This window comes from Anopheles stephensi, chromosome 2 (genome assembly GCF_013141755.1).
Source record: "Anopheles stephensi strain Indian chromosome 2, UCI_ANSTEP_V1.0, whole genome shotgun sequence".
NCBI classification, from domain to species: domain Eukaryota; kingdom Metazoa; phylum Arthropoda; class Insecta; order Diptera; family Culicidae; genus Anopheles; species Anopheles stephensi.
The window spans coordinates 29,574,716-29,790,000 of NC_050202.1; the positions used below are offsets into that span (position 1 = coordinate 29,574,716).

Below are 215,285 nucleotides of genomic sequence, written 5' to 3' on the forward strand. Positions count from 1 at the left end.
ACTGTAGGATAGATGCAAGAAGATGACTTGTGTATATCCCCATAATTACAGTAAATGAGTTAATCTTCAATGTAGTAATGTTCATCAGTCATCTTCATCAAATCTAGATGGAGGCCAAGGTGTCAGCGGAGCCGGTCTTCACACGGGAAGGACTGGGGCTTAAATTCCATCCAGACCACCTCTCTGTACATAGGACTGACGATTCAGCTACGGGTAAACTCAAGTCATATAAAGCAAGAAATGGCAGGCCGAGACCTTTCGAGGTTGTAGTGCCAAGAAATGAAGGAAGGTAGAACCTAGGACAATACTTACCTTCTAGCTCCTCGTAGTGGGTGACCGAACAACTGAACAGTTCGTTCTTCAGGATCGATCCATCTGTTCGGGTCCGATAAGTCGTTCAATCAATCCACCTCACCACTCACACTAATTTCGGACTTCAATTCCATCAAAGGAAATTCCGCTAAAGTGCATTTACACTATTTTTTTCTCCGTTTATCTTCGATTCATGTTTCTTTTACGTCTATAACTGCTTTCCCGCATTTGAATGTTTGCGTGTTTGTCTACGTGAGAGGAATTCTGTTTACAGCTTTAACCAGCTATACTTATACACAGTGTATAATATAGGTAATGTATACTATTATATATACTTTCCCCGAATCGCTACACAGCATTGCCACGATATTGGTTGTGTGTACTGTTTGCCTTACCCGGTATCGGTGTCGCTTTTTTGCCTTTTAATTTATAGTTATATTATCGCAATAATTGCATTATTGTAATATGTATGCGGACGAATCCTTGCGCCGGAAACGCTTAAACCTTCTTGGTGGCCTGGAGCGGGTTTTGCTTCAGCTGCAAAATGATGGAACGCATGCGTGAGATGTCCTTGCTGGATTTGTTCGTCTTCGGGTTGAAATCGCACAGCTTGGCGATCCGTTCCCATTCCGTGCCCGGTTCAATCTCGTCCGTCTCGGCCACGAACTGTTTTTCGGCGTTTCTGAAATCGCAACAAACAAAACCAAACCGGTATAAGTTAGCCGACACACGCTTTACGCACCACAAAGGGCTCGCTAAGGGATGACGCGAGAGAGAGAGAGAGAGGGAGAGAAAGGATAATCAAACAAAAGGTAACATGCCAATCGTCATGAATTACGCACACGCAAACACACACACAAATAATGTCATTCAACCGATGCAATAACCGTTAGTAACAGAGTTTCAATGTACTACTAATGGAGCTTAGAGTATTAATAATGGATGGCTTTCGCAAAACCGGGTATTAGCACACAGTCATCATCATCATCATCCAACTAATCTCAATCTAAATGGCAAATCATATTAATCGAAATTTAAACAAAAAAAAAAGAAGAAACGAACGAAATCATAACGCAAGCCAAACCAAACTGTGTAACAGACACAACGCATTGTTGGTGGGTTTGTTTGTATGTTTTTTTTTTTACTTACTTGGCCGATTCCCTGTGTTTTTTGGGCACATTTTTTTCAAACAAAATGGCGCAAAAGTTGATTGGTTAGTACATTACGTTTTGTTTTTTTGTTTGTTTGTTTGTTTAGCAAAAGAGAAAAGAACGTTTCAGGTGGGTTAGAATATAAAACCAAAACTATCAACAACATATGTTTGCTGGTGTATGTGTGTGTGTTGGCCAGGGACACGCCAGCACTCATCTGCCCCACCCCGCCCCCCCCCATTACAGTCCCGTTCAATCGATCGTTCGGCTTGCTTTTGGGCTTACCTATTGGCGGCTTTCGTCTTCGAGATGGTTTCCTCGTGATGTTTGTACCAATCCTCCAGCTCCTTCCGGGCCTGCTCGCGCAGTTCATCCTTTTTGCGCTCCTCCTCGCGATCCTTCTCCTCGAGCCGGGCCTTCTGATCTTCGCGCCATTTGCGAATCTTTTCCGGTTCCTCCGTCACCTGCTTGGGTACTGTGTGTGGTGGGGAGCGGGAAGAGAAGGTGGAAAAGAGAGGTGATTAGTACGGACACGAAATTCATGCGTGTGTGTTGTTTTTATATAGCAGGGTAACAAACATTAGCCGGTATCGCCAAGCAGTTGACAGATTTTAACAGTCGTTAAATGGTTCATTTTTGGTTAAATCAAATTCATCTGGTGTTCATTTCTGTTCGAATTAACAACGGTACGAAAATCAATGCAGACGACGTTTTTGTGGTATCTAGTGTTAAAATATCAACAACAACTATCAGAGAGAGAATTCCGGAAACGGAAAATCAACCACTGACCACGTGATCTTCACGATGCGGCAAATCTTGGAGAAGTGGGCGGAGCAGCAGCTCCACTCCTACCATCTCTTCATTGATTTTAAAGCCGCATATGACAGCATACCATGACAGCAAGCCAAGCTTACCAGGCTTGTAAGAATTACAATGGCCAACATCACATGCCAGGTGAAGGGGTAGATGGAAAACTCTCAGGGCTCTTTGCTACCACCAAGGGTCTGCGCCAGGGAGACGGGCTTGCCTGTCTTCTTTTTTTTGCCATCCGCGACTCGGAGGTGAAAACTTTGGGGACCATCTTCTATAAATCAATCCAGATCCTGGCATACGCTGATGACATAGACATCATTGGTTTGAGGCTCTCCTATGCAGCTCCTATCAAAGGATCGAGCGAGTGGCACTAAATATCGGCTTGGAGATTAACGAGGCGAAAACGCAAATGATGCTGGCACAACCAGCGGCTTGCTAACAAACACTGATTTACGCAGGGGTGATGTACCGATAAGTGACCGCACCTTCGAAGTTGTCCAAAACTTCACATATCTGGGGTTAAAAGTCAGCACCGACAACAACATTGATGTTGAGTTACGCGCACGGGTGCTGGCTGCCAACCGGTCATACTACAGCCTGAGGAAACTTCTCCACTCTAAATACCTGTCGCGACGGACGAAGCTGGGTGTTGAACGACAATGGAGGAGCCGCTACAATGACGAGCTCTACGAGCTGTACAAGGGTCTCACCATCGTGCAGCGAATTAGACTCGCCAGGCTCCGGTGGTCACGTCATGTGAATAACACCGGACGACCCAGCCCGTAAAGTCCTTTTAGGCCGTCCTCACGGACAGAGGAGGCGTGGTAGGCCCAAAATGAGATGGAACGATGGCGTTGTTGCGTCCGCCAGAACGGCCGGAGCGGTATTGAGGATTGTTGCAGCAGGCCAAGACCGCAAAGCGGTTGTAGCGCCTGATAAGTAAGTAAGTAAGTATTAAAATATACATTTTAAAGCTTCTGATAAATGATCTTTCCGTTTCCTTACTTTCCTTCACATTTCTTTCTATCTGGTATAGTACTTGATGAAAGGTTTTGTTTTCTTTAATATTCCTTTTCACTTTACTTTACACACCTAAAATGGAAGACAAAAAGGTACGCATGAGTGTTGTTCCCATCTGTGTGTGCAAATCGCGCTATCGTCGAGCAAAAAAAAAAGAAGAAATTCTTGGATGGATCTTAAAGAATGATCCTTGTGCCTATCTTTGGTTCAGTTGTAACTCCAGCAAATTTTTCAGAGTCATTGATGCGATCTGTGTTTCTATTTGAATAGGAGGAGGTGGTAAATTTTACTATGCAAATAACTGTCGATGGAAATATCAAAGTCGAAAGAAATAGAGCATTTAATCGCACGTTGCACTCAAGGAAGATAAGGAGTTAAATTCATATCTCATCTCGTAGTGTTTCATCCTCAAACGTGTTCTCTTTAGTACATTTTCCTCATTTCTCAGTGAAGCCTAGTTTTCTACAATAGTTGCGATAGTACATTCCCTAGCTTCCAAAATTATCCTTTTATTCATTCGGAGGATGAATAATTTATAGTCGGTTTTTTAGTCTAAGAATACTAAAAAGATGCTCAGCGGCCTCGTAAACATCGGTTAGGAATTGATCTTCCTATAAGCTGGTTGTGAGGGTCTCAAGAATCTCGTCCAAAAAATAAGCTAAGGTAAGTCTCGTCTTAGCCTACCGGTAGATACCGGATAGGAACGTTTGGCAATTTTTCAATACCTTCAACTGCGTTCAGAAATGCAAGTCGTGTAGGCTTGCACTTCATAAAAGACATAGAAAATGACCTTTATCGTGCTATCCTGGATGGCAGACACATACTTTGGAGTCTTTACACCAAAGATGCGTGCTTAATGTTAAATGGTCCTAGGTGCTAAGCCTAGACATCATAGGAAGGATTGAACAACTGTGTCCCACATAATTTGCCACCGAACTATGCAGAGAGACTGTAACGCCTGCATGGGCTCGTGAGAGACAAGAAAAGCCCATTGAAAAGGGACCCTTCTGATGCACCCTTCCTGGTCAATTGATATGCTTTTTAATTGCAAACTGCATTGTGAGAAACGCCAAGAAAACCACATTGAGCGGGCAACCAACATTCTTACATGAATTACTCATTGTTCGGTGTACACGACTGAAATTTAACGATCGTTAATACAATATTGCTTACTATTCTAACGACTGTTAATTTTTTAACGATTGCTTTCGCGATACCGGCTATTGATGGATGTTGCTCTATAGTTTGTTTCTATTCAAATATAACATATCAGAGGTTCACAAACAAAATGAAAGATCTGCAAATAAGACACATTTAAATAGTTCTCCGACCGCACACGGCGCTTAGTATGGACAAATTTAATGTTTTGTGTGTGTGTGTTTTTCCCCCCTTTTCTGTTTGCCAATGCCAAAAACTACAGCAGCTATTAAACGAAGTATTTGCGACAACTACAGCTAATTTAATTGTATACAAAAACTGAACAATAGTAAGTACATAAAGAGAACCATACACATACACCGCATATTAAGGCAAACTAATGGTGTGTTGACGCAAATTAGTAAGATAAATTCGTAAACGTAACAGCGAACCGATTGTACTCCCCGTAGTTGTATTAGCCCCGTGATTGCGTGTGTCGACACTTACCTGTGAAGCCTGCAAAATCATCATTATCATCTTCTAAGGGATCGAGAAAAAGAAACACATTTGTACAGAACATTATTAGACTAAAAAACGAAACAAATAATGATAGTTGCTTGCGGAAACTTAAACAATACTTAGTACAATGCCGACAACATGCCTGTCCTGGGATTTTGTTTTGCGTCTAAATTTGGAGCTGGTATGTTTTTCTGTTTTAATTTTGTTTAGAAACTCATGCCCATAGATGCAGTAAACGTGTAGGAGGGCCCCAAAAACAAACGGGCCTATTCATGCCGTCGGACTTAGCCGACCGAGTGGGAATTGTGTTTAAATGCCGAAAGATGGTTTTTTTATGTTAGAATTGTCGTTATTTTGTTTTATCGTGAGTCATTTTGGTCCGAATGCGCAATGCAAAGAAATGCTTTAACTTATAAAGAATTAGATCAAATTTGTAGAATAAATGGGGTGGGGGGACTGTTATTCAGCTACACAAGAAAAACTCGTTAACTAGGAAGAAATAGAAGTAGCAACACAACCGGACGCACTACGTGTCCTAGGAAACGATCAAGGAAGTGAAAAACGGCCTTGCTCTAGTACGGTACCTACTGACAACCCGGTGTACGATGGTAAAGTAGCGTTTTTTTTTTTTTGTGTGTGTTTGTGGTTTTAGTGTAACCAGTTTTGTTAGTTCTTTATTTACCTGTGTTGTGATTATTATCGGCAGTAGTGGGCGGATCTTGCGCATCGGCATTACTGATCATTTCAAAGCTTCCGTTTAGCTCGTTTTCGAGTCCTGTCGATTCTGTGTTATCGTGTAGTGTGTGTTTGAGTGAGTGTTTTCCCCATTTTTGCAGAGGAAAAAAACATTGTTTGCGTTTAAAGATACGGCAAAATTGTAGTGTTTTATGACCGGGTTATTTTTTGTTTAAATTTCGACCACAGATGACGGTTTGTCGTTAGTAGACAACAATAAGTACGCAATATCCATATCGTTAACAAGCGACGAAACGAAGAAAAAGTAAGCCAAACAAACCACAGTTCGATCAAAGTGGCCCGCGCACAGTAAAGGCGTGAAGAGGGTGTACGTGTGTGTTGATATTGTAGTATCCGGGAAAAAAAAAGAAAGAATAAAAGAAAACATGAAACGAACAAAAATTTGATTAGAAAATTACATGCGCTTTCCTGCAGCAGCGGGGTTCGACAAAGATTATTCATAAATGGGAGGATGGATACCGTATGGGTTTTGTGATGAACAACAATGTTGGGGACGTATACAAATGATTGATTATCGGCACAAAAGTAATGATTCTTTTTTTTGGGAAGACAACAGCAAGCACTCCATACAGACAGAGAACATATGTTCGTGGTTCGCTAGTGGCACGGGGGAGATGCATCAGAAAACATAACGAACAGCAAAGCATCGGAGGAGGCTGTGCAAAAATGTAGATAAGCGTTTACATACAACAACAGAGCGTTTGTGTGTGTGTATGTGTCCGGATACGATAAGCACAATTATGGCAGCAAAGCATTACTAGTGTATTGGCGAAAAACTTGTTTCATCGCTATTAACTGGGATCTCTATGTTAACCAGCACACGACACTTTTCGGCAGGGTCCTCGCGTTAATTCGATTAACGAAGCAGCTCCCAAGCTATCGAAAGTGATGCTTGAACTAGATAAACTGTGTGTGTGTCCCTTGTACGTTAACGCAAAAAGGGGATGTCGATCGATCCCTGCATTCCCCCACACATCCGGACGGATGACTAATGTTACGATTATTCCTAACGTCGCCCCCAAGCGTTATGACGGATGGGCGAAACAATCCTGGGCATGATGAGTATATAGTACAGGGGACGCACAATTGTGCCTAACATTGTTTCTGCGGAGTGCAACGGTATTATCTATCCACGAACCTGCTTTCGGCACAGGATCACCATTGACCGAACCATTCGTGGCGGACGTTGCCGCACCAGACACGGGCGGAATTTCATCTTCCAGCCCAGCGAGGGCGTTCTGTTCACGGGCCAAAAACTCGGCCGCCGGATCCACCTCCGACTGTTCGAAATTATCACCAAACGCGTTCATGACGACGGGCGAGATCGGTTCGCTTTCCGTAAAAACACACGCAACGAGATTTCCACTGCGAAAATGCGGACACAAAACGCTTTTACTTTTTCGCTGGAGCAGGAAAAACTTTTTCGATCCCAAGTTTTTTAATGACGCGACGGAATGGTTGACATTTCTTTTGACGTTTCTTAATGTCAAGGTGTACACATGGCAAGGTAGGAAACGATCAGTTTGTAAGGTAAATACAACAGTACGACAACAAAACGATAAGTTCGAATATTTTCCTTCACAATCCTTCCTATTTCGCAATGTTTTTTCTTAAATAGAGGAATTTTATTCACAAAATATACACCTTACCACCTTACGCCACAAGTCTAGCTCCCTTTGCCTAAATTAACCTGCACCACTAGCGAACATTCGTCACACGAAACGTATATCGACTCGCCGGGTTCGCTTTCCTCGGGCAAAATATAGTATCCTCCGCAACGGCACGTGTGAAAACAGAAGTTTCCGTCCTCGTCCCGTTCAAAGTCAGCTTCGGTGAGAACCTCGTTTACAAAGTATTCCTCCGTCTGCTGCATCAGTTCGGCATCATAGATTCTACGCAATCGATCGTCGCGCAACGTTTTCCACGCCTGGTCGATGCGGATAAAGTGGTCTGATTCGTCGGTAGCCGGCACATTGCTTGTCCTTTTCTTGTCCGGATGATACTGCAACGCTAGTGCTTGATAGGATTTTCGAATTTGCTCCAGAGTAGCGTCCCGTGCGACTTGAAGCACATCGTAGTGCGATGTTTTGCATGCTTTGGTGGTACTAGTTTCCGACATCGTAACAACGCGGCATGCTGTAAAATGCAGATCAATTTGTAAATAATTAGAAACTTTAAGGCTATTGAATTTTTAAAAACAATTCCCTATTGTACCGTGCGCGTGGTTCACCGCATCTCTGCTACCGCTTCACCAACTCTGCTGCTCAATCAAGCAGGCAGCCACCGAAACAACACACATGGCGCTGTTTGTTGTTTTGGGACGATTTTCGCGAATTGCTGCTGCTGCTGCTAGCCGTCAAACCGCTGCATTCCGATGCAAAACGTCACCGATCAAAACAATAATAGGCGCAGTCGGTGTAAGCTCTCGCTAGTATCATCACATCATCGGCACCCCGTGCGTTCCCAGCTTTCCTCGTAACGTCGTCAAGATAGGTTCCAGAATGAGCTCATCGCCCGAAGGTCAGGACATGATGGAGGTCTTGGCCTGCAACAGTAACCAGCTGGCGGACGACCTGTTGTCGGCCGGCAACAACGCAGGCAAACGGCAGAAGCTCGTCATGGACTATCTGAAGGTGGCCGATCGGGACGGGAAAATCGTAACGGCCGAGTTTCCCGACGGACTGGACTGGTTCAACGTGACGGAAGCGCTAACGCTGCAAGGTTCGCTGCGCGGGAAGGTGGTTGTGCTGGATTTTTTCACCTACTGCTGCATCAACTGCATGCACATCCTGCCGAATCTGAAGCGGCTCGAGCACCTGTACCCGATCGAGGAGGGACTGGCGGTGATCGGAGTGCACAGCGCCAAGTTCAAGAACGAAAAGGATTCCAACAACATCCGGGCTGCGGTCGAACGGTACGAAATTTCGCACCCCGTCGTCAACGATAACGTATCGGCGATGTGGCGCAAGCTGCGGGTACAGTGCTGGCCGACACTCATGATACTGGGGCCCCGTGCGAACCCCCTGTTCGTGATAATGGGCGAAGGAAACTTCGAGGACCTGAAGCTGTACGTTGGCAGCGCGATCCGATTCTACAGGGAAAAGGGCGAAATCCAGCGCCATTCGCTACCTCTTAATCTGTCCGGGACGGGAACGCTGGCTTCGAACATGAAATATCCCGGCAAGATCGCCTGTTCGTGTCCGACAACCATCGGCGGTAGTGCAAAGGAAGACAGCAACGAGGAGCCACTGTTCGCCGTTTCCGATTCGGGCAACCACCGGATATTGATCATCGACTCGGCCGGTACGGTGCTGCACAAGGTCGGAGGCAAACAGAGCGGGTTCCTTGATGGCAACTTCTCGAAGGCTCGCTTTAACGCTCCCCAGGGCGTTGCGTTCCAAGGGCCGGACGTACTGTTCGTGGCGGACAACGAAAACCATGCCATCCGCAGAATCGATCTGAAATCACACATGGTCAGCACCGTCGCCGGAAACGGTACGCAGGGAAACGATCGTACCGGTGGAAAGACTGGGCGTGACCAGCTGCTATCCTCACCGTGGGACGTAGCGGTGTACTCGACGCGTGACCTCGATATGTCGTTCCATGCGGACGATGCGACCGTTCCCTCCAAGGATGTGCTGCTGATAGCGATGGCGGGAATTCATCAGATTTGGGCCATCTTCCTGGAGGATACGATCTGGTGGAAGTTCAAGAAGTACAGCGCCGGTACGTGCTGTGCCATTGCAGGCAGTGGCCACGAGCAGAACCGCAACACGTCTTACCCACACAGTGCCGCCTTTGCACAACCATCCGGGTTGGCCGTGAACCGTGTAGCTAAGGAGGTCTATCTAGCGGACAGTGAGAGTTCCGCCATCAGGAAGATTTCGCTCGCGGATGGAAAAGTGATGGCCGTGGCCGGTGGCGATCGTAATCCATTGGTACGTACATACAAAAGCCATACCTTGCCTTATCTAACCGAGTTTCTGCTCGCTCTCTCTCTCTCTCTCTCTCTATCTCCACAGGATCTGTTCGCTTTCGGCGATCTGGATGGAAAGCAATATTCGGCCAAATTCCAGCATCCTCTCGGTGTCGCGTACAATCCGACCGACGGCTGCATTTACTTCGCGGACACGTACAATCACAAGATAAAGAAAATTGACGTTACGACCAACTGCGCGACGACCTGTGAGTTCCGCGAGGCAAATGGTTCGATTCGGCGCTTCAACGAACCGGCCGGACTGTGTCTCGATCGTTCCGGCCACCACCTGTACATTGCAGACACAAACAACCACGAGCTGCTGGTCGCTAACCTGGCCGATGGCAGTATCCGTCCGTTAAAGCTGAACTTCCGCGTACCGGAAGAGCTGGACAGTGTGGGCGATGATCGCCGTACGGGCATCACGCTGAAGCCAACCCGTCCAATCAAGATGCATCCCGATGCTGGCCAGAGCACGTTGCGCTTGGCGTTTAACATGACCTTCCCCGGTCAAACCACCAAGCTAACCGACGGTGCACCACAGCAATGGTCGCTCGAGCTGCCTTCTACCGAGTGGAGTTGCGAATGCACCAAAGGTACCCTCGATGCCGTTGCCGGGCAATCGCTCCAGCTGCTCATCGTACCACCACCGGCAAACGATGCGGCACCGTTGAACGGCAACGATCCCTCGCCGATAGCGCTCAACTTTAAGCTGAATCTCTGCGAAGGAGACGTTTGCTTCCCGAAGGAATTCACGGTGCTGCTGGAAGTGCAATACTCCGCTAACGAAGTTGGCCACTCCAAGGTGGAACGATACGATGCACAGGAAACGTACGATTTGCAGCTCTCGCGTGCAAACGTTTCACTTCACCAGCAGTGAGAAAAACAGTCGCGCACAACGCAAAATCAACGCATTTTTATCACCTTTCAAGCTACAAAAGTTGTAGGCTGGGCGCCATTTGTTAGTCCTATTTCGTTTTCCTGTACTTCAGCTGTAGTACCGCCGCCACGAGCTAGCTTTGCATCGATTTTATACAGAGGAGAGATTTTATTTATACCCCCATTGCTTGACCGTTCCACGCCAGCTTCAGGTAAACGCAACACAGTGGAAAAGATGTTAACGACAATCCGACTTTGGCTACTTAAAAGGGTCAAAGCCGATTGGTATGCTTCACGACACTACCGATCATTAGGACTTCCATCGAAGACGCACTAAATCGAGCGATGTAGTAATGTAGCATTTAACTGGAGAGAAATTCTCCTCACAATAAATTTGTTATAAATGGAAGCACTTACTTACTTACTAATCAGGCGCTACAACCGCTTTGCGGTCTTGGCCCGGCTGCAACAATCCTCGTTACCGCTCCGGCCGTTCTGGCGGACGCATCAACGCCATCACTCCATCTCAATTTGGGCCTACCACGCCTCCTCAGTCCGTGTGGACGGCCTAAAAAAACTTTACGGGCTGGGTCGTCTGGTGTCATTCTCATGATGTGACCAGCCCACCGGAATGGCCTGGCAACTCTACTACGCATGCACGTTAGTAAGATCCTCGTACAGCTCGTAGAGCTCGTAATTGTAGCGGCTCCTCCATTGTCCTTCCACACATACGGGGCCAAAAATCCTTCTGAGCATCTTACTCTCGAACGGGGTATTTAGAGTGGAGAAGTTTCCTCAGGCTGTAGTATGACCGGTTGGCAGCCAGCACCCTTGCGCGTAACTCAACATCAATGTTGTTGTCGGTGCTGACTTTTGACCCCAGATAGGTGAAGTTTTGGACGACTTCGAAGGTGCGGTCACCTATTTGTACATCACCCCTGCGTAAATCAGTGTTTGTTAGCAGGGCCGCAGGTGGTGACACCATCATTTTGGTTTTCGCCTCGTTAATCTTCAACCCGAGGTTCTGTGCCGCACGCTCGATCCTTTGATATGCTTCTGCTATATAGGAGAGCCTCAAACCAATGATATCTATGTCATCAGCGTTTCTGCCAGGACCTGGATTGACTTATAGAAGATGATCCCCGAAGATTTCACCTCCGAGTCGCTGATGGCTCTCTCTAGCGCCAGGTTGAAAAGGAGACAGGCAAGCCCATCTCCCTGGCGCAGGCCCTTGATGGTAGCAAAGGACCCTGAGAGTTTTCCATCCACCTTCACCTGGCATGTGATGTTAGCCATTGTCATTCTTACAAGCCTGGGGAGCTCAAAGCGTCGTACAGTTTTACCCTGGCTATGCTGTCATATGCGGCTTTAAATTCAATGAAGAGATGGTAGGAGTGGAGCTGCTGTTCCGCCATCTTCTCCAAGATTTGCCGCATCGTGAAGATCTGGTCAGTGGTTGTGATGTTGCTATTCTCGGCAAACTTTGCAAGTTTCCAGTCCTTTGCTATGGTCCATCATGTCGCCTATATGAAGTCCATCATGAATTCGAACTTCGCCGCCAGGTGTTAGGCAGTATAGGACACAAGTAGCAACCATCACAATTTTTCTGCATTTCGCTCTGAGTCTCTTGTAGCTAATTTGGATGGAGATTTCGTATGATAACGACATGATGCAATCATTGCTCCCTCTTTTTTTTTACCAGAATCAAGAAGAATCAATTTTATTGAAGATATGCTATCAGTCCTTTTCTTTATCTCTTAATAAAGTGTATCCTTTTCAATCTCATCACGCAATATTAATAGTAGCTTGCACGTTCACCATTTCCGTTGTGTGGTGATGAGTCTAAATGCATCTGTAATGAGAGACAATGCTGTCCTGGGCGTGATTACTACAGATCTCGTTCGCTTGCCAAACATTGGATGATCCGAAAGCGGGTAAAATAATATCATTTGCACCCTTGTGGAGTTCAAAAATGGAGTGCTATGCATAAAGACCGTTACCATTTTCAAAGGAAAACATTAATAGCCATGTAAAGTATCTGGTCCAGGAATCACACACTTTTTCTTCTTCTTCACGTCTAAAATAAAAGGCATGGTGTCCAATCCGTCTCCTGGAAACATGGCAGCAAATCCGGCTTTGGCAACCGACAGGATATCTGCATCGCGAAACAGCTTAGCTAGCTCGTGACTCATTCTCCTTCTCCACACGCCCTGCACGCACACCCCACCAAGGATAATACGTAGCACCGGCATTGGTGTCCAGGACTCCGCCTGCATGGTCCAGGACTCGTGCCCGTAGCGGATTACCGGTCGTAGCAGTGTGCAATATATGGCGCATTACGTGCGTTGTAGGAGTCTTCTGGATCTCAGTAGTCTGTTTCCCCTGACCAATGCGCCCTTGGATTTCGCTGCTTACATTGTTGTCCGGTGTTACGATCGTGCCCAAGTAGCAAGACTCCTCTACTACCTCAAGTCGCCGTCAACTAAAACTCTGCTTCCGAGTCGAGCTCCATCACGGTCAGAGCTTCCGGCCTGCAGGTACTTTGTCTTTGTCAATCCAATTGCCAATCGGCCTCACGTTTTAATGGGGTGTACGCCTCGCACACCGCCGCAGATGTCCGACCGATGATGTCGATGGTATCCGCGAAGCCAAGGAATTGGAGAGAGCAGGTGAAAATTTTACCCCTAATGTCGAAGCCCGCATGACACCTTCCAGAGCGATGTTGAAAAGCAAACAGGAGAGTCCGTCCCCTTGCCTCAGTCCCCGGTGAGATTCGAACGATTCCGACATGATTCAAACATGATCGACACTCTCGCCTTACACTGCACACCGTTCATAAAAGCCCTCAACAGCTGTGCCCAGCTCAGTATTGTAGGCTAACGTGAAGTCGATGAACAGGGGTGTGCGTGAGGATTGGGTGCACCCGGCACTTCTGGATGATCTGATCTAGAGTGAAGATTTGGTCCGTCTTGGATTTCCCTCCAACATCTTGGTAGCTTCCGACGAAATCTGCACCAAGGGGTGCAAGTCTGCAGAAGAGTGAGCGGTACAGGATCTTGAAGGCAGCATTCATGACTTTGATGGCTCCGAAGTTAGCACAGTCCAGTCTATCGCCCTTCTTGTACACTGGGTGAATGGTACCCAGCTTCCATTCGTCCTGGTCCCATTTCCTAATGCATGATCGCGGCAAGTCTCTCCAGGCCCATCTCGAGCAGTTCAGCCACCAGCCCAGCGTTGGCTGGGAATGGCAGGGGCACTTCTTCGTTGTCATGCTGCTCCCTCTGCTTTCTGCGCCTGATCCTCTCCCGGTCTGCTGCATCTGCTCCGTTTAGGTGTCTGTTGAAGCAATCACAATGGATTGTACTTTTAGTGTAGATTTGTTTTGCTGTTATACTCAGCTTCGAATGATATTATTCTGAACAATCGTTGCATTTGCAAAAAGATACACTAATGCAAAAAGATACACTAATAGCAACACGTATTTGCAATTATGCTCAGGACCCAAACCCCAAGTTCAGGAATATTCAAACCACCAAGTCATTCGGATATGCTTCACTGGACCGGTTCATGAAGGACATTTTCAAAATCGAAGTATTCGGAAAACTTCATCTTTTACATTTGCATTATCACTTTCGGTTTTTTTTTTATTTTCTTTAGTGTGATTACACCATAGATCTTTCTCGGCGGTCGTCCATCTTCCATAGGGTTCCTTAAGGTTGTTTTATCCATAGATATCGATCTCGATATTTCTTGCAGTAGTTTTGCTTGGTTTTCGTGTAAGTGTTATCATCTTATCGTTTACTAATTGTCACCGTCTGTCGCTTCACGGTGTGCTCCTGCGCTCCTCCCTACTTGTCTTTCCCCCCGTGGCGGGACTATAATACATTGCGCGAGTGGACTTTCCTCCTGCACCTTAACACATTTCTATTCCAGCTGTAGCCGTACCGTTCGTGCAGTTGTGTCGTGGGTTTCTTCTTGTCCGCGCATGGACATGCACAGCTTGGAAAATGGGATTTTCTACACGATAAGTTAAACGTTTTCGCACTAGCATGTAATGCATATCCCCCTAGCTTTTCCTTATCCAGCACAGAAGATTTATTCGTGCAGCCGACCACCACGATAACAACCACCGCACACAGAACCGAGCGGCTTTCGGTGTCGGGAGATGCCCGTATCGATTGGTTGTGATATAAAAGCAACTTAAACGCGTGATAAAGTGAGCAAGCAAAACCAAAGCTAAAAAAAAAACGTTCGAGCTATAGCACTAACTTAGTACGAACAAAAAATCGAACGAAACTTAACTAAAAACCTTTTGCACGTTTGGCTGCTGCAGAGGCGATGATAGGCTTCTTGTAGGCAACTGTACCGAGTTGCTGGGGCAGTATGTGAGTGTGTGTGTGTGTGTGTCAAGGAAGCGGGCAACAGATTATTGTTGGACAAATTAGATTTTCCGTATCTTCATCTTGCCCCTAAGTATCTCCCTAAAGGTGGTGTGCGCTCCGACTGGCGCCAACAGTTGAAGCTACCGAATCGCGTTTGAGTGTTCCGGTATACTGTTGTGTGTGTGTGTACATGATAAATAATCTAGATTTACGATTAATTGTAAAAATACATACATGTAAGAATATATATATTGTACGTGTGTGTATATATATATATATATATATATTTAAGTAATATGAATATCACAACATTATGTCTGCATTTTCCTCCCTTCCAGCAAGATACTTTCTCGTTTGCAAGTTAGCTTTTCCAACAACCTGCAAACCGGTTGGCTAAGCATTGTGGCGTTTAAATTAGTGGGCGGGAGGGGGGGGGGGGGGGAGGGGGGGTGGCGAACCCAATGGAAACGCAGTTCAAGACGTGCGCCAGCGTCTCCAACGAGCAAATGTCGGGTTTCGCCTTCGATCTCCGTCGTCTCCAAGTAGAGGGGTTTGAGTTTTTAAGAGCAAAAAATTTATACCATTACCGTGCTAAGAATAGTGAAAGGAACTATTAAAAAAAACGGACACACAATGGCCTGAATGGATCAATGATTTTAGCTGCTTGAAGATTCTGGTAAGTACGGTGCCGATTGGAAACAGTAAGCTCCGGGATTTCAGCGACGACGTACTAAGAAAGGGTAGTACACTCTCTCTTCTTCCTTGGCACCACAACCTCGAGAGGTCGCTGGCCTGCCATTTCTGGCATTCTGTGACTGATTTCTACCCGTAGTAAAGCAGTAGTCACGGCCCTACGTACGGGGAGACGGTCTGGATGGGATTTGAAAAGCCCATGTTTTCAATGATGTTGCGGCCACAGTAGCTCGAAAAGTATCGTGATTTGAATCAGAGTGAGTAAGAATAATGAGTTAAATCTTATACTGACTCTTGAAGAGTTCGCCGCTCCATGCCGACTAGCCACTCACTCACTCACCACGTTTCTGTGAGGTTGTTACGATTGTGTTTCATTCGTTACGTTTTCTCACTCGCTCACTACGTTTTAACTCACTCACTAGGTTTTTACTCACTAACTTTGCTTTAATTCACTCATCTCGTTTTAACTCACTCAATACCCTCAGTACGTTGATATCGCATTACATCATTTTTATCTCAAACACAAATTGCCATCGTGTTTTCATTTGTCAAAGCGATATTTAATTCACAAAGTGATTAATACACAGTGAGTGAGTTGAAACTTATTCAGATAGTTAAGACAAAGAGAGTGAACCTAAAACGTAGTGATTGAGTGTTTAGTCGGCACGGAGAACTAAACCACAAGTAGTGTTAGATAGTGAGCTCGAGAGCTACTGGGAGGCCTCGCCTCAATAAAATGAGGACTCTGAGCGCGCTCTTCGATTTCAACAAGGTAGCTGTGCACTCTTCGGCGGCCTCACCTCTCACGTGTTAGTGAGCAGTTGCTCTCTCATCTTTATTTCACATGAGTTGAAATAACTCTTGGTGATGTGTGACTCTCACGAATCATCTAATTCATTCACTCATTCTGCCTCAATTTGCCCATCACTAGTATTTAAGGAAACACTTTCTTCAGTACTATATTATTAATTTCCTTTTTGCGCTTCATACGTAGGACATGTACCGGCTCATAGGAGTTAGTTATTTGTAAAAAAAGAGGTCCAGAGAATCACTTTTTATCAGCCCACCAGCGTGTACTACCCTCTTAAGGATGACCAAATCCTTCTAAATTATAAAGTACGCTACGAAATAGCAAGGCGAGAGTCATGATTTTCCGATTAGTGAAACACATTATTTGTATCCAACTGGATTGTGTTTAAAGAAAACTAGGAACTTAAAAATAGGGAGTGCGAGAAAGCAAACACTACTTAGCATGGGGCTAGCAGCCAGGGTGTCAGTAGTGTCGCGTGTTGCGTTTGAAACGTTAGGTCACCTGTAGGCAGCGCGTTGCTGTTGCTCACCAGTGAGTGCGACAAAGGCAAGCTCGTCGTATGGGGAGATTAGTTCATATGAGATCAATATCGCGTTATCTTCGACAGCAAAGTTGTGTTTTCCCATTGCAATAGCGCTTGCAAGCAAACAGACCGACAGACAGACAGACAGAGAAGTAAGTGTACCGAAACCAAAACGATCTAAAAGAGTGCAAAGAAGAAATGAGCAAATGATTAGCTGAAGAAAGAAGAAACAAGTAAGCATTCCCAGGTCGTAAAAGCGAATGGCATCTCTAAGCGAACGGATCGTTTGACGGAAGCGTTTGTCGGTGATGGGATTGTGATTTTTGCTGCTGATACGGTTGCTGCGGTTGAAGATGATGCTGGTGGTGGTGATGAGGATGAATGCTGAGATGGTGACTGGGCGGCGATAGTAGCAAGGAAGGTAAGCTATTCGCTGCCGAAACGCCCGACGGATGTTGAGCCTGGTGTGCGTTCAATTGTTGCGCCAGATTGGCCACGCCGGCGCTGATTAGGTTGCTGCCGCTGCCGCTCGTCGTGGCGTTCGTGGTGGTGGACGTGATGGTGGTGCTGCTACCCGGCAAGCTTACAAATAGCGACAGCGCTGACGGAGTTCGCGTGGAGTATGACACATTGCTGGGCGGAAAAAACGATAGCTCATGCGGTCAGGCTTCGGTACCACCGACCATGCCGTTGTTTTTCGGCGTGTAAATGGTCGCGTTCGGATCGAGCCCGGACGGGCAGTTGCCGGCGTTTGCGCCTCCGTTGTTCGAGCCTTGCATTTGTACTATTTGTCCCCCATTGGTGCCATTGCCGGCGGAGCTGGTGTGCGGACCGGAGAGCACCGATGACGAGGGCAGTGCCGACATCGTGGACGTGAGCACCCCGAGGCTGCCTAATTGACTGCAGAACGATGGTCCGTTCTGCACCAGGTGCGACATCGGGCTCGGTTGCTGTTGGCTGCCTGCACCTACACCACTGCCACCACCGGCCGCGCCTACGCCTCCTCCACCACTGCCACCAGTGCCACTGCCGGGCCCAATGCCATTCAGATGCCCGCTCGTCATGGATTGTGGCAGAAGCTGCGGTGCATCGGCCAACCGCATCATCGACGCACCGCCGTCCGAACCCGTACCGCCACCGTGGCTGGTCAGGCAAAGGTTCTCGGTAGGCATGACCGCCAGCAGCTGTACGATCTTTGCATTCAGGTCCAGTATTTCCTCTTCCTTCGCACGCAGCGAACCTGCAAAAGCAAAAGCGGAGAGGTGGCACATTACTTCCAAGTGGGCTTGCCCGATTGCCGGAAGGTGCGGCCGCGACACGTACAGGTCAGTATTTCAACCTCTCGCCTGGTGCCACCGAGGGCGGAGAATAAGTCCAGCTTAAATCTCGTTTCGGCCGACAGGCTCTTCTCGAGCGTCGCGTTCTTATCCTGCATTGCGGCCAGCGCGCTCATCAACACCTCGGTGTTTTGCTGCGCATCGCGGTTCCGTAGCTGTAGCTCCATCTTGCGCAACTGTAACCGGGGGGGGGGAAAGAAGTTGCGCCATTTACTACCACATACCACATGCCACGAATCGCCCGGTGGGAAATTACCTCCTGCTCATAGGTACGAGCCTGCTTTTCCGCCATCAGCTTCGCTTCCTCCATGCTGTGCAGCTCGTTCTGCATCTTATCCATCTCGAGTTCCATCTGCTGTTTCTTCATCTTGCACGGCTCGCCACACTCGGCCCGGGCGGCCTTTTCCTCTGCCTGCTTGCGATACTTGCGCTCGTTGTTTAGTTGCGCCTCGAGCGACTGCCGGTGGCGTCGTTCCTCGCCCAACCGTCTCTCGACGGTTTGCAAATTCTGACGCTCCTGTTGCCGTTGGTTGCAATGCTCCTGGTATCTGGGAAGAGGGAGGAGAAAAAAAGGAATGAGATGCTAATACAAACGCATTTCTCGGTGGTACACTGTCATGGGGTGTCGCTCCCCCATAGTGAGGACTGACTGATCCAACTATGCGGTATCCAATAGGTCTAGTAAGCCAGAAATGGCAGGCATGACCTTCAAAGATCGTTAGAAGAAGCACACGTTCCACTAGTTCCGCTTACCGGGTTTGCAGTTCATCGTAATCCTTTTGCTTGGCCTGCAGACACGCCTTCAGGTTGCTCGTGTTGGAATCATACTTCTGGCGCAGCTCGTTCTCGGTTTGCCGGTGTGCCGACAGCTCGGCGCGCAATTTCTTTACATCCCCTTCGAGTCGTGGGCAGGACTCACACACCTTCTGCACAATCACGGTTGCGGCTGGCGGCCCGGACTCGGACGCTGAAGCTGAACAGGACGATCCGGTCGCCGTTTGTGTCGCTTTTAGCGTCCCATTCACGGACGAGACGCTACAGTCCGGTTTGCCACCGTCAGCACTGCTGCCATTGGATGTGCTGGCCAGCACCTTCGCCTGTTCCCCGTTCTGTTGGTGATTGTCTTTAACGGACGCAGACGGCGCACTGCCGGTGGCGGTGTACGTAGACGATGTGATGGTTGTTCCCTTGTCGCCTCCACCACCGGATGTCGAGGTCGCTGTCGTCGTCGTAAGCGTCGTCACGGACGAGGCGAGTGCAAGCGTCGCACACAGCTTTGCGATGGCGGACAGGTGCGCTTGCTGTTGCTCGGCAGCCTTCTTGAATCGATTTTTGCGCCCCGAACGACCACTACCTCCTTTCGATTCGGTGTTGGTCGCTGCTGCTTCACTGGCCGTCGGTGGTTGTACCAGCTCCGGTTGATGGTATTGCGTCACGTGACCATTCTGCTTACCGGCATTGGATTTATTTCCCAACGCACCGCTGTATGGTGGAGTGCTTTCGGTTGGACTCTTTGAACGACTGGATGCCGTCGTTTGTCCGCTGCCGTGTTTTGTCGAGTTGCTCGAACCCGAACCGGCCAAGTTGTCACCGGTTTTGGCCTCCCGGTCGCAATCTTTACGAGCCGTTTGTCCTTGCGACGCGGCACATTCCTTGGCATCCTTCCCGACGGTACTACCATTACAATGAACGGTCCCATTATGATCGTTTGCACGATTCACCGCGATCGAGCTTTCTTTTGTACTGATTGTGGTACTGCCGCTGTTGCTACTGCTATTGCTACTGGTGCTACTGCTGGAGGAGGAGGTGGAGGAGCTATTGTTACCGATCTGCTGGAATGTGGCGGTCTGGTGGAAGTAGTAAGATCCACCGCCGCCACCACCACCACCACCGCCGCCGTTCATCTTACTACCGGCATTAAACGTACTGGATGAATTGGACGATGCATTGCTGCTGGCGCTGCTATCCTTGTCCAAACTTTTCCGATGCTTGGAAGAGCCTTGCTGCTGGTGCGACGAGTGATTGACGCTCCCGTTCATCGCACTGCTCGACGATGCCGACGGTGAGCTACCACTACCGACGTGCCCATTTGCATGCGTCGTCGAAGCGGCACTACTGCTGCTCGACGATTTGTAACTCTGGGTACTCTTACTGTGGTGCTGCTGCTGCTGCTGCTGCTGATGGTTATGGTGGTGATGGTTGTGATTATGATGATTATGGTGATGATTATTATGCTGTCCTGTGTCACTTCGGTTGCTCGCAGCGCCACCACTACTACTACTACTGTTATTCAGACTATTAGGGTTGCTCGACGTCGCCGCCACTGGTACGAGATCCTTCTGCGCAGCCGACTCGTTTCCATCGGGCAACGGCTCTAACGCTTTCGACTCTTCCTTCGGCAGTGCTTCCTGAAGCAACTGCATGTAGAAGTCATTGTCCTTTGCCACCTCGCGCTGCTTGCGCTGCCGTATGCGGTAACCGACATAGCTCTTGAAACCGAACCCAAGCGTCACCACCGGATACCCGATACTGAAATGGACAAACGCAATAGTTTACAGCACCATCAAACGGTTCCACTGTTTGCTATGAAGAAAAAAAAAACCTACCAATGGGCGGCAAACGGCCGGCAGAGATTGAGATGTGGTATATTGCGACTGTCCTTCCATCGTATGGCAGCCTCCAGATAGACGAACAATATCCACAGTATTATCGTCGGCAAACAGATTCCTTTATCTGAAACGGTCACAGAAAACGATGGAAAACCGATGTTAGCCTTCTGACGCCGTTTTTAGTGACACAGCAACACGTACCTGTATGCCAGACATACTGCACCCAAACGTAGGTACTGGCGGCAAAAAATAGCCACTGAACGGGGATGAAAAACAGGCAGACAAGATCGGATGTTACCGCTATGCAGACAAACAGTACGGAAAATGCCTGAAATGAAAACTACAGTAAGTAACAGTTTCACAAGCCGCCTGTTGGAGAATGCAACGTACCAATCCTTTATACTTGTACGAATCATATATCGAACGGAGCAGCAACCAAAAGGGCCATAGGAATTCGAAACGAAACTCGAGCAAAAAGTCTGCTGTGATTACGGACGCCCATAGGAGAAGAAATTTGATGTAGAGCAAGGTGTTGCTGAAAAAAAAATAATAATAATTTCACTGAGCAGTTGTTCCAACCGGTACAGGATTTTTAAAATATTTATCTTTTCGTTTCGATAGCGTTTTGTATGGGGAAATTTGGCTTAACATCTTCGTTTTCCATTACTTTCAATTGTTTGTTTTAAATCTTTTTTGATAACGGAACAGAAAAAAATCCCCCATTAATAAATGAGCATTAAGCATTACAAACCAACGATCAAACCACACTCAACTGATGCCATTATATACGGATTAGGGATGGGCAGATTCGACCATTTTCCGGATCCGATCGGATCCGGATCCGTCGCCGGAGTCGAGTCCGGATCATGATTCCGCGCTCCGTTTTTTTTTTCTTTAGGGGGTTGGGGGTGATCAAGGCTGGCTGGGGCTGTATGTGCAAAGCCATATGAAGACCGGCACCGCACCCTGTGGCAGGAAACATACTGAACCCGTATGAGCCGTATGAGCCGTGTGACCTGTGAGGTAGGCGAGAATGCACCATTACCGAAGGTAAAACTTGCATTACCAAAGCAAGGTATTGCTTGCATTACCAAAGCCGAAAATCATTATCAGCCCATGTTTTCACCTCTTCACAATAAATCGGTAAAAACTTATGCCCCAAAAATCAAGTATCAATTAGAGAATCAAGAAAAAAAAATCAGCATGAAAACAAACTCCGGACTCGTTTTTGATTCCGGATTCGTTTTGGTTCCGGACTCGTTTTTGATTCCGCGCTCCGGATTCCCATTCTGCTGTAAATATATGTGTCGTGCACACTGTTCTGAGTTATCTCCTCTCTTCTTTGTCCTTGCCAGACGGTTGCTTGGTGGTATAATCTGCGGGTAGAATTTTGGAGGCGACGGGGGTTACCTCTTCTTTTTTTTACTTTCACTTACTGTGTTTCTTTTTCCTTTAACAGCGGCTGTTTACTCGTCAAATAAAAAACGAGTCCGGAATCAAAACGAATCCGGAATCAAAACGAGTCTGGAACTGGTCGGAATCGTTCTTTCGAATCGGATCGGAATCGTGATTCCGAACCGGAGCGCCCATCCCTAATACGGATGGACTGTGTACCACGATCGACCAATGGATATGCGCGAGGGACAGCTGATGGCTGCCAGTTGAACCAGCTGACTACAACACAACAAACAAAACCACATAGAGAGGAATGAAAGAAACACAGGAAGGCGCTTAAAGGGAGAACACAAAACGTATCCTATTTGCATGCTGCAGCTGTTGTGCCAGTTGCAGTTATTTCGTGCGGTAAAATTGTATCACAAACGGCGAAGAGTGGTCGGAGAATGGAAAAGCAAACGGAAGAATTAGCCGGTAGGTATAGCAGGAGAATAAATGGACAGGATCAGTCAGGCGCATCAGATACATTCCAACGGAGCTGGTGACTGGGTTGCAAAAGCGTTATATCAGCGACATGCAGAAGACTACCAAATGGCCAGATGATAATAATAATTAAAAAAAAACATTCAGAGGAAGCAACAAGTATTCTGTAGACAGTAGACATGATGAAGCATTATCCAGATTAGGTGTTGGAAATCGGTTACCCCGGACATCCAACACAAAAGACACATAATTCCATACAAAATGTGAAAATGGCGAAGGGATTCTATGTATCCATGACCCTTCAAGAGAGACGTGAGTATTCTTCAACTATAATTTCCTAATAAGTTGATTACCCAACTTCAAGTTGAAGAGTATAAGGATTTCGTATGCTTCTTTTAAATAAAATCCTCAACATTTTTTGTGATTACTGTACCATCAAAGTATTAATGCAGTTGATGAAATTTTATTTCTGTTAGGATAACTAATTACCCTCTATTAATTTTAAATTGTCCACCAAAAAATGACTTTATAGAAGAATTGTACAACTTGTATAAGTTTTCTAGGCAGAACGACCTGCTATTATCCAGGAACATCCTTGGCTGCAGGAAGGTTTATGCAGAGTTCTACTTCTTACGAAGGCAATCATAGTTTCACAAAATTCTCAATAAGTCTTTTATTTATTTTATAGGATCGAAGCAGATTATTCCTGAAGTATGGGATGGTGTTTCGATGTCAGATGTGTGATTGGGATTAGAATCTGACCTCATATACAAGAAGCGAGATAGATACAGCAACGGTATTATGGTTTTGAATACCGCCTGCAAGATTTTCCGTTAATATTACAAGACCGACTTGTTCCGTTCGTCGCAAGGATAGTTGGAATCTACCAGAGAGGATTCCGAAACGGAAAAAGTTCAACCACTAACCAGATCTTCACCATGGAGCAAATCCTACATAAAATAGCGGAGCAACAGCTGTATTGCTACAATATCTTGAGTGATTTCCTCCCGGCCAAGCTTAGTAGTTGAAGGTGAATGGAAAGCTCTCAGGGCCCTTCTCTTCCTCCGAAGGACCCAGGCGGATGTGTGGAAATGGGTTTTGATCTCCTCATAAAACTAGCGCTAGAGTGAACCATACGAGACTCGGAAGTGGAAACTTTGGAGGCCATCTGCTGTAAATCAATCGAAACCCTGGATTATACTAACGCCATTGGTTTAGGGATTCTCCTATACACCAGCATGGATGCTCCTATCAAAGCATGGATCAGGCGGAGAAAAAAACCTTGGTTAGGAGATTCCTACTCTACTTAGGCTCTGCAACCTCTACCCACAGTCGGAGGTTCAACACCAAAAGACTGACCCGCGTCTCGGCCATAATCGGCCATGCTGATTATCACTAATTCACGCAGGTGGGATTTACCGGTAGATATGATCACACATGTATACAGGACTGACTATCCAGGCGGTAAATCTAAGCTGAGAGGGTAAAATAAAGTCACAAAAAGCCAGAAATGACACGTCAACATTGATTTTGAGATAAGCGCAAGGATTCTGATCGCCAACCGGTCATACACAAGCCTAAGGATTCCTTCCTGTGCTCAAAACACCTGTCGCGCTGAGACAAAGTTACGATTGCATAGAACATTTATAGTCCCAATACCCACATAAGCTTTCTGAGCTAAGGTTTCTGCTCAAAATGGACAAAATTCTCGTAAAAGAGTTCTAGAGGGAGTTGCTAGCAGGAGGATGAGGAGGAGGAGCTTTATTGTAAATGTGTTGATGCATCCGTCGGAAAGGCCGGAATATTTTATATAAAAACGACGCCATTGTACCGTAAACGGTATCGAGGACTTGACTAAGAAAGCAAATAAAGATATTATAGGTAAAATAGGATAATACAGAAATTCAAATTTCTAGCTTTCAAGTTATGCTTCATTCGATTAGGTTCAACGACTTAATACATTGAGCGTTGTTGTGTACACAACTTGGGACAAATGCACCCCTTATAGCGGCGAGATCGATTAATGTACGTTATCGATTTTACATACAGTCTCCGACATCATCTGTCCCGACCATCTGTACAAAGATTCCGCGGGCATGTGGCGCGTCTTCTCGCACGCGCCTGACGAGATAATTCGCACCCCTCGGTCAGGTGAGAGCCGACCGACCAGCCAAAACAAATAACCACCAGGCACACCGCCGGTTTGCCCTTTATTACGCCACGGTAACGGCAACCACCAAAGGACCGCACTGATACCAGCAATCACACGCCGCGATACGTCCCTCGGGGAGGGGGTGCCACGGAGACCCATTAACGACAATATTGGAGCCTCGCGGGAATCATTGCCGGTAGCTTTCGCGATACAGGGAAAGGATGGCGCCCGCGCGCGCGTGTGTGTGTGCGTTTTAGTTAACAGGCAATAAAATGCCGACGCATGTGCCCTTCTTCCTTCGCTGTCGCTGTTCGACGACGAAGGCACCTTTTGGCCTACCGAAAACGATGGTCTTATTTGTTTACAACGCGCGCGCAGCGTTGCACTCGCCCATGCTGTTGCCTCTTCCCACGGTCCCTAGCGGCTCTTATAACAAAATCGAAACGGAATGCCATTTGTTAAACCTTTGTTTGCGTTGGCGTTCTTTGCCGAGCTCACGAAGCTCAACACGTCACAAAAAAAATGACAAATTTTATCAGCTGAAGAAGAAAAAAGATTACAAAACATGCCAACCGAGGTCACACTGTTTAATGGCACTTTTTTCCGGTTGCTTCTCGCTCTTCCATCGACCAGAGGCAGAGTTGTTGAGACTTGGCGTTGCCTCTACTTTTCTAGCTGCTTCTAAGCCCTCGCAAACTGGCAAGCACAACGTAGCATGCTTTGCCGGAGAGCATCCTAAGCATCCTTAGTTGGAGAGAATTCTTCCTGTGGGTTTGTGAGATACGTGATGCACGTCGCTCAAATCTTTCGTACCAACAACAAACGATAATCCAATAAATCATACGATCAAAGCAGTAAAGCAAAGCTTCCGGATGCTTCCCACCCTCGTGCCAGATACATACCTCCCAATCTGTTCGGCAATTTTGTTCTTCTTGATGGGCCGTCGTATTTTGCCACAATCGGCATTGCGCCTCTTCATTATAGCGCACCGCTTGATGGTGATATCGGTCCGGCCAGCTCCGTGGTGGCGAATCCGTTTCACTCCGAAATGTTGCTCCGCTCCCGGATGCCACCCGGCGGACGGTGAAGCTGTCGCTGTTTCCGCCGGATGTGTTGCTGATGCGTCGCGCTTAGGCCGACGTCCGTTTGCTGCCAGAGCGATTGCTTAGCTAAATCGGCTCACCGGTCCCCAAACCCCCAAACCGGGGCAGAACGGTTCCTTGCTGCCGCAGCGAATTCGTTGGTTGCCACCGACGAGGACCGACGGTGATGATCGGTAGCGGTGGCACACGCAACCACAACAACAACACAATTGCTGGCACGAAAAAGGGAAAAACTAACCCGCCACAAACACTGTGCTATGTCCACTTTCGATAAATATAGAATTTTCGATCTCTCTTTGCGCTGTTGCCTTTTCCCTCCTCCGCTCGGGGGACTGTGATGCACCTTCTTCGGCAGCACACGAACGGTAAACACACGCGCGTCACACTTACACCTTGATGAGGCCTACCACCACAATACTGCCAGCACCAAAACGGGCCTACAAGCACGGCAGTAGTCGAGAAGAAAAACGCATATAGATGGCTGTGATAACAAAACGAACGGCAAGATTTTCCCAATCACACACACACACGCACACGCACTCTGTTATTTGTGCGTAGAAATTTGGAGAAAAAATCACAACTGTTCACAAACTTTGCTCACTTCTCAGCTACACACGCAATCGATGGTTGGATCGGGCCCACAACCCACCCCACAGTGCACTTGAATTTTCCTGTACAAAAAATGGCAATTTGAAATGAAAATACCAATCGCGCGGTGCGCCGATCGTCGTCAAGTTTTGGCGAACTTTTCCTGACAACACGTCACTCAGGAAGCACCACCGACATCGGTTAGTCTACTACAATGAAAAACTTTGCTATTTTCCTTCTCTACTTCGAACCCTTGTGCGTGTGCGTGTGAGAGTGTGAATGTATGGAAACGGAAACGATACGCCGATAGCCTACTTTGTCCAAAAGACATTAAGAACGGAATTTTTCTCCGTGAAGAAAAACAACAATTTTCCACCCAAATCACACTTTTCTGCAATCCTCGGGCTCACTATCGTTTTGCTTTCCTCTCTGAACGGTTTTTTGGACGTAAAAGGGGCTCAATCTCTGTGCACCTAACCAAAGTGCAAAATCTGTCATCGGATGCATCTGTGCTCCCACGCATCGGTGGGAAGCTGCATCAACCGCCAGACCCGCCGACCCAAGTGCTCCCCACACAGTGGCAATGGATGTCACTGTCACTTGCAAGGCAGGGCCGTTTTTTTTTGCGACTGGATGTTTTCCACTGTAAAATTATATTAGTCGGTGCCGTTCCGGTTTTCGCGAACGCTCGTGGAACCAGCTTCCTTTTCGAAATACCACGCACAAGCTTTTCTGCGCGCTCTCACCATCGTCACCGTTTTGCCGTGGACGTCGTCTTCGACGTGCTGGGTTCTTGCACTCTCTTTCTTGCTCGTGCTCGTGTTCTTCTTCTCTCAACCAGCCTTTACCTCTAGAGCTCTGCTCTCCCTATCGTGTGGTCGGGATAAATCGCAACCCGCGGTAGGATAAATCCGCAATTTTATACCTTTTTAGGCTCGCTCAAACAACCCTAACACGTATCGAAGAATATGCTAGCCGCGGTTGAACGCTGGTACCGTCAATCTATGCGTGAAAAATGATACACCACACCAAGCACGACACGATTGCCACGCGCGACACAGACTCCCGTTTTTCACCGTTCCAGCTGTTTTGTGGATGGTTTATGACGGAACCATTTTCCCACCGTACACACATACACGCACTGTGCTTACGGAAACTGAAAATCAACTCGCATACACTTTCCGATGCTTCCCACGAACAGGCATATACTAGCCGGTTCGAATGCCGTTCCAGCTCGGAACAGAATTTTTCGCCGAAAGCCTGTCCAATGATCTGCCACCGAACGGAGTAAAATCGATTTCCCGGACCTTCGCTCTCTTTGCGTGATGATGATGGGTAGGCTGTGTGTATTTCTTCTTCTTTCAATTCACCACGGCTGCTTCAATCGTTGATCCATCTCGCGCACAGAATCCGCGTCCTGCCAAACATTGAAACGCGTCGCGCGCTACACACCTTAAAGATTCACCTTCGCCATTCGCAACAGTTACAGAAGCGGGTGATTTTCCGAAAATCGTCACGTTTTTTGCTAGGAAGTTAAAATTTGTTTCGCCTTATCGTGCGCTTTTCTCACGGATTTTTGTTTGTGTTTGTTGCAGCTGTCAAAGGACGATGGGCGAGGTTTACAGCATGCACTTTAGCGATCGAAGCTGGGCGCCAAATTGTGAGGGATTGAACTTGAACCGGTTCAACATTTGTAGGGCTTTGCAGTGTGCAATCGGAACGCTACAAAAGCTGCTTTCTAATCGCAACCTTTTGAGCAAATTGAGGAAAATATTTATGTTGTCTGCACTAGAAATAGAGATGGAATTATTTTCTTTTTAACTAAGCTCTTGAAATTATATTAGGAACTACTTCGACACAAAAAAACATTAGTGCTTCTGCTCACTTTCCTACAACGTCCGCCAAGCCAACATTCCAATTCCAGTTCATGGCCCATCATTTCTTCATAAATGTAGGAAAAAGGATTCCTTTCCGTCTTTGACGGTCTCGATTTGTGTCTGCTTATCATTTTGCTGACGTCATAACGGACCAATGTTTCGGAACATTCTATATAATAGGTATGCTGCGTCTAGAAAGGATTCACATTTATTTCACTGTTATTGCCATTGCAACAGCAGCCGGAAGAAACTTAAGAAACAAGCGCGCCCACGAACATTCTCGCATTCTCACATTTAGATCTTGTTGAATGCAGCGATGTCAACCGACTGTACGAAATCTTCGAACTCCTGGATCGTCTCTGTCAGCAGATCGACCGAAACTTTGTCGTCCTCGATAACGCAGCAAATCTGCAGCTTGTGAATGCCGTATCCGACCGGTACGAGCTTAGCCGCGCCCCACAAAAGTCCGTCCATCTCGATGCTGCGGACGTTCTTCTCCATCTCCTTCATGTCGGTTTCATCGTCCCAAGGTTTCACATCCAGCAGGATGGAGCTCTTGGCGATCAGGGCAGGTTTCTTCGATTTCTTGGCGTTGTATGCGGCAAGGCGTTCCTCCTTCAGCTTCGCTGCTTCGGCACTCTCCTCCTCATCTTCCGAGCCGAACAGGTCCACATCATCATCGTCGTCACCGCCGGCCGGTGCTGCAGCTGTCGGCTTACCGCCGGCAACCTGCGGCAGAGCTTGACCGCCCCATTCCGAGCGCTCCTTGGCGTTGAACGATGCGATGTGGTTGTACCAGCGCAGCGCATGCACGTAGGTAGCGGCAGGAGCCTTGCCCAAGGCATCGAAAACCGAAAGATCAGCCTTCGACGGGGTGTATCTGAAAACGGGACGGGAAGGAACAGCGGTTTGCACGTCAGTCGGATGATCGCGAGCATAACCTCAACTTTGCAAACGGGACGTATTTCGCTTACCCCTCGACGTAACTGTGGTCGGCAAGGAATTTATCCAATTCCTTCAGTCCGTTGGCGGTTTTAACATCTCCGAATGCCATTTTTGAGCAGATTTCCTTCAATAACTCGGAGCAGTGCGATCGGGCACGACGTGTACGCGACAAAGTTTTGACGGAAAGGGGCTTTTCTTTGTATTTTTTCAATCGCTAATGACGTTTTGGAGAATCAAACCCTTCGACCCCGTTGTAAACCGAAATCATGACGAAAGAGGTCGAAAATGGTTCGAAATCGAACTAATCTATTTTCGAAACTGCACAATCGATCTAAAAATTTGAAATAATTTTTCAAAAGAGCTGCTGTGCTTTTGAATGAATATCTACGCAATTCTTTCAACATACATTTCCATCTATTGTCTTCTCCAGTTTGTTTCGACTTTTGTTATCATTAGTAAACATATTTGACCCTCGAACCCAAACCATTGAAGATTGAAATTCATAATTGATAAATGCCCGTATGGTTTCGAATGAAGCTGCGAATGCTGGATGCAGTAATCCTCGTAAACACTGCTGACCAAGCACTGTTGCAGGTCGGATTGGTAAAGGAAATGATTCCACTCAGCCGTCCACCACACACGAGTGCACCACCGCTGTCTTCCTTGCATATATCCACTCCATTGGCTTTGGCGCAAATCATACTATAGGGATAGAAAGAACCAATCACACTCGTTAAAGTAGTGGAAATTTCACGAAAGTTTCATCAACGACCGGAACTTACTTAGATTAAATGCTTTGAGCTGGGAATGGGTCCCATGCTGCCGCGCAAACCGCCTTCGACACAACATTCATGTTGGCGTAACGCAGACCATTTGTGGGCGCTAGTTCGTTAAGTTTAGTACGGCCCCATCCAACTGCAAAGCACTCGTTCCAACGGGCACTTTCGAGGTCTGCAGCGCTATCGGAGCCATGTTCGTTTTTCCTCTGACAGCGTTCGACGCTACCGTTACTATAGCTGCATCGAAATCAGACGTACCAGGATATGAGTCGGAATTGTAGAATGGATGTACAACAATTTTAGAAGCACGAAATAGGAACCCTCCCGTGGTTGCGGATGTACTGCCTCCGCGTACAGTTAACTGGGTAATTGAGATATCATGCCGTCGGATTATTGCGGTTAAGATTTGTGCAACATGCGTTACAACTAACCCTCGACGGCTGCTTTCAAAAGAGGTACACACAACGAGCAGCCGTTAAAGCGTGAGAAGCAGTAATAATGCTCGCACCGTAAAAGAATCGATTCTCCAAATGAATGCTCAACGCATACTTATGATTCTTTATCTTCACTTCTATAGCATTGAAGATACGTCCAGATTGCGCCACGCCATCTGATGGAGTCTCGTCTTTATCGTATGACAGCACTGCAATGCAGCAGAACAGTCCACAAAGCACTAGACTGATCACTCGTTTCATCCTTTGAAGAACTGTGAAAATGGGAAGATTTTTCTCTTATTTAAGGCACAACTTCCCACCACGAACATGTGTTTTCTGTTGCTTGAAGCGAAAGTTCTTTCAAAAAAAAGACCATTCGCTAGACGCTAGATTGGCTATTGGATTGACATAGACAAAGTACCTGCAGGCCGGAAGCTCTGACTGTGATAGAGCACGTGGTTGACGGCGACGATCTTGATGTAGTACAGGAGTTCTGCTACCTTGGCACAATCATAATTTCCGACAACAACGTAAGCAGCGAAATCTGAAGGCCCCACAAAATCCTGCGGTTCAGAAGACTCCTAGAACGCTCGAAAGAGGCCATATATCGAACACTGATTCGGCCGGTTGTCATCTACGGGCACGAGTCTTGGACTATGCTGGCGGAGAACTCCAATGCACTCGTCATTTTCGAGCGGCGGTTGTTACAGACACTCTTTGGCGGTGTGTGCGAACAGGGCGTGTGGAGAAGGAAGATCAAACACGAGCTAGCTGAGCTTTTTGGCCATGCAGATATCCTGACAATTGCCAAAGTCGGAAGAATTCGCTGGGTAGGGCACGTTAATGAGGATGCCGGACTCCTGCCCTATCAAGGTGCTCGCCAGTGACCCGTTCAGCACGAGGCGTAAAGGAACACGTAAAGGAAGCGAGCTCGTCGGCTGGATCAAGTGGACTCAGACCTGAGGGAGATTGGATGCAGCCGGGGTGGTTTTATCAGAAATACATACGCCTGAGTTTGTGTCTTACTGCAGTGGAAATGCCGGCTTATTCCTGCGAGATATACGGTTCAATGCTTCTAGATTTCATCTACTTCAATGCTTCTAGGCCTTTAACCATACATCGTTTCGTGTTTGATTTCTATGTTTTACCCCAGATGATTCCGTCTGGTTGCGGCGGTCCGATGACCGAGGTGACAACGTCGGCGGTCTGTCACACAGCAGGACCTTGGTTCAAATCACAAATCTTCGAAGATCTACGCAGGATACGCAGGACTGACTATATACAGCTACGGGTTATATCAGTCCTCATAGATGGATCTTCATAGAACGGTTTTATTTTTGTATTATTTTTCGTTTATATTAAGCTTAACTTTTTGGACTGCTAGAAATAGCCCTACACGCAGATATTTGTAACATATAAATAAATAACAATACCCGACGGTCGATTCGAATGAACGACCACTGATCATCAGCTTCTGCACACTTTGTAAAGTGTGGCTGACTTTGTCTTCATACACGCCCTACACGATCTACGATCATCGTGGATACTTAGTACCTCCACACAGGACAGACAGTAAGTGTGGCAGGAGGAGTGAGGCATATCACGGTGTATCATCCCTCGTATGAGAAGCCTTGTCGAAAGGACACCGAGCAGTACGAATCGACACAGATTTCATCGGACGTTTGTAAGCTTGATTTGATGCAGTAAAATCTGGAACGATCGTGGCGCCAGCTATGTGTCAGATATAGAAGCAATTCCACTAGTCGTTTGCCATTGTCTCAAACCCCGACTACGAAGAGAGACGATTGGGTACTAAGAGAGAAGGTCGGAAGCGCTAATTGAGCAAGGTGCGAAGACCTGAGGCACCGAACACCTCTTGCCCGCAGCTGAGACAGGGTACACGGTTTTTTTTTCTGATTAATAAAGTGTAGTATCGTGTTGGTCGTGGACGTGGCGCTTCGGTGGTCGAGGCGACAGCGTGGTTTTAAATTTGGTTTAATTATACAGGTACCATACAATAAGCAATAGCATTGTTCATGCAATTGCAACATCAACTGACCAGCTCAACTCAGTCAACCAGCTCAATAAGCAAGACTCCACCAGGAATGATGAGAACCAACCAGAGTAGTAATCCCAATTGTGTCCCTATCAAATCCCGGTGGAATCCCAATCGAATTTCGTTCCGATTCGAATTCAGATTCGGATCGGATTCGGATTCTTAAAGTTGAGGTCTGTCTTCATGTGTGTAAAATAAACACCGAGACATGCACACGGATACTTATATGTATATCATGCGAGATCACTGACGATCCCGAACCTCACAGCATCTCACAGGATGCAGGCCGTGAGAGCCGTGATGAATATACCAGCTTGCATCACCATAACACTTATCTTTAATCTGATTCGGATTCGAATCCCTCATTTAGAATCCCACCCGATTCAGGTCTTTCGAATCTTCTGAATCCCGAATCTCACAACCGTAATCAGAACCGTTCGAATATAATTGAGGAATAAAGCCACTCTGATATAATTGAGGGCACAAACTCCGATGTTTGCCGATTAGAGTTGCTCTGAAAAGTGGCAAGTGCTTATTTGAGTGAGAAATAAGAGCCAGTGCTCTAATTTCTTCACATTGGTATCATTTCAATGTTGGATTGATTTAAGATCAGTGCGTGTTAGCTCTCTTTGAATTTCTTTGAAATGTTTCGTTGAAAACAGTGCAGTTGACTTGTAGGACAATGTCATGATTAACGTTCATTTATTTCATTTTATTTTTCTACAGAATACTCATCTACAGCAGTGCAGCGCAGAACTCGCAGATCTCCAGCGTTTAGCCACGAATGTTATCCAAAATCCACAACAGATACTTGCTGATAGCAATGTACCGTTCCGGAACATCACAGCCACTTACGCCGGTCTGCAGTCCGTAAAGCAAATATCGATTCGACGTTTTCTCTAATATCTGAAATGCCGATCCAGGCAGGTACTCGTTGCATTCCGGGAAACGAGAAGCATTTAGCGGATTTCGTGCACAAATGATCTTGTTAGCCGCTATCTGCTTTACTACATTTGCATAATGTGCTCCGCTCGAAAATTCAGCCTTACACTTGCTCAAATTAATGCGATCAAAAATGGCTCGCTGCAACACTTTCGAATCTTCACCGTAATCCTTCCAGCCCGTCATAATGTAGCGACTGTACAAGCGGTTCCGCATTTGTGGAGTTACTGGAAGGCAGATTGGTGCAATGTTCTCCCTCCGACCGATAGCAGCTGGAACGGTTAGACGGGCGAGCACGAGCTCATCCTTCTGCAGCAGTTGACCCACGGGAATAGTCTGCACAGAGCCCAAATATTCAGGCAGCTGGTCATCATCATGCACCATGAAGTAATCGACCGTTTTAGAAATGTCGTAATCGCCAAGAGTAGCACTGATCTCGTCTCTAGAATGGCAGACAAAAACCGGGTAATACGGGTAACCGGGCAATTATCGCTGTCAACACACACACACTTACAGTGTAGGGTCAAACACACAATCGGTTGCAAGAACGTAGTTTCGATTGAGCAACACTCCGTTACAGGGGACATAGTTGAAAGCGGCGAAAGGATGGCGTAACGCTGCCATCCAAGGGTACTGCTTGAAGACGGGCTTACGCTCCTCAACGGGCTCGTCGGCAAAATTGTTTCGTCCACAATCTCCTTGATTGATAAGCCGAATGTTAGGATGGCCCAATATCGGATCATCCATTCTGCTGTTGGGCGTGTTTTCGTACAGCCAATCAATGTACCTCGAAGCATCGATAAAGCCGACGTATCTTTTCAAATCACACACCGGCTGCCCGGAAGAAAGTTAGGATTTGCTAAAGGAAACCATTCCCCTTAGGTACCAACGATTATTGAGCTGGAAAAATATTCCTCCACCGCTGTCGCCATTGCAGACGCCCGTTCCTGCAAGCAACACGAAAGCAGAATTTACATTTACGCAACACTTAGGACAGAGTCGTCAGTACCATTTTTATATCCTGCACAGAACGTATTTCGGTATAGCAGTCGTCCGAAAAAATCCCGATCATTTGCCAGACACTGCAACGCACTCACAATCGGCATGTGCGCTTCGTTCAGCACTGTCGCAGGGCGATTTCCGTCCGTGAGACCCCAGCCAACGACCGTGCCCAACTCTTCGTAGATGTTGGGCAGGACAAGACCGTCGTCGCGCTTCCATATGCAGACAGGTTGAATGAACTCATTATAAATTATAGGCATTTTCACCCGCAAGATTGCGATATCGTTCTCCAGCGTTGTCGGATGAAAGCCCTCGTGCACGATCGTCTCGCTCACGTCGAACGCCTGTGAATGTTCCTCTGCCTCGTTCGAAAGATTGAAGCGGCCTAGCTTTAGCAACAAATTTTCGGTCGGTATTTTGCGTCGGCTAGCGGCGAACGTGACACAGTGAGCCGCCGTCAGGATCAGGTATCGGTGCACAATGCTGGCTCCACAAGCATACTCGAACTCGTTACTGTCGCTGACAATACCGCGCTGATAAAGTGCCACATGCCACGGCCAGTTTCCGGGACGCGTCGAATATCCACCCTTCACGAGAGGTTCGTGCTGGACCAGCCGCTTTCCACACTCGCTGTCGTCATAGTCGTTTGTTTGGAACTCGTTCTGCACAACACTGGAACACACACACTGTGAACTAACAACCAGAATCGCCGATAGCCGAACTGTCCACCGGCGAACCGTTGCGTGATGCATGCTGTGGTGTCTTCTTCGACTGCCAGCAACGTACTGCCGATCTAACTGACCGTTTGGGTACGGTTAAGATCGAAAGCCGACGGCTAGGGAACGTCCCCAATCATCGTGCAACGCTAGCTTTCTTCCCCCCCAGATAGATGCCCCCCACTCACGGCACTCACATTTCACTACTGAGTTACCTTAAATTTAGATACAAGTTAAGCAAAAGTGTTAAAAATTGTTGTAATAATGATTTATAATTTTACAAAATAATAAATAATTCATAAATAAGTAAATACTTACACTAAAAACTATGAAAAATATACCCTTTTAGGTAACTCAGTTGCAAAAGTGAGTGTCCGTGGGGGTGGGGGGCGGGAGGTATCTATTCAGACTTTAGCCAATAATTTTTATTAACTATAAACAATAAATAAATACATAATTATAGTAAAAAGTCTGAAAAAGATACACTTTTGCGCAACTCACTTGTAAAAATGAGTGCCCGTGAGGTGGGGGGGGGGGGGGGGGTGTGCATCTATTCAGACTTCAGCCGCGCAAGCGATCATCTACTTCTTCTTGTAACAATCTCTAAAAGGCATGCAAAGTGGCAACGCTGGATAAACCAATAATCGGTAACAAGACTTGCAACTTGAGACTTGCATATCAACAAGCAACGTGGGAAGTAAAAGCAGATACAACAGCCAGAAAGATTCAAAGAACTGTAATTTAAATTAAAAATTAGATTTTTTTTAAATAATGATTAAAGGCAGCAAACCAATTTTTAAGATGGGGTTGATCGTGCTGAACGTAACAGCACAGGGCGGTTTCTTCCTATAGGTTAGGATTGGAGATGAAGAGGTAAAAATATCTAAGATTAAAAGGAAAAGAGCCTTAAAAAACTAAACTACGATCCTTCACCACCCCCACCCCCCTCCCCTTTTACTTCCCACTACCCTTTTAACGTTACGTTATTTATGGACGATCCGTGACATCGCTTCCAAAAACGACTATCTGATCATTCCGACTCCGAGTCGTAATATCGGATAATATTTCAAATTTTAATGACACAATGGCAAGTATCTAAAATCAGCCATCTCCTTTTCCTATGTTCGTTCCTATACGCTTCCAAAATTCCAATCGTCATGACCTTTTAAATGTGGCTTCTTTGATTTTATTCACTCATCAATAATAGTCACTAGCTGGATGTCAAATACTGGATTTATCGATTTGCTTGTTCTAGACAGTTTCTGGCTTTCGGGTGCAGGTTCGGGTTCTGCCGAATGTAGAAGAACCGGTTCGACATCGCAAGCATAACATTTTGGCTTAAGTGTGAATTGGTAGCATCAACCCCCCACCACCCAATTTATGTAAAAGTTAAGCAAAAATGTGAAAAAATTTGTAGTAATAATTTATAATAATTATTAATCATAAATCTATAAAGAACTATAGTAAAAAATCTGAAAAAGATACCCATTTGCGTAACTCAGCTCCCACAATGAGTGGGAGGGGGGGAGGGGGGAAGCATCTATACAGACTTTGGCCACAGAGCCTGTATAGTGTCTTTCGCGGGCCATATTGATGATCAGTCCAAGCATCTTTCTGCTGCTGGAGACGACATGTTCCAGTTCGTCATTCAAGGAAAGCCTCCCGTCATGGAAGTTTCACTGTTTCCTCAGCTAGGCTAAGCGGCTTAAAGCGATCGTCACACATTTTTTTGTGCCGAATGTCAAGGCGTTGCGATGACATCAGGACTAGAAGTCGCGTAAAGCTGCTTGCAGTCGGATGGTAGGCTTTAAGCATTTTATCGCCGAATAGTCAGTTTTTGGTCAGGAAGCATCGTATTTCTTCCTCCGTTATGATTAATTTTAACTTTTTATCTTTTCATTGAATCATTGAATAATTATAATAAGACAAATAAAACATGTAATTAATTTGTTAAAACTAACTAGGCGTGCATGCCACAGCACAACACGCCATTGTCGGTCCGGCAGCCAGATGATCAGTCCTCACGCATCCTGACCCTGTGAACCGAAAGACGATCTCACTGTGCGATCGTTCTCTCTCTCTCTCGTCAACCGGCAAGAGGCTTCACGCGGACAGAGCTAATTCGTGTCCCAGCTACGTACGCACCCCACAAACGGCCTGTTTTGGACGTATATGTCGAGTCCAGAGAGTAGCGTTGGGGAGTCGATTCGGAAGTCCAAAAGTCCCGAATCAAAAAGTCTCTGAACGTTAGCGTCGTAGTCCACTCAAACTCTCCAGAAGCACAAAGCGAACCGGGTGAATTTGCACTGGACGGATTCGAAGCGAGCCAGGGATCGAACAGCAGAAGGACACCATACAATGGAGGCATACTCCAGCACTGATCGAACCAAGGAGCAGTAGAGTAATCGCTACAGTTGTGGCCGCGAAGGTGCGAAGCGAAGCAGCTATCTTCGCCCCCTTGTTCGAGAAACAGGTGCATCGGAGAGCTCTAGTATACTTTTTCCCGACCACTGGTGCAGCGAGTGTTTAGCGCATTCCGAACTGCTTCGTCCGACTCTTCCTGTGTGGTCGCGGGGATAATTCTCCGGTGCCGCTATACCAGGTGTGATTTTAAATCAGCTAGACCAGCGGAGATGGAAGCTTCGTTACTGTAGTGGCAGCAGGAGGTGTTTGGACACGCCAGCTGTTACCCGAGCTTTCCGTCTGGGCTTTGCGACGTTTCGGGTTTCGGGCTTCTTTGAATGCCCACGTGTTACTGTTGTTCGCCGTTCAGCCGGTGCAATTGGCGAAGTATCGCAGAAGCGACCAAGACCATCCTGTCTCGCCTACAGCAGCGACACATTCGCGTTGAAAGAGAAGGTACTGAGGATGGTCAAGGATCGCAGCTGTAAACTGTAGTGAAGCTTTGCACTCCTCAGGCGTACTCCTGCAGGTAGTACGTCATCTAAGATGCTGGAGTCCCATTAGTTCATACAGCATCCATTGATGAGCGTAAACTGACACGCCAGACGCCCTAATCAGGTAGTCATAGCGCGGCCCCGAGACGTGTCTTATGGACAAAAACGTCTCTACCGTCATTCTAGTTGCAATACCCTAGTTGGTAATCTTGGAGTTACCGTGAAGGTCCGAGGCGATTTTTGCCGGTAAGAATCCGGCAGTACCCAGGAGGTGGTCCCCGTAGGTTTCCACCACGGTTAAAAAAGGAGCAGTAGAGCATCTTCATGGAGATTATATCCCATACCATAGAATTGGAACCAGATTTTAAGGCTTTCACAAGTTTTATTCTATTGCCCGTCACTGTATCCACAAGGATTGATTATGCGACACATAAACAGTTGACAGAAAATAGGCATGGTGCAGGAAAGCTCCAAAATACAAACAGTCCAGTTTTTTTTCGTCTAGTAGGAAGTAAGCAGATCCTCACACTGTTTGTACAAATGTAGCGTTACCATTAGAGTGCAATTTTGAAGCACATAATTGAACAGCAAAACAGGCAATTCTGGAAAGAGTCTTTATGTGATCAGACGACTTACAATACACGTACACCGTTAAGTCCCCAAAACATCTGCTTAAATCTTGGCGAGGATTTTGGGCCTTAAAAACCCGGCACAGACATTCTGAAGCACTCATAGCTGTGTAGAGGGGAACGAAACGATGAAGTGTGTGATCGGACTAGTGCTCTTGGGGTTGTTCTGCAACAATGCAGTGCGGGCAGACGATACGGCCAAGGCAGGAACAGATGGCGCATCACAATCCGGCCGGATAGTCAACGGTGTTGGGACGTACATTACCGATCACAAATACGCACTGAGCTTGCGTTTTGACAATCAATTCTTCTGCGGTGCTAGCATTATTACAGCATCGCATGCTCTCACCGCTGGCCACTGTGTGTTTCCTTATCGGAACACACCTTCAAGGGTAAGTCGCACAGCCCGTTTAATGTCTCACTCCCTAAAACAAAGCTTTCGACGGCGGTTTTTCTTATTCGTACCACAGGTAACTGTGTATGGAGGTAGTACAATGTCCAACGTCGGTGGTACCTTAATCCAAGCGGTGCGAATCGCGGTCCATCCCAGCTACAACCCCAATGCTTTTCCCGGTACGTCTGATTACGATGCGGCCATCGTAACGGTCACTGCAAATGGCTTCAGTGGCCGAAGAAATATGGCTCCGATTCCACTGCAAACCGCGGAAGTATCTGCCGGTACGAGATGCCACGTGGTCGGATGGGGAAGCACTAACTATAACGGTCCGGCTCCTACGAACGACCTGCGTTACGCCAACATGGACGTCGTGTCGCAGCAGACCTGCGCTCGCGCATGGGCCTCATTCCCATCGCAAAGTGTTACATCGAAGTAAGTGCCGGCCGTTAATGAAAAGGTTCGTGAAATCACCTTCTATGTACCTAACGAGCGCGATTGGTTCTTTCCATTCCTCAGCATGATTTGCGCCAAGTACAGTAACGGGGTGGATACTTGCAAGGGAGACAGCGGCGGGGCGCTCGTGTGTGGCGGACGGCTGAGTGGAATCATTTCCTTCACCAATCCGACCTGCAACAGTGCGTGGCCAGCAGGATTCGCGAAGATTGTAGCACCGACCATTCGCAGCTTCATTCGAGGCATTGCGGGTGTGTAGGAAGCTGGTTGAATAAATAATGATTTGTTTTTGTACCGGTGAACAATTAGACTAACAGCACGTGGCTTTGCAGACGCAGACTCTGTTTGTTTTATGAAGGCTTACGATAAATCAGCCTTTCGAACATTCTATACCACGGTTTCGGCAGACCAAATTTGCTTTACCAAACTGTTTGTATTAATAGGCAATGTCGTCATCTTGTTTGTGCAACTGTCTAACAAACAGCCGGAAGGCTGGGTTTAATTTACGGAAATTTAGGAGTTGTTTTACTGAAATTTGCGCGTCACTGCGTGTTGAGCTTCGTCTAACGTGTGTTGTGCAACAATAAGGCTTTCAACAACGATTTCGAATTCGTGTGTCATCCTGCTGTGTTGAGATGACTCTCATCAATGTTTGTATTGGCTTTGTAAAGGTTTGTTTAAAATAGAAGACCAAACTTTTTTCGGTAGCACAGCAGTTTTTAAGTAATTACGAAATGAAAGGAGCAAGAAAGAAACGTGATTGAATGGTAGCTGAGTTAGCAGCGTTTGTAGTGTTGGTAATACTACAAATCAACTCACAGCACAGTCGGCGTTACTGTAAACTTTGACATATAGAGGGCGCCGGGACCTTACTTACTGATACCGCATAGTTGGATAGTCAGTCAGTCCTCACTATAAGGGAACGGCCCAGATGGGATTTTAACTCCTGTGTTAAGACCCGCGCCGCTATCGCATCTTCCACCGGGCCGCCCTATCCCTTTTGCTGATTATAGTAATCAACTGACAGCACAATTGCTGTTAGTTTAAACTTTGACATATAGAGGGCGTTGAATGCGAGACGCTGTAGGTGATCGAGTCGAAGGACTGAAGCATAATACGGTGAAAGGCTAATAAACTTAAAATCTAAAGACCTTCCGCCTTCCGTGCTCGCACTCTAACTAATGGACCGAAATGAACTTTATTTGTCTAACATTGGTCCTAAATAACTTAGAAGCTTCGTCGGTCGATCCGTCTTGTGGTTGCCGTCGTTGTGCGTTTCGGTGGTCAGCATTTTTGTCGGTAGATCGATGGTTCGATCGATTGACCATCGTTCGCACTTCTGGTAGTCCACGGTTTACTGGGCACCGCCTCGTCAGAGTCGATGTGTGTCGTCTGCTTTTATTTCAGTAGATTTCGATGGTTAGAGCGATTCGTCGAGGTTGGGGCGGCTCGGTGATAGAGGCGACAACGGCGCCGGTCTCCATACCAGGGTTCAAATCCCTTCCGTGCGATGACCACTATCCATCTACGAAGTATCATTTAGTCTAGAAAGCCAGAGACGGTAGAAATGACCTGGGAGGTCGTTAAGCAAGAGAAAAAGCGAGAGAAAGATTCGTCGAGAACGGTAGTGGCTCGATCGATTGACCATCGTCAGCACCTCCGGTTGTCAAAGGTTTATTGGGTCACCTCATCAACGTCGATGGGTACCGTCAACTTTCTTGTCCAATTTACGGGTTTTCAGGAGAGGATGGAATGGAATTGTTCAAGTTTTCTGAATTGCAGGAATTGATGTAGCTCGCAGTAGATACGATTCCCCGGACAATTTGTATCACGATCAGCTGCTAGGTATCGGAACTCTCATACCACATCAATATCATTCCTCTTAACTCAATCGTTGCTTCCCAGCTGGGCTGCAGCACGTTGAAACCCTTCAGCAAGAAGATGCATTGTCTGCATAGTCCTAAAATATTCCCAATTCAACTCTGAAGGTCTAGAAGTGGATAGAAAAATTCCAGCTCCCCTTGAAAAGTACCGATAAAATGCAGCAAGGTCTACAGACTCTCGAAGTCTGACAGCTGACTGGGGTCTGCCCGAAGATCAACTTGCTGAAAAAAAAGCTGAGAAATCATCATTCATTCCACCGATTCGGATGTTTATTTTTATGCTAAATTCTAAATGTACTCCGTGTGTTAAACTTATGAAAGCAAAACAAAAAAACATCAAATAACTTTATTGTCCGTGTTACTATTTTCCGATCCAAAGACAAGATTCCTGTAGGGCCTCGGCTCATCCGTCTGCACTTGTCAACAAACCGCAAGAAACAAAAATGCTCCCCTTACCACTGACATCTTGCTCTTCTATTTCGATTGTTCGCATTCGAATTTTCAACCCAACCGAACAGCAAATGGCTGTGTTGCTGCTCGATTGCTATTGTCCTGACCCGACTCCTAAATACTCGGTTCTTGGAGAGCATTCGTTTCTGGTATCCTCTCCACTAGTAGGGTTTGGAGAGTTTAAAACACTGCGGTACACTGGCGTAGAATAAAGGCAAGAAAACAAGTGTTCGATGAACGAATGATACCTCAAGATGCGGTCCTTAAGGATGCGTTGTACAGGTTTGTAAACAGGGTTCGTGGTCGTTGCTTGGCTTCCATCTGACATCAACATCTGTGTTTGGTGTGCCGCAGGTAATGCGACGTCCCGTACATACTTAGGCGCTACGGTTAGATTCCATAAAAATAGTTCTACTATGCAAACATTCAGCAGCGGGGGTTTACTCTGCACACGGTATATTAGCCTAACACTGGTATATATATAAATTCTAGTATATGGAGATATAAATATCCGTTTAAATACTTTCTTCCAATTAGTCTATTAAATGCATCGACCGCTAGAAATATGTAAAACTTTATAAAAGCATCTAACAACTTGCAATATGTCCGGTAGCCGTACATGATTTTTCCTAAGATGTGTTTTTTTTTCTTCTCGTACTGTAGGAGACTTCCTATCTGCTCTATGTGGGTCCTATTTCAAACAATTGTATCTACTTAACGATCCTTCTGTAGCTATGCTCTCACTTCTCGCTTCAATCTGTCAACATCAACGTTGTAGCACAACATTGCCAGGTAAGGGACAAATCAACGTAGAAGTCCTGAGTTGAACGTAATCTCACAACAAGCTCAATAGATTTGCTTACCACACCTAAACATAATTCCAACTCCAATTTACTATCTATCCGCCGAATGGGTGAGTGTAGATCTTTCGACAGGATCCGTCCAATGTCCCATTTGGCACATGAAAGAGCGGGCAGCATAATGCATCCGCAGATGGCTGTTGCTACGGACGGCTGCCAATTCCTTCAATAGCCCTCATGATTCTCTCTCTCTCCCTCTCTCATACGCTGATTTGATCAGATCTACACCAACCATTCGGTGGCCAACGGAAATGTCAACTTCCCACGGAACGTGTTCGTCGCGGCATAGCACGGAATGGCTTGCGACAGTTTCAGCCCGAACGGATAGCAACCGGTAGGGGTTGAGCGCGTATCCTCCAGCAGCAACACGGCCGACGCAACCGGGATCGCTCCACAGAGCGAGTTGCTTTCATCTGCCCGAACACGTATACTATCATATTGACCAATGCCTTCGGCAACGCAGGCGCATCGCCCTTTCCTACCAAGAGTACATCTATTACTACCAACATGATGATGGCTACAACTACTGCTGCTGCTGCTGCTGCTAGTGCAGCTGGTGCTGCTGCTGTTGCTTCGCCGGCAGCCTCTACTACGTTCGCGATTACAACGGTAAGTACTACTACTTCTACTACTACGACAACGACGATCATGGTTAGCGACGGTAATGGTGACGTTTGGGGAACAGCAGGAGTTCGTTGGTGAATCGAGGCGCACAAAGATGCCACGCCGCATGTAGCTTTCTTCCGCGCAATCATGTCAGACGGCGGTGCCGGTGTACAGCTGGCCGGGAATAGCCGTCGGTATCAACGGTTCCGGTTTGAACGTGAGTCTCAAGCGCTGCAGAGAGAGAAGGCAAATAATTAGTAATCAGCTGTGATGGATTGGAAATAGAGTCATAGAAGTAAAACTGTCTCGGGCACACAGCGCACATGACTGCATAAAAAAAGAATGCAGCCAAAGAATCATTGCCAAAGTTCCCAAATAAATTGTAATGTTTAAGGGCATCTAAAAAGTCTCTACTTCTGCTTGGGCAAAGTAAAGCATATTGAAAAGGTTCCAGTTATATCTGCAAATGTTTCACTGTATCCTGCACTGCAGTTCAGCAAAGATTTGAAGTTGACTAATTCGTCGCGAACTCCTTACAAACCTTGAAAGTTTGAGCGCCAGAATGTATGCAATTTCTTCCCATATTTCATCACACAAATAAAAAGGCTCGAATCATTTGTATCTTATGTGAATCAACAATATTTTTGGGTCTGTGCCTTTAATCTATAACACAGGTTGGACCGAAAGCCAGTACCGTTCTAAATCCAAACCTAATCTACCGTTATTACTGACCTTTAGCTAACGAGATTAGAAACAATACATCAATTGCATACATTTAGGCGACATAATTTGCTACGAAAGAGACCGTGTGGAGTCTACTAGTTTTATTTATTTATTTACATTATTTGTCTGCCGCAAGGGGTTCACAAATTTACTTAATAACTAAGGAATATAAGGAAAAGAAACAGTAGGAAGTCAACAAAGTACACGAAACACTAAGGTAGACGCAAGGACGAGGACTCACGTAGACGTGAACGAAAGCGGGACACAGGGATATTGTAGTCGAACAGATGATACGATTTGTTGAAGTCAGAGAGCGCTCTAAGAAGAGGTTCATTTGAACCGTAACGCGTATGGCGGGAAGGGATGTATAAAGGAGGTCTGTCACGTAGATAGCGGGATGGGGCGTAAAGAGGGTATCCCTGTGATAGAAGGGATGGAACATCTAGGTCATGGAAGAGGAGGGTGGCAATGAAGCAAGACCGGAAATGGGAATGTCGAGTTTCAATGGAGTCAAACCCAAGAAGCCGACAGCGAACAGTGTATGATGGGAGAGCCTTTTGAAACCCAGTAAGGAAGCGACGAAAAGCTGCGCGGGTGAATCTTCGCTGCACACTCTCCAGTCTGGCCGTTGCGGTCGAGCCTGGGGGAGACCAAACAACGGCGGCATAGTTCAGAGTGGATCGAACCCAGCAACAATACAAGGCCCTTAGGCAGAGGGGGTCTCTGAGTTGTTTTTGAGATTTGTTGGACTTGGCAATAACATGGTCAACATGAACACTAAAAGAGAAAGTCTCATCCAACCACACACCTAAGTCTTTCACTGAGGTTACTCGACTTATGACAGTGTCATGAAGGGTGTAGCTGAAGTGGAACTTAAGGAATCTTCCGAACGAAATGACACAACATTTATCGAGACATAACACCAGACCGTTATTACAAGACCAAACGGAAAAACTGTTAAGGAAAACTGGCAGGGAACGACAATCAGGAAGGTGAATTTTGAGGTCGTCAGCATTGAGCAGATAACCGTTGGGAGGAAGGGAGTACACACAGTCATTGACAAACAACAAACACAGGAGTGGGCTGAGGACACTCCCTTGTGAAACACCGGAGGAATCTGCAGCACTTTAACTCTGTAAGATCTGCCAATGAGATAGGATTCGAACCAAAACAGTAGCTGACCCCCGATACCAAGTTTATTAAGCTTGGCCATCAGTAGGTCCAGCGGCAGACTGTCGAAAGCCGCCTTGAAATCCGTGTAAATAACATCGGTTTGGCAGCTGGAGCATAAGGTTCGAGGACGTAGTGCGTTTAGAGATGAAGCCATGTTGATGAGGGAAAAGGTCGGGGACTATTTCAGGAAGAATGGAGGAGTGAACTAAGGATTCTAGGACCTTGGAACAAAGCATTGAGATTCCACGGTAGTTGAAACATACTGAGCGGTCACCCTTTTTGTGTATGGGTATCAGCCAGAGCGAGGCGTTTCGCATTTCCAGTAACTTTTATCTTAAAATCAACCATTTTTGTTCTGAAATAATGGCGGTAATAAATTCCGACTATCTCTCTGACAATATTTATTTATCATAGCAATTATACTTACATCTTTACAGTTGCCCGGACTTCTCAAAAACTTATAGATCATGTACGTTGGAATGCAAAGGACCGACGACAGTGTCAATGCCCAACCGGCAGCCACACTCCACTCCGGGTACTCGTACTCCTCGCCCAGCATTTCCTCGTATCCGAGCAGTGAAAATATCAGTATGCACTGGAACCGAAAGTATTGCTGTTTAAGAAGAAAAGTCGTTTACAATTTTGGGCTTCAATACGTACGAACAAAAATGTCGGACTGATGTATTTCCAGCAGATGCGCCAGAACAGTGATGGTTTCTTGCCCAACATTTGCTCGATGTCCGCGGAAAAGTTCTCCACACCGTAGAACCAGAACACACCGGCGGCCTCCACAAACACGACAAACAGTATCGCCAGTCCCGGACCGTACACGTTCAGGAAGTTTACCAAATAGACGCCACCCTGCAAAAAATGATGGAAGAAAAAGCATTATTTCCATATCCATTGGCCATGTCGACTGCAATTATTGCACCATGATGACCCGACGCGTTTAAAAGCACATAAATTGTGTCTTGCTAATTCGCGCTGCTGAGTCTTGCTACGCTCGCACATTTAGTTGATTGTAGGATTAAATGTATGTAGCCCGCCGGCACACACAAGAAAGATACATATCCCCAGTGCAATGATGTGGAAAAGGTTATCCGCTTCCGTGTCCGCTTTGACGCTTCCATCTAGGACACACCTCTACCGATGGAAGAGGACGAGAGAAGCAACCGTTGCGAGATAAATCGTATCCATCCAACACAACCGGCACACGAGCTACGGAAGCGGATGGTTTAAACGGTTCCCCATTGGCTCATGCATAAAAACATGACCACCTCTCGGTGGATTCCCAGCCCCCGAATACACGACCTCCGTCGGCACGTATCACGTAAGTGATTGAATTAACTCTGGAACATTATTTATCACTTGCCGACCATTGGTGTACCGTGTTTGTGCAAATGGCCGGTGGCGGAGGCAGGAACTTTACTTATCAATTCAAATGTTGTGAGAATGCCGGCCCATACCGATGTGAAGTGTTTCCCGGGGATGGTCAGTGGCCGGGCACTTCCTTTATCATCGACTACGGGACGGTTCTGGGGAATCTGGGCCAGCAAAATGGGTAGAATGGTACAACCGGGCCATTAAGTAGACTTTTGTTTGTTTTTCTTTTTTCTCCTCTTTCATTCCACCCAGTGGGTCATTATCTGTCCAGCAACCTGCGGGAAACCGAACGAACAGATACTTCCATCAATGCCAACTCATCCACTTACTCACTCGGGCACGGTGGCATCGTGCGTTTTACGATGTCCTTCGAGAGGCTTTCCTCATTCCTCACCGTTCAATTGAACTCCGTGAGTGAGTGAGTACTCTTTTCTTTTCAATCTTATCGCGTCAGTTGTTTCCAGAAAACGGTTGAAGATTTTTCTTTCTTGTTTTCTCTTCAATAGCTGTTATTTCTAACTCTGCTGACCGCAATCAACAATTGATGTTGACTTCAAAAGCCTGCTTTTCTACCGATGCTTGTTGATTTTTCCACTCCACAGATGAGTTCCTGCCTGTTCGTTTTGTTTTTTTAACCATCGGCATTCCATTGCCATTTGTTTATTGACACTCCGTGGAATGTTTATTGATGAAAGAGCAAGCAAGAATTCGAATGACTTGATATGAAAAATTGCTACAAATAATTGAGAAATCAAATGCCCATCACTGTACGGAGAGGAGACTTAAATGAGAGATATCACTGAAACCGACACTCATGTAGTACTGTTTTCTGTTCTTAGCAGGTAACATCTTCCAAATGTCAGAAACAAGTACCAGAAAAGCATTATACTCACGTATGTCATGGTGGGCAGCGCACAGATGTAGATCAGCCCGAGCAGAATCAACACAAACAGCTCCCGACGACGGCCGATCGTGCGCGGATACTCATCGCACAGTGCGGTAATCATCGCCTCCAGCCCACCGAACGTCGAGTCTAGGCCGAGCGTGATCAGCATCAGGAAGAAGATGATCGACCAAAACACCGAACCCTTCATCATGGCAATCGCTTCCGGGTAGACGATAAACACCAGGCCCGGACCCTCCAGCCCTACCTCCTCGATCGATTTGTTCTGCACCTGGGCCATGTAGCCCAGCACGGAAAATATTACGAACCCGGCCAGAAAGCTGGTCAGACAGTTGATGCTGCTCGTAAGCAACGCGTCCCGGTAGCAGTTGTTGTTGAACTTGTTGTAGCTCGAGAGGGCTAGCAGCGTGCCGAAGCCGGGTCCGAGCGAGAAGAAGATCTGTGATGCTGCATCGATCCATACCTGCGAAATTGAGGTTGGAAGTTGAAGGCGATATCAAACTGGGACCTGGTGTAGGTACTCGGTACTTACTCGAGAATTGTTGAGCTTATCCCACTGTGGCGTTAGATAGTAGCGTATACCTTCGGCAGCACCCGGCAGTGTTACTCCACGAGCCAGCAGGATCAGCAGCACGACGTACGGGGCCAGGGCCGTCACCCAAACCACCTTGCCCGCACTACGGACCCCTTTCCAGAGCGAGAAGTACACCAGCACGAACACACCGAAGACGCACAGAGCGAGAGACGGCTTGACCGGACCCATAAAGTCCAGCCCATTCGATTTGTACTGCTCCAGTACCTGGCGTCTGGAAAGAGAATGGATCAAAACGTGACAACGAGGCTACTTTTATTACCGTAGGAAAAATGGCTCTGTCCCAGCGCTAGACAGACCAACCAAGAAGCCGTATTTTCTAACCACGATTTTATGAGTCGACATCTCCACCATGCAGCATTTTATGACCACAATCATCAATTGCTTGTTTTCCGTTCCGTTGTTACTTACTCGAAAAATTCTCTCGCTGGGCTAGACAGGGCCGGTCCTTCACGGACAACTTCCACCACGGTCGCGACCGTACTCGTCGTCAAATTGGACAGCATCGAGGGCAGTGCGCTGGACAGCAGGTATTGCTCGCTGTTGTGGTAGTAGTGCGGGTGCATGGTGGTGGTGGCCATCGTCGAGTTGCCCACGGCAGCTGCAACCAGTGTCACACCGGCTGACGCTGCATCCGTGGCCATCGATGACAGGAGCGTCGTTGCTGTGGTGGTCGTTGAGGTGAGCGTCGTCGCATTGACCCGTCCCGTGACCGGTGAACAGTTTTCCGTGTTCCACGGATTACCGCACTTGGTCCAGGGCAGCTCGTAGCTGAACGAGGCGAACAAATAGTAGACGGCCCACCCGATGATGGTGTTGTAGTACATGCCCATGTAGATATCGATCAGGCAGATAGCGTAGCCGACACCTGTGCGGCGAAAAAACAAAAACACAAACGAACTCCATCGATTAAGTACGGCACGAGAGCTCGCAAGTTCCAGCAGAATCGTAAACTTGCATCCCGGCGGCAAAGGATGGCGATTTTAAAATATATTACTACATCCGATTGAGTTATTGGTCAGTGACGCATAAAATCGGATAGCGTCCGGGCTCGGTGGCAGGTGATTTACGATGGTGAGCGCCGGTCCGATTTATTGTCACCCCTACCGGGTGGCCACGTGCCTAGCTGAACAGCGAGCCCGACATCGAACTCAACGAAAATGTGTTACCGTGCCATTAAGGTTGGTTACCCGCAAGACCAGGTTCGAGCTCATGTGCCTCCCGGAGGACTCGTTTGAGGGTCCAGCGAATTATTTCCCAATCAGACGAACGAATACGGTAAGGTAGCCCAGATTTTATGTTCAACTGTAAAGCACGCGTTACAGATTTGGGCCATTAGAGGGGCTCCTGGTTTATAATCAATAATGTCCAATTGCGCCCAAAAGCATCCCATAAACACCAACCAATTTGTTGGCACATAAAAATATGAACCAAACAACAAGGATAGGCGATATCAAAGTCACACTTAATCCTTTGCAGTAACATCATCTCCAATGATGTCACTCCAAATTTTGTCCAGCATTTAATTTAAAACCCCTACATAAAATCGATGCCCACAGGTACTCATCCTAACAGCCCTGTTTTTTCGACTTATCCGGTACCGGTCCGGTCTGCCAAAGTCCCATCGCAAAACATTCACTAAAGCCACGGACTGCTTTCGTTTCAACCGCAAAAGAAGCGAGGATCCGGACCGCTGTTTTTTCTGTCCGATTCCCGGCCCAGATTGTCGTCCGGTGTATTGTACGCGCCCACAGCAGTCACGAGTTTACACAATGGATTTAATTCTCTTACCAACTCACACACACACCACATCTCCGTTGCACTGTGGTCTGAAATTTCTTTCACACACTCATTTCGTTTGCGGTTCTCGGGCATGTGCAGCAGTTGTTCCCGTGTTCTTAGCCCTCAGTAAACACTTGCGAGGCACTGTCGAGTGTCGTTCGTCCGTTCTTTCTAGGGTAAAGTAAACCGAACCGTGTTCTGGTGGCACAAACTTTTTTTCCCCCGACGACTCCTCCATTCTTATTCTATTCGTTTGCCAGGGCTTTCTAAAAACCACTGACTTTGAGCGGCCGAGTGGGATTTACTTTGCGTTGCAATGTCATGGGGTTTCTTTGCCCGTGGGACCAAGCTCTACCACTCTTGCCGGTTTCCACAATGGTTAGGCACTTGTTGCTTGGGCGAATGAAAATGCAACAAGCTCAACAAGTTACCGCTTCATGGGGTGTTTCGGGTTCGATTGTTGGAGACGAGCCCACCAGGGGACACAAGGGACCGGTAGATGAATTGCTGAACACGGCTCAAATCAAAGTCATCGTCCGAATGTATTTCAACTCAGCCAATGTGTCTCTTGTTGCGCAAAATGTTAATGGACCGGAAAGCGCCTGTTATTGTATATGTATTCGATGCTAATCACAAAATGGACTGACCTGCCTTTTTGTTCTTGAGACTCGAAGAAGTAGTACAATCCAAACTGATGATACTACGCTCTTATTCGATCAATACTACTATACTCGTCGGTGACAATTAATCAGAGCCGACGGACGGCAGACACGGGTTTGTTGCGGACCAACTTTGGAGCTTTCCCCGAGGGAGGAGGGGGTTATCACTACGAAGCTGATGAGTGAATTAATTGCTCGTAACAACTCGTAAAAGAAACGCCCCACTTTAAGCTGGATGACGAAGGCTGTTTGCCGCCCTAGACTCACACACACACGCGCGCACAAAAAATGGCCCCGTACACAAATTCATGGACACACCCTCGCAGGAAGCAATAATCCTTTGTAGCTGTACGCCCGGAAGTCGGTCGGTGTTCGTGGTGGAAATTAATTTACAAACTCACAACCCGCATGAACGCATTAGCCATATTCGCTCTGCCGGGCCCGGCTTGGCTGTCATCTCGGTGTGCAGGTTCATAATTTATGAAAGTCTGATTTCAACAAATCCACCAACTTCCCCACGCTAAAGCTTAACCATCATCGTCTTGGCGGGCGTGGACGAGGAAGCACGCCTTCCTGGTCCTGCCGAAGCCGATGGAATAGTCATTGTTTGTGACGTTATCACTGGAGCGGTTCACTTTCTGCGACCGATTTTGTGCACGGTCATAGGGGCACTTTTCCCGGCAGACCGTTTTCAGTGCGAGCGAGCAAATTGTCACTTGTTGTCTCGGTACATTCTAGGGAAACCTCTCTATATATTTCGTGAACCCGTCTCTTTTTTATCCATTTTCTCCTCCATCACCATCTTAAAGATGGTTGAAATTAATTTTTATCACATCAAGCCTTCCCGACCGACGGTGAGGTTATATCGTAAGCTTTTCAGATTTTTTTTTCTGTATCCAGAGAAGCACAAGCAGACAAGAGCCCGATTGTGAGCGGTGGCGGGCTTTCAGAAGCACTCGTCATCGGACGTTGATTTTCGAGTAGCTGCTCATCAACCCTCGGAGGATGTCTAAATTTCACACATCCGGTCCCATGGAGCGCATGAAAACGCACGAAAGGGTGGCAAAATTTAATCTAATTCCTGCCAACTTTCAATCTCCGCAATCAATACCTTGCTTGCCGTGGCAGCAAGTGGAACCCGGTACCGGGCAGAAAGGGCAGCGCGGGTTACGTCCGAAGATGTAGCCCGACTCGCACAGAGCCAAGCACTTGACTGGTTAGGCTTGGCCTGGCAGGATAAATGGATGCTAAATTGTCTATTCAAAAACAATTTCAAATTATTATCCATTTTGAAGGCTTGGCTACATTGGCCAGTACAGAAACGGGTCCTGGAGGGCAACCGATGTCGATGGTGTGGTGTAGGTAGTGCAAAGTTCGTCTGCACTTGAACTTGTTTCGCGGTTTTGTGCAAGAAATTGCCATCAATGTTTTAATCTGGAGCAAAAGGCTCAAGGTGAAGATGAGAAACCACAATAATCAAGGTGAAGCTACTGATTCTTTCTATGTAGCTGAATATATTAGATATGAAGTTAGAAGTTACAAATAAAGCTGCTAGTCTAATAATCTCAATTTAGTAAAATTAATTATCAATTTGCGTAAAAAAACCATAAAATAATAAAATCAGTACGATCCCGGCATAAAGTCCAAGCACAAAGTAGCTTAACATCAGATAGGTCTTCCGTTTGAATAAAACTAAAGTTAATAAGAATTTTAGGCAAAAGAATTCTCAAGTTCAGATCTGTAGAAAATCCTCAAGAATCTTCAAGAGAAAATATGAAGAGATTCCCCTGGTTACGGCCTTTTCTAGTAGTAATGTTCGTCATCCGTTGGGGACTATCTTTCATAAGTAAATCTATACGGTGAGGACGATGATAGTGCATACAACATTCAGCTGTGGATTTCCTATGATAGCAGAAACTTGCGAGAGGCTTTGGAATAAATGGGAAAAACGATCATTTGGCGACCCAGTGATAGATGTGACAGCGGCACTGGTCTTCACACGTTAGGACCAGATTTCAGATCTCATCTTGGCCGTTCCGCCATAGTGAGAACTGACTATCCAGCTACGCGGTAACAATAAGTGTAGTAATGGCAGAAATGGCAGACATGTCCTAAGATGTCGTTAGGCCACCTCAACGATCACACAAACGATTTACCACAATATTATAGACGTAGGCATCGCTATCAGTGATGTATTTACCTATAGATCTGGCTGCGATATGTCGCAACACAGTATATTTTGGGCCTTTTGAAACCCTGATATAACCAGTTCTCTTGGACAAGCTCCTGAGAACCGAGCTCCTTTTTACTCCCTTTTGCAATGTTTTTAAATGATGAGATCTAGAGGAATGAATCTATCGGAGGTCATAAGGTCTATCCTGAATCATAAAAAAACGTTGGAAAGGTTTTACTGAAGGCGATCCACGATCGTGTAATACATACTCGAGACATTATTCAGCATCATTACGGTTTTTGAAATCTTGGTCTACTAAAGGAGTCTTCTGAACTGATCGCGGTCGTGGGCCATGGTTCATCAAACACTTATCACTTCACCTCAAAGTGTGGCTATCTTGGCTGCTCAGTTAGTATGGGCGACATGAAAACTGGCTTTGGGCTTGAGAGTCTAGAGTTATTTGTATGACATAACCTCAATGTTCATGATCTGCTGATCGCTCCATTAAACATGCAGCATGTAGTAGATTCAGTAAGACTAAGCACATATATGAGAGCCAATTCCGAACACGTTCACAACAGCTCATGACCATAATACGATCACATTAACTCAAGGCCTATCGATGTTTTCCTGGTAACTCCTGTTAATGTATTAAACAACATAATTATGACCTGTTTACGATGTTCCTTAACCACCGAATATGCATCTTAATGGCTTAAGATAGTGATTTCCCCGTTCAATGTGACTGCAACGAACCACTTCAATAAAATTCAATTGTCCAAGAAGCAAGAACACCTCGCAACAGGTAAAAACAAAAAAAGAACCCCCGGTACAGATAAAACAAAACCTACCGTCGTTTCATTGCTAAAACAATCCACAGCTCACAGCACTCCGCTGTTAAGCTTTCCGATCCAATTCCTCCAATCGGACGCACTCTCAGCAGCATCCCGCCCGGCAGGAACGAAGTAATCCTTAAGCACCAACCGAGAGACCAACGGTACGACGCAGCGCAAGAAGTGACAAATAAAAAACTTGAACCAATAATCGTTAGCACTTGTCAAGTTGTTGTACCGTGCGTTTGCCACCGTTATTCCGTTTCGCTTTCGCTCGCTTTTTCAAATTACTCGCAGCGAATGTTTATAGACGTGTTTTATTGCCTAGCTACCGGGCCGGTGAACGTTTTGCGCTGCCGGATGTTCTTCGCCGACGTTTGCACGCCTGCGTTCGCAAGTAAATTGTGTGAGCACAGGTTTTCGCTGTCTGCCGAGAGAAAACTGGTGCTTGTTCAAGTGTGGGATTAAGCACAAAATATGAATGTGTTCGCGTAAAGCAATGGAAGGAGCAGAAACTATCTACTATTTTCCTTCGAAGAAGAAAGAAGAAGAAGAAATCAATAACCGGGCTAGTAATAGGAATTTCTGAAAATGAACTTTGTAACAGTTTGGCAAACGAAATTTTTCTTCTTTTTTTAAATTTTGTGATGACAATTTGAAATTGCCTACCTTTAGGCGAACTGAAATATTTTTAAACTCTTTTTTTTATTCCAAAAGTTAAAGTTAAAGTTACTTTTTGATCCACTTCTCTTTGTAAGCGTTTTTTTCCCTCGTCCACTTACATCTGGATCGATTTTTTTTTCCATTCGATAAACCCTTGCGTAAATCAGAGATGATCCGCTATCATCACGCTATCAGCTTCTTTTTTTGCCCGTCGAAGGATCATCCCGCTGGATCAGCATCACTCGCACATAAAAGCGTATGTGTAAAGCTCTCTCCACCGGCGGATACGAGCGCCAGCTCGTGTCATTCAAAGCTCCGGAAAATGTTCATCAAAACGCGCAGTGAACGGATGCCTCAGGTTGATGAGCAACGTGCAATTGATTTGTTGATTTATTACGGCCCCGTAACAGAGGTGCAATAATCTACGACAACAACATCAGCAGTCGGATGAAAAGAATCCCATTCATTCCTACCCATTGCTTCACATTGCTATATGCAAATCCTTAGGAATCCTTCCGCACAGAACGCGAAAAAGGAGAGATTCCCGAAGGAAAAATATAGCTCAAGGAATCGTAGAATCGAAATCTCGATAGACCCGCGCAAAGCGGACAAAAGCGAGGGAAATCATCTAAATGATGGAACACTTCCCATCCTCGTACCACATTTCCTGCCCCAGCTGGGGTGCCTGAGTGAGTGGAAATTTTCTTGATTTTACCTCCACCGCGCTACTCGCCTTCCTGCCTTCCTTCCGCTCTAACGGTCCTGTGCAAGTGGAACAGCAATTGTAACCATTATACCGTAGGCACGTGCGTTTGTGTCTGCGTGCCACCGAACATGCGTCGTGTGTTAATGTTCACCTATTTACTTCCTTCCGGCAAGGAGGTAGGAACGACGGTGCCTCTAACCACCGTCCCACAGCAAATCAATCCTACAAACCGGCCTGATTTGTCTACGATGCTTGATTGCTCGCATCGCTATCCGATAGCGATCATCCTATCCGCCTCATCCGCTTTTTAGCGATGGGTCGAGCAAAAAAAAAAAAAAACAAGCAAAGGAGCAAAGCGTTCCACCAAACTCGCTGTGTAGCTACAGGTCGACTGGATCGAACCAGTGGAACGATAGAATGTCACGTACCATTTTTCGCGGATGGTGAGCTATTGGCGTGACGTTGTCATACCTTCCTCAACGGTCAGCCATACTGCTTCAATAAGAGAATATCGGGTATCGACTGCCTTTACCACAAGAAAACGACCTCAAGTTGCCAGTTCAGGCAAAACATCTTGTCTTTTGCATGCTTTGTACACTTTAACCCTCGTAACCCAGAAGGACCGTATGAGAGAGAAAGTGAGATTTTTTGGGAAAACTGTACACAAAAGTGTAGAAAACAGATCTTTTGCTCTTCAATCCGATTGGGGTAATTAGTGAAAATGGTAAACTCATTATAGTTGAATGCCATTCCAATAAACTTTTGATTCTGGTTTTTTTACAAATCTGTTGCTCATTAGAACTTTTTCTTTAATATACCTCAAGGGGTTTTAATACAAAACTCGCCCCGAAGCCCTGTTGACAAAATTCTCGGAAAATAAAAAATGCTGGCAAATTGCATACTTTTAGGCGAATGTTTTCTAAGCAATCTTTATAGATAGAGAATAGCTCTCTTTACATCTTTTTTATCTATTTTTCTGTGTTAATAAAAACACCCAAATGAACCCTCGAGCTTATTGTGATTAACTTAACTAATGAGTTTAGTTCCATTATATTCCAGACAAAACCTCCCAGAGCGAGCCACTTACCTTTCAACGCCGGACAGATGCGCTTCCAGATGGACAGACAACCGCACCGATGAAACTGTCCCAAGGCGAGCTCCATGTAGAACAGGGGCAACCCGCCGAACAGCAGCATAATGCAGTACGGGATGAGAAATGCGCCACCCCCGTTCTGGTAGCAGATGTACGGAAAGCGCCACACATTGCCCAAATCCACCGCAAACCCAATCACGGCCAGCAAAAACTCCGCCTTCTGGCTCCAGGTTTCCCGTCGCCGTTCGCCCGTCAACGCCACCACCATGTTCCGCTCCTTGCCGCTCTGCAGGATCTGTGCCGTCTCGGTGGTGGGCTTGGTCGTGGCCGAGCTTCCGTTCGCGGCAGCCTCTTTCGTGTCGGCTGAATCGGGTGGCTCATCGCGTCCACCACCATCGCCGGACGTCCCATTCGTTCCGGGTGCCGTGTGCCAAGAGTCACGCTTTTTGGCACCCCGCGAACCGGAACCACCCGAACCGGAGGAATTGGTCGTCCCCGGCTCGGTTCCCATGGTGGTGTTGGGTGCGTTTGTTACTTGTTCGCCGAACGTTTGATGAATGCTAGCAGCAGGTTGGCTGTCGTGACGATGGTGGATCTTCAAATGGGGTTATTATGCCTCTCCAGACCGGTATCGCCTGCGGTACCTGTTGTCGGGATGTTTCCTGACAAATCAATTTGTAAGACTTCTCTAGAAACGCTAGAACACTGTGGCAAACGTGCCTCCGTTAACCGCTTCCGTCTCCGATCGATTAAATCGCCGACTTATCATCTTCGCTTCTGGGAAGGTAGTCGGGATGATTGTGGTCGAGCTTTTTGAGAGGATCCGTTTTTTTTTATCGTCGGTGGGATGCCCACAAACGGCGAAAACAAAGCCACCCTCTGGCAAAGTGGGGAGAGAGTTTCGTTCGCTAATTATTACTTCCAACGGTGGACATTATGCAGCAGCCGCTGATGCTGGGGCTGTAAAGAGGAAGAGGAAGAGAAGTTGAAGAAAAAGGATGACCACAATACCGAATGAAAGGACTTTTGAACATTCTAACTAAAAAAAAGCACTCACACACACACACACACAAACGTGGGTTCAAAAACATTTGCAAAGTTCTTGCTGATTGTTAGCAAATGTTTCGGGTTTTCTTGCTCCGACTTTTCACATTTCAAAGCCTACTTTTATCAACCGCAAAAACCCGGTACACCGGCTGGGGGCGATGATGCTTAAAATGGACAGCGAAGGCACAATAACACAAAAAAACGAGAACATTTGCCACAGAGTCTGGTTGGATGCAAACGGCGGTAACGTTTCCGGTTACGATAAGCTTTTTGACTGCCACAAGAAAAGGTAAACGCGGTAAATTGGATGCAGAAGTAATTGGAGAGCGTGAGAGAGAAAGAGAAAGCATGCGGAGGCCTATAGTTACAATGACGCGGAAAACCGGGCATTCATTTAGCTGGAAAATTGCGTGTAGGTGTCGTTTTCCCAAACTGACCACTGTTTTCTATTTTAATGTTTTATCATAATTTTAGTTTAGAGTATGATGAGTACTTTTAGCTGATTGTGAAGTAAACTATTATTTCAATAAACATAAGTAATTAACTAGAAATGGTAAAATTGCAAATTAAATCCAACCCCGAAACATTCCCGTCAAAATGCTAATTCAATCAACCAAGCAATCCAATCTAAAATTAAGCTTTTGATTACTGATCGGTAAAATGAAACATTGATTTTCACAAAACGTTTAACGAAACTTTTCCTTGATGGAGACGCCTGGTGTTTCACAGATAAACATCGTTTTCCATACAATCAAATTCTCCCCACCAAACCAACACAAAAAAAAAAACTCCACAGCTACCTTTCGTTCCCAGCATCTCGCTCGAAACGACCAAAGAGTCAATAGCAATCTAACCTTTACCTTTACCGGAAAAGTTTTCTAACCAACGATAAGAATCGTTCCGCGTAATGGAAACATTTAGCAATTCTTGGTAATAACTTCATCCCCCGTTTTCAACCGCCCCTCCCCATTGCCCACAGCAAGTCAAACAACTCGACAGCCCATTCCGTGGGAACGCCAAACCAATCGGGTTCCATTACGAATCGGTTGCTAGCAGGATCATTATCGCGTAACCGAGCTGGTCACCCGTGAAAAACTCCCGCCATCGCATCACATCCGCTGCTCGCGCAATCAACAGCATCATCATGTTTTGGGGAAAACAGTTCGCTTTGCTGAGCACCAGATGGGGGAAAGAAAAAACCCTCGGACCCAACGAGAACCAACCACGCCAAATATGACGAACCTCGTTTACACACAGCATGCAAACATGAGCGTCGGCTTCAAAGCGAAAGTTTTGAAGGCTCCAAATGAATCCCGTCGCAGGTGCACGCCCAGCAGCAGCCAATCCAGGATCCGTACAAAAAGAGAGCAAAGCGAGCTAAACGAATCTGCCACGGAACCGCATGGCAGATGATGTGTGCGTATAAAAGTCAACAAGCAGGGTCAGAACAGAGGGAGAGGGAGAGGGAGAGCGAGCGCGAGGAAGATAAAATTAAACACAACAAACCAGTTAACGGAATCGTACGGCAGATCACCGGTGACGAGCCGGTTGATTCGGCAACCCGTTTACCCCGTTCGGGAATGCAGCAGAGGAAAAACAAATTTTCTTTTCCCGTTCTCACCCCTTTTTCTTCCGGTGGGTTTGCTTATCTTGCGTGTTGTTAGCGATTACCTTATCTGTAAACAAAATAAGGTAGCTCGATCATACTGAGCTCTTTCCGTTGTTTTTTTTTTAATTCTTTATCCCTTCACACTCACACACACGCATTATGGCCTTGTGCTTGGTGAATTCCATTGCGGCAGCGTAAGAAGGGCTTCTCCACCGCAAACGCAAAAGGTTGCCTAGTGAACCGTGGGAAAGTCGAACTGGTTTTTCGGAGGCTTTCCCCAACGATGCCGAGATTATTTTGTGAAGGTTCGTTTTGATTTTTGCATTCCTTTTTCTTCACAGCACATTAAAGAAAGGAAGTTAGAGCGAGTGTAAGGCTTGCTGTGCCCCTCATCATCTACGGCCCTTTATTCAGGTGCTTCTCGGGTAAAATTGTTAGATGTTAATAAATGGATGGACAAATTTTTTTGGCGTCTTCTTTCTAATCGAGCGAAATGAGTGCTCTAAACGTAACGAGCATTTCACGGAAGCCGCACAAAATGTAGCGATAAGTAGCGAAAGGTGAGCCACCACCGATTTAGTTATTACTGTTGAATGGCATCCCATTTCCGGTGGGGGAATTGTTTCCGTTGATGCTCGGTGTTTGCTGGCTATTTCTGTTGCATTCAGGGCTTTTATTGTTGTTATTATGATTGATCATTAAATTCATTTTTAAATTTAAAATTATGGAAAAACTAGTCCCGAATGCATTTTCCAAACCAATTTTCATAAGGTGCTCAATGTGAATTTGAACCATGGGAGCTTTTTTGCGCCTAAATGTAGGCAATGCGAACGACATGCATTCAACTTTTTAAATCGGTTTTATTTTACGAATACGTCATTGTTTGCAATCCGAACTCGTAGCATTGAAACTGATATTATCGCATCTCCACGTTAACATAACTTGATTTATCAAGCGTTTTTTTATGCCTAGGAGCTGATGTTATCAAAGCTTCTGAATAGATATCCGAGATTTTAGTAAATATGCAGAAGGTTAAGTAGATGGTTGGCTTATCTAGTTTTTACACGAGAAGCTCTCTGATCTTCATGCGGCAATGATACAACTACGTGGTATCCCGTAAGCCAGAAATGGTAGGCATGACCTAAGTAGGAGGTCGTTAGACAAGGAAGAGAGATATCTATCGCGCTTTGTAAACTATAGCGTATAAAACATTGCTTAGAATCCCATCATCTACATAATTTGTACATAAAGTGGATTGCTTTAATAAGAGATTTTTTCCAAAATATGGCTCATTAGTAAGATATAAGATGAACGGTCATTGGGCATAGCATTCATTGTAAATATCTGAAGGATTTTGCTTTAGTAGTAAGTCGTCCAAAATTTTATATTTTTTGAGCCAAAAGTTACCAACGAATAGAACAAAGATGCTTAGTTATGATGCAAGGGTGCTTTTTCTTCTTCATCTTTGGCTCAAAAAGCCAGAGAGTTTATGGCCTCCTATTACTGGTGACCTTGACTTTATTGTAGTTGATGATTCAGTCAGATCAGTGCCTAGTCTTTCCAGACCTTCCACACCGACATAGGAGACGTCGAAGTGTTTGGGTACATGCTAACCTGATATAACTGATCCACTTGGAATTCAATACCAAGCCCTTCGTAGAAGCAGCTACCGGCGCTACAAACTAAACCTCCAAGCCACCGATAAGTACTCCACTTGAAATACCTGCTCTAGCAACGTACGAGGCTAGGACGGTAGAATGCATCATTTATGGACGCAGTATTCACATACGCCTATCCTAGACGAGGAATCTGTCCTAAGCCTTCAAAATATTTTTAGCCACTTTGGAGGATTTTAACAAGGATAAGGATAAGGATTTTTCATCCTCAGAAGTGTGGCAGAATTAGAGAGATGCCACTAAAATGACGTGGACTACAATGATGAGGAGTGGACTAGACAGATGTGGATCAGGTTTTTTTAAATGACACCGAGTGATACCGATCCCGTATATTCTTTACAGTCTGTTTATAGGGAAGCAAAAAGCGTGGATGCCTGCTGCCCGGTAGTTTAGCAGACGAAAGGGTTGTCGTGCCTGATAAGCAGCTAAGCCCTTTATCAGCGAGTTCATTATCTGAATATGGCTGCTATCAACACTGCACTTCATCAACACTGCTCATCAATGAAATGTCTAATAGTCTTCAATATTGCTCATTATTCTCGCTATTCTCTTCTTCTCTAGCGTCTAGATCTAGATCCAATGTCTAATCAAGATTGCCCTTTAACAAAAAATTGTATTTTTTGTCACCTCAATGATAACAAAATGCACAAAAAAAAATCTAAACAAAATCTGCAAAAACCGTATCAACTGTGTGAAGGTCCAACAGCCCGTTGTCAATGACTCAACTATCAAATATCTCACTTCAAATACACAGCAAGAGAAGTAAACCTATCGAACGATTACCTGTAATTACCCGGGATGGTCTGCGTACAAAGTGATCATGCAGTAAAAGTAAACAAAATCGGGTTGAAATTTCTACCCCTCATCGCAAAAAAAAAATCCTCGTTGCATAACACCTGCAACCAAATGGCCCCCAATGCCGGCATTGCGAATGACTAATGCCCAACGCACTCAAGTACCGATTATTTTTGTTTTGAATAATCATCGATAAACACTTATCGCACTGTGGGGCGGCAGTGCCGTAACGAGCAAACAGTGTCTTTCGCACCCTCAACGCACTTTGAGGTTCGACTTTGACCGGTAGCAGCCAGCATTTACATATCTCGCGACAAACTTTTCAACGGGTACATTACGATCAGCAAAAAGATGCTACATCACTTAGGAGGAAGTGGCGTGAGTCACCGCACGGTATATCTCGCACCTATTCATGCCAAAGGTAATGTTTCGTACTGTTCGCTGCTTACCTGAAGCCTTCGGTCGACCGTATAATGACAGGGGACAGTGATTTTGTTCGCCGAGTCATTGTTAAATATGACCCATTGGCTTACCCACCTACCGCAGGCCAAAATCGGTGGGTGTGTTTTACAGCATGAACAATTTTGTATCAAGCAAAAGAAAAACCAACAAATAGACACAATATTTGATCGAGTTTAGCTCACCGACTTTGGCCAGCACTTTATCTAGGTACCAGACGGCGTGGCACCTAGCCGGGCAGGCTATTGCTTTCCGCTCTTTTTTTTTAGAACAGATTGAACAAGCCCTCAGTAAAGTTTGCTGTTTTGCTTCTCTTGTTAATGTGATTGAGTTGATGGGTCCCGAAAAAAAAACCGTGCTTATCGCGTTCGAACCGACATCGAAGTTGTAACGTTTATCGTATCTCAATCGTTCAATTTACAGGAAACATTTAAAAACAACCAACCAACGAGTGATCATGGTTCAATGCTTCCATGTCTGGGTTGCTTGACGAATGATAGATGTAATATTAATTAATTGCTACATCAGTGTAATAGCTGCAGGAATGTTAACGTTTGATTTAAAATGTGATGTGATTAACCTCATTTTACTTTTTTTATTTTTTTTTTAAAAGTTGTCATCACTCAATAATAAAAAATCTCTTAAGTAGCAAGTCAGTTGCGATTAAGGTAGCTCAATTTAGGTGACTAAAATTTCATAAAATCCGGTTGAAGCCTAAAATAGCCTTTTATCTTAAACTTGAGCGACCATTCATGCCCGCAATTTAGGTTGAGCGAAGTCATTAAAACTTTCTTAATATATTGTTAGCAAAAGATTGAATCAACAAAATCAGTCAGTATCGATTGAAAAAATATAAGAAACATCTAGATCATAAAGCAAATGTAACATCAAAAGATCGCCAAAAAATGTTGTAAAAAACAAAAGAAAAAATGAAATCATCTACCCAAGTTTTAAAATGATGAAAGTTCTACCCATAAAAACATAGTATTACTTGAAACGTCCTCAAATTCCACTAAAAATAGGAAAGAAAAAGAAACAAACCTCAACTAATATAAGAGAAAAGAACATATCGCGTGACGGGTTGATGTAAAAATTCAAACATTATTTGTCTCAGAAGTTCAAAGCATTAGGAGTTGCCCAACCTAAAAATGCCAACCCAAAAGGAAATTTAATGTCATATAGGAAATTATAAGAGGCGAATGTCAGCCAAAAGGCACAAAGCCTCTATAAAACAAAATAAAAAAAAAAAATATAGGAAATTATAAGGGTGGTCCGGTGGCCGAGGCGATAACGGCGCCGGTCTTCACACGGCAGGACCGGGAATTAAATCCCATCCAGACTGCCATTTCTGCCCCCTTACGTAGGGCTGACTACTTTACTACGGGGCAAAATTAAGTCACAGAAAGCCAGAAATGGCAGGCCGGAGACCTCTCGAGGTGTAAGAAATAGATAAGCCAAACGAATAGTAGGCAAATATCGGACATTTATTGCTTTACATGGCTAGAGAAAACCGTAAACCTAATGTAAAAATAATGCAAAACGTTTTGCGAAAAGGCAAAATGTTGCAAAATGTTACAAAAGAGAAATATAGAAAAAATAATCCCAATGTCAAAGTCGACTAGGCACTCTGCTTACAAATATGTGCTTTCTTATTCTCTACATCTTACTACAATATCAATTTAAGCTAAGTCTTCTAGTTCTTCTTTTATTATTAGCTATTTTACCTTTTTTTACCTATTTTTATAGTTCTTCTTTAAGAATATAGTTGTATAGTTGTGTTAAGGACTGTAGCAGACAATTACAATACGGCCAGCAATACAGCCAGACCATCCTGAATGAATAGAAACATTCACACCTGTTCAAATTGGATTCTAATGAAAACGTTGTCTAATTGATAGGATTGTCTGGCCATGGTTTGCATTAAAACTGATCATAAAATGATGAAGGTAGATAATTACACAAAACTGCGTTAATAAAAAAACCAAAATAATAATTGTTCTTACCGAAACTCGGAAATTCAATTTCACCGTTGTTTTAGAAATTGATGCTCACGTGACGAAACTGATGGACCTTAGGCTGTTTAGAATAGATTTTTGTAGAACAGATGGAACAGACGTAATAATGCTAATGGTAATAAACTAAGGTTTTAGTTTAAAAAAAAGTCTACACTTTGGTAGACTCTACAGCTGCAATGATGCTTAAAGTACGGCTGTAGAAAATGGATACGAGGTTTCATTAATTAAAACAAAACAATCTAAATTTTTCTGCATTGTCCGCGAAGGTCCGCGCTAACTAAATATGTTTAGTTTTTTACACATCTTAAGAAGTACGATCTTAATCCACTTGATTACTACAACTCAATTATTTAAATTCGAGACTGCAGTTCAAATCATTGATGATGCTGTATTAACTAAGTCAAAAAGTTGGAATAAGTTATTGAAAGTAAGTAAGTAAGTAAATTAAGTGAAATGAATCATAATGTTAACTTTTGTAGTTAGTTCGATGGGCCTTAACCTGTTCTCAAGTATGATGAGTTTGACTTACAATGTGTAAAATGTACAGCAGTTCCAAGAAATAGCCATCACCCGATTCTGCAGACACGATATTCATTCATAATCGAGCTCGGTTTCATTACCAGGAACGCAGCAGGTGGGGATGATGAAATCAATCCTGCTGTAAACCTCTAAGCGACTAATTACTAACTACGATTCGCACCCTCGGCCATTCAGCACAACCGATTAAATTCGCGCTTACATCGCCCCTCGACAGAGTTTCCACAGCACGGCGGTTTGATTATTCGCTTTTTTGTTTACCAAACATCAAGTACCGCTTGTCCGGCAACGGTTTCGAGGGGGGGGGGGGGAGGGGAGCCTGTGGTGTTTGTGACCAGTTGAGTGTCCGAATGGCCCCAGCTCAATTTTGGCCACCCGTTAGAAACCGTTCTCTCGCTCGAGGAGTTAATTAAATTGGACCGGCACTGGCGAATGCTTACGTAGGCAATTGCACGCCCAAAATATCCATGGCAGTGGCCGTCAATCCGTCAATGGGGGGCAAGTTGCGAATGAATTGACGAGACAATGGTTCCACAAATTCCACAATTAACCCTTGACTATTAATGTGGGTCCTGCGTTCGGGTCGTCGAATTTGTTGCCTTTTTGACGAGGTTGTTTGCATGCACTGCTTTTGATTTATTAATTAAATAAAAATAACTCACTTAAGACTTGCTAATGCTCTCCATTTTTTAAGTTAGTTTGATTTAAAATATGAATATCTTTTTTTTTAATAAAATCCAGCTTACTCAAAGGGATGAATTTCAAAATTTAAAATCCTTCACCCAGCATCATAAAACACTCTCCAAATCGTGAATTATTCTCGCTGCCTGGCACACTTCAAGAATGGGTCCCATCCTGACTCATCAACAGTCGTCATAATTGACACGCTATGCGCCAACCATTTGTTGAAGCACAGGCACGGCAAGGGACAATCATTTCCGGGGAGCTGACATTATTTTTGTTCAACTTTTTACATTTTTCCCTGCAATCCACCGAAAAGTTTTTATGCGATATGTGGTTGAAATGAGGATATGCAATCGCTCATACTTGGCAGCATCACAAATCACGCCAACAAGCGATGGCTGAGAGTTTTTTTTATGCTTTTATGTATGCAGGAATGATGAAAACTGCCCAGTAGCTTTTTCGAGGCTAAGTTAATTTGATATTGTTGTAAAATTATTTTTAAGAAATTTAAATATTTTTTAATATTCTATACTGTTTTTGGAATTGAATTGGTTCATATTTCTACTGACTTAGTCAGCTTTACGTTATTGTGCTTTTTTATTAATCACGTGGTATCGCAAACACGAGTCCTTCGCTTCGCTTCTTATCAAGGATGTCTGAATTAGTGATGGGCACTCAGAGTCGGAACTACTTGGTTCCGTGTTCAGAATTGATTGACCCGATTCCGGAATCAAATACGGAACTGAAATCAATCCTAATTACGATTAGGGAACAAATTACAGAACCTAACTCCTTCTTATTTTTCTGTTGCCCTACAATCTCGAGAGGTTTCGTAAAATTCATCAATGATAGACGCATCTTAACGCGGCCTTCCGCTCGTTGAATAACACTTATATCGATTTTAGCTAACTAATTTTAAATTTTGTATAGAAATTATGTTGTTATGTTTCATGCTAACAAGTATGCTGCAACAAATGAAAATGATCAACAACATTCTGAATCTGGAACCGATTCCGATTCGGATTCCGAATCCAATTCCGTATATGATTCCGGGGTAAAAGACTCGAGAAGTACCCCCCTAGAATCTTTTGTGTGCAGCACTGTGGCCTGTCATTTTTATTGCACAGTGGGATTTTTATATGGTCATAACTCGTTCCTTAATACTGCTTCTGGACAGCGAGTAGAGCATGATAATATACATTGTAAGAAGTGATTTAAAATGTTGATATTCTTATTTTTCCACCTTTTCTGAATATCTATGCCCGTTAACAAGTAGCCATCGAATATAGCAATACGGCCAGGCAGATCTTTATGAATAAAAAAAAGAAACGAGTAGCCATCGAACCAATGTTACGTTACAGTCCGGAAACACCGTGTATGTTATAAGCCCGATTGTCCACCACTAGTGCGACCAAAAATTAGTACGTAGCCCCTGTAAGCCAATATAAATTGTCAGGATAGAGGTAGGAGGTTTTTATCGAATAATAAGCAAAATTTCATTCGACTTTATTCTACCATTTTTGACCACACTGAAAGCACACTGTGAAGCTTTCGCAGCGTTTACTGCGAATTGCATACATTTAGGCGTAAATCCTACAGTGCCTAACAAATTTTGTCAGAGTGGGGTAGCGGGGTGCCCTTCTCGAGTCTTTTACCGATTCCGCAAATTTCGAAGCACTCCGGAATCGATTCCGCAACCGCTCCATCATTATGCCCATCCCTAGTCTGAATCTTCTAAAGCAAAAATCGCTGATATAGTACATCAAACCCTTTATTGTGTTTTATGTTTTTCGTGTCCTTTTTTTAATGTTACGCTTGTGATCGTTGTTGTTTTTTTGTTGTTGTTTCTCTTCTTATTCCTCCACGTTCAATCGTACCGAAGGACGTAGTTCTCCCCATTCCCGGCTCAAAAGTAGGCTTTCGCAACCCTAATCCGATTTTCTGCACCATCTACAAATGATGATTTCGTTTCGCTCAACCTCAAAGTCGGCCGGGGGTTTCTTTTACGGTAAAGCAGATACTAGTGGAGCGTTGGCGGTTTACATTATTTGTTTATTTTAAAGTGTTTCACAGTTTGTCAATTTTGTGTGCTTCTTCACTCGGTATCCTCAAGAAAGGATATCGCTTTCATTTGGAAATATTTTTTTCTCATTGCGTTTGGCATAGAATCGTTACGCTGATTGCGCTGGCATCAAAAAATAGGACGTTAAAAGCATCATTTCGGCACCTTTTTGCTGTCCGTCACATGATAACGCAAAACCGTCCAAACATGTCGGTCGAATGGTTTCACAGTCTTTACTTCATTTTGCATCATGAAAAAATGGGGAAAAATAATTTGCTCAAACCAACCTGATAATAACCCTGATCGAGCTAGTTCCGCCGTTGGTTTGAGCTGGATTCCAAAAAAATGCGCCAAACAAAAAATCTCAAACTACCTAGCGTTATCAGCTGAGATGGCGTAAATGGTGTGATTTGCAGTACACAAATGCTATAATAACAATTTCATTTATAGCTCTGGCCGCACTTGTTTGCGGGGGTCGTGTGAAAGATTCGAGCGTGGTTGTTTGGGTTTGGATGCCGTATTTTTTTTTTTGCGTGTGGCAAAGGGCAATGAAGCTTGTCAGTTTGACCAAATTCTACTGCCGTCGGTAACCGGAACATAAGAATGTTTCGCAGCGGGATCACCAAAACAAGCGGGGTCGGGGATTTTTGTGAAAGACAACGCAGAGAAAAAGACGTCTTCTTGACAATACTACCTCAGGATGTGTTGGTCCGGCGGCATCTGGGTATCTTGACTTAATTAAATCGTAGCTAGATAGTGAGTTACTTATTAGAGTTACTTAGAAAAATTACTCCGCAGAGTTTGGGCTATTCTTTCAAACAAAAATAATAAAATTGTTTCCTCGGAAGATTAAAAAGGTAACAGCTCTACCATCAGGATTTAGATCGTTTAGTTAAACCTATCTAAATTTTCATATAAACATTGCTTTATTTTGGGGAACTAAAGTTCTAATAGACAACGTTATATCATCTCCATATTATTCTATGCCAAATACAATAATTGTGCCTCCCCGTACGAAAAGCTGACTACTTTACTGCGGGTAATATTAAGTCACAGAAAGCCAGAAATGGCAGGCCGAAACCTCTCGTGGTTGTAGTGCCAAAGAAGAAGAAGAAGAATTACAATAGTTAACGTGAAGATGATCATGATTGTATAGAAGATATTAACGAGAAGATCAGTGTCAGATAAAATGATTAGCGGACTACGCAAACTTACGCAGGACTGACCACTCCGCACCGGGCAAAATCAAGTCACAGAAACCCAAAAATGGCAGACCGACACCTCTCGAAGTTGTAGTGCCAAAGAAGAAAAAAAGAAGAAGAACTAGGTTCCTTGTGCTAAAAAAGGCCACAAACTCACTACGAACTCCCCCTGTCAGCCCTGAGGACTCCAACTTCCATTTCGCTTAGGGTATGCCTCCACGGTGATTAATTCGCCCCTGGAGAAGTAGGCTTTTGAGTCTCACGTTGTCAGCAGAACACTTTACCGATCGTGCTTACTATGGGTCAACCTGCACCACAAGCTCCTGCGATCCAGAAGACTCTAGCAACACACGATACTCATGATATATCGCACACCGATTCGTCCTGGCGCACTTTTCGTGTACGTGTCTTAGACCATGCCGACAGAGGACACCAATCAAAACGCCATTTTCGAGTGACTGGTGTTACACAGTGCGAATGAAGATCGAGAATGAATGAGAATGAGTTGTTGATGCAAGTATCCTGACGGTGACCAGACCCGGAAGGATACGATGAGGAAGCCAGATGCTCGTTAGCGAACCGTTCGGCACGAGGCACCTTTGGCTATCACAGCTGGAGTCTAATCTGTGCATCTGAGATCCGATGCAATCGTGCTTGGGAAGAATGTCCGAGCTTCCTGGAAAAAGGTTTAACGACTTATATGGCCATGTCTAAAGGCGTGTTCTAACCCTGAGCAGGCCAAGGGCAAGAAGGAAACTTAGGACGAGTCTCCGCAGAAAATATCTATCATTCCAGGTCCATATCAGCCTCTACCACCGGACCAGCCCAATGTAATACCTTCTTACTGGACTCCTTTAAACCATGCTGGTCGAATAAGTCAGTCATTCCAACGGTCGAAAAGGGATTTAAAATCTAGAATCATGGCTTGCTTTTTGAGCTACACAACGACAACCAACGAAAGGCAACAGATAGCTTGTAAAGATGTTTCTACTGCCATAGTTTCTTACAAATATTTGTCTTCAACTAAAGAAACTAAACGCTATATTATTTAAAGCCTTTTTTACATTCACATCATGGGTCCAATTTTAACGTTTCTCGCATAAGTCTTCCAACCTTACTAACTTCACTCTCCATTTCCTCTCAACATCTTGCCCGATATCATCGTTCGTTTCACGAATAACTCGTTTTCCTAGGGAAAGCATCGGTTCAACTTAAGCAAGAAGAAAAGTGAGATTTCAAATTAAACCCAGATCGTAACTTACGACACCCGCTTATTACATCCTTTTGAACTAACACTGGAGCTAGTTTTTTCCTTCTGTTTCTCTCTTGCTTCTAGAATCGTTGTGTACATTTGCAAGAAAGGTATGTAATGCTAGCTGGTAACAGAACTGGAAACGGGTTGATCTGTGAGATTGAAATCTGCCAGAAAGGCTACCGTGAAGCGATAATGTTGGTGAGTTAGAATTTAAACAACATTAAAATAGTTTCGACCACGGCGAGTGCTGTAAATCAGGCTCGGTATCGTTTAATGGACGCTAGGAAAACGCTGCCATATCCTCCGTGAAAGCCGAACCCATCAACCGATGATTAAGAAGCATATAAATTACTTCAAAGCATCCCCATTAGAGCACCAGCGCTCGAGATAGTCAAACATCCGGCCCCGTCCACAAACCGGGTCGAAATCCATCGAACAGAACGCACCATACACTTTTGTTGCACATTAGAATAAAAGTCATTTGCGTTTCGTCCGGAACCGGAACCAGTAATGGTTTATTGCCCACCAGACACCTTCCGCCGTGTCCTTCGGCCTGGGCACGCATCGAGGGAAACCCCGATAGTGTGTTCCGCTGCGGCTGTTGCCTGTTGGCAAACCGACAAACATTTGGGTTTGCTCCGGTCTCGATCGGGTGTCGGTAATTTGCGGGCAATTGCAGGTGCGATGAAGCTACACTACAAGCAAGATGGCCTACCATAATTGGGTTACGGCAATGGCAATGGGACTGGAAAATGAATTACATGAAATCGATAAACTATACCAGTGGGCGAAAGAAAAAGTGGCTGGAGGGTCGAGACCTGAGAGCTGGCAGAAGGTCACCGACTTAACCTAGGTTCTTTTGCTTCCCATTGTGCAGTCTTTGGTACGACGGTTCGGTGTCTTTGGCGAGCGTCAAGATCTGCACACGCTATTCTCGGGGGAGAAGGTTAGCAGAGATAAGACGGAACCTTTCAGCATGGTTTCGAGCGGTGACTTCCGTCATCGTTCTGTGTCGTTCGGCAAAACGGAAGGAGTTAGTTGCTTCATCGAACCGAGGCCGGAACATAAGTTTTGAAGGTGATTAACTATCGAATGCAATTTACCATCCCAGCCAGCCACCATGATACGATCGAAATGGCGTGCAGGAAGTGCAGGTGTCCTTGGCATTGGGGGAGGGGGGCAGGGCGGGGTGGCGGAAGGAAATGGGTCTCGATCTTGCTCGATAGGGTCGGTGGAAATTGTGGGTTCCGGTGTTGTGCTACACTGCCTTGCAATTGGAAGCGTTCGTCAGGTGGTGTTGGTATTTGATTTCCATACATTACATAAGGTTTTATGAACCTTTTTATCAACCCTTGCTGAACATCCAATCATAATTCTCAGGCTCAGACACAATGTTTGCCTTCCAATGCTTACTGTTGCCAATTCATCACAACAAATCAATTAGTGTCCGCCTCGGTGGCCAACTAACTCTGCTCTCCCTCACCAAAGCTTTTGTGCAAATTTTGGTCCATTCCATTCAGGATAACCTTCAAACGATCAGATCACATTCAGATGGCCACATTTTGAACATACGAACATCCCATCGCGGTCCGATTCCATCAGACAAGTGTCGACGGAAAGGTTAAAACCTTGTCCACTCTGTGTTTTGGTGACAGCTTGTTTCGGCGGCGCGTTTAGCTGAATTGTCTTGCATGCTAAGTAATTGAATGGCAAATCAGTTTGCCGCCTGGTGTTGTAGTGTCTAGCAGATGATTGACATTTATTGATGTGAGCATGATTAGATTACATTGCTAGTTACTATGTGATAGATGTTTGATGCTTTAGAGATCAAATGCATCAATGAGCTGTGCATAGTTTGAGTGGTTATCAATTATTTTAAAATTTGTTAATTTATCCCTAATAATTGATGAACTTCAACCTACGACCTGTTTTGATTCGATCACTTTCTACTGATCGATCCGCTTAAGTCCTAAAGCATACGATTAAAAAAGTATTAATTTTTACCATGAAGTTATTTGAATGATGTATTATGTGCCCAGGCTTAAAATTATTGAGAAATAGTGAAGTGAAGTAAATGTTGGAGCTCCAATTACGAACCAAAAATAATACATTCCCGTCATGCTGAGCTACAGCCATCGTGTAGCAAATTAGACTCGCCAGAATCCAGTGGGAGCGGCCCGGTGGTTGAGGCGACAACGGCTTCAGTCTTCCTACAGTAGAACCAGAGTTCAAATCCCATCCGGACCGTTTTCCCTTAGTATAAGGACTGTGACTATCCAACTACGTGGTATCATAAAGTTTAGTAAGCCAGAATTGGAGGAGGTAAGGCCTTCTCTAGGCTCGTCATGAGAATGACACCGGACGACCCAGCCTATAAACTCCTTTTAGCTCGTCCACACGGACAGAGGAGGCGTGGTCGAGAATGGTAAACGATGGCACTGGACCGTGAGCAGTGTCGAGGATTGCTGCATTAGCCCAAGACCGCGAAGCCAGGATAAGTAAGTAAGTGCTGAGCTATAGAATAACCCTATCGTCGACCATCATCTTTTAACGTATTTAGTACAAAAAAGATCTAATGATCCTTTATAAAAAATGTATATAAACTCTGTTTGCTTTCTAAGCAGCATTTTAAATCTTTGCGTTACAGTAAAGAATCCTAAGATTATTTGGTATAAGACGTGTTGACTGACCCAGGACAGATACCAAGTGTAAATTGTTCTATTTTGTCACCTTATTTGCTCGTTTTTTGGGAAAGTATGGTTGTATCACTTTCATGTAACTTAACTTATATAGACTTTATATACGATGTACTTTGAACTAGATTCTTTTTAATTTCCTGCATCTTTTTTAATGAGCAATATATCCTTGCATTTCACTGTCTATCAGTCAATAAGTCTTATATTAGATAGCCGATATCTAGGACTAGGGGGGCGGACCGGTGGCCGAGCCGATAACGGCGGCGGTCTTCATACGGCAGGACCTGGGTTCAAATCCCATCCAGACCGAACTACTTTGTTATGGGTAATATGAAGTCACAGAATGTCAGAAATGGCAGGCCGAGACCCCTAGAGGTTGTAGTGCCAAGGAAGAAGAAGATCTAGGACTATAGGACTTCAATCATTTCCTGGTAGTTGGTCATAAAATATCCCAGGGTCTTTTTGTATCCGACCTTCTCGACAACTCTCTTGATGTTGTGTCCTAACAAGCACAGATTTATAATTATTTCAACAACAACGGGATCCCTTAGACCGCGTCAATGGTTGCAAGTTTTGCGTTATCGGGCACATGGACATCGGACTTTCGGACAAAGCGATCCAATAATTTATGTCATGTGCGTGTCATTTAATGAAGTCTCCGCAAATGTACGGTGAATCAATTAATAAATTAAATTCAATCACCGAGACCCGCTAAGTCAAGGAGAAGAAGAAGATTCTAAGGATACTAAAACCCCTTTTAACTTTTTAGCTCAACTATAGTTGTATCAACAAATTGTTAAAATAATCCTCAAATAAAAATGAAGCAAAATTGGCCTATTAAAATTCGCCTCATCAAAAAAGGATCGGAGAGGAGTAAAAATGTTTAATAGCTTGACCAGCGAGCATATTTCTCTGGTTGGCTATAGCTTTGATTTATCGAACAAATACCAGCAAAAATTGCATTTTAACTTAATTTTGCACGGAAATTGTTACGTTCATAAAACAAGTACTTAATTTTCGCCTAGTAATTGAAACGTCGGTCGACTTAGTTGAACGATTAAATCCAATCGCTAGTGCGAATACTCACTCGCTGGATATAGATCCAGACCAAAAAGCGTTAAACGATTGAAAAGATTAATAGGGGTTTTGGTCGGCTTGACGGCTTGACGCCGTATTGACAATCGCACTATACTTAGTGCTCTACACATAAATAACATAAATGTTCCGCTTAATTTCAGTAAATTGTACAAATACATTAAATAAATCAGGTTTCATGGCACGGTGCCGTCGACCTTTCATGGTGCGTCGGACCTTAAGGTTCTTGCAGTTTGATTGATTGATAGTACATTTTATTCGCTTGATTGTTAATTGAAGCAAAATTTACTTCTCAATTTCTAGCATTGTAAATTCACTACTACATGTAATAAAAAAAATCTCCCATCAACAAGGAAGCAAGTTAGAAACAAATTCAAATAAAATATTGGCTATGAGATTCAATGTGAGTTATTCTTTAATACTGAAACATAAAGTTCTTGAGCAATTACTAAACACTCTCCCTCTCACTCATTCCCTTGCCTTCACTCACCCTGTATCAATTCCTTCAATTGAAGAAAAGCAAAACCCACCACACGAGCTGAACCGAGCCTCCTCCAATCGCGATGCTGCTGGCATTATTGCACTGCAGCATGCATTAATTAAACGACACAAAATCTTTGACACGCGTCGACCCCCGACGGGCGAAACTAATTTCGGCCGAAAATTAAACCCTTTTTAAGTGACAACAATTGTGTGCGGTTGTGCAGAAACCGCTGAAGACGCTGGGCTTCTGGTGAGGTTTGGGAAAGTGCTTCGTTTAACGTGCAATTAGAGCTGTTTGCTAAATAAACAAAAACCTGCTAACAACAACTTAAAGCAGACGTGTGGAGTAAATGTAAATGGTGTTAATTATTGTCAAACAGCAATTGTGCCTAGGTTTTTGTCCATATGGTTTTCTTGTAGCTAGAGAGGACGTAAGCGAATGTTGAAATACTAATTATCAAAGTATAAACATACCATTAATTGGACATTGATGTGAAGACACGGCCGACGGGTTTTTTTTTTTTGTTGCTGTCCCAAACCCAGAGTTCTTCCGTCGTCCAAAAATGCTGGATAGGCGGCCGTCCGATCAAGTTACCAATGTTCCACTCCTTGCCTTACCACTGAAGGATTCTCCTCACACACACACACACACGCCCCCCTCGGACGGGTTATTTTTGCAACTTGCGTCAACAAATTAATCACCACTTAATCACTCTATTTGCACTAATTTTTACCGACCACCGACCGGACACGATAGCGCCAAACCCACCACCGCAGCGTCCTGCCAGCGTCGTTGGTCCGCCACAGCTCCTGCACATCACCGGCCTACGACCAAACTACGATCTGCTGCACGGTGAACCAGAACCAGAAACAAGAACACACACGGAACAGATCGACGGTTAGAGATTGGAGGGGGGGATGGATATACAGCTCCAAAATCGGAATCGATCGGTCTGTCGTTTGGGCGAGTGTGTGCTTCAAGTTGGCCAACTGTTTACCAATCGTTTGCCGGAGACACTCGTCGTGGGTGAGTCTTTCGCTTACCGAAGAGAAAGGAAATTGGTGCTTACTGGTCACGCCTCCCCCCCAGCTCTAGTTATTATTTGTATTGGTCATAAATACCAGTAAAGGGGTTTTAAAGCAATTTAATCTAAGGCACGCGTTAATGGGAACAAAAAATAATAAAACAGAAATATAATAAAATAAGTTGGAAAATGGATAAATGATGCTCGAAATGCTATTTTTAAACAGTTCCTTTTTCAAAATATTTAACTAAGTTTATACATGGAAATACAAACGCCGACGGCAAGCTCAAGCAAAAACAATCATCTAAATGTCTTGGATTTTCATCATAAAAAATTAAAACTTAAATAACAGAAAAAGCAATAAAATAGTTGCAGTTTTGTAATATTAAGCTTGATTTTTCCAACAAAAAGATATACAAAATTTTAAAACAAACTAAAACTCATCAAAAAAAATTTAAAATATTAAGTAGAAAATGGTTTTTATAATTTTATAATTGGAATATCGTTGTTTAAAAAAAGATTAAAATAGTTTATATTACACACAATATACAAAATATGGAAGAGAAATATCATAAAGCAACGTAAAAGAATTTCAAATTCAAAATTGAGCTCATCAAAGTCTCCTTCGATCCTTTGCCGTCGCTTTTTAACTGTCCCAAATCACAAACATTTTCACCAAAATCACACTACAGTTCCGCAACACACAGCACAAGATCACTGGCAACCTGCACGCGTCGAACCACACGGCAGCACTGAGCAGAAGAATGCTGCTTCAGCCCGGTTGTAGGTCCTTCCGTTCTGGCCAGCAGCACTGCAAAGGACACACGGCCGTACCTCGGTGCTCGGGCTGTTGCTGATACCGTGATTTGCTGCCGACTGCTCGAAACGCAGCGAACCGACTGAGGCAGTGCTGGCCCCGAACGGACTCTTAAAAGCAGAACCACCCCATCGAGTCATCCCCACGATAGCACACCTCCCCAATCACCGATATGATGCGGACGGACGAGCAACATCATCATCATCGCCGTCGTCGTTTAACGTTCGGAGACTTCACATCCGATGCGTACGTTCGGGAAAGGCGCGAACGCGCCACATTGCCTGTTGCGCTTCAAGCAAAGCGACACATGGTCAATCGGTTTGATGAGCGGGTTGAGTTTGATTTTTCGACGGGAGCTTGTTTTTCAAAACTTTCAATCATGTCCAGCCGAGACATGGGAATCAGGGTAACACTTTTGCGTACGCCAACCGAACGGACCGGAAAATGCAGGGAGGAAAAAAAGGGTCACCAGAACATGCGGACGTATCCACTGCTAAGGACGGCGGCTCTGCCCGTCCGTTTTTGTTTCGACTTCAATGCGCTTTCGCGTTCCCTGTTCGTGATTCTATATTGGATTTAGTGGAGAGGAGGGATTGGGATAGGGATCACAACAGTTTAAAGCAAATGTTTCCTTACACGTCCGGTAACACGGTGGACACACCTTCAAACCACCAAACAACAGCTGCCCATTCTTTTCAACCTTCCGCGACACTAGAAGTCTTTCCTTTAGGCAACGCTTGTGGCTCCCGTTCGGACACTATTGAACTTCGTTCCGTTTCGACGGCTGGCGCCGGGATGGATTTAACGTCCTTACCGGGCGCACAAAGTGGTTCATTTTTCCACTTTAGAGGTTTTGGGCTCGAAACGGTGCCCGGGATGAGCAGCATCCATTGGGACGCACAAAAAAAAAAACCCCTCGAAACTGTTGGGTCGAAATGCATACGGCGCGCTCGTTCGGGTCCCACCACGCTTTTGGAGTATGTTTCTGTTTGCGTAATTTTTACGCATGAGTGTTTGCGTGCTTCTTTTTTCTCTCTTTTTTTAACGGGTACAAAGTGAAGAGGAAAAGCTTCAACCCCGATGGAGAATCGTTCTGTCGCCCGACATTGCGTAAACAGTTTATCCGATGGTACGTGCACAAGTACGGGATCAACAGGACTTACCGGGCTCTTTAATACGTTAAATGGGAAGCTCGAGACCTGGGGATGGGTTTCAAAGTGGGGACGAATACATTCAACAGGTTTATAAGTGTATCAAACTAAAGCATAAAAACTTTCTCATTTATCGTACTATTAAAAGGCTTTTTTGCATCGAAAATTAGATAACCTTCTACTCTATATGTAATTTTGTTGGTGGTTTTATTGATTTATTCGAAACAATGCCGCAATGCTGTTTCCATTCGGTGCATATCTTTTTTAGGGGGTACTTTAAATCTTCAGACCCATAGAATCATTACCGGCAATCACTCCGTTTCCAAAATCCCTTTGGTCGCAAGAGAAAACCACAAACCACAACACGGCTTATGATTTCGTTTCCTTGCTGCGAACGCGCGTCGTTATCGTGAGCAGTACGGGCATGCCGAACGTTTCGATCAAATCCGACGTTACCTGCTCATTGATTTGACGCAGCTTTCCGTTCGACTCTCCGCACACCAGCCGTGCTATCCGATCGTTCGGGCAGGTGACGATGGCGCTGGTAAGTATCTTCCCACCGACCACCTCATAGTACTCGAGCTCGGTCTGCAGCAGGTACGGGATCTCTTGCGGCATGAAGTCGAGCAACCGGGCACGGACGCTCTGTACGATCAGCTGTTCGGGCGTTTGGTCCGTGTGCTCTTCCGGCAAATGTTCCCACGGTTGCTGCTTCGAGTTGGCGTGTATGAATGCCATCACCTCACGCAACCCATCGCCCGTCATAGCAGAGACCATAAATATTTCCGTAAAATTTGGCCACCCTTCCACGGGTGTGCCCTCCTTAGCCTCAACCACGGTGGTGGGGGATCCTTTTTCCCTGGAAATCTCCTTATTCTTCCTTCGCCGAACGAGTGGGCCATAGTTTCGAATGCTTTCGAGCCGATTGCATGTCAGGTTGCGGACGATGTCCAGCAGGATGCGCTTCGATTTTAACGTATCGATTTTGTTCAATATTAAGAAGCTCGGTATGTGAGCGTACTCTTCCAGCACACGCAACAACACCGGATTGAGCGCGTGGCGTGTCCAGGAGTTCGACACATCGTGCACGACACCGATAAGGCTCGAGTGTTGGATGGCATGCCGGCAGGCGGACACAAAGTGTGGGTCGAGCTGGTGTTTCTTCATCTCCCGGCTGCCCACTAGCCCCGGTGTGTCGAAAAGTATCGCCTGTGAGTTGGACTTGCTGTGGATAGCTTTCGATGCTTTTCGCGTCGTGTGAACCTTTGCAGAAACTGGACAAACCTGTAATGGAAGAATATTTCCGCATTAAACAGACCTACACCCAAATCAAACCCGTTTCCGCTTACTCGGTGATCTATGAGTCGATTGATGAGGGTACTTTTGCCTGCATTGGGCAATCCGATGATGGCCACCTTCACTAGTCGCTCTGTATCGCTGCTAGCCGTGTTCGTTTGTTCGGTACCATGGTCGCTGCTGACATTTTCCGACAACCGAGCACTAAAACATCGCTGGCAATGTTGCAGACCAAGGAAAGGAGCCGATGTGATGCGGACTCTTCGCAACAGAACTAAAGCCATCTCTTTGGATTGTGCACTGTGAGGTAAGGATGGTAAATTGCGAACCGATTGCGGCCGCTACCAATGCGTGTTTGTTTTGTTTTGGTTTTTCTCGCTTTCGGTTATGTCACATGCCGCAGCTGTCAAATTGGACAGGAAGGGTTGCCAGCTTTCCATTTTGTAGAGTTTTCCGTCGGAAGTGTTGCCAGCACGAAGGGAGATTGAATTTAATATTTTAAATTAAATTATTTTGGTAATTTTATTCGATGATTAGTACATTTATACAAAATATTTGATTAGAATGCCTTTTAAGGTTAGTAAAAAAGCGAGTGTCTGTATTTTAACTGCATTGCAATAGGATTTAAAACTCCCCGAACGCTAGCGACTTTTATCTTCTGCAAATCTGGCAACCGTTTTGCATCCACCAATCAGAAGCGACCACATCCGTCTGTTCCATATTGTGCGCAGTTGATGGGGAGGATTTTCCCACGGAAGGTGTTGGTAGTTCCATTCACAATAGCGCAACACTTGCATGGTTGTTTCGTCAGAAAATTCGTACCCCTTTGCGCCCTTCGCGGGTTGTCCGAGCGAGTGGAAGGTTTAAAAGAAAAGCAGCAGCATGGTGTGCGGTTTCTTGCACATTCATTCAAGCACACCAACGAACAGGAAGTGAAAAATACGCACTCGGGTCATTCACGTAGTAGCTTGCGATTACAAACAAAGCACAGCAAAGTATCCGCTCGCTAACGCATATTTGGATAAAAGTACAAAGCATTCAAGTGGAAGCTGAGCTGCAACCAACGTTTGCAGGATGTTAGTGTAAAAAAGAGTGTCACTTTTCACGGCTCAAAGTGCCCCACTTTCCGTGCTTTTAATCATTCACATTTGCGTTCATATGCCAGCGTGGCACACAACACACTTTCGGAGTGAGGCTCGCCCCATCTAGAGAAGGTTCTAGAACGCCGTCACAATCATCATGAGTACCCCGATCTTTATCACGGTACCGACCAAATACATCCCAATTAACGTGGCACCGACGGTCGTAGCGAAACCGTCGGCCACCACCACCACCACGACGACGGCGGTGAAGCCGTTGGCCAAGCGGCCCGCATCGGTTGCACTGTCGTCGATGGTTTCGGATGACGAATCGTCCTCGATGGATGAGTTCATCGTGCGCGGCAAAAAGCGCCGCCTCGACCATCTGACATGGGAGGAAAAGATTCAGCGCAAGTAAGTGCAAACCAACTCCTTTGGACAAACCCAAACCCAGAAACTAATGAATGGCTTTTTCATCGCAACCCCCGCCCCCCCTCCTAACAGGAAGCTAAAAAATCGTGTCGCCGCTCAAACATCGCGCGACCGAAAGAAGGCCAAAATGGAAGAGATGGAAAAGACGATCCACGAGCAGTCGGAGCAGATTGTGCAGCTGCAGAACCGGTGCAGCGCACTGGACACCGAGAAGAGTGCAATCTACGGCAAGTATCTGGATCTTGAGCGACGGTTCGAGGATCTGCAGCAGCGTTTGCTGGCACAGGAGCGGAAGGTGAAGGAGGAACCGCAGGAGGACGACGTTGTCGTTGGTGGCAGTGTGGGTTGCGTGACTGCCGGGCGCCAAACGGGATCAGCAGCATCCCCACGATGCCCTCAGCAGCAGGGACTGTACAAGTGCGGTCCGGCGGAAACGCAGACGACACTGCCCCCGACAGCGAACGATCCGCGGCTGGCAGCCCTGTGGAGGATCATTGCGATCTGCCTGCTCTACAGGACATGTTCGAAAATTTCGACGTGTCCCAGCTCGAGGAGCTTGCCGAAACCCTACTCGCAGGTGTCGGCGCAGACCTGGAAGACATTGATCGCGCAGGCCGCGCGCTTGATGCCGAAGGCGAGCGCCCCGGCCAGCGCCTGTCTGGATCAGTGGTGGGGACCGCAGCAGAACTCCTGGAACCCAGTCGACCGGAGACCCCTACGGGAAATCGCCTAATACTGACCACGCACAACTACAGCAAGTCGCCGTTTTACGAGCTATCTGAGCAGCCGGCCGAACCGCCGAAGCAGGAACGGGAGGAACACGATGTGCGTTCCGTCGTCCCTTCGTCGGACCCCTTGCCGAACCAGCAACCTGCCGTGATGCTACCGAATAGTGATACACTCTACGGCACGTACGACAACGAAACGAACTGCATAACGATCGTACTGGCGGGCGATGAAGAAGTCAGCGAAACAACAGTCACCACCACCTGCATGGACGGCAGTGAGGATGGGGTGGCCGAGGCATCAAGCGAAGAACTGATTCTACTTGAACCGATGGAGCAGCCGGCAGAGAAGACAGCGCCTGCTACGGCAGCAGCACCACTCCCAGCGGAACCATTCTCGCCACTCGCTCCCATCACGATAAGGCCCCCGTCGCCGCTGCAGGATCTCCTATCGCCGATCGCGCACCACCCGCTCAAGAGCCCCGGAGGATTGTCGAGCGTTTCCGACGCCGGGTACGAATCGCTCGGATCGCCCGTCCCGTCCACGATAGCGAGCGAACTAATGCCGACCGATCCCAGCATGATGTCTCTCGACTATGCGCTGAGCGATGATTTCAGCGAGTTTTGGAATTTGGATCCCCTTTTCCCAATCCTGGAGTAAGGGGAGCTGATTCCTTGCCTCGAAGAAACGTTCCTCGCACGCAAAACATGACCACACTCCGCGACCCCTCGGGGGTGGGGTGTACTGTCACAAAGCCGCGTTTCGTTGTACAAAGTATTGAGTTAAGCTAGAGGGTGTACGGTCGTTAGTTTCGTGTAATTCGTTTGTTATTTGCTTGTTTCGAAGCTTATTTATACATTCAGACCCCCCAAAATGTTCGTGTACATATGAGCCGTAGATTGTATCATTATTTAAGTTAGGATCTCTCTCTGTAGCACAGTAACAACATTCTCTATAATTGGGTTTCTTCAGACGATGTTTTATAGTTGCAAAATGTTAAACTAGTGACTTTGCTGATAATTTGTGCATTTTGTTTATAGTTATCTCGCTAGAATGAGCCACTTGTGAGAGAGTTGGCTGGCCGTCTACTACGCACGTATCTATTGTCACCCATGGATATGGTTAAACAAAAAAGAAATAAAAATTTCTTTCACACAATCACAGCCCTTGTAGTGAGCAAAATTGATTGTGCATTTGCGTTTGAAAGAAAAGGTTAAATTTTTTATCAATTATTGATCCGATAGCGTTCGTCCGTGCGAGCATTCTAGACCATTCTTAAGGGACATTAGATGGGCCGGCCGCGTGGAATATAAAACGTATGACGCAAATAATCGAACCTGGCATCAAGTGTTCGCGCCCCCTTTGCTTGCTCCTTTGTGTTGATTTTTCTTCCAAGCAAGTTAAATTCCCACTTGCTTAAGAAACGAAGATGGAAGGCCGATCAGAAAATTAAAATCTTTCATTTAATTACTCGCAGCTGATGGGGAATGACCAGTGCCTGGGTCGTAACAGACATAAAACAATTGCAAAAACACGTATACACGAGCGCGCGATGATGCAGTAACGATGTTGCCGGAAATGTACACGGCAGGTGGTGGACAACGGCACAACACATCGATCCACCCGCTGCAAGACAAATGTTAATCTTCCATCACTCATATCTCGCAATCGCAACGCTCGCATTCCCATCCGTCTCGTACGAGTTCCTGCGGGTGGGTTGGGATGATGATAAAAATGTATGCCCCGCCGGGCTAGACCAGTGTGCGGGAGGGGGGAAACATGTTTCACCGCAAAACGGTCACCCGTCTGTGTCTTCTTCGCGCCGGCCTTGAACCGCTCTCGCGCCAATTTTCCTGCTGGCCTCGAGCAGTGTGAAAACAGGAATCAGAACCTGTTTCCCGTGCGTCCGGTGGAAACGGCGCTGACCGATGTACCCATTAAGTTTTCTGCCGACGGCTCATATTTAATGGTACGCAAGAAGGCACCCACGAGCCATTCGTGTGCTCACCGAAATCGAAATGTGGCGGTCGCTTCGGTTACTTGCCCTGGTGGTAGGTTTTGCCGCTACGTGCTACTGTGACGATGTGGTTCCAGTGACCCGTACGGTGGACGATGCCGGAATCGAAACTGTGACAACGGAGCGCGATAGTGCAGCGTACCGGGGATGTGAGTGTACGGGTGAAAACGATTGTCCCGCAATGTCCGGTGGCGGCTTGGAGGAAGTGGATTGTGAACTGTGCTGTGCGAAGGAACCGTTTACGACCTTGTCGACCGGGGAACCGGAAGAAAGTACTACCCAACAGAGTGAGCTTACAGTGAGCAGTGCCGTCACAACTTCCACGACCACCACCACCACCACCAAACCTTCCGCAAGGACACACAGCCGAATGGTTCGCTTCGGCGGGAAACGAAGGATGATGTCCCGACCAACGACAGCAGAACCAATGCAACGCAAACCGACCGTTAACTCGCGCACGTTGCTCAACCGGCGTGGTCTGTTCAATCCCGAGCTGCGCAACCGTTACCTAGGACGATTCCGTAGCACCACCACCACCACCACCGAACCCACCAATTAGATACGCTACTTATGTATTAAAAATATAGCGCTATAATAAAATAAAGCCGTTTGGGAACATTACCTTGAGTGTGTGCGGTTCGGGCGTTTTCGGTTCACATAGCTAACGGATCGGAAACAGCGAGGGTTTGTTTGAGAATTAAAGCGGTCAGTTTTTTTCATAATTGTTTGCGCACAGTTTCAGCCCGATCGACGGACGCAACAGAATCGGACGGGGGAAAACACACGCAACTGATTTCACAACGAACGATCATTTCTAAACCTTCTTCACGATCTGCACCACATCCTCGTCGTTCAGCACGTGATCGATGCCGACCTTTTGCGGTTGATGTTTTACAGACGAGCCCCACACGAGCGCACTGTGGTAAGGGAGAGAGAGACAATTATGAACCGAGCAAATCGAGTAAGCACTGCACTTACTATTTGAATTCCTTTGCGATTGTTCGATGCAGCTTGTTGCAGAAGCTTTCCACCGACGTATGCTCGTGGTGCAGCACGATCGGTGAGCTGTAGTCGGGCAGCTGTCCTTTCGGTTTGGTATAGCTGCAAGTGTAGAAACAAGGTACGTTATGCACGGTAGCTCCAATAAATTGGTACGCTCGCTTCGGCTGGCTGACTTACATTCGCACCAGCTGCAGATATTTCCACATCATTTCAAGCAAATCGTCAAAGTTCCAGTGATGGTGGGCGGAAATCGGTACGCAGTGCGGAATTTTGTAGATCACGTCCAGCTCCTCGATCGAGATTTGATCGATTTTGTTCAGCAGATAGATGCACGGGATGTAGATGCGGTTGCCCTCGATCACGTCGATCAGATCGTCCGCCGTCGCATCGTACTTGAGCGTAATGTCCGCGTTGTGTATCTTGTACTCGCCCAGTATCGTTTTCACCGTGTCGAGGTCCAGCTCCGATTGGGCGACGGTGGCGTTCAGATTCACGCCGCCCTTGTCCTTCTTGCGGAACGAAATGTTCGGTGGCTGCTTGTTCAACCGCAGCCCGAACCCTTCCAGCTCGTGCTCGAGCAGCTTCTTGTGTGTCAGCGGCTTCAGTACGTCCAGCACCATGAAGATAAGGTTGCAGGTGCGCGCCACCGCAATCACCTGCCGACCGCGACCCTTACCATCCTTCGCACCCTCGATAATACCGGGCAGATCGAGCAGCTGTATCTTGGCGCCCTTGTACTTGATACAGCCCGGTACGGTCGTGAGCGTTGTGAACTCGTACGCCGCCACCTCCGAGTAAACACCGGCCAGATTGGACAGGAGCGTTGATTTGCCGACCGATGGAAACCCGACGAACCCGACCCGTGCGTCACCGGTTTTGGAAACTTCGAAACCCTGCTCCGATGCACCGCCGCCACCCTTGGGGGTGATGAGCTCCCGGCGCAACTTGGCCAACCGTGCCTTCAGCAAACCCAAATGTCCAGCCGTCGCCTTGTTACGCTGGGTTCGGGCCATCTACGAGAGGTTGCAGGGGTATCGCAAAACAAAAAACACACAACAAATCATCATAACCTCGTACGGGTGCAGCCTTTTTGGGGAGGGCAGGTTCAGAAGTCGCTTGCACAGAATGCCTTACCTCCGACTCGATTTGGGCAATCTTTTCCAGTATCGTACTCATCTTGCACGCCGCACGAGTGCTCTACAGTTAGTTAAATAATGGAACCAAGAGGTAAATCATAGGAAAGGTGGCACGAAGCACCTGAATTCTTCCAACTTTCCGGCGAAATATCGTGGTGTGTGCGATCGTGTAACGTTGACAATTTGCCGGCGTGTATGGCAGCGGGTTGAAAACTCGAACGTGTGCATGTGTCAGTTCGTAGCGCACGTTATGCCCGCAGCGTAACGTCAAAACAATTTGACACGCCTGGCCGGTATGCAAAGCATGTTTTGCTATAAATGTACTGAGCATTCAATTCGCCAAGAAAGCAGTTAAATTAATTGAGAAATTATTGTTCATTTCCACATGAAAACTTTACTTGCCTTGCTGTTTAATCACTCACTACTGGTAGTGAAAAAGTAAAGGTAAATAGGTTAATCTAAGTGCAGAACATACACAACAATCCTGCGGTGATTGTGTCGAAAAGCCATTTATTTTTGTGACTATTGCATACTTTAGAGCTGTACTATCATTTTTACAATCTTCCATCACATGGCGCGAAAGATCTACAAAACAATATATGTTCTTTCTTCTCGTGTCACATAACATCCATGATGTTGCAAGCGGTGCGTGTGGCACCGCGCTTAGTTGAATTTCGTTCGATAGTGGAAAGTTAAATCCGACGATTGTTTCCAGATGAAATGCCTCACCGTACGCAGGTCCATGTTAGGATCACACAGCTAGTGGGGTTGGGGAAGAGTTTTACACATAATCAGCTGCACGTCCACTGAAACCAACCAACGGTAGCGATGGTACTTACCACCTCATTACACAACAACTCTATCCTTTCCTCGGCCGGTATCTGACTGCTTTCGGAGTTACCATCACTTTGGCTGTTGTTTTGCGACGAGTTTGAATTGCCGGTGCTGCCAGCCGTTGGCAAATCGGACCCCAGCACCTTCTCTAGCACGTGCTCACAAACCTTTCGACATTGGATAAACTCGTTCGCTATCAAGCGTTCCTGGTGGACGGAATTAACCATAGTACGTTAGTAAGAGGGCCCTCTTACGGTAAGTGCCTACAAACATACCTTCTTATTGCGATCCTGCTTCAACATTGACGGATGTGCCAACAGGTAAAACGGTAGCTTAATGAACTTGGGCAGCGTTCTATCGATTACCACATTCGTTACCCACGACGGGACAGTATCATTCAGCAGCGCGCTTTCCGTTTCTCCGGCAGCATCTTTCACAAGCAACCGGCACACATTCCTTCCACCCACCTCGCTAAAAATGATTGGCGTATGCTTCGGCACGCTGAAATACTCGTTGCCCCGAATATCGCCATCGCAACCGTTTTCCAGCTCCACCGGTCCACCCTGAAGGTGGTGATGCGGTGGTGCAGGCCTCCAATGCTCGAGCAGCGCTTGCAGCAGCAAGCTTCCATAGTTCACCTTCGGGTCCGAACCCGGTTCCGCGTGTTCTGGAAGACCCGCTTCCGCCGAAACCCAAGCCGCAAAACAATCGATCTCATCCTGTCCCAGCACAATCATTGGCATCTTTACGGGGGAAGAACGAGACGGTTAAACATAACAGATTGCAAGCAACGATGGGCAAACGGGCAAAACACTTACACCAGTTTTTAAATCCACCATGAACCAATTCGGCACATAAATTCGTTGACTACGTTTTTTGATTTCCTCCTCAAAGTCCACCTTCCCAAGGTCTTCGACCTTCTTTATCTTCAACACATCGTAGATCGCCACATTCTCGTCGGTATCGCGCGTGAGCATAAACCGCTTGTCGTTTAGCACGTGGTATCGCTTAATAGCGGCTCCCCCTTTAATGCAGGCCACCTCGTATCCTTTGCCTGGGTTAGCCGGCACGCTTCCCGCTGGTACGCTGGCCGTTGCCGGCCTACTGTTAGCGGCTGGTGTGGCAGCAACCGGAGCGGATACAGCATCGCCGCTACCATTGTTGATGCTACTGCAACTGTTGGAGTAGCTGTAGTTGCACAGCTTATCCGTCTTATGCAGCTTCCAGCAGCGTATGTCCGAGTTCCAGGTCGTCGCCCACACGCCGGTCTGGTCAATGTTGTAGCACATGCTCAGGACGGGCGCTTGCTCTTCGCAGATCAGCACACTGTTGGCGGGATTGCGCAGTTCCGTCATAATGATTTTACGATCCCGGCTTCCGGAGATGACGTGTGAAAAGCCGTCGGTCATCAGCAAGCACCAGACGCCTTCGGAATGCACGCTTATTGTTTGAATGCAACGCTGCTGCCCGATGCTCCACAGCTTGATCTTCCCGTCCGAGCTGCCCGACACGACCTGCGTGCCATCTTCGGACACAATCAGTGCCTTTACGTTTTCCGTGTGCCCTTTTAGCTTCGCTATCTTGTTGCAGGTGCGTGGGTCCCAAATGCGGAGCGTGTTTTCTGTCGATCCGCTCACAATGATCGTTCCGGATGGGTTCATTGCTAAGCTGTAGATTGAATCTTTCGATCCCGATATACTGGACGCTGGAAGGTTTAAACGAACGGACAAAAATGGGTTATACAATATTGGAAACATTTAAGCAAACAAACGCTTTCCACTCTCATTACTTGTTACTGTGTTGTTGGAGGCAGTTAATGCTGTTAGTGTGTTGACGTCCCACAGGAAAATTGCCTTATCCAATCCAGCGCTGGCAACCTGCTCCCGATCCTTCGCATACGCCAGCGCCTGTACGTAATCCCTGTGCGTACGCAAGGTCGACATGCAGAAACCTTTGTGTGCATTCCAAACCTTCACTGTGGTATCACAGCTTGCACTGATCACTGTGAGTAATCGGGGAAAAGCAAGGGGAAACAACCCAGTTAGAACAACTCACCGCGTAAACTAGGGCTACCCAACCCGGTTCCCGGTACGTACAGTTACGACCGCCACAGCACAACACGATATCATTCACCCAATCATTATGGTGCTCCATGCTTTGAATGTACGGCTCGGAGGAGGTAGTTTGCGTCGAGTTCCATAGCCGAATGATAGCGTCCCTGCCAGCCGAATAGAGCCGCCCGTTAATAGTGTCCAGCTGCAGCGCGTTCACCCCATTCCGGTGCCGCTTCTCTTCCGCGTCCCGTATGACAAATGCAACCTGCATTTTCTTTCGTCCGCCTTGATTGTTCTTGTGTGTTAGCATCTTGAGACTGGTGTTTTTTTTTTGTTTGTGTCGCAACCTTATAGAACCAGAAATGCAGCCAAATCTCGCTTGCTCGATCGGCACACTACTATCAACAGAGCTCTCGAACAATTGAACAATCGCAGAACCGCCGCCTAAATAAACAAAGATTGTAGTACAACATTGTGGAAAGCAATCAATAGCACGCAACCCGTTTGGGCCGATCGAAACGTTCTGCTTGATGATACTTACAGTGGATAGTTTCACTTAATCCATAGCTTTCATTGTGTAATTTATTCTCATTTTCTTCCTTTGGCTATATTAATGATTAGGATTAAGCTAGTTGCGTTCACATGTTCACAGACCGCAAGCAACCGATAGCTACAGTTCGAACGATCTTTTTCTACTGGCGAATGGAATGTAATCTTAACTACTTAATAAACGCACAACGCTTGCCCTAAACCACGTTAAAAGGTGTACAATTTTGTGTAACTTTTCGACTTCTAGGCCCGTACACCTTTTCTATATTGAAAAATGTTGTGTTTTCGTTTTGTTTGTACGTGTGTGTTAGTACGTTGACAGTTGCGAATGTTTTGTTTATGCTTGCGGGTTCGGTAGTCAACGGATTTTATCTTAGAAGCGGTACATTTTTGCTTGCTGCTTTTATTTTACACTGATTTAGATAAATTTTTCGACTTAAAAACATTTTTCTATATTTCCTATCGCTACAGTAAGTACCTCAAACTAATTCCTTTCCTTCTTATCATGTTTTAATAATTCCTAAAGTTTTTAGTACAAAATGGGTCATTCTACCGGTTTAGTACAGTTTTCAAACAATGCCCATCATTTGGGCCGTGTAGATATCCGTTGGGCAGAAATGTGCTTCTGCACATCACAGCAATCCTGTTTATTGTAAAACGTACACAGCGATGTCCTATCGGAAAAGTGAGTTCTACTGTAGCTAAAAGCAACTTGCCACTAATATTTTCTTTCCTTTCAGCTACAACAATGTACAACAATCGATCGTGTCCTCAAACTCCGGCACCGCCCAAAAACGGGCCACGGTTTCCCATGTCGGCAGCAATACTCGAAACCCCGTCCATCATGAGCTCGTTTCGCGAGCCGGAACAGAGTAACCGCTCTGCGAACGTGCCTCCCAAGCAGTTCGTGATGTCGTTTCCAGCAAACGTTGCATTCCGATCGAATGGTAGTGTGGCATTTGCTGAAAGTACACAGTTTCACCAGCAAGGACCTTCTTCCAGACAGAATCTAAACACATCACAATTGTTGAACGGTTCCTTTTTGGATTGTAGCTTCAATTCAAACTTGTCCACATCATCCTCTATGAAACGGAAAATTTCACTCGCCAACGCTACTAACAGCAAAAAATATGCGAGCTCCTCCACGGGCATGGCTGCAACAGGGTTAAAAAGCTTTCACCGCTCCGGAGTATCCGCTAGCTTGAATGACTCGTTTCATCTCCCGAGTGGCACCGGTACATTGCATGAAAAACGAAAACTTCCTGCAGAGCATGGTGGCGGTGCATCGAAGTTTAGCAAACACGCATCAGCAAACATCCCAAAAGCAAACACTTCCTGCGCAACATCCAACCCAGACGTTTCTGCCAGTGTGCAGGAATCGAAAGCCTCCCTTCGCATCATCTCCGGAACGATCGAACACCTGCAGAAGACGATCCGTGAACAAGGTAGACTTCCGTTGCTACTGGAAACCGTTGCCAACGTGGTAAGCATCAAGCCTGGCACAAGGATGAAGGAGAAGATTATACTTTTACGCAACCGAAATCAAGGGCCGGTGATGCAGGGCGTTTTCTATGAGATTGACCTTGACTTGCCACCCTTAGCGGTGGGTGATCTGGTGCGTTGTGTCGGACGGCTTCAACCAGTGGGAAGCCGGTTGCAGATACTGAAAATCGGTCGTACTACGGAGCAGTACGATCGGGCAATCTTGCGATTGCAAACGGTCAGCGCATTCACTACTAAGGTGAGACGTTAGGACCATATATGACCATATTGCTAAGTGCTTTTAGTTTTTTTTTAATTAATTTATTTAATTCGAATTCGAGCACGATGGAAACATATTTTGGTAGTGAAAAAACAAATAAGATAATTATTTGTACTAATGCGATGCAATTGTAAAAAAACTGGATAAAAAAATACTAGAAAAGAACTCTAGCATACACATATCTGAATTAGTTGATTATAAACAAATGAATTCAGTTTCCTCACTTTCTCACACACCCGATCCGTTTTCCAAAAATACACGTTAATTTCCCATCGTCCACCGTTGGAACGATAACGCAAGCGTAACTGTTAGTGTACATAAAATTAATCTAAAATAAATACAAAACTATGCTGCTGCCGTTTTTTTTTTGTGCACAAAGCGCGTGTAAAAACCCGATCGAAAACATGAACAGGAAGTGTAAGCCGGAATGCGAAAAAGCACTGTTCACAACTAGCCCTCTGCCCTATAGTTGCACGTTTCGAGGCACTTTTCGGAAGTGTGTTGGCGTGTGTCCATTTTCCATCGCTGGAAATGCGGGCCACTTACTCATTTACCAAAAGGACAATTAAAAATCCCACCACTCCGCTCAACAGGGCCGTTATGTACGGTAAGTGAAAGCGGCGTTCCTTGCTGGAGGGTCCGCCACGATAGCTGCAATTGGAAAGAGAGAGACGGGGTTTGATTAAATAATTTCTCTATTTCTATTGCAGGCGTGATCCTTACCGTTTCTTGGAAGCGGAAAATGGAGTCGGAGGATTCACCCCCGGAATGCTGCTGTCCAGATAGATGATGTACCAGGTAAAGGACGAAAGCAGCAGCCCAAACGCGACCGCATACAGCGCGTGGGATGCGCTCTCTATTTGCTGCAGCACATGCTCCATCTTCCACGAGAGTGCCGGTGGCCTCAGGCGGGTGCAACGGTCCAAAAAGTCTTGCCACACATTGTCCGCCACTACGACGACACTGGACCCGATCGATCGATACGATGCTGTGGATGCGCCGAATAAGGAAGCAATTGTTAAATGGTTTTCCTTTTTTAGGGGAAAACGAAACGGTGATTCAATCGTATTAGCGAACGCAAACCGAGCGTGTATTAACCACGTCTGTTCGATGCGGTTATTTATAAAGCCATGATTAGGTGAGGGCGACGCGTGCTGGCAACGTTGGTCGTTCTGGTGGGGAAGCTGATGATTTCATCAAAACCCTCTCGACGGAACAGCACAGGCATTTGTTCAATGCAAACAAACAAATCGTGCGTCCAAACGTTCGTTAAGGGAAGAAGAGGAGTGCATGCACAAGGCAAGGGATGGACACCGTCGTGTGTGTGTGTGTGTGTAAATAGTTTCCCAATCACCATCCCCAAACCACACGCCAAAACGGTGAATGAAGTTACGGGAAACCGCTTTTGCCCGCACCCATACCAACCTAAATCGAGGGACGGAAGTAGATATTTGATGGAAACCGCAAGCGTTGTGGCGACGGCCAGCAGCACCAGCGTTTGTTTCGTATCGATGGCATTTTTCTCCTGCTCGGACCGTGCTCTCTGCTGTTCACTGGAATCACACTTCAGGTCGGAAAGCTCCATATCGGACCCGTTGAACGATAGCCTCCGGGGACGCTGCAGGTCTGTGCCCTTCGTTCCATTCCCGTACCAGTGTGACGCTGCCACTGCTGCTGCTGCTGCTGCTGCTCCTGGCATACCGGCTATTCCGTTACCGTTCGTTGGATCTTTCTCGTGAATGGAAGAAGCCATGGTTTTGGTGCTGGTACTTCCCAGCAAAAACACCTCACTTCGAACTGGGTCACGAACGGGTGCACTGGATGGATGTCGAATTTCGTGACACACACTCACCACACAACCAGCGATGCGATCCGTGGTTGTGTATGCGCTTGCGTGGGTGAGCCGTGCTTGTGCTTGTGGTGCATTAGCTGAATCAAAGTGCACCTACACACTGTGTTTGGCTGCGTTCGCTGGACAGGCGACGATGTGGAAACACCATCCGTTGACCGTTTGTTATGCTTTTTTTTGACAATGCACCATCGAAGGCGCAATAATGCTAACGGGATCGATGCAGCTGGCGTGAAAAACAGCAGGCTGGCTGAGCGGGTTTAATAAAATTCATTACAACACTTCCGTGACATTCCTTCTCGAATGATGTCGCAGCTGTGATAATCGGGTTTTATCGCGCACTAATACGTGAATCTTTTCTTCTTTCTTTACACACGATAAATATGCAAAAGCACACAAACGCGAGCGATGCGCGTTAAGCGTGCGGACGTAGGGAAAAAAACAAGACGCGATGCGCCAGGTAAATAAAGCCCCTTTTCTTCTCCCATGTTTCTTCTTTTCCTTTGCTCCTTTTACTCAACTCTGGTTGCAGCTGTTTATAATCGCCGGTTGAATACTGTGCGTGCACGGTGGGACAGAATGGATCAGAATTGTTCAAATATTTTTTTAAATAACGTTATGTATTCCACGGTTTCGAACGGGTCAACGTTTATTTCGCACAGATATTGCACATTCTGCTGGTAGTTATCAGTGTTGATCATCGGCAATAAGTCAGTCTGTCATTACCGGTTGTAATCTTTTATCGTCGTAAATTATGGATGTATTTTTGGCATAGCACCTATGACCATTATCGTTCCATAGTGCTCCGTCTGTGTTGCAACGATGACGTTTTGCCGTTTGGCGGCATTTCTGTTTGTTTGCTGAACATGTGTTGTAACGCTGCAGGCTCACAGCAATCGTAAGTTTTCTCTTCGTAAACAAAATCGCTTACTGTGCTTACGGGGGTTTTCCTTTCGAAGGGAAAATAAATCAGATCCTGCGAGCGGTTAGAAGGAATGTGCGATGGCGCTGACCCAAAACTCAAATCTATTTAAACTGAACCGTCGGTAGCGGATTATTTTGCGCATGCCCCCTGCTGTTGCTGTCCCAATGTGGGGAAAAAGAGTTTTCCGAAGGGGAAAAGCATGTTGCGCTCGACCAAAAACAAAACGCTGCTCCTTGGCGAGCGAACGGAAAGAGCAGCAGCGCTGACCAATGACCGATACTGGTGGTGGTGCAACAACCACCTGTATGTACTCGACGCTCGATTCCCTGTAGAAAAAAAAAGCGAAAACACAAACAGACACATACTAGGCCCTCACGCGAGAGACAGTTTTCATTGTAGCGACCTTCCGCCGAAGGCCGAAGCAGCAGCAAGCAGTACCAATCGCTCGCTTATCAGTAACGAACCGATATCGATTTTTCGGTCCAAACGTGGGATCGATTGCAGCTTGGGCACCTGCAAGTGCTCCCCCGTTACTATCCCGCACACGCTCGATGGAACTGGCAGCATGTCGACCGCGTACAAACACCTGTACTCGTGTGTAACGTTTTTGATTTTCGTTTTCGTGCTTAACTTCTACAAAAACCGTGTCCATGTGAACCGCGACCGGGACGCATCGTTGCGCGGGCCCACCGCCAAGCTGAAGCGTGCCGTTAACAGCAGGCTGCCCCACACAACACCCTTCGAAGGGGCAGAGGATGAGCTTTTCTTCGATCTTGCCTACCTGGAGGAGCTGAACGATCGCTCCAAACAGTACCCGGGACGGTGTCTCGATGTGGAGGTGTTCTTTGTGTTCTCGCCCGACCGAAACGTGCCCCGCCGATCGCTGGAAGGACCCGAAGCGCTACACTACAAGCGCACAGCGCTGGGTGAGCTGGGCAGGAAAAAGGATCTGGAGCAGCCGCCTACGGACGGTGCAGGGCCAAACTCATCCATCTACGTGTTTCTGTCGGTGCTGCTAGTGCTGGTGCTAGCGGCCGGTGTCGACATAGCGAAGCACCTGACCGGGAGCGGTCGCAACCGGCCGGAGGACGCCCAGCGGCGCTTATCGTTGCAAAACTATCAAGCGTTGATAAGGGAAAAGCAAAAGCAGTTCCGCATGATGAAGCAACACTACTCGCAACCGTCGATGAGTGTTCAGCGCTCGATCGATGAGTCAGCCGTACCGCCGTTTGCAGGAACGTTCGCACGCCGGGAGGAAAACACACCCGCCACCGGACCGATGACACTACTGCCGGGAAAGTCTGGCCCAGGACCGTTGCTGAGAAGACAGTCGGTGCCGACCCTGATGCGCGGGCAGGTGGTGGTAATGCCAGCAAGCGGAGGCACGACGACGTTCACTGCTCCAGCACCGAACGTAGTACCGTTCGGGCGTCGAACGTCGGTAGATTCGTTCTGGGACGTGCTGGATCCGGTCGGGACGGCCGGCAATGGTTCATCGCCGGAAGTGCGAAGACGTGTCCGGATGCTGCATCGGCATTAGGGAAGAAGCGGTAGCCAACCGTAAACTTTCATCTCTACTTTCAATCGCTTAGAAGGCTTTAGTGTGTAAGAAGGGTTTGGTCGCGATTGTCGCGCAAAGTTTGTACGACTATACTGAACTGTTCGATGTGATCTCATGTGTAAGATTTTAGAGCTTAACACACACACACCTGTTGACTGCACGATCTTTTGCCGCAAACTTTAAAGTGTAAAAGGTTTAAGTCGAAAAAGGAATCTATTTTCAATCTTTACAACGCTAAGAAATGAATATTTTTAGAAGAAAAAAAAAACAGTCATACAATTTACGAACCATAAGACCAAACCAAACGAAAGGAATTGATGAATCCAAAGAGCAAAACGCACTGTTACATGAGAATGAGATTATAGAGGCAAACACTTGTAAGCGAACTAACTGCAACAGTATTAGGTTAAGGGTACACACACTACATTCGATAAGCTAAATCTGATTTCTCTAAGTAGGCTAAGTTAAATGAGGAATGTTTTTATCGACTGTCTATCTGAGGCGCTAACCGCGACGGTCTTCATACGGCAGGACCTCGGGGTTCAAATCCCCATACGCAGGGCTGACTACCTTGCTACGGGTAAAATCAAGTCACAGAAATGCGAGACTTTACAGGTTGTAGTGCTCTAGGAAGTAAAAGAAGAAGTCTATCGTATGAAACCATAAAGGAGTCAGAAGGTCCTGCCACGGTGGGCTTTTAAAGGCTAAGTTGTACCGACTTCTCATCAGTGTCAATTGATCCTTAGTAAGGCTTAGCACGACAGGATCGGGGTTCAAATCACACCCGGACCAGCTCCACCGCAGTGAGAAATGGCAGCCATGACCTTATAAGAAGAGAAAGACACGGCTTAGCACGTGTCATTCATGATGGTGGGAATGGCGGCAGCTGATTTGTGGAACTTAATGACTTGGTAATGAATAGGACCCTGAGGACTCCTCCCGTGCTGCCGTCCTGATGATAATTTCCCACAAAAAAAGATAGTTTTAGTTATATTTCCCACCTATCACCAGTGGTGGGTCAAGATATTTGGAAGCCTCCCTGTAATTGTGATTGCAACAAAGTTTCTCTCGTCGACGAGGCCCCGAGCGGCCGCACCGTCATCTCCAAGGTTGATCCGCCATTGCCCATCGGTTGGCTTTTCTGTCGCTTAAGTAACGAACCACTTCAGAAGCAAGCAGCACAACACATCCCCCACGAATTATCGAGGCATCTCCTCCTCATCCTTTTGTGCAGTGTCTCAAGTCCTCGAGACCTGCTATCTATTCTGGTTAATTCCATCCTAGACGCGTATCCTCCAGCCTGAAGAACCTCATGTTCTCATAATGATCGACCTCGTGGAAAAGCTCGTGCGAATGGGTTTTGGTGGACCTCCTCTGGTTCTGTTCCCTTCTGGAGGATCGTAAGGATTGAAGGAGGTTCTCTCAGACCCGCTCATCAGCAAATCAGGGGTTACATCACCGACCGCATTAGATCGCTTCCCTTCAAAATGGATGTCTATTGTACGCCGACGATGTGTCCCTGCAATTTGTGTGAGCCTCATCTTAACTCGGTCGCCGAGTTGAGCTATCAGCTGGGCCTCACCGCTATGGAATAGGTTGGAGAGGCTGCAGGTGAAGTACACTGGAACAGTCGGTCAGGTGTTTACTGAACAACTCCCGCGCTATCTTATTCTGAGCGGTGCCAGCTGCTGGGTTTGGTTAAACATGAGGATCGTCATGGACCTTCTTTCCCCAACCATCCTTCTTTCCCCAACATCCTGCTGACAGCTGTGTCCCTTCCCACCGCTTACACGTACGTCCACCCACAGAGCCAAAAAAAATAGATGTAAAATGTCCATAAGAACGTAACAACGATACATGAAATCTATGTTGAAGCGAAAAGCGAAAGAGCAATTTTAAACTCGAGAATATAAAAAGGCGACGAAAGCTGTAACCGTAGAAAACACAATCGCACGAATGTAGAGAGAGAGAGGAGATTCACGGCTATTATTCTAAAAAAGTATTTTCTATTGTTTGCCTATTGTACACAGTTAGTTCAAACCACTTCTCATCTCACACAACAACGGGTTTCATAATCTCAACAAATATGCCCGCCCATTCGGCCATCGACTTAATCGTCTGCAATGAACAACTGAAAAAGAAGACAAATCTTGTAAATGTGAATAAATCGAACTCGTGAGAGAGAGATGTGGCCGGATATTTTGCCAGCGCGTGCAGCTTACCGTTAGTCCGGCACCTTCCACTGCAGCTTCTTGCCCGTTTCGTACAGCGTCGATAGGGCGTGCGTAAACTCGTCCTTCTCCATCAGCCGCAGGTAGTGTTTGTACAGGTGCAGCGCCGTCCGCGCATCCTCGATCGAATCGTGCGTTTCCGACTGTATCTTGATGCCCAGAAACTGCCAGGCCAGAAAGCGGAGCGACACCATCCGGTGGTGGGGCAGATGGAACAGATGCACCGTATCGACGACCTGCGCCGGCGGCACGATGATGTTGATGACGCGAAAATCGTTCCGCAGCCCGTGCCCCACAAACTTGACGCCGGTGTCGACGAGAAAGCGCAGCTTCTGGTACGAGTTCTTCAGCGTGGTTAGCCGCTTGTTGCTAAAGTTCGCATCCAGATCGCCCGGCTTGATGCCGGAAAACTTGGTCAGATAGTCCACCACCTGCTCCTGGGTGGAGATGTAATCGTCCATGAACGGGACGCCTTCGTACTCGCCCTGGCCGCGTATGCACGTGATGCGCGCGACGCTCATGTGGCTCGGCTTCACGGTGGACATCTTGCCGTCCGACCGAATCTCGCTCTCCTCCGGGTTGAGCGTCACGAACTCGGCATCCATCGCGACCAGATCGCCGGCCTGGAAATGCTCGTTGCGTCCCAGCGGTTTAAACAGGATCGCCGGTCCCGTATCACCGGCCTCCGGGTGGTGGTTTTCGTTGCAATCGGCGCCCTCGTTACCGATCGTATCGTTACCATCGTCCGGAGTACGGCCACTACTGCGCCCATCATCGGCACCCTCCTCCTCGTACAGATCGGTCGTGAAGGGATTAACGTAGTGCGTAAGGTGCTCGCTGCCAAAACCTAACCCGAGGCGGCTCTGCTCTGCGGCCAGCTCGCTGCTAGTGTAGAACAGCACGCACGGTACCTTCCAGTCGAGCGTGAACCACACCGCTTCCTGTACCGGTACCGGGGAAATGCTAAAATCGTTGAAAATGTACCAACTTCCCATCGGGTTGGCATCGCCCGGTTGCTTCAGCTCCTGGTAGCAGGCCGGGACGTGGACGAGCGACACCAGATTGCGCTGGGAACCATCGTTGATGTAGCACACCACGGCTGACAGGTTGTAGGTTTTGGTGATCTTTTGCATCGGTGCAGGATCGTCCGGGTGGTCTGCGAAATAAAAAGCGCGCGACATGGTTAGCGATACGGGGAGCACCGATGGAGCAAGCAAGGCTGATTTGCAACGTAACCGCAATGATCCAAACAACTATTTAACTTATTAATCAAATTCAATACAGTCGAGGAACAATTTTATCCGTAAACGCTACGAATGGCGGCCCCCTTCCAACCGGAGGTCTTCTTCAGGTCTGACTCCACTTGATCCAGCTAACGAGCTCGATGTGCTCCTCTACGCCTCGTGCCGAACGGGTCGGCGACAAGCACCTTCTTGGACCACCTACGATTTACTCCAACTTCTCCAACTAATTCACTCTGATTTAATTCACGTTACTGCGTGGTTATTTCCTCCATCACTATTCCTCGTAGGCCATGTAAGGAGTCCGGCATCCTCATCACGTGCCCCAACCAGCGTATCCTTCCGGCGTTGGCAACCGTCAGGATGTCTGCATTGCCGATCAGCTCGACTAGCTCGTGATTCATTCTCAAGATCAAGCTAGTTCGTAGCACCTTACTTACTTATTTATCAGGCGCTACAATGGGTTCTAGCGGACCCATCAACGCCATCATTCCATCTCAATTTGGGCCTACCACGCCTCCTCTGTCCGTGCGGACGGCTTAAAAGGACTTTGCGGGCTGGGTCGTCCGGTGTCATTATCATGACGTGACCAGACCGCCGGAGCCTGGTGAGTCTAATTCGCTAATTCGCTTAACGATGGTGAGATCATCGTAGAGCACGTCATTGTAACGGCTCCTCAATTGTCCTTCCACAGGTACGAGGCCACAAATCCTTCTGAGCATCTTCCTCTCGAACGCGGCTATGAGGATTTTTTTTCAGTTTTGGACAGAGTCCATGTCTCAGAGGCGTATGTGAGTACTGGGACTTTAAATGTTCTGTACAGTCCCAGCTTCGTCCGTCGCGACAGGTACTTAGAGTGGAGATGTTTCCTCAGGCTGTAGTATGACCGGTTGGCAGCCAGCACCCTTGCGCGTAACTCAACATCAATGTTGTTGTCGCTGCTGACTTTTGCCCCCAGATAGGTGAAGTTTTGGACGACTTCGAAGGTGCGGTCACCTATCTGTACATCACCTCTGCGTAAATCATTCGTCCGATTGTCATTCGTACAAGCCTGGTAAGCTTGGCCGGGATTCCAAAAGGGCTCATTGCGTCGTACAGTTTTACCCTGGCTATGCTGTCATATGCGGCTTTAAAATCAATGAAGAGTTGGTAGTAGTGGAGCTGCTGCTCCGCCATCTTCTCCAAGATTTGCCGCATCGTGAAGATCTTGTCAGTGGTTGATTCCAGCTATCTCTTCGACGGATGGAATAAGTCGATCTTGTAAGATTAGGGAGAAGATCTTGTAGGCGGTATTCAACACCGTAATACCCCTGTAATTGCTGCACTCTAGCCTATCTCCCTTCTTGTATATGGGATAGATGATGCCAAGATTCCAATCACACGGCATCGATTCGCTATCCCATACCTCAGTAATAATTTGATGGATTTCCTGTGCGAGTGCTGCACCACCGTTTCTGATCAGTTTGGCTACTAATCCGACGGTGCCTGGTGCCTTGTTGTTCTTGAGCCGACGGATGGGCATTCGTGTTTCATCAATGCTAGGTGGCAGTAGCATGATATCATCTGCTAGTGGAGCCTCTAGCTGTTCGTTGAACTGATCGTTTAGCAATTCATCAAAGTACTGAGCCCATCGCGAGAGGACCTCTGGCTGGTAACTGACCAGATCCCCAACCTTATTCCCACAGCAGGTCACCTCGGAAATGGCGGGTGCTTTGGTGTCCTTCGCTCAGAAATTTCAAATGGAGGATCATCTTTGTCCAACAAAAAAAAAAATGATCAGTTTGCAAAACTATGCCTTCTCCGACATAGCATCGATGAAGTCAAGTATGTTTAACAAGTCTTTCTAAAGCATAAACGTATGGCACAAATCAGAGCCACTTTTAAAAGCATACCATTCGTGGGCTTTTCCTCCTTCTGCTCTGCATCCCCAGACGTTGCCGGTTCTGTGGCAGCGTTCGGCAGTACGGGCTCGCCGTTCGAAGCGGTACGCAGCGAGCTAATATCAAGATTCTGCTGCTCGTCGAGCGACATCTGGAAGCTGAGCGGAAACCAGGACTTTTGCATGCCGTGCGTTGCTGCAGCCGAGCTAGCGGTGGGCGTCGCGGCCGATATAACGCACGGAGATGATTTCCTACAATGGATCAAGAGCAAGCATTAAACAAAGCGCCTTACATCAAGAGCATACAGTATACGGGCATACCTTGGATGAGCAAAGTGACAATCGACTCGCGAACAGTTCGTGCCGTACCGGCACATCTTTGTGCCCGTGCCGGAACCGTTAAATGTGACCGTCGACTGGTCGACAGTGGTGGTCGCGCCCGCCACGGTCGCCGCACTCGGGCCCGACGGACTGGGCGAAGATTGGGCACCGGTCGAGCGTGACATTTGACGCTTCAGATACTCCAGCTCTTTCTCGTTGTCCAGACCGCAGTTGATGGAAAGTATCGCCGGCAGGTCGGTGACGCGCGATTTTTGATTCGTCGGGGTAAACTTGTTGCACGTTTCGCACCAGGCGGGGGTCGTTTTTTCCACCCCGAGCGAGTGTTTTAGAATCGTGCCGAAGGTGCCCTCCACGTTGTTGGTCGTGGTGGTTGGGTAGAGCAAGCTGCAGACGAGCAGCACGTTGTCCTTGACGCGCGTCGTGTTGCATTTGTTGCAGCGGTGGGTCGTTTGCTGCTGCGTGCCGAACAGTCGTCCAATTTCCGATTCTTCCCGGGCCGTCGCTGTGGGTGGATGGGTGGCGGCCGTCGATTTGCCACTGCCGAGGTTGCAAATCTGAAACTTTTGCACACTGTCCTGCTCCGGCGTGGCGCTGTGATGTGGTGCCGGTGGCTGCTGGCCGTGCTCGTAAAAGTGCATCGTTTCGCTCTGCTTCATCGCGTCGAGCAGCTCGGAGTGGATCTGGTGCAGCACGAACCGGTTCCAGTTCTGGATGAGGCTGATCAGGTTCACATTCGCGCTGTTGGACGACAGGATTAGGCCGAGGGCGGCCGCTTCCGGCACGGTGCGGAAGGAGCGCAGAAAGTTGCTTGCCTGGCACGGTGAGCTGGAGCTGCCGACGTTGAGCATGTGGAAGAGAAAGCCAAGCTCGCACGACAGGCAAAACTCCTTCGTGCAGCAGTGGGCCAGGATGGCTTTGTGCAGTGGAATGATAAAGTACAGCACCTGCAGCATCGCGTTACAGTACGCGTTGGGCAGGTTTGCCTCGAGCCCGACGAAGCCCGTCTGGTTGTAGTGCTCGAAGTCAAAGTCTTGGGTGCCGAGCTTGCTGTACTTTACCTCCACCTTGCGGTACCGGCGGGGCACCAGCTTGATGCCTTGCTGCTCCGCACCGTTGCCGCCCTTGGTGGACGAGGCACCGTGCGCGGTGGAGGCCACCGACCCGGTAGCCAAAGTGCCATTCGATCCATCCAGCAGGTAGGGTATTTGGTTGCGCAGGCCCGTCCTCGGATTGGGCGCGTACCCTATCGGTCCCTGCATCTTCATCGTGCCGATTACGACCGGGTCGATCGGTTTCGCTCGCCAATGCTCGTACGCATTCATCCACGGTGGCCAATCGCTTAGCCAACGCTCGCCGGTAGTTAGGTGGGGCAGCAGCACCGACGACAGCGGGAAGTTGGTGTCCGTGATCGGTACGAACGGTGTCGCCGGTTCGACCGTGTCCGCAAACTCGGTGTCCCGCGAGTACGGATTGAACTGCAGCGTGGGCGTGTTGATTTTGGCAGCCGAAATCAGATTGATGTGGCCGGATTGATCGCCGAACGCCATCGCCTGGCTGGTGGAGCTGATGTCAAACGAAAGGCACTGGGACCCGCTGGTATTGATCTGGAACATGCACACCCGCGGTTCGCTCAGCTCGACCGTGTCGACCAGCTGCAGCTGTCCGTGCGGCGATACCACGGCTAGCCGGGAGTAGTGCGACGGCAGGAAGCGCAGCAGCTGCGGCTCGACCAACACCTGAATGGGGGATACCAATCGCAGCATGCGCATATCGTACACCATCAAAAAGCGGTCGATGGTAAGGTTGCCCTGGCGACCGCTCAACCCGCACGATATAAGATAGTTGCCTTGCACGTCAAAATCCGAGAGGCTGCCCGAGTGGGTCGGTAGCTCGTGCTCGATCGACAGGCTGTTCGGATCGAGCAGTGTCACCTTTCCGTAGGCATCGCCGGCACACAGATACCGGGAATGGCGTCGCAAGATGGCACACCCGTTCACACCCGCCACAACGCACGTTAGCTCCGTAGCCGTCGCGAGATCAAGCTCGATCAGATCACTCTGATGGCCGCCCATCAGTAGACGGGCGGGCGCGTGCTCAATCATGCACACCATATCGACCATCCGCTCCGATCGAAACGTAAACTTCGGCAAACCGCGTCGAATCTGGTGCCGTAGGCTGGTGGGCGTGAGCGCCAGAATGCCCGCATCGATCGTCGCTATCTGCCGGACAACTTCGTTCTGGTGTACCTGGAACGAGGTGTACTTCTGCATTGCGCTACCGTAGTAGGACGTAACGTGACCGCCCTGGTTGCCCATCCAGATAAGCTCCTCCTGCGTGTCGAAGCAGACGGTAGACACGCCGAATCGTTCGCCTCCATCCGCCAAGATCATACCGTGCTCGATGTATTCGGCCTCCGAGGAACCGATGTTAAATGCACCGTACTCTGGCGCTTCCGCATACTCCTGCCCTGCGCCGGCCGGATCGTTCTCGTACACTTTCGGTAGGATGGAAAAGAGAGAAAGAAGACAGCGTTAACATTTGCGGTGACAAACGAAGGGTGGTGAGTGGGCGATATCTACTTGTTAGCGTAATGATGTCTTCGGCGCGCGGATTCCCGGGATCACCACCGGTCATATAGACGTAGTCCATCTTCCGGATGCTCTGCACACTTTCTCAAACCCCCTGTGCCCGGTGTCGAGCTGCAAGCTACATTCAGCGTTGTGCCTTCGTTTGCTGTTCGCGTACGTGTAAAACCAGCGGCAGCATCGAGCAACCCACTTTCTTCTGCTGCAAGGAGGACAAAGCCGGATGATGACAGCCCCCAAACACCAACAATGCCAACTGTTGCTTCCCTCCAGTCGCCACTCTCACTCCCCTTTCCCCCTTTCTTTTCCAGCTATTGGGCAAAGGGGGGGGGGGGGGTGTTGTGTACAACACTTGTGCAATGGCCTCGTTCTGAGCGGGGAACAAAGACGCGGTCGCGACCGTGCGCGGATTAACGGTATATTGTTTCGGTCTTCTTCGTTGTGTCAGCGCTGTGTTTACTCCCGGCGCACTGGTTGGTTGGTTGTTTCGCAGCCGTTTTGCCGTTTTGGGTTGATGCGCTGCGCTATTGCCGCTAGCCGAGGGTCTGCCGATTTTGTTTTGTGTGTGAAAACGTAAACAACACGAATACCAGCTCACAGGATGACGACGCGATTGTTTTGACAGACGACGAAAACGCACAACCGTTCGCCAACAATCTTTCGCTGCAGAAGTTGGTTGGAATCGCCAATTTATGCCAGCAGCTTGCTTGGCTGCAGTGATAAACGATATCAATCTTTGATGTACGCGCTAACCTTGCCTGTTCTCGGATAGCAATTATTGTCAACAGAACGCAAGCAGATGTACTAAAAGCGAAGCGATGTTCTAAAACCAATCGCAAGCGAAAACATGGCGGCCCAGGTGACAAATTATGCAGCGATATTTCGTAGACCCAGTTGACAGTTGTATGTAGGCTGTGCCGTACGCACCATCGGACATGTCAGACAAACAAGGCAATGTTCGGCGGGTGCTTAATCAGCTATTCAAAATATCGGTGAAAGATTCGAGAAGGCTTCCTGTTGACGGAATTTGTTCTTCATTATACGAAATAAGCCTAAAAGCGGCCCTAGACTGTTGGCGCTTTTCCCACCGCGACAGTAGCCCAGTTTTTGCCCAGTTTCTAGAAGCATTGTTTGCTCCATAAATCTCACGATATACTTAACCGGTGATATATTCTACCCAGAGCAAGTATAGAAACTATCACTAAGATAATTTTCGCAAATAAATCAAGATTAATTACCTGGCTCGCAATGAAAGAATACTTTATTCACTTGATTCAGGCCATGATGTGAATTCGGAACAATGTTTTTTTTTATCACTGTCCACTGAAGAATTCGTCTAAGAACGAAAAATTGCAAATCCCACATCATCCTAAAACAAAACAAAACATGTAAAGAACGATTAAACTTGATGTAACTGGCTATGTAGTTTAATTTTCACCTACCTCTGTGGCACTATCTTCCGGACAACAAACGATTGATTTATCCGTGCAGAAAAAGATTGGCAAACTATTTTTCACTCGCTGATGCACGCTGGGACAACTTGTTAGTGAAACACATGTTCCTACTGTGCCTTCTGGATAGACACATACATCTGACATCTTTAAGCCAGGAATGGTGAACACAAACCACTCCTTTGGAGGAGATTCGAGCACTGAACTGATCCAAACCAGGTGATCATGAAAAAGAGTGACAATTGCTGGTTCCCCAAAGCCACAATAGCGCCCAGACATGGATAACCCTATCACGCTTCCAATATCACTCGATAAAACTACCGGAGATCCTGGCCTCGCTTCACAGCTACCCGGAACAATGTAATGCTCATTACGGAGACACATGTGTTCCACCTGCAGTCCCTCAGCCAATCGGGAACGTTGCTCCTGGGTTGGGTTGCAATCATCGTCAAAAAGAATGGAAAGTTGTTGAGCTTCGGCTATAGTTTCGATTAAATCTGTTAAAAATAGTGAATAACATTACTATCGCGAGGAAGTCAAATAATAACCGACGAAGAATACCTTCGAAAAAGAACAATTTTTTATAACCGAGCAACGCAACACTGTCGTTATCGAATGAGTAGAAATACATGCTGGCCGGTGTAATTGACGTTTCTGATGAAAGCTTCAGCAATGCAATATTGTTGTAAAATGTGTTTTCCTTATACCCGGGATGTATGAAAACGTCGCGAATGCTCTTGGAGGAAGAATCAGACAAAATTACCCTAGAAGAAAGAAAACTGGAGCATTTCAACAATGATTAGTACAACACTGCCAGAGATAAGTTTAGAATTGATTGTCCAATACTAGTACTCACATTAAATAATTAGCGCATTGCGCTAACGTCACCACGACGTCACTTCTAATCAGCACCCCTACACACGTGCCTGTCTGGTTTGATGGCGAGCTATCTGGAATATCTGGAATTTGTACCATGTATTCTACTGAGCCAATTTTCTTTACCAGCAGGTTGCCCTGGATCTTCTGCCTTTGTTCTAAATATCGTTCAGCACACGCCAGTGGATCGAATAGCGAAAATGGGACTTCTTCTCCTAGATCTCGAAATGTTTCCTTTATCCATTCGGTAAGATAGGAAATTTTAACAAACGTTTCGATGGAAAATTTGCCTTCACGTAAGTAATGGGACAGCAATCCTATCGCATATGGTACAACGTGGTTATCGTAAACTAAATTGACATTCAAATATCCTTCAAATTTTTCCTGTAACGAAAACAAAAAAGATTAAAATGTATTACAATTAAGTCCATACCCAGTGAGTTACTTGATTTCAATCGTTCCAAACACACTACAACTGATGCCTTGCATATTTTAGCTAAAAATGCTTCAGAACTAGTTTGGAGCTCTTTGTACATCAGTAATAGCCCTATAAAGCCACGCCAATCAGTAATAGCCGCCCACGTGTAATAGCCCTAGAAATGCAAAAAGTGCTTATGGTACTTGTTACTTCTTGTATGGAAGGAAACGTTACATTGTTCCTTTCCGAAAAACTGGGATATTCCCATCACTACTTACTACACTTAGGCGGGTGTCATTGTTCGGTCGTATACGAGTAGTCATACAAGCTTTGAGTTGGATTTGACGAATGCGGTCGGCTGACAGTTTGATTCTTCTACTACATTGGCACTACAAACTTGAAACACTTTCGGTTTGCCATTGCTGACTTTGTGTGACTTGATGTTACCCGTAGCAAAGCAGTCACAGCTCTGCGTGTGGGGAAACGGTCTGGATGGGATTTGAACTAACAGAGCTGACAGAATGCTGTGGGAACGTTTACGAGGGTAAGATAGGAAATGTTTACTGTTTTTTTACCTGTTGCTGCTGCTGCTACCGGATCCTACAACATCTCCAGCTGCTAGCGTGAGGAATTTTGATGATCCTTGCAGCATTTTAACAAACAAAATGTATTGTTTGAAATGCCTTGGAAACACCAACGCATCCTGATTGTGCGATACTGTTGTTTGTAAACAGTTTTCGACCTAAACGTAGTGCCAAAACACCTCGGTTCATCTACCCCCCAGGTAGCAAAATCGTAATGCTTTCTCGCTCTATCTAAGTAAAACAGTAAACCTACCAAAGCGAGAAAGGATGATGGTTTTCTAACCAGGGCCGTGTTGTTTAGAGCACGTCATGCTATCTCTCTCTCTCCATAATCGAAAACTACCATGGCAACGCATAGGAAGTGACAGAGAGGGCTAGAGAGTAGCGAAATCTTTCCCTGATTTCAGCTCGAGTTGGCGAAATTTGGGGCGGTCCGGTGGCCGAGGCGACAGTGGCGCCGATCTTCACACGGCATGACCGGGGCTCAAATCTCCAGCCCAGAAAGTCAGAAATGGTAGGCCCGAGATCTCTCGAGGTGTTATAATGCCAGGAAAGAAGAAGAAGGCGAAAACTTTTTGACATTTCGCGTCATTTACCCCCTGGCCTCTATAGTTTCTGTTGGTTTCCGGGTCAATACGGTACGGATGAAAACGAGAGAGCTGACCGACTGGCCAACGAAGGTCGTCGACACTATCCAGCCGAACCACAAAGCCACCGTTTTACCACAATTGTTTTACCTTTTCAAGAGCTATATAGAGCACAATTGTTAAGGCATAATCGCAATAGTTTGTGCCAACATATGTAACCATGGACAGTTAAGAGACAAATGAAGTCTAAGAGACCCAACGGCCTCTATATATAATCGATAAAGTTTGATTTCACGATCTCATCCGTTAAATCCTATACAAAGTTTGTGCGACTAGTCGTATACGACGGAGCAATGCGATACTCCGGGCCTAATGACACCACGTCATACTTGGATTTTGTTCCCGATCCTGTCGTACGAAGACCGGTTCTACGAAAGCGATGCGATCATTGAGTCCATACTGAAATTAAACTCTTTGCTATACTTATGCTTTGAGCACAACAAACAGTGCTGGAACAATTGAATCGAAGATTGGTGCTGGTTGAGGATTTTTAAAACTTACGGTAATGATTTTCCTGTAACAAATGCAACCCTGGACTTCTGACATATTCACGCTCAATAATCCTTTGCGTTGTCCGTATGATATGCACTCCGTGTTATTCAATAGCTTAAAATTTTTTAACTGTACCATGTCATATGTATAAACATTTGATGATGGATCTGCAATACAAAGCAATACCGCAAGAGAATAATAAATCGATAAAATTACTATTTTCAAGAAATACTTACTTTTCTTGCGTGACAATCCTGTAAACAGTGGCTTTGAATAAAACGTATTGTTCGCGAACCATAGACATGCCGGTATTAAGGTGCTTGGTCTATGGAAGGAAAAAAACAGGAAACGTTTACAATGCATTACAAGTATTATATATATATATATATATATATATATATATATATATATATATATATATATATATATATATATATATATTTATATATATTATATGAAGTACATCAAAGATGAGTTATATTACTTGATTGGTTTCTCTAGCTTCAGTATAGCAATATTATACCATTGGTCTCCTTCATTAAATTTTGGATGTTTAATCACTTGACTGACATTTAATGGCTGCTCTTCCTCGTAAACAACTGGCGTGTTTGGAATTTTAACAGTTACCGAGTCCGAGCTGTAATAGTATTTAAAAAGATTGTAAAATAAAGAAACAGGCTTTGAGAAATTTAAAAGTGACAAGCTCCTTCTTCTTCTTCTTTGCTACTATAACCACGAGAGGCCTCGGCCTGCCATTTCTGGCTTTCTGTCACTTAGTTTTACCAGTAGCAAAGCAGTCACAGCTCTGCGTGTGGGAAAACGGTCTGGATAGGATTTGAACCCCGATCCTGCCGTGTGAAGACCACCCGACCACTCCCCTAGCTCATAACTACCTACCTATTCACACAATGGGCAGGTGCTAAAATGATGCTCTCCGTGATTAAAGTTCCAGCACATTGTTTTTTAAAATTACTAACTAACACCAGCGCTGAAGATTCTGGAACCAATCCATCATCATCGATTAGCTTGCCACGTATAGCGAAACCTGCCAACGACATCGATTAATTTATAAAATTGTGAATTTTGACGTCGAAAGAAAGGCTTGCAGTAACAATTTGAATTCATTGAAGATGTTTTGTAAAGAATTATTGTTTCACTGATTAAAACTCACAATGCTCTAGTGCAGCTGTAAAGAGAATAGCAATAAGCACCAAAGATGACGACCTCATCTTCACGATGTTGCCAAAATCGGACTGACGAATCGGTTTCCGCACTCGCTGGATACACGAGAAACCTTCCATTCAGAGTACATTAGCATCCAATCGACAAATAGAAAACGAGTTCCTCGTGTAGCGACGAACTTCAACATGGACTTCTTCTTCTCGTGCGGATAACCGGCATAAGCCCACAATCTGATGGCTTAATAAAGTTCGTGTTATCACCTAGTAGTGATGGGCGCTCGGAATTGGAACTATCTGGTTCCGGAGCCGGTTCCGAATCCGGTTCCGGATCCGATCCTGAAACCGATTCCGGATTCGATTCCGGATCCAGTTCCGGATCCGGTTCCGAGCAAAAAAATAGAAATTGATGGTGAACAGTCTAAATATGAACATTGAGCATAACAAATGCTAGGTTCAATATTGTGAGTGTGTTTATTATTTTTTTAATAAAGAGTGAAACATCATCTTCTGCTTCGTTGACCGCGATAGCTCTTGGCCTTCCATGTTGACATTTTCCTTGACTTTTTTTTACACCCACAGCAGGGTAGCCAGCCCTGCGTACGGGGAGACGGTTGGGATTGGTCTCAACACCCGTCCATTCTGACCAGCGTAGCTACCACCTCTGCAACCGGACCGCTAGAACCGTTGGTAACTTAAAATAGTATCAGTTTAAATATTTTTTTTTATATTTTGGAATTCACAAAAATGGTATGAAATTTATAAAAATGAACGACTGAGCAATTTTTTTCATGTAAAGAGTTTGGCTAAAATAAGAATATTGAATTGATGTAATATCGTATCTTCTAGTCAAGGGCAAGTACCGTTGGACCTGGTGGTTCGGAACAAATACAATAAAATAACGCACCTGACCCGGTCCAAAAATGAAAAATACCTGGATACAGCAGGTACAAATTTATCCCTATTTCTGTAAAGAGTTTGGAAATTGTATTACAATTTTTAGACAAATCTTAATTTTTTCATTTTAATGTTTACTTTTGATAAAAATCAACTTGATATATTGAAAACAAAATTTCACTGGCGACGACCAGTTGCTTGTCCTGGTAACGAAAACTTGTCCTGTACGTGTCTATTACTGTCTGTTGACACGATGGTGGTAGAGTTGTACTTGTAAAGTACACTTCTTGTATCAGGGAAATTTTAAGCAGGATATTTCAATGATTTAACAATAACTAAAAAATAATTTCATTGATCAGGTATTAAAACGAGCAACATGCTGAAAGAGTAATGAAACTTCACAAGGAAAAAGACTTACATAAAGTTAATAACTGCTAACGAATTCACGCAACGTTCGGGAGGAGTGTCAAACATTTCTGCGCACCCCACCGTACCCTCATAAGCCCCAGCCCCCAGCCAAGGACAATAATTTCCCTTTCCCTCTTACTTATTCATCGTTTGCCATAATCAAGCAATGGTAATAATAAAGTTAAATGGCATTTTTTGACTAAATGATGAAAAAATGAAAAAGTAAATATAATTAATTTCGGGGTTTTCGCTCCAGAGCGTAAAAACCTTGCGGATTTTTCGCATTCAGCTTTTAAAATTGCACAAAACATCCCGCCAAAATGCATGTCATCTTATTCAACATACAGGTCCAAAGTAACCAGGTTTTTCGTTACCGGTACTTTTTCTTGCAAACCAGGTACCGGTCCGTTACTTATGTTTCGGTACTTTACCCATCACTAATATCCACACAAAGCAATAACCATAAACAGAGCTAACATAAGGAAAGCAACAGGTTGCACAAGAACCACACCACTAAATACCCTACACGCTCTGGCATCTGGGAAATACCGTTCAAAATAAGGAATTATTTTACTACAAGAAAAGAACTCACAGAAGGCATCGTTTTTTGTAGACCAATTAGAACTCAATTAATGAGACATCATAAAATTAAAATCATACATCCCTAAACAATGAAATACCAAAAAAAAAACTAATACAAACAAAGAAACTATGAAACAAATGACAATAGAAAAAATCAAACAATGGGAGCAAGGAGAATTACCGGAGAAGTGGAAGCTGGGCGTCATTCACCGAGTCTACAAAAAGGGCGACAGATTGGAATGCTCGAACTATCGCGCTATTTCAGTCCTCAATGCCGCCTATAAGATCCTGTCCCAAATCTTGTTCTGCAGACTTGCCCCCCTTGCTACGGATTTCGTCGGAAGCTACCATGTTGGGTTTGTTGGAGGCAAATCCACCACCGACCAAATCTTTACTCTTCGGCAGATCCCTACGCACCACCTCTTTTCGACTTCAAGGCGGCCTACGATACCATAGATAGGAACAAGCTATGGAACATCATGCAGCGGCACCACTTTCCTGGAAAGTTGATCCGGCTGTTAAGGGCCACCATGAACGGGGAGCAGTGCAGAGTGAGAGTATCGAACATGGTGTCGGTAGTTCGAAACTCACAGTGGTCTGAGGCAAGGGGACGGGCTCTGCTGTCTTCTGTTCAATATTGCCTAGGAAGGTGTCATACGAGGCGCGAGGCTAGACAACGCCATCCGTGGCACGATTCTCTATCGGTCTCTCCAGTTTCTTGGCTTCGCGGACGACATAGACATCGTTGGCAGGACGACAGGGCCCGACTGAAGCGTGAAGCAGCAAGAATTGGACTGATGATCAATGCGACGAAGACGAAATACCTGCTTGCCGGAGGCTCTGATCGTGATAGAGCCCGAGTGGGAAGCAGCGTGTTAGTCGACGGCGACAACCTCGAGGTGGTAGAGGAGTTCTTCCATCTTGGGACTGTCGTTACTTCGGACAACGATGTCAGCAGCGAAATCCGAAGACGCATTGTGCTGGGAAATCGTGTCTACTACGGCCTTCACCGTCTGCTGAGATCCAGAAGACTTCGAGACCGCACGAAATGTGAGATCTGTTGCACACTGAATCGCCCGGTGGTCCTAGATGGCCACGAGTCTTGGACCATCCGAGCGGAGGATGCAAACGTTCTGGACGTGTTCGAGCGACGCATCCTCCGGACCATCTTTGGCGGTGTGTTCGAGCATGGAGTGTGGAGGAGAAGGATGAACCACGAGCTTGCTGATCTATACGGCGAACCGAACATCCTGACGGTGGCGAAGACCGGCAGGATACGATGGCAGGGCCATGTTATGAGGATGCCGGACTCATGCCCCGCCAAGAAGGTATTCGTCAGCGACCCTCAGCTCGGCACGAGGCGTCGGGGAGCACAGCGAGCTTGTTGGCTGGATCAAGTGAAGGGAGACCTGTCGGAGATCGGGTGCCTACACGGATGGGAAGCTGCAGCCAGGGATCGAATTTCCTGGAAATCGTTTGTTGACCGGGCTATGTCACGACGACGTGCTCTTTAAAAGAGTAAGCCAACATGATGATGATGATGATGATGATATACACAGATGGAAGCATAATTAACGACAACGCCGGAATAGGAATTTATATTAAATCAAAAAATACTCACTCATATTACGAATACAATATAAAGAATTACGCATCGATAACAACAACTGAAATCATAGCTTACCACGAAGCCCTGAAAAAGGCAGACGAAATGAAATTACACCAACCTATCATATACACAGCCACACAAATACAGCTATTCACTGAATAAAACATATACGAAATAATAAGACTATGTATAATAACAAAAACGAACATTACATGGATACCGTCACGCATCGATATAAGGAGAAATGATATTGCAGACGATCTCGCGAAAAGAGGCACAATATCCCAAAAACCAAATAGAAAACAAATACAGACACATTGATATTATCAAAATATTCGAACAGGAAATGCAAGATCAAACATGCGAGTGGTACAGGTCAAGCATAACAACCAGAGGAAGAAAAAAATCCCGCAGAACTTCAAAAAGAATTTAAATTTGAAACATGATACAAACACACTAATCTAACAGCTAAGGAAACAAATATCGCAAATAGAATCATCTCAGGACATGATTTATCAGAACACTGGCTACACAGAATGAAAATAGTCGAAAATGGCACAAGTTCGTATGCCCGAACTTCAACAGAACTAATGCCTTAACCAAAGGAAAACTAATTAAAAATTGGAAGAAGAAGAAGTCCCGTTCGCACCATCGGACATGTCAGACAAACAAATGGACGAGCGTACGAAGACAACTTAAACCGTTTGGATGAATTATTGGATGCAAAAAACCTACTAGATTCCAAATTATTGTAAATAAACATGTTGACAGTCATTTACATGATCTTTGATAAATATAGATGAAAACCTTAAAACCTGTATCACACAATCTATCAACACACGTTGAATTTATTTAAATTCCATTTGAACTACTTTTCAAAACATATCATTTGAGCGTATTTTGTATTTCGAGGTGTTCACACGACACTAGGGATGGGCAAACCGGATCTGATCGCATCTGCCCGGAGCGCTCCGCCACCGGAGTCGAATCCGGATCATAATTCAACGCTCTAGTTTTTTATCCGGTGGAAGGGGGCAAGGGGGGGGGGAGAGGAATGGCTGGGGCTGTATGTGCAAAGCCATATGAAGACCGGTACCGCACCCTGTGGCAGGAAACATACTGATCCCGTAAGACCCGTATGTAGCGAATGACCTGTGCGGTAGGCGAAAATACAACATTACCGAAGGTAACACTCTATTGCTTGCATTACCAAAGCCGAAAAATCACTCGTTTTTGATTCCACGCTCCGGATTCCCATTCTGCTGAACCAAAACGAGTCCGGAATCAAAACGATTCCGGAACTGGTCGGAATCGTTCTTTCGGATCAGGTCGGACTCATTTATTTGTTGGATCGGATCGGAATCGTGATTTTGAACCGGAGCGCCCATCCCTACACAAGACCGACCAGCATACACTCAAAATCCATATAAAAAAAATGCTGTTGTCATCGTACGCCGTACGAACGTATTGTCAAACGGTGCTCGTGTGAACACAGAGAAGGAATACTTTATTCACTTGATTCAGGCCATGATGTGAATTCGGAACAATGTTTTTTTTATCACTGTCCACTGAAGAATTCGTCTAAGAACGAAAAATTGCAAATCCCACATCATCCTAAAACAAAACAAAACATGTAAAGAACGATTAAATTTGATGTAACTGGCTATGTAGTTTAATTTTCACCTACCTCTGTGGCACTATCTTCCGGACAACAAACGATTGATTTATCCGTGCAGAAAAAGATTGGCAAATTATCTTTCACTCGCTGATGCACGCTGGGACAGCTTGTGCGTGAAACACATGTTCCTACTGTGCCTTCGGGATAGACACATACTTCTGACATCTTTAAGCCAGGAATGGTGAACACAAACCACTCCTTAGGAGGAGTTTCAAGCACTGAACTGATCCAAACCAGGTGATCATGAAAAAGAGTGACAATTGCTGGTTCCCCAAAGCCACAATAGTTCCCAGACATGGACAAACCTATTACGCTTCCAATATCACTCGATAAAACTACCGGAGATCCTGGCCTCGCTTCACAGCTACCCGGAACAATGTAATGCTCATTACGGAGACACATGTGTTCCACCTGCAGTCCCTCAGCCAATCGGGAACGTTGCTCCTGGGTTGGGTTGCAATCATCGTCAAAAAGAATGGAAAGTTGTTGAGCTTCGGCTATAGTTTCGATTAAATCTGTTAAAAATAGTGAATAACATTACTATCGCGAGCAAGTCAAATAATTACCGACGAAGAATACCTTTGAAAAAGAAGCGTTTTTTATAACCGAGCAGTGCAACTCTTTCCTTTTCGAATGAGTAAAAATACATGCTGGCAGGTGTAATTGACGTTTCTGATGTAAGCGTCAGCAATGCAATATTGTTGTAAAATGTGTCTTCCTTATACCCGGGATGTATGAAAACGTCGCGAATGCTCTTGGAGGAATAATCGGACAAAATTACCCAAGAAGAAAGAATACTGGAGCATTTCAACGATGATTAGTCCAACACTGCCAGAGATAAGTTTAGAATTGATTGTCCAATACTAGTACTCACATTAAATAATTAGCGCATTGCGCTAACGTCACCACGACGTCACTTCTAATCAGCACCCCTACACACGTGCCTGTCTGGTTTGATGACGAGCTATCTGGAATTATTACCATGTATTCTACTGAGTCAATTTTCTTTACCAGCAGGTTGCCCTGGATCTTCTGCCTTTGTTCTAAATATCGTTCAGCACACACCAGTGGATCGAACAGCGAAGATGGGACTTCCTCTCCTAGATCTTGAAACGTTTCCTTTATCCATTCGGTAAGATAGGAAATTTGAACAAACGTTTCAATTGAAAATTGGCGTAGGTGTATGGAATGAGACAGTATTCCGATCACGTATGGTACAACGTGGTTTTCGTAAATTAAATTGATATTCAAATATCCATCAAATTTTTCCTGTAACGAAAAAAAAAAAAAAAGATCAAAATGCATTATATTTAAGTTCATTCCCAGTGAGTTACTTGGTGTCAATCGATCCGAACACACCACAACTAATCCCATGAATATTTTATCTAAATATGGAAAAGCGTCGTAGTTGAATGTATGTATGAATGAATGAATGTATGAAAGAGAATATATATAAGGTATCTCAAAACGGGTCACAACTTGACAGCTTTGCGACTGAGTTGCGACTGAGTTCCGGATGAGTGCGTTAAGCTTTTTTGTATGGGCTTTCGACAACAGGGTCGTCCACAGGGAGGTTCCCCCCCCCCCTCCGCCCACGGGCACTTATTGGCTAAAGTCTGAATAGATGCCCCCCCCCCCCCACCCACGGCACTCACTTTTCGTTACTGAGTTACCTTAAATTTAGGTAAAAGTGAAGCAAAAATGAGAGAGATCGTTGTTATAATTATTTATAATAATTAAAAATAGTAAATAAATAATAAATAAATAAATACTTTCAGTAAAAAGTCTGAAAAATATACCCTTTTAGGTTACTCAGTTGCAAAAATGAGTGTACGTGAGCGGGTGGGGGGGGGGGGGGGGGGGTGGCATTTATTCAGACTTAAGCCCTTTTGCCCACTAATTTTTGCAATTCAGTTACGCAAAAGGGTATCTTTTTCAGACTTTTTACTACAGTAATTTATTTATGTATTATTTTTAATTATTATTTATTTATGTATAGTATGACGGCCGTATAGTCTAATTATAATAAATTATTATTAGAAAAAAATCACTTTTATCTAAATTTAAGGTAACTCAGTAGCGAAAAGTGAGTGCCCGTGAGTGGGGGATCATCTATTCAGACTTTAGCCGATTTTTAAAACTTACTCTAATGATTTTCCTATTACAAATGCAACTCTGGACTTCTGACATATTCGCCCTCCATACTCCTTTCTGCTGCCCGTATGACATGCACTCCGTGTTATTCAATAGCTTTAAATTTTTGAACTGTACCATGTCATATGTATAAACATTTGATGATGGATCTGCAATACAAAACAATACCGCAAGAGAATAATAAATCGATAAAATTACTATTTTCCAAGAAATACTTACTTTTCTTTGTACATCAAAGATGAGTTATCTTACTCGGTTGGTTTCTCTAGCTTCAGTATAGCAATATTATACCATTGATCTCCTTCATTATATTTTGGATGTGTAACCACATGGCTGACATTTAACTTTTGCTCTTCCACGTAAACAAAAGGCAAGTTTGTTTTAATAATTTGAACAGTTGCCGATTCCGAGCTGTAATATTATTTATAAAACAAAAATCAGGCTTTGAGAAATTTAAAAGTGACGTTTTTAGTGACATTGCTACTTACTTATTCACACAATGGGCAGGTGTTAGAATGATGCTCTCCGTGATTAAAGTTCCAGCACATTTTTTTCCAAAACTTCTGACTAACACCATCGCTGAAGTTTCTGCAACCATACCATCGTCATCGTGTGTTGCTAAAGATGGGGTTTCCACGAATTCTTGCCGCTTGTTACGTTTAGCGAAACCTAAACCACCGATTAATTTATAAAATCCAACGACACCGATTAATTTATTCAATTGTGTATTTACACATCGAAAGCACGGTTTGCTTTAACAATTGTTATTTGCTTTAACAATTGAAGATGTTTTGTAAAAAAATATTTTTTCACTGATTAAAACTCACAATGCGCTAGTGTAGCTGTACAGAGAAGAGCAATAAGCACCAAAGTTGACGACCTCATCTTCACGATGTTGCCAAAATCGAACTGACCAATCGGTTTCCGCACTCGTTGGATACACGACAAACCTTCCATTCAGAGTACATTAGCATCCAATCCATAAATAGAAAACGAGTTCCTCGTGTAGCGACGAACCTCCACGTGGCCTTCTCCTCCATTTTATCTCCTTGTATTGGTTCTGACCGCCATCTAATGGCTTACTAGAATTCGTGAAATAACCTAGCTGGATAGTCAGCCCCCACCAAGGTTGAACGGTTCGGAAGGCACTAGAGCCTGATCCTGCCCGTGTGTAAACCGGTTCCGTTTTCGCCATTGCCATTGGCATTGTATTCGCGTTGGTATGATAGGTAGCAAATTGTTCAGAAACTTCAACTAAAGTAATCAAATATTTTGATTTTGCCACACAACGAAACTCGAGCACCTGTCAAATATCGTCAAATCCCGTACGTCAGTATGCGGCAAAACCACATGCGAATCGGTTGTGTCCGTTGCGGTCAGTGCGACCGGATTGAAATTTACAAAAATCCACATTTAATGATTTAATGATGGCGCCTTACTGTGGCGTCCATCTTTCAAGTCGACAGGTCTCAGCAACTGACATCTGGTCAAAGAAGCATCTGGTCGTTTAGGAAGCGCCTGATGGCGATTCTTGTACAGCGAACTTCCGCTGTACCCTGTTCAACCTATCCATAGAGGTGACACCTGCTAGAGACCAAACCTGTAAAGACCACCTGCTGGATGGTGGCGTAGTCTACGCCTACGTAGAGACGGACCAGGAGCAGCAATACAATGCCATTCGGGTGATTCGGTTGGGCGTTAGTATGCTTAACCACGGAACCTGGCGAACTAGCTTTTCAACTATTCTCTGTTCTCGGATTTTGCGGTGAACATCGATGTACGTACGTCAAAAACTCGCACAGCTTTAGGCGTAATCTCAACCAGGAAATGGTAGGTCAATAATTGCCGAGAAGTGCCTTCCATCGATGAGAACATAGTCAACCTGGGTCAACGTCCGGAAGGGGCGGGTTCAATTGCCAACTTGGGCGTTAAAATCTCCGATGAGAATCTTGCCGTCGTGTGGTGGGCCGCGATCGTGCTCCCTTTTCCAAGTGCATCTAGCAGCATTCCTTATCAGCAAAGGTGCGGACCTGCTCATCCGTTCGTTGATCGGTCACCGTCCGATCACACGCCCACTTCCAAGGCGTTGGGTTACTCCGCATACTCAAGCTCAAGTATTTCGAGAGACTTGGGCATATAGAGTCGGGCTAGGGTATGGAGTGCCTATGTTATTCATCCGGACCGCCTTCCACTTACACACTGGACACACGAGATTGGACGGTCATAAAACAAGCCTTATTCTGTTCTGTCTGTTTTGGCCGTTGAGTTTGGCCTACTCATTACCGGGTAGACCTAAGTTTGTGAAATCCTGATTGAGCCAAGCTGTTCAATGATTTGATTTGGAGGATCTTAGTGATCTTCATAGGCACTAAGGCTGTCCGTTAAAATGAAGTTCTTCACTGTATTCTTCACTGTGTGAGCTCACTGAATTATATCGTAAGCGAATCGCTGTTTTCTCAGGTCTCGCTCAGAATCTCTGATCTCCAAGTATTGCATCACATTTTATGGATATTTCTCCGGGAGTTTGATTTGTAAACTTTGGGGAAATGGAATGCTCATAAAATAAATCCCTTTAACGGTTTTTTACTACGCTAACGTGAACAGTGCGCATGCTAATGAACCACTGCAACTCATTAGCCTCCAGGATCCTCCTTCGTAGGACACATCGTTGCCCACCGTTGATGAGAACTATCAATCATGCGTCGGGCTTAGCATTTCCTTAAAGCAAGATAAATTCCTGTATTGGACAAATAGACCACAATTTGTCACGATTAAAACCTTTCCCAACCTACCGCCAAAATTAACCTTGAACGGTGGACGGCCATGACGTGACAAATCATGATTTAATCCTAATCGTAAACATTTTGTTAGCTATCCGAATGCCGATGGACATGCGGATGGAGGGCTTTGTTGCAACCAAAAATTCAATAGAACCATTAATTAGGTTGCCCATGTTGGTACGGTGCTTGGATGCTGTTATACCGTTGCTTTCGTTGCAGTTGCATCCGTTGCAGGATCACCAACGGTCATTCCTTGGGTCGTATCGAAACCCCTTTCGCTCGCCATACGCGCATAGGCTTTCGAAACAATGCAACTCGAAGCCAAAAGTCATTCCCAGCAAGCGAACCGAGTGGAAGGATGATTAATCATGTTGGAAAATGTTTCAATTGCAGCAACTACCCAGAACCGGTGGTGGTCACCGGTCGTTCCGTGCATGGGAAATCTAGTTCCGGTCATAGGATTTGAAGTCGTTTGGATGTCCTGATTTCCCTAAGGCTAAAGGATAAAACAAAGCATGGCCAAAAAAACATGTTAGCTGTACGCCAGCCAGCCAGGTCAAACGTTGACTATCCCAACAGATATCCTTCTGCATGCCATCCATCGCAGGCACAGTACCGAAACCGGTCAGAAATCTACGAAGGACCCTACTCGAAAGGACCTCTTTGAGCGTTGTGTAGCTCACCCAAAAAACAAAACGGGTTGACTGATCAGATTACACAGCGCTGTCCCGAAGTCCCGAAGAATGTCCATCAGGCTGACCGAGAGACCTATCCCTTTGTGTTGCGCCTTCCATGAAACAACAGCCCTCGTAATGCAACAGTGTGGCGTTAATTTATTTGTTTTAAATACGACGCATCCTTTTTTTCGGCAGCGAGGACCCCTACACCGAGAATCCTTCCGGACAGTGTAGCCAGTGTGCAGCTTTGGGTGTTCTGACATCCTCCTGGACTCATACCCTCATAGTGTTCGTCGTTTTTCTGTTAGCTTTTGGTTGTATGCTAGGAGAGGCTCGAACGGACCTGAAACATTCAGGAAGTCTAATTTGACGAAAGTCATAAAGTAAAACAAACATAAACATTGGTACCTGGTGCAGCCATGGTGCCGCGAGTACGTCTGACTCGGTAGAAAAGGGGAAAACACTCACTCTCTCTCTTGTTTTTTGTACAAAGCTACTTCAACACGTTAGGATGGACAATTTCTTCCCCTTTCATTGCTAGAATCTCCGTGGATTGATTTAATGTAACATTTTCTTGCCGGTGGTTGATCTTGCTCTCGTCTCTGATTGATACATTCCTTCCCTTACCTAGGAAGGGCTTGGCTTCACTTGCCTTTTCCCGTGCTTTCCCCAGTGCAGTACTGCAAAAATCGAAATAAAATTGCATCGACCACCGATCGGTACACGGCATATGCCTTCCGCTAGGCATCGCGGATCCTCATACGTCCTTCCGATGTGATCCTCACGTCAACGCACGCAAACGTCATAAAAAGGCAAAATTATGGCACTCATCCGTACCCTGTATCCCGTTGATTGGCTTTCTCCGCTGCTCTGTTGATTATTTATTTTGATTGCCTTCCCTCAGCAAACACGGCCGGCAAGGCCCTCCTCCTGGACCGATTTCGGTTTGCATTTCGTTTCCTGAAGTTCCCTTTTCTTCCGTTCCTTGCTGTCTGCACAGGGTCAACAACTCGTTCAATGCTTGGGGTGGTATGAGAGCGGCCAGGACCCTCCAGAGGGCCATCCCTATCGCAAACCTTTACCTCACTTTTCCGTAAAGCCGTCGTACGGCCCGGGGAAAAAAAAGATTACATTAACACTTATGACAATTGTGTCATAAATTTTATGACTTTCACGATCGAGGAAGCAAACGTATGTTTTGTTTTTTCGTTTCAGGAACCGAAGATTCTTTCCCGTGCCGGCTCGCGGTACTTGAAGGTTTGTTTATATTCTATACCACCACCCCGTTCCCGTGTTGGGTGTGTTTTCCATCGCGACGCTCGTAACATTTTCAAGTGGCAAGCATTTTCGGCGCTGTTGCACTTTTGTTGATGTTTTCGGTGCATCGGTCGGGTTTTTTTTTGTTTGCCTCACTCAATCCATCGCTGTTGGTTTAATCCGTTAGATTTTCGGTTAAAGTATCGCCGTGCACGGGTGTATGGGAAAGAACCCAACGGCGGGGCTCGTAAATTAGATAATTTTATTAGCTGACGATTGATTTTTTATTTTGCTTGTTGCGAAAGATGAGAAAAATAATTAGCGAAATAAATATCCTTATTCTTTGAGGATTTTTTTAAAATCTGTTATAGAACATTTACAGTCTCAGAACTCACATACACTTTTGAGACACGGATCCATGGTCTAAATCTGACGAAACCCTCTCAATCGCGTTTTTGAGGAAGATGCTTGGAAGGAATTATGGCCCCGTGGATGTGTGGAAGGACAATGAAGGAGCCGCTATAACGACGTGATGAGAATGACACCGGACAACTCAGCCCTTAAAATCCTTTTAGACCGTCCACACGGACAGAGAAGGCGTGGTAGGCCCAAACTGAGATGGAGTGATGGGATTGATGTGTCCGCGAGATCGGCCGGGATAAGGCTCTGGACCGTGAGCGGTATCGAGGATTGTTGCAGCAGGCCAAGACCGCAAAGCAGTTGTAGCGCCTGATAAGTAAGTTAGTATCTCATCCCTTGGTGCTACCATCGTCAAGGTGGCAATGCTATTCTCAGTGGACTGGAGATTCCTCTAGCAACCCTGACACCATTTTCATACATCACCACCTCTCATTTTCCGTCAAATTTTTCAACCAGTAAAAGAACGAAGAACAAGTAACAGAAAACAGTTAATCTAAACAACGATTTTGTGTACTATCTAAAGTGAATTAGGAAAAAACGAAGGGATCAAAGGGTGATTCGAGAAGCGGATTTAACCGGCTCGCGGCCCCAAACGGTTAAAAGAATATGAGCCTCTTTAGGGCCTACAAGATTTAATATGCTGACCAAAGAGGGGGTTTGCTCAGAGCTCAGGGCCTGCCTAGAGTTGGGGCCCCTCCGCTCATTCTCCTTGTGGGAAAATCCGACCCAGGTAATTTCGATCTCTTTGGTGAAGATAGTAAGCCATTATTATAACTGGTAACCCATAACTGGTAACCCGTGGTCACTACTTTAGTTTTCTCCAGCTGGAAACTTTCAGCCACATGATTAACCTTCTGATTCTTCTTCTTCTGTGGCACTACAACCTCGAGAGGTCCCGGCCTGCCATTTCTGGGTTTCTGTGACTTAATTTTACCCGTAGAAAAGTAGTCAGCCTTTCGTACGGGGAGGCGGTCTGGATGGGATTTGAACCCCGGCCCTGCCGTGTGAAGACCGGCGCCGCTGTCGCCTCGGTAACCGGACCGCCCCAACCTTCTGATTAGTATTTGCTATTCTGGAATTCTAAACCGATATCAAAGCCATCACCACATGTGCCAACCTCATGAAGCCTGCAATTTCGCCTCACCAATGATTAGTTCATTGAGTGCATTTATGATACATAGAACTCCTCCTGCATTGGTCGTCATATTAGCTTAGCAGAAATCTTATACCAACCATTAATAATCAATTTAACATAGGTGAACAAGCAGATTAAAATATCAAAGTAATTTTTAAACACCGATCATAGAACCGATCAGAATTCTAGCAATCAAATAGATCAAATGCATCATCCACAAGAATGTTCTTCTTCTTCCTTGACACTACAATCTCGAAAGGTCTCGGCCTGCTATTTCTGGTTTTCTTTGACTTGATTTTACCCGAAGCAAAAAACCAACCAAAAAACCCAGATCCCGGAGGCGGTCTGGTGGGATTTTTACCCCGGTAGTGCCGTATGAAGACCGGCGCCGTTATCGCCTCAGCCACCGTACCGCCTTACAAGAATATTAGTTAATGGAAATATTCCTTCCAAATTATTCTCACGATTTGTTCCTAAAATTTAATATAAAATGATGAACTGTCCGAATAGTCAGTCTGTCAGTAGTGGCAGGCCGCATGCAGTCTCGCTCGGGCAAAACAACTGTAGCTGGACATCCGTCCATCAACTATGTCTGAATTTGTACGATACTTGTTATTTAAATCCGAAAGATAAAGATTGCGATGCTTAGGCACAATATAGTGAATATCAGATCACAGTGAAGTGTTTAAAGTCCAAAATTTGTTGTCCAAAAACGCTTTGATCCGCTACATAGTGACCTCTATTATCTAAGCAGATTATATCAACAACTATACCTCTAACACAGAGCTTGATAATCCATTAAACCAATGAATTATCTGGTATAATGTAATGTTGAACCCCGGTCCTGCCGTGAAAAGACCTGCGTCGTTATCTTTTCGGCCACCGAACCGCTCCTGCCCCAGCTTAGATATCTAAGAAGAGATAATTGGCTTCACACATTACTTTTCTTTTTGAAGTTTAAACTTTAGTTAAGTAAGAATAAATAGTTATAATAAAATATAAATAAAAGAAAGAACGATAGCAAAATGGAGTTGCCAAAATTATTGACCTAGTCGTAGTCGCTTCTACTTAAACACAACAAAGGTATACTTTAACTATAGTTCACTTAGAAGCTTTAATCGGAAAGCAAATCCACATTCATCTGGGCTCGTCTGGAGTTGAAAACTGTCAATTCTGTATCGGTAAAGCGTTAGCAAGATGAAAGGTCCGGCAAAGTTAAACTCTTTGCAGGTTCAGATGGCCTACAGTGTAGAAGCTGAAAGCAGTGATCGAGAGGATCGAAAATGGACCTGGCTTCAATTTTCAACTGAGAACCAACATGGCACCGAAGAACTCCATTACCACCGTAGAATTCAGCAAAAATCGACGACTCATTCATTCAGCAAAGAGCACCTGTTCAACACACGGAACAGCATTGTCAGCTCATTTGCTATTGTCCCTTTACAAAACACTTCTCCGAACATCTTGTTGCCTTCCGACCGAGCAAAAGCTTTCAGACACGTGTTCGGAAGTAACTACCTTGCCTGTCGTCACAATTATCCTTCGTGTACTTGTAACGCCTTTTAAAGCGGCCGTGCTATTCATCCGACACAGCGGAAGATACGTAGAAGGCGGTCAGCTGTCTTGCAGACAATGGCAACATGAAACCGAAACTGAACGACGCCGACACGTGCCTAGGACCAAAAACCTTCCCCACGATCAGTAGCCGTTACACCGAGGGAAAGCAAAATTAACGCCCGTAAATGTGTAACAACACTTCCCTGTGCAAATGGATCCGGTCGGACTTTTGCTATGCGTCGGAGGCAATGGAAGAATCGAAAAGAAATCTGTTTTCTATTTCTGGTTCCGTTTTGCAGACCCTTTCGAGGTTCGGTTTGTACGTCACCTTTCTGTGCGAAGGTCCTTGCGCAGGGACTGTGCAGTGTACAGTCACATATGGTGGCTCATATTTTCGTTTGTTCATGTTTGGTTAAATCACACTGTTGGTTTGTTTGTTGCTGGTCGAAAAGTGTTTATCTGTCGCACTGCTACCCTCGGTCGGTTCATCTGCCACACATCGTGATATGCAGTCCACCGTACGGTACGGTACATAGCAAGCCGACAGTGACAGAGGGATGCATCCGGGTCTGCGAACGGGTGCTGCCAGCATAACTGCATGTATGAAAAATCCCCAAAATTTGGGATGGGGTGAAACGACGTGTCGGATGCTTCTGTTATAGCATTACAGTGATGTACAAAAATTAAGCACAAGTTGCTCTTTAGTTGTTTTTAATTATTTAACTGATATTTGCCTTTAGCAAAGATATCCGTGTAGAGCGAGAGAGTTGAGATCGTGTAAGAACATCAAACAGACTGAAGAAAGTAGATCTGGAGCATCTGTAGAACCTAGAGGCTTAGCTAAGAAAGCATAAGCCATATCTTTAGATGAACGAGGAGTGGCAGATTAAGCTACTTGGAGCCTCCTAACCATAATGAAAGATAGGTATGCCAATACTCCATCGAATTTGCTGATGAGCTGAACGGTTCTTCGTGATCTCGTGGCACCTTGAAAACTTAGAGATTAATCCTTATAGCATTAAATCCGTTACTGTAAACGAGGCAAGACGAAATACAATTCGACGGTACAGATAAAGAGCTATAGTTTACTTTTGTAGGCGAGGCTAAAGAAATATATTTCAAATCTTGCTCTCGATATCAGATAGACCCCAGACAACTCGAACCTACTCCAAGATGGAGCACACAATGCTACACAACAAAGTCCTTACACGAATTGATCAATCATGCCTGGACTATGTTGCACTACCTTAAGGAACACTGCAAAAAAACAACAAAAACTTCTGGAAACTTGATGACCACTCATCAATTAGGCTCTAGAAGATATTTATTTATATTTATGGGTGACGGAAATTCGCAAAAAGCGGAGAAAATGGGTTTAAATGGGCGGTTCGTTAACAGGACCGGGATTCAAATCCTATCAGGGCAGCTTCCCCGTACGTAGGGCTGACTACTTTTCTACGGGTAAAATCAGGTCACAGAAGGCCAGAAATGGCAGGCCGAGACCTCCCAAGCTTGTAGTGCCATGGAAGAAGAAGGTTACAGACTCTAGAGGATATTATAGAAAGAACAGATCACCGACAGTCTACTAATATGCAAAGACTGGGCGGTTAAAATAAAATATTCTTGAACTCATCCATTTACACATAGCAGGCATTTATGTAAAGCTTCAATATAATTCGTATTATCTTAAAAAGCAAGATATTACAGTCCTAAACTGCAGTCCAAACATTAAACCAAAATTGTTTACATTTACTTTCAGCTTAAAGCTAACAGAAGGTTGTTTGGTGACACACTGTGCGCTGATCACACTGCAATGCGCCGTTCCTTCTGGCCTGCTGTTGTTTGCGAGGGATGATGGCTCACAGCCTACCACACACCGAGAACACATTACCAAAGGGTCGTCTACCAGCCCAAACGGTAAGGGCCGACGGCTGACGGTGCATCAGCACAGGGTCGCTGAGCCATATGGACATGCAGCAGAGATCAGATCGTGCGGTAGCAAACAGCAGGACAGGCAAACAGTTGTCCCCTCGGTGCGATCGTTCCAGCGGGGGTTACTGACGGCTATTTTTATCATCCACAAATCTACGCCAACGCAACGCAACTCTGCACGCGCACGAGGTCACTGTGCAGTATGAGGCAAATTAAATTACTTGCTGCGGTACTTTGTCTTCGTTCTCCTTCCCTCCAATGCGTCGCCCGTGCCACGGGTGCCGTTTGGCTCGTGCGCCACATTTCTCGAACATCACCAACGCATTTACGGTCGATGCGTCATCTGCTCTGGAGGATAGGGCTTGCCTCAGGAACAGGGTCTGATAATGTACGGAGCGGCTTATCGATGGTTTTGGGTGAGTCAAACCAAACGCAAACAGGATTTGAAGATAGAAAAGCCGTAAAACTGGCGTTCCGATTGAAGAGTTTTGTTACCAACACCGTGACACATTCGGAACCGTTCCTTGCCTGCGTGATCCTGACGAAGCGATACAAAGTCGCCTTTGCGGGAGGGTCGTAAAACACGCGGTATTTTCATTAATTAGCCATAAAGAATACACAAAACAGGTATGGTAACAACGATCAGTTGGCTACCTCTTGTAACAACGTGTGGGTTTGAGATGGCCCCGTGTGGTTAGACAAGATAGCGGAGACCCAAATTAATGTGTGTTCGTGCCATTTTTGTGTGATTTATGGTTGATGGACTTTCAATGGATCGATGTGCGGTCGGCGTCTATCAAGATGTGTTCAGCCACTGGAACTGATGACGAACGGTGAGATTAAATTAAGATGGTTAATTTACTCTAAATAGGTATCACGGTATGGTTTTTTGGACGATGAATGCCGTGTTTCGTGTTTTAATGAATGCCAATTTTTGGCAAGTCATTCGAATTCGGCCTAATGGAATTTTGATTGTAATTGATGCTTTGAAGAACGCTGGATTTGCGCTGGATTTGAAGAACGTGCATGACAATGCTCTACTATTGACAGGTTAAATTAAGATTCTTCTTTCTGCCTTAGCGCTTCAGACTCAGGAAAACTGGCTTAAGATTTTTTCTTAGCCGAAGTCCGTTATTCATATTAATGCGCTATTTGCTTAAAATCGTACAAAGTGATCTTGTTTCAATCCTTTGACTAACTGAAGATAGTAATCTCGTATTTCCGATGCACTGTGAGGAGTAAAATATCAAAAGACTCGCCGGCTCTTGGACTCTTGAATATGTCAAATGGCGAGACATTTTAGCGATCCAACATTCATCAAGAGTCACTATAACAGTCTAGTGTGATCGATCTTTATCATTGGTGTACGGATATTGATCTGAGATTCTTGGGATCAATTCCTTAGAAAACAGGATCTCTTTTTGTAAGACTTATGTAGGTCTGGTATGCATGGGCGATCCGGTAGCCGAGCGGCACAGGTCTCCACATGACAGGACAGAGTATCAAATTCAGAACGCCAGACCGAAACATTTGGAGGTTGTAGTGCCATAGAAGAAAATAAGTAGACGATATAGATAAAATTGTTCCACCAGACATCAGCAGTTCACTGTGATCAATCCACAGAGATCTACAGAGAGTATACAGCCAAATATCTGACTTTAGTCCTGTTCGATCCTTACTTTGAGCGCTTTTATAATCCTTATTGTAATAAAGTTATTTTTTATTTTTTTTTTATTCATTAAGAACGGCCTGGCCGTATTGCTGTAATAAAGTTATTATTATCGTTAGAAAATTGATTTGGCGTGTTAATGCCAACACCATAGTGTCGAATTTCGCCCCTTGAAGGCTCGCAAGGGAATTGAGTTTGGGGAACGCTATCACATTGATTCTGCTGATCGGAAGCGTTTGGGAACCTTGTCAATACATAATATTACGATTAGTTGCGGATCAAGTAATTTGTAGGTCTATGATAAGCAGAATTGAAGTTGGAGGCCCCCAATACATTGAGTTCGATGTCTAACTGATCATAGTTTAATTTATTTATTTATTTATTAATTTGTTTGCCACCATGGCTGAGCAAAGACTTAAACCCAGACGACGTAACGGTGGTATGACAGACTGTGAGTCACTGGTATGTGAGGTTCGGGGATGTAAGGAGGGATGATCGTAAAGCGGAGATGGATGACTAGTAGTCGAAGAGATCGGAGACACTATTGAAACTGCGCAGACATACAACGAAAGGGGTCATTATGGCCGAAGCACGTACGCCGAGACACTATAGCTAGCGGAGCACGGGGACGGAGTGATCAGGTGGAGACATATAGGCCTATCCGGGTCAAGAGATCAGGAGCTTCGGTAACGTCGAGGAGCAGGTCAGTGATGAAGACTGTACTAGCCACAGACCACCGCTTCTCTAAGGACGCCAACCCCAGGAGTTGACATCGGGTGTCATAAAGCTGAATAGAGGTGATTAGAGGAACCGAGGAACCTACGGATAGCTAGTCTGGTATAAACATCGCTGCACTTGTTCCAGCTTGACGATACCAGTGATACCAGTGATCACTCATACCAGTGGGATAATGCTCCCGTATTCAAGGATGGATCGAACCAAGCTGCAGAAAAGCGACTTCCGACATAAAGGGTCAGTGATATCGACAGAAAATTTGCGAGTAAGATTCAGGATTGAAACATTAGTTGGAAGGTTGAGGGAAGAAGGTAGCTTAGGTAATTGATAGAGAGGATAAAATGGAGGGGCTGAGTATGCTGCCTTGTGGAACACTAGACGAGGCCAAGCAAAGATATTGTACAAAGTCCCTTATGGAGTTCAAGGCTCTCCAAATGCTCTAGGCATCCAGGACCGAACAGCCGGAGTATGTCTTTAAAAGGGTACCAAACGGGGATGTTATACGAGGCCTGTTATGGAGTTCGAAGCTCTCTAAACGCTCCAGAGACCCAAGACCGAATTGCATCCTTAAAGGAAGATCCACCTCTATCGATATATACTGCGCTCCTTGAATTCTCGAGACTCTAAGCAACTACTTAGTTTGCTCTGTTCCTATGATCCTGACACTATTTAGTATATTTGGGAAGGCCAAATAGGGGGTTAGCAGATGCGACAGTCACACGTCAGGTTCAAATCCCATCTCCGGATCCAGATCACTGTAAGGACTGACTTTTCAACTTTGCGGTTGCAATAAGTCTTGTAAGCCAGAAATGACAGTCATGTCCTTAAGATGTCGTTAGGCCAAGAAAGGAGTATTGGGACGTAGAAATTCCATTGGACACAAAAAGGCGAAAACGAAACTAGCCATTTCAAAATGTTTATCGCTAGTTTATAATCAGTCTTTTTGCCAGTACTTTTCAGGACTTGAACAGTTTTAGCAAAGTATATCACGGAGAATCCCTGCAAACTACCTTCAATCCATTTGCAGAGAGAAAAGGCTCAACTAAAGCAAGCAACAGAGCACAGCTCGGTAAATGTATCTCATTTTTTTCCGGCAAGTTAATCTTCTACCCACAAATGGCCACCATTCAAGCAAGCGCTTCCAACTATAATCCCAGCTCATCTGTCGGTTGCGGTTGTGTAACGTGGAACGCTGCCGCGGACTTCCACAGCCGGTATGGATTTCAGCAAAACCTAAACCACACGAAACATATGTCCTTCGCATTGTAAACCACACAAAAGACACACAGACGAGCGGGAGAGAGAGAGAGAGAGCGAGACCCCAACAAAAAAAGTAGTCTAACTCACTGGCATTCACAATCCACCGACGTCTTGTAAAACGGAAGCTAGACCAGCCAGCCGCGCGAACTGCAAACGTTTGTAAGCTGTAAATTTATTTATCACCAGGATAAATCCTCGCTTTATTCGCGGACGGTACAACACACGCGCGCGTTTCCTTTCTATTTGGATCCATTTTTTTTCCATCGTCCTCTTCTGCTCAGGACGTAATGCTCTGAAATTTGATCGTTTTATTACATCGTTAAACCGTCCTACCTTTTGCTGTGCTGCGCCCGATGCATCATTCCGGCGTGCAGCAGGCGACCCGAGGGACGCCGTTTGATGCACTTCCACCAGCTGACCGATGCCGTTTTGACGTTATGGGATTGAATCGATCAAAACCTCGGTCGTCAATCCAGCCCGGTGATTCCTGCCTTGATCCGGTACGCTCGCTAGCTTCATGGACGGGAACTTTTTTTTCCTGATTCGCATCATTCGATTTGATTGATATTGGCATCTTTTGCCGCTGGCCCCGAAAGAACGCTGCGAACGATACGAAGCGGTGAAGAGCGACATTGCAATTTATTATGATTTTTATTAGATTCACAACTTTTTCGGAGGGATTTCCCGTGTCGATGTTCCTACAAGGGATTGCGCAATCGACATTGGCCAGACAATGCCTCTGTTAGACACGGTGGTGCACATCTTTTTTTTTCTCTTGGAGATTCTTTCTGTGACATCTTCGCTCGTTGGAACTGTCGACATCTCGGATGGCAGCTTGATTCTTGGCTTCCTTCATTCGCGTCTTTCGCCATCAAGCTTTGGTTGGTTCATCATTATTAGAGTTTATTTATGATTAGATATGGAGATTTGTTTTCCCACTGCCGTGTTGTTTTGTTTGTTTCGCCGACACCCGGGCACGGTGAACGATCCCGCAGTCAATGATTCCTGTTTGCTGAAAAATGCATCCAATCTTAAGGGCGAGCTGTTGTAGATTGATCCTTACCCATCCAGTGTGCCCATTTATCGTCCACAAAACGGTCCACTTGGTCGGTTTTCGGCTCGGGACGGTGTTCTGGACGTTATTAATGGGAGCTCTCCGTTTTTGTGCATTTAATGAACAGCAGTTGGTGGCTTGAGTCTTCAATGCTGCTACCGGTCATCCAATCGCTTCCGTACCGGTCGATCGATCGTTTTGCGGAACATTATTGGTTCCCGTCATCATAATAATGCTCAAACCGATCATCTCACAGGCGTCGTTTTTGAGTGTTTCTTCTTTTGAGTTTTTTTGTTATTTCTTCGCAAATGGCAAATTGCATATGGAAAGATTGAACAACATAAAAAAAAACACGGTAATGTACTTAACTTCCCGAGTCCATCACCGCGGGACAATAAGATAGCGCCGGGATGCAAAAGGTTTAACTAGGTTGCATTACTTAAAGTCATGGTGCTCCGAGGGTTGAACGTTTTCTGTTTGGTTCCACTATAGATTGACTTCACCGTTTTTAGAGAAGACATAAAAATGGGAAGCCATCCCATGATGCTAGGAAGCTGCATTTAATGACTTCTAATCCAATCAACGGCGCTTCTCAACCGTGGCAGCGTGTGATTCCATTGCAGCATTTTGATTTAAGTACTGTGTGAGTTCTTCAATTCTTTTTTATCTCGCAACTGTATCACTGCATAATATTTTCCCCCGGGGTAACAGACAAACTGTGGCTCAAAAGCAATTCGCGCCTTTTAACAAATTTTATGAACTGCGGCAGTTAAATTCCAGTGTATAACGTATTTTACGTGTTTGCGTTCGGGTGGAACTTTGTGTTCTTTTAAGGCCTGATTTTTTTCAGAATATTCTCTTTGATATACTTATGAAAAAATACTAGCTAAAGACTTAGTTTGTTAAGCGTTAAGATGAGATTAAGACAGAACTCAATGCATTTTGTTTAAGAGTTTCTAGATAATCAATAGAATATTTCTCTGATTTATGGAAAACTCGGATCAGTTTATCAACAACACGATCATGAATTTGAGGCCTAGAATGTTGAGACACACTTATTGCTTAAATGATGTTTGATAATCTGAATTATAAACTTAATTAAAAAATATGTTGGGACCACCCTGTTAATTAATGTCAACATAATAGTAGAAGCTATCATCGGCGTAATGGGAAGGGGACGACGCTCTCTTGCTCTTGATCCGTCGTAGCGGAACCATCGTGTCGTGAACAACAAAGGTTGATAATAAAGTAAAGTAAGAGTTTTCCTCCAAATAACCTTATCCGAGTTACAACAAAATATTACAGACAATTCAAGAAATGTAAATTTCTTCTTATCTTATCCTCCAACCTCGGCCTCGGCATTTTTAGATGTCCTTAGTGCTTAGCCGGTCTTTAAGATGTCTTGAGGCGGACCGGTGGCCGAGGCGATAACGGCACCGGTCTTCACACGGCAGGATCAGGGTTCAAAACCCATCCAGACCGCCACCTCCCCGTGCGAAGGGCTGACTGGTTGTAAGTTGAGGTTGTAGTGCCAAGAAAGAAGAAGTCCTTAGCCATGGCCGTCCTATGAATAAACGATTCTATTTTTATAAGGAACATGGCGATTGAATAAAACTTTCCATTAAACGATTTTCCCGTAAAAATCCTTTGCTCTTTGCTGAAGCCAGCGGGGAATCTCTTTGAATGATATCGCGTTGCCGCTTAGAAGACCTTAATCACAAGTGAAGCACTGGACACTCTTGCTGAGTAATTGACTCATGCTCGGAACTTTGAATGATAATTTATCTAACTTGGGCAGGATATTCTTCGCTGTTCGAGCTAATGTTCTTTTACGTTTTGTCCTTTCTAGTAGCAAAAGGTTATTTTAATAATTGAAACGAGGTATAACCGCCCATCAATATTGATCTTAGTATTTACAGCTACTTTGCTAAGGAATAGTAAAACTCATAGTAAGCATACGTCTAGAATTCTAGCTCCACGACTGTCTGCATTAAGCATAGCTGTTCCAGCGAATAGTGAATCGCTGGGAAAAATCGTTAAAACAAAAATTTTAATAGATTTTTTATTCAATAAGTTGCTCACTCCTTTCATCATGTTCTAATTTTACCAACTCTATCTTGTTGTCTCGGGGATCAAACTATATTAACAAACTCCATGATGGAGCGCACTAGCGAACAAGAAAAAGATTTTAAACAGAACGAATCTTAGAACCCTTTACATACACCGGCAAATGAAACCTAATACGCGTACAGCTTTGGACATTGTCAAGTCAAAGTGATCGTGAAGTGTTAGTCTGCTATCAAAAAGCACGCCGAGACAGTGGCTTCGTCTGTTAGGAAGTGGCCTCGTCGACGAGGGAAATCCTGCTGATTTCACTCACAAATGAGTCACAATTAGAGGGGCATCAACTGCCATTCTGCTCGGGGTCACCATGATGAACATGATTCGCTACTGCTCCGAGAGTACTTCAAGATTGTAGTAATTCAAAAATAAGGAGAACTCAACACAAAAAGTGGATTGATCACAGTCGTTATACATTGAATACATCTTTATATGAAAGTAACACCGGACGAACTGTTTGATATAGCATTGTTGGCCAAGTAGTAGTAATTGAAATGATGTTTATAGTAGTGATGGGCGCTTGGAATCGCAATTATCTTGTTCCGATTCCATTGTCGGGGCGGTCCGGTGGCCGAGGCGACAACGGCGCCGGTGTTCATACGGCAGGACCGATGTTCAAATCCCATCCAGACCGCTTCCCCGTACGCATGGCTGATTACTTTGCTATGGGTGAAAACCAAGTCACACCCACTCGTCATACAAGTGCTCGAATCCGCATGCAACGTCCTAATTTTGTGTCACAAGTCCGCCGGCCATACAAAATTGAGGACGTTTTTACATGGGCTGAGGACATTCTGAGGACGTTCGGATTCGGGCTTATGGGGTGGTGTGCGTGAGCGTTTGCGCTCCAGGGGTATACATGGGTGTGTGATCACGCTGTTTGTATGTATTGTGATATGTGTTTTCTTTCGCCTTGCCACTATTTGCTTCACAAACAAAACAGCTCTTTTTTTAAACCATTTATTAAAAGAGGCTTTGGCCCTCAGAGACCTCATCTGCCTCTTTAAACACTCCGATAGTATCCGATGCCGGCTCCGAAACACATCCGGAAGCTTCCTACGCCGGCTCCGAAAGAGAGCCAAAGGCTTTCATTGCACTAGGTTTTTCCCGCAAATTTTTAACACAATTGATTAATGCGACGGTCCCTCCGATACAGGAGCGATCTCGACGTGACGCGGATGTTTTGGCTGGCAAAGTTGCTTTGCCTAAACACAATTCTAATCGATAACAGCAACTGCGGCCAATGGTTTGTTTACGTGCCGGCACCGTACCTGTCAAGTCTACACCGACGCGACAATACATACCAATACCGCGCGTTTACACGGTCGAGCAGTGGCATACACAGGCATACACATCGACTCAGGCAGTGGAAGAATTGACAGAGCAGCACAGACGATCATTGCCATACTGGCAAAGAGGGATAGCAATATGGAATGTTGCACACGAGCACAAAATTGGGTACAAAGCTGAGGACCTTGTTCGGAAACTGCTCGACAGGACCAGTGGGCAGAAAGCCAAAAATAGCAGGCTGAGACCTCTCGAGGTTGTAGTGCCAAAAAAAAAAAAGAAGAAAAAGATTCCATTGTCAGATTCGGTTCCGGATCCAAACACGCATCCGATTCCGGGTCCAACTCCGGATCCGGATCCAAATCCGATTCTGGGTCTGGTTCCGGATCCAAATCTGGAATGAAACCCAATTAAGATTAGGCAACTATACAGGTTAATATGCTGTGCAGCTCTTCCATATTTTCTATTCTTGAGTAAAGTCTGACCACCCCCCCCCCCCCACTCACGGGCACTCACTTTTCGCAACCGAGATACCCAACATTTAGGTAAAGGTTAGGCTTATGTCGGAATCGAATCCGGAGTCGGTTTCGAGATTGAACTGAATCGGTTTCGACAGACCTACTCTTCGGAATCGATATCGAAAAATTCGGAGCACTCCGGAATCGATTCCGACCAAATCTTCATTTTGCTCATCACTACTTTGGAGACACCTTGATATGGCGAAGTTATTGAAGTTTATGAAAAAAAAAATTAGGAATGAAAAAATAAATAAAATACATTATCTTTATTCAAAACAAAAGGCCTTCTTCTTTTCTCGTTGAAGGCATGCAGTACGATGCCTTATTTACCTTAAAAACGGATTATATTTTACGTTGCTGTGCGGAAACTTATCAACCCCAGAGGTGCATTCCAGATATCACTAAAAAAATCGGTCGGACCTTTAGTGCAAACTCAATCACTTACTGCGAGAACATTTCTAACTCATTTAACGCTTCATTTTTTAATTTAAAATTTAAACTATAGCACCCGAAAACTTGGTGTAGCAATACGAGTAGGATCAACGTAATGATCAGCAAACTTTAATAACGAATGTTTGTCATATCTCACATGTCTCGGATGACTAATTCCTTAAAGCCGTTCGGTTCGAACCGAGTCAGCTTCCCGGCTTCGATTAGCACAGCAACCGCCGAACGGTACGACCTACCCGATCGCACAACTAACCTACTGTTCCGCAGCCAAAAAAAAGGGTGCAAATGTGTCGCACGCTCTGCTATTTGCATAACTAATGCCGCCACAGTCTCACGCGGCAATGAAACCGAGTTTGCAAACAACGCTGACGACGGACACTAATAAGTTTGTAAATATTTTCTAACACCTCACATCGCCGGATCTGTTTCTTGCACATTTGCATACGGAGCTGCAATATGTTTTCCTTCCTTCTTTTTGCTATCCCCTGCCATGGTGTCATATTTAAAATTCGTTAATCTAAGGGAAAGATTTTCGTCCGCATCGTTTGGATGTTCGATGTTCTAACGGATTCGATATGAGGCAAGATAATGTTTCAAATATCGTCGAGTGACACTTTCGGCACCCTTTTACCCCGTTCAGCAGCTGATAATGTTGTTATGCTGTGCGCGACCAACATCCATTTCCGCATTGTTCCTCGCGAGTCGGACATATTTTAGCATAAATAAGATAAGCCCTTTCGCATGGCAGAGGATTGTGCCTTTGTTTTGCGAACGAACGATCATTGTGATATTAAATTTCTATTCGTTCTTGGGCTATGTATTCTTATGGGGGAAAGTTTTCGTTTTTTTTTGCATGCCGAAAAAGGCGTTAATAGTGATGAAGAAAAATGATACATTGTTCTAGGGAAATTTTCGCTTCCCTAGCCAGGTAATGTGAAAGGATAACGTTTTATCTCTCTGTTACAGGAATGCTTACGCTTTTGGGATAAAAATCTTATTAAATGACGATTGCAGTCTTTAAGAATATTTGTTAATATTCTGTGTGTAATAAGGTGACTTCCCAAGGGCTTTGCAATTAAAACATTCAGCTTTGGTGAATCCGAACCAACTCCTTCTAAACCGGTCTCATCGCTCGGGAAAACCCTTTCCCGTTACTCATCCATCCGCTATAATTGAAGTGTAATCCTTTCGAGAGCAACAGCATTTCAACAACCTTTAAAAAAAAGGACAAAACAAAACCGACCGAAGAATCAAAATAGGATCAAACGACTTGAGCGTGCTGTAATGCGAGAAACCCCCGCTGCGACAGAAACCCCCTTGGCACTCGAGAGGGAAAATCGTTTTGTTTTGTTGTCTTGCATTGTTTTGGACCTTTCAGACATACTTTTCGATCCTTTTTTTTTTCTTTTGGGTGCTACCCGAAGCACCCGGAACCCTTTCACCCCGCCAAGGGAAAACTTAATTTCTCCCAAAGGAGTGACGGGCAGCCGCCGGTCGGGAATACGGGTTTTGATTTTCATAATATCGCCATAAATCTTGCTGGCGGATGCTGCTCTTTTGTAGTGCTCTCGCCTCTCGCTCGGGATTCCGGTGCAGGCAATAATTTGTCTCGGAAGTGTGTGTGTGTGTTTTTGGTAGAGGCGGAAATGCACGCGAAGAATAATGCGCTCGCATTTGAAGGATCTTAATAAAACCTATTATCTAGTCGATGGGAGGCCAGCTTGGAAGAGCCGAGCAGAGTGCGAACGGTATTTGTTCACAAGATTGTTTTCGATTTTTTCTATGTTTCGATTCTCAATCATTACACCAATCGTGGGAATGAATCGATCTGTCGGTGGGTATTTATTTATTAACTAAGTGATAAATTAATTTATGTTGTTAATGAAAAAAAGCAATGTGGCCAGGTCGTTTCTGAAGAATTTTAAAATTTAAAAATTAAAAGAAATTTATAATTAATAAAAGTTTTACGATCATTTGCTATAAATACACTAAGTTTATTCTTTTTGCAGAAGAACATAAATTCAGTACTTACTAATGCCTTCGTAATGGATATTTTTAAATGTCTTAATTATTATAAGCTCATCATATTAAGATAAATCCTATCACATTTCTTTTGATTTGAAGAACTGAATGAAGAATTTGTCTGTTCTTTTATCAGTCTTTATCCAAAAGCCCATGTCTGCGCTTGATTTTTAGCTTACGTTCCTGATCGCTGATTTCGGTTTTGGACAACGAGTTGAATTTCTTCTTGTTTTTTGGCCTAACGCTCTCTTAAAGTCATGCTTTATTGATACCGCATAGTTGGATAGTCAGTCCTCACTATGGGAGAACAGCCCCGATGAGTTTTGAGCCTCGGTCCTGTCGTGTGAAGACTAGCGCCGTTATCGCATCTACCATAAACATCTTCAACTTAAAGTGATCTGTACATTTGTAGTGCCATCATGATATCAACACTCCAGAAATGAAGGAAATAGCTTTTCTACTCATTAAAGTTCTCTTTAGAACAGGGCCTTGTAACAGACCAATTGCAACGGATGAAGTTATAGCGCTAAACAGTCGCGGCTTAATGCTGCATTTCGTGTGCTATCCTGGGCAAAAAAAGAAGACTAAATTAATTCCAACCTATTTAAATCATGAATCATGGTGAAGCGTTTTGTTAACTATTCCATTTGAAACCGAGTTTACCGTACATACATACTCAGGGGCAACAAGCTCGTTCATGGTCTTTTTTATGGTTCAGGGTTTTGCACCATCGTCTGCCTTCTTCTTCATTGGCACTACAAACCTCGAGAGGTCTCGGCCTGCCATTTCTGGCTCTCTGTGATTTGATTTTACCCGTAGCAAAGTAGTCAGCCCTGTGTACGGGGAGGAGGCGGTCTGGATGGGATTTGAACCCCGGTCCTGCCGTTTGAAGACCGGCGCCATTGTCTCCTCAGCCACCGGACCGCCCCATGCCAGTCCAACAAAATAACAAGGCTTTTCTGACGGCCGGATCAACGTCATCACCCCTAGTGTCATCACCCCCAACGTCATCACTCCCATCATCTCAAGAGGAACCGACCACGCGTTCAACATCCATGTGGCCGGCTTAAAAAGATTTTAAGCGGGCTGGGTTGCTCGGTGACTTTCTCATGACATGATCAGCCCACTGGTGATCCTTGTTTAAAGATAAGATTTGTTTGTATCTTTATCAACTTTTTAATGGAATTTTACTGCGTTCCTTATCGATGAAAGCTTTATTATTCTAAAGTTTCGTTCATTGCTATCACTATTTTATCCATTTTTTTAAACAATTTTGTTGTAATTTTGGACAATGGAGGAGCCGCAAGAATGACGAGCTCTACGAGCTGTACGATGATCTCACCATCGTGCAGCGAACTAGACTCGCCAGGCTCCGGTGGGCTGGTCATGTCATGAGAATGACACCGGACGAGCCAGCCCGTAAAGTCCTTTTAGGCCGTCCACACGGACAGAGGAGGCGTGGTAGGCCCAAACTGAGATGGAGTGATGGCATTGATGCGTCCGCCAGAACACCCGGGATAACGGATTGGCAGACGACGGCGCTGAACCGTGAGCGGTATCGAGGATTGTTGCAGCAGGCCAAGACCGCAAAGTGGTTGTAACGCGTGATAAATAAGTAAGTTGTTATAATTTTGTATTTTAGCGAATCTTTTCCCGATTCGCTATCTAGATGTTTAAGTTTCCATTAGATTTGTATCGATATTGTTTGTTCTTTGTTTATGAGACATTATAAATATAAAATTTAATATTTTAATATTCTTTCGATTCAAACTACTAAGAAAAATTTACCGAACGTGTGCATCGAATTAAGGATTTAGTTTTTATACTTTTTTGAAGAAGCTTTAAAAATTAGAAAAAATAAATAAAATTTGAACAAAATACTAAAAAAACCTAAAAAATAACTGCCTAAAAGAATTATGGAAGACAATACATTAGATGTGTTTATTTGAAGTTTGCTTCCAATATGTTCAAGTACTATTTAAAAATGTCACATGTTAAGCCTTGATAGCACAACGCAAACACAAATATAAACCAATTAAATAATATGCTAAAGTAAACAACCTCTGCACAATTGGATTATGCGTTAATCTTAGCTCAGCATACCTCGCAACAAACGACAAACACAGTCAAGATGATTATCATTGACGTAAACAAAGTCAAACCTTCAAACGAAGGACACACCGTTCCCTTAGCTGCTTAGAGTTCATTATCCCGTAAAGCGCCTCTATTTTCCCCCTGCCACCGCCACCGTTTGCACCAATTGTCACACTCTCTGCCCCTTTTTCCTTTTTCATCCACACACAGATGCATGCGTCATCCCATCCATCAAAATGGTCCATCTAAATTATCCAAAATCGGGACAACAACAGCGACAGCAGCATCCCAATCGCCAGCCCTTCGTCTTCGCACAGCTGGTTTCGTGTGTTTCGGCCGGTAAGATTCACTGTTTCGCGGCTCGCAGTTGTTCCCCCTTTTAGGTTCCCGGTGCAATACTTGATCGATTGCGATTTAATGATTGATTGTGTCCCGCGCGATCCTTGCAAGGGCCGAACCCCTTATCCTTTAGACGATCTTGCTTGTGTAATACCAAACAAAAAAAAAAGTTTGTCAAAATTCACATAAAACAGGATCTGTTGCAGTGTTGTCACTTTATCCGTTCAGTCCAGTTTAAACGCTGGGCATGGCGGGGATAATGGCGAGGGAACGCGAGGGAACTAGGAGGCAGGGAGAGACGGAGGATGAAACACCGGAAGGCTTTGCGGTGATGTCGACCGTTGACGCAGAACGATCACTATCGGGCAGCACGATCTTCAATCATGTTTTCCGAGATATCCGACCTCCTCTTTAGATGGCAACTGCTGAAAAGCGGATGTGCTTTAACCACAGTTCGCACCACGCTATTGGAGAAGCTAGAATCATAAAAAAGAGGTCATTAAAAAATTTGGAAGAAAAAAGGATGCACCCGAACAACTGCAAAACGGTACAGTTTGTCTTCCAACGCCTTTCTACTCTCCCGTATGCTTTTTTGTGTAACCCCCGTATCTACATCTTTCATGTGTCAGTTCAAAAAATTTGACTGCTGATGTCAGTGCCGGATGATGAATCCCTCTTCACACAACCAACGCTCTCGTCAGCTTTTGCTTAGCGTTCCGTTAGCATTCCGACTCGCTTGATCGGTAGAACATCATCTAAACTGGCGCTTAGCCAATGTTTACCAGGGATAACTGTCAGCCGGATCACATTCCACGGTCCCTCGGTTCATATGCACAGTATGGGGAGTAGCGGCAAGATCCAGCGTTTTCCAGGTTTCGCATGGAAAAGCAATGGAACACTTTCACCTTTTTTCCCATTTTATGCGTTATTAATGACGCGATTATGCAACTGCACCAACACCAGCCCATCGTCACGGTTGTCCATCAAGTGCAAACGGCGCACCGATGGAAAATCGCTCCCGAATGTCACAGCCGAGCACGATGATCGTCGTCAGATTGAGAAGCGTATCGAATGGTACAACACATCGCATTCTAATGCGTGCCAACTCGAATGGGAAAGGGTTGCAGCAAACTGCAACCGAAAACCCTTCTGTCCCCGGAGCAGTGGTGAAAGTATTTGAATGCCGTTTCAGTTCGGTCGAATGAAAAATCGATCCTGGGAAAAACGAGTTCATCCTGTTCCGTTGCATTTTCAGGGATTTGGGATTGCAGCTTGCTCATATACACACTCGGGGGAGATTGTTGCTTCCGTTGGAAAGCAAATCGATTTCGAGTGTGACACACACAATTTATCATTTCTCTCGAGTGGACAGAGTTTGCTTCGGTTGGTCAGTTTTTGGGTGCCGGTTTAATGAATGTTCCGTTGTACCTTTTTTGCGGTGGATGGACATTTATCATTAGGCGGTGAAATAATTTTGTTCTGAAGGTTTTGAATCCGTTATCTGAATGTTTTAGGATAGATGATACCGACCGTTACTGTTTTTTAATGATAGGAGCTGCTTTTGGCCTTCTCGTTTGGCGTTCTGTACTATTTGACGTAAAGTCTCGGCTGTCTATGGAAGACACGAATGGTGGTCTAATGACCGTAATTCTCTTAAACATTAACCAAGTAACAAATATTGGACGGATGAACCTTAGCATTGATTTAATTCATTATCCTTTTTGGCTATGTCTAAGTGCTGATCCAAACTATTCGACCGAACTGCTTCAGAGTTCTTATAGGTTAGGGGTCTCTGGAGAGCGCATCGCTACAATTAGCCAATGTCTTATTTCGTTCTCCCAATTCAATTTTTAATTCCCAATGCATGTCTTTATTCCGACGTGGATAAGTAACTGAGAAAGACAATTCTGCCTTGGTTTGAAACTCGAAAGGTTTCGGCTTGTCATTTCTGGCTTCCTGTGACTTGATTTTACTCATAGTCAAGTCCTGCGAACGGGAAGGCGATCTTAATGACATTTATTTGAGATTATATTAACATTATCTAAGGGGGGCTTAATTCAAGCCTTCTTTAGGTGATAGTATCAGTATCTCTTCATAAGAAAGAGTAATAGAAAATCCCATATGAAAATCTTTTTCTTTTTCTTCTTTGAAACTCTTATCCTTCCTTCTTAAACTTCTTATTCTTCCTTGGTGCTATAACCTCGATAAAAGTTTTGGCCTGTAATTTCTGGCTTTCTGTGACTTGATTTTACTCGTAGCAAAGTAGTCAGCCCTGCGTACGGGGAGGCGGTCTGGATGGGATTTGGAACCCGGTCCTGCCGTGTGAAGGCTGGTGCCACTGTCGCCTTGGCCACCGGACCGGCCCATTCTAAGTCTCTATAAACTAGCCAACTAATTAGTTTTGGATGGACCTTAGCATAGACTTGTTTTATCATCTACTAACTACAGAACTGCTTAAACTAAGAGTTCTCTGGAGTGCGAATCTATGTAGCGAATCTTATGTATCACACACACATCTTCCACTTTTATTATTATTATTTATTTATTTAATCGTCCGCCGTTCACGGATTAACGATGCAGAATCTTAGTTACAATAATGATATATTGATTTGCTTAAGTACTAAATGGTCGGACGCGTACCAAATTTTTGAACGTGGACACGGACGAACAGGTGCAAGTGCGTGTTAAAGCGGCGTGAAAAATGTGGCCTGGCTTATATAGCGCCAATGTTCCAGTGACTCGAGGCCTAGCAGTTCACAACGTTCTGTGTAGCATGGGAGCAAGGTACTATCGGCCCAACCTAGCTTGCGGATTGCGTGACGCGTAAACTTTCTTTGAATGACCTCAAGCCCATTGATCCATTCTTTTGTGTATGGGCAGCACACAGGAGAGCAGTACTCTAGAATCGACCTTATATATAGAGCCCTGCAACGTAAAGAGGGCTTAGCCTGCCAATATTGGCTTCTCTGACTAACTTGACTCGTAGCTGGATAGATAGTCACAGGGTATGGGCGAAGATCCGGATGAGATTCGATTCCCGACAAGACCATAGGCTCTACAAAGTTTTTTGTTTTACCGATGAGGAACAGATACTGAAAAAAGGACAGCTAATACGACAGCTAAGGACAGCATAACTAAAGTGTGTTATGAACTCATTCCATCTGCGATGAAAACATACATTTTTGTTTATTTTAGTTAGAGTTCTTGTACGTAGCATGATCTAGTAAACCAATAATGACGCAGCTAAAATTTTAGTGGTGCCGATTTCTAATACGACAGCTTTAGGTATCCTATCTGGATTTTTCCTATGAAAAACAAACTTCAGCTACCGGTTATTTAAGTCAAGGAATCAAGAAAAGAGAGATCAATACCTCTTAAGGATGTAGTACCAGATGTAAGTATAACCATTACTTTATCAAGCTTTCTTTAAACAAATTATTTGTGAAGTTTTTTGTTAGGAAGGCTTCGTAAATCAAGATCATGTGTATATAAATGCTAGCAAGCGTACACACATAGCTTATAAGACAACTAAGAAAGATAAGGGTTTGTAAGGACCATATTGTGACACTGAAGTTCATAATTTCATTTTTGAGTAAACCTAATTGATAATTTTAACTGTGCAGATCGTGTATATCTCATTTATGAAGCATTATTTTTACTTCGAAACTGAAGTTATCCCTTTTATCTCCTTTTAAGTACAAATCATATTTATTGCTCTTCTCCACCCTGGCTGTTCTCCATCCTAAGTATTATTGAACTATTTCTCTCATAGCTCTCTGCGTCCATTACTTGAAGCACCAGCACTTTGCCGGCTTTTATCACCCTTCAACTCCCATTCATTCAAGTGGAAAAGTGCACTTTAATTGAACTGCACTCCACAAAGATCGGCTGTTCCCACGCATAAAAATAATCTAAATGGCTTACCCAACGTCTACCCTTGCGTACCGTATGGATCGCGTGACTATCTTCTCGTCTGCAGCAACTAATCTGTCAATATTAATCAACTGCATCGGAGATGGGTATAACGTACACCAAAACGTCGTATTCTCCGGCTCATGAGTGATTGCTATTGAGAGAGAAGCTGGACTGATATCTAGTGCTTGTTGGATGATCAGTGACACCCAGAAGCAGTCCGTCAATAAACATAACCTAGGATTGATCTCGTCTCAGCCTGCAACGATTCCAGGCAAACTATTTGGCGCCGGATAAGGAGAAAGTGACACTCGATTGAGATCTGTTCCTGTTATGAAATCCAGACTAGCATGCGGACCAAACAACAAAAAAGCGCTGAAAGGCACAATGCGCCGTGACTTCCTGGTGTGAGTCGACGGACTAGGCCCAAAACATTAAATGACCTCGCGAAAATGGCTTCGAAGTCGGGAATGAAGGCTAATTTTTAATCGTAGAGTGACCATGGGGTGGTCCTGTAGCAGAGACGATAACGGCGCAGGTCTTCACACGGCAGGACCGGGGTTCAAATCCCATCCAGTCCGCCTCCCAGTACATAGGGCTGACTACTTTACTACGGGTAAAATTAAGTCACAGAAAGTCAGAAATGGCAGGCCGAGACCTCTCGAGGTTGTAGTGCCAAGGAAGAAGAAGAAGAAGAGTGACCAGAAGTGGGAAGGATGAAGGAAACATGATTAGTAAAGAGCAGGAAAGCACTAAGGACCCTGAGGAACCCTGGACGTACTGAGAATGGGGGGGAGACGTACATGAACCAATCTTAGCCTTGTAATTACGAGCAACAAGAAAATATTCAAAGTATTGGTATGATTGGTTTGAGTAACTCAAGTTTTCTAAGATTTTCTAACAACTTCTTTCTTGGCCTAACGACCTCTCAGGTCTCGGCCTACCTTTTCTGGCTTACTAGATTTATTGCTACCGCACAGTTGGATAGTCAGTCCTCACTACGGGAGAACGGCCCAGATGGGATTTGAAACCCGGTTTTACCGTATGGAGACCGGGGCCTCCGTCTCAACTACTTCCGGGCCGCTCCAACAAAAAGTTGTTAGAAAAGTTGTACTTTGTCAAAAGCTGCCGAGAATTACGCGGAGGCTACATCGATCACGATCTATGCAACCTAAAGTTGTCGAGACAAATAACATTAAGCTGGTGACAGTCGATAAAGCCGTGATGATTAGGACTGATGCTCAAAATGGACAACAAATCAAGGAAAACGGACCCAAACATTTTGGATCTAGCACGATCACCCTTTTTAATTTTGGGAAATTGACCGGCCAAATTCCAAACTAAAAAATAAGGACAGCGGAGTTCCTGCAATATCCCTATTGCAATAGTTCAATAGTTTGTGTAAATCTTCCTCCTAGGCCTCGATGACAATTGAAGCTGATCAAGACCTCCCTGTGTTCCGAACTATAAAACAAGCTCATGTTATTTCACCACATAAATCCGTGTGTTAATTACTCGCTTTCTTCAGTCTTCCCTTAATGCAGGTGTCACTCGCCGTAATGATAGTAATTTTCGACCAAACTTGACACCTTCCAAGCAAAACCAAACATCACTCTCTTGCCTTCGCTCCATCCGGCAATGACCATCCACACCACCGCAATCAACACACCAAGCCACCAACTCGAACTCGGCTCATTAAAATTGTCCTTCACGGCGAACATCTCTCCTTCGCTTCCGCGGCCGACCGGATATTGCCCCTTTCGGTGGGAAATGCTTCAACCGTGGCTGAAATTAAAAAGGTGAAACCCAATAGGTGCGTCCGTTTCGGCCTTTTTTTTTGTGGGCGAGTATTTACAAGAGGCTTTAACGGAAGAATACATGATAATAATTTCGAGCGCACCCTTTACGGACACTTTCTTTCACCTCCAAGGACTGTCCGCCGTTGGACACCTTTGTTGAGCTTCATTTGAACGGACGATTTCTTACCCCTGCGCGAACGAAGATAGCCAAAAGGGGAAGAACTAAAAATGGGTAATTTCCGGTTCTCTTCCTCTTGGCGCGGTAGGAAGCATGCGATACTGGCGATTGCACACGATCGTCTGAACGATCCCTGCGCTTTTCGTTTCCCTGAGCCTGCGTGTACTTGGACGTGTAAAACGATATTTGCAAGTTGTGTGAGTATGGTCGGGATTCAACGTCGGGATTGTTCAACGAGCCGCACATACCCGTTCTGGTCTGGATCATTTCCTTTTCAGCGAAGAAAATTGCTACAACGAAAGCAAAAATTTGCAAATTTAGACCAAGCACAACAAAGGAAGTTTCCCTCAAGAAGCCCATGTAGCTCCGTGAAGCCATGCTCTGTTGTGCGTTTCAACGAGAACAAGGAAAGTGGAGATTATTTACCTTCTCCTTACCAAACGATCCTCGGCCATCAGCCTCGTCTGAAGAGCTCGCAGTCATCCACAGAACGATCAAGAACCAGGTGGGGGAAAAGGGATCACAGGGAATCGCTTCTTAGTTCCTTCAGCCATTAAACTGTAATCAAATCCCTCTGAAAACCTCCCGAAATCTCCACCGCAACTCAACCGTTCTCAGAGCACCTGCGGTAAATCTTGCCCCGACAATCATCAGACAGCCGGGCAACACGTTTAGCGTCCGGGGAGATTCATTCACACAACGCTCAGCCGACCGTGACCACTTCCGCTTCGAAGCCGTAGCCATTTCTCGATTTTCCCAGCCCGAACAGGTGAACCCTGGTGCTGGCGTTGGCACTTGCACCTCAACACGGAGTTCCCACCGTGTTCTGTGGCCCTGCATAATGGCAGATTTTTCTGCATCTCACCATGGTCCAAGGTTAGCGCAGGCAGCGAAGCGAAAACCGACCACCCTTTCAGCTCGTCCAAAGCTCGACCGCTCAGCTCCCATGACCGATGCCCCCAGAGATGGTCCACAATTCACTTGCACCGGTGAGACAATGAGCGATCGCCGATAAGATCTTGATTTCCGCGGCCGCGCTTCGCTGCTCACAGGGAATGGATGACGAGACGAACGAGCACGACCGTTTCGTTTGCCCGCATTTTGTCCGTTAGGGATCGTGGAAGATCACCTCTTCACGGGAGCTGAACGAAAACCCCATCCCGGATGTCCTCGTACGAAGATGTCAACGGTCAAGATTGGTTTCTGGAAGCGAAAAGTTCGTTACACAATTTCTCCTTAGAGACTTCCCGACGGTGTTGTCACGGGAACCTCACGGCACGGCAACCTTGGGATCGAAAGACACTCTTGCTAGCGGATGTTTATCAACGACTTCCGCCCGCGCCTTTGCCATTTGACCGTTGGCACAGTAACGCTTGGGTACCGCGTGTGGGAAACCCCGGCACTGGATGTCCAACCCGCGTAAAACTAGGCTCGAAATCAGCTGAAGGGGTTGATGGTACTCTTCCCGCATGATTGTCATTTGCTGCGTAACAGGTATAACGATAACCACTCTCTTCTAGACTGAAGGACATGCTGAAAACTTTCCCAAGGATGGTTAACGCGTCGCCGGAGATAATTACACATGGAGACATACAAAAAAATTGCGCCCTCGGGCCATCGAGTGACCTCAAAATCTGTCTCGTACAGGAATGAAGCGCGTTCAATTATCACTTGTACCACGATTGTATGCAAATAGGGCTATCGCTCAACAAGAGATCGGTCGGCCGGACATCCACGCTTCAGATTCAACTCGTTTGCTGGCTACATCGTCCGTGGCTCCTCAAGGATTACAAGCTACTACGCTTCTGCTTAAATATACGGGGCCGACAGGCCAACTTCCCAAGTCCCTCGCAACCAATATCACAAAAACCGTTAAAGACACTCCTTCAGCCCATGTGACTGCGTGCCAGTCTCCCACATTACCCTCTATTAGGGTTCCACCTATAATTTTGATCGTTTTCCAATATTTCACCGGCAATCAACATAACCGGAAGCACGGTGTGATGTGCAGTGGTCCTTGAAAATATTGTTTGATTTGTTTCCCACGAATTTCCCACGCATTTCCCCCTTTTCGGCAGTGCAATACCTGTCGTCCTCCGGTGGGGGTGTGTCACAGTTTTTGACCGTTAATTTAGACTTCATCTAGAACAACTGTGAAGCAGGCGCAACGTCTGGTCCCAATTGCTTACGGATAGCTCTTCTGGTGGTGGTTCTTGAACCATGAACAAGTACTGTGTTCCTTTCCTTCCCCTTACCAATCATGTTACGGTAAGCGATTCGGACATTGTTTTTGTAACGTTCGGTTTTTCCTTCTTTTTTTTTTGAAACCGTACCATAAGATACACAGCTTCAATCTGCTTGCTGACTGGTGAGGACAAAAGTGACCCCTTTGCAAATAATGTTGGTAGCCTGAAGGGACTTTCGTTAATTCTTTCGTTGATTTAGATCCAGCACTAAAAGGATTGGCAGCGAGTAGCACAGTGGATGAAGTAGAATCCCTTTAACTGCATCCAATTGCAATTACGTGCGGGGATTAATGTGGTCCCGGGATGCGCACCGGTGCATCCTCGCCGTAGCGCTCGGGAACGAACGTGCGAATGCGCGATGCTAATGGCTGCATACGAATGGAAAAGCATAAAATATGATTACGTATGTTTCGCATCTGCATATGGCCGTTTTTTGTTGTTGTTAAGTCTCTTTGATCGTCGCCCCTTCGTTCCATGGCCCATTCATTGGGGAACTCCCTCTTGAGCTGAGAGTGAGGTGGTGATGAGATACGCTGGATCATAAAAGGATAGTTTATTGATTTCTAGCTACGAAATTTATCAGCTGCCAAGTCTAGTCGACGACTCCCAACAGGAAGCCACTGTGGCAATCTCAAAAGTCAACATTCAGCGAGCTGAAGCTCCGGATCAGGATCAGAGCGTCTCACTCGTTCGTCACTTTCGCCATGGTACATAAAATGTGATATGCTACTCGATGGTGGTTGTCCCCTCGTCCCCGGGAAGCGGAACGTGGAAAAAGAGCCTTCCAACGTCCCTTCGTGCCGCGTCGCTCTATCATCTCAACTCCGTGTACTGCTGATTGATCCGGTTCGGTTGTCCTTTTTCCCTCGCCTGCTCGCTTGCCCGAGAGATGAGAACACACTTTACGAACTGTGACAAACGTTCCATTATCATCAGCCCGGCGACACGATGCATCCTTTTTTTTCCGGCGCAACCTACCAAACCGTATATCAGCAGCGGTTCCCTGGTCTGCAATTGGTCGGGATTTCGAGAAGGCAAAGGGACACCAAGAATTCATTCCACGGGAGGCGCGACTCAATTTATGATAGTGCGCCGTACCGCGGTGCCAGTTCTTCCAACACCGCAACAACTGTCAACCGATCGATTGTGTTTGGATGCAATTTATTCGATAAGCGATACGTTTTCTGGTTTTCCGGTCGGCGCCGCACTATCGATCCGTCCGCTCCAATAAGGTTACGACGCACGGGGAAAGCGAGCCGAGATTGGAAGGTAATTTTCGTGCCCCGAAACCCGTAATTGGTTTCGCCGGCGAAAGTTTGGTTCATAAATTTGACTGCACAATAAGCTCCATTCTAGGTTTCCCGTTTGCGGTTGTCGGGTTGTGGACAGCCGGCGGTAAATTAGCTTTCACCGAGCGTACAACGGGGAGGCTAGAACGTAAATAGAATAATTTAAAATTTTGCCACTGGAACTAATGGCGGAACTGCAACTAAGTTGAGCGGTGAATTAAGAAAGGAAAGCTTTAAAATTGGTTGGAATATAAGTCAGAGTAGTTACAAAACGAAAACTAACGCGCTCCTGGAAGAAAGCAGTCCTTTAAAAGCGTATTAATCATTCATTTAAACGTCGATAGCTCATCAACGAGTGTGTTCCGGCGGGCTTCTCAACACTACCCGCTACAACCCAAAACAAACCGTTTGAGGATAATATTCGCAAATTATCACATCATCTTGAGCTCTCTGCCCTCTTTACATGGCCCTTCAAGATGTCGAACCCTGAGTACAGGCACTCTCCATGGCCAGGAATCGTTCAAGATTAATTATCTTCCTATCGTCGTTCATCTTCAGCGCTCGCAAACAGGCGCAACCCATCGGCTCGGGATCATCGAACGTACGAAATTCGAACCAATTACCGGCCGGACCTAGCTGTGGCGGTCCCAGTCACAAGGGTTCTGGTCAACCCCAGCTATTTCGCCGCCCTTAACGTACGGCAGTAGTTAATTGTACGAATGACAGCATATTTGTCCCGAGCAAAACGGACGATCGGCGGTCTGTTGTGCCTACTTGATCCTTCACTATCTTCGGCTCCCGGTGGAATGTCTCGGCAATGCGATGCTCAATATTGACGAAATTTCCCACCACGCACCAAGCATCCCTTTTTCCTTGTTCGCAACGGGAAGCAACGGGAATCGAGATCAATGGGCCGGCCCTACCAATTTGGCGAAACCCTTCCGTAAGTGTCATCCCAGCGTCCTTCTTTTGCCACCGTACGGTGCGAATACCATTTTACCATTAATTATATCAATTGTCGCGAAACGATTAGCACAAAGCTCGCTGCTTACTTCTTCCGGATGTTCGGTGTATTGACCTGCTCCGGAGAGGTTTCTCTTTGTACCGTGGAGGGACTTCTCCGTTACATTGGCACGTTAGGAGTTGGTTGAGTAATTGAGTTCTGCTGGTACATCGATACGCGCAATAGGAAAGAGCAGGAAAGGACTTTCTTTTCCGGGTACGGGTTACATTTTTCAGCTTCATAGTTTTGACAGCATCTCTCGCGTGATATGATATATTTCATTATCCTGTGTGTATTTACAAAACTAGGATACCAAACAGCAAACGCTTGCGACGAAAGACATGATGTACGTCACATCATTTATCACAATCTTAACAACGAAAAAACGAACCCGGCGATGAGAGATACAGCTGGCTAATGGAACCATTTTTACAGGGCGTTTGTTTTTCAAGGACCGAGTCCTGGATATCGTTGAACCAGAAGGTTAAAAAACCTTACGAGACTCTTCACCCAACGTTCAACGAACCCTTGATGGACCCGGGCTCAAATATCAGTTTTCCAGGGTAAGGTTTGGGTGTCCCGTTCGTGTCGTCTTCATGCGCCAAGTCCTGCTTGGTGTCATCTCCATACGGTGATGCGCCGTAATCGAACGATCGGACGATCGTTGCTAATCCCCCGTCAGGTGCGATGAAGCAGTGTACGTTACGTTCGCAGCAGTTGGCAAATAGGTCACAGCAATGTCTGCACTTTGTAGGCTTCTTCGGAAGGACAGGTCGCGGTGGTCCAAACGCGGATGGATAGTTGTTTGATGTCGTTCAAAAATATGTTCAATTATTCGTGACCTCCCAAGATGGAGTTTGAATCTTCGCATTAGCTCCACAAAACAATAAATTTCAAATTGGTGCGAAATAAAACGAACGCTCCATGAGAGGAAAACATGCTCAAACGTGCTCCATCGTGTGATGCCATAAAATTTGAACGGTTCGTTCCAGGAATGCGTATGCGTCAGCGCCAAAGCAAGCGGGTTTCACCACGTGATCGATCCTGTTGCCTTATGTCTGTGAGTTCTGAAGCAGGTAGGCGTCAGCGTAGGAGGAGAGGCAAATCGTTTGGAACTGCTAGTTGCGTTACATCCGTACAAAAGTTAAAGCATAATTCTCCGTGCACCATCTTCCGTGCTTCCCACAAAATGGTCCACGAATTTTAAAATCGAACTGACTAACCACCATGCTTCATGCGATGAGCCTGGTACAAAGGTAGAGTTGAAAAGAAGAAGGTTAAAACGACGGTTGTTTTCAAAAAATTTAAATCGCTTCAAAAGGAGCAGAACAAAAACGAGGTTTGGTTCCGTTTCGGGGCGCATGATAAGCGTGCATGATGCGGGAGCAAAACCACGAGACACAATCCCTGGGACAGCATACAAACGACGACAGTAAAAAAACGAACGAACTCCAAATCCGACGCACATGGAGAAAAAGGAAATGGAGAAGAAGGCACATCGCATCATTTTTAAATCTCCAGCGACGCTGATGATGCGGTGTGCGCGTCTCGCGTACGCGTTTCCTGAATGCCCAGCCTAAATAAAGCGCTGCAACGAAGAGGAAGAAATCAAGCGCGACTTCTCGCAAGCCTTTTTCTACGATTGGAGGCGATTTAAAAACCCACGACGCCGCGTGGTCATCCCGAAGACGCAATCAAAGCAAACGATGAGAAATAGACAGCGACGCATAATGAAGAACTGAAAAGGAAATATTGCTACTCACCCTTTCCACACACCAAGGCTGGCCGAGGAACGAATGTAGGAAAAAAAAGGGAACGACGGAGCCTTTAATGTTGCGTGATGAAAAAATGCCACGATCTTCTTCTTCTTTCGGTTGGAAGCTCGCGCGAGCTTCCCGTTTCTCGTGCGCATCGTGCGTTGCGCAAGCATTAATGCCAAAAACCCCGTCAGTCTTGACAAAGCATAAAACTGGCCACTTTTCATGCTAAAATACAGAAAAGCAATAATAAAAAAAATTAAAAGCTGAGAAAAAGTTTAAAAAATCAAGAAATTTTATTACGAGTAATGTAGTTTAGTGCCAAGTTGCGTAAATTAATATATCCAATAAAAATCTAAAGCTGATTCCAACACCTTTTCTTCACTATACTGCCAAACGTTTCTCCTCGACCGATCGAATGCACGCACACGCTCATGCTTCCAGTATAGTAGTGTGTGTGCAATATCTTCTCTCACCGCAAAAGAGCCAGAGTGCTATGTACGCACGAATGTAACGCCCGTAACGCTTCGCATTACTGTTGAACACTTCGGTGAGTTCGGTTGCAACGATCGAGCTCCCGAGCAGTTGTGAATTTTACCGTCGACATCAACCGAGTTGTTAGGAAAAGCCGTTCACCTATAGAAATATTCCGGTGGTTAGGCGAGTGAGAGAGAGATTGTGTGAAGTGAATTACATTGTGAACTTCGTAAAGCTGTGTGCTGCAACTGTGTCCTTTGCTGTTCAACCGACGCGCGTCTGCAGTGAAATATCTCTGATGAAAGTCCGCATCCGCGAGTCGCAGTGAAGCTCTCCGTTGTGCCCGAAAGGCTTTATGCTAGTGTTGTGCTTGGTGTGGTGAGCATTGGGAAAGAAAGGTGCTGAAAAGAATTCTTTTCCCAAAAATACGAATCATTCGGCGGAAAGTGAAAAACAACGCACGAATCGAAACGTCAGTGCTACCAAACTATAAACAAGGTTACGCCCGTTACGAGTGGCATAGGGGAGAAGCATAACCTCAAAACTGGGAATCGCTTGAAAAAGGGAATAAAAATCGCTTACCATCGCCCATCACTCACACAAACACACAGAAACACCGACTTACGCTTGCGTGAGCTGAGCTGAACGAAAAAAAAATCCAAGCGACGGCAACGGAATACGTTAGTAGTGGTGTGCTCCGACCACCAGTCGCGAAACAAGTGTGCGTTGAACGTGTTTCGACAAGCGAACGACAAAGAAAATTGTGTGACTGCGCTTTATCTGTGTTTTTCACGTGAAACGCTCCGAACAGGGGGTTGGAAACATTCGATTTCGGTAGCATCGCATGAAAATTCTCGTGGCGGAAAGCTGTGGCGTAGTGGTAACATTTCCATGAAAAACAGCATAATAGGCAGTGCTTTCCGTCTCCGTGCCAAGTGCGGCGACGCCATCTTTGGAACGAGATTTGCAAACGCAAAAGTCACCCGCCGTGGTGGCGTGTCAGCTTGACAAGTGAAAGAAGCAGAAGAAGCAGCGGTGTGTATACAAACAGACTCTGTCGCGCGCGATTCGTACTCGTAAAAGGCGCAGTGGTGGTGCAAAAACAAAGAATTCTCAATTTCGCGTCCCGTTCCCGAAAGTGGTCGGTGCTTGAATATTTTTGTGCCAGTGCGAATCGGCAAACTCTCCAGTACACACGATGGGTGCTCAGGTGTACAATCGTACGATGGTGGAGCGGTTGCACTATTCGCCCGCTCCGGTGCCGGCCAAAAGCTACAAACGACAGTCTCCGGCCCTGAACCGGGTGAACAGTGCGAAGCGCAATCTGTTCGGTGCCGTCGAACGAGAAGAATTTAACCAGTAAGTGTGCCGACGCCTTTACACGGCTTCGCCACCCGATTCGGATGCACTTTTGTGAAACACTGCACTAAACCTACCTTCTCCTTTCTGCCCCCTTTTATTGCGTAGGTTCTACAACATGCACATGAAGCAGCAGGACGAGAAAAAGATGCAAAAATGGAACTTTGATTTTCGCAAAGGTGAACCGCTGGAGGGCCAGTTAAAGTGGGTGCGGGCGCATCAACGCTCGGTGTTTACGCTAACCCACACCGCCCATGTCAGACCCACGGTCAGCAGACGGTCGACGACGGCGGATGTTCCGCCGAGCAGTAGCTCTGGAGACATTCTTTCGCCGGACGAACTGATGGACGAGCTGGCGGAACGTGCTAACCGGGGCAATAGCGTTCCCAAGCTGAGACAGCCGAAAATTACAGGTGAGTTGGTTTTGGAGTGGTTTACGAGATTCGGTGCGGTTAATTATTTCTGCCGTGCAACCGGAAGAATGGCTTTCAAGAACCAATTAGATAGAGTCTAGTGGGAAAGTAGATTTTATGCCTTCTTAGTGCCTTTTTTTTAATGATGAACGCGCACTGCACGAATGAGCGGCTTTTTGGTGGCAGAGCGGAACTAGCTCACCGTGTGGGATACGGGAAGCATGATAAGGAGAAAATATATCTTAATTATTTTCTCTGCGTTTTTTTCAAATTGTTTATCACGTTAAACCGATTCGGTACCATCATTGCATCTTACCCCGACTGAGCGAAGAAAAATGATCCATGAAATCGATTGAAGGAAGGAACAATATGGCAAGGCTTTCGACAAGGGTTACCCCCTAATGTAAAGGTTACTGACACATACTTCGATCTAAGATCTACCCCACGAAACCAACGTAAAGAATACAGAAACAAGGATGAACCTCACAGAAAAAATGAGCCCGTAACCGCTGGGTGTGTTAAGCACCAGAAAAATGCATATTATATTCGGTGGGGGTGCAAAGATCCGTCGAGCATCATCCTGCGTAAATGATGGCAGGATTCTTACGCTTTCCTTCGTCCTCCTATTCTATTCCTCCTTCGCCTGGTGCAAAGGTGCAGCCGATGCTGAGCGTGAAATGCTGTGCTTCCAGCTCTACTTGGCCACCTCTAAAACATGTGATCGTAGCTGGAAATCTTCAGACGGAAACTATAAATTCCTTTTTACTCTGTGTGTTTTTTGCTTTCTTCTCATATCAACCCAACGCTCCCCGTGCTCGGCGGAGGTGTTTTATGGTTCGTCGCTTTTTCCAACGGTTTTTTTTAATACACCCCTCTTGTCTTTTGACTGATCGCGAGCATGCTTTACAACAAAACAGAAACCACACGTTTTCTCCGGTGTTTTGTTTTTTTCCCCCTGTTTCGGGTACATCTGTACGCACGTGTATAACGCGTTGTTCGTTTGAAAATGGTGGGGGAGAGAGCGCAAAACACAGTTGAAATGCATATGGATCTATTTTCCATATACTACACACCCTCATTTAGCGTAGGGTATTTATTCTTGTACCAGCTTTTATCTGCATTCTGATCGGCGGCGAAGATCGTTACGAGCGTTTCCGTACCTTTAAGAACTGTTCACGGAGCTTCACACGTGAATGCGTGACAGTTATGCGCGCTGTTCTTTTGCCTGACGACTCCTTCTGCTGCTGGCAGAACTCAATCATTATAATCACCATAGCCGAGCGTGTATGATGGTTTATGTACGTTACGGTTAGAAGAAAAATGTTTCTTACGATTTAATTGTGCTCGCCGTTCTTCGTGGCGTATTTTCGCGAACAGGACCGGGTCGGATAGGTTGTGTTCGGCAGCGTACACTTGCACATTTAAGTGTAATTATACAATTGTCTTGTTCCAGTTTTAGATCGCGATTTTTACGCCTGATATGGCTCTTCCTTTGTCGGTCGGCTCTTGTAGGCCCCGGCACTGTTTGGTGCTCGAGTTTCTTGGGGTTGCACGGTTAATTAGAGTTTAACGCTAGTTTCTGTGCGCTTCGATGCATGGATGAGAACGCGGGAGCAAGATCATTTTCAGCATGACTTAATCGGAGAACATCGTTGGCAGGCAAAAGGTCTGCCTATACAATGTCGAGAAAGCTTGTTTTTATTCCGCAAATTTCTCTTCTTCAAGGGCTTGCAAATGAAAAATTAATTATAGGCCCTTATGAAGCTTATTGGCAAATTTCCCTTTTTCCATTGCCATGTTCTCTTAATACAAAATTCCACTATATGATTGCAAAGTCCCACAATGGGCTTTCAAGGGATTCAAATGCTCCATCATGTGGATCGAAACTCTGGATATCAGCTCAGATCTTCTGCAACTGTATAAGACTACGATTTAGATCCGTTGACCTGAAATTCGGACCCTTGAAGGTAATGTCCGGAACTGATACCTCTTCTACTGCGTTAAATCGAGTCCAACAATCTAGTCATCGAATATTGGGATATTGCTACGGCAGCTTCTGAGGCAAATCCAAGGGCAAATAGAGCAGTAAATTGCATCAATTTTTCAGAGTTCACCAGTTTTCTTTTGGATATTTAAAACTCCTTGCAAGAGCACCCCATAATATCTTTATCTATCTAATATCCCGCTCCGTATGAATCTTACCTTCAATCCGTCGAGGTCCTAACCGCTGCTAACAAAGTGCAAACACCGCCTTTTGCCGACTAGACCTTCTCGCGTTCGAGGTTGAGTCATACCCGGTGTCACAGCGGCATTAACCCATATCGGAAAAAAGGTACATTTTTGGCTAATTGCGCACCCAACTAACCTCTCCAAAAAAAGAAGCTAACAACGAAGAAGCAGAACATAAAAAGTGGTTCAAAAGGGCAGACGCAAATTTGTGTTCCGCTTTTCCGGTGCTTGTTGCTGGCTTCTGTAACAACGGGGTCACAGTCGGTCAATTTATTCGGTTCTTTACGGATTTTTTTTTCTCTACCCACTTTGTTTCGACTTCTTCCTGTAATGACCGGAAGAAAGCGTGTGGCCAAGCGTGTGCACCTTTTAAACGATCTTTTTTTTTTTTGGCTGCTTTCTGTTGCTTTTATGCTTTTTTGTATGGTTAAGGGCATAAGCGGTTGACGATTTTTCTGTTTTGTGTGTGTTTTGTGTGCAATTACGTCTAAATTGGAGGAATGTTATGAACTATCCCTCTTGAAATTGATACCTGCGAGAGATAGAGAGAGAGAGGGCTTGTGAAGGAAGGTAAATCCCGGCTTGTGCTTCTGCAGAAGGTCAAGGCAATTCCTGCTGGCAAGGATCGAATAGAATTGTGCAGAAGTACAGGTTCGTATGTATCACAGCAGGGGGTTGTCCATTATTCTTGGGATTCTGTTAATGTGCGTAATCATATCGGAAACTGAACTCAAAAAGCAAACAAGCCAACACAGCATTGGGTGCAACACTACTGCAGCATGGGGTTTATTTGGTTTGATTTTTTGACTTGGCCATTTAATTCCGGTGAGTCTATAGTCACACCGGGTATTTATTGTGCGCTACTCTCTGTAAAGTTCTGGTGGAGTTTGGGTGCTTTATTGTGTGGAGAAACGCCCATGAAAAGGGGAAGCTTCGAAAACATTCACAATCCAAATTACAATGCTCTAAAGCGCACCTTTTGTTTCGTTAGGACATTTGTGGTTTTAACAATCATTTAAAGCAGCCCTGGTTCGGTGGGGATTGAATAGAATGTATAATTAAAGTTTAATTAAAGGCGAGTTAGTAGGTCGGTTTGCGTGCTTAATTGCTAGTTTGGTTTAGGGATTAAACTGCTGAACTGATTGCATACGTTCACAAACTCCAATTATTAAAAAAAAATTACCAGTTTTATAAATAGTTTACCAATTCCTCTTGATATTGAATTAATAAGCTATCAATTTTGCTGCATAATATTGAGGTCATACTGAAAATGCATGTTCCTGCCATCGCTCGAAATAATAAAGAGCTGTTTGTCGCTTTAATTCCTTCAATCGCGTCGCTACCGTACAGCCGTCCGAACACCTGGACCTTGGCGGACCTTGGTGAGATCCTCCCGTGGAAGAAAGCGTCGCCACCATTGTCCATTCGAACTGCAATTTTCTCCGTATCGTTTCCTGGCTCCAAACAAACGCGCCTGTTTTTTTTTTATGCTGCGGCGCTGTACGTGGTAGCGCGATATGAAATTATTACATTTATCCACCGTGCGTTGCTGGAGTCAAACCATGCCCCCGAGGGCTGCCGTTTTACGATCGAAAACTGACAACGAGTCCGGGAACTGTCCGGGGTAACGCTTCGGTAACAACAACTACCGAATTTTGGCGATGTTGCTGCTGCTCCATCGTTCGGTTGGGGTTTTTTTTTGTTTTGGTTGTATCTTGTTGGAAAGATGTATCTCTCGCCCCCGGATGGGCGAAAGAAAGAAGCAAGACGTGAGGACGGTGACGTTTGTTTTGTACGCCATCGAACGTGTTCTGCTCACAGTTCCTGATGGCCGGTAATGTAGCTGCAGCCAAGTAGCGCAGAAGTTTCCTGCGGCCAAACGGGTGGCGAGTGTTTTCTTCCCGTTGGTGGTTTTCGGAGTATTGCGCGTCTGCGAATCCCTTCCATCATCCCTTCCATCGATCACCACCGGACAAAGCAACAGCGGAACGGGTTTTTTTGGGCGAATGCACTTTTCGCGAAAGTTCAACTGCAAGAAAATTGTTACGTGTTTGTTGTTTTCGTCGATTGGGAGGCACCGTCTCTTATTTTGTTTTGTCGTTCCGCTTTTGGTACCCTTCTTTGAAGCAGTTGAGTTCGTTTTGCATGACAGACTGGCTGCAGTAATAAGTATGTAAGGGAGGAGCTTGCATGAAATGTTATGTTGAAACACAACCACCTCATTCGATCACATCTTCGATTTATAGCAAATCTTAGTGGAAACGTCTCAAGTTCTTAAAATTATCTACCGAATGGAAGTGTGTAGTTTAAATTTAAAACTCATATCTTGAGAATCCTGGTTAAAAAATTCATGCACAATCATTCGAGGATCGTCATATTCTTGATGAAGATCATGCTTTCTAGCTTATGTTAACAAACTAATCAATATAAGAACGAACTTTTACAAAAATAAAGCCCAAAAATACCCCTTCTCCATCTTCTTCATCGTACCATCGTCGGACACACCACCACCAAGAGGGAGGTCTGTTATTCTCCTCCGGTGCTGCGGCCACCGTGCTGCAGTGACCCGTTTTTCGGTATTCTTTCGCGAGCTTTCTCTTCCCTTCGTCGATTGCGTTTTGTTGTTTACATTCTCGAGTAAAGAAATTTAAAAGTACTCGCCAAAGTGCTGCCGCTGGGATATCGCGATCGTAATGGATGTGGAAGCAACAGCATTAAACAGAGATTGCCAGAGTAAAGGGTCAATCGGAATCGGACCGATGGGCACCGATGGAACAAATAAACGAAAAGAAGGATCGCCAGGTGGATTTCGGTCGATTTCATCATCTGTAGCAAGTTGAGCAAGTCGTGTTGTGTTGTTTGTTGTTTCCCCCTGGAGCAGCAACATCTAGGAGGAAGCGAAGCGACTTCGTAGCTAGCTCCACATAGATTCGCCTGTCTTTGATGTGGTCTGACGAGGAGTGAATTTGCTTTCGAGCGGTTCTCTCGACATCACCTTCCCCACCACCATCTTCTTATGCTCCGCCGCTTGAGTCGATCGGGGCACAAGCACACAGTTACTTTACGCCACAAGCGTAAACATGTTTCATCCTGTCCAGCGGGTTGCGAACATATACACGATTTGGCTGCTACGTTCGCGCCGCACGTCTCTTTGATAACTCTGGTGTTGTTGATGTCCGCGGCTTGGCATAATGTGTGTTGTGGCGTCGCAAAACAACATCGCGTCCCCAAACGTGGTGGTGGCCGAAACCGATCGAATCTTGCTTTTTTTGCGTTTCTGTTCCGAGCACTATCATGTAGTTGGTTGAGAGTATCTTTTAGAGTGTCTTAAATTTTAAATATATTTTAAATTTAATTTAACACACATCAACATCGACTTGAAAGCATCGACATCTGTAGTTTCGTTGACTTTGGATGTTGAATTTAGATAAAACACCCTTCGTTTTTGTATTTAAATAGCAATCAAGAAGCTTGTCCATGTCAATCAAAACACCATGCTCGTATTGCCGAAGCCAAACAGTTTGTGCCCCACAATCAGTTTATGTAGTTCGCTCGCTATCCTCTCACCCACTTCGGAGAACCTACTCATTGCTGATACTAAGGGTAGCTTCCAACATGATGTTACATTCTTCAATCTGTCACGACGCGAGTTTATTGTGTGGCAATTAAAGTCCACGACTCATAACGCGTGTGTGTGTGCGCGGTAGGGGTTGTTAGTCACATCTGCGCGCCCTGTCTGCCTGCCCCGGTTGGTTGTTTGACGCGTGTGGTGTCGCACTCTTTAGTGGGTGAAGAAGTCTCGTGTCGCACAAGACGCACAAACACATCATTATAAGTCTTCGTTTCCCTCCAAGCTAGAGCTAGACGAAGCGTGGTGAAGGTATATTTGCATCTTTGGATCCATGTGTGTTTACTGTGTGCTTCTTATCGCAGTAAGGAGCAGCCGCGATAACGACATCAAACGTCACAAGGCGAAGCAGAACAGAAGAAGCAACAGTTTGTGGACATTTAAAAACTACGGCAGCAGCGGTTGAGTGTGTGCCGATGATCGTACACGAGTTTAGTTTGTCCTTGAAATTCCACTTCAAGATTTCCCGCGCAAACTTTGCTGGACCCGTCGAAGATCACTCACACGCATCAGTGATTTAGTTTCGCAACATTATCAAAACACCTTGCTGCTGCCGTGAACCGGATTCGTAATCATAAATAGGTTCAGGAGTTGCTCCTACTGTGGACTAGGTTTTTTGGGCGCTCGGCGGCAGGTAGATTCACTCTCAGCTTGAACCCAGGATCAACAAGTCAAAACCCAGCTTATGCGGATCTTCTGCGGTGTGTGTTGTAAGCAAAAGTCCTCCAGCAAAGAAGTCGTGAAAAAGGAGCAGATGTTTTGTTTTGTTTTTTTTTTAATCCTCCGCGCTCTGTTCCTTTGCTTCGGTGAGCTATTTAAGGGCAGGCGTGTGTTACGAGCAACAAAACCACATCGTGTTTCGGCAATTACCTGACCCGGGTGGACAGATGTGTAAAGCGGGTCGTTTTTTTTGTTGAGGGTAGACCGAAAAATAATGGCACGCGCTTTCGGTGATCACTTTGTCGAACCGCCGGAACCAGATAGATCACCTTAGTTTTGAGGGCAAATGTCTGTGTTTGAGTGCGCTGAAATTGTATCTCCTGAATAGTTCTCTTCCTTTAAAAAAATCCTCCAAGGGTTAGCACGGGCCGGGTATTTAAAGCAACAGAGTAGTGCATAAATTAGAATAAATTATTAAACGCCAAACATTCTCCCCAGACCGGCTGTTCGATAGCCTCTCTACCATACGCTATTCCCCGGGTTTTAAATCCTTTCTTGTGTATTCTACCGGATCGGGACCAGAAGCGGATATGCCGCCTCCTACAATACAACAGTGTGTGTGTGGGAGCACGAGGACACAATGCTCAATACGAGCTACCCCCCTATAGTAGCCTCCTTTTAATGGCTTGACGCCAGCTGACCCGCGTGCGACCACGTGCGCGTTTTATCTGTGCTGTCGATCATGTGTGGTTTACGGGTTTTTATTCGTACCCGGGATAACGTAAAAAAGTGAGCAATAAATGAATAAAAGATGAGAAGTGCATCGAAGCTAAACGTACGGTTGTAGCCATACGGCTGACGGCGGTTGTCATTTGGAGTGCACTATTGGAGTGATCACCTTCTTTCGGATGTAAAATGTGCCAAAATGCGGTGAATAAATTATGTTTCTCCGGTTGTTGGCGAACAATGTTGAGGTATTAAAATGCATACCAGCTCAGAAACAACCAGATGTTAATCGGCCGTGGCGATATACACCGTCCAGCTGTGTGAGTTTTGCACCACCGAAACGCATTGTCGGCGCATTTAGTAACGGTCACTTTGAATCTCGTTAAGCACGGATAACGCTTGAGCAGCGACGGTCGTCCTGCGAGTGAACAATCGTTCCTAATTCTGTTTCGCTCCGGTGGAACAAACGATTCGTTGCGGTTCCTTTAACTTTTCAAAGAAACCGTTGCAAACGTGCACAAGACGCGAAACAAATGTTTTCTAAAGAGAATCATATGTCATCAAAAACAGCCGAAATATAGGAGACATGATGGTCCTCTGTCTGTTTGGATAACCATTACTGATGTTAGGATAAATGTAGTCGTCCTAACAATAGGAGGATTCTTTTGGCAGGCATGGCGCTGTCACGCTGACCGCCACAAATTCTTTAAAGAGCATAGGTACGGAACGCTCTCCGATAAGGACCACCCTAATTGAAGGTATCCGATGAAGCGTGCTTGAAATTTCTACAACGGCAGAGTGTGGATGGCGGTGATCGCAAAACCAAGCCAAACCGCTTTCAACATTGACGAGGATCGGCTGTGTCTTATCTGTTCTAATGGGCACCACCTCTTACACGTACACCATCCAGTAGTAGTGATAGGGGGCAATCTTCGTCGCTTGGTTGTCATGTTGTCTTGTTGGCGGACATTCACCGTGAACGAGCCTTCCTACTAAACCGCGACCGCCACGTTACATGGCCAGCTCACCCGTTGATGATCTTTCGCATGACCTCCTATGGCTTTTGTCACATTCGGATTTCGGTGGTCAGTTTTTGTTGGTTGCGTTTGGGATAGGACATAAAAGTAAAACTTAAACCGTTAATTATGTATTAAAAATTGTTACAAGTTGCCATGAAAGCTTGTTGAAGTATTCACTAGACATTTTAAGGGTAATACGTTTAACTATATTTTTACTCAATACTGGTGCACATTTTTTATCAGTTTTAGTAGTAAAAAAATGTATCAATTTTGTTGTTAAGAATGTTTTAAATTAATAGTTTATAAACTTAAATCAATGAAAAAGCAATGTTTTGTATTTATAAAAAGAATTCATATGCATAACTTAATCAAAAAGTAGTTAATAATTTAATAATTTGAGCTCAAAATGTATATAAAATTGTATAAAAACCCTTACAACATTTCACCTCGCCAACATGAGAATTATTTACATAATTTATTTTTAAATTTAACTGTGCGTTTAAATGAAATTGTTTTGTCCTATTCGTCATGTTCTCATTCCACTGTGCACTTTCACGAAAGCTTGCGTACAAGCTAGTGTTCCATGCAACTTGTGGGCCTTTCTCCACTCCTTTAGCCAATGTTTCAAAACATTCTAAGGTCCTTTATGCGAAAAAAAAAACTAACAATTTGTTCCTTCCCATCTCATTGCAGACTTTTTGAAAGAGCGCAAACGTTGCCTGTCTTCCGCTGTGGCGGTGGAGAAAATTTCCGCCAAAAAGGTACGCCTGATGATGGCAGCTTCTTCCTCCTCGTCGTCGTCGTCGTCGTCGTCTGGCGGTGCGCAACAGCAGGCACAGGAAGCATCGACGTCGTCGTCAGCGAACTAAACACACACTCCACACACACAGTGCCATTCGGACGTGAGAGAAGGAGAAAGGAGAGGAGAACCAGGACCAACGAATCTTCTTCTATATATCTACAACAGGCGGACTCCATTCCAAACCACTGCACCACCCGACTAGAGGCTATTTTAACGCTAAATAACCTCCCGTTTTGTGCACTACCCCTTGTTTGACAGACGCGGGTTCCCGTGTTCGGAATCTGGTCCGCGGGCAATAGGTTAGATTACTGCTCGTATATAAGTACTATATACGGCTATTGGTACTATTTTATTTGCAATGAGATGAACAAGGCTTGTATTTTGTAGCCATTACTCTTTTTCCCTCTTTCCGTTGGTACCATTAGTATAGGTGCCATTTTATTTTGGTTTTTTGTTTAATTTTTGTCTCACCGTTTGAGCCTGTTTAGTTTCGACATCTCTTATTCAATTTCACTTTCCTATCCATCCCTCAGTTGGTGTTGCTAAATGTTTATATAGGTATTTCTCTCAGATTCTTTTATTTTTGATGTATATTTATGTGTATGTACATATATGCTACTGTATATGTTGTAGATGGATAAGCACAGTACAGTGTTGTTTTTTTTTTTCTCTCTTCTCCCGTATCAGATGTAATAAAGCAATAATTCATGAAAAAATAGGGACCATCACCATCACCTAACAGTTGTAACGGTTGTAACGCCTAGCCTTGCCTCAACCGATAGAGCACGCACACCACGCGTGTGGGTACGATTTGTCTATCGCTTGCTGAAGGCTCTGGCAACTTAAGCGTTGTAATTGTTGTAAAGGTGTGGTAAACGTGGTTTAAACAGTCGAACATACTAATGTTAGTTATGTAAATATAAACCTTCGGCACAGTGCTGCCACAAGAAGAAAACACTTTTCCAACGCAAAAATTGCGTATGCGTTGGTTTTTGCGTTGGCAAACTGTTTTCCTTCCTACCACAGCACTGCAGCGAAAATTCTAGCCCTAATGTTAGATAAGACCTACAACAATCGATTGTTGCAAAAACGATCTCATACCTAACGCTTGTGCAAGAAACAATATTGATACGCTAAAACAAAACACAAAACAATTAGGCGCAAGTGTTCCTACTACCTTTTTTCCTAAACTTTCCTAGTCTGTTTTTTTCCTTTTTTTCTACTTTTTTGTTTGTTGAACTTCACTTCCTTTAATCGTCGAGCTCTCGCACGTTGCGGGTATTTGTACAATTTAGCTATTAAATCTCTTCTTTAACCGTTTATAGTTTAGACATGTATGCGAAACACGAAAAAAATAATGCTCCAGCTTAAAATGTATAAAGATCTCGTGCCAAATCGAGAGTGGAACAACAACATTATTGTGAAGGAAGGCGGCAGGCGCGCTCGGCGCACACGTTCGTTTTGCGTACGGACGCATAGAAAGGGTACGATTTGATTTTAACGATGGCCTAAAATCAACTTGTATTCCCTTTCCTTTCTAACGCACGCAAACAATCGGCCGGGAACGTAGAACGCATTTCGTGAACAACATGTAACGTTACCATACGTAGACGAATAGCAGGTAGAGTCGTGTAAAGCCGGTAGCTTGTAATGATGATGAGCGTTAAAAAGACTCGGAGGAGGAAAAAAAAGAGGAAGAAAATTAGTGGACACAGTGGCACTTTTTTTTTCTCTGTTCAAGCTATTATAGCATATAAGACAAAAAGAAAAACACTCATACTCGGAGCGTCCGTATTTTTCTTTTTCTCTCGTTCTTCTTCTGTCACAGTTTGTGATTTAATCCAAAACGCTAACTAATTTATACTGTAGAGTTATTATTTCTTAAAGAAAGCAATTACGTTAGAGTGGTAGACACATTCGCAGTAAGGAGGCACAAACTCATAATTCGCGCGCTAAACTCACGATTATTGCCAACGGGGCCTGATGATTGTAAACGAAACCCACCCAACTATGTCTATAATTTTGGTAAGAGCTGTGTTTTGTCTTTTTTTTTCTTTATTGTGCGAGTATTAGACGACGCACGTTGGGGGTACTACGATTGTGCGTCCGACCGGTAGGTTCGTGCGTGGATTTTTTAGCAATAGTAGCATGGCTTATGATTCGTCTGATTTACTGAAAAGGTTCTTAATTCCTTCCTAACACAAAACTACACAGACCACGATGCACGAACCTAAAATAGAAAAAACAAAACCGTCGTCGGTGGCAGGCAAATCGAAACCGTTTGATCTCCTGTTAGATATGTGCTAAGTTTGGTAAGAGCAAGCGATAGATAATATCTAACTAAACCCCCCCGAGAGAGGTAGAGGCGGATGAGATGGGTGACGCGAGTAGGAAACGACTGGCCACAGTAAACCACAATCACAACAAAATACAGAAAGCGCAATTATAGGTTTTCCACATATACATAAAGTAATAGTATCGAATCGACCAATAAACCAATACAATTTAAGCGAACTTGTTACACACACACACCCATAAGAAAGCAATAGTAGTCAATATGGGAGTAGCGAAACAGAAACAGTTTGGAGAAGGCACCACGATCCGTAACCAGGCAACCATGTGCAATATGATCACGCGGGCAGGGTGAAAAAGCAAACGACCACATGTTTTCGCCGGGACCCCGTACTCATTGTACCACCCTTGGTTCAGTTGGTGGTCCTTCTGAAAGGTAGGAGCGAGGAGGGGTAAAAAGTGGATAGGGGAGGGGGGGGGGGCGACATTCATACACGAATATACGGATTGAATGTAAAATATTGGATAAAATAAATAAAATCATACAACACTCTATTCGGCGGCAGTGCTCGCATGTGTTGATTGGTCTCTGGCGATGACATCTTCTCGGGTGACTAATAGCGTGTGATCTCCCTCTCTCTCTCTTTTTGGCCTAACGATATCTTAGGTCATGCCTGTCATTTCTGACTTACTAGACTTGAACATCGGTCTGGAAGGTTCCTCTCCTTGGCTTCGCGGATTGCATCGAATTCATCGGACGGATATCTGCAACCCGACTAAAACGCGAGGTCGATACGATTGGATTGAGGATCAATACGACGAAGACAAAGTACCTGCTTACGGAAGGCTCTGAAAGAGCAGAGTATTGGTTGACGGTGATGCTCTTGAGGTAGTAGAGGAGTTCAATCGGTCTTGTCCCTATCTATTTTCGGGATCGGAATGGAGATCTAAGGCCGGATGTTGATCGCTTGATGGTCACTTGCATACTGACTTATTTTATTGCATTAGGATTAATCGTTAGTAGTAGTGTAACTGTTAGTGCTATGTTAGCGGTGTAGTGTCACACGCGTACAGTAGTGTAGTGAGTAGTGTGTGTGTCGTAACACGCGCGGTGCGTGCGTACGATGTGTGTGCGTAAGACGTATGAAGAAGGGTTTACACGTCTTCACCACAGTGCTGCTACCTTGGCACGATCGTCACTTCGCGGACAGCAACGTAAGCAGCGAAATCTACGAACTCCACAGACTCCTGAGATCCAGAAGACTCCGACAACGCACAAAATGCGCCATATATCGCACACTGATACGGGCACGAGTCCTGGACTATGCTGGCGGAGGACACCAATGCCAGTGCTACGGACTATGTTTGGTGTAGTGGTGGGTTACGATATTAGGAGGCCCCAAGCGGAATAACAGTTGAGGCCCCTCTAATTGTGACACGTTAGAGGGAAACAACTGGAATTCTCTCACCGATGAGGACCCCCCTGACCGACGAGGATCCGAGTGGTCGCTCCTTCCATTCCTATGTTTATTCGCCACTGGTTTGGTGGTTGCCAAAGCCGGAAGGATACGCTGGTTAGGGCACGTAATGAGGATGCTGGAGTCATGCCCTACCAGAAAGGTGCACGCCAGTTCGGCCCGTTCGGCACGAAGCGTAGAGGAGCACAGCGAACTCGTTGGCTGATCTTGTCCTTAAGACTTGCTACATAGGAGCCAGCCAAGAAAGAAGAAGAAGAGATATTTGATTGTCTTGGTTACTATCTGATTTTACCATTAAAAGTCAGCTTAGGGTAAAGATAAGCCAGTTAGCAGAGCACTATTTAATAGGTTTCACAAAAGTTTGAAAGAACCTGGTAGTTATCTTAAAGTGGAAACAAAACGGTAAAAATAGCCTTAACAAATCCTGTCTCTTTCTAGCATATTAACCCGGATGGTGGTTTATCTCTCTTCGAGCAGCCAGGGTTATTTAATGACCCCCAAAGGATAAAACTTTACATATGTGAATACAAGTGGGCTTTATAAGCTGCATAGCAGTGAAACACCTAATGACGGTGGCACTACCAGCGGCCTTGCTAACAAACACTGATCTTCGCAGGAGTGATGTACAGATAGGTGATCGCACCTTCGAAGTCGTCCAAAACTTCGCCTATCTGGGGTCAAAAGTCAGCACCGACAACAGCATTGATACAACGTGAGGAAACTTCTCCACGCTAAATACCCGTCGCGACGGACGAAGCTGGGACTGTACAGAACATTTATAGTCCCAGTACTCACATACGCCTCTGAGACATGGACTCTGTCCAAAACTGACGAAGCCCTCTTAGCCGCGTCCGAGAGGAAGATGCTCAGAAGGATTTTTGGCCTCGTATGTGTGGAAGGACAATGGAGGAGCCCTTTATTCCCTTTATTGTCATTAAAATTCAACGAGTCACGCAGGGCCCCCTTGAAGCCTAATTGCTAAGACACTTAACAGTTACAGGAACGGACGGATCGAATACAATTTAAAAGCGCAGCGCGTGGCATGTCCGGTTGGTGACGATTACTGATACAATTATATTCCAGCACATACAAAACGGGTTCAGCGATCCTCTACGTCAAGCAGCGTCCTTGGGCGAAGCGGCCTAGTTGGGACGTATAAGATGACACCAGAGAATAGTGTTGGAGAGTCGATCCGGTTGTCCAAAAGTCCCACAACAAAAAGTCTCTGGGCGTTGCAGTTTCGCTGGTTCAGCGACTCGTTACCCAAAAGCGCACAGCTAGCGTCGTAGTCCACTTGGACCCTCCAGAAGCGCAATGCGAACCGGGTGAATTTGCGCTGGACGGATTCCAAACGGGCTAGGGGCCGAGCAGCAGATGGCCACCATACAATGGAGGCATACTCCAGCACCGATCAAACCAAGGAGCAGTAGAGCGCCTTGATGGAGACCGGGTCCGTGAAGTCGCGAGTATGTTGCTTAAGCAAGCCTATCAGCTGGTTGCCCTTGGTGACGACGTGTTCGAGCTGTTCGTGGAAGCTCAGCTTCTCATCGAAGAGTACTCCCAAATCCCTAACACAGCTTTTGCGGACAATATCAGAACCGTTTAATGAGTAGTCGTACACCAGAGGACAGCGCCGCTACGATGACGAGCTCTACGAGCTGTACGAGGGTCTCACCATCGTGCAGCGCATTAGATTCGCCAGGCTCCGGTGGGCTGGTCACGTCATGAGAAAGACACCGGACGACCCAGCCCGTAAAGTCCTTTCAGGCCGTCCACACGGTCAGAGCAGCCGTGGTAGGCCCAAACTGAGATGGAGTGATGGCGTTGATGCGTCCTCCAGAACGGCCGGAGCGGTTTCGAGGATTGTTGAAGTAGGCCAAGTCCGCGGCCGTGGTTGTAGCGCCGGATAAGTAAGTAACTAGGTGAAACACCTTGAGATGCTTAGCTTAGCAATAGGTAATAGGCAATTGGTAATTTGACGAGCAAATTCTATTTATTAGAAATGAAGGGCTTGGTAATAAAGCCTTTGGACATGCACAGGTCAGACTGATTCCACAATAAGTTGAAACACATGAAGCGGAAAATGAGTAGTGAAGTTGAGACTTAAGTTCGAGGCTAATAAAAGACAGTGAAGTTAGGTTAGTGAGTTAGTGAGAAATTGACCCCACCCGAGACGATAATCATAATCACACCAGCGTTTGGTTGTACCTTGTGCAAGGATACCTTTAGTGAGTTTTTATTTATTCCACTTTTATAAATTGAAATACAACAACAATAAGGTGTTTTTGTTCGCCGCAAGGAAAAAGGGCGCTCGGAAAGCTCTCCAAATGTCACGCTTTCCTTGCTGTGTTAAGAAGCATCCACTGATATTCGTATTCTATTTTTCTTTAGATTATGACCATCGTCCTCTCATCTCATGCGAGTGAGTTATCACACGTTGTAGCTACTGCCCGGCCTCGGAATGCTATCTCCACAATCTCACGCCAGCCGCCTACAACCAGCCGCTCTTGGGCTGGCGTTTGATGGTGGTAACGTCGTCCACCTTGCGGTACGGACGGAGACAGGGCGGCGAGGAGGCAGCCCGTGCCGCATCGGCCGAAGCATCGCCACCGCCAACAATCAAACTCTCCTTGCTGCCACCGGACGAGCAACTCTTGGTTGCGCCGGGTGCGGCTTCCGGTTCGAGGTCGGCCATTAGCTCCGTTTTGATGAGTGGCACTAGCGGCGGGCTGCCGATGGTCGGTGGAGGTGAAGCTACCTTCGGGGGTGGAACGACCGGTGAGGGTGGTCGAGGAGCGGCCACGGGTTTGTGGGACGGAAGTGGAGTTGCCGGAGTGGTGCTGAAGGTAGGAATGATGGCCACCGAATCATCCTTCGATGGTGGTGGCGGAAGCATGCCTTGACCGGGCTGTGGTTTGACAGCTACCGGGCGTGCGACGGAAATGTCCTCGCCGGCGGAAGCTGCCGGAACTGGTGCGGGAGCCTTGCGTTTCACAACCTTCGGCGGTGAATTAACACCCGACACGAGCGGTTCCGGATCGTCACTGTGAACCACGGACTGGGTGCAATCGGCCGGTGGTGGTGGGGAGGATGGAAGGGAAGGAGCTCCACCACACTCCTCCTCACACTCGTTGCTGTCCTTGGAGTCGGTCCGAGGTTTCTTCACCAGCTGCGACTCGGTACGCGTGATGTGGATGGTCGGTGGAGGTGACTGAATGGTCGGTGGAGGTGACTGGACGGTGGCGGACGGGGAGGAACACTTGCCGGGTGGTGGGGACATGATCGACGGAGGCGGTGCAGGCTTCACGTCGAGATTGTTCTTCTTCTCCGGGGCCGGCGTTCCGTCCGGAGAAGGTGATTTGCTTCCGGCGATGGAAGCGAGCGGCGATTTGCTGGCCACGGACGGACCGTCCAACCGTGACAGGCCACCACCGGGTGAGCGTGCCCGTCCGGCGGGGCCGAGTGTGCCGGCCGGTGACTTGAGTCCGGAGTCGCCAAACGGTTTCGGTGATTTGCCCATGCGCGGCGACGGAGTCTTGCTGAGGGCGGCCTGCAGTTGGGCGGTGAGCATGTTGAGCGGCGTGGCCGCACCACTCTTCTGGTCGTGCAGGTTGAGGGTGTTGCCGGGCGAGGCGTCACCCTCTTCGGCCAGCTGGCTCAGCAAGTTGAGCAGCGTGGTGGTCGTCTCATCGGTGTAGCCTTCGATGCCGGGCGACGCACTGCGCGAGCGGGGCAGAGGGCTACGCTCTACCAGCCGGCGTGCTTCGGCCATCGCTTTCTGCAGCTGTTGCTGCTGGCGGAAGCTGTCCCGGTTGCGGCAACGACCGATCTGGGAGTTCATCTCCACCCCGACGCCGGTCATCACCTGGCCCCACTTGGCGGAGGTCGTGTTGTTGGCGACCTTCTTCGCGACCCGCCGGAACCGTGCCAGCGGGTTGGCGTCCTCCTCTTCCTCTTCCTCCTCCTGCTCGGCAATCTCCACTGGCGCTACCTGGAAGTCCTTCATCAGGCGTCGTTCCCAGATCTTCATGCGTTTGGCCAAGACGGCTGGAAGGAATGAAATTGTCATGACATGTCCAAGAATCAGGATGAGTTAAGTAACTTACCCTTCTCTTTACGATCGACAGCGGACACATCCATTCCGTTCTTCTCGAAGATGTCCAACAGCTCGTACCGCATGGCCGAGATCTCCGTCTTGACCTCGTTGATGTCATCCTCGGTGACGGCGTCCTGCTCCATGCGGCGATGCATGGCCGACACGTAGCGCCACACGAGCGCTCTCATCACGTTGGTGTAACGTTCGGCCCGTTCCTTATCTTCCTTGCGACGCTGTAAGCAGAACAGACAAGCTCCATTAGCAAGCATCGGTCGTGTGGCCTCCCGCGAACGAACGGCCTCACAATGGTCGATTCACGCTTCAGATCACGCTTCTTCTTCTTGCCGAAGAGACGCATCAGGTGCTTCATGTTCGGGAAGATGTTGAACGGTGGCGGTAGCGTGGAGCTCTCCTCGAAGTAGCTCATCCACAGCCGGGTGCGCGCAAACTTCCATTCCGTGTCCGAGTGCTCATCGATCATGGCGTACGAGTTGGACATCATGGCGATGAGCAGGTTCAGCAGCACGATCACGTTGATCACACTGTACGAGCCGAACATGAGCAGACCCCAGAAGCGCGTGTAGGACTTGATGCCTTGCAGCTCAAAGTTCTCCAACCCGACCATGCCGAAGCTGGCCCAGAACAGGGACTGCGAGGACTCGAACAGGCTAGAAAGAGAGAGAGAGAGAGATCGAAGGTTTCTTCGAACGATACTCCAATCCCGTGGGACGCGCACGACATACTTTCCGAACCGTCTCCACTTCATGCACGCATCGCCCTGATTGTCCCAGTCCGGGAGGCCACCCTTCAGGCTGTAACACTTGGACTTTTCCAGATCGGCAAAGTACCAGAGCAGCTGGTTCAAGCCGCACGCGAACGCAAACAGCACCAGCGAGTAGATGAAGAAAAACTTCACAATATCGATCACCATCCGGCCGAGCGAGATCTGGAGCGGTCCCAGGTGCGGATTGATCGAAAACAGATGGACCAGCTTCAGCGCAGAAAAGATGTTCGCGGCCGCAAACAAACCCTCTGCGATCAGCTGCGGATCAAAGTCGTCCCAGTGTTCGCGCGCGATGTACGCCGTACTCGGGTCGGCCGATATCTGTGACGTCTGCTGAATGTACGCGATGATGCGTAGCAGCGCGACGCAACAGTACAGGAAGTTGCGCGAGAAGTCGATAAAGTTCCACATGTTGCGCAGGTAGCTGCGGATGCCCTCGATGAAGATTTCCTGCGTTTCCTCCCAGATGAAGCCCATCACGTAGATGACGACGAGGCACTCGAGGTACGTTGGCCCGTTGCCTCGCTGGCGGGCCAACTCTTCCTGTAGCGCTCGTTTCATGCTCTCGGTACCGAACAGCAGGACCACCTGGACCTCCGCACGCTGCGAGACGAGGATGAGCAGAACTGTGGATAGAGACACATCGGTGAGTGATGCTTCCACCCCCCCCAATTAACCCCGGGAGGATACTTACACAGGAAGAACAGATAGGACGACGCGTGAATCAAGAACTTCATGAACGGTTTTCGCATAAACTTGGACGTTTCGCACGAGGGCGCAATCATGTACAGCAGGCAGTAGATCGGAAACAGCACCGCGGTACGCACGATGATGAAGATCTTGTCGGCAGCCGACTTGCGCCGGAAGCCGGGCACACCCTCGTACCACATGGCCGCCAGCAGCTGCTGGATGTTCGGATGGGCGACGAACTTCTTCTGCTTGTAGTCGATCGCAAGCTCGAGCCGCGTCAGCTTCATATGGTCCCCGTCCATGTAGGGCGGCGAGTTCGGATCGTAGTTTAGAATGATGGCCAACTCCTGGGAGCTGCGGGACTGGTCCAGCAGCTCCACCGCAAAGTTCTGACACTGGTGCCGCAGCTCGAGGTATTGCGATTTGCACTCCTGCTCGGCGAACGCAAGGTTGCGCAGCTCCCAGGACAGTTGGAAGGCGGTTAGGAGTGGATCTTGCGAGCTGAGTGCGATCAGGGAAGGGCTCGCCAGCGCACGGTACTCGTTAACACGGGCCAACGAGTGGCGGAGCGAATCTTCCGACGAGCGGCGGATACACTCTTCACAGCCACATCTGGGGATAGCGATTGTGTATAGGGTTAGGATTCGTTAGGATGTGAGAGGACCCACACAACTTACTTAACGTCATGAGGCATCGGCAAGGTTGCACCACGATCGAGCAGAATCTTCAGGATCTCGTAGTTGTTCTTGTGGGCGGCCAGCATCAGCGGTGTCACGTCCGGTGTGAACATCGCCGTATTGATGTCCACCCTTTGCCAGCTCTGTAAAACGATCGGATGTTAGAGATCTTCCCTCTCCACTCCACCTCAGCACACACACACACACACACGATACGTACGTACGGTTCACCGTCCTTGTGGATGAGCTCCTCGTGCTCGAGCAGCAGCTCCACCGCCTCGACGAACTCCGCGTTGATCGCGAGCAGCAGTGCGTCCTTCGTCTCGACGTTCATGATCACCAGCAGTTCAACCATCTCGAGATTTTCGTTCTCGATGGCCAGCGTCAGCGCTCCTCGCCCCAACGAATCTACACAGTTGACGTTTACGTTCCGCTTCCGGTGGGCCCGTTGGAGGATCCGCTTGACGCTCGCCAGATCGCCCCGTTCCACCGCGAGCAGATACTTTTTCTCCTCCAGCGACAGTGGCACGGGCAGATTGATGTTGGTGATCATGTTGAACGCGGCCGAACCACCGCAACCGGACGGCACCGGGGACGGTGACTCGATCTGTACGCCGACCCCGCCCGGGTCCTTCTTTTCGTTGCCCATGCTGCGCTCGCTCTGCTGTGCTGCTGTTGTATGATCGTCGCGCTGCTTCAGGGATGGCACATCGGTAGATCACTCTGCTGGAGTTGTAAGGTGAACAGTGTGAAGTGAACGGATCAAGTTTGTCGTGATCACGGGTTGGCGGGAGATTGTATAGGAGCAGTCTTACGTTACCTTGGCTCCGCGTATGCTGGTACGCTACACTGATATTTCGTATGGAAATGTGGTTTCAATTGGCACTAAAATGGACGAGCGTCAAATGGATGAGTGGCTGAGAGGGAGGAAAAACTCAATGAAAACGCTGAGAAATGTGTGATGACCACATGTACGTTCAGTGAAGCGTCACCACGTGTGCAATTTAGAAGTAACTTAGTGAGTGAGAGACTAAGTTTAACTATGAAACCGGGCTCGAAAGCCAGTTAAAGAACGATCGAACTTCAAGCTTTGTTATGTAAAGAAATAAGAACGATACATGTGTAATAGGAATAACGAGCTCAAGTGCTATTGTATAAGTGAGATTGGATTGAATCGTCGTCGGTAATTACGTCCTAATGGTTTGCACTTCGTAACACTATTGAGTGATCTATTTTTAGCTTTACAAGTCAGTTGAAAACCGTATCTGTGCCATGGAGAAATCAAATGAGTTTGACCGGCTTCTTTCAACCCCCTATCATCATCCCCTAGCTAAGGGGAGAACATTCTTCTTCAACACCTCCAAACGTTCGAATACTGGTGACTTCAGCAGGCACAAACGAGGCCAGCTGCCTCACACATCCAACGAAGAATCACCTTTTGCCCTGCTGAATCCTTTAACTCTCGCCCTCAACAAGCACAGTTTCGTTAGCGAAACTCAAATTCGACTCCGCTATTAATCTGCCCGACACAACCGAGTAGCACCAGAAATTTGGTCACCACCACTCACACACACACATACAGACAGGAAGGCTGGAAAAAGTGGAAAAGTTGGATGGAACACGGCACGGCTACTGGGGACTGCACAAAGCTACCAAACTACTCTGTGCTCACGGTGTGACAGACAGAAGCCATCAAAAAGGCTGGCCAACGTTGTCCGGCGTTTTATAGATTTGGTGCTCTCTCTCCCCTTCCCAAACGTGCTCCAGTAGAATTGGTTTCCTAATCCTGTTAGTACCTATTAGATGGGCCGGTGGTGTAGGTCAGCATGCTTCGCCCGGTGCGTGTTCTTGGTAGTTATGTTCTTTGATTTTGCCCCACTATTGTGCAGTACTTCTTGCGGCAAATATTTTCCCTTACCTCGCTAAACCTAGTGCCGGGACCTGCAACTTGCTGGCAAAACTAGAATCGAGGCTTCTATAAGCGGCTTGTTGTTACAGTGTTGCCAATCGTCGCAACGCCGCTCGCTCGCTCTCTGCAACGCCGTAAACGACCAGGCGCCTCCTTGGAATCTGCCCCATGCCTCTCTTGCCGTGCGATGATGGCGCAACGCAGGTGGTTTTGGCAATAACACCCAGACAAAGAGCCTACACACACACACACACACACACACACACAGTTGGCGGTGGTAGTGGCGTTCGAACTTCGAACAGGTTGTTTAAGGTGCATTAGGGAAGCGTCGTGCTGGTGCCAGAAATAAAAGCAAGGTTCAAGATCGATAGCCTGACGATGGCAGCGGACGCAACACATTCCTGAGCCGTTCATTTCCGTTTCGTGCGAGCGGGCCTAATGTCCGTGTGTCCTTCGGTTGATTCATATGGTCGAGGGGTAGTAGCACGATGCCTAACCGAGCGAGACGAGTTTGATAGGGCTGAGCGTCTTGGCTTAATTGTGTCGGAAAACTCACCCAGACGACTCATCTCAGCATCTCGAGAGTGAGTGGCTGTTTGGAAAGGTTTCTTAAAATCGAAATACCTAAAGATACCTTACCAAACATCAGTATAACAGCCGCGTGAACTGTTATACGGGCGCGCTTGCACTACGGAGGTCGACTTATTCGGTCAAAGAAAGGCCACGCGGCGCTCTCCACCGGCACCCAAAGTCACTCACGTTCACGGTCTCACTCGATCGGGGCAGGCGCAAAACCGTGCTGCGCAACTCGCCCGTACGCCAGCTGTGCGAGATCATGCACGGGGAAGAATTTTGCACCTCGCTAAAGCCATCTTTCGGGACCGGGCGCAGATCGGTGGAGTGATTCTCAGTGCTGCTCTCGGTGCGATACGACGTGCGAGCAAACGTTGCTCGGTAGGCGCGCGCTTGTCCGAAGAAAGGAAAAGAAGAAAAGAAAAAAAAAAACTTCAAACAAGTCACAATTGGTCGACGTGCGAGCCAAAAAGGGAATTCAATTCTGTGTAGCGATTGTCCGGGTAGGAAAAATCGACACCGAAGGAATTTCATCCAGCGCCTGCTGTCCTCCTCATAGTGGCGTGTTCTGCGTGTCTGAGTGTCTTCGTCTGCTCGAACAAGAAAATCTCGATTCAAGTGCGTTTTAGTACTGCGCTGTAAGAAGTGGAACAAGAAGAAAACCTGACGACGAAGCAGAGCGAACGCAAAAGAAAAAAGAAAAAGGAACAAATCCAAAGTCCCACGAGAAGGGAAGTGACGGTTTGGTTGTGTTGAATAGAATTTTGGTTGTTTTGAACCGAACCCGAATTGTGTGTGCGATATTGCGCGTGTGTGTGTGAGTGTACGTGTGTAATTGTGTTCCGAATCGGACAAACGATCGATGACAACTACCTGTTAAGTGGAAGTGTCTTTCGGCAGCAGCACACCATATTCTGAAGGTGAATACTTGGGATGGTGTTTTGGGTAACTTTAGTGGTTAAGGTGGTCGGAAATTTCCCAGAATTACCATCAAGATATCAAACAAGTTGATCGCTTCGAAAATGAGGTTAGATCGTTCCCTTTAGAAATCGTTGGGATTACGGTTGGGATTCGCCGCTTATCATTTTGTTTACATTTTATCGATTAGCCCAAATGGAAACTAGCACGCAATTAGTGAAGCGTCACTAAACACGCGTTAACTCGATGATCATGAAGCAAGATCTTGTGGGATCGCCGAGACATCGCCGATTTGTTGCGAGACAGCGAGACAAAGCATTTGAAAGAGTCCGTCCCGCAAGGTCCCCCTTTTTCTTATTGTCACACATCATTGTGCGGCGGCTAGAAATGAGGACGTTGAAGGGTAAACAGCAGATTCCACTCCGTCAACCGCTTTCGAATCGGAAATCCATCTCCCAGAGTCCGAGAAAACGGTACCTCACCAACCATCAAATGATCTCGGTCACAATTTGTGTGTATGTTTGTTGTTTTATTTATTGGCGACATAATGGCGACGCGACAGGGAAAGGAATGCACTTTTCGTTGGCGTGTTCTCACGCACACAAACGCTGCGGTTTTCGGAAGCATGGCTCCAACAGCAGTTTTCAGTTTGATCTGTCTGGGACAGAAAAATAGAAAGCAAAAGTAGGCCCGAGTTGATGCGAAAAAAGGGACCAAGGTCCGTACATGTGCGGTGAGACGCTCGTCGATTGAAGCCGGGGGGGGGAGTGTCGGAGCTTGGAATGTGAAAAAGAAGGCGGTCCGGATGTTCCACCGCCAGATGGCGCGCGCTCGCGGCTAATGGAAACTGATCGCTGCTAGAACGCGTGAACCCCGTGGAAGGAAATGACATGACGGCGTGCTAACCTTGAGAAGGGCTCGGGAAGATGTTTATTTCTGGGATCGGGTGTCTTGAGCGTGGCAGTGGGTGGTGCGCGTGTGCACAGCCCTGGTGTTAGTTTAAGTTGTCTGTGTGTGCGAGATCGGTTTTTTTTGTTGTTGGTCGCCTGTCACCGTCATCCATTTGATCGCTGATCGGTGTAGACCGCTGTTGCGCTTTTCCCCCAGCACGTTACGTCACCAGCACTCGGGAAATTGGGGATGAGGAGATGGGGGGAAGGGTGGAGTGTTTCGAGAGGGAAATGCAGAGTATACGTCGAACTCGTCGGCACCGTCGTCGTCGGCAATTTCCAAAAATAAGCATCCATCCCACCAGCACTGCCGAGATGGTCGGTGGACCGACTGACAGGCAGGCTGGCTGGCTGGCAGGCAGGAATGTGACGGCTGTATCATCGGCTCCAGGGACGTCAGAGATCGGCCGGTGGTACACTCATCCATTTTGTCGAACCGATGGCGTGGCGTGGCGAAGGCGAAACATCGCAAAAAACGGCTGACACGTATACAAACATCAACGTGCGTCCCTTGAGCGTCGTGTACGATCAACACCACCACCAACAGACGGATTACGTTGTGTGTGTGTGTGAGCGTTTGATTCCGTCGAGAACACGCACAATTGATTAGGTTCGACGCAATTTGTTTACATTGTGGGATAACTTCCTTCCGGTTGGCGATGCCGTGGGGTGATTGTCCATATAAGGGAACGCGTGTACTGTGATGAAGGAGGTGCAGTTAAGCGGCTTCGATTGTAAATCCAACCGTAATCCGTCCATGCCGACAACCAGACGCTACTCCGGCAACCCACCCGGCTCTAAGCGGCTTAAGTTGAATATACCAATCTCTCTCTCGCTCTCTCTCGCGCTCTCGCTTGCCTCTAAATGTAAAATTTTATTAGCAAACCTCACTTCCGCAACATCGGGCCTTTGAAAGGTGAATGAATGGTAAATAAAACGTGCCACATCACCACCATTGCCCCCTCCCCCCCCTGCTGACCGGAAGTGGGCCCATCTCGTCGACCCTAACCTCGCCCGTGCTCCCTTGACTTGCCGGCAGCGCTCATGGTTGGTAAATGTTGGCAGGCAAACCATTATCTTAGTGTGTTAGTGTTTGTGATCGGATTTTCACTCGAATGCCCGGTCGGATCGGATTTTACTGAGCACGTCCGAAAACAATGGTGGTGTGAAAGTGAAATGAAGGCTTATGGGCGGCGAATTAATGCGCCGGTGAACGGACAGCCGAGCCGGGGGGCCGCCGGGCTAATTAAACCATGCGAAGAATTTGAACTCATCGAAGCATTAACGATCGATCCGCTGCAGTTTGCTCGTGGCGACGGCTCGAGAACGTTGCGAGGTACGGGGACGCTGTGAAAGGTACATACTGATAATCGGGAGGGAAGGATCGGGTTGGGTAGCGGATGGCGCTTCTTCGCTGTGGGTGCCACTTTTCAAGTGCAGCAATTACACACCAATTACGGTTGACAATGAATTAACATTTTTCACTGCGTGTGCCAATAAGCGTTACTACCGGTCTTACTCAAGATCAGGATAAGACACAGCCCGGCGCGAAGCATTGCTTTTTATCAATCAAATAAAACCGTTCCGTTGCTTAATTTTCCTTTCAGGTTACGTATGCACTAGAAGCCACCCGTTTGCAGCTAGGAGAATCGAATCTACAGCACTAAACTTAGAGAGGATTACATTAAACGCTTTCAAACGTTAAGCTACTACAACCAATCGTCTTCGTAAGCAGTACAGAAGCGTCTTCATCAGCCAACATGATACACGTGGACGAAACAGATCCTCTCGGTGGTAAGTAAATGGTGTTGAATGGTCGTTCGTTAACATGTACAATACTTGATCATACTCTTCCGATGGAAGTGTTCTGTGGAACTTTGCAATCATATAAGAGAATTTTGCAAACTATTTTTTCTTCTTAAATGACTCTACAACGCCTAGAGGTCTGTGATTTCTAGCTTTCTGTGACTTACCCGCATTTTTACCCGGTACTTGATAGTCTGGCTTACGTACAGGGAGGCGGGCCTGGATGGGATTTGATCCTCAATCCTCGACGCGTGCTTATTTTCCCTAACTGTACTCAAAAATTTTCTACATGGTGGCAAAGTTCTACAGTGAACTTGTAATATTCCACCATTCATTTGAAACAATCCTCTAAATGATTATATGGATCGAAACTCTGTATGAAGAATGTGCTTCAGTATGATTAACCAGGCGTCTCCATCGCAAAACAGTTTCAAGTGGTATATCGTTTTAGAGTGACTTTTAAGCTAAATTATTGAGCTCTTTCATGTGTTTAATGATGCAAAATTATGGATGTGACGACAAGTTTAATCCCTTGACCCTTGCTTAATGATAGATTGGAAGAAAACCATTTTGATAAGCAATCAGTTAAAATTGAGCTAATCTATGCTAATTTAAAATAAAATGTTTAGTTGATTCCTTAAAATTATTGGAGCAATCCTACAGTGCTTCCTCGAAGTAAATGGCAATAGAAATACTAATTTAACAGATTGGTCCCTAAATGCATCCCAAATTTCAAAATTTTGGCACATCCAATGTGGTTGTAGTTTAACAAATTACTGAATTAGGCTATGCTTCTTCCTGAACTGTAATATTTTTTGCAATAGCTTTTACTGACATTTAATGAGAAGCAATGTTATAAGGCTTTGTCAAAGTGTTTAAATCGTTGAAGAACAGCTAATTCTTTTCAAGGTAACTTTTTCTAATTGGTAATTTGTCTGAAGAGCTAGCAGAATTGAATAACTTAAAAAAAAGAGAAAAAAAATTGAGGTGGTCCAGTCACGACAGGACCGGAGTTCAAATCTCAACCAGACCACCTCCCCGTACGCAGAGCTGACTTCTTTGCCAAGGTTAAAAATCAAGTCACAGAAAGCCAGAAATGGCAGACCGAGATCTTTCAAGCTTGGGTGCCAAGGAAGATGAAGAAGAAATAAATAGTACTAAAAAAATTCTCAGCCATAACGAGATAGTTACACAACTAATGCAACACCGAAACGGATTAAAATTGTTATGACAGGGTAGACCGTATTGGTTTCAGAACATGTGCTTTGCCACAAACAACCAGGCGCCTCCATCATAAAGCAGATTTAGAATTATCTTCTTTTTTCACTGTTCCTTATTGGGTTTAAACCAGAGGTACTTCGCAAAAAAATTTATTTATGTTCCCATAAAATATATAATATATAATAATAATTACATTTTGCATAATTTAAAACACTTCTCACTACATAACAATCAGAATGCTTCCCTGAAACAATTAACATTTGTGCTGAACTTGAGAAGCCCCCGGTTCCAACCGATTAACACCTTCAATTGTTACCGGTTGTTTGCCACCATTGTCGGCTCATTACTCACCGTAATGCCGCTTGCTGCGCGGTAGCCGAGTGCAAAAGAACCAACCTGTGACAGTTTACACAACCGCTAAAACACACCCTTGTGGCCATTCCTTTCTTCCATCTGGCAGGGGCCAATTTGTGTGTGGAAAGGTATTTATGTTTTTTTTTGTGTATCTCTCCTACGCGTGTGAGTCCCTAGCAAATTTCATGACAATCGTCTACGGTCTTCTTGTATTTTGATGATAAATGTCGACAAAGAAACACTTTAAACCAACACAGCTCGATTGTTGATCTGTCGGCGAGCGTTCGGGTGGCCAAGTCTGGGCTGGTCAACGTTTAATAGCAGAGAGAGAGAGAGAGAGGGAGATGCTTGGAATGCGAGTGAAAGTAATGTTTCACTTTCCGCTGGACCCCAGTTTTACGCTATCCGAAGCACAGAACACCCGTGGCCCATACAGATATTGTTTCCGACGGCTAGAATGCTAGAATGTGTGACTGAAACAGGATGAAACATTAATGTTATTTTATGTTCACCGACCAGCGAAAGAAAGTTTTTGTGCGAAAGATTAATGATTGTCACGCTGGAGGATGTCCTCCTTGTGTTTGTTTTTTCTTCTTCCTTGAGTGAGCGAGGGCCTGTAGCTGCCTGCTATGGCTCTCGGTTGATTTTTATTTTCGGTCTGGTTCGAAAACCGAAAATAGCGAAAGGACAGCACCTGACAGCACGGGGCGAACAGGGTTTGCTTGGCCTCGTGTATCGCTAAAGTGCAAGGTCAATCAAAGTGAGTAGCATTAAGGAGCATAGTTTTGAGTTTGATTCTTATTTAAATACAAAAAAATTGTGGTTTTTTTAATTTAGGAGAGAAAGAACTCAGCAATTGTTTAGAGCAATACATTTTTTAGGTAAAGAAAATTGTTCAAATTAGATTTGTTAATCAAGCGATCCACTTTATCACAAACTACAATTTTTACTATTTAGTACAGTGTACTAAAAGATTGTACATAATTTTTTGAACATTCGTTTCTTACAATTAAGGTTTAATTGTGGCGTAAAAAGAAGCAGAACAAACAGTTGTTGCTATAGCTCTCGATTGCTACCAACTTTCCTTTTTAGTACACGTGGAAAACCCCTTTTAGTACAGATAAAAAATCGAACGGAGCCATATCGGAAGAAGGGGCTTAAAATAAACGAACCACACACACAAAAAAATCGCCAAAACAACATTTTTTCTTCACAGATTTGCAACAACAAGAAAAAATGGCACCATTCATGTGCGGGTTTGCGCCATTTATAATTTTGTTTTCGAAACACATTTTTGCGTGTTTCGCAGTGTCTGCGTAAGATATTGTTCCGCTTGCGTTGGTGTGTGCGTATGTGTGTTATTTTCACAAGACAGTTTGTTTGTGTCTTATGCAGCAGAAAAGCAGGTCAACAACAAGCTTTGCGCGACTCTTTCTCTCGGGTGTGGCTCAAGTCGATTGCGTATCGATCGCTGTTGAACGATCGTTTGATTAATATTTTTTCCCTCAATCCAGGGCTCTGTTTCATTTCCTTTCTCTTTTCCCGATGTGTGTACGGTGCGAAACGACAAGTGGATGAGTGATGAACGCAAATTGAAGCCAAGTAAGCGATAGTGGCGTAACGGGCGAGCGCAAAAGCAGCAGCAACAACAACAGCAAAAAACTTGCTTAGCAGCCAAAAATCGGGCCAAGATTAATGTCCGTACAAGAGCACGGAATACACGGATGTTTAAAAAAATGGGGCCAAACCTTCTGTTGAATTGAGTTGAACCACCCAGTATTAAACGGGGGGTTTTTCTTTTAGCTGATTTTTGTACCATCACTAGCCTCGCACAAGTCAAGGTGCCGTGTGGATGTACCGGGTAGCTTCTGGTGGGTAGCGCCGGTGGTTTGCAGTGCAATGGCCGCCCGCGATCGTTCATTGAGCGGTTGATTCGGTACATTTACACCGGACGATGATTGCAATTTCCCGAAATAAAGACATCCCCTTCGCCGGGGCTTCCGGTCCCATCCTCGCAACAAACCGAAAGCCCAGAAACGGGAAGACAGGAAATGAGCGGGCATCACTGCATCCTGTCCTTACGAAAACTCCCTCACCTACCTAGTTACCATAAAGCAACCCCAATGGCATCCCGCTCAAGGGCACGCCAGAGTGCATTTGCGTTTTGAACTGGTCGCCGGGTTTGACCGTGGCTAATAATAATTAGAATGTAAATATAAATGCTGTAAGTTCGTCCCACGCGAACATTATTTGGTCAATTGCAGCGGTAATCGATGGCGGGGTCGATCCCCACCGGGAACTAAATGAAGGAGCGTTGGGTTGGGCAATTAGGACAAAAATAATTTAATGGCCGCTGTTTTGCAACCATGCATGGTTAGGGATGGGAAATTATCTGTGACTTGTGTAGATAATAATTGTGTATTTAGTTGACAATTAGTTTATTTTGCAGGTTCAATACAAAACGTTTGATGTAACTACAATAAATTAATGTCTTGTGGAACGATTTCATTCTTCATTTTCTTTTGGCCTAAAGACCTCTTAAGGTCATGCCTTCCATTTCTGGCTTACTAAACTTACTGCTACCGTATAGTTGAATAGTCAACTCTCACCATGAGACAAACGGCCCAAATCGGATTTGAACCTCGAATTTGAAGTCCTGCCGTGCGAAGAAAATCTGAATAATTTCTCTTATTCAGATAGGTTAGTTTTTCTTTAGATTTATTTCTTATAAATTTATAATAAGGATAGGCCTTCTTTCCAGTTGGTTTTGAGGCATTCTTTCTTTTTTCACTTCATCACGAACAGCCAATTTGTATCAGTAAAGAATCAGTTAATTTACTTTATTTAAAATCGAAGAGAAACATTCTGGTTTGTATGAAACGCTTCGGAAGCGTTCCAAGCGTTACATTCTTAGAGTAAGGATCGTTTGAAACGTTACATCCATAGATACCAGTGAGAAGGGGAATTTAAAAATTGAATTCATAATAAAAAGAAAGTTCACGAAGAACAGTCTCACGTAAAATGGTGTTCTGGTTCGCATTGGGCCTACCACGCCTTCTCTGTCCGTGTGGACAGCCTAAAAGGACTTTACGGGCTGTGTTATTCGTCCGGTGTTATTCTCCTGAAAGAATCAACCCAACGGAGCCTGGCGAGTCTTATTGTGCGATCTTCATATACGGGGCCAAAAGCCCTTCTGAGCATCTTCCTCTCGAACGCGACTAAGGGGTTTCGTCAGTTTTGGATTAGCTGACAGAGTCTATGTCTCAGAAGCGTATGAGCTGGAATGTTGGAGCTATTAATGTTCTGTACAGTTCCAGCTTCGTTCGTCGCGACAGGTATTTTGGGTGGAGAAGTTTCCTCTTCTTCTTATGAGTGGAGCAGAGCACGATCTAGAGGTGCACAATGAACAGTGTCTAGCTGATAAACTAATTATCAAATCTGAAGAAAATGCGAATGCTCTGAATGCATCTAAAAACTTTTTAAAACATCTACATCTACAACTGTTTTATGGTCTTGGCCTGCTCAGCTACTAGCTCTGCTGCAGGCTAGTATTCCCCTTGAACAATCCGATAGGCCGAGTCTGATACCGGACTCCTCAACACCGTAATTCCAGCTACCACCAAGTTTGCAATCAAATACCTAGTTTAGAACAGATCGTCTTGTGCCATTTTCATGATATGATCAGCTGGTTAGCTCGATGATTTGATTTGATCGAGCCTGGCCTGGTCTTTGTCGCAGCACAACATCATCATCCCCTTCTCAACATCATCTCTACGAAGGCTAGGAAGTCCATGTCTCAGAGGCGTATGTGCGTACTGGGACTATAGAAGTTCTATTTAGTCCCAGTTTCGTCCGTTGCGACACGTACTTTGTGCGTCCGTGAACACGTTTCTGTTGGTAGTGCCACTCTTGATGCCATCATCATTTTAGTGTTCGACTTATATTTATTGCCTTAAAGAAGATCGTCCCCTAACTTTCCACCTCTGAGCCGCGAATGGCTAGAGACAACTAGATATAGCTTGAAGACAAGATAGGAAAACCTATCTCCCTGGCGCAGAGCCTTGGTGGGTTAGAAGTGTAGCTGCTGGACCACCATTTTCTCCTATCCCAACAAAAAATCATTGAAATCCAGAGCAATAATCTAGACCCACTAAACGCGATCAAGCAGAAAGCAGCCCCAAACAAAATACTGATGCAGTGCAGTATCCTACAATGTATCACCGATTCTTGGCTAAGCTTGCACGCAAAGCTAAAAGCTCTGTGAGATATCTCAAGCTGCTTCAACTATTTGAAGCTGCTGCTGCAAGCTGCTTCAACTATGGGACCCTGACTTTCCACCACGAGTGCCAAGTGATCATATCGTTTCACCATTTATGGTCGCCTGAAGCATTCCGTTCCTGTAGTGCCTGTAGTTCCTTGCCGATGGGACTGAGTGGCTAAAAGTATTCAAAATTACATGACAGGACATCTTAGTTTGCCTCGCGCCGGCTGCATTAGCTTACCCTCCCCTTTTGCACGACACGGCACGATTAGAATCGGCTGCCAACATCATTTCCTCAATCGCTCCCAAAAGAAAAGAAAAAAAAGGGCCCGTTCGTTGCCAACAGGGAAATAAACAGACGGACTTAATTCGGGCCCCGCCGCCGTCTTCGTTCCCCGCGGTTCCTCCCCTTCTGGCCTTTTGCAATGGACGCTACAGCCGTGTCGATGGCCGAAAGTGATATATTTTCATTTACTTTGACCGTCCTGCTCGCCACTCGGTTGGTGGCGACGTGTATACATGCAGTTGGATTAATTAATTCAATCCGGTCTACTACTAAACGCCGCCCATCGGACGGCCGACAGTCTAATCCAATTGACACCGGCCTGATCGTGCGGCTAAACGAAACCGATCGACGGTTTCGTCCGGTTGGCGGGTGGAAATGTGAGAAGATCGACGGTAAACATTCCGGGACGGTTACTCCCGCTAGTGTTGGCCAATGGCGAAACCAATCGGGGCAGACAAAACAGCAAACACCCTCTCGTGACTGTCCGTAGCGGAATTCGTTCGATCGGTGCCAAGAGTAAGTGCAAGCGTGTACAGGACTGCACCGAGCACGCGAGATGCATCGATTTTCGGGTGACATTCGTGCAATCGGGCAGCAGCATTTTGACGGTCAAACAAACGGCCACTGTTGTGTGTGTGTGTGTGTGTCTGGCCGAAAAGATAGATCGATCACGGTCAATTGTAATGCAAGCGTAGAATCGTTTCACCGAAAGTGCGCAGTTGTTGGATCTGTCAACCAGCAGTTGAATCTGATCGTTTGTACTAAAAACGCTAGTAACCTGCTTTTAGTACAACGCACACACACAAACACGCGACCGTAAATGTTAAACGTCAAAGGTGCATCGTTTATTTGCATTCCGAATTAGACACAGGACATTTATCACACGCGCTTAAAATTATTAACTTCGACAACTGTGGCAACAAATCTGGTACTGGTACTTAATTTTATTCGTAGCTCTGCGTGTGTGTGTGTGTGTGTGTTTGTGCTGCTTTAAGTAATCATTTCCTCGTGTTTCTTCTTTCCTGTTGCAGACATACCACCAGCGTTCCCGTACCGAGAGGTGGAAATTAAGCGAGGCATCGATCCAAAACAGATATACGAGCTCAGCTCCGAGCTTGGCAGGTCAGTAACGAAGCAGTCAGCGCAGCAGCAGCCGTGGCAGTGGTCGGAGTGTGCGGCTGTGTGCGGTGGGCAGTTTAAAATTAGAACGCATCGCCACTGTCGCGGGATGTTGTGGTCGTCGTCGTCGTCGTCGTCGTCGCTTGCGTCGGCACGGGACGGTCCGGATGGCCGGATTGTCCATCTTTCATCATCCGCTGACACGCGGGTTCGACTTTTCAGACTGCTCCTAAGCAGACTGACCGTGTGCGGGGTCAAGCAGATTCCTTTGCCCGATGGGGTAATGGGGGTGATGTTTTTCCATCGGCAATACCACGATGTCGGTCGATGTTCGAAGCACCTGTTAGTCTAGTAGGGTGGGTTGGGAAGCGCTACGAGACACCCCGTTTGGCGATGTGTTTGTGGCCGGCTTATAATCCTCGGTTTTCGAATGGTTTCACCGTGGGGTGTCATTCCTGTACGGTGGCCGTATCTTGGTTAGCGAAGTGGCGTTCGACTCACGTGGTACAGCACTGTCGCACTAACAATCGGTGGCAGCGCTAAACGTGGCAGGGCAGTATATGTATCGATTGATAGACCAGCAGAGACGCTAGGTGGCAGGGAAAGTTATGATGCCAATGTCCCACAGCCACTGTTGCGACTAACCTTCGGAATGTTTGCACGTGTTGCGATGTTAACCAGATTTCCTGTCGCGCACGATGAATAATGCTTGCCAACTGTATGACGAATAGGGTTAGGAATAGAGGGACCTCGGAAGAAAAAAATCCAGAATCAATCGGAAGTGTGGAGATGTTAATGTATTGACATTCCGCACTGGATGCGTCACCGTTCAAAATTGTCGATTTGATTAATCGATCGGGTGTTTATTAGTAGAGGAATTAGGTTATCGACAGCAAAATTGTAGACTTCATTAGGCACCAGTATATCCTGTGCAACTAGCTCAGCATTATCCTTACTGACCAGCGCCATTTCGTTTCACCTACAGAGGCAAGTTCGGTGTCGTCTACAAATGCAAGGAAAAGTCGACGGGCGTCCGGCTGGCGGCCAAATTCATCCAGATCGTAAAGAAGGGCGACCGGCGTAACATCGAACGCGAGGTGCACATGATGAACGTGCTGCACCACTCGAAGATCGCCCAGCTGTACGCGGCGTACGAGTTCGATCGGACCTTCTGCGTCATGATGGAGCTGTAAGTAGCGAACGGCGCGTTGTTTCGCGTGTGGGCCTGTAATCGGAACTGCTACATCCACTTTGCAGCGTCGAGGGCGGTGAGCTGTTCGACCGGGTGCTGGACGAAAAGTTCGTGCTGACCGAGAAGGCGTGCGCGATCTTTATGCGCCAGATCTGCGATGCGGTGGCGTACATACACGGCAATAACATCATTCATCTGGACATGAAGCCGGAGAACATACTGTGCCTGACCGAGAGCGGGAATCGGATCAAGATAATCGATTTCGGGCTGGCGCGCGAGTACGATCCGGACAACAAGCTGCAGGTGCTGTTCGGTACGCCCGAGTTTGTTGCACCGGAGGTGGTCAACTTTGAGGCGATCTCGTTCGCGACGGACATGTGGAGCGTTGGCGTCATCGCCTATGTGCTGTACGTTCGGTGGATGACTTGCACCGCGGACGACCAGCTAATGTGTTGGAATTGCTTCTCGTTTTAGCGTATCGGGCCTGTCACCGTTTGCCGGTGAGGACGACATCCAGACGATGGGAAACATTACGATCGGGCGGTACGATTTCCTGGACGAAGCGTTCGACAGTGTGTCCGAGGAGGCTATTGACTTTATAAACCGTTGTTTGGTGAAGGAACAGAAGTAAGCGACACACAATTGCGCGGTTCACAGTTTGCTTAAGGTCTAATATCGCAAACGTCTTTCCTCTATCGCTGCAGAGAACGGCTAACGGCCGAGGATGCGCTCAAACACAAGTGGATCAAGCGGAAACCACAGTACCATCCAACAAACCGACGACCATCCCTCACAAACTTCAAGCCGATCCTGCTGGAAAGCAACAACAACAGTAGCAATGTGACGGTAGGCGATAAGCACGTACGAAACTGATTGGATTGTAACGACGGCGGCGATGTCGGACATTCTCATGCTCATGCTGTTGTACCTGCCCGTTTCAGAATGCCGAAATTGCGAAGGACAATCTGAAGGAGCTGGTGGGCAAGTGGGACGAAACGCCCAACAATCGGTACGCGTTCGAGCAGGACACGGAGAACATTATTGCCCCGTCCGGTGAAACCGTACAGCTGCGGCGACCGACGCTACCGGAGCTGGCAGGGCTAGCGAACGGCAGCAACACGTCCGGCAGTCGGAGAGGCAGTATAGCGCGAGGTTAGTCCGTCGGTCACACGTGATGTGCGGCTGTTTTTTTTTTTTTCGTTCATTTTTTTTTCTTTTTCGCGTGACGAACATTTTATTTGTTCCCTTCGGATCGCTAAACGGTAACGCTTGGTGTAACGGTGATCAGCACCAGGATGGCATCGGAAGCCTTGAGTAACGTTTAGGTGGTGCCGGTTACATTACGTCTGTCTGCATTCCGCAAACACAAGACCAAACATACAGCATATCTCGTTCATTTTAAAATTCATCATCATCATCATCATCATGAGGTTCTGCACATTCAGGAATGAAATTTCGCATTCAAAAGCAACCGCTTCCTTTAGCTAGCACTAAACCAAGCGCATTGGCGATAGCGTAACACGCACCTTCACTGTACAAAAGTTGTAAATATTGTTTAAAATCATCTCCATTTCTAAAACGGAAAGACTGCGCGTGTATGTACAGTACTATCCTTGAATGTCCTAACGACGTTTTTCGTCTTTCTTTTCCTTCCCACGTGTGGGTTTTCTTGTCCACCTCGGTGTCGGTCGGCTTTTCTTTCCTTGCTGCTGTTATCTGTTGCATTCCCTCAGATCGTGACAGTAAATTGAGTATACTGTTCCCACTGTAAGCATTGCTAGTAGCAAAACCCTAGAGTTCGTTCAGCTCAACCAAAAATGCCCAACCAGTAGTGGGGAATTGTGCTTTCGGACAAAACCGCCAAATTGGCCAATGTAAATAGTGTTCCTTAGAGTTTAACTAGAGAGAGAGAAAAACAAACGATCTCGTGCCGACACCAGTTGTGACCAGCAAGCTTACGAACGCAACGCAGAACGCCCCTCGTAGCTCGACGCAACGACACCGACGACCTGGACGACCTGGCCACAGATAGGATGTAAATGTAAAATGTTAGTGTAACAATCGAGCCAGTTCAACCCCCGTTCTTTCCGACCACCACAGTTAGTGTTTACATCCCTCTGTTTTCCTGTTGCTGTTTTGTCCCACTTTTTATTCTGCCGGTAACAACAATCGGTTTGCCGTGGCGTTTGTGTAGACACTAACTGACTACATACGGAGTTTGCGTGGGTTTTTTTTTCCGGTAGTTTAAAGCATTAATTCACAAGCAAGACTTTCCCATGCTGCCATAATACCAATAATTGACCAATTTACCGACCTCGTCTCGTTTTTTTGTCCAACCAGGACGTTCGGATCATGTAACACGATCACATGGCGTCATGGCTTTCAGAGGGGGGGGGGGAGGGTTGTTGCGCTATTAATTGTGCTTACGAGTTCTTGCTTTCTTTCTCCTTTGCGTGTTTAATAATCTGCGCCACAAAATGCTTCCTTGTGCCGATGATGATGATGATGATGATGAGTTAGCTTGCCGCAAACGTATGGACCCACAAGCACCATCACCGGAGCTGCTTAATGAGAGTTAAAAATGGCGTCCTGTAGGATAGCGCCTTTTTCCAGCGTACAGAGCAATGGTGCGGAGAGATGTTAGTTTGCGTGCATGTGTGTGTGTGTGTGTTTACTACTATTTTAGAACTACTGCTAGAGCATGGCCCTTAGAAGAAGTGTGTTGAATAGTTACCCAACTAATCTAACATCGTTCTGCTTCGTTCTGCTATCCTCTATCTAACGTGCCGTGTAAATGTAGCCGCTGATGCGAATGAGGATGAAGAGATACACGCCGACAGCGAAGCACCGAAAGGGGATGTTTTGAGCTATATTGTCCATCACCATTTCGACGACGATCCGAAGCAGCAGCAGCATCATCACCACGACCAAAGTGAACTACCGATAGTGCTCGAGCTGACGACACAGCAGAACAAACCGAGTGTGAAGGAACCGGAAGGCATGCGTACTACCACCGCGACGACGCTTGGCAACGGCAACTTTCCGCTCTGCACTAACACACCGCCAACAGTGGCAGTGCCTACTTCGTGCGCCACTAATAACGAGCGTTCGGGCAGCAGTCAACGAAGTTTGACAGCTAGCGGCGCCTGCTACGATTCTGCGACGGAGCGTACCGCTGGTAGTAGTAGTATTTGCAGTAGTGATAGCAATGGCAGTATTAGTAGCTGTAGTAGCTTAGCAAAGGAGGAGCACATTGCGCCTGCTACTAACCGAACGCAGAAAGCTTGCGCAGCTGACGGTGGTCCTGAGCCGGCATCAGAGACCATCGTCATCGTCGTCCAGCACCCGCACACCACCACACGTCCCACCCCACACACACACACTGATACGAACCAATCCGATGGGCGGCCGAACCGTGCGTCCCGGTCGTCCGATTTCCTTTCCTGCCTTTCCGCAGATAGCGATTCAATGGCATCCTCCTGCGACACCACGGCAAGCGTGTGCACGGAACCGGCCACATCACCCACCTCACCACCACCACCACCACTGACAGCTGACAGTCAGCATCCACCACACAACCACCAGACCGAAACACGCCTGGACAAGGTACGTGACGATTTGCGCAAACTATCCGATTTACTAAAGCTTTCCCTCACGAACGTGAAGGCACTGGACGGGAGAGCGGAGGGCACTACTGCTGCGGAGGACGCGCCCACCACCGTCTCGCCCACCTCACCCGCACTCGAGTTGGACAGTGAGCTGGAGAGTTTGAAGTCGAAGGTGAACACGATCCGTACGTCCCGGGCGCAGAACAAACTGAACGAGCTCGCCCAGCGACCCGACTTTCTCGCGAACGAAACGTTCAAGCTGCCCACGTTCCGGTTCCTGCCCAAGTCGATCAGCCTGTGCAATGAGGATTCGGTGTTTAAGGAAAACTATACCAAGTTTTGTGATCGGAATGCTGGGTCTCGGTTAAGCCGGGAACAGTCACAGGAAACAACCGTAACCGAGCAGGTGGACACATCGGGCTCGGTTGTGCGCAAGAAATCCACCACCACAACTACGAAGAAGAAAAAGGACGTGGACAGTGCGGCATCTGCCACAGCGACAACCACAACCACGACCACCACCACCTTCGCAAGTACCGGGTCGGGACGGATCGCTTCGACCACTACGGTGCGGAAGACGATCGTTAAACAGCAGAAGATAGTGTTGGACGACACTGGCTCTGTGACGACACCGGTTACTACCGTCACCTCGGAGAGCAGACGATCGGTCGCTCCAACGAAGAGTTTCGATGTGCCTGCGCCCGATACTAAGCTAACGCATTCTGCCTCGATCAAGCGGACAAAGTTCCGCGTTAACCAGCTCAGCAGTCGGGATGTGCCGGTGGCGATTAATTCCGTCGCACGGCGATATCTCGAGCGGAGCGGCATACAGGACGATCTGACGGCGGTTGCCGTGGGCAGAGTACCGCCACCAGCGAGCACCGTCCAGACGACGCTGGACGACACGGTGACGGCGAACAATATGCGCAACAATGCGATTCGGCTGCGGAGCTCGGTTTCGGTCGACTGGGATGCGGTCGAAAATCGGTCGATGAAGACGATCAACACCATACTGAAGCGCCATGCTGTGGCCAGCTCGGCTGTGAAACAGATCCAGGCGCAGCTGGAGGCGAGCATCACAACGCACAAGTAGAGAGAGAGAGAGAGATGCCGCGTGTCCGGGCGACGGGATGATTGTACATACAGTTCGCACACTTTCTATACGCCATGTGTATTTATAGGTAGATTCTATTTATCGGAGCAGACGGAGGGACGCGAGTTGCGATGCTAATGGGGCATGTACATGTAGCATAGGTGATGAAGGATTGTGTTTCCTGTAGGGATTAATCTACGTCGACGTAGGTACAGTAAAGTTACAACGAGCTGCAGCACGCTAATGCTTTACGAACGATGTTCGGGCGGAAAGCGTTAAGCGTGCGCGGCTCGTAATGCAACGTGACACAGAACGAGTTAGGGAAACCGGAGTCCTTTTGTTCCAGTTGCTCCAGTACGTGAAACGATAGGAGTTAGCACCTAGTTAAGGAAATGTATGTCTAGCGAAATAAAGAATATACGTAAAACCAGCTTATGGAGGATGGTTTCGGTGTTTTTTTCTTCGCAATATGGTGAGTTTGAGATGATGAGATAGTTGGATATTAATGACATCCTTAGCAGAACCATCAGTCTTGCAAGCAATTTCCTACTGCATAGCAGTAGGAAGGTCAAGCCGTCCTTGGTGAAATTAAAAAGGCCAAGCTGGTCAATCAAATAATACCATGCTTACTCACTTTGCTCAGTACACATAATTTTCCAAAGTGGGTGGAACATGAAAAAAAGGTGGGATAAGGAAAAGGGTGAAGTAAAATGCCAATACCTCACGAACCATCTTCAGAAACAAACATTCAAACACTTTTAATCAGTGCGCCGAAATGTATGCAATCCAGTGTTCACCCATTGCAAATCATAGACATACGCCTAAAGGTAGGCAATGTTTTGCGTTCATTCAATTGTTTCGAATCGTTGCAGTGCTGATGCATCCTGTATTTGCCGATACTGTTCCACCCATTGGCCTTATGGAAAGAGTATTAATAAATAAATAAATAAACAATATGAACATATTCATAAAGTGTTGAGGGCCCAGCTACACACACACAATTTTTGAGGCATTTAAATCGGTATCGTGCAGGAGTTTTACCACAGATTCCAGTTTCAAATTAACGTAAGCATTAACAAATGTAAGCATGCTTTCAATGTTTTCGAAACCATAACATAACAGATCAGACGATCCTTCTTGATCTCAGAACTAGTTTAAAAGATCTTTCAATTGAGGTTTACCTATGGTATTTCACTGTATTTGGCAAAGTTTAGCTAAAAGCAAACTTAAATCGACTTTTCTGATTGATTGGCCACTGCGCAAAAATGTACGCTGATTTTATACAACAATGATTTTGTAGAACGATACTCTGACCGTTACGAGTCGAACCGCCTTGACCGAACGGTTCTACAAGCTTGTAAAACAGCCTGGACTCCCTGGATTTGCTCCCTCATCATTGGATTCGCTTTTCAAGGCGAATTTACAGGGTTATACTTAACGATCGGAAATGTTTTCTCAGCGATAGAGTCATCGCACAAAACATCATTCTGCTTCTTCTTCCTTGGCACTACAACCTCGATGGTCTCAGCCTGCCATTTTTGGCTTTCTGTGACTTAATTTTTTCAAGGCAGCCTACGATACAATAGATAGGAATGAGCTATGGAATATTATGCAGCGGCACCATTTTCCGGGAAAGTTGATCCGGTTGTTATGGGCCACCATGAACGGGGTGCAGTTGCAGAGTGAGAGTATCGAGCATGCTGTCGGGGTCGTTCGAATGAATTGGACTGATGATCAATGCGACGAAGCCGAAATACCTGCTTGCCGGAGGCTCTGATCGTGATAGAGCGTGTTAGCCGACGGCGACAACCTCGAGGTGGTAGAGGAGTTCTGCTATCTTGGGACTGTCGTTACTTCGGACAACGAAGTCAGCAGCGAAATCCGAAGACGCATTGTGCTGGGAAATCGTGCCTATTTCTGCCATCACCGTCTGCTGAGATCCAGAAGACTTCGAGACCGCACGAAATGTGAGATCTGTTGCACACTGAATCGCCCGGTGGTCCTAGATGGCCACGAGTCTTGGACCATCCGAGCGAAGGATGCAAACGTTCTGGATGTGTTCGAGCGACGCATCCTCCAGACAATCTTTGGCGGTGTGTTGATGAACCACGTGCTTGCTGAGCTATACGGCGAACCAGACATCCTGACGAAGACCGGCTGGATACGATGGCTGAGGCATGTTATGAAGATGCCGTACTCATGCCCCGCCAAGAAGGTATTCGTCAGCGATCCTCAGCTCGGCACGAGGCGTCGGGGAGCACAGCGAGCTCGTTGGCTGGATCAGGTGAAGGGAGACCTGTCGGAGATCGGGTGCCTACACGGATGGGAAGCTGCAGCCAGGGATCGAGTATCCTGGAAATCGTTTTTTTGACCGGGCCATGTCACGACGACGTGCTCTTTAAAAGAGTAGGCCAACATGATGATGATGATGATGTGACTTGATTTTACCCGTAGTAAAGTAGTCAGTCCTGCGTACGGAGAGACGGTCTGGATAGGATTTGAACCCCGGTCCTGCCGTGTGAAGACCGGTGCCGTAATCGCCTCGCCCACCGGACCCCCGCCCCATCATCATCATTAATATCAGTCTATTATTAGGATTTTAATTTTAAGAACGAAATAAACCTTTATTTCGGATATTTAAAACGATTTAAGATAGTTTTTCTTTCTCTACACTCTAATTTACATTTTAAAAAGAATTAAATTTTACCTTAAACTTACATGAAGTCGAGTCAGATGTTGTTTTTTTTTTGGGATGTATTTTTTAAACCATTTTTATTCCTTTTTTAGTTTTTTGGTTGTGTTCCATTCTTCTAGAGTTTCCTTCCTTCTCCTCCGCTCCTCTCTTACTTGTTTGCTTGTTTGTTTGTTTGTTCTTCTTCCGTTATCTTTCTCCTTCGCTTACATTCGCTCTCTCGCTCTCTCTCGTTTAATGTAATATATCTATGATTTTAATTTTTAATAATTAATAACAATGTACAGTAAAATCAATAAGTGTTCATATCATTTATCGTTCGAGAGCTACTGTTCGAAGTACCCGGCCACTGGTGCCGTGGGTTTTTTTGCTTCCTTCTCTTCCATTTCCAGCTTTTAGTCATTTGCATTTTTGGTTTTTGCAAACGATTTGAACCTTTTCACCCGGGGGTTGTTTTTTCTCTCCCCCCACCGGTTTGATTTCTACGCTTTTTCTTTTGTTTCTTGGTTTTCTCCTCTCTTTATGAGTAGTGGGTTTTGTGTGTGTTTAAGGGAAGAAGCTCATAGACTTCCATTTATCCTATATTTATATGTATGTATATGCAAAAGCCAGCACGGTTTCGGGCACTGGTGTACTAGAAAAAACAAAGACAACGTAACCACCACCACGGCAAAGGAGGGCAGTTGGGTGGTCCCCATCACCGCGAATGTCCTGTGCATTGGGATTGGGGATTGCCTCCAGCTGGAAACACTGCCACGTGGGGTGAATTTATGTGCCCCATATGCTGGGAGTGCCCGGTGAGTCAGGGTGTACGATTGGTTATTTTTTAAAGACTTTCCACTCTTTCTCGTACCACGCCGTGGGCCATTGTCTGCTGCTGTTGTTCGAATCGGTTTCGCACGTGATGCATCAGAGTAAGTGTTTTTTTAAGGTTTAAGGTTTTTGTTTTTTTTTTGTTCGCATTCGGTTGTTGGGTAGTTTAAATCGCTTGCTTGCTTTTTTATACCAACTACTTAAGGACTGTTTAAAGACTAGTTAGACTAACCCGCGCCCTACGTCAGCTCTTCAAGAGTTTCGTTCTGCCTACTAGCTCCAATTTTGTGTTTTCTTTATTTACTTTCTTATTCTTCTTGGTTCCTTCGTGTGAAGTATTTCTTAAGTTTTGCTTAATGACTTATCAAACCTTTTCCACCCCCTCGCCCTAATATCTGCTTTATACTTTTAATTTGAAAAACGTGCTCCAAAAACGGAAACCGGAACCCAACAAAGAAAAACAAATCACGCGTGAGGAAATGGGGTAAGGAACATTTCTAGCTTGTTTGAGAAATGCAGTGTTTTTTGTTGGGGTTAAATATGTTTTTTTTTAAAACATGATAAGGTAACTGAAGAGAAGAAGGTTGGAAAGTTGGTAAGGCAGAATAGTTTTTCCTTCTTGTATCTTCCAGGGGTTTGGGCTGCATAACGAGTGCACGTGCGAGTCCCATGCAAACACTACCAAACGAACGAACGAACGAACGAAACGAGAACGATTTTTTAAATATTTTTTTTCCTTGGTTGTGTGAGTGTGTGCTTTTTTTAATCTTTAATTTCCTCTGCTCTTCCCTAGGAACAAAACAACGCGGTCGTTTGTTTTTTTTTTTATTTCTTTCGTTTGTTTGTTTGTTGGTAAACCAGTAAATATGGGTGGGTAATGCTTACATTCGTTCCTGTACTGCTTCCGGGGTTGGTATTATTACTTGGGAGTTTAGTGTGTGTGTGTGACCGTGTGAAGTAATTTAAGTGCTGCTACTGATGATGACGATAAGAAGAAGCTCTTCGCTTTCAGCATTCAATTCATGCGATGTGCGACCCTATCATTGCCTACTATGCCTGTCAGTTACCCGCACTACCAATGCGGTTGACGTCGAATAGCGTTTGACGTTTGACGTTTCTGTCCCCAAACTGACGGTTAGCTCATCGAAATGAGGATCAGGCGCGGTCCGCTTAATATGGCGACGGCGATCGATTCGGTACCGATGGTAAAAGATCCTCCTTGTACGCTTGGGTAGATATCTTCACACGGATTCGAAAATACAAACACACGCGCACACTCACACACTCACACACAATAGTAGTTGTAGCTGTGTAAACACGTCGATTTTCTTGAATCTCTCATATCTTTATTTTTGTAACAATGTTGTGTACGGAGTGATGGCCCATCCACCCATCTTTAAACCCCTTAACCTTAATACCATTATCCGTGGTTTGAAAGATATACGCTACGCTTGAATGTGATTTTCCTTCCTTCCTGTTTTCTTCACGCCTATGATACAAACTTAAAAGGAAAGCAGATGAAAATCCTTGTTTTCGTTCACACTTCATTCTCTGTATGTGTGTGTGTATGTGTTTTAGCACTTTTATTGGCTACCGGGAGAGGGGAAACCCTATCTTGCTTAATGGTCTTTGTTTGGTATACAGACCAAAAGCAAGGGTTTACTCTATGTTGAAGGCTATTGAGTGACCATACGAAGGAGACTTGGAGCAGTCAGAATGGGCCTCAAAAAACCGTGGAAGGATAGGCTTCTGTTCATGCTTTTCTTTTTCCCCTATCGTCCCGTAACGCAAAGAGGGAGGATATAGGCGAGAGTCTCGGAGGGGAGGGGGGGGTATACAGAGTTTTTCAGGACATAAAGCAAGTGCCGACATGTTTAAAACAAAGTTGAGATTTGAGATGTACCACCATCAAGACTTGCTTCGAGCGTGTATTGTATCGAAACTCGCGCATTGTTTTAAACATATAGACAGTCGCTGTATGATGGAGTCGCGTAGACTGACTGACTGACTGACTGACTGACTAGGATCATACACACTTATAACGTACACGAGATTTACACAGTTCGAGTGTCTGAGAGGAGAGCTCGGTTACCGGTAGTATTCTCTTCCCTCCTATTAAAGCTTGTTTTGTTCTGTTTTAACTATATATCGACAGTACGTACTCTATCTCGAGGAGTTCATTTTTTTTTTATTTGGTTTGTTTCTTTTTGGAAGGAAGCAGACAGCACAGACAGAAAATAGGTCGGGGGACAACGTTGGAGGTGAAAATAATATACTTTAAAACAGAACGCTAAATATAAGGCACGGTGGGTACCAAGAGGAGGGGGGTTCATTAACACTAACAGTACACACGTAACAGCTTTAGGGCAAACACAGCAAATATGGCGCGACCGGGAGCTTCTAGTACAATCACAAGTAAAGCGGGAGTTACGGGCCGGGTGTTGTATATTAGATGATAGAGGCACATTATTCAACTCAGTCGAAAGATCCTTATTAAGTATCGTTTGCCGACGCATCTTCAACATGCTTAAAAAATAATGAAAGAATCGGGACGTTCCAAGTTTCGCCCATCGTTGAACTAGAAGCTCTAGAAGTGCTCACGAATCACAAACCAAATCAAAAAAATAAACTAATGCCTTCCACCGTGCCAGATAGTAGAAGCTATGGGGCTTGAAATAATTTACTTAAAAAACCAAACTTAAATAAAGTTCATTAGCGTATGCCAGTTTCGTTTCTTTTTTCAAAACAGCAAATCAAACACACACGACACGCTCGCTATCACAAAGCAAATGCAAATGGTGTGTTGAAAAACAGCTTTACAGCAACACATGATTTGAAAGAGTGCCAACCCATTTGCCAGTGTTTTTTTTTTTTTTTTGTTGTGGATTACGTTTACAAGTATTTAGAGAAATTTGCTTCACACTTTGTCGATCATCTGTTTTCCGGTTCGCTTAAGGATGTATCGGTTTATATTCGCTTCGATCCATTTCTCGACCGTTGCATACGCTAGAGTTTGAGTTTACTAGATGTAATAATAACGTAACGCATTTAATAACGCATGTAACGCTTGCATGAAGGTGGCATGGTAACGCCCATTTCTTTAACCACATAACTGAATGTAACGTAACGTGCGAAAATGGTAACGCAGTAACGCAGTGTAACGTATAACGAGCTTTAAGATAATCGATTGTTTTCCCCATTCTACCCGAGCCGAAGACGAGCAGTAATCGGAAGAAGCGGAGTAGTGTTTTGTAAGTGTTCCTAGTGGCCGTGCCAGATGACGTACACAGCGAAACAAAACGTAGAAGAGCGCTGGTTTATCGTATCGTTACCACACACACTACCAATAATGTCACTATTTGCTTCTTGTTCCTTGGTCGGCAGCTGCCGTACGCATGTTACTGTGCTGTGTTTGATGATTATCTCTACCGAGGCGACAATTGTGTATCGCACACACAAAATTTACCTTTATTCTAGGCATAAGTAAACCTTTACCTGTCCCGTTAATACTCTCTATAATACCGCCAGCATGATTTTGGCCAACGTTTTTTCCAACTCACTACTGACTGAAATGTTAATAGTTTATTTTACATCATCGAGGATTCTCGGTTTCTCGTGTGAGTTTTGAGTTGCGTTGAACTGTTTCCCTTACAATGGAGAATGCGCAAAATGGGGCTTATGGTGTCCACGTGAACACACAAATGTGGGAGGAGCTAGTGAAATAAACACGCTACCAAAATGACGCCATTGTTTGAAAGGATAAGCATGATCCTCTGATTTTCTTTAAGTCCCTGGTGGACTTTGGTGTTACGCTTTGTTTACTTCTTACACGTTTTTTTTAACATTATGATCGTATGTGTTTGGTTGTGGTTTTTCTTTTTTGTTTAGCTGTTCGAGTATGTGTGCAATTAACGTGCTTTTTTGTATTCTTATGGTGGATTTTCTTTCCCTCTCTCTCTCCCTGTTGTCGTGCATGCTTTATCTTTAAGTAGTTCATTCAACACACGCAACCACACACACACACGCTGGTTCATATTTTCGAATAAATTCCCACCCTGTATTCCACCACGCACGTTGCCGATATAACGTCTATAATCTAAGTTCGGGGTAGAGGAGTGCTAGTATTAGTACTCAAAACGATCTCCGCCTGTCAAACTACTGTCAAAACAGCACTGTCACTGCACTAAGGGCGATTATGAGTCGAAAATCGAGAGCCTCTGCTGTCATTAAAAATGCCTGCTTGTTTAGTGGAATTAACTACCGTTCAAAGAGTGTGCTATGTGTATGTGTTTTTATGTTTTAATTCGGTAAACGGGGGTTTTTGGTTTTATGTTTTATCGTGTTTGTTCGGGGAGATTTACTGTTTGTTTAAATGTACTTGTTACTCGGTTCTATTGCGAATCGATCCCCTTTTTTGCAAGAAGGATATTTAGTCGTTTATTTACTTTCAAGTTTAGTTTAGTTTCTTCTTTTTTTTGGTTTATTTATTGGCTTGCTTATTTGTGTAGTGGGTTTTTGTTACGACAACGATATATAGATATATCGGTATGACTAGAAAACTCGCCGTGCATCGTTTAAGTCTGGCTTTTCTTTTTTTTTTTTGGTTTGTTTCGGACAATAAAACGTGCATCTAAATGGTCAATCAGCGTGATCGACTGTTCAATTGAAACGAAACATTTTCCTGATGATGTTTCTTTTCATTTTAAAGTTGTTTTGTGTGTGTGTGTGTGTGTGTGTGTGTATTGCACTAGGTATTTGTGTGTTGTAGTGTGTCTCTATACTTATTCTATCGCTAAGTTTAAAGTGCTGTATCCTCTTACTTAAGAAATAGAAATTTGTCACTTCAAGTGTAACTGGTAGTGTTGCGTCGGGATTTTACTCGTTCGACCCTTTTTCCCCTCATTTCCCTTCCAACGATAGGGATACGGGGGGGAGGGGAGGGGAGTGAGTTGAAGAACCCATCACCGAGTACTGGGCGCCTCCTCTTACAGGCTACTATATACTTAGGGCTTAACTCACTAACGAACAAAACGTTACTGGCTACTAATCCTAAACACGAACGAAATATTCGAATAACGAGGGTTAACGATCGTGCCGGAAACAAGACCACGCGCACACGATCATCACTCATACACACATTCACACACACACACACACACACACACACACACACTCTCACACACGCACAGCTTTATAATGGGCATTAACGCTTTGCTGAAAAACCGATATACTATGGCGATCGAACCTGGGCAGACACGACGAGCGACTGGTAACGCATTAAAACCGAAACCGACCACTGAAGCGACAGACACCACACCACAACCACCACGATCGCCCAACTACACACAACTACACACAAACACCCGGCCCAAAAGCGTGCCCGGCTTTACGGTGACACCATCACGCTAAACTATCACAGATCTTCACGGATCATCTCGATCTCTCTCTATCTCTCTCTCTCGCTCTCGGTCGCTTTTTCCCAATGTACCATCCAGCTCTAACTCTTCAGCTTGTACGCTTAGCGTGGGTTTAGGATATTGGTTGTGGTTTGTTTGGCGGGAATGAGAGGTCCTGATTTCCAATTGGCAGCCACCTTGCTCCGATTCCTCCAATTCAGCTAAATCCTGCCGTTGCTCTTGGTTGTACACCGACCGTTACGCTTGCTTTCTACCTCGCTCACCGACACCGCCTCGCCAAGTCCGATCGGGATGGTGGTGGTGGTGGTGGTCGCTGGTGATCGTTTCAATCAGACCTCGGTTCGCATTAATACCTCACCCTGTCCACTGTGTATCCCTCCCCCCGCACGAAATGTTCCGATAACCGCAAACGAATAACTTCTCAAAAACCCGTATGTGAATGTTGCGCCTAACTCTCTCCAAACACCTAACATGCGCGCCGGTAACGCACGGAGTGTCCCCCCAAGACAGAAAGGAACAAAAAGGAAAGAACACGATTCAACTTTGATTGCTTCTTTTGTTTCCCATTTGGTTTTTGTTTTGTTTTTTTTTTCGGTTACCCTTTGCCACCCCCTTACTAAACGCATGCTACGCACTAGCTAGAGCCTGCATTTGCTGCTGTGGGGTTTTGTGTTTTTGTAAGTATAGTGCACTAGTTGTACTAAGCCTAGTTATACGGTATTATGAGTTGGGCGTGGTGGTTCTGCTTACCTAACAATCGATTTTTGATTCATCTGTGTATGATTGTGGGTGTGCGGGTGTGTCTGTGTGTACGTGTGTTTTATAGTATGCTCAACAGCTCAACGTTACGAACGTTACGTTACGTTACGCGATCGTCCCTTCTTGTAGTGTGTGGTAATTTATGTTAAGTACTACAATATTAAATTTTCCTTTTAGCCTACACGTCATTCATCAGAACAAAAACATCAAACGGTACACAATAATACTCTCAATAAATCGTCTACCACGTGTTTTGCAGTTGGGTGATCTGTTAGCACTATTCTATTCTGCACGTCAGTTTTCCTTCTTCTTTTTTGTTTTGCTACTGCTGCTTGTTTCAATAACAATCGTCACGCTTTTCAAACGATATTATGCGCATTTATCTACGAAAAACGATATCCTTACACGCTTGTTTTTTCTATTGCTCAATACTTTCGCTATCAAAAGACCGCTAATGTACCCCAGTGTGCCCAGCCTGATTTTCGCCGCGCCAGTCCGCACGTGCACCGCGTTTGTCCGATTGCCGCAGCCACGCAGCGTTGATTTTGTCGTAAACGCCAGCAAAGATCCGTCCCTTGGTTGGGTTGGTTGTTAACTGGACAGAGAGCGTGCAACCGTCGCGAAGATAAAATCAAAGCAGCCACACGCTCAATCGGCTTCGGTAACGCTTCATGTAACGCAACCGGGCTCCTTTGATAGGATTGAACGGTTCGATCTGTGGGTGAACGGCGAATGCGGCTACGTAACGTTCACCATTACACTCTCCCAGCATCCCAGATCGTTTTGTGATGTGTTTTTTTTTTAGTTTTGAAAACTACTGTACTGCGCCTCGGCCTGTTGATGCTGCGCTGTTGCGACTGTTGATGCGACTGCTGCTGCTGCCTCTGCTTACTACTCACGTTTTGGTTCTTTAGATACACTGGCAGCTCGTATAGCACCTACAATACTTTCTGCACGCATATTTCTATACACAGCTGAAGCTTTAGACCTTACGTTTGTTTTTGCTCTAAGGTACGATTTACCGTTTTTTTGTTCTTTCTTTTGGTTTCCCCCTAGCCACACAAAAGTCCGACAGTGCCCCCGTAGGTATCGGTGCGGATATCGCGCATCACCGTTCCTATCCACACTGGCACGCGACACGCACAGTAACGTTAGCTCGTATCCTTCTCCCTTTCTCTTTCCCACACTAGCTACCGCATTCTCCCTCGGTAACGCTTCTACGTAACGCTTGCACTAAGTGTGTGCTTTGCTTGTCTCTGTCTCGATTTGTCATCTCTCTCTCTCTCTCTGTTATACATTCAAGAGCAAAGGAAGGATTCTGATTTTAGACTGTTGTCGATTTTGTCCATACCGCGAATTTCTCTGTAAGAAATTAAAAGAAAGGAAAGTTGAGAGAGAAATTTCAGTATAATTCAGGCTGTCGATTTTAGATTTTTAGAGAGGGGGGAGTGGGGTGTGGAGTGGGGGGGGGGGGGGGGAGCGGGCTGGTTAATTAGAACACGGGGATTTGCAAAGAGCGTAGGGGACATCTTTTTGGAACGGTTAGTTTGGGTCGTGGATTGTATATGCAGAAGAGATAGGAGTTAGATAGTATTGTGATAGCGATACAGAAAGGATCTTTATATATGTGTATTTATATAGAAAGGTTAGAAGAACATGAAGGAGATACGGGGTGATGTTTACGACCATGGACATAATCATGCAAACCGCGAATCTCCTTCGAGCGTGCGCAGAAAATAGAACCAGCGTAGAAGAATAGAGAGGAGAAGAGTGAAGAAGAAGAGTTTATAAGAGAGAGAGAGAGTGAGAGAGTGAGAGGAAAAAAGAGTAGAAAGTATAGTAGAAAACTAGAAATTGATAAAAGAAAATAACAAAAAGAAAGAAAAAGCGAAAAAAAACAACTAAAAGGAAAAACAGGGAAGAATAAATTGTAAAAAGGATAGAAGTAGAACTAGCGGTGGCAATAAATGCATAATAAGAATAGGTATAGGAAGGCAATGAAGAGTAGAAAGTAAAGAGCATAAACACAAGGTGTGGTGCGTTTTAAAATCTCGTTTGGAACGTGGGGCGCGGGAGCGACTGTCCTAAAGGGATTTGTTAACAAAATTGCTGCTTCTTTCGTACAAAAAAGAGCGAAAGAAAACTAGTTTCGTAATTTTTACAGTGCAGACACGTAGAACATTACGCTAATTGTAAACTGTTGCGTGGTGTTGCTGTGCTGTACACGGGATGAACGGTGTTGATTATCTCCGAAGTTCTGGAGCAAAGTTTGGATTCACTGAGATGGGAGTTATTTTTGATTTAATTTAAAGGGCACGTCCAGAATGGGGGAGATGCTTGTTTTTTTTTTTCAATCAGGATTCTACACAAGAGTCACACATACACATGGCTAATGGGCTAAGGAGCTTCAAAGTACAGACACGGAACAATTAAAACTTCAAGTGAGTTTAAATGTGGTCAAATAATGAAGAGAATTGCAGGATTCATGGTAACTATAATCATTTTTTTATCTTCACTATTATTTGGGATTTAAAGGATCTCAGGAAGAAATATAAGAAAAATGTCCTACTTCATAGGATAGGTAGCATAGGATCAACCACGCATTTCACAGCTTTTATGAAAGATTATTTGTAAAATGAGCAACAACTTCTTGCGAGTTTTGAACATTTTTTACAGCATAAATTGTAAAATAGGGATCCTTCAAAAGCAAAACTCCTTTTCTCTTCACCGGAGCAACATTTCGTTCCAATAGGAGATCTACACCAGAAGCCTAGAACCAGAAAAGGGAAAGGGAGCGTGACCGAGCGATCACCAATGAAACCAAAAAAAGTAGTGGAAAAAAGTAGCCAAGCAGTTAGGTACGGCAGCGGAAAAAAGAAGAGTTTCTTGAGGGGGAGCGGGGGAGCGGATGGCGGATCGGGTTCGGAAGCAGAATTTACAGGATTGATTGGAAGGATTGTACTGGGAATAGAAAATAAGAACAGCGAAATAACAGGTTTAACTAAATAAAGTAGAAACAGATTTTCTATTATTCGTTTTTGCTTTTCTAGCGTTACGAGTTGTGGTTTTTTTTTTTAAATGGGGTTTACTTTTCTGTACTGTTTGTTTGTTTTTGTTCGTATTGTAATAGGGAAATTTGCTCAAATGCTTTAGGTTCCATTTATTACATTCAACTGGTTTTCTTTTCTTCTTGTTGTTACTACCACACCGCGTAGCGGTTGGCTGAAACCAGTTGAAAGCAGTAATAAGTGATACCCAACAAAGTTCCACAATAGTTCGTCGCTTCGAACGCAAGTTGCTCAACATTTCTCTAAACAAAACAACCAATTTTGTGGTGCATTCAGGTGGGGGGAAAAACGAGGTTTTGGTAAATGAAAAGTATCAAAACCCAAGGTCAGAGCTAATCGTTAACGGTAAACAGTATAAGAATGTGATTGACAGAGCCAATCGGTGTGGTTTGATGTGTGTCAGAACAGAGTAGACAAAGGTCGAGCAGACGGAGCTTAGTACTCTACGGACACATTGGGGGAGAAAAAAAATCAAAAGGCTTATGAGAAGAACAGAACAGAAGAGTAACGAACAGTGAATGGAGAAGAGATAGAAGGAACGAACGTACTAAACAGTTGTCAAGGTAGATAGGATAAAGAGGACAGACAACAACAACAAAAAACCCGGAAAGTACTGTACGTGAAGAAACTAAGCAAAGAAAGTACAACTGATCTGGCAAGGGGAGGAAAGTTTTGTAAAGAAAAGATAAAGAACTAAGGACGAAGAGAAGATAGAGTAGAACTAATCACATCGGAGAACGTTACATGGAGTAGATAGTGAGACACAACGACAGAAGAAGGATAGAAACTGGGCAACATACATCGAGTTGTGAGTAAGTGTGGTGTGTGTGTGTTGTTTTTGGGGAGACACTTATTTTTAAACAGGGAACTGTTATTTTGTGTGTGTGTGTGTGTGTGTGTGTGTGTGTGTGTGTGTGTGTGTGTGTGTAAGTGTGTATGTCTATCTGGTTTGTGTCTGGTAAACTCTGACAGCAGAGAAAGATACACAGGGAGATACAGTGAAGGAGAGCCATGTTGTAAAGAAAAATCAAACAACGTAAAAATCGTAACTAAACGTTTCGCCTCCGGATCACCCGTCCCCATACACGTGGGACAGATCGGCCTTGCAGGCACACACACACACACTCTACTACTCCCCCGTAACAGGTACAGCAAAAACGTCTTCCGAGGTTACACCAAGAACGAGGATTTCCGTATTGTAGCTTTAAAATTTGATTTCATTTCCGTTGGCAAATTATACACTAGTTTCAAGCAGGCATTCATGTGTTCAAACAAACAAACAAATAAAGGTATTATAAAACAAATTTAACAAAATGCTAAATTAGAAAGCAAAGGAAACGGGGGTTAAACAAAATTAGTGTGGTGCAGCAGCAAAGGCAAAACATATCCATTCCGGAAGTACTTACTTAAGAAAAAAAAAACGTACAAATTATATCTCGCTTATCGCAACATTTTTTTTAGCGCATTAACAACAAACGGTTAAAAGGGGAACAAAATCGAACAACAGGAGTCTAAAATGTGGAACGAGCAATGGCAGCAAGTATGGCAGCAGGTCATACGCTTTCACGAAACTAACACGCGTGTCGTAAACTACATTATGCTGTGATGGGTGAAGGGTTTGGGCGAGCTACACTTGCGTACTATGCGTGTTTCGTACAACCTTACAACGGAACGGATCTACGGAGCTAAACTAATTAAACATATGCTTTACATTCGTCGAAGGTGATGATGCACTCCACACTTTCTTTTTCTCTCTCCCTCTCTCTCCCTATTGCACTCGGGTTAGGTTAGCGAGCGATGGGAAACAATCAGTAACAATTAACGGAATCAAAAGTACAGTGTAACAGTTACTAAAGCTAAGATGGAGCGGGTTGTCACTATCATCGCGGTTGGTGTAAGCATCTGCGGAGTTGGCGTAAGTTTATATGGATAAACGCAAACGAAAGAGTAAACAGGCGCTGATGAAGATCCCGAGCGCGTTGCATCATGCGTTGACCGATTGGACGATTGGAGATCAGCTGCTACCTTCCCTCATAGCAGGGCCAAATTACTGCAAGCCATTCCAAGCAGGCGGCCACGTTCGGTTGGAATCCTTCACCGGAGCATCATCATCATGCGCAAGCTGCTGCAGGCAGTGGCGCTACGCATCCGCCATTTCTACTGATGAAAACGGGGAATAACACAACATACATACGACAGGCACAAGGCGCTATGAATGGGCACAGCAAATGGAAGGGAGGCTTGGCGTGAGACACGGGGGGGACGACACAACACATAAAATACACAGAGAGAGAGACTGACACACACGCACACACTAGAATCACTGGAACTAGTCGCACCCCGGGTATTGTTTGCCGACTCAAACTCCGCACAAACCACCAACACCGGACCGGAAACGGACGTGAGTGGACCTCACCACGTCGCTCGGAATTAGAATTCTTCAATTACGCTTCTTTTCTTTTTGACACAACAATAAACTCACAAACACTACTGACTGATGGGCGATAGGATGGGTGCTAGCTATCTATCTATCTATATGTATGATTACCGTGATTTTGAGACGTGTGGTTGTGTGTGTGTTGGGTGTGTATGTGACCGATTGACACATCTACCTACGTGGGAACATCGATTATGAAACGGTGATGGTGACATGTCTATGATAGGGACACACTATGGGTATAATCCTTCTACTACTAGTTTTTAAGGGTCTTTAACGTCATTTCGTGGCATTCTTGTGATTAGAAACATTGCCGAGTATGGTGCTCATCAAGCACACCATTCAAGCATTTAGGATGTCATTTGGTAGCATTTTATGGCATCAAAACAGACTCTACCGGTAAGGTCCTACGTTGTGAAGTGGAGGTCCTAGGACCTTGGACAGGAAAGCTTGCCAATCATTAAATGGTAATGATCACGTGCCACATGATGAAAGACATGATCAAAGAAAATTGACTTCGTTGACTTCATCCCAATTCGAGGATGCTCCTAAAAGGATGAAACATAAATTCAAAACTCAAAACACAAACTCCAAAAAGCTTCCTGACATGGCCTGATAGTGCTCAACAGTTTGATTAAGGTTGATCAAATTTTTTTCTACAGACTTTAAACGATCAGTTACTTGTCGAGATGATAGACAACTATACCGAAGACTAACACAATGTCCTACTACAGGACATCATACGTTTAATCGAATCCAGCAAACGCTCATTAAACATGAGCTGTGATTGAAGCTTGAAGCTGCAAAGCAAGTCACTATAGAGTGATAGACCCTTAAAGTCTATTGTAACAAGCCCGATGGCAGTCGATGTCGGATGACTTAGTTCTTAGTTAGGGACACGTGAGGACGCTGGTAGTATAGCTTGAAATTATAATTTCTATCAAATTTGACTTCTTCATTCGGCGGTCAATTCCTTATTACCTTTTCAGAATTTTAAAAATACCACGAAACGGTTTAAAGCCCTATTTTGACACTGGATTTACTCTACATCCTACGATACGCTACGATAGAGCGAATGGAAACGGAAACGGAAATCATATTTTTTGTATAATACACCCTCTCTCACGTGAATACCTATATTGGGGGGGGGGGACACGATCAGTGTACCGGTGGGATACAAGGATATGGCGGCAATTGCGACCACGTGTTGAACGTGTTCAACGTGGTCGATCGTACAGGGTAACAAATATCAGTGCCAGTTAACAACAACCACCAACATCACCAACACCACCACATACTGTACACTGTAATCGGGTGATCTGCTGCAGCAAACCCTTAATGCATCGCCACGCTTTAGATGATCGCTACCAACATCTGCACTGTGGTATAATGCCGCGTGTGTGTGTGTGTGTGTGTTTGTGTGTACAGTAGTGCCTTGCGGTTATTCATCACGTTCAGTCAAGGCATTCGCGGTAGTAGTGCACATGCAGACAAAACACACATATACATAGTCAGAAAACAGAAACATACAAACGAGCGTACGAACACTGTACAGCAGCAGTTCATCCCTATCAGCCACTCATCAGATTGGTACTATGCGTTCCGGGGGGGGGGGTTTTGCACCACTTTCCTTATTTGGTCACGGCCTAATTGGTTGCCAGTTTCGCTTCGTTAGCGCTTTCGAATTTAAATTCCGTTTCCTCGCACCATCATTACCGACCAGCGCACCGACACCCCTTCCCATCTCTCTGTGAACAGGTGTTGAGGTGTTTGTGATTGTGTACGTATGGTTGTGTTTTTTTTCCGTCCTATCGGCTGTGGTTTGTGTTTTTGCTTCAGTTACTGTTTCCCTTCTTTCCTATCCTATTAAGCTTTCCTTCATCTTTCTTCAGTGAGCGTGTGTAAGCATTTTTTATGATCCTGTTCTCACCCTCACGCACCACCTAAGGATGGAAGCAGCTCTCTGCGGTTAGTAATGAGTGTTGTAAGTGTGTTTCCTTGTCTAAAATAAAATAAAATAAAACTAAAAATACAATAAAATATTACACACACAAACAAAAAACACAAAACCGATACATTATTTGCACTACTTATGTACTTATCTAGCTGAAAAAAAGAGGAAAATAAAGTTTTATTAAATCGAACATAAACGGGGAAAGGAAAGATAAAGATGACAGTTAGAGAGAGAGCGAGACACATTGATAGATATCGGCACGTGCAAACCACTGTAAAGAACAGGACAGCATACTTCCAGCAAAAACCAGAAACATCAATCCGATTTTCACTGCGAGCAATACAATTTTTAACACTCAGCACTCAGTCAGCCTTACTATGTAACCGAATATTGCCACCGAAGAGGAGGCAGAGACTTGCCGGCAACCGACAATGCAACCAGCTACACATCCTAGAGCGACAATAGTGGACCAAACTATGTGGGTGGGAATCGAGCATACAACAAGAAAAGGAAAGGAAAAATGGGGGAAAGGACAAAATACAATCCACAGGCGAGCCACACATGTTAAACATACTACTTTACTATGCTTGGCCTATGTTAATCCAAGCGGCGTTTGAAGGGAGTTCGGCAGCAGTAACGTATGCGTTAAAGAAATAGGCCAACATTGAAAGGCGATGAAAATAGAACTAAAATAGATGGTCTCTTGGGTTTCAATTTTCAATCGAAATCTACGTTCAAGAAATATTTTACAAAAATATTAACAATAGGCTCCGTGTGGCCGTGAGGGGTCTCCACATGACAGGACCGAGGTTCAAATCCCATCTGAGTCATTCCTCCATCGTGAGGACTGAATATGCCAACTATACGGTATCAATAAGTCTAGTAAGCCAGAAATGGCAGGCATGGCCTATGAGGTCGTAAGGCCAAGATCTTGGCGATCAGTTAGTACCTCGCCTTGGACATAGATATCCAGAATGTTTAGATAAGGTCCTCCGATAGGAAACAGCCTACAGGATCTATTGATCGCTGCTGTCTCTTCAAAGTCTTTCTAATCGAGGACGCACTCATGATCAGACAAATGATCTTTCTCAAGTGCCCTTGCATCGCTCATTTTGATTAATGATCACATGGACGGCTTTATCTCGAACATCAAGAATTATGCATAACAATCTTTTCATTTTGTCTAAGATTTTCTTCACTATTCAGGCGTAGGATATCCAGCAGATCTTGGATCCAAATCCTACAGCAGCAAAGACCGACTGACACAGGCTTTAGAAGTCTTGTCTTCCTCTTAACTCAACTGCATTAGAAAGTTCCTATAATCTGTCATCAACAAGTGCCTCACTATTTAAACCTTTTTTTCTGTTCAAGGATAAAACTCATAATACATTATTAATATTCAACTACAATTCTAAATGGACCAAAACAAAAAACTGGATGGATCGTCCAAATCACCAAGACACAACATAACCCTCGCCATGTTCTTCACCCTCGCGAGTCCTATAAAATCAGTCTACTCCTTTAATGCATACGTTAGTGCGGCTTTTTTAAGGGAACAGAATCACCGGGGGGAAACATTCGCTTTATACTACAAAGGACGCGTGTGCGGCTGCATTACTCTGTGCAAAACTGTGTGAGTGAGTGTGTGTGTATTTTTTTTTTTTCTTTTTGGGAGTCACTTTGTTTGTTTCATTTTTATTTGCTGTTTAAAACACACTATATATATAGGGTTCTTTTGTCGTTTTACAAAATATACTAAATCGAAACTAAAAGAGAAACGATAAAAACAACGGCGACGATTTTGCCACGTGTTAGTAATAGTAGTGTCCGCGTGGGACACAAGTCGTTCGTTAAGCGCAAAACGGATGGAAATCGTTTGAATTGCTCAGTTACTCTGCCAGCCAATTGATCATAAAACCCTAGAGCCACAGCGCATTAGACCGGTATGCCCTCGGCTGGTTTGCTACACACTACACCACAAGTCAAGTACAGTTTATTAATCATCCTTATCATTTTTCTCAAGCGCGCGCGCGTCTACATATACATGCAAGTATGTGTGTGTGTGTAAATCATATTAGCGTACATAACAAAAACGATGTGGGGGGGGGGGGAGGGAGCGAGAGCGCTGCTAAGGGTGGCTCACTTTTGGGCGGCGTCATAATTATATTAGTGTATACACAGGTAAATAAATAATAATTACAAATCGCATCGCATATCCTCACCGTTGGGGGGGGCCTGGCTGAGCTACGCTAATGATGATGGGTCACAAATTAAACAAAAAAAAAAAATTAAACAAAAATCGAAAACACATCAAAACGAATCGCAATCTCGCTGTCGCGCTTTACAACAAACATTGCCTGCTTGCTCGCTATTTTCTTTCCATTCCTATTCTAACGCGTTCGCATCGGTTTTCTGTTTTCGCAACATCCATTTTTTTGCTTGCTGCAGCCATATCTTAACACTAAACACAACGTGCTCCGGGGGAAGGGGCGGGGGAAGAGGGGTTGGGGGGAAGGAGAATACAGATTACAAATTAATCGTTAATTAAGGATATACAGCTTAAACTAGGTAACAAACAACAGTTAACAAACACTAACGACCGCGGAGAGGTGGGGCGCAATCATTCGGGAGAGGAAAGAACAACGGGCGGAAGGTACTTAGGTTTAGCGAGCAGTGTTTCCCTTTCTTTTTTTTTGGGTTCGATATTTAGGCTTCAGCTAGCGTTCTAGCTGGGGGGGGGGGCGGTCCGGTCTTCACACGGCAGGGCCAGGGTTCAAAATCCCATCCAGACGGCCTCCACGTACGTAGAGCCGACTACTTTACGGGTAAAATGAAGTCACAGAAAGCCAGAAATGGCAGACCGAGACCTCTCGAGGATTGTGTAGTGCCAAAGAAGAAGAAGAAGAAGAAGCGTTCTAGTACAATGTTGCACGTGGGACGAGTTCTGCATGCGTGTGCCACCACCACCTTCCACAGCAACATCAGGGGTGCTCAATATGCTCTATAATACTTCTTTGCGTAGTATCCACCATGTATCGTTCTTAATTTAAACGCTGCCAGCCTCGACTTACAAAGCTCGCTCAGCTGGTCAACATTTCTTCACGATGGCAACCGAAGAAATTGGAAATGAAATATATTTCACGGCAAAGGTCTATCTTCCATCTCCTGCAATAGGCCAGAAACGGCGATTCTCTTATGACTCTTAGGTCTTCAGAGGTTAGAGTGTTAAGAAATATGGAGAGATCCTTTTTTAGAATCATCTGGGGGGGGGGGGGGGGGGTTGCTTTTTGGGAAGTACGAAGCAAAACACAAAGATGGCCGACACTTTGGCACCAGAGCCCACGAAAAAGAGTGTGTGAGAGCGATAGAGTCTCTCAGCAACGCGTGTGCGGCCATCGAAGCCAAGCCAGTACCTATAGTACGTACGGGTACACCTCACCACCGATCGCGTGCGATTATTGAACGGAAACAACAGTCATACATTGCTAACATTCTCTATTAACAACAACAACAACGTACACAGGAAAGTAATAGACACACACGCGCACACACGTACACAAGCATTATGCTACTTGTTTACCAATCAAAATCAAATGAAAACAAAATTCAAAACCAAAGTACACTAACGCTAACAAATAAAAGAATTGTGCCGCACAAAACCACGCATACCACGCATACTTGTAATAGAGCAGCAAAAAACGGACAACTTAACCAACGGCAAATATGCTTAAGAAACAAACGATAAAAACGAAACTTTTACATAAATAGTAGTATGTGTAGGCGAACGATCGGAGAACTCGAAGAAAGTTTAACGCTACAATAGTTTTTTTTGTCTGTGTGTGTGTGTGTGCAATAGTTCTTCCACAATTGAATCCAGCAGGATATTGTGTGACTTGTTCCTTTCTTTAGCCCAACGCTTTCTTGAGGGGAGAGGGAGCAATGTGGGCAAACGCGTCCTAAATCAAAGGAGGCGCACAGGCACATACACACACACACCTCTGTGGGATGCTGTGGGAACCATTTTCCCCAGTGCGTTTCATGTTTCATGTTTCATGTTTGCTTTTATTTCCAAACCGAACCAAAAACAGAAAGTACATCTCGTTTCCCTGCACATTTTCATTTATTGTGAAGCACAAAAACCCTCAGGCACACAACGGGGTTGTATATGTGGGTTTGTGTTTGTGTGTGTGTGTTTGTGTGTCGTTGGTGCCAGTTTTGCTAATGCGGTAGTATCTGTTTGTCCGTTTTGGCATCATGTGTCGTCTTGTTTTGCAATGATATGTCCACAGCACAGGAAAGGAGGGCCTTGCGAAGGGCGGATGGTCGGTCTGGTCTGTACCTCGCGGTTCGTTTTGGGAAGTCATATTGAATTCCGTTCTAAAAGGGGTCGAATTGTTGTGCTTCCATCCTGCCTTTCGACCACAGTTGGCCGTTTGTAAGTCATCCCACTATCCGGTCTGTGCGGTCGTCCGTATGTCCGTCGTCGTCGTCGTCGTCGTCCGTTTGCCCATTCACAGCTTCCGTTGCCTAAGTAACCATCAGTGTATCAGTGTGTATGTGTTTTCTGTACGAGGTAGGTAGGTCGTCGGGGTAGTCTCATCGTGGTCATCGTGGTAGTCGTCTCCAGTGGTTGTCAGTCATCCAGATTGATCTGTGCCGTCGTCGGTTTCCTTCCCTCCGTGTTACCGTTTGTGTTGGGCATTGCGAGTGGTGCTGGGTATTGGTGTAGTGTTCACTATCACTCGTGCGTCTTCGCAGGGATCCAGTTCTCTCCTATTCGGTTTGTACAACAGTTAAACAGAAAGTTAAACTAGCTGCAGAAAATATGCCAATTTTCCTTTCGAACGAATGCACAACCACGTAAAGTTAGCATCCAGGCCAGGAGCGCGCACACACACACACAGAGATGTGAAGCACAATGTTGAATGAAGTTCGTTAGAAATTCAACCACGAGAGGGCACGAAAAAAGGGCCTAGTGTTAGTGAGACTGTACGTTTTTATGTTGTAAGTGACCGGCGTATACATAGACAAAACGTGGTGTGTGTGTATCCGAATCCATGAATAATGGGGATGGTCCTGTTTGGAGAAAGTATCTCGTTCGCTCTTACGTGTCTATTTATTAGATTAGTATATGTATATATGACCGCGCGCGCGTTAGTACTCCGACATAATAGTGTCGTCTATAAAGTGGGTACAATCTATTAGTATCAGCATCCTTGCAATAAGTATTGGCATTTGTTATAACCTGCTGTCGTTTCATCCTTCTGCCCTCCGTCTGCCTGCTCGCAATATCGTATGATTATTCTTCGTTTTATCTCCCTAACCTATACTGTTGATGCCGTAAGTAAGACCTGCACCTGCAACTTCAACAACACGCTACGCTACTGCTTGCTGAACATCTCGTATTAAGTAACTCGTTGCGGTTAGTAGTGCTGTGCGCACCACCAACCTTAGCTTCACCGCCCCTCGCGCAACTGCGGGACTGCGGGTGCGGGTGAAAAGGACCAGGCGTCTCCATGTAGGTTCATTGCAACACCGAATGGGGACACGACTTCAAATCAACTTCCTTCAATTTTCATTCCCTCCGTAATGTCTTGATGAGCTTACACTCGAAAGAACCCGCAGAAACGGGGGCCAGGGAGGGTGTGATTGTAAATTCCAAAATACGGTACAATATTACGAATAATGGGAATCCAAGCGCCCAACAACAGTAAGAATGTGATTCAAATGTGTGACTTCGTAGTTCAATTCCTAATAGTATTGTGCACTATCTATTCTAGCGAAAAAAAAAAACACCGGACAAAGGTGATAATAATTTTTGCAAACGTTTGGTCTACTCTTCTAGCGCGTCCTGCTCACGAGAGATTTGTCGCGGTCGGAAAAAACTTTTAATCGGAAAAACTCTATCAAAAATCTTGCTAGTATCTAATAGTGAGTGTATGTGTGTGTGTGTGAGAGTGTTTTTGACTGTGTTTGCTTTATAGTGCGTGTGTGGTAGTAGTATACAAAATCTATCGTTAAATTCTTTTCCGTGCAAGGATCATGTGTAACAATTAACACGGGGCAGCTTGCATAGTCTGCTACCCAACAAACATACCAATGGGCAATGGGTTAAGGGCACATGGTGAGATTTTCCGTTGCGCTCACAGCTCCGTGAATGCGCCAACGCCTTTGTGTTTTTTGGGGTTAAGAATAACAATCGTACATATATATGTCGCGTGGGATTAATGTTCACTGCTGGTGTGTGTTGTTTAACGATTTGTAAGTTGTTTGATTTTTGGCTGTTTGAGTTTGAGAACAGAAAATGATAAATCCAACGGAAGGAACAAGGGGGAAAACAACGAATGAATAGTTTTTCTCCTTTCTCTTCTTCTCAGCTTTGTGTCGTGCTGCTGCTGCTACTGCTGCCGATACAGTAGGCAACGACGACATTCTGCATTGATCTAATTTTGCGCTTTGCTTGCTTGTTCTGTTGCTGTGTGTTTGTGTGTGTGAGTGGTTTTGTAAACTGAGTTTGTTTCCGTGTACATTACATTCATTGGAGGAAGGATAAGAATGAGCTATGTGTGTGTGTTGGTAGTTTGGTGTAGTATGGCAAATTGTGACTGTATTTGATATAACGGGGCGGGACGGGGAGAGAGTGTTGTGTCTGTTTCGTGTCTGTAGTCTGTATATGTTTGGGTTGTTTGTTGTTGTTGTTGTT

At 45.6% G+C, this 215,285-nt stretch overlaps 21 protein-coding genes and 1 pseudogene across 83 annotated transcripts in view; 7 read left to right on the top strand and 15 right to left on the bottom strand.

The window, feature by feature from the left end:
* Window positions 1–466: 466 nt before the first annotated feature.
* LOC118506118 (clathrin light chain) lies at window positions 467–7,188 on the bottom strand. 9 transcript variants are annotated; one of them, XM_036042827.1, is made up of 6 exons: window positions 6,847–7,165; window positions 5,635–5,736; window positions 4,946–4,973; window positions 1,749–1,943; window positions 1,462–1,473; window positions 467–994 (listed from the first exon to the last, which is right to left on the bottom strand). In XM_036042827.1, exons 1-6 carry the CDS (start codon window positions 7,016–7,018, stop codon window positions 811–813), a joined length of 693 nt encoding a protein of 230 aa, XP_035898720.1. In that variant the 5' UTR covers window positions 7,019–7,165; the 3' UTR covers window positions 467–810. The 9 variants fall into 9 exon arrangements, with proteins under 9 accessions (XP_035898720.1, XP_035898719.1, XP_035898721.1 ...); XM_036042826.1 differs by having other exon boundaries at window positions 1,749–1,938; window positions 4,941–4,973; XM_036042828.1 differs by lacking the exon at window positions 1,462–1,473 and having other exon boundaries at window positions 1,749–1,938; window positions 4,941–4,973; window positions 6,847–7,166.
* Window positions 7,189–7,311: 123 nt separating this feature from the next.
* On the bottom strand, window positions 7,312–8,063 carry LOC118506120 (DPH4 homolog). Of its 2 annotated transcripts, none has more exons than XM_036042836.1 (2): window positions 7,923–8,063; window positions 7,312–7,844 (listed from the first exon to the last, which is right to left on the bottom strand). In XM_036042836.1, the coding sequence occupies exon 2, from the start codon at window positions 7,825–7,827 to the stop codon at window positions 7,375–7,377; it is 453 nt and encodes a 150-aa protein (XP_035898729.1). In that variant the 5' UTR covers window positions 7,828–7,844; window positions 7,923–8,063; the 3' UTR covers window positions 7,312–7,374. The 2 variants fall into 2 exon arrangements, with proteins under 2 accessions (XP_035898729.1, XP_035898730.1); XM_036042837.1 differs by having other exon boundaries at window positions 7,914–8,024.
* A 4-nt stretch (window positions 8,064–8,067) lies between these two features.
* On the top strand, window positions 8,068–10,972 carry LOC118506117 (NHL repeat-containing protein 2). The gene is made up of 2 exons (XM_036042825.1): window positions 8,068–9,646; window positions 9,731–10,972. Exons 1-2 carry the CDS (start codon window positions 8,210–8,212, stop codon window positions 10,562–10,564), a joined length of 2,271 nt encoding a protein of 756 aa, XP_035898718.1. The 5' UTR covers window positions 8,068–8,209; the 3' UTR covers window positions 10,565–10,972.
* A 3,201-nt stretch (window positions 10,973–14,173) lies between these two features.
* LOC118506121 (macoilin) lies at window positions 14,174–28,250 on the bottom strand. Of its 9 annotated transcripts, none has more exons than XM_036042847.1 (9): window positions 28,092–28,250; window positions 25,851–26,488; window positions 21,309–21,453; window positions 21,120–21,246; window positions 20,916–21,042; window positions 19,063–20,838; window positions 18,566–18,857; window positions 18,296–18,485; window positions 14,174–18,212 (listed from the first exon to the last, which is right to left on the bottom strand). In XM_036042847.1, exons 2-9 carry the CDS (start codon window positions 25,925–25,927, stop codon window positions 17,635–17,637), a joined length of 3,312 nt encoding a protein of 1,103 aa, XP_035898740.1. In that variant the 5' UTR covers window positions 25,928–26,488; window positions 28,092–28,250; the 3' UTR covers window positions 14,174–17,634. The 9 variants fall into 9 exon arrangements, with proteins under 9 accessions (XP_035898740.1, XP_035898731.1, XP_035898734.1 ...); XM_036042838.1 differs by having other exon boundaries at window positions 15,183–18,212; window positions 25,851–26,722; XM_036042841.1 differs by having other exon boundaries at window positions 15,183–18,212; window positions 28,105–28,249.
* Window positions 28,251–28,706: 456 nt separating this feature from the next.
* LOC118506122 (probable elongation factor 1-beta) lies at window positions 28,707–29,666 on the bottom strand. The gene is made up of 2 exons (XM_036042848.1): window positions 29,491–29,666; window positions 28,707–29,396 (listed from the first exon to the last, which is right to left on the bottom strand). The coding sequence occupies exons 1-2, from the start codon at window positions 29,568–29,570 to the stop codon at window positions 28,811–28,813; spliced, it is 666 nt and encodes a 221-aa protein (XP_035898741.1). The 5' UTR covers window positions 29,571–29,666; the 3' UTR covers window positions 28,707–28,810.
* Window positions 29,667–33,460: 3,794 nt separating this feature from the next.
* Window positions 33,461–35,426, bottom strand: LOC118507357 (annotated as a pseudogene).
* Window positions 35,427–39,005: 3,579 nt separating this feature from the next.
* On the top strand, window positions 39,006–40,473 carry LOC118506123 (trypsin alpha-3-like). Its single transcript, XM_036042849.1, has 3 exons — window positions 39,006–39,308; window positions 39,387–39,745; window positions 39,830–40,473. Exons 1-3 carry the CDS (start codon window positions 39,045–39,047, stop codon window positions 40,023–40,025), a joined length of 819 nt encoding a protein of 272 aa, XP_035898742.1. The 5' UTR covers window positions 39,006–39,044; the 3' UTR covers window positions 40,026–40,473.
* Window positions 40,474–41,955: 1,482 nt separating this feature from the next.
* LOC118506124 (sodium-dependent serotonin transporter) lies at window positions 41,956–75,787 on the bottom strand. 9 transcript variants are annotated; one of them, XM_036042853.1, is made up of 10 exons: window positions 75,558–75,779; window positions 74,909–75,014; window positions 74,339–74,710; window positions 56,244–57,209; window positions 48,752–49,208; window positions 48,281–48,554; window positions 47,738–48,211; window positions 46,122–46,322; window positions 45,889–46,056; window positions 41,956–43,796 (listed from the first exon to the last, which is right to left on the bottom strand). In XM_036042853.1, exons 4-10 carry the CDS (start codon window positions 56,758–56,760, stop codon window positions 43,716–43,718), a joined length of 2,172 nt encoding a protein of 723 aa, XP_035898746.1. In that variant the 5' UTR covers window positions 56,761–57,209; window positions 74,339–74,710; window positions 74,909–75,014; window positions 75,558–75,779; the 3' UTR covers window positions 41,956–43,715. The 9 variants fall into 9 exon arrangements, with proteins under 9 accessions (XP_035898746.1, XP_035898744.1, XP_035898743.1 ...); XM_036042851.1 differs by lacking the exon at window positions 74,909–75,014 and having other exon boundaries at window positions 75,724–75,787; XM_036042850.1 differs by having other exon boundaries at window positions 74,339–75,014; window positions 75,724–75,785.
* A 1,236-nt stretch (window positions 75,788–77,023) lies between these two features.
* Window positions 77,024–78,556, bottom strand: LOC118506126 (GTPase Era, mitochondrial). The gene is made up of 2 exons (XM_036042860.1): window positions 78,207–78,556; window positions 77,024–78,141 (listed from the first exon to the last, which is right to left on the bottom strand). Exons 1-2 carry the CDS (start codon window positions 78,435–78,437, stop codon window positions 77,227–77,229), a joined length of 1,146 nt encoding a protein of 381 aa, XP_035898753.1. The 5' UTR covers window positions 78,438–78,556; the 3' UTR covers window positions 77,024–77,226.
* Window positions 78,557–78,873: 317 nt separating this feature from the next.
* On the top strand, window positions 78,874–81,050 carry LOC118507358. The gene is made up of 3 exons (XM_036045765.1): window positions 78,874–79,646; window positions 79,737–80,004; window positions 80,049–81,050. Exons 1-3 carry the CDS (start codon window positions 79,393–79,395, stop codon window positions 81,048–81,050), a joined length of 1,524 nt encoding a protein of 507 aa, XP_035901658.1. The 5' UTR covers window positions 78,874–79,392.
* A 2,042-nt stretch (window positions 81,051–83,092) lies between these two features.
* LOC118506127 (GTP-binding protein 128up) lies at window positions 83,093–84,769 on the bottom strand. The gene is made up of 4 exons (XM_036042861.1): window positions 84,544–84,769; window positions 83,587–84,422; window positions 83,386–83,508; window positions 83,093–83,324 (listed from the first exon to the last, which is right to left on the bottom strand). The coding sequence occupies exons 1-4, from the start codon at window positions 84,583–84,585 to the stop codon at window positions 83,222–83,224; spliced, it is 1,104 nt and encodes a 367-aa protein (XP_035898754.1). The 5' UTR covers window positions 84,586–84,769; the 3' UTR covers window positions 83,093–83,221.
* Window positions 84,770–85,004: 235 nt separating this feature from the next.
* LOC118506129 (WD repeat-containing protein 48 homolog) lies at window positions 85,005–88,272 on the bottom strand. Its single transcript, XM_036042863.1, has 7 exons — window positions 87,975–88,272; window positions 87,476–87,877; window positions 87,169–87,381; window positions 86,198–87,084; window positions 85,655–86,122; window positions 85,385–85,585; window positions 85,005–85,304 (listed from the first exon to the last, which is right to left on the bottom strand). The coding sequence occupies exons 2-7, from the start codon at window positions 87,741–87,743 to the stop codon at window positions 85,209–85,211; spliced, it is 2,133 nt and encodes a 710-aa protein (XP_035898756.1). The 5' UTR covers window positions 87,744–87,877; window positions 87,975–88,272; the 3' UTR covers window positions 85,005–85,208.
* A 253-nt stretch (window positions 88,273–88,525) lies between these two features.
* Window positions 88,526–90,094, top strand: LOC118506130. Its single transcript, XM_036042864.1, has 2 exons — window positions 88,526–88,667; window positions 88,723–90,094. The coding sequence occupies exons 1-2, from the start codon at window positions 88,652–88,654 to the stop codon at window positions 89,733–89,735; spliced, it is 1,029 nt and encodes a 342-aa protein (XP_035898757.1). The 5' UTR covers window positions 88,526–88,651; the 3' UTR covers window positions 89,736–90,094.
* Window positions 89,779–92,088, bottom strand: LOC118506132. Its single transcript, XM_036042866.1, has 3 exons — window positions 91,170–92,088; window positions 90,468–90,732; window positions 89,779–90,395 (listed from the first exon to the last, which is right to left on the bottom strand). The coding sequence occupies exons 1-3, from the start codon at window positions 91,495–91,497 to the stop codon at window positions 90,287–90,289; spliced, it is 702 nt and encodes a 233-aa protein (XP_035898759.1). The 5' UTR covers window positions 91,498–92,088; the 3' UTR covers window positions 89,779–90,286.
* A 305-nt stretch (window positions 92,089–92,393) lies between these two features.
* Window positions 92,394–96,218, top strand: LOC118506131. Its single transcript, XM_036042865.1, has 2 exons — window positions 92,394–92,491; window positions 92,553–96,218. The coding sequence occupies exon 2, from the start codon at window positions 92,718–92,720 to the stop codon at window positions 94,056–94,058; it is 1,341 nt and encodes a 446-aa protein (XP_035898758.1). The 5' UTR covers window positions 92,394–92,491; window positions 92,553–92,717; the 3' UTR covers window positions 94,059–96,218.
* On the bottom strand, window positions 96,064–103,162 carry LOC118506128 (PAN2-PAN3 deadenylation complex catalytic subunit PAN2). Its single transcript, XM_036042862.1, has 5 exons — window positions 102,352–103,162; window positions 99,752–102,266; window positions 99,444–99,682; window positions 96,302–97,466; window positions 96,064–96,210 (listed from the first exon to the last, which is right to left on the bottom strand). The coding sequence occupies exons 1-4, from the start codon at window positions 102,419–102,421 to the stop codon at window positions 96,304–96,306; spliced, it is 3,987 nt and encodes a 1,328-aa protein (XP_035898755.1). The 5' UTR covers window positions 102,422–103,162; the 3' UTR covers window positions 96,064–96,210; window positions 96,302–96,303.
* A 429-nt stretch (window positions 103,163–103,591) lies between these two features.
* On the bottom strand, window positions 103,592–110,570 carry LOC118506134 (mast cell protease 1A-like). Of its 3 annotated transcripts, XM_036042867.1 has the most exons (9): window positions 107,997–108,141; window positions 107,723–107,870; window positions 107,310–107,462; window positions 107,062–107,150; window positions 106,835–106,992; window positions 104,665–105,068; window positions 104,370–104,587; window positions 103,800–104,305; window positions 103,592–103,726 (listed from the first exon to the last, which is right to left on the bottom strand). In XM_036042867.1, exons 1-9 carry the CDS (start codon window positions 108,124–108,126, stop codon window positions 103,694–103,696), a joined length of 1,839 nt encoding a protein of 612 aa, XP_035898760.1. In that variant the 5' UTR covers window positions 108,127–108,141; the 3' UTR covers window positions 103,592–103,693. The 3 variants fall into 3 exon arrangements, with proteins under 3 accessions (XP_035898760.1, XP_035898761.1, XP_035898762.1); XM_036042868.1 differs by lacking the exon at window positions 107,310–107,462; XM_036042869.1 differs by lacking the exons at window positions 103,592–103,726; window positions 103,800–104,305 and having other exon boundaries at window positions 104,443–104,572; window positions 104,735–105,068; window positions 107,997–110,570.
* Window positions 110,571–112,964: 2,394 nt separating this feature from the next.
* On the bottom strand, window positions 112,965–116,259 carry LOC118506135. The gene is made up of 7 exons (XM_036042871.1): window positions 116,159–116,259; window positions 115,820–116,000; window positions 115,323–115,742; window positions 114,052–114,446; window positions 113,757–113,974; window positions 113,187–113,692; window positions 112,965–113,113 (listed from the first exon to the last, which is right to left on the bottom strand). The coding sequence occupies exons 3-7, from the start codon at window positions 115,449–115,451 to the stop codon at window positions 113,081–113,083; spliced, it is 1,281 nt and encodes a 426-aa protein (XP_035898764.1). The 5' UTR covers window positions 115,452–115,742; window positions 115,820–116,000; window positions 116,159–116,259; the 3' UTR covers window positions 112,965–113,080.
* Window positions 116,260–151,347: 35,088 nt separating this feature from the next.
* Window positions 151,348–164,982, top strand: LOC118506136 (cyclin-dependent kinase inhibitor 1). The gene is made up of 3 exons (XM_036042872.1): window positions 151,348–152,658; window positions 152,767–153,071; window positions 162,027–164,982. Exons 1-3 carry the CDS (start codon window positions 152,498–152,500, stop codon window positions 162,200–162,202), a joined length of 642 nt encoding a protein of 213 aa, XP_035898765.1. The 5' UTR covers window positions 151,348–152,497; the 3' UTR covers window positions 162,203–164,982.
* A 3,119-nt stretch (window positions 164,983–168,101) lies between these two features.
* LOC118506137 (transient-receptor-potential-like protein) lies at window positions 168,102–173,848 on the bottom strand. 6 transcript variants are annotated; one of them, XM_036042873.1, is made up of 9 exons: window positions 173,588–173,848; window positions 172,973–173,069; window positions 172,373–172,875; window positions 172,153–172,295; window positions 171,480–172,087; window positions 170,745–171,411; window positions 170,306–170,669; window positions 170,012–170,234; window positions 168,102–169,952 (listed from the first exon to the last, which is right to left on the bottom strand). In XM_036042873.1, the coding sequence occupies exons 3-9, from the start codon at window positions 172,799–172,801 to the stop codon at window positions 168,397–168,399; spliced, it is 3,990 nt and encodes a 1,329-aa protein (XP_035898766.1). In that variant the 5' UTR covers window positions 172,802–172,875; window positions 172,973–173,069; window positions 173,588–173,848; the 3' UTR covers window positions 168,102–168,396. The 6 variants fall into 6 exon arrangements, with proteins under 6 accessions (XP_035898766.1, XP_035898769.1, XP_035898770.1 ...); XM_036042876.1 differs by having other exon boundaries at window positions 168,203–169,952; window positions 172,973–173,037; XM_036042877.1 differs by having other exon boundaries at window positions 168,203–169,952; window positions 172,373–172,878; window positions 172,973–173,037.
* A 1,047-nt stretch (window positions 173,849–174,895) lies between these two features.
* LOC118506138 (calcium/calmodulin-dependent protein kinase type IV) lies at window positions 174,896–191,877 on the top strand. Of its 7 annotated transcripts, none has more exons than XM_036042884.1 (10): window positions 174,896–175,554; window positions 178,110–178,296; window positions 185,462–185,552; window positions 186,535–186,738; window positions 186,807–187,148; window positions 187,216–187,368; window positions 187,446–187,602; window positions 187,683–187,893; window positions 189,542–189,919; window positions 190,199–191,877. In XM_036042884.1, the coding sequence occupies exons 2-10, from the start codon at window positions 178,263–178,265 to the stop codon at window positions 191,440–191,442; spliced, it is 2,814 nt and encodes a 937-aa protein (XP_035898777.1). In that variant the 5' UTR covers window positions 174,896–175,554; window positions 178,110–178,262; the 3' UTR covers window positions 191,443–191,877. The 7 variants fall into 7 exon arrangements, with proteins under 7 accessions (XP_035898777.1, XP_035898772.1, XP_035898776.1 ...); XM_036042883.1 differs by having other exon boundaries at window positions 174,897–175,554; window positions 189,542–190,347; window positions 190,408–191,877; XM_036042886.1 differs by lacking the exon at window positions 189,542–189,919 and having other exon boundaries at window positions 174,900–175,554; window positions 190,199–190,347; window positions 190,408–191,877.
* A 4,031-nt stretch (window positions 191,878–195,908) lies between these two features.
* The window catches only part of LOC118503406 (plasma membrane calcium-transporting ATPase 1), a 59,731-nt gene continuing 40,354 nt past the window's right edge, over window positions 195,909–215,285 (bottom strand). For 22 of the 25 annotated variants that reach the window (XM_036036636.1, XM_036036635.1, XM_036036633.1 and 19 more), the window contains one exon: window positions 195,909–202,485. In XM_036036636.1, coding sequence (XP_035892529.1) covers window positions 202,448–202,485 — 38 coding nt within the window. In that variant the 3' untranslated portion in view covers window positions 195,909–202,447. Of the gene's footprint in view, window positions 202,486–210,257; window positions 213,356–215,285 lie in introns of those variants that run through there. The other 3 variants (XM_036036637.1, XM_036036634.1, XM_036036631.1) reach the window with 1 other exon arrangement.

Bases quoted from the DNA above. Each gene is read 5' to 3' on its own strand.
- LOC118506118 (XM_036042827.1), bottom strand. From the start codon at position 7,018: ATGAACGCGTTTGGTGATAATTTCGAACAGTCGGAGGTGGATCCGGCG. The intron at 4,974-5,634 runs GTAAATAAAGAA...TCGATCCCTTAG, and splicing joins CGATAATAATCACAACACAG to AAGATGATAATGATGATTTT. The intron at 1,944-4,945 runs CACAGGTAAGTG...CTCCCCACCACA, and splicing joins AATGATGATTTTGCAGGCTT to CACAGTACCCAAGCAGGTGA.
- LOC118506120 (XM_036042836.1), bottom strand. From the start codon at position 7,827: ATGTCGGAAACTAGTACCACCAAAGCATGCAAAACATCGCACTACGAT.
- LOC118506117 (XM_036042825.1), top strand. From the start codon at position 8,210: ATGAGCTCATCGCCCGAAGGTCAGGACATGATGGAGGTCTTGGCCTGC. The intron at 9,647-9,730 runs GTACGTACATAC...CTATCTCCACAG, and splicing joins GTGGCGATCGTAATCCATTG to GATCTGTTCGCTTTCGGCGA.
- LOC118506121 (XM_036042847.1), bottom strand. From the start codon at position 25,927: ATGAAGAGGCGCAATGCCGATTGTGGCAAAATACGACGGCCCATCAAG. The intron at 21,247-21,308 runs GTACGTTGCATT...TTTTCATTTCAG, and splicing joins CGTACAAGTATAAAGGATTG to GCATTTTCCGTACTGTTTGT. The intron at 21,043-21,119 runs GTACGTGTTGCT...TGACCGTTTCAG, and splicing joins GCAGTATGTCTGGCATACAG to ATAAAGGAATCTGTTTGCCG.
- LOC118506122 (XM_036042848.1), bottom strand. From the start codon at position 29,570: ATGGCATTCGGAGATGTTAAAACCGCCAACGGACTGAAGGAATTGGAT. The intron at 29,397-29,490 runs GTAAGCGAAATA...TCCCGTTTTCAG, and splicing joins GACCACAGTTACGTCGAGGG to ATACACCCCGTCGAAGGCTG.
- LOC118506123 (XM_036042849.1), top strand. From the start codon at position 39,045: ATGAAGTGTGTGATCGGACTAGTGCTCTTGGGGTTGTTCTGCAACAAT. The intron at 39,309-39,386 runs GTAAGTCGCACA...TTCGTACCACAG, and splicing joins ATCGGAACACACCTTCAAGG to GTAACTGTGTATGGAGGTAG. The intron at 39,746-39,829 runs GTAAGTGCCGGC...TCCATTCCTCAG, and splicing joins TCGCAAAGTGTTACATCGAA to CATGATTTGCGCCAAGTACA.
- LOC118506124 (XM_036042851.1), bottom strand. From the start codon at position 56,760: ATGGGAACCGAGCCGGGGACGACCAATTCCTCCGGTTCGGGTGGTTCC. The intron at 49,209-56,243 runs GTAAGTGGCTCG...TTCGCCGCACAG, and splicing joins CATCTGTCCGGCGTTGAAAG to GTGTCGGCTACGCTATCTGC. The intron at 46,057-46,121 runs GTACGTATTGAA...TTTCGGTTCCAG, and splicing joins TCAGTCCGACATTTTTGTTC to TGCATACTGATATTTTCACT.
- LOC118506126 (XM_036042860.1), bottom strand. From the start codon at position 78,437: ATGGCTTTAGTTCTGTTGCGAAGAGTCCGCATCACATCGGCTCCTTTC. The intron at 78,142-78,206 runs GTAAGCGGAAAC...CTTCCATTACAG, and splicing joins ATCGACTCATAGATCACCGA to GTTTGTCCAGTTTCTGCAAA.
- LOC118507358 (XM_036045765.1), top strand. From the start codon at position 79,393: ATGAGTACCCCGATCTTTATCACGGTACCGACCAAATACATCCCAATT. The intron at 79,647-79,736 runs GTAAGTGCAAAC...CCCTCCTAACAG, and splicing joins GAGGAAAAGATTCAGCGCAA to GAAGCTAAAAAATCGTGTCG. The intron at 80,005-80,048 runs GTGGGTTGCGTG...ATCAGCAGCATC, and splicing joins ACGTTGTCGTTGGTGGCAGT to CCCACGATGCCCTCAGCAGC.
- LOC118506127 (XM_036042861.1), bottom strand. From the start codon at position 84,585: ATGAGTACGATACTGGAAAAGATTGCCCAAATCGAGTCGGAG. The intron at 84,423-84,543 runs GTAAGGCATTCT...AACCTCTCGTAG, and splicing joins TTGCCCAAATCGAGTCGGAG to ATGGCCCGAACCCAGCGTAA. The intron at 83,325-83,385 runs GTAAGTGCAGTG...CCCTTACCACAG, and splicing joins ATCGCAAAGGAATTCAAATA to TGCGCTCGTGTGGGGCTCGT.
- LOC118506129 (XM_036042863.1), bottom strand. From the start codon at position 87,743: ATGCTAACACACAAGAACAATCAAGGCGGACGAAAGAAAATGCAGGTT. The intron at 86,123-86,197 runs GTAAGTGTTTTG...TCCCCCGTAAAG, and splicing joins TGGTGGATTTAAAAACTGGT to ATGCCAATGATTGTGCTGGG. The intron at 85,586-85,654 runs GTATGTTTGTAG...TCCGTCCACCAG, and splicing joins AGCAGGATCGCAATAAGAAG to GAACGCTTGATAGCGAACGA.
- LOC118506132 (XM_036042866.1), bottom strand. From the start codon at position 91,497: ATGGCTTCTTCCATTCACGAGAAAGATCCAACGAACGGTAACGGAATA. The intron at 90,733-91,169 runs GTTGGTATGGGT...GCGCATCCACAG, and splicing joins ACTTCCGTCCCTCGATTTAG to CATCGTATCGATCGATCGGG. The intron at 90,396-90,467 runs GTAAGGATCACG...TTCCAATTGCAG, and splicing joins TTTTCCGCTTCCAAGAAACG to CTATCGTGGCGGACCCTCCA.
- LOC118506131 (XM_036042865.1), top strand. From the start codon at position 92,718: ATGTTGCGCTCGACCAAAAACAAAACGCTGCTCCTTGGCGAGCGAACG.
- LOC118506128 (XM_036042862.1), bottom strand. From the start codon at position 102,421: ATGGACTACGTCTATATGACCGGTGGTGATCCCGGGAATCCGCGCGCC. The intron at 102,267-102,351 runs GTAGATATCGCC...TCCTACCGAAAG, and splicing joins AGACATCATTACGCTAACAA to TGTACGAGAACGATCCGGCC. The intron at 97,467-99,443 runs GTATGCTTTTAA...TTTATTTCGCAG, and splicing joins GGAGGAAAAGCCCACGAATG to ACCACCCGGACGATCCTGCA.
- LOC118506134 (XM_036042867.1), bottom strand. From the start codon at position 108,126: ATGGAAGGTTTCTCGTGTATCCAGCGAGTGCGGAAACCGATTCGTCAG. The intron at 107,151-107,309 runs GTAATATAACTC...TTCCTTCCATAG, and splicing joins AAGCTAGAGAAACCAATCAA to ACCAAGCACCTTAATACCGG. The intron at 106,993-107,061 runs GTAAGTATTTCT...TTTGTATTGCAG, and splicing joins AGGATTGTCACGCAAGAAAA to ATCCATCATCAAATGTTTAT.
- LOC118506135 (XM_036042871.1), bottom strand. From the start codon at position 115,451: ATGGTACAGTTCAAAAATTTAAAGCTATTGAATAACACGGAGTGCATG. The intron at 114,447-115,322 runs GTAAGTTTTAAA...TTTTCGTTACAG, and splicing joins GTAATAGGAAAATCATTAGA to GAAAAATTTGATGGATATTT. The intron at 113,693-113,756 runs GTATTCTTCGTC...TATTTTTAACAG, and splicing joins AAAACGCTTCTTTTTCAAAG to ATTTAATCGAAACTATAGCC.
- LOC118506136 (XM_036042872.1), top strand. From the start codon at position 152,498: ATGGGTGCTCAGGTGTACAATCGTACGATGGTGGAGCGGTTGCACTAT. The intron at 152,659-152,766 runs GTAAGTGTGCCG...TTTATTGCGTAG, and splicing joins GAACGAGAAGAATTTAACCA to GTTCTACAACATGCACATGA. The intron at 153,072-162,026 runs GTGAGTTGGTTT...ATCTCATTGCAG, and splicing joins GAGACAGCCGAAAATTACAG to ACTTTTTGAAAGAGCGCAAA.
- LOC118506137 (XM_036042873.1), bottom strand. From the start codon at position 172,801: ATGGGCAACGAAAAGAAGGACCCGGGCGGGGTCGGCGTACAGATCGAG. The intron at 172,296-172,372 runs GTACGTATCGTG...ATCGTTTTACAG, and splicing joins ACAAGGACGGTGAACCGTAC to AGCTGGCAAAGGGTGGACAT. The intron at 171,412-171,479 runs GTAAGTATCCTC...CTCTATCCACAG, and splicing joins GTCCTATCTGTTCTTCCTGT to TTCTGCTCATCCTCGTCTCG.
- LOC118506138 (XM_036042879.1), top strand. From the start codon at position 178,263: ATGATACACGTGGACGAAACAGATCCTCTCGGTG. The intron at 178,297-185,461 runs GTAAGTAAATGG...TTCCTGTTGCAG, and splicing joins CGAAACAGATCCTCTCGGTG to ACATACCACCAGCGTTCCCG. The intron at 185,553-186,534 runs GTCAGTAACGAA...TTTCACCTACAG, and splicing joins CTCAGCTCCGAGCTTGGCAG to AGGCAAGTTCGGTGTCGTCT.